General features: G+C 43.0%; 3 protein-coding genes across 6 annotated transcripts; 2 read left to right on the top strand and 1 right to left on the bottom strand.

Annotated features, from left to right (window-relative positions):
- The first annotated feature begins 56,019 nt into the window (after positions 1 to 56,019).
- DDX18 (DEAD-box helicase 18) lies at positions 56,020 to 73,346 on the top strand. The gene is made up of 14 exons (XM_047772092.1): positions 56,020 to 56,204; positions 58,036 to 58,674; positions 60,653 to 60,790; positions 62,213 to 62,348; positions 62,712 to 62,812; positions 62,934 to 63,133; positions 63,226 to 63,340; positions 66,266 to 66,405; positions 67,352 to 67,513; positions 67,815 to 67,967; positions 68,650 to 68,763; positions 70,235 to 70,291; positions 70,593 to 70,770; positions 71,718 to 73,346. The coding sequence occupies exons 1-14, from the start codon at positions 56,120 to 56,122 to the stop codon at positions 71,858 to 71,860; spliced, it is 2,361 nt and encodes a 786-aa protein (XP_047628048.1). The 5' UTR covers positions 56,020 to 56,119; the 3' UTR covers positions 71,861 to 73,346.
- A 25,833-nt stretch (positions 73,347 to 99,179) lies between these two features.
- Positions 99,180 to 116,054, top strand: HTR5A (5-hydroxytryptamine receptor 5A). Its single transcript, XM_047770398.1, has 2 exons — positions 99,180 to 100,320; positions 114,900 to 116,054. Exons 1-2 carry the CDS (start codon positions 99,460 to 99,462, stop codon positions 115,230 to 115,232), a joined length of 1,194 nt encoding a protein of 397 aa, XP_047626354.1. The 5' UTR covers positions 99,180 to 99,459; the 3' UTR covers positions 115,233 to 116,054.
- Positions 116,055 to 122,230: 6,176 nt separating this feature from the next.
- CCDC93 (coiled-coil domain containing 93) lies at positions 122,231 to 229,017 on the bottom strand. Of its 4 annotated transcripts, none has more exons than XM_047772094.1 (25): positions 228,793 to 229,003; positions 223,867 to 223,980; positions 222,082 to 222,176; positions 215,332 to 215,443; positions 212,812 to 212,910; positions 211,989 to 212,045; positions 188,041 to 188,141; positions 187,337 to 187,354; positions 179,307 to 179,343; positions 176,516 to 176,608; positions 176,178 to 176,228; positions 175,288 to 175,374; positions 158,820 to 158,936; positions 152,729 to 152,791; positions 147,766 to 147,839; positions 146,226 to 146,307; positions 145,274 to 145,345; positions 144,018 to 144,071; positions 142,520 to 142,582; positions 139,777 to 139,885; positions 135,865 to 135,947; positions 135,090 to 135,127; positions 133,456 to 133,540; positions 131,292 to 131,405; positions 122,231 to 126,749 (listed from the first exon to the last, which is right to left on the bottom strand). In XM_047772094.1, exons 1-25 carry the CDS (start codon positions 228,832 to 228,834, stop codon positions 126,696 to 126,698), a joined length of 1,914 nt encoding a protein of 637 aa, XP_047628050.1. In that variant the 5' UTR covers positions 228,835 to 229,003; the 3' UTR covers positions 122,231 to 126,695. The 4 variants fall into 4 exon arrangements, with proteins under 4 accessions (XP_047628050.1, XP_047628053.1, XP_047628049.1 ...); XM_047772093.1 differs by lacking the exon at positions 122,231 to 126,749 and adding an exon at positions 130,111 to 130,713 and having other exon boundaries at positions 228,793 to 229,004; XM_047772097.1 differs by lacking the exon at positions 187,337 to 187,354 and having other exon boundaries at positions 228,793 to 229,017.
- Positions 229,018 to 288,358: the final 59,341 nt, after the last annotated feature.

Genomic DNA, 288,358 nt, shown 5'->3' on the forward strand with positions numbered 1-288,358 from the left:
TTTTGAAAGTCTGTTTCTAGTTGGCAATACATCAGTGTGAGCTAGTATGGGAAATAAGGCCAGGGCACCTCAGGGGGGCTGAGAGATTCTGACAGAGGTGAGAGGAAACATCAAGTGCAAATAACCAAGTAAGGAGCAGAAGTTCTGTCCAGCAGGCTCTGCAACCAGACTGATGGGGTCAGATCCCAGCCCTGCCTCTCAGGCCCCCTCCTTGTAAAATGCGGATAATGGCCCTTCACAGAGACGTTGAGGATTAAATTAGATAATCCAAGTAAAGCTCTTAGCTTAAAGCTTGGCCTATAATAAGTGCTCTGTACATTTCAGCTATTTCATTACAGTCTTGTTATTGCCCCCCAAATCATTTCTGAAGTAGCCAAAGTGATATCATTAGAGAGCTAAGCTGAGCTTGTATGACTCCCGGCATCCCCTGTGCCTGGCACAGATTGTGTGCCTGCTCTACCATTTTCTGTCTCTCAAAGAATGTTTTGAGCACTTACTATGTGCCAGGTGCTGTTCTAAGAGCTTGATGTGATTTTAATTATTTAATTCTCACAATACTGAGCCCCCACTGTGGGGCAATGGGATTGGAGGAGTCTCTGCAGCAACAGAATGCAGGTTCGATCCCGAGCCCAACACAGTGGGTGAAAGGATCCTGTGTTGCCGCAGCTGCGGTGTAGGTTACAACTGTGGCTCAGATCTGATATCTGTCCAGGAAACTCGATATGCTGTAGGGAGGCAAAAAAAAAAAAAAAAACTCTCAATAATTATAATGTTGAAATTAGGTACAGTAGTTAAGCAACTTAACCAAGTTACACAGCTAGTCAGGTTTAAAATTCAGTTTATCACCACAAAGCCCACACCAAACAGCTAGGCTATGCTGCCTCTCTATATATATTTAAATATTAACTTAGTAAATACTTTTGATTGGGTGAATGAGCTCTTAAAATGCAAATGTACTTGAGAAAGTTAAAATCAGTCATTAACACCTCAGCAAAAAAAAAAAAAAAAACAACAACAACTAAAAAAAAACCCCTTAGTATGAACATCTCAACACTAGGGGCTTAGAAAATTAAAAGCTCAGGCCAAGAGAGTTGGACTGTGATTTAGGCAGTTTTTCGTGTTTAAAGAGTAAAGTGCAAAGTATAGATTATGTTAGAAGAAACAAAGACTTAGGAATCAGACTGAGCTGAACAAGTTATTTAAAATCTCTGGGAGTTCCCATCATTGCTTAGTGGAAATGAATCTGACTAGTACCCACGAGGATACAGGTCTCGCTCAGTGGGTTAAGGATCCAGCGTTGCTGTGAGCTGTGGTGTAGATCACAAATGGGCCTCAGATCCCACTTTGCCGTGGCTGTGGCAGAAGCCAGCAGCTGCAGCTCTGATTTGACCCCTAGCCTGGGAACCTCCATATGCCACAGGTGTCATCTTGAAAATAAAATGAAATAAAATAAAATAAAATAAAATAAAATAAAATAAAATCTCTGAGCTTCAGTCTCCTATTTTTAAAGTTGAATATAAGGATACCTACCTTTTTGGCTTGTTGTGAATATTAAAGGTAGAAATCCCAGTGTTTGGCATATAGTAGCTACTCTATTAAAGTTGGTTCCCCAAGAAAGGTGTTCTTTCCAAAGAAGGTGACCTTGGATATGGTACCCACAATGGGGATCAGAGATACCCAGGAGACATGGAGTATCCTCCACCTTGAGGGTAAGAACAGCCTAGAAGGAAGTGAAGGATGTCAAAACTCTTCTCCACTTGGGGTCAGCCTTCTGGAGCAATTCCTAGTCTGGATTAATGCATTCCAAAGGCAAAGTTCATAGCAGAAGTTCATGGCACAAGTGGATCTCACTTCCTTAAAACCACATAGGAAAAAAGATACTTTTGTTAAAAGTAAAGAACTAGATGATGTTATTTAGGGATGAATGGCTGGAGGTAGAAAAATTTTTTTCTAGCCTGCCATAGACACGAGACATAACTCTTTAGCAGTGAAGATTGTCTACAGGAGTTTCTCCATAGAAAGCCATGAAAATACATGTCAAGATAGTGGTTTGTTCATTGCTAGTGTAATAGATAGCAAGCACAGGCAGAAATAAGTATTGTTGAGATAGAATCCTATAGGAAGTTTGCTTATCTTTACTCTAGACACCAAAACCATGACTATGAAAAATCAGGTGAAGATCACCTAATCAAGGAACCTGGAAACAGCCACATATGTAATGTCGAGAGATTTTCATTGATAAATAATATTACAAAGGCTACAAAACAATTCGTTGAATAATTGTTCTAATACTCTAGAGTGAAAACAAATATAATTTGTTACACATACAAATATCTAAGGACCACAGAGAGGAATGGGTCCTGATATCTATCTCCATTTCATTCTTACCAAGAAAGTAGTAATTATCCTGGGACACGGTAGTCAGTCAGTAATAAGTAGTTGTCAAATAACTAACAAAATTGGGAGTTTCCATCGTGGCTCAGAGGTTAACAAATCTGACTAGGAACCATGAGGTTGTGGCTTCAATCCCTGGCCTCGCTCAATGAGTTAAGGATCCAGCATTGCTGTGAGCTGTGGTGTAGGTGGCAGACTCGGCTTGGATCCTGTTCTGCTGTGGCTCTAACATAGGCCGGCAGCTACAGCTCTGATCAGACCCCTAGCCTGGGAACCTCCATATGCCATGGGTATGGCCCTAAAAAAAGACAAAAAACAAAAACAAAAAAATGTGGCTACAGGAAAAATTCTGGGCTGGACTATATTCTTCCAGGCCCTAAGGATCCTTTTGTTTCCCAAAGTGATATTTATATGATAAATATTTAAATATTAACTTAGCAAATACTTTTGATTGGGTAAATGAACTCTTAAAATGCAAATACACTTGAGAAAGGTAAAATCAGTCATTAACACCTCAGCAAAAAAAAAAAACGGTTGGGTCTTTGGGTGGTACTTTAGGGTTAAATGAGGTCAGAAGAGTGGAGCCCCCATGAATAGGATTAGCATCCTTATAAAAGTCCCAAGAGAGTTTGCTTTCTCTCTGCTCTCCACCATGTGAGAACACAGCAAGAAGACCATCTACAAGCCATGAAGCGAGTCCTCACCAGACTTCTGCCAGGGCCTTATTTGACTTCCCAGCCTCAGTAGCTGTTTATGCCACCCAGTCTATGGCAATATGTTACAGCATTCTCAGCCAACTTGGACAACACATAATGTCATCTGGATCCAACCCTCAACTCCTTTCTATTTGATGACTTCATACTTAAGATCCTCAGAATTAAGCCCAGCATCCTATATTCCCATTTATATAATATGATGTCCAGAGGAAGGGAGAGAGACCCTGTTTCCCATAACATGGTACCCATAATCCCTGAATATGTCCTCTTTGACTTCAATAGACCTGACTTGGGTCTTGGGCCTATGCCTGAGCCAATCACTACAGCCAGGAAGATAGAATACACTGATTGGCTAGCTTGTATCATGTGATCCTCCCTGAAACCTGAAGTAGACTCATTTCCTAGAAGAATATGGGCTGAAAATGAAGGATCAGGGCACCCTTGCCATAAAAATTGGGGGGGCATTTGTGCTGGACACAAAAGTCACACACTTTCCCTATAATACTCTAATAACCTTTCAAGCAAGCAGAACATTTCTTTAAAACTTTGGAAATTGCCTATAATGTACACTGGATAGTCATTGAGATAAAAAAAATTATCTGAAGGAACATAATTATTAGAGAAAGTAAAGAATATGAAAAGTTAAGATGACATTAGTAACCACACACTAACATTTGAAGTTCATGATGACTTTTTTATGAGGGCCAATGGCAGGTCAATGAAATGACAAAGCTTTTTTATTATTTTAATCATTTTAAGGTCAGGAGGGATTTGGAAGTGAGATTATTGAAGAAAAAAGCATGGCATGGTGAATTTATCTCCTTCACACATTTCGTCTCAAGAATACTTGCTTCAGGATTTGCCATTGTGGTGCAGCGGAAATGAATCCAACTAGTATCTGTGAGGATGTGGGTTTGATCCCTGACCTTGCTCAGTGGGCTAAGGATCCAGCATTGCCATAGCTGTGGTGTAGGTCACAGATGAGGCTCAGATCCTGAGTTGCCGTGGCTGTAGCTCTGTCTCAATCCTTAACCTGAGAACTTTCATATGCTACGGGTGTGGCACTTAAAAAAAAAAAAAAAAAGGAATACTTGCTTCAACTCATTTGCTGCTGAGAGATCTTGAGATATTCAGCAGGCACAGATTCTAAGTAGGCCTGGGAGGAGGCCCCCAAGGAGCAGGTAGTATTTGATCTGCTAGTGAATTTGTAACCCAGGATAGAGCTGCTACCAAGAGTAATTCCCTGTACTAATCATGGGGATAAACACCAGCCCACAGGACAAGGGTACAGGTAAGTAGCTCCCTTTGCTTCCTGATAACCCATGCTCAAGACCCATGGCTTTTAATGCTGCTCACCTAAGCAAAAGCTATCTCATTCAGCACTCTTCTAGGTATACCAGTAATCAAAAGATTTGAAATACCCTTGCAAAACCAGAGTGAAATCTGCAAACAAACAGCATAGGATCAGTCACTCCATTTTCATTTGTTTGTACCTAGGAATCTCCCATAAAATTATGACCTATTCCTAAGCTCTACTTTTCTATGGAAATCACTCTATGCAGAAGAAAGGAAGGGGTAAGCTAGGGATTCACATACTTGGGGTGTTCATTCTGGAGCTTTACCTATGTAGGCTCTTTTAATTCTCACAACAACCTAGAGATGGATGTTATTATACCCATTTTACAGATAAGGATAGTAACTCCCCAGAGACTCAGCCTGCAGTGAGCAATGCTTAGAGCCCAGACCCGTCTGATTTCAAAGTTTATATTTCCCTTTAGCATATTGCCTCCCAATGTTTTGGGTTGTTTTGTTTTTTTTACAAATAGAAAGCCATAGAAATGACTCCACCTTCTTGGCTTTCTTTCCAAGGAGGGTAACTAGCCATTTTTTGAATCCATTTCTTCCACTCCCAATGGGAAAGGCTAAGAAGGAGGTCAAAAGTGACCTTTCAAAAAAAGCTGGTGGAAAAGAAGGTGTATGGCAAAGAGGTAAGAGCCACAAAGACTTCATGTGGGCTCTGTCCCTTCCTGGCTGTGTCTTTGAGTAAGTTACTTAACTCCTCTGTGCTTCACTTTCCTCATTGGAGAATGGAGATAATAATAATACCTACATCACAGGATTATTGTGAAGAATAAATGAGTTATCATATAACAACAGAGAGCAGTGCCCAACACATAAGTTCCCAAGTTCCCAGTCAATGTTAACTTCCATTACTGCTCCTACTTGTCCTCACTTGGTACAACCCACAAGGCCCTCAGCCTCCCTACAATTATCAACACTGTAAGAAGGATGTAGTGTTTTGCATGTACTTTAATTATTTACTGATTTGTTGGCATTGGTGGCCAGTGTTCTCTGCCTGGATGTTTTTTAAGCCCATCTGTTAGCTTAGTGGTTCTCAAATTCAAGTGTAAATCAGAATCACCTCAAAGGCATGTGAACCCACGGCTGAGCCCACCCCTGGAATCTCTGATTCAGTAGGTACAGGTAGGTGTCCGAGACTCTGCATCTCTAACAAGTTCCCAGATGGTACTATTGGTCCATGAATGATATCAATAAACCACCCGTAATAGACACATCCTGGCATATAAGTAGTCTGCTTACCTCCGCTAGAGAAGACTTGTGATGCAGTGAAGAAAGGCTAGTTGTCAAAAGGGGAAAATGACCAAAACCAAATAGACTGCATAGGTTTCTGCCTTCTGGGGGTTGAGGAGGGGATGCGTGTCATAAACTATATCAGTGAGTCCCTGACATCTCTCCCCAACTCCTTTTTGCTTCCAGCAGACACTGGTGGGGAGGGTGGGGGCCAAGGCCATTGTTCATGGTCCACTGAGCTGCAAAACACTTTAGTGAGCCCTTAGATGTCCAAAGAAACCCAGAGCCAAGCTAAGTGCTTTGGGGTTTTTCCCGTTGTTGTTCCTTAGCGGGAAATGGATGAGAGTAAAGGAGGGAACAGAAATAAACAGGATAAAGGAGGGGAGCAGACAAATGAGTGAGGAGTGCCAAACGTGTTGGGGAGCTAGAGCTTGCGTTGGTAAAAATGGATAAGGGCTTATAAAGAATATTGTTTAATTTTAGCTTGCTTAGATTTCTGTAATATCAATTCTCTCTATTTTCCCAAATCTTCCCTAAAGTCAATTACCACATCAAGGCCTGGGGGCTTGGGGCCCAGGGAAGAGGTTGTTAAGCAAGGAGAGGGGCTGAGTTCTACAGCTCAGATGATGCATTCTGGAACATGATAGAGTTGGGGGAAAACAGCAACACACACTGTGAACTTAATTACTCTGGGAAACAGAGGCCTGAAGCCGGAGGCCACCAGCAGAAATATAAGCCACACTCTCCCAGAATCCCTCGAGAGACTGGAAATGACTCAGGCTTCCTACTGCCTTTGGAGTGAGAGCAGAACCAACTTCATTTGAATCTCAGTGGTCAGGAGACCTCAGCTGACATCAGGTGAAGACACAACTACAGTGAGTAGTTTGAGGGAGTGAGCAGAGCTCAGAGCACCAGAGAGTCATCAGCATAACAGTGAACTCTCCTTCTTGTATTGCCTCTCACAGGTGGCCTAAGAAACATGGGGGCCTCCAGCTCTGTACACTTTCAGCATCTTTAAGATGATGCCTCATGCCCAAGAGTTTGAGAGTCAAATGTATGCCACCAATGCTCTGAGGAAGAGAACTATACGTTTCTAGGAAATAGAGACAGAGCAAAAAAAAGTATGGGAAAAGAACAATGATTGGTGGCAGTTAAAAAGTAACAAGTAATTTGTATTGGTTTTTTGCTCTAATTTACGTGGTAACCTTTTTTTCTCCTCCACAATAAAATGCACAAACAACAGAGACATCTGTTTATTGGTCTCTTGTCTCTCATCTGCATTCATTAGGCATCTGGGTGGGAGTGGGAGGAAATTCTAATTCTTCTACCCCTCCCCTGACTGAACATCTGATTTCACTTCCCTTTTTGCACCCAGAGGGGCCCCTTATCAAGCTGTAACTAAAACCAGTTTCCTTGGGTGGTTTTTAAGTACTAATGAAGGACCACACTTGCAGATGTAACCAACCTGATGGTGGATGAAAAGCCAAAGATTTCCTGAAAATATCCTCCAATGTCTGCCCCCTGCCCTTTGCCCTCTGCCAAGGCTGCATACACTAAGGGGTGTGAAGAAGGAAGCTTCAGGTAAGGCTTTCACACCTGGGATCCAAGGATGTCAGGTCCCTAAGGATGCAAGAGTGACAGAAGGCAGAATCTTTACAACATGCCACAAGGTACAGTACAACCAAGACCCAGCAGATACACACTTAAAATGAATATTATCTTCTTTTGGAAGGTTGCTATCACTTCTCTCCACTCCAAGGAGTCTGTTCTAACACAATGCCCTAGCAGCCCATGTGACTGAGCTGAAAATTCAAGACGAAATGCACTCAATTGTGTGCTAAGAGAGAAAATGTCTGGAACTTGGTACTCTTCTCTACTGCTATTATTTTTCCTTTTGAAAGTTTAAGAACAGTTTCTTTTGGCATTCCCTTCTGGCTCAGCGATAACGAACCCAACAAATATCCATGAGGTTGCAGGTTTGATCCTTGGCCTCACTCAGTGAGTTGAGGATCCAGCATTGCCGTGAGCTGTGGTGTAGGTCACAGACAAAGCTTGGATCTGGTGTTGTTGTTGATGTGGCATAGGCCAGCAGCTGCAGCTCGATTCAACCACTAGCCTTGGAACTTCTGTCCACCTTGGGTGTGCCCCTAAAAGACAATAAATAAATAAATAGTCAATATAATGGCTTAACAAAAAAAAAAAAAAAAAAGAGCAGTTTCTTTTTTTTTTTTTTTATGCTCTATCTCAAGATTTAAGGCTTTGGTGGCAGATCCTGAGAGCAAATGCATAGTAACAGTTGGGTTGGGTTGCCCCAGCCTCCTCGTCCCTCCCAGGTTCTAGCGGCCTCCAGCCTCCTCCACCTCTTCCTAAACAGCTCTTGGCCATTTTCTCCAAGATAACTATACCTCAAATTGAAGAATGCTAAACTTCAGAACAGACACTTTGTACACACAAAGCTAGAGCTCCATGCAGGCTGCTAAAGTTTGGCCCAAACAGAAGGTGTGATCTAGAAGATGTTAGTGAAGTACTTTACCCAGAGCAGTTCCCCTAGTTGCTGCCATCATTCTCCTCCTCGGTTTTAGCCAATGAGGAGATGGTGCCATTGAAAGATCTTGGTATTCGGAACTAAACAGGCCTCAGTCTCAATTCTGACTCTTACTTGCTGAATAGCTGAAGAGCTTTGATCACTCCATTCAGCCCCTTGGAGACACAGCTTCTCCTTCATTAAAATGGGAATCATTACATTCACCTTGTAGTATCTGTACTTAATAAGTATTCAGTACACAGTAGATTTTTTTTCTTTCATGGCTATTCCTGTTGCTGCCAGTGATATAGGACAGAAAAAAAGGTAGAATCCCAGTAGAAAAAAACTTCCTTGAAAAATTTGCATTCTTGGAAGTAAGAAAAACACCTTCTTGCACAAAGGAAAGAAGCCCTGCCTAGTCTCTGCCAGGCCCAGTGTGTGGCTGAACTGCACTGACTCCATTGTGTCAGCTCCATCTCAGGCCTATGGTCCAATCTAGTCCCCTTTCTGTGTGACTGGGCTTTAGCCTAACTCACAAGTAATACACTCAAGCCAGATAAATTCACTACAAATTTTCATCCTGCTTTCCTCTGATACGAAAACTGGAAGAACGCCTTTTGCTGATGAAGACGGTTAATTATTCTCTAGGAATAATGGCTACAAACCCCCCCTGGGGGTAGGAAAAAAAAAACAGTTCCTGTAAGAAGGGCACTGTTTCTCCCTTAGTAGTCAGATTCTAAGCTTTGGCCCCTTTAAATCCCCTTTCTATACCCCTTTGGGTGGGGTGGAGCACAGCTGTGAATGCTGGATCATCACCTTCTCTACCCTGCTGTATGTAAGTTACCACAATAAACTTCATGATTACATTTTATGGAGTTGTCTGCTTCATTTCTTGGTCTCAAAATCCCTTCTCAGTTTGGAGGATGTTATTCAATATCCCCATCATCCAATGCCCAGATAACCTCCTCTTCCCCCCAGAGCTGAGAAGTGTCTTGGAATTCCCACTGTGGTACAATGGGGTCTCTGAAGCTCTGGGACACAGGTTCAGTCCCCAGCCTTGCACAGTGGGTTGAGGACCTGGCATTACCTCAGCTGAGGTGTAGGTCGCAGTTACGGCTCAGATCTGATTCCCAGCCTGTGAACTTCAACAAGCCATGGGCCAGCCAAAAAGAGAGAGAGAGAGAAAGAAGGGAGGGAGGGAGAAAGGGTGGGAGGAAGGAAGGAAAGAAGGGAGGAAGGAAGGAAGAAGAAAAGAAAAAGAAAACGAAAAAGAAATACCTTCCAATTCTGCCCAACTTGAAAATTTCCCAAGCTACTATAGCCAAGCAGGACCCTGTGAAGCCTTCCCAGAATAGACCCCCTACTCATGTCTTCCACTTGCCCTTTTGTTTACAGAAAAACTTTAGTCAAATAATCAATTTAATAAGAGAAGTGAGAAAATACAGAGAAAAGGAAAACAAGCAAGACAAAATAATAACAGTTTAGACATTCAACAAAGTCAGAGACTTCTAGTTCTTCCCCAACAACTATAGATAATGCTCTGAGCACGTCCCTTAGAGCTGTTTTGCAGGCAGAACTCAAGTGTGTGCTGCCCACAAGCACATAGACCCCAGACTTATTGGAACCAGAAGGTTGATGACACTGATTCTCAATGACCTCACCACCAACCAGTCAGGAAAGTGTCCAGGAGCTGATCATGCTCTGCTCCTTGAACACTATAAGACTCCTCTCTATAGTGAGGCACTAGCCCACTGTGATCCCTCTTTTCCTGGCAATTAAAGCTACTTCTTCTGTTTTCTCCAATTCTCCAACTATGTATCCACATATTCAGTGTCAATGTATAGAGACAGCCAATATTTTGGCAACACTAACAAATATACTTAAAGGCCAATCAGTAAGCCACCCCAATGAAATGTTCACCATTTCCCTTAGTAGTCAGAGGACACATATGCTTAGACAGGGTCAGGAGTGAGGCAAGAAGAAGAGTGGGGTGTGCCTCCTGCAAGAACAGGGACCTGGGGAAGCAAATGTGAACCAAATGCATGCTGGGTTCTTGGGACAGAGAAGCAAATGAAGCTGAATGGGAGGGTGTTTTCTGAAGAAAGAGAGAAAATGCTAAAGACAGACTTTATCAAAGTCACATTTGCTTTCAGGGACTGGCACTCAGGATCTGCTTTGGAAATATTGTGGTTCTGAGCTAAAAGTGGCATCTGTTTTCAGGTGTAGAGCATATCAATTTTCTCTGTTGGACTTGGGTACAAGAAACATCACATTGCTTTATTTTTCATTTAGATTTAATTTGATAAGATGCCTAATATCACATAAATGCATACAGAAGTCCTAGGGAGAGAGGAATGGGTTACACTGAGCTGAAAATTTGAAGAAGGGAAACAGGTCCTACAATCCCTATTGGTTGCCACTGGAAGGAGGAGGAGGAGGAGAAAGAAACAATAGGCCAAAGGTGGGGCCACTTGCCCCCAGTACTGCAAAATAAGACTTAACTGCAGTTCCTGATCAGCATAGTGAGGTAACCTTGCCAGGAACAATCTTTTCTTTTCTTTAGCTAATAACCTCCTTCTCCATTTTGTACAGCTCCTCAGGGCTGCTTTTCTATTCACTAGATGGAATGCTGCCTGATTGGTGATTTGTTGAACAGAGTCAATTAGGTCTTCAAATTTACTCAGTCAAATTTTGTGGGGTTTTTTTTAACACCACTAAGATGCTCGGCACTCAGGTTGACAAGACCCGGTTAGAAAGTGGAATGTCACTGGCCTGTACCAAGCTGGGCCTGAGATCCTTGGCCAAGACTTGAAGCATATCCGTCCACCACCCTCTCCCCTTGTTGGGAGACTGTGGACAAGCATGGCCTGGGAGTCCACTTCTCACAGAGACCACCCACCACTCCCAATATCTCCCTGGTCATGGGGAAGCCATCCAAATTTCTGAGGAACAGGACAGCCAAACCAGTGCTGCCTCCTCTATCTCCATTAAGAGCCCCTCTACCCAACCTCTCCATGAGCTTCCACCTCCCAAATTGTATCTAGGTGGAGCCACGCAGACACATGGCTCTATTCACATACTGAAGCAAGGAGAAAAAAACTTCTCTGTCTTTCAAGTTTCCTAAAGTTTGCTCACCTGGGACCTTTGTGCAGATAAGGAAAAAGTACCCCTTCCCCAAGACACATCACTGGCATAAGTCAGAATATTTTCTATATTTGTTAAAGCAAGACACTTATTGCTATGTTCCAGATTTTTCTTAAAATAAGTACTCAAAACTACAAAGTATACAACATAATGGAAGCTTCTTAGACAAGGAGCCTTTTTGCAGTGCACAACCTGCACCACTTTAAAGCCTAGTTTTACAGCTATGGGTGGAGCCTCTGAAAGCAGAGAGCAAAGAGCAAAAAGCAGAATGCAAAATAAAAGCATTTATTACAAGAGGACAAGGAAGCTGAACGTTCCACTTGCTTAGAGAAAGCATGCATTCCCTGTGGCTTTGACAGTGCCCATTTCCAAATCTGAATCATGCACCAGGCAGTCTTCTCTGAGATACATTTATGCAAAATGCAGACCATAAGCCTCCAGTGTGAATATAGAAAATACTAGAGTGCCTCTTCTCTTAATCTTTAAAAGTATCTAGGTTCTTACCTGATAGGGAGAAAAGACTGCAGAAAGCAAGTCATCAACCCTCAAATGCCAGTTTTCTAATTAAACCAGGGACAAGATGCCTTCATGGCCCAGTAACTAGGAAAACACTCATACTTTGTGCTCAGACAATGGCGCCTACACAGAGTCAATACAGCCCTAAAAGGACCACATTTGGCTTCATCACTGAGTGATCTTTGGCAGAAGGTTAGGGAGCCATGCTCTATAGACTGGGATGATAAAAAGACCATTCCAATGCCTAGAAGGGTATGTGATGAAGCCAAGGTACATTTAGTTATGCCTGCTCTTGCAGAACTCAAAAAAGGAATCCAGGGAAACAGTCAAGGAGAGTAAGCAATATATATTTGTGCTATCAATGAGCTGAGCTCAATAGAGAAAATCCTTTGGTAGGTGCCCCATGGTGACCCTCCACCTCAATGAAACAGGGTTATCAGAATCAGTGTAAGTACCTGCTCCAACATCTTTCCGTGAGCCAATGCATTGCTCACATTCAACACAGCTCACAAGGGTCATTTTAGACCCAGAGTACCATGCATAATCACCAGATATACACTGCCTCCTGGCACTCTCTGGGCTTTTATTCTCTGTGTTTGACTTGCTGTTCTCCACCGTCACCTTATCCTTCCACCTAGATACTTGGCCAATTTCTCCCAGTACAATCTTGTTTCCTCTAGATATCAACACTGATAAGCCACAACTCCAGGTGTTATTGCTTCTCCATCTCAGCCAGCCTGCTCTGGGACATGTTCCCTGGGCCAAGCTCAGTCCTGACCACCCCACCACCTCTAGTCTGGAAACAGGGAGCAGAAAGCTCTAGGCACATGGTTGAGAGCATTATCTTCCAAGACCCTTGACCGTTTTTTTTTTTTTTTTTTTTTCACAGCTGCACCTGCGGCATATGGAAGTTCCAAGCCAGGGGTTGAATTGGAGCTGAAGCTGAGGCCTAGCCCACAGCCACAGCAACACTGGATCTGAGCCACATCTGAGACTTACGCTGCAGCTTGGGGCAATGCTGGATCCTCAACCCACTGAGCAAGGCCCATGATCGCACCCACATTCCTACAGAGACAACCTTGAGTCCTTAACACACTGAGCCACAATAGGAACTCCAACCTTTTAGCTTTTTAATCCCTAGGACTTGCTGGGAGAGGTATGTGGACCTCAATTTATTCTAAATTCTACTCTATGGGGAGTAAAGTTTTAGCAATATTTTATTTTAAAATTATCTCATATTCTGTACTGGAGAGCCTGTGGAAATAGAAGAAATGGTTCTAATGGAAAACCATTAGAACCCTCTCCTCCCCCCACTCCTCTTACTCCAACCATATTTTTAAATAATATCAACAAGCAATAGCTCATTTACCAGGAAAGTGTCTTTGGGGCAATTCTAACTGCTTTAGCCTTTAGCATAACAGAGTTAGTTGAAGGAAAAAGATGTTGGACATAAAAATTAGACAAACCAGGCTACAGTGTCCACTGCGGTGGCATCCAGATTTGAACCTGGGTCTATTGACTCCAAGGCCTATTCTCTTAGTCACCATTTCTACAGACTCTGCTTTATTTGAAAAACAAAAACAAAAACACAGCCTGTCAGCAGGAGCTAAGATACATAAGAATGAAGTTGAGAAATGAATGGGCTATTAAAACTGGTTAATTGAGAAAACTTCATAAGGAGGCAAGTGGGGTCTAGAATGAAAATGGGATTGAGCCATTTAAGGAAATAGAAAAGGAAGAGGGTGAGGTGGGGAAAGGGAGAAGAAGAAAAAGAGAAAAAGAGAAGAAAGAGGAGGAGAGAGAGGAGAGGGAGAGAAGGAAGAAAGGAAGGGAGAATATGGTTTAGTAGATAATTCTATGTATAAGTATTATAGGATCCACCCCTGGGCAAGACTCTTAACAGTAGAAGTTTCAGGCAATAGGGTAAGAGTGATAGAATTTGTTCCAAAATGATAAAATTGCAGCTTCCTTGGTCCCCACTCTGCTGTAACAAAGCACTGAAACAGTGGGCATTTTACAAATTTATTAAAGCAAAAGTACATTTTCAGAGAGAGAGAAAGAGATAACACTCATGGGTAAAAAAGAGGGCTTGCCTTACCTTACAAATGTTTTTATATCTCAGACCTGAGTGGAGACCCAATTTCTCCTGTCCCAGCCCCCTACACCATGCATACGGGCTGAGTGTTGTTTGATTTCTGTATGGGGCATATTTGATCTTCTGATTGATTCCAGGCAGGATACCTTATTTGCATGGGGAACAGGTCTTATAGTGGCCGCCATTCCTTCCCTAGCAGGGAGTAAGCAGCCCAGGTTGCTAGAGGTTGGCAGAGGGGCACTACATTGAGACAAAGCCAGAGGCTTTTGGGTTTATCTCCATGAAAGTGACTTGAAACCTGTAACAAGAGAGTGAGGGGAAAAAGCTGATTCCTAATCAGAGGCCAGATTTTCTAAACTCTCCCTCATCTGCAGCAGTAAGACCATTGATGAGTGAAGCCAACTCTTCCAGGTTTCAATGTGGACACTTTCTTGGGCTGAGTGTTCGTTTTTCCAAAGACATCCATAGAAAGCCTTCATCTCCATCAACAACAGGAAATTCACATTCTTCATATCATTAACCAGAAACAAAGATAAGAAACCTGGGTCTCAAAGAGACTCTGTAAATCAAGAAGCAAGCAGCAAAATCTGTTGGCAATGCGTTCTGGAGGGAAAACAAAAAGAATTTAAAATCCACATTTCCCTTCATCCTGGAAGGCTTCAAAGGAAATGCATTTTGTTGTAAAACAACAAAATATGTATATAGAAGAGGGAACTAAAAAGTGCTTGTCCTACACTGGCCCCCCTCTCTCAAGGGGCAAGGCAGCAGCCCTGCTCTTACTGGAAGTCACTGTGGCCCACTCTCCTCAGAAGAGCCTGCCTTCCTTGTACCAGATCCCAACACAAATGCAGGCACTGCTGGCTCTCTTTTTGTTTGCTATTTGCTCTCAGGCACAACTGCCATTGATTTACAAATGCCCACTTCCCACACAAAGAACAACTGGCAGAGGAGAATTACCTCCGGAATGTGCCAAGAACTGAAAGCACCCCTCTTTGTGTTAAAGGATGAGAAAATAAATGACAAAGGATGCCAGTGTGTGAAGCTACCTCCCCCTCCCCAGGGAGGTAATGACCCTGCAGGTACAATTCTCTGTGACTGGAGGGAAACTAGGAGAGGAATTCTCTCAACAGAAGCTGCAGGGGACCTTCAACCAGAAGCATGGGCTTCTGAGATTGAAAAAAAACAGAACAATAGGACACTCCAAGTGGGTGTCTAAACCTGAGAAGTCCAAGGTCAGTACTGACACTGGGGCCACAAAGTTCATGTATCCAAAATACATAAGCAGAAAGAAAAAGAGCCTGGTGCTTTTCCTAAATTATCAAACATAATTCTCAAAACAGCCCTGCAAGGCTCTTGTTATTGGACTCAGGGAGATAAGTGACTTGCTAAATTAGCACAGTTAGGAGAAGAACAACCAACATTTGAGGGGGTCTCAGCCTTTCCTCTATTAAAAGATATGACATTAAAATCTTTAAGAGTTTTTTAAGCAAAAATTGATTCAAATTGAGCAGTGCCAAACCAGAAGTGGTTAACAGAGCTCCTCCAAAAGAGAGCCAGGAGAGAGATTTATACAGAGAAAACACAGAAACAAAGAAAGGAAAGTATTTAGTTGGCTGGTGCTTAAAGCCTAGTTGGCTGTGATTGGTTGCTGTTAGCATTTTGATTTTGTAACTTTGAGGAATTTACAAGGTCAGATTTGGGTTTGCCTTTGAAGGGGAGCAAAACATGCCACCCCAAGATGTCTCTGGAATGTGGATTATTCTGAGGTGAAAACAATTAAGGCCCAAAAGACTGAGGGGAAAACATTGACCTTCCTTTTAACTGCCTAAAAGAATTTAGACAGAGGGCCTCTTCCCCATGTAGAACTATTACCAGAGACAAATATAAAGGATATGGGTGAGATGTGATGGGGGACCAAGGCCTGGAGATCAGCCTCCACTCTGTGTCCCACTGTCTCTGCCCAGCCCAGCAAACATGTGTTTACCAAACATTTGCATATCCACCTTCATGTGTATTGCTTTCCTGCTTTTTGAAGTCCCAACCTGTGTCCCTAACACTCTCTTTTTTCTTTCGCTGAAGATGGTATTTAAGGTGAGGTCTTCAGCCATTTTGTCAAGTTATTCATTATAACTTGTGTGCATGTATACGTGTATACATGTTATTAAACTTTTGTTTGATCCTCCCTATTAATCTGTCTCATATCAATTTAATTCTTGGGCCAGGAAGAAAATTTAGAAGCGTAGAAGAAAATGTCTTCCTCTGGGATGGCACCACAGCAGAGAAGCCACATGTGTCTAGTGACCTTGTTTAATTAATTTAACCACCTCCTCCCATGGCAGCCATCTCCCTGTGGCCCAGAGCCATTGCCTAGAACAGTCACTTCTGACTTCTCGGTAGTTTTTAAAGTCACATAGGTAATCCACAAATATTGTTTTTTCCCTATAAACAACAAAAAGACAAGTATCAATCAAAAACTTTTGGGGTTCCCTGGTGGTTCAGTGTGTTAAGGATCTAGCATTGTCACTGCAACAGCTCTGGTCACTGCTGTGGCTCAGGATCAATCCCTGGCCTGGGAACTTCTACATGTTGCAGGTGTGGCCAAAAACAAAACAAAGCAAAATGAAACTCTCAGATACTACAGATAAACTCCAGCTGCTACTGGGCCATCACCCCCAATCCTGTCTTCTGAAGACAAGCACTGCTACCTTTTGGCGCCTCTGTTTCCAGAGCTTCTCTTTGCATTTACATCCATATATGTGGACACATGAAACATAGAGGACGGTTTTGAGTGAGTAACTCTCACACAATCAGTGTCATATATTGTCCTTTGGCGCTCTTTCTTTTCTCAATAGTCCACTTTGAGATCTTTCTCTGATAGAATCCCCAGAACTACCTAACAGCAATGCATTTAATAGTATGACTGTGCCATAACCGACAAAGACATTCCCCTCTTGTTGGGCATTTGTTGTGGCAGGTTTTTTTTTATACCAGTCTTGCCATGACATGTGGCAGTCACCCAGGCATATTTAAGAACCTGAGATAGAATAGACTACCGAGAATTATCTCAGAAAGTATCCCAGGAGAGAGGGATACAAAGCTGATAATGGAAGCTGAGGCTTGGAATTTGTGTCAGAAAATCTCAATCCTGCTTTCCCCCACAAAGCAAATGTGTTGGAAATTGAGAAGTTGCTGTTAAGGAAAGACATAGCCCATCTTCCAGTTTAAGGAGTAGATGACAAAGAGAAACACATTTAAAAGTGGAGTTGAACCCTCTCTGGAATAACCAAAGCAATTAGCCCTTACAGATGGAATAATCCATGCATCCCAAACCCACGTGAAAGGTTAATATTGATCAAGTATGGAAATTTTAAAGTAGTTTTGAAAAATAGCCAATGTTACTCCTTTTTAGTATGTATGTTTTTCACCCTGTGTGTATGTATGTACAGGGTGATATTGGCTAAGAAATCCACTAATGTGGACAAATGGAATCTACTACACCAGAAGGACAGGAAATTAATTTTGTTCACCATCCTTACCATTCCAACTAATCTTGGATTGCATGAAGCTCCAAAAGTTCAAGTTGGGGGTTCCTTCTGTGGCAAAGTGGGTTAAGGATCTGACAGCAGTACCTCAGATCACCGTGGAAGTGCAGGTTCAATACCAGGCCCAGCCCAATGAGTTAAGGATCTGGGTTTGCCACAGATATGGTATATCCTGCAGCTGTAGCTCGGATTCAATCCCTGGCCCAGTAACTTCCACATTATGCGAGTATGGCCAAAGGAAAAAAAAAATCAAGTTGTATTCTGCTTGTTTCACAGCAGCTTTGCCTGGGGAACTCCCACATGTCCTGCTTGACTCTGCCTAGTGCCCCTACTGCAAGACTGCCCCTTCCCCCCAAACCATTTTTGATCCCAGCATAGTAGTACATACATATCTAAATATCATGGCACTTCTTGTTAGACATTCAAATATAACTGTGTGTAATCTTTTTCAGAGGAGATACTACAGTGTGTGCATTGTGTTCCCTCAACACATAACGCAGTTTCTAGCATATAGAAAGTTCTCAATTAACATGTATTGACCTGAAGATCTCTAAGGAAAGAGAGTCCCTTTCTCATTCAATAATTGATAAGGGTTTACAGAAATTAGACACAAGGGGAAAGCAGTAAGTCACTAACTCATTTTATCAATTCACCTGTTAACACCTAAAGGAATTAACTCTAAGAAGTAAAAGTTTTTCTTTCCCTCATTAAACACAAGTATACTTCCTAGACTCTCCAGTATCTGGGATTTTATATTAAGGATTCTTGGTTAATTAAATAGATTTTAGAATCAACTCAATAAAAGGGCTACAGTGAATTGCAGCAGTAAGATCTAATAGAGCATTTTTCACCTTTTCTAAAAAGCATCCTTCTATTTGATAAATAAAAGCTATCACTTCCCACTCTTAGAGATTCTGTTGTTCTTCCTGCAGTGGGTTGTATCAAGAACTGAGCTGAGGCTCAAGAGATGAGAAATTACTTCCAGTATTTCCTTTATGAATGCTCCTGTCCTGGGTGTATATTCTTCAATATACCAGCACCCTCCTGCCTGACGGAAAGCAAAGGACTGTTCTGCTAACCTAATTAGAAGATGTAGTCAGTCACAGCCTTGCTCAGAAGATCAATTATATCCACAAGGATAAGACTAATTTTCTCTTTCTGGTCTGCAGACACCAATACAAAGGCAACAATCCCCTTTTATGGTCACAAGGGGAGTTGTCACAACTCTAAGCCTTGCCTTCTCCCACGAGAGTGCAAAAAAGAAAGCAAGGGAATATTAGCTACAGGGTTCTAACTTCAAGTGCTTCCTTCTTGGTACAGAGGCAAAGCTTTTCCAAAAGGCACTAGCAAAACTTCTCTCACACATCATGGTCCACAGTACACCCACCAGCCGAGGGGAATGTGATTAGCATGAGTCACCACCTGTCTCACAGGGGCTGGACACAGGATGGCAACATCAGGGGAGACATCATAGGAACAAGGAGGGATGGGGCAACCAGCATCTCCTGGACACCACCTACAGGACCTAGATTTAGAAAGAGGAGCCCTGACCTCCATACTTGCTCTGCTATTAACTTTGTGACATTTATAAGTAATGGCCCCTTGTAGACCACAGTCTACAAAGATCACAGATCACAGTCTCACCTGCAGAATGCGGGGGCTGGGCTAGACATTGTCTTCCAGCTTGACTTTTCTCTTACTCTGGGAACTTCCAAGTGTCCTTGTAAAGATCTGTCTTCCTGTGTGCCATTCCTCCTGTATGTACACATCTCCTAAAATGATGGAAACGCTGGGATGTCTTTGATCATCTATTTTACAAAGAGAGGGATATTTTAATGAGAACATTTTGTACTGCTCCTTCCCCGCTGGTCTTTAAGAACAAAGGATCTTTTTCTACCATTACTGACATTTAAAAAACAGCCTTTCTGATTCAGTAATTAGGACTCAAAATCATTCAGCATAAAGTTATGGCTTCCCCACAATTATCCTAGTGAGGAAGTAAGAATGATCTTCTCATCTCTATGTTGCTAACAGTAATTCCTGACCATTATCTTTATTACTCAATTGAAAAACAAGAAAATGGAAGCAATGCTCTCCTTGACACCAGGACCTCTGTCATTACTGGAACATAGAATTGAAGTTTTTATGTGACTGTATGAGTAAGTTTGGCCCCAGCACTCTGAGGGTCAGTTGTGCTTGGAAGCCAGAGAACAAAGAGTGAGCTCCAAAACCTTCAGTGGAAGGCACAGGGAACTCAATCTGTCTGTGGAAGATGAGAATGAAAAAAATAAATAAATAAAACAAATCATGCATTTTTATGTATTGCATAAATAAAGGGACAAGGAAACCAATTGCTTTGCCAGAAAGCTCCATTTAGATGTATCTTAGAATCTGCACAAAACAGCCATCTTACTTCTTCCTTCCTTCTGCTTTTAGCAATGACTCACCTAGACTATGATCATCTGTCAGCCCAACTGCTTTGATTTTCATGTTCCTGCAACAGTAATTGCAAAAATGCTTAGAGATAGTAACACATATTGAGCCCTCTGCCCTGGCACACAGGGGTTCTTTAAACTCACCTCTTACCAGAGTGAAATGGACATTGATTCAAGTAAGCCCACTCAGCCTCTGTTTTCACAAGTTGTGTCAATCTTATCCCCAGCCACTATCTGTTAGGGCCTCTGGATCCATACTTAATGGGTGACACAAAATACACACATACTAAGCATTTGCCCAGAAGTATAACATCAAACATGCATCTGCTTCCTGGCATTTGTCAAAAGTTCAATTTAGAGAAAATGAAATTGTAAATGTTGGAGAGGGTGTGGAGAAAAGGGAATCCTCCTATACTGTAGTGAGAATATAAATTGGTAAAACCACTATGGAAAACAGTATAGAAGTTCCTCAGAAAACTAAATACAAAACTACCACATGATCCAGCATTCCCATTCTTGGGCATATATCTGGACAAAACTTTCATTCAAAAATATACATGTACTACTATGTTCATTGCAGCACTATTCATACTAGCCAAGACAGAAACAATCTAAATGTCCATCAACAGATGAATGGATTAAGAAGATGTGGAACATATATACAAAGGAATACTACTTGGCCATAAAAAAGAATGAAATAATGCCATTCCCAGCAACATGGATGCAACTAGAGGTTATCATGTTAAGTGAAAGAAGTCAGAAAGAAAGACAAATACCACATTATATCACTTCTATGTGGAATCTAAAATATGGCACTAATGAACCTATCTATAAAAGAGAAACAGATCATAGACATGGAGAGCAGACTTATGGTTACCAAAGGGGAAGGGGTGGGAGTGGGATGGATGGGGAGTTTGGGATTAGTAGATGCAAACTATTACATTTAGAATGGATAAGCAATGAAGTCCTGCTGTATAGCACGGGGAACTATATCCAGTCTCTTGGGGTAGAACGTGATGGAAGATAATATAACAAAGGGAATGTGTGTGTGTGTGTGTGTGTGTGTGTGTGTGAGACTGGGTGCAGAAATTGACACAGCATTATAAATCAACCATAAGGAGGGAGGGAAAGAAGGAAGGAAGGAAGGAAGGAAGGAAGGAAGGAAGGAAGGAAGGAAGGAAGGAAAAGAAAGAAAGAAAGAAAGAAAGAAAGAAAGAAAGAAAGAAAGAAAGAAAGAAAGAAAGAAAGAAAGAAAGAAAGAAAGAAAGAAAGAAAGAAAGAGGACTTTCCATTGTGGCACAGTGAAAATGAATCCGACTAGGAACCATGAGGTTGCAGGTTCAATCCCTGGCCTCACTCAGTGGGTTAAGGATCTGGCATTGCCATGAGCCATGGTGTAGGTCACAGACGCAGCTCAGATATGGCATTACTGTGTCTGTGGTGTAGGCCAGCAGCTGTAGCTCTGATTAGACCCCTAGCCTGGGAACCTCCATATGCCGCAGATGTGGCCCTAAAAAGCAAAGGAAAGGAAGGAAGGAAAAAAGGAAGGAAAGAAGGAAGGAAGGAAGAAGAAAGAATGAAAAGAAAGAAAGAAATCAGGAGGCTCCAACGGGAAATTTTTTAAAAAACTTATTTTGGAGAATGTGTAAAATCTCTCCTTTTTATTCTTCCACCTTGGTATACTGAAGTCCATTTTCGAATTAAGCTGGACCAGCAGAAATGTGTGAATTAAGACTGTCTTTTCCCCATTTCCCTTTCATAAGCTCAAGGTTTTCACTGATTTGAGCTCTGGTGTCATCAGTCTACATTGAGAAACACAGCAAGAGACACCCCATGGGAACCCCAGGTCTCTACCCGGAGGAGGTCAAGGACATTGTTGCATTACAAAGTGGTGTGCTCATTGGAGAGAATCCAAGAAGGAAGGTTATTCTTGCCATAACATCAAAATGAATTGTGCATCTCCTTAGGAATGGGTTTGTTTTTATTCTCATGAACTCCAAATAGTATAACCAATCAAACGTTCCTTTTCATTTAGTTTCTAGAATACTTTCAGAGCAATTTGAGGCCCATCTGTTAGAAGAGAAACAGATTGTATGGTCTGCATTTTTATTTTGCTTTTATTCCTGGCTCTTTTTCATATATCCGCCAGTAAATGTTCTTCTTGTTTCTCACCTAATTCTATTTATGGTGTTTGGAAAAATTAAATGTATCCTTATAAGTGCTCTAAATCATTTATGGACAATGGAGGGGGAGAAATTGATTTGTTCAGGCAAACTAACATTATAGTCAATCTTACCAAATTTGAAGAGGCATTTTTTTCACTTTTGCTTAATTTGACCTATGCCCCAGCTGCTGCAATGCCAGATCCTTAACCCGCTGCTCTGGGCCAGGGATGGAACTCTAGCCTCCCAAGTGACCCAAGCCATAGCAATTGGATTCTTAACCTGCTGCACCACAGCGGGAACTCTCTGAGAGACATTTTAAATGGGTTTTCCTTCCCAAAACCTCTGGGAGACATGGTTAACACACACAAGACCTTCTGACAATTTCCTCAGAAGAAGCAACTAACAAGTGCTTCAACCCACAATGGTTCAAAGGTCTATGGAAAAACTGTGCTTAATGACTGTGCAGAGGGATAACTAATGCAGGAGGGAATGTGGTTACTCATAACTGGCCCAGAATTGGAAGGATGAACCCCAAAGGCAAATATTGTGTGTTTAATACTTTTTGCCAAAGCTTAGATTTAGGAAGGTAAGGAGCAAGGTGTGAAAGACTCCAAAAGTTTGACTAAGGGAATGTTGGTGCCACAGGATGTTGAGTCAGGTCAAAACAGCAGACATGGAATGTCCATAACAATTCCACACAACCTGGAACCAACTTGGTGGACTAGATCATGCAATCATCACACACACAAGATTAGAAGCTTCACTTTTACTCAGAACAAAGAAAGTTTAAGGTTGAAAACGAAAAATAAGGAGTTCCCGTCGTGGCTCAGGGCTTAACAAACCAGACTAGGATCCATGAGGATGTGGGTTCGATTTGTGGCCTCACTCAGTGGGTTAAGGATCTGGTGTTGCGGCGAGCTGTGGTGTAGGTTGCAGATGCGGCTGGGATCTGCCGTTGCTGTGGCTGTGGCATAGGCTGGCAACTGCAGCTCCAATTCCACCCCTAGCCTGGGAACCTCTATATGCCACTGGTGAGGCCCTAAAAAGATAAAAGGCAAAGGAAGGAAGGAAGGAAGGAAGGAAGGAAGGAAGGAAGGAAGGAAGGAAGGAAGGAAGGAAGGAAGGAAGGAAGGAAATGAAAAATAAGAAGAATTGATTATATCAGCTTCTGAAAAGACAAATATAGATCGCAAATTTTTTTTGGCCATGTCCAAGGCATGTAGAAGTTCCTGTGCCAGGGATCAAAACCAAGCCACTCCAGTGACAATGCTGGATCCTTAACCCAGTCAGCCAAAAGGGAACTCCACTTGAAAATTTTTTAAAGGCCAAATCTTTAAATTCTCTGGGCTGAATATTGGAGATGGAGGAGTGGAATCTACAACAGATGTAATTCAACTCTTGCGTTATAGCTTGCTAAAATGACATTGCCTGGTATTAAAAGTTCCTAAAAAATAAAAAAATCCTCATGGACAGCCTTGGAACTAAAATCCTGGTCCTGAAAAATTCAGATTGCACCTTCCATCAAATCTGCATTCCACATCAAATTATGTATCTGTTTTATTCATAAAATGATGCATAGACTTAGGAATAAAAGCCCAAAGCAGGGCATTTTGAAATGAGTTATCTAACCTCTGAAAGCAAATAAGATCATTTCCTTTCACATTTCTTCACTCCTAGCAATTACCTGCCTGAATTTTAACCTGACTCTAAACGGGCAGAGAGCATCAATTTGGACTGGCTGAATATTATAGCATCTATATGTATGTTTTCTTCCTTTCTAAAAACCTATCTCTTAATAAGTTTTTTTATTAATTTCCTGGAGCAGATTTCCACTATCAGATGTGTTGGTTGTGCGTCACAAATGACCCACGTTTTAGTGGTTACTGGTCATTATGTAAGTAAAGAGAGGAACATCTCCTTCTGTGTAACTCAATGATTTAATAATTATTAATGAGACATTATGCCTTTGTACATTTCTGACAGATGATTAAGTGCACTATAAATGTTTAACATCACTCTCCGAGGTCTGGAAATGTGATGCCAGACTTCACACAATCAGAAGAGACAAATTAGATTATGGCAATATGGCAGTATTATTGATTTGGGGGGTAATATTTACCAACTGCAGGTAAAATGTGAAATGAGAAAAATCATGTATGATGATGGCAGGTCTATTTGCTTGAAAGGTTTTCCTCTAGACCCATTTGGAAGCAATTTATCTTGTAGGCACTAGTGTTGGAGTAACTCTTGAATCAACTCCTTCTGCTGTGTCTTCCTGCATCAGGCTCAGGATGGCTCAGGAGCCTCATTGTCACCCTGAGATTCAAGGTTCATTTTTACCAATCCTTGTACACAGGAACTTTAACCCATAGACCAGGGTTGCATGCCAGAATCACTTTGAATTTTTTAAAAAATATAGATTCCCAGGCCTCCTCCAGCCCAATTAAACCAGAATCTCCTGAAGTGGTCATAAGTGTTGGTGTTTTATATTTTTAACTTCAAAATGTTTCTACAATACAGGATTTGAGAACCTCTGATATATACCATCTGCTGTGCCAGATTTAAAACATGACCTAAAATTCTTTGACAGGCCTTCCATTAAAAGGAGTGGTGTAAGGCCCCTACTCTGAAATCTCCATGACAACCTGACCAATAGATTAAGGCAAAATGAAAAATGCCATTTTCCAAGACCAGTCCTCAAACACTGGCAACTTCTACTTTCTTCCTGTCTCTTAAGACCTCATTCTTGGATTCCATCTACTATACTGTAAGGAAGCCCAAGCAGCCTTGGGGAGGCCCCTCTGGAGAGAGAGGGAGGCTCTGATCCAGAGTCTAGTTGAGCCTGCAGGCTTGGCAGCCTGCGAATGAACCACTTTGGAAGTGACTCTTCCAGCCCACAGTAGACCTGTCCCAGAACTCATCACAGAGACATGCTGTTCCTGTCAAGTCTTGCCCAGACTTCATATTCATGGTCAAAGTAAATAATTACTGTTATTTTAAGCCATTAAATTATGTGGTGGTTTGTTAGACAATAAATAATGAGAATATATAATCATCCAAATGATGTTATGGAAAGGGATTACTCTTTTTAAAACTAAATTACAAGCATAATAGGCTCAGCACTTTAAAAAAAAAAATGCAGGCTTCCACCTTCTCTTTGAACAAAATAATGAAACTCCTCTTGCTTCTTAACACATGATATAGCTCCTCCATGAAGCCTTCCCAATCTATGCTAATTCTCTGTAATTTTTTCTAACCATCCCAAGCTTGGTTTGTAAAATTAACTAGACCTTTGGTCACATAAAATTATAAATTCAAAATACTAAATACCAATTTTCATTTGAAAGATGGTATTTTGGGTTTTGCTTTTTGTGTTTTTTTTTGGTTTTTTGTTTTTGTTTTTTTGTCTTTTGGGGACCACACCTACGGCATATGGAGGTTCCTAGGCTAGGGGTTAAATCGGAGCTGCAGCCACTGGATTATGCCACAGCTACAGCAATGCCAGATCTGAGCCACATCTGTGACCTTTACTACAGCTCACAGCAACATCGGATCCTTAACCCACAGAGAGGGGCCAGGGATTTAACCTGGGTCCTCAAGATACTAGTCAGGTTTATTGCCCTCTGAGCCAGGAAGGGAACTCCTGAAAGATAGTTCAATGAAACGATAATCATAGTCTTGTAGAGCCACATTGTGGGAAAGGGTATGCAGGCTTGAATGAAACTGATAAACATCAGATTGAATAAGTAAAGAACACAATGATGGATGGAGAAGTTACCATGTGAGGTGGGGGAAAAGGGGTTGTTTACATAGTGGGGAGCTAATTGTCAATAATGGGCCTTAGAATAGTCACTGGCTTCCATAAGAAAACACCACAGACTTGTGCAGTTTAAACAACAGAAGTTTGTTTTCTAGCAGTTCTAGAAGTTGGAAGACCAAGATCAAGGTGCCAATGTTGGTTTCTAGCAAGATTTCTCTTTGTGGCTTGTAGATAGTTGCCTTCTTACTATATCTTCACATGGCCTTCCTTTGGTGCATATTGGAGAAAGCGTGAGAGAGAGAAGGCGGTCTGGTGTCTCCTTCTATCCCATTTTTTTTTTTTTTTTGGCTGCACCCACCGCCTGCCAAAGTTCCCAGGCCAGAGATCAAACCCTTGCCACAGCAGTGACAATGCTGGATCCTTAACCCACTGAGCCACCAGGGAACTCCCTCTCCTTCTCTTCCTGTAAGACATCATTCCTGTCAGATTAGCCCCCAGTCCTTAGGACTTCGCTTAACCTTAATTACTTCTTTAAAGGCCCTATCTCTAAATATAGTCAGTCATGCTGTGGGTTAAGATTTCAACTTATGAATGGGGGGAAGCACAATTTAGTCTGTAACAGAATAAGAAATCCTTGGAAAAAGTGGAGAAATTTTAGACAGAATTACACCTTCTTACACACCCCAGGTTGGATGGTCATTTTGCTGTTATTATTACTAATAGCAATAACCATGACAACAATTATTGATCAAAAACCAAGTATCTTGCATTTCACATTTGCTCCTCAGACCAATTCTATGCAGTAGTTTATATTACTTTCATTCTTTATAACTGAGTAAGCTGAACACAAAAAATTTCAGCTTATCCATGATCTCATAGCTGGTAAATATCAGAACAGGAATTCAACCCAGGTCTGTGGGCTTCGATAAACAAAGCAGCCTATTTATTTCTTTAATTTCTTTGTCCCTTTGTTACAGGCTTCAAGTCCCCTTGAACCCCAAAGCCTCTGGCCATGTCTCATTGTAATGCCCCTTCCCCCACCTTGACCAGCCTGGGCTGCTCACTCCCAACTGGAGAAGGAATGTCACCAGTTCCTCACCCAGCCACTGTAAAACCTGTTCCCCATGCAGATAAAGTATCCTGCCCAAGAACAATCAGAAGATCAAATAGCGTCTCCATTCAGGTGTCATCGTCGGGTATAAAAACTCTTGCAGAGTGAGTCAGGCCCTCTTTTTTTTAACCCGTGCACACAGCAGTTTTCTCACTCCCTTTCTGCAAATGTACCTTCACTTTAATAAATATGTAAAGATCCACCATTCTAATGCTTTGTTACGGTGAGACAGAGACCAAGGAAACTGTGACAGTAACACCCTCAAAAATTATTACTCAAGCACTATTAATTGCTTATTATTATGATCCAGGTCCTGTGTTAGAATCTAGGGATGCAAAGTCAAGCTGCCCCTTTTCGAAGAAAACCTTAGTCTGACACTTGTTAAGACAGTAAGGAAACTTTATTCAAGAGACTACTGCACTGGGAAGGTGGCAGTAGGGGTGAGAGGTCAGTCTCAACCCTGAATATAACACAGACAAATGGGAGTTTACAGTCAAAGAGCAGGGTGAAGTTCAGTAGATGAAAATTTACTAAGAGGAAATAGTAGAAAAAAGGGGAAATCTTGCTACATCAACTCAACAGTATACTTGTTGAAGGCAGACCAAGATGATAAGACGTTGGGGAAGGAGGGGGGATTTGATTAGATATCAAGGGTAGAAAATTTTTCCCTAAAAGGACTTAGCAGAATTTCTGCTTAAACTGGACTAAGTGAACTAAAGACAGGGTCAAGAAGAGGTCTTTTAGTCAAGAAGATGGGAGTTCTCGTTGTGGCACGGTGGTTAACGAATCCGACTAGGAACCATGAGGTTGCAGATTCAGTCCCTGCCCTTGCTCAGTGGGTTAAGGACCCGGCGTTGCTGCGAGCTGTGGTGTAGGTTGCAAACGAGGCTCAGATCCTGCGTTGCTGTGGCTCTAGTGTAGGCCGGTGGCTATAGCTCCGATTAGACACCTGGCCTGGGAATCTCCATATGCCATGGCAGCAGCCCTAGAAAAGGCAAAAAAGACAAAAAAAAAAAAAAGAAGAAGAAGAAGAAGACGGCTCAGGAGTTCCCATTATGGCTCATCAGGTTAAGAACCCATCCTCATAGTGTCTGTGAGGATGCCGGTTCGATCCCTGGCCTCACTCAGTGTGCTAAGGATCCAGTGTTGCTGCAAGCTGTGGTGTAGGTCAAAGATGTGGCTCTGATCTAGCGTTGCCATGTTTGTGGTGTAAGCCTGCTGATGCAGCTCTGATTCAACTCATAAGCCAGGAACTTCCATGTGCCACAAGTGAGGCATTCAAAAGAAAAGGGAAAAACAAAAAAGAGGACCCAGAGGAGCCTGAATACAGTTTGGTCTAGAAGAGTGGAGTTCCTGTTGTGGCTTAGAAGGTTAAGAATCCAACATAGCATCCATGAGGATGTAGATTCAATCCCTGGCCTCACTCAGTGGGTTAAGGATACAGCGTTGCCAGGAGCTGTGGTGTAGATCACAGACGCAGCTCAGATGGATCCCTCATTGCTGTGGCTGTGGTGTAGGCTGACAGCTGCAGCTCTGATTCGACACCTAGGCTGAGAATTCCATATTCCAAAGGTGCAGGCTTATAAAAAAGAAAAAGAAAAAAGGAGTAAAAGAAAGAAGTCTTTGTGCCCATATACTATGGTTTTGAACATGGCAGGGGAAAGTGCAGGAGGTGCTGTGCATGCCCATGTTGAAGCCAAGCCAGAGATCTCAAGGTCGTGAGATACTGCCTCACAGAGGCTGGGGGCTCTGGGGAGTGATCTGACCATGGATCAGGCTCCACTTGTTTTTGACACTCAATGACTTCAAAAAAGCAGGTTATCCCTAGAGGCCTCCTAAACAGGTTTCCTCAAAGCAAATCTGTCCTTTCTTCATGACACGGTCTTTGTTTTTCTTCTTGTCTATTTCCTCGGCGTCACTACCCAAATTCCCAATTTGTGTTCAGCCAACCCTAAAACATAGAATGTTACTGGACCATCCTTGCCTCTTGATTCAGTTTTTATTTTAAAAGCTGGATTCCTTTGAGCTGCAAAAAAACCAATCTGCCCTTAAATTGATTGAGAGGCTTTAAGAACTGCAGCAGAATTAATGGCCCCAGTTTACCCCAGTTCCCATCGCAGGCCTGGATATACCGCCAGACTGACCAGAAATGGCCTGGACTGATTCTGAAATTTTTCCTGGAGATTGGAGGCACAAGGACATTTTCTCGGGTGGTTTAAGCACCAACATGGTTGCAAAGAGGATCCTGAGGGAAGAAGCCCTGAAAGTTTCCTTCTGTCCTCACTTCATCTTCTCTGCTTCCCACTGTCTCTGCCCCCCACAAGAATCTCTTCTCTGTCCCAGAACCTTTACCTCTACCTCCAACCCGCCAAGCAGCAAGGGCACATATTTTTCGTAATTTTTAATATTTGAGACTGCTTTTCACCCTACACTTTCCAAAACACAGCACCATTGGAAACATTTCAATGAACCAGATACAACAAGAAAATTGTAATGATTTGTCCCAAAGATTTTCAGAAAAGAATGTAAAACACTTGCATAACTACATAGTCTTTAGCTTAGGGTGTTATATTTCTATTATAGTTGTAGACCTGCCTTTTCTTTTATTCTCACTGGATAGAGGTTTGTTTTTAAAACTTTTAAGTTCTGTTTTAAATATCCTAAAATTTATATACCGACAAATTCTTTTTTCAAACTGGAAGCTATTTCCGGAAGACAGTTTACATCTGGAGCAGCCCTGTGGTGTGTGTCCTTTTTAATAAAGGATTTAGAGATCTGGGGATGCAGGTGAAATTCCTGTGAGGAAGGAGCATGAGATGACCTAAAAAAAGGAGAGTCAGGATGGGGAGACATTGAGTTGGAGGAAAATGCTCTTTCCTGATGGAGAAGAAAACAACTAGAACTCCCTGGGCTTCACCCTGGCAAAAAGGGTGCAAATGACTGAAATCCTCTTCTTTCCACAGGCGTCAATCAGGAATGGAGCTCTCATCTCCAGACAGAGAAGAAAGATGAGACCAGGTAGCTGTGCAGTCAAATTGCTGAATTATTTCAGCTGAGTGCTGTTGCCAGTGCAAGTTGGTAACGTGTTTAGATTTTCTCCGTGACATAAAGAGACTATGTTTAACCTAGTCCTGCTGTACTCTGTTAAAATAGAAAAGGGGCTGCATGCTCAGTGACCTCCTACCTGATTATGACCTGGAAAAAGTGACCGGAAAGGTGACATACAGAATGAAGCTCATTTGATGTATTGTCCTTGGATGTAACATAGGCGTGGGGGGCAGGGTACCAACAGGCCATGCCTGAGAGCCGAGTTTGACCCTCAGTCAGCTGGGATAAGACTTCTGTGATGCAGAAATTCTAGGATGGTGGACATACAAATTTCTACAGTGTGGTAGTAAATTTTGTGTGTCAACTTGGCTAGGCCACAGGGTGTCCAGATATTTGGTCAAACATTATTCTGGGTATGTCTGCGAGGGTGTTTCTGGATGAGATGAGCATCCAAATCAGTAGACTGAGGAAAGCAGGCTACCCTCCCCAGTGCGGGTGGGCCCCATCTAACCTGTTGAAGGCTTGAACAGAACAGAAAGGTTGAGTGAGGGAGAATCTCTATGCCTATCTCTGAACTGGGACATTCGTCTTCTGCCTTTGGACTTGTACTGAAAGTGAAACTTACACAGCAGCTCTTCTTGGTCTCAGGCTTGTCAACTGCAGCTCTTGGGACCTGTCAGCTCCCATTATCATGTGTGCCAATCCCTTATTTTATATATATATAAAATTTTGTATGATTTCCTATTGGTTCTATTTCTCTAACATACTGGGCGTGTAAATCAGACCCTGCACAACAGAGGAATCAAGAGAAAGATAGAGAGACAGAAACAGAAAGACAGAAACAGATGCAGATAGGTACAGAGCAGAGCAACCCGTAGACACAGACAGAAACAGAACAAACACACAAGAAAGAGCAAATACACATGTACACAGACATACGCACATGCAGAGGCAAAAACACTAAGACAGAAAAAAGGTGAAAAAAATACAGTACCTCATGATGTTCTCTATGATTTGCTCCTGGAACTTTATTTCTCTATTCCATGGAGTACATCTCAGGGGAAAACATGCCCCTTGTATCTTAACTGCACCTCCGTCTAGAGGACTGCCTAGGAGCCAGTTACCTGGGAGCCAGCTACTGAGCAGACGGTACAGCACCCAGGAGAAAAGGAGTGGTTCCAGCACTTCCCACTCACATACTAACCTGCAATCACATCCCAAGCCTGAGACCTGGCCCCACCTCTGCAGGTGACACCATGTAAAGATGGCATACTGTAACCGTGGCATCTCAACACAGATGCCTCCTGGAGTCGCCTCAGACCCGACCTTCCCTGGACCAATTACATCAGAATCTCTAGGGCTGAGGAACTGAAGCCTTTTGTAAGCTCCTCAGGGGGAGCCAGAAAGCAAGTAGGTCTGGGTTCTTCTCTTGAAGTCCATATGCCCGAGTTGCAGAGTTCAAACCTGGGAGTAATGCAAGAAGCCAGAATCAACACTTGTCACCTGGGCATATGACAGTTGCTACTGACATCCTCCAAGGTCTACTTTCTCTGCCACTTTCAAAGCTCCAAAGAGCATGGACTAATGCAAACACATGCTGTCAGTTCTTGGTGCCAGGCTAAGAGCTCTACAGATGTCGCCTCACTGACGCTCACAACACCCTGTGTCATGTAGGTATTATTATCGTTTTTCAAGTAAGGAAACTGAGGTCAGAGAGAGTAAATGGTTTGCCAAGAGCAAGTAGCTAGCACGTGGCAGAGGCAGGACTTGCAACAGGATCTTCCCCTCGGCTGCACAGAAAACATGTGGGGAGGCTTTCAGGGGTTGTTTTATTTTATTGAAGTATAGTTGATTTATAATGTTGTGTTCATTTCAGATATATAGCAAAGTTATTCAGTTATACATATATGTATAAATAACATATATATATTCTTTTTCAGATTCTTTTTGTCCTTATAGGTTATTACAAATTACTGAGCATAGTTTCCTGTGCTGCACAGTAGGACTTTGTTGTTTATGTATTATATATATAGTAGCGTATATCTGTCAATCTCAAACTCCTAATTTATCCCTCCCCCACTCTTTCCTCTGTGGTAACTGTAAGTTTGCTTTCTATGTCTGTGGGTCTATTTCTGTTTTGTAAATATATTCATTCGTATCATTTTTTTAGATTCCACATATAAGCGATATGACATATTTTATTCCTTTTGTGTTTCATGCTGTCTTCCACACAATGGTTCTGAAAGTGAGAACCAGTATTGCCTCCTGTGTGGAGCATGGGGCCATACTCAAGAAGGCCCCCTGGGGTTCCCATCTGGGTGATTTTTATGCTGGTCTCGCCAACCACGCCAACCACACCATGTGGTGTCGCTTTGGCCTGGCCTGGGAAAAGACACAGAGAAGCAGCCCATCACAAATGAGGGGGTGAAGAGCTTAAGCTTCTCCATTGACTTTAATTAAGCTCACCAGAGAAGTAGATCACAGGAGATTCTGCAGAAGTTTCTCTAGTTTTATTTGTCTTATTCTTAATTCCAATTTAACAAAAATGTATTTTCTTCCAGCCTACTCCACCAGTATATAACTTGGTCTATTAAGAAACAGTGCCATCTACTGATACATTTTCATATGGTTCTTGTAAACCATGAAAAAGTAATTACAGTTGTTTATGCCTTAATTGTGAATGCTTTCCAAGATAGGGCCGTCCTTTCCAAATGCCTGTTTTGGCCTTAAAACCATATATATTACTCTCTTTTATAGCGCAAATGACAAATAGGTTTGGAATTACACTAGGACTTTCAATCATATGCCTTGGGAAATGGACCCTCATCAAGATTTGATGAGGTGGGAAAGCCAGGTGGCCAGGACTTAGGTGTGGAGTCAGGAGGCCAAGGTGCCCTGCATAGCAGTGACCACATCTGTTCCCCTGAGCCCGCCTGGGAGCCGCACAGCCAGCCCAGAAGTGCATGAACCTACATTCCCAAATACCTAGGGATCAACCTAAAAATAAGTGTGTTTGTCTCCTACAAAGAAAATTAAAAAACATTATTAAGAGAAATCAAAATATTTCTAAATAAATAGCTATACACCAGATTGTGATACATATTCACAACGGAGGTGAAATCTCCCTTCAAAAGGATAAAAACTGGTTCTGAAAGGATAAAAATCTTACTCTCCTTATGTGCAAGGCACAGATATACGGCATATCTGTGACATTAAAATTTCACGGAGGTGAGAAATAATCAGGGGGGGAAATGTCCAGAAAAGACTCTTTAGGGGAAATCTTAGGGAAAAAAGGCACTGAATTAGGATATTTGATATCATATATATATCAACTCTCCCAAACTGATTTATAGATTTAATTCATGCTTTTATAATTATTATTACTATTTTGTCTTTTTAGTGCCACGCCTGCAGCATATGGAAGTTCCCAGGCTAGGGCTGAATCAGAGCTATGGCTGCTGGCCTACACATAGCCACAGCAATGTGGGATCTGATCTTGTCTTTCAACCTATACCGTAGCTCATGGCAATGCCAGATCCTTAACCCACTGAGCAGCAAGGCCAGGGATCAAAACTCGAATCCTCATGGATACTAGTCAGGTTTGTTATCACTGAGCCACAACAGGAATGGGAACTCCTAATTTGTTTCTAATCAAAACTCTAATAGATGTGTGTGTGTGTATGTTTGTAAATTGACAAGCTGATCATCAGAGTATTTTTTTTTTTGTCTTTTTGTCTTTTTAGGGCCGCATCTGCAGCATATGGAGGTTCCCAGGCTAGGGGTCTAATCGGAGCTGTAGCTGCCGGCCTATGCCAAAGCCACACCAGATCCGAGCCGTGTCTGTGACCTACACCACAGCTCATGGCAACGTCGGATCCTTAACCCACTGATCGAGGCCAGGGATCGAGCCCGCAACCTCATGGTTCCTAGTTGGATTCATTTCCGCTGAGCCATGACAGGAACTCCCATCAATGTATTTTGAAGGAACAGGAAGAATGGGTGATAATACTCTCCCATATGTCAAAACTTAGGATAGTGCTACAGTAATAAGACAGTGTGGTACTGGCCCAGGCATAGAGAGAAGTGAAATAGACTGAGGAGCCCAGAAACAGGTTTTGGACACTTGGTCCACAGAGCAGTGGAGGGAGGACTATCTTTTCAACAAATGGTACTTTAATGTCCATATGAAAGAAATGAAAATTGACCCTTCATAATTTCTAGCGGATCACAGATATAAATGTGAAAGGTAAAACAACAAAGCTTCCAGATCAGTGGTTCCCAAAAGTGTAGACCCCAGACCAGCAGCGTCAGCACCACCCGGGGAACTCAATAGAAATGCAAATTCTCTTGCCTTGCTCCAGAAGTGCTCAGCCAGAAAGTGCGGCGGTGGGGCCCAGCCAGGTGGGCTCTGACAAGCCCTTCAGGTGACTCTGAGAACCACCGTTTTAGATGCTAATTTAGGGGACTATTTGCATAAGCAAGGTAAGAAAAAGCTTACTAAACAAAACATAACCTTAAAAGAAAAGATGGGCAAAGAAAAATGTAGACCTTCTATTCATCAAAGGAGACCATAAAGAAAGTTAAAAGGCAAATTATACAGTAGAAGAAGAAATTTGCAACACAAAACTGATAACATTTTTATCCAGAACATATAAAGAACTATTTTCAGTAAGAAAAAGACAAACAGCCCCAAAAGAAAAATGGACGAGGGCTCTGAAGAGACACCGCTTAGAAGATGACAACCAAATGGCCAGGTACCCAGTTTATTTAGAAATTAAATTAAAAAAAACTAAAATTTCAGTGTAATATAATTACAGACCCATCAGAATAGCTAAAATTTAAAAGACTGGCAACCTCCAAGTGTTAGATGGTGAAACTATAGGACAGGAGATGGCAAACTTTTCCTGTAAAGGGCCAGATACAAAATTTTTTAGGCTGTGCAGTCAAAAGATGAAACCAAGGATATATACACATACATGTATGAACGTGTGGTGTTTACATACATACACGTTGTATTTTATAATTTTAACTACATATATAACTACATATAGTTTAACTATAGTTATACATATATAACTACATAGTTAAAATTGTAAAATACATATGTCAAGTATAAATATATAATATATGCATAATTCATGTATATTTTATATATATATAGTGGCTTATGTATGTTATATATATATACATACACACATAGATTCCATGTTTAGCTCTACCTCATTCTTGATACTGGATACTTAATGCACAAAATAACAAATGAATCAATTACCTTTAAGAAAATAAGTACCTTTCTCTTTAATTAAATATATCAGTCATGTAGACAAAACACAGTGTACTTCCTCTAGAGCTGATGTTAGTCTCAAATGCCACATTTGCAAGAGAATGGATCATCAGCTTTCACCTCAAATGCTTTGACAATGTATTTCATAAAGATGCTTTAAAGATTGCAGAATGATACTTGAAGGCACTTTGGACAAGTGCCTTGCCAAATGCTACCTCTTCTCTATTTGAGCTGTTCTTAAAAGATTGAACCCCGGCATATATAAACACACCAACCTTCAACAAAGGAGCCACACTCAGTCCTGTGTTACTCATTCAGTGAAGTGAGGCAAAGCAACTTTTCTGATACATTGAGTTTCTCTCTTTGCATTAGTAATTCATCCACTCAACAAATATTTACTTAGTGCTAACCATGCCAGACCTTTTATTTTCATCTTTTTAATGCAAATATTTCTGAAATATTTTACATCTTTCTCTGCCTTTTACACAAAGAATGCTGAGCATAATTTAATCTTTTCTTTATGACTCAGTCTCATTATGGAACCAAACTATACTCTGAAACGTGAGCTTTCAAATACTATGCATTTCAGCTGAGACGCCTCATTACACAATTCTAACATAAGCAATAACATAAGATAAAAAGAAGAGTTGAACTGAGAAACGGGGGTATGGCAGAGTCCCACCCACTCAGTATTCCTGGGACAACACAGAACACTAAGACTCCAGGAATCATCATTAGAAACGTCTGATGCTGCACAGTAACATTCTCAAGGGATTCTGAGAGATAGAAAGGTACGCCCATGCTCAATGATACTAAATTATGATTGCTGTCCTTTTTTTAAGTTTGAATAAGTTTATAGAGTCCCTCTTGATGTCAGCAATTGCTTCTTGCTGCCTATCAGCTTGATTCCCTGTATTTGCTCTCCTCCTCCCACTCACCCTGAATGGTTTTGGTCTCTGCAGATTGAGAAATCGAAGTCACCAGTCTTCATAGGAGTATGGGTGGATCAGGAGTCCAGACGCTTGGACTTGAGAAGCTCTTTCTTGAATAAAAGACTTTGACTTTACATCCTGGACCTTGAATATCTATTTTGATAGTCACACATCCGTTTTTCTGATTTACAGATTGCCAAATGTACATTTGAAGATAAGTAATCTTTAATGAAATTAGAAATTCTTCAATAATGCACACAAAAATAAACTCAAAATGGATTAAAGATGGAAACATAGAACTGGAAACCATAAAACTCCTAGTAGAAAACACTCTTTGACATAAATCGTAACAAAATCATTTTTTGGATCTGTCTCTTAAAGAAAAGGAAGTAAGAGCAAAAATAAACAAATGTGACTAATTAAGCTGAAAACTTTTTTTTTTGTCTTTTGCCTTTTGTCTTTTTAGAGCTTCCCTGCAGCATTTGGAGGTTCCTAGGCTAGGGGTCCAATTGGAGTTATGCCAGAGCCACAGCAACACCAGACCGAAGCCACGTCTTCAATCTACACCACAGTTCACGGCAACACCGGATCCTTAACCCACTGAGCAAGACCAGGATTGAACCTGCAACCTCATCGTTCCTAGTCAGATTCATTTCTGCTGTGCCACAATGGGAACGCCAAGCTAAAAACTTTTTCACTTCAAAGGAAACCACAACAAAACAAAAAGACAATTTAGTGAATGGAAGAAAATCCTTGCAAATGATGTAACCAATAAGGGGTTAATAACCAAAATATATAAACACAAAATATATAAACAGTTCATACAACTCAATACCAAATACGTGTGTCTGTGTGTGTGTGTGTGTGTGTGTGTGTGTGTGTATCACCTCACACCTGTCAGAATGGCTGTTATCAAATAAGACCACAAATAACAAATGTTAGTGAGGAGATGGAGAAAAGGGAATACTCATGCACTATTTATGGGAATATAAATTGGTACAGCCACTATGGAAAACAGTATGGAAGTTTCTCAAAACCTAAATATAGAATTATCATATGCCCTAATAATTCCACTGCTGGGTATTTATTTGACAAAAAAGATACATGCACCCAAATGTTCATAGCAGGATTATTCACAATTGCCGAGATATGGATGCAACCTAAGTGTATATCAACAGATGAATGGATAAGAAGATGTGATACGTGTATATACATATATAATGGGATATTACTCAGCCATAAAAAAGAATAAAGTTTTGCCATTTGCAACAACATGGATGGGCTTGGAGGATATTATGCTTGATGAAATAAATCAGACACAGAGTTCCTACAGTGGAATAGTAGTTTAAGAATCTAACTGCAGCAGTTCAGTTCGCTACAGAGGCACAGGTTCAATCCATGGGCTGGCACAGTATGTTAAAGGATCCAGTGTTGCTGCAGCTGTGGTGTAGGTCACAGCTGAGGCTCAGGTTCAATCCATGGCCTGGGAATTTTCATATGCTGCGGGTGTGGTGAAAGAAAGGAAGGAAGGGAAGGAGGGGGGAAGGAACGAAGAAAGGAAAAAAGAAAAAGTCAGACACAGAAAGATAAATACTGTATGATATCACTTACATGTGGAATCGAAAAAGTAAAACAAGCTAGTGAATATGGCAAAAAAGAAACACTCACAGATATAGAGAACAAACCAGTGGTTTGTGGGGAGAGGGGAAACGTAGGGGAAGGGGATTAAGAGATACAAACTACCATGTAAAATAAATAAGCTATATGACTATAGTCTACAACACAGGGAATATAGCCAATATTTTATAAAAACTATAAATGGAATATACTTTAAAAATTGTGAATCATTACATTGTACACTTGAAATATATAATATTGTATATCAACTATACCTCAATAAAAAAGCTAAGTCACCTCTAGATAAGTAAAGAAATTCTCTACCATCAAGAGGAGACTGAATCAGCATTGCAGATTCCATTTCCTTAATTGAATAAATGTTTCTAGAATCTCTCAGTCTAAGGACCATATCTACGAGTTAACTTTCAAATGCAAATATTTGAATTGATGTTTAAATTTACTCATATAAAATACTAATCTATAAGTACTGGTGAAAAAAAAATTATTCTCCACCCCCACTCCACACACAAACATGAAATCTGTGCCCTTCATTTAACCCAAAAGTCTTGGAGTTCACTGAATGAAAGACATTGTCCCCAGAAATAAACTGTTGCATCCAATATAAAATGATCACCCCTGGAATTTTGGAGCCCTACTAACAGCAGTTGTCTTAGCAAACTGACATCATTTTTTGGTATCATTGGGTAAAAGAATGCATTGAATGCATTTGAAAGAGGAAAACCTAAAACGTACAGGTAGACACAGAGCAAGCAAACCACAAAGTCACACAGACTCAGTTGCAACCATTGACCAGTTATAGAAACAAATGCAGTTCAGTAACTTAATCCTGACTATATATTCCTCTACAGGTCTTAGGCATCCTGCAAACTCAACTTCCAGGTTTATTTCACCTCACAAAATTCTTTTGTCTGTAAAGAAACTGTGGAGTTTGGAGAAACCAGTTTTAATGGAACTAAATGTAGTATCTGATTTCACATATGTATTAAATCTGAAATGCCAACAATATCTTAAGGAACTCACCAGATTTGTGATGCTTGAATGATGCTTGAATCTATTCTGCCAATGCTTGCCAAGCATTTATCTCTTTATCATTGAACTCAGGGCCAGAGAACTTTCTGGATTAGTTCTATATTTATTCAAGCTTTACTAGAATATATTCATGTATTATTAAATATTTGCATTTGATACTTTAATTTTAAATTCAATGTATGTTTCAATAAAACTAAAATTCTTTCTAGGAGCTCCTGCTGTGGCACAATGGGATTGGCAGGATCTCTGGAATGATGAGATACAGGTTTGGTCCCTGGCCCTACACAGTGGGTTAAGGATCCAGCATTGCAGCAGCTATAGGTTGCAACTGCAGCTCGGATCTGATCCCTGGCCTGTGCACTCCATATGCCACAGGGCAGTCAAAAAAGAAAAAAAAAAAAAAAACTCTTTCAGATACTTGAGAATACTCATACTTCAGATAAGTAATACTAAATCTACAGAAGTCAACTTAAAATATAAGCAAAATAAGCAGATAATCTTTTATTTCTTCACCATAATAGAGCCTTATTTCCTATATCACACTTAAAATAGTATGAACCCTTCCTCTCCAAAAGAGGTCATTTAAGTAAAAATAACAATATTTTGAAATGATATGTAGTATTTTGATAGATATCTGAATGTGAGAAATATTTCTCCAAAAATTTAAACGAATTGCTCAGATTAACAAAAATATTTTATGGTTATAAATCATGTCTTCTTTGAGCAATTAATGTTGCCTTGCAGGTACCACAATTAATTATTCATTTGAAAATAATTCAAGGTTCTTGAAGTAGATCTAAAGGAAAGTTCAGGATAGATTTGATACAAAGAATGAGGTGTGAAGAAAACTCTTCACACACTCAGAATAGATTTTGCAAATCCCCAGTTATTTCAGCTCAGTAAAAAAGGTTAAGAAAAAAGTTAACTTTTTTCTTTTTGCCTTTAATTTAAGAAGAAATGAACCATTTTTTTTTCTTACTACAATGAATATCAAATTTACACAAAACCTTAGCTCATCAAATAGAAGCCAAGGCATAAAAGATTATTCAACACTGCAGTAAAAAATTGATAAAACCCAGAGTACATCAAAGCCATTACAGTAGCTGTGGCTACACTCTGAGTGAAGGTGCCCATAGAGAAAGCTAAGCTTTAAACAGGGACCAAGGCACCCCTCCAGTTTGCATTGGGGATCTTTTATCTGCTCTGCTCATTGAAAGAGACTATAGTCCTTGAAATCAGATAGAAATGCTTTCAGGGCCCCCTGGTGGTAATTTATAAACCTTGGCCATCAAATAAAAAATGACCATAAATCAAATAAACCAAAGTAGCCAGGGCTTAAGACCAAGTTCTACAGACTAATATCTCCTCTACATGACGCTTAGCATTTTTAGTGTGTATAGTTTGTCTTTCTCAGCCAGCATTGATTCGATCTCTCTGCATGTAGCCTCCCACAATAAAAATTTTTTCATGCCTCTCAATTTGCTATGACTTTAAAAAAGCACATTTAGTACCTTGACACCCATAACCCTCCCTGTCTTACTCTTTAGATAATCTTAACTAAAAGCATATTGCACAACACCATGCTCAGTGTTGTACGATACAGACTTATGAATCTTCATGCAATCTCCTTATTTACTCATTCTCAGCACTGACAAATGAATTACTGTTGGTTTAAATCTTTTAAGTGTCAATGTGTCGTTAGGAGGGGTAGATTTAACGGAATAGAAAGGAATACACAACTGATTTTCACCAGGAACTATAACCTAAAAGAGGAGTTAATCAATGGCCTGTGAAATCGGGAATGTTTACCTAGCTGGGTGAGGTTGATCCAATAAACCATACCTCTAAATCTGCTTGAGAGGTAGATGGCCAATCAGTAGAACTTTAATTCACCATAGAACCTGCACTAGGTGTTCAACCTTTGGCTGGCTATGTAATCAACTGGGAAGTGTTTTTAAAATGAGGAAGCCAGCCTATTTCCAGAGATTCTGATTTAATTGACCTGGAGTGAGTCCTGGACTTCAACACTATGTAAAATCTCCACAGCTCATTCTTCTTCTTCTTCTTTTTTTTTTTTTTTTTCTTTTTTGGCAGCACCCATGGTATGTGGAAGTTCCCAGGCCAGGGATCCAATTTGAGCTGCAGCTGTGAACTACACTACAGCTACAGCAATGCCAGATCCTTAACCCACTGCACCATAACGGGAACTCCACCCAGGTCATTCTTAAAGAGTCAGGGCTGAGAACTCCTCCATTATTCTCAGCAGCTGGAAGCTAGGCAGTCAGTCAGGCTGCACCCACGTCTGCTTGTGACTTAGTCCAAACTACAAAGCATCACTTTCTACACCCATCTTCCCCCACTCTCACCATTTATCCCTCTTTGTGATTACATGCAAGACTGTAACATAGTCAATAATAAACTCTACCCATCGTTTAGTATGTTGGGTTATAGCCAATCATAAATTTTGAAATAAGCTCATAGGCATTATAAAATCTGAGCAGCACAGAGTAACTTTGATGATATTAAAATTGGTGAGTTAAATTTTTTGTTGTTGTCACTCAGTCATCAGATACCAAATTTTCCGGTGGATCTCCCAGCAGGATTTTGCTGTGGACTTACACCTTCTTGATCCATCTTTTATTCTTGGCTTCTGTGATATCATGTCCTCTTCTTCTCCCCCTCCCCCAGTCTCTCTAGCTACTGGTTCCCATTCATACACCAGGGGTGTAAATTGTAAGAACACTTCGAGGAGCATCAGAATTAGCTGGAGATCCTGCTGAAACACAGATTCCTGGGACCCACCCCCAGAGTTTCTGATTCAGCAGGTCTGGGGTCAGGCCCAAGAACTTGCATGTCTAACAGGTTCCCAGGTGATACTGCTCCTACTGGTCTTGGGTCTACACTTTTGGGAACCACAATCCTACACTGCATGTCAAGGTTCCTCAGGGCTCCATCCTGGACTCTCTCCTTATTATCTTCTGCATTCTTTGCCTATTCAGTTACAAGACTATCCCTTACATTGCACAAATGACCCCAAGTTTATATCAAGGGCAGACCTCTTGTAAGCTTCTTCTAAGCTCCAATTGCTTACTCCACTTCATGGTTCTCCACTTCATGGTTCCAATGGCCCCATCTTTACCTTCCAAGACCAGACTTGGGACTTTGACCCTACTCAAACCAGGTCCGCTTCCTCTTCCATGTTCTGTAACACAGTAAATGGCTTCCCCACCCAACTGCACAAGCCAGAGTCCTATGAGTCACCATGACACCATCCTTCCCCTATGTTCATAAGTAAGAAAATATTCATTCTAAAGTCTATCTGTTTAACCTCATATTTCTCATAACTACTACAGACCTGCCAATCCAGATACAGTCATGTCTCACCTAGGCCATCATTCCCCACATTCACCCTACATCCCAACTCCGCTAATTTTTTCCTCACACTGCAGGAAGTTTTAGCAGATAATCTGATTATCCCACATTCTGCCCTTCGATGGCTTTCCATGGACTTTATTTTTTTTTAAGATTTTTGTTTTTTCCATTATAGTTGATTTACAGTGTTCTGTCAATTTCTACTGTACAGCAAAATGTCCCCATCATATATATATATATATATGTATGTATGTATATATATGTATGTATGTATGTATATGTATGTGTGTATATATATATGTATATATATTTATATACACACACACGTTCTTTTTCTCACATTATCCTCCATCATGTTCCATCGCAAGTGACTAGATGTATGGACTTTAGAATTAAAACCAAAATCTAATTTAACATGTAAACTAAATCCTAGGAGGCACTAGCCTCTACCCACCTTATCAGCCTCACCTAATGCTGCTTTCTGTCTTGCTGTCCAAGCACCAGCCATATGAGCTTTCTGTCAGTTCCTGAGCTTTCCTGCCTCCATCCTCCACAGAGCCCTCACAGAGACTGTGTCTGGACTTCGCACACCACTGTGGTCCTAGTGCTTTGCGTAGTACCAGCACACAGGCCCTCAAACAATTTTGATGAATGAATGACTGAACCTGATTCCTCTGGTGCTGTGTACTGAAAAAGCAGACAGCTCCATGCCTGGCTGGGCACTAAAGAAACTCTGGAATAGCCAATAGGACGATTACCTTGTACTTTATCTGTTTTCCTTTTTCCGTAATAATTACCAAGTTAAGCTTGTACTCTCATTTATATCAATGCTAAAGTAAAAGCCAAACTACACAGTGTGTCATAAGCTCTCAGATATGGTTGAAGGGACCAGAATACAAGTTTGTCATAAAAGTCAGTCTGGAAGAGGCAACAAAAGAGGGCCCAGTTCAACTGCCTGCCTGCAGGTTATTCACAAGCAGGGGGTAATTAGCCACCTGGTAATTATTCAGATCTCTATTGTTTCATTTCAATGTGATTGTAGGACCAGAAGGAGTGACTGGGTTACTCCAAGTTACAAAAAACACTGAGAAGTAGCCAAAACTATGCTAGACTCATGATGGGCTAAAAGAGGGCTCATTCTAGCACAAATCACAGGAGAATAAAGATTAATAACTTTTAGAGCTTCCTCATTGTAAGTGATACATGTTAGTCTCTCCTCTCAACATATTTCTTATGATTTAGAAGGAGACATCATCAAGCCATATAAATCTGCCCCAATTTATTGAAAATTTTGGCATTAGGTAACAGGTCCAAAGTGCAAACAGACAAGATAAAGCAATAGGATATAGATTTCAAGATGGGACGGCTCTGCAAAAAAATATACTTCCATCGTTATGAAATATTCATGATACTACAACATTTTTTAAAAATAGTAATAAAGTAAAATATATAAGATAAATATATCGGGAAGTATTAAGAGGAGACCTGATTTAAGATAGGGAAAAGCTCCTATCAATCATTATAGAAACCCAGAAAAGCCTAAAATTTTTAGATGAAAATATAATGATATATAAGTTACTTAGAAATGTGATGATACCCACCAGAAGAGAGAGCTTAGAAAGTTAAAAGAAGTTGCCACTGGGATTAAGACTGAAGTGGGAGACTTATTCTTCACTGTAAATGTCACAATACTTTTTTCTTTTTATTATGTACTACTATTATCTTGATAACTTTTTAGTCCTTAAGCTTCTGAAAATGTCCGTAATCAAAGACTATGAGCCACATGAACTTTTAAAGGAGTTATTTGTTCCATTCCGAGTCTTGTTAAAAATAGTATGATTTAGGGAATTCCCGTTGTGGCTCAGTGGGTTAAGAACCCGACTAGTATCCATGAGGACACAGCAGGTTCGATCCCTGGCCTCAATCAATGGATTGGGGATCTGGTGTTGCTGTGGCTGTGGTGTAGGCTGGCAGCTGAAGCTCCAATTAGACCTCTAGCCTGGGACCTTCCATATGCTGTAGGTGCAGCCCTAAAAAGACAAAAAAAAAAAAAGTGTTTTTTAATACACTGTTTCAGTCACAAAAATCCAAATTCTCAAGACTTCAAATACAAGTGCAGAACTTGGGCAATTGTGGCTGTATTTTCTCAGACACTAGTTGAAGAGCAGAGTGTGAACAAAAAACTTTAAACCCACAACTATAATGACAAGGGTAAACTGCAGACTTCCGGGTGACTCTATGGCCATAAGTTATTTTATGAACTGAAAGCAGTGACTTAAGTCTAGGTGTTTATCCCATATTTCTCTTTGTGATTGTATGTGTGTGAATCAATCTCTTATCATGACTTCTTGAAACATTATTTTTAGCTGAATAGGTATAAAAAACTGCAGTACACTCTATTGAAAAAAAAAAACAATTGTATTTCTTCTATTGAAAACCTTCATGTTAAAAAAAAAGAATAGTTTATTATAGAAAAGCCCTGTACTCTAGGGAAAATTATGGATTTCAGGATTATGAACCTGTCAGTCTATAAGTTATGAGTTAGAAGCAGCATCTGAAGTTGTGATTAATCTGCTCATTATTCAGTTGACCCTGCTTGCTAGCCTTGACAGCAAGTAGAAAGATCTGCAGTGCTAATGCTGCTTCCAGTAGAAATACACAGAAGTAGGTCCTCAACAACAAAATTCTTTGACACTTTCTAAGTAAATGGTAAGATCTGGGGAGAGTTAATCTAGTAAGACAGGCCCTCGGGGCCTTATGGTTTAAATTCTGGGCCTCTAGGAGGCTGCATCCTGCCCCTGTCCAAGGTGTCTGAGCTGTACTATACACCTCATCTGTACGTACTCAAGAGGCATGCCAAGGAGTAAAGCAGGACTGAGAGCATGTTCGTCCATTCAATCATTTCCTTCTCAGCACAGACTATATGCCAGGCACCATGCTGAGAGCTGAAATAAATAGAATATGTACCCTTGGAACCTTGAGCTCAGTGTACAATAAGCATATTTTTGATGAGCTTTCTGGCTGCTTCTAGGCTGCATAAGGCTTTCTTTACAAACAAAAAATAGCAAGCCAGAGGATCACCTTATTGACATCATGCAACATTTATTGATAGGACTATTCTAAGCACTTAACATGTATTTACTGGTTTCATTCTCTCAGCAACCCTAGGAGGCAGTTACTAGCATCAAATTCATTTTGTAGATAAGGAAACAAAGCACACAAAAGTAAGCAACTTGCCTCAAGTTTATATAGCCTGACTCTGAAGATTTTGTAAGTACTGGAGATACCAGTTGATTATCCTTCTCACGCAGACATAAGGCATGCCAGCTGAAAAGGAGGAAGAGAATAAAGAAATATTCTTATTTCATAGTCACAGTAAATTTCCCCTTGATAGGCACTGACCTAACACACCCTGCTCATAGCTCAGGCCTTCCTTTGTCTGCACGTGTCCTGTTGCTTCAGGAAGTCACATGCTTGTGAATTCATAGCCAGCTACTTCCAAAAACAAGCCCAAGATAGTGAAGCACCCAGTGTAAGACTTGTTTATATTAGATGGAGCAGAGAAGACTTAAAGAAAGAGGAAAGGCGTGGGGGAAGGCAAGAGGAAATAACTAACCATGTACACTTTCTAGCACCTTAACTTGTTTGCTATGTTTTTTCTAAGAAAATTGGTGGAAGATAAACCATTGCTGGGACTAAAGGGCCCGAAAAATGTAGATGAGATTGATGCTGAAGATGCTGGAGATGTCTACTGCTTGAGACAAGGCATTCACATGACACGAAGACACACAGAGGCTGCCACCTAGGGGTCCACTAGGATACAGGTGCATCACAGAAGGCCACCAGTCCATGGAAACTTCTGGGGCTCAACTCCCACCCCCCATCCCCACCTAAACCACCACCCCCATTCCATCCTTGAGGTAAGGAACTAGATAAGGGATGGTGACTAGAAAAATAAACTCCTTCATTGCCAATATGTGATTTTTTGCCTAAGAAGAAAGCACTTCCAACCAACACCACCACCAAAAAGGAAAACTAACTCACCATGAAAAATCAAGAAAGTAGATGGCTTTCTACATTTTTTTCCCTTTTCCTTCTCTTCACTGCAATGTCCAAGGAACAAGCACAGAAAGAGGAAGAAGAAAGTAGCAGACAAATGCCTCATTCGCCCCCTTCAAAGCTTTTAAGAGGAATATCTAGAAGGCTTAGAGGGAGGAGGGAGATTTGAGTTGAGTAAGAGGTTGATATATTCAGTAGGTAGATTTTTTTAATAATTAAAGATGAAAAATTATAGAATAAAACTGAAACATTAATGACCCTCACAACACAGTAGATACAGGGACCTAACAGGACAGGGTAAGAGTTAAAAAGCCAAACCCTACAATGTTTGCACCCCAATGAGCCTGAGATCCCCACTAAAACCAGTTACAGGCTGATTTGATGCATGAGGGGGAAAAGTATTCAATTAATATGGAAATAATATCAAGGTGTATCTTAAACTATCCCAGTCCAAAATGTGAGGTATATTTGTAAAATCGTAGGCTGAATAATTCAAGTTTAAGGCTAACTCAGTGACTCAAACTTGAGCCATCAAGTGTCTTAATACCATTAATGAATAATTTATATAAAATGTGAAATTCATTAATATCACTAATAAATACCTGATTAAAAATATGCCCAGTGTGTACTGGATAGAAACGAGCCATTAGCAATAAATTAGCAATAAATACTGCAATTTCAAAGGAAATAAATAATTTCCATTTGGATTTATGCCTGAAACCTGGGCCAGACTGGATACTGAGCCATCATCAGTATTTTAATATTTCCCAGTTAGTGTTTTCCTTTTTTTTTTTTTTTAGAGCCTCACCTGCGGCACATGGAAGTTTCCAGGCTAGGGGTCGAATCAGAGCCACAGCTGCCAGCCTACACCACAGCTCACTGAAATGCCAGATCCTTAACCCACTGAGTAAGGCCAGGGATAAAACCTGAAACCTTATGGCTCCTATTTTGATTCGTTTCTGCTGTGCCATGACGGGAAGTCCCAGTTCATATTTTTCATAGATGGTGATTAGTAAATAACTTGTAAAGGACAAATAGACTGATGTATGAAGTTATCTAAAGAAAATGTGCCTTCTTGTTCCTTTTTGACTTAAAAAATACTTTAATCTGAAGCTGCAGGATTAAGTTCAGATTCAGGCCTGACAGGAGAGGACATGGCGATTCCACCAATGATGGGCCTAATTCTACTTTCCTGATACCAAGGGCACTGCGTTCCTTTGTTTTAATGGAATTGTTTTCCCTGTGTCACTGCCTCCTTCCAAAGTGTGTGGAATACATAGGAATGTATAATCAAAGTCTTCTGCAATCAGCAAGCTTGATGTTTGTGTCAGAGGGGACCTAGATGCACCTTCTTCCAAGAGAAGGTCCCTTACAGAGCCCCCCAGAGCCTCTACTCTGAGAAGCTGATATCCCAATTTCCATGAGTTCTTCTGGACATAGTAACTCTGCCTTTCCCTTCCCAGGTCAGGCTCCTAGACCATCCCCCCTCCACTTGGGAAACTAAGTCAAATGTCCTGGCAAATAGAATGAGTTAGTCTCTGCACATCTTCGCATAAACCCAACAAGGAAACCTTTGGAAGATTGCAGCAGACTGTTCTCTCTGTCATAGGCTAGAGAATCAAACCAGCTTACTCTTTAATTTCATATTTTCGGTATAAGGTTCAACTAAGGTATATGAAGATACACTCCTTTCAGCCTTCAATAACCAGGTTTTTTTCCTCTATAAGAAGCATCAGTTTTGAGTGTGCAGCTTCAAGAAAATCCCATCTCAATAACCATATCCCTCTACTCCAAGTCAATGCATTCTCTTTCCTTTGATGAAGAAAAGTGATCCTATTTGGATGTTTTCTCCCCAATTAGTCATATGACTGTAGTTAGGATTTCAACCCAAATTACCAGTATTAAATACAGAAATTATCCCACCAGATGCTTTAATAAGTACAGTTTAATTAAACTTACTCAAAAATGATGACATGAATTTATGAGAGATCCATTTCCCTTATCCCATATTTTCTCACCCTAGTAGATAGTCTAGTCCTCAGCTCCAGGGTTTCCCCACAGTTATTGGTTTTAACTGGATGTCCCTACTCCTACTTAAGTCCCTATTAATTCTGCTCCATGTGCATGAATAATAATGAAGGTTGTCATTTAATATAAGCTAAGAACAAGCTAAATGTGCTTAACATACATAATCTCATTGACTCTTCACACTACTCCATGGGATAATTATTGCTATGTCCCTTCTACAGATAAAGAAATTGAAGCTAAAAGCAAATAAATATTTGCCCAAAGTAACATAGCCAGTAAACGGCAGAGCTGGAATTCAAGCTTATATCTCTCTTGCTCCAAACATGAGCCCTTAACCACTAAATTTAATTTTTCTCCTGGAATCAAAACTTTTAGCTTGGAAGCTATAAAATACTATATATATTAAAATATACACATAGATTACATTATATATATATACAGTTATATATGATTTATTCATACTTGTGGGTATATCTTATACTATATTAAACATGAATATACTTATACATTAGATATTGTTATATACTTATACATATATGATGCTGTTCCAGAATGAATTTAGTACTCCCACAAATCTCACTATCCCTGCTCTACCCTCAATGAATACATCAACTCTCTAGGTGACAGCTCTTGCTTTAATTAAATTAATTAGGAAGTTTTGGCAGTTTTATCCTCTAAATACAACCTTGATTCACACTTTTCTTTCCATTTTTCCCTATCACTAATTTATCTGACATAATTTAAATCAATTTAAGGAGTGCTTACTATGTGCTAGGCAGAGTTCTGGAACCCAAGAATAGTATCCCCATCTTTAAGTAGTTGACAGTGTAAGAAAAAGAAAGATAGAGAATGCATTATGATGCAATGTGAAAGGAGCATCTTGAAAACAAACTCATGGTTACCAAAGGGGACAGGTGGTGGGGGGAGGGATGGACTGGGAGTTTGGGATTGGCATATGCACACTGAGGTATATGGAATGACTGGCCAACAGGGACGTGCTATATAGCACACAGAACTCTACCCAATATTCTGTGGTGATCTATATGGGAAAAGAATCTGAAAAGAATGGATATGCACGTATACCTGGAGCACTTTGTAATACAGCAGAAATTATCCCAGCATTGTAAATCGTAAATAATATTGTGAATAAGCTATACTTAAATAAAACCTAAAAATTTTTTTTTAATTTAAAAAAAGAAAAACACAACTCACAGGCAGTTCTGAAGAGGGAATGAGCAGCCCTGCCCAGAGAGTTTTGGGGCGCTCCCCAGAGTGGGCTGAATTGAAGCTGAGTCTTGAGGGTGACAGAAAGGAGGCTGAGGAGTGGGCAAGACTGAATGGAGGCAGGAAAGAAGGGGAGGGTGTGCCAAGCAATGAGACCACCTGGGGGCATGAAACAAGCACCAGGGAATCCCATCGCTTTATTACTAGACCAACAAAACAGCCACCAGCTGGTCTCAGTTCTCTCCCAGATGCAGTTCCACCTCAACATTGCTGACAAAAAAGTCCTCCAAAAGCATAACTTTGGTCACCCCACTGCTTTCTCAAGAGCCTATATTGTCATAAATTATACCCAAACTTCAGCCTCTTACTTAAGGACCTGACAATCTGTTCCCACGTCCTTATTTCACTATTATTTACAGAACTGCCCTCAAATTGTCTCCTGCACCTACTCCCTTGCTGACAGGAGGCTCAACCCTACCTACATCTCTGTTATACCATTCCACAACCAAATTCTATCCACAATTAGGACCTAGTTCCTGTGCCACCTATTCTTGTCCCTCCTTTACCTGCTCCAACAATTGGTATCACAGATTAAAATTTTCATATGGAAAAAACATTTGCCCCATTGCCCCACTGAATCCACTGATACTCAAGCAGCCATCCATTCCTACCTTCACTCATTCAAGACATATTTGTAGGCTATCTATTATATGGAACTTTCCTCAAACTAAATATTCCCTTCTAAACTCATTTTCCCTTTCCCCTTCCTGCTCTCCACCACCATCCTCCAAGCTTTCATTCTCTTCCTGTATTCTATGCCACACATCTCTAGCTGGAAATTTCAGATGCATCCTCTACTCCCCGCCTCTTTCTTAACTCCCACTTATGTTCATTCTTTCTCAGAAACAACATTGAAACTCACACTGTTCTAGGCCCATGACCTTCACAATGTCCCTACTGAACCATTGCAACACCCACTTGATCAATCATCTTGCTTCTGTTGGTTCCACTGCTCAAAACTCTCAAAACAGGGTGTCAAATATTCATTGAGGATCTCCATAATCCAGGTACCGTGCAGGCCTGAGGAGTCTACATGGGAAGGAAGACATCTTTGACTTCCACCAAAAACATGACATTCTGATGGAGGGAGGTTTGGCTAACTTAATTTTATACTGCCAGCACCTAGCCAATAACCTGACATATCATCACTGATTAATAGATACTAGTGAATGAATGGAAGTATCAGTGAATGAATGGAAAGTTATAAATGTAGATGGTCTCAAAAGATGAATTAAACCACTTTCCTGTCTTCAAGAAAGTAAAATTAGAAAGCTCCCACTGTGGCACAATGGGTTAAGGATCCAGCTTCGCTGGAGCTGTGGCGTAGGTTGCAGCTGCTGCTTGGATTTGATCCCTGGCTCAGGAACACCCATATGCCACTGGTGTGGCCATTTAAAAAAAAATGAAAATTAGCTGTGAGGTAAAGACCTAGACAATAAGTTTAATACAGATAGGTAGTTTGATAAATTGCATAAAATCAGTTGGTGAAGAGTCAGACTTATCCTTTTCACTGCAGTAAAATAGTTAGGTAGAGGGTGGGGAGATAGCATTTGCTTCCCTAAAATCATTCTCCAAAAGTGTTCCATTTTCAAAATTTTTTAGGGAAATAAAACCTGGGGGTTGTTAAAATTACCATGAAATAACTACTACTTGAATCTCCACACTACCCTGAGAAGTATTGGGTGAGTAAGAACTGGGGGGAGGGGAGACATTGGCTTGCAAAGAACCAGTAAAAATGGTATGTTAGGAAATAGGATATAGAATTTACTAGCTTCCAGCTGGTCACCACTACCCTCATTTAGTCATACAGGTTGTCTAGGAAATGGCAAGAATCCTGTTTAAGAAAATTCTGTACATGTGATGGTATATTAGATTAAATCCCGGGACAGAAATTAGACATTAATGGAAAAACTGGTGAAATCTGAATAAATCTGTAATTTAGTTAATAGCAATTTAACAATGTCAGTGTCTTAATGTTGACAGATGTCTTATAACTACACGAGCATAAGGGAGACCTGCATGGAAGGGAGCATCTTGGCAATACTTCTGTAAATCTAAAGGCATGCCAAATAAAAAGTGTATTAAAGTAAATCCCAATTTTGAACTCTTATTTCCACAAGGTGCTGGATAAGCAAGGTCGGTCTGTGACTCATCAGTGGCCAGATTGGAGGGCTCAGGACACATAGTCAAAGTAAGGTCTTTTTTGAAGTTCTCACATACCCTGACCCCTATGCCTATTGAAGCCTTGCTCCCCAAGCCCAGCCCAAGCCCTGGACTCTCCCTACACAGTTGCTCTGTGGCCCTGTATTGTTATTTAATAAAATATGAAGAGTTGTCTCTGCTTGCCTTTTTTTTCTGGCCTCAGAGCTTTGCATGGCTGACTTTGTCTTCACAAAAAAAATACCTTCTATCCTAAGTAGCCTACTCCCCTGGCCGCCTATCCATCTCTCTCTATCATACTGCATCTTCTTGTTTTAATGTCTTTCCACCATTTAGCTCTATGTAAAGTTACCTGGTCTGTTCACTTATTTGCCTGATCCATATGTCTCCCCTCTCTAGGCAGTAAGCTACCTGGGAACAAGGACCTTGTCTATCACCGCTGATCCCCAAGGCCCAAAACAGTACTGGCAAAGTAGATTTTTTTTAAGTAATAAATGAAAATGCTTATGGAGAGAAAGTTTCCTGTTATGTACTTCATACCCACCCCAGTTCTTAGAAGCACTGCAGTAATACTCGGAGAATTGTGCCAATGCTCCCTAAAATGGTCCCTGATTATCGTACCCATCATCTCATTGAAGACAACATTTCTTAAGCATCTGCCATCTGTTCAGCACAATGCAGAAATATAGAAAGCCAGAGTCAAGCCGCATCAAGGGTACAACACCCTGCAGTAATGTAGCACTTTCCCGCACACTATAGGGTGGCTAAGCTTATAGAAAATAACATCTGAAACTTCCTAGGAAATAATTTCAAGTATCCAAATGCAGCAATTGGAGAGTGAGTCAGTTCTTTCTGACTCAAATTCTAAGGGGTTTGTGAAATAGACGGATTTCTTTTCCCTGTGAAGTGAGGCTTTTTTGTTTTATTTGAATGGGAAGAAAGCATGTACACACAGATTTGTTTTGTATTTTACAAACCCTTGTCTAAGATTTAAAGATGTCAAGTGAAATTAGAAGAATGGTATGAGAGTTGCACGTCTATATTAAATGTAGATTTTTCTAGCAGGTAGATAAAGGGCAGCATCTCTACTCCCTGCTTTGCCTGCTTCTACCCAGACCACAGGCACAGCAGGGACTGAATGAGGAATTCTGTTCCCAACCCCATTCCCAGACTGGGGGCTGCCCCTGCCACATGCTTCCTTTATCACTGCACAGTTTGGCACAGTTGTTTAACTCTCTTTTCCATGTAAGCTCTGTCAGATCCACACAGGTAAGCCATATTGATCTTACGCATAATTCTGTTCCCAGAACCTAGCACGCACCCATCACATACTCTTAGCACTACTCTGCTCAGAAAATAATTGCAAAATGAGTGAATAAATGTATTGCTAAGTGAGAAATGAATGTACTCTGGGGAGGGAGATGCCTGAGATGGAAAGCCCAAGCAAAATGTTTTAAAGACTGCTAAAAACACATACTAAGTAGATAATTAAGATAGGCTCTAGCAGTGAGGGACGGAAGGATTTCAGAGGCACGCGTTTTTCATTGCCACCTCCCCAAACCTCAGAGATACTTTCTGAATCCAGTCCAATGATGCTCATTTATTTACTGGACCTAGTCTTGAAAATTCACTCTGTTAAAACTTCCACCCACAATTTTGAAAGTTTACAATCTCTCATCCTGTTCCTAAAAATCTAGGAGGAAAAGTGACATCAACAGCCTTGTCAATCTCTAAAATTAAGCAGTTTATACACCTGAAGAGCATATGGAAGATATATTATTTGTTGCACCTAAAAGCGATGGATGTGAATTTTAAAGTCATGGACCCAAGTGTGTAAACATGAGAATATATATGTATGTATATAGAGATAGAAATATATATGTCTATTCTGTGGTCTTTTATGTGATAGGTGTGGCTACACACAGGAAACGGCAGGAAACACAGGAGAGGCTCAAGAAAAGAAAGTTAATTATACTCATGGGTATCAGAAACAAGAGGCATAGGACACCATGCAGGACCAGTTGGGAAAGCACCAGCATTCAATACAGGCAGAAGGAGCAGGACCAAAGAGGAGCCTAGGTCACAGCCTTTATTGAGTTTCCTCAGCAAAAGCAAGGCAAGGAAGAAGAGAAAGTTTTGGGTTGATGGGTTTGAAAACTTTAGGTGGGTTCAAAGCTATAGGAGTGTCCCTAGTTGCTTGGTACCTGGCTCTGGGATGATTAAAGCCAAGGGCTATTGTTTCTTGGGGTACGCAGGCCAGGTGGAGAAGATATAGCTCTGGATTCCTTACTTTGCACATTAAAGGCATGCTCACGGTCGAATCTTTTGCTATCTCTAAAAATTGACTAGTCTCTGGATGGGCAATCTCACATCAGCCAGAAAGGGTTTTTTTAAGATGTCAAAATGTCATAATGCATTTTTAAAAATTAAATAAAAACAATACAGTGTAGGAGTTCCCATTGTGGCTCAGTAGGTTAAGGACAAGACGTTGTCTCTGTGAGGATGCAGGTTTGATTTCTGGCCTCACTCAGTGGGTTAAGGATCTGGTGTTGTGGAACTGTGGCATAGGCTGTAGCTGCAGCTCCAATTTGACCCCTAGCCTGGGAATTTCCATAAGCCACAAATGCAACCATAAAAAGAAAAAAAAAATGTTTATATACATATATATTTAAACTGATAACATCAATTTTAACTGGCATATATAAATTGAGCTATATATGTCCATGTATATATGTATATCTGTGTCTGTCTGTCTGTCTGTCTGGCACGCATGCCCATGCCCGTTCTCCCAGGTGATGTTTAAATTTCTGTGCCAGTTTAAATTTCTGATTCATCCTGCCTAATCAGTAACAATTTAACCATACCACAGTTTGCCTGGTTCTCCTGTCCAATTCAATGTTATTTATCAGTCAATTTATTTACATTGTTTCAACTTCCTCCCAAGTTTTCTCCCTCTCCATCATTCCCTCTCCATTCTCCCTCTCCATTGTCTAATCCCCAGGGCTCATGCCCTGTCACTCCAAGTGAACAAATTATACTAGCTTTCATTGACCCTCTGCTTACTGTTGGGCTCAAACTGATTACTGACAAAGGGAATTTGAGCCCATTGGGACCAATTCTTAAAGAAAAGATATATGACCTATCCTAAATATTTAAATGTTTGTAACAGTTGGTAACAGTTGTTTTTTGTTTGGTTGGTTTGGAGTTGTTTGTTTGTTTGTTTGTTTGTTTAATGTACCCACTTCCACACACAGCCAGATTGTAATTTCTGGCCTGGACTCCTAAAAGGTCTGTGGGTGTGAGATTTGGGGATTATAAACCCCTGTTTTTCAAACTGCATTCAATATCTATAAATACTGAAGTAAAATCCATGTAAACGCATACTAATCAGAATATTTAATGGACTCAGAATTTAAGATGGAATAACAGTAGCAAAAGAAAAACAGAGTGAAACAAGAGTAACAAGAGTAGGCGTATTGCTTTGAGAAGTGTTGTCATATTTATGTGTGGATTACTGTGTCCCAAGTGACATGGAAAGTGTTTTCCTCACTCAAGAAAAGGGTCGGAGTTTCCGTTGTGGCACACAGGAAACGAATCCGACTAGTAACCGTGAGGTTGCGGGTTCGATTCTGGTCTCACTCAGTGGGTTAGCGATCCCCGCATTGCCATGAGCTGTGGTGTAGAGTGCAGGCATGGCTGGAATCCCTCGTTGCTGTGGCTCTGGTGTAGGCCAGCAGCTACAGCTCCGATTACACCCCTGGCCTGGGAACCTCCATATGCGGCAGGTGCGGCCCTAAAAAAAAAAAAAAAAAGAAAGAAAGAAAGAAAAAGAAAGAGAAGAAAACGGTCAAACAAGTCTGCAAACACTTAAGTATCAATTTTAGGTATTACTCAACCTAAATCGTCCGGGATCCAAAGAGGGTAGGAACATCAAAATGGAGACTCCCTAAGGCTCTCTGCCTTGATTCTTTTCTCTACCCGCCAGGGAAGCTCCAACTACCAAATCGCCCCAGTGTGCTTCTGGCTCCGACACAAGGGGAACCCAGTGCAGGGCCGGCCCTCCGCTGCCATAGAGGGCGCTGCAGAGTATACGTTCTCCAAAGGTACAACGGCGCACGCGCCGGGAAGCATTTCTGTCCGGACCCATTTCCACTGCGTCCGCCGCGCGCGCTCCTGTGACGCATTTCCGGCTGGCGGACTATCGCACGTGTGGCCGGAAAGGAAGTAACATCACCCGGGAGAGCAGAGAAGCCGGGTTGTGGCGCGGCTGGGAAGGAGCTTCAGCGCCAACATGTCTCATTTACCGATGAAACTTTTACGCAAGAAGATCGAGAAGCGTAACCTCAAGTTGAGACAGCGCAACCTAAAGCTCCAAGGTGAGTTGCGCTGAGCTTCGCGGTGGCCTGGGTTGCGGAGGGAGCCTGCGCGTGGGCCGTGGCTCGCTGCGCGACTGCTGGGCTGGGGGACGCTGGTGGGGCGGCACTGCGGCTCCGACGTAGCCCTGGCAGCTCTCCGCAGGCCACGCGTGCTGTGGAGGGTGAAAAGGCAGCCTCAAGTCAGGTTCCATGCAGGTGTCGACGTTCCGCGTGGCCCCAGATCTGCCCCGTAAGGTTTGTGAACAGCAGTTTCTCCTTATAGAGTTCGGGCTGGAGGCTTCTTGAGTTCCAGGCCTCCGGCAGTGCTTCCAGATAAACCAGGTTGTCCCACTTCTACCATTTCCCTTTTGACTCCCTCACCACCTTCTGGGTCCACTTCATCCGCAGCCCCCGCTCCTCTCAGACACGTGGAGTGTCTCTTCTCCACGCATCTTCCTTTCACATTTCATGTCTGTATCGCTTCAAATCAAACTGGGTGTCAGTGTTTTCACAGAGCGATTCTGATACCTTTGCCCGCCCCTACTCACCTGCACGTTATCTTCACTCCTGTAAAAATTCCTCACTTTCAGCTCCAAAAGTGTTTTCTGCACATGTATATGCATGTGCATACTCTCATGCCCTCTCTTCCTGTCACTGCTAACTTTCGGTTATAAATTTCTCAAAAGCTTCTATATATTTGCATCCTTAACAGAGACTTAACATAAACAGGATTCTGTTTGATTGTCGCTTTTCTTGACCTACCTCATTTGCAGTGCTAACTTCCTGACAGTAAGCCAGACATCCTGAAGTTATGTTAACCTTTTTAGGTCCTGTGTAAGAGTAAACCTCCTAGTTTATTATGTTGGTAATGTAATATTTACTGGTTAGTAATGTCGGGGGCACAATTCCTTACCCTAGTTGATTGTCTACAGAGACTATTTGATTGAAAGAAAATATCCTGGAGGAGAGAACAGGGTTTGGGGATAATGTTTTAAAATCCCCTTATATTTTCATTTTCTACAGAATAACAAAGCATTACTAACGAATTCTGGGTAGTTAAAGCTAACAATTAAAAGATGGTGCTTTGTGGGAGTTCCTATTTTGGCTCAGCAGGTTACCGACCTGACTGACTAGTATCTGTGAATGTTCAGGTTCAATCCCTGACCTCGCTTAGTGGATTAAGGATCCAGCATTGCCGTGAGTCGTGGTGTAGGTGGTAGACATGACTTGGACCCCGAGTTGCTGTGGCGTAGGCTGGAAGCTGCAGCTCCAGTTCAGCCCTAGCCTGGTAACTTCCATACGCTGCAGGTGTGGCCCTAAAAAACAAAAAAAAAAAAGGAAAGAAAAGGAGGTGGTGTCTTTTCAATATATAAACAGAAAATTTTGTAAAGACAAGCCATTTATATAGGAAAGTATTGAGACAAATGAGTGGTTTCATCAACAGAATTTTTGATTCATTGACATCTAGGAAAGTATATTTGTCAAATATCTAATATTAGAGTGTAAATTTCTGACTACCATTGTTTGGCCCCATCTGTTTAAATATTTAACTACTTCGAAGTATTCCTGGCCAAGACTTAACTCCTTGTAGACAAAGAGGTGGGGTTTTTTTTGTTTTTTTTTTTTTAAGTTAAATGAGTGCAGCTTTCCCTTTCCATTGATTCTTTTTCTTTTTTAAATTTATTTATCCTGTAGTAGAACACTGTAAAATTGGGAGTAGTTTTAATGTACATGATAGGGAAGTAAAAACGAAATCCTTTCAGTCTTAGAAGCCATGATTCTTCCCATTTGGGATTCCTCTGTTTCTAAGTAAACCTCTCCTTTGTCATAATGTGTATTCTGTTTTCAACAGGGACCTTGGGTGTGGGCCTGTCAGAAACTCAAAATGGAGATGTGTCTGAAGAAACAATGGGAGATGGAAAAGTAAAAAAGTCCCTAAAACAGTCGGTGAATGCAGACCTGTCAGAAACCCCAAATGGAGACATATCTAAAGAAACAGTAGGAAGTGGGAAAGTTAAAAAATCTCTAAAACAGTCTATGAATGTGGACCTATCAGAAACCCAAAGTGGAGACATATCTAAAACAGTGGGAGGTGGAAAAGTTAAAAAATCCCTAAAACACTTTGTGAATGTGGACCTGTCAGAAACCCAAAATGGAGACGTATCTAAAGAAACAGTGGTAAGTGGAAAAGTTAAAAAATCCCTAAAACAGTCTGTGAATGCAGGCTTGTCAGAAGCCCAAAATGGAGATACATCTAAAGAAACAGTGGGAAGTGGAAAAGTTAAAAAGTCCAGGAAAGAGTCGGTGAATGCAGGCTTGTCAGAAGCCCAAAATGGAGATGTATCTAAAGAAACAGGGGAAAATGTTAAAAAACCCTCCAAGAAATCTAACATATTGACCAGTGATGAAGCAGCAACACAGTCTCTCAATTCAGAATCAAAAAAGAAGAAGAAAAAGAAGAAGAGAAAAATAGTGGATGATGCTGGTCCTGGTATGTACTATATTTTATTTGAACTTAAGCCATTTTTCAAGTTATTTCCTCTCCTTATTATGCCCATGTGACATGCAGGTCTCCCCTGTACCTACTGGCATACCAAAAACTATTCTGGTAGCTAAAGGGAACATTGAGGAGGGGATGGGGGATGCGTTTTAACTTTTACAATTCCTGACAATCTTGAAGAAAACCTCATTCTTAAATAAGAATATCCTTAGAATTATAGAACGGTGCTTTCTTTTTGGCACTTAACTGGGCTTTTTCTGATAAACGGAGCATACTATGACATAGTATTTTAGGTTTATCTGTTTGCAAAGAGAATTGTAGAATTACTGAGACTAAAGAAATCTGGGCTGGTAGTTGAGTCTGTCTTCTTGGGTCTTTCTGTATCTCAGGACTTCGGGTTAATGATTCTTTTTTTATTTACTTCTTTTTTTACCCACTTCTTTTTTTACCCATTCCTTTTTCCTGCCATAAATTCCTACCTTTGTATATCTCATTTGGATATACAAAGTGTATAAAATAGCAGTTAGGAAGCATCTGAATAAATGGAACGTTTCCAAGCAAGTCGAATGGCCAGGATAGTATTTGGGAAGTGGAGAAGGCTCTTTTCTTTTGGAAGATTATTGGATTGAATAAGCTTAGGTGAAAGAATGGCATTTTAATGGTTATATGAGCAAGCAGAGATTGCAAGAAAGGACAGAACAGGTGTCAGCAAACTATTGAGCCTTTTGCCTGTTTTTACAGAGAAAGCTTAATTGGAACACTGGGATGCCCATTTATTGACTTGGCCTTCATGGTGGCAGACCATAAGGCCTACAAAGCCTAAACTGTTTACTATTCGGCCCTTTTTAGACAAAGTTGGCCAGCACCTGGGTTAGCATGTCCTGTTCATCTCTTGTCTGAAATAAAGATTTCGTTTAGAAAGAAGCTTTAAATTTTCCAAACATATATGACTTGTCTTTTTACTGCATATAGACTACAGTCCATTTGTAAGTTAGGAAAAATTGTTTATGCAAAAAGTGAAACAAGAAGAAGCATAAGGACTGGACATTACAGTTTTGATATAAAGTGATGGTAATTCTGTTCTAAAATTACTAATGCCTTTAGGATTCTTGTTCTGAGTATGCCTAAGGAAGTGACATTATTTCTAACATAGAATCACAGGGCTGGGAGTTTTAAGTCCTGTAGGTAACCTTTAAAAACCAGGTTTTTTTTTTGGAAAACAGAAGTGATAAGCCATGAAGACCTGCTGATTATAGCCATGGCAGTATTTCTAACACTGACTATTTTGACAGACATACAAAGGATGAAAAACCAGACAAGGATGATTATAGCCATGGCTTTTTGCGTTCTACAGGGCTGACCATTTTCCAGAAGAGTAGTAGAAGGTCCAAGGAAGAGGCCAGTCCTGGACTGCAGACAGTGTTAAGTTCTGGTTTAGGTCAGCTCTGTTATACCAGCATCCTAACAGCCATAAAATTTTAAAAGCCTGGTATGGTAGGTAACCCACTTGACCCAGAGTGGAACATTTAAGAGTGTGATGAAGAGTTCTTACTGTGGTACAGTGGGATTGGTGGCATCTCTGCAGCACCAGGATGGAGGTTTGATTGCCAGCACAGTGATTTAAAGGATCTGGCATTGCCGAGGGTTCAGCATAGGTCACGACTGCGGCTTAGATTTGATCCCTGGCCCATAAACTGCATATATACATATATATGTATCTATGTATGTATGTGTATAAAGAAGCCTAAAAATGTTTTCTTGGCAAGTCTGTGTCTCCCCCTGTTTTTTTAATATAACCAAATTTTTCAACCGATGAAAAAGAGATTCTTAGCAAATTGAAACTGGAAATGTGGTCAGCATTTGAAAATATGCCTTTCTGCATCACACTTTTACTTTGTGATCTCATTGGTATTTTTAAGAAAAAAAAAATTGAAGGTTTTTTTTGTTTGTTTGGTCCTTTAAACCCAAGATTCAAAAAAAGCAAAAACTGAAGATAAAGGAAACCCTGGAGACAGTGCCCAGGCTCCTGAAGAAAGAGAAAACAGTGTGGAAAAGCCAGACAAGGATGATGACACTGAGGTGCCCAGCCTGCCCCTGGGACTAACAGGTAACTTCCACAGCGTTTTCCAGGTAGATCTTTAAAATGTCATGCATCCCTGGACTATAGTTTGAAGGTTCAGTTGTGACATTTAATTTACCTTGAAAATCTAAGTATTGAAGAAATGATTTTATATCTAATTGCTGCTTTTTTATCTTCCACATTGTATGCTTACTCCTTGTTTCTTTGTCTTCCCCTCTCTTTATTTCTAACACTGACTATTTTGACAGACATACAAACAGCTCTTGGGGTCCTCTATTCCTTTGGTTTGTCACTTTCCAGAGCTCAGTCCATGCTGTAGTGGGGAAATCGCTGGCCGGGATGTCTGAAGCCCAGAGGTTTGATGCTGGCTCAGTGGCTAAAAGAAAAGGAGGACGTTAACATTATTGAGGGGCTTATGCCAGGGTCTCCTTCTTTGGCTCTGCTCTTTATCTCCAAAGTCAAGAATTTAGGCTAGAATTGGTTGCTCTCAACCAGAATTGTCTAGGAGATACTTGAGTTGTTTGGTTTGGGGGTTCTGTTTGTTAAAATATTGAGGCCCATCCCCCAACCTACTTAATCAGATTTGCAAAGGTTATAGTAGTTATTCTCAACCAAGGTAATCTTACCTCCCATGTAAAGGGACCGGTCAATTTTAGTTTTCACATTCAAAGTCCTGCATCCCACAGATTACCTCTGTCCCAGGCAAACCATGAAGATTGGCCACCAACATGCTTCGTTGGTTGGCAGGCTACTGGCATCCAGTGGGTAGAGGTCAGAGATACTGCAGAATATCCTGTAATGCATGTATACAGCCTTTCACAAGAAAGAACTATTTAGCCGAAAATGTTAGCAGTGCCAAAGTTGCTAATACCTGGGTTATCGCTGCAGTGGCATGTGGGGCAGTAGGTCCCCGGTGATCCTGATGCCATCCCCTGCTGGGGAACCACTGCACTCCTGATAACGTGAGTATAGTCTGACATCTGTGGCTATACCTGACTCCTCTCAGTGAGAATAACTAATCTTATTTGACTTCGTAGTCAGATTTGATTGTACTGAATGCTTTCATTTTATTTCAGATTTCTTAACCATTTGATTTCTCTCTGAACTCTCTTCCCACAAACAGTCTCCCCCACCCCACCCCCAGCTTTGGCGTTTTCATTTCATACAAGTCCCTTAATTGTACCTCCATCATTATTAGTTTGTTACAGTATTAGCTCTGAACTTTAAGTTACACAACCATAAGCAGTGGAGAAACTTTAAAAGTACAGGGTCTTTTTCTTGATATTACATAGGAATAGTTGGTATTTAGTTTTTTCATACTGGAAGAAACTTTTCTAAGCTCAACACCAATGTCATAATGTTTTTAATCAGCAGCACTAGTTTAGGAAACTATAGCAGTGTTAACTGTATTAAGGTAAATTTGCTGATGGTAAACTCTTTTCTGTTCAGGAGCTTTTGAGGATACTTCATTTGCTTCGCTGACTGATCTTGTCAATGAGAATACTCTGAGGGCAATCAAAGAAATGGGTTTTACGAACATGACTGAAATTCAACATAAGAGTATCAGACCACTTCTGGAAGGCAGGTATGAGTAACATTGAGGTTTGGGCATTAGTGTCCCTCTTCTTAGTGCTAATAGTTTGGAAAGGAAATACCAGTATTTCTGTTGATTTTGTACTGTATTGGGTAAAATATCCAACCTTCATTAAAGGCTTTAGGTTATTGACTAATGTTTAGAGAAAAGTGTTCACTTCTGTTTTTAGCACAGTTGTTATTTCTGAGTTAAGTCTTTAACTCACATAAATGACTTCATGGGTAGAGAAGGAAGAGACTTGTTTCTGATCAGCCTTGATGCCTAAAAATCTGTGATAGTACTGGTAGGTATTCAGTAAATACTCGTTGCATGAGTAGACTCAACCTCTGTCTCCTTTTCCTTTTTATTTTTTAGGGATCTTCTGGCAGCTGCAAAAACAGGCAGTGGCAAAACCCTGGCATTTCTCATCCCTGCAGTTGAGCTCATTGTTAAGTTAAGATTCATGCCCAGGAATGGTAAGCCTGTGACCTGGTTGTTTCTGCCATTATCTCACTGGAAGTCTGTTGTAGCTATTTGTGGGCTCGTAGTTGTAACTGCAGTTTGACTTTGACTGTATGTCCATTTTCTGCTTTTTAGGAACAGGAGTCCTTATTCTCTCCCCCACTCGGGAACTGGCCATGCAGACCTTTGGTGTTCTAAAGGAGCTGATGACGCACCATGTGCACACATACGGGTTAATAATGGGTGGCAGCAACAGATCTGCTGAAGCACAGAAGCTTGCCAATGGGATCAACATCGTTGTGGCCACCCCAGGCCGTCTCCTGGACCACATGCAGGTAGGGGAACATTGTTGTGTAGTACCCATCTTTTGTCTTGTGTGAAACAAACTTGACAGCTAACAGTTTTTCTTTGTCCTTTGTCTTGTTAGAATACCCCAGGGTTTATGTATAAAAACCTACAGTGTCTGGTTATTGATGAGGCTGATCGTATCTTGGATGTTGGGTTTGAAGAAGAATTAAAGCAAATTATTAAACTTCTGCCAAGTAAGTAGTTAGCATTTGCATGTGGCTTGCAAAATAGCTATGGAAGTAGGTGAGAGTTTTTCCTATGTGAAAACTATTAATGTCAGAATTTTAATATACGCAAGTGACATGGTTGTGCCAATCAACCATAGAGGTAGTTTGCACTATAAGCATCAGTCTCACTGGTAACTTACTACAGGGGTTTCACCATTTGAGAGGTTACAGTGCTAGTTAAACAGTCCAGACATGGGTCTCATTCCCATCCTTTCCACCATTGGTTATACCTTGGTTATAGTATTTAAAACGTTATAGACTGCATATGTCTGTAACAGCACCATGGCTCAGGTATGTGATTTAGTTCTTAATGTTTCATTGAGGTATAACTGATGTAATAATCTGTACACATTTTAAATGTGTAAGTTTTGACCTGTTTACACCTTGAAACTGTCACCACAATCAGTACAGCAAACATTTCCATAGTGCTGAAAAGTTTTTTGTTTTTGTTTGTCTTTTTTCTGGCTAAACTTGCAGCACATGGAGGTTCCCAGGCTGGGGGTCAAATCAGAGCTGCAGCTGCTGGCCTACACCACAGCCACAGCCACTCCAGATCCAAGCCGTATCTGCAACCTGTCCTACAGCTCACAGCAATGCCAGATTTTTAACCCACTGAGTGAGGCTAGGGATTGAACCTGCATCCTCATGGATACTAGTCAGATTAATTTCTGATGATCCATGACAGAAATTCCTAAAAAGTTTGTTGGAGCACCTCTGTAGTCCCTCCCTCCCACCCTCAGTAGCAACAACCCTCTCCTACTTCCAGCAGCTACATAACACTCAAATCTCTCTCACAGATGACTGTTGACCTGCTTTCTGTTACTGCAGATCAGTCTGCATTTTATCTGTTTTCTTGTGCTCAGCAAATTCTTCTGTGATTCACCTGTACCTTTACACCTGTCAGTAGTTCTTTGCTTTATTTCTTAGTGGTGTTGTAGTGTATAGATTTGCCACAACTTGTTTATCCATTTAACTGTTGATGAATGTGTCATTTAGTTTTTGGCTGTTACAAATAAAGTTGCTGTGAACATCCATCTAAAACTCCCTTGGTGGGCACATATTTCCTTTTCTGTCAGGTAATTACCTAGGAATGGAATGGCTGGTGTATGTTTAACTTGTACTGTTTTACATTCCCATCAGCAGTGTATGGAAGTTCCAGTTCCTCCTATTAAGTCTTAAAATTAGATTGTGTTAACCCTTGAAATTTGTTCTGTTTCAGAATTGTTTAGCTGTTCTTGTCCTTGACATTTCTATATGAATTTTAGAATCAGTTGATCATTCTCTGAGATCTTGGGGTTGAATTGAATATAGATCATTGGTGGAAGATGGTGTTGAGTCATTCAGCACATGAAGGAGATAAATCTCCATTTATTAGCTCCCTGGTTTCTCTAGCAGTGTTTTAGAGCTTTCAGTATACAGGGTTTTTTTATTATCTTTTGTGAAATATCCCTAAGTCTTTCGTTAAAATTTCTGTTTCAAGTTGTTAATTGTTTATATGCGTAAATACTGTCTAGCAATGTAATTATTACTATACCCAACTGGATTTTTCAGTCCAACCCTTCAGATGAAGTTAGTTGTTTTATTTTCTATGTAGGCAGTCATGTCATCTACAAATTAAAAATAAATAAAATTGTTCACGTAACTGTTTTCTTGCCTGACTGCACTGGCCAGAACCTCCAGTACAATACTGAACAGAACTTAAAGAGAAGATAAGATGTCTTTGTCTTACTCCCCTGAAGTCATTCAGTCTTTCATCACGAAGTATGAGATGAGATGTAGATTTTTATTGTAGATGCCCTGTGTCAGACTGAGGATGATCCCTCCTGTTCCTCATGTGCTAAGATTTGTCTGAAATCAGAAATAAATGGTGGGGGAGTTCCCGTCGTGGCTCAGTGGTTAACAAATCCGACTAGGAACCATGAGGTTGCGGGTTCAATCCCTGGCCTTGTTCAGTGGGTTAAGGATCTGGTGTTGCTGTGAGCTGTGGTGTAGGCCACCGGCTGCAGCTCCTATTAGATCCCTAGCCTGGGAACCTCCATATGCCACAGGAGCGGCCCTAGAAAAGGCAAAGAGACCTAAATAAATAAATAAATGAGAGAGAAATAAATGGTGGAATTCCTCCTGTGGTGCAGTGGGTTAAGAATCCAACTGCGGAGGCTCAGGTTTGATCCCTGGCCGGGTACAGTTAAAGGATCTGGTGTTGGTACCCCTGCAGAATAGGTTTCAACTGCAGCTTGAATTCAGTCCCTGGCCCAAGAACTTACATATGCCACAGGTGCGGCTCTAAAAATAAAGTGTTAAATTCTGATGGATGCTTTTTACTGTGTCTATGGAAATGATCAAATTTTTTTTCTTTAGCCTATCAGTATGTTAAATTATATTGGTTAGTTTTCAGATGTTAAACCAAACATACATTGCTGGAATAAACTCCACTTGATCATGATGCATTATCCTTTATATGTATTTTTGGATTCACTTAGCTAAACTGTTGTAAAAGGTATGATCTTAGAAGTAAGCTCTCTTCAATGTCCTGGAGAACTTATGAACTATTGGTAATATTTCTTCCTTAAATGTTCGATAGAATTCATCAGCTATTGGGGCTGGAGTCTTCTTTACATTAAGATTTTAACTACAGTTTCTTTAACAGATACCAGCTATTCAGGTTTTCTGGTTTTTTCTTGAACAAGCTTTAGTAGTTTCTTTTCAAGGAAATTGTCCATTTTATCTAGTCGTCACAGTTATAATGTTGTTGTCCGTGGTGTTCCTTTTTTACTGTCTGTAGTTAATATTGTCTCTCATTCCTGATAGTTCTACTGAGAGCATTTTTAGCTGTGAAGCAATTCTAAAGACTCCCTGAAAGATTGGGGTTATTTTTATTTGGGTGTGTTTCAGCACGCAGACAGACCATGCTCTTTTCTGCCACACAAACTCGTAAAGTTGAAGACCTGGCGAGGATTTCTTTGAAAAAGGAGCCTTTGTATGTTGGTGTTGATGATGATAAAGCCAATGCGACAGTGGATGGTCTTGAGCAGGTGCGTCCTGTCAGTACTGTCGGTGTTAAGGATCTCCTTTGGTGTTTCCTTGCAAGGGCTTGGAGGATCATCTATGAGATAGATGGGTTCATTAACTTAATATATCAATGCTAATTTTACATGAGTAAAAAAAAAGTTTGTCGTTTAAATAATTTCTTGCCCTAAGGTGCTCGGTGAGTTAGGTGGAGAGGCTGGTTTCAAGCACATAGCTATGGAAATGAGTTAGCAAAAGATCCAAACCAGGCTGATTAAAAATAGAACTTTGAGAGTTCCCACTGTGGTACAGTGGCTTAAGAATCCAATCACAGTGGCTTGAGTCATGGTGGAGGGGCGGATTCGATCCCTGGCCAAGTGCAGTGGGTTAAAGGATCGGCATTGCCACACCTGCAGCTTAGATTCAGTCCCTGGCCCAAGAACTTCCATTCTTTCTTGCAGCAAGAAAAGAAAATGGAACTTTATGATTGAGTCCTTTGATGGATAAAATATTTCTTGTAACAGTTTATCTTAAAAGCCTTTCATTGGTTGTTTAGTTTTTAAAAATACATTCACCCAACTTTATCTTATTTAGGACAGTGTGCTTATTAAGCTGTGGTTACTTGAGATCTTGCATTTAAGTACCTTCTAAAAGGGAGTCATTGATATGCTTTGAGGGTTCCAACTAATAGAGCCATTGGTACCTTATAGTTGCAAGAACTTGCTAACCGGTAGTCTCAGAAAAATGAAAGGTATTTAGTATCCAGTGATTGTAGCCAGTAAAAGGATTCAGAAGAGTTACAACTAGTGTTATTTTAGGGATGCTTTGTTATGACGAAGGCAGTAATTTTGCTGTAGGTGAGGCATAACAGTGTATATGCGGTATTAATCTGTGCTGTCCATCAAATTTTATTGGTTCAAGAAGCTGAAAATGTCTGATTATTTTGTATCTGTTCACTTAAACCTCTTCTAGGGATATGTTGTCTGTCCTTCTGAAAAGAGATTCCTCCTGCTCTTTACATTCCTTAAGAAGAACCGAAAGAAGAAACTAATGGTCTTCTTTTCATCCTGTAAGTCCGTGAAATACCACTACGAGTTGCTGAACTACATTGATTTGCCTGTCTTGGCCATTCATGTAAGTGATTATGGCGAGTTTGTTAAAAACAGATTACATTCATCAGGTTCTGTAGATGGTGGGGTTTGAGGTATTGCCCCTTTCTCTAAACATCATTTTGAGTAGTTGGGGCAGTAGTTCGTGATTGCCCTGTGTGGAAGGAGCTTTGCCAGGGGTGAAGGGGAGAAGACGAAGAAGGAGGAATGGATGCCATCACTTGGGGAAATAGAACATAGGTCAGCAGTTCGGGATTTCTACATCAAGACCTCCCACAAACAGCCTCAAGTTTCCTGTTCTAATGGATGCTTTGTTTTGGTTCTAGGGAAGGCAGAAACAAAATAAGCGGACAACCACATTCTTCCAGTTCTGCAATGCAGACTCCGGGATTTTGTTGTGTACAGACGTGGCAGCTAGAGGGCTGGATATTCCTGAGGTCGACTGGATTGTTCAGTATGACCCTCCAGATGACCCCAAGGTAACTAGCATCCTCAGGGTTTCTCCCCAGGTTCCCTGAGAAATACCACAATCCACAGCCAATCGTTTATCCCTTAGTTATACCAGTTCTGCTTTATTGTACAGTGACTGCATTATTTTTCTGACACTGATAGTGTTTGAGGGCTTTTGCAGGACTCAGAGAGGGTCTGTGCAAGGAGATTTGAGAGGCATTGGGAGGACCTGAGTTGGGAATGTTACGCACTTGGAAGGATCTGTTAAGAGCAGTAGGTGTCAGGAGAAGATAAACTTTGCTTGCAGAGATAAATACAATTCTTTCTGTAGTGAAATAAGTTTTAGTAGGGATTTTTAACAATAGGTTATAAACCATGAGCCAGTATTTAAACATGTTTCAAAGAGCTCTTTTGAAGTTAAAGGATACTTAATAGTCATTTGATTAGATCATAGAGTTGTGTGAATATCTGTTGAGCTTTCCTTGGCCTCAGTCATGGCCTTGTTACCTCTTTGGGATGGTACCTACAGAAGTGGTGGGCTGGCTCTGGGGAGTGTGGCAGTGGGCTGTGTGGCACCACCAGGTGGGGATGGGGGACCGTCTCACACTGATGTGCTGACACACTTCTGTCCACTCCCTGCAAGTTCTGGAAAGGCAGACAGGTTGCCGTGGAAACAAGGGTATTACCTAAGGTTTTCTCTCTCTCCCAAAGGAATATATTCATCGTGTTGGTAGAACAGCCAGAGGCCTAAATGGAAGAGGGCATGCCTTGCTCATTTTGCGCCCCGAAGAACTGGGTTTCCTTCGCTATTTGAAGCAATCCAAGGTAAAGATCTTTGCTTGGAAAAGCCTAACTTAGGGACAGATTCATCTCAGAAGGAATTGTTTGTCGTTGCACATGGCCTTAAGCATGACCTCTGGGTGTGTCCTGGAGTCTGAGTTGTTGCCCTGCTGTTAGGACAGTTGATGCTTCAGTTTAGCTGATGAGATTTCCGTGGGTTAGCCCAGGAGAGGTGAGCAGAAAACTCCCCTCCAGAGCCCCGCCCTTGAGCTCTGTGTCACGCAGGGTGCGTCTCGCATCCCCCACCTTTCTTCTCCCCCATTATATCTTCACACTCACCCTATTTGAAGCTTTCTCTGCCCCTTGAGGTCCCTCACACCCACCCAGTCATCACTGCCTCCTGCAACCTTCTCTGTGCGGCTTAGGCCCCAGGGGGCCCATCCACAACCACCTCTTTCTCTTTCGGCCCCTTATTCGTTGACTCTGTTTTGTTTTCCATGTCTCCCCTTGCAGTTAGCTCCTTACCATCTCAAGTTTCTCACCAAAGAAAATAAAACAACAATTCCAGCCTAAACCCCTCTCCTATCACTAGTTTTAGCATGTCGCCTTTCTTCAGCTGCCTTTTTGATAAGTGGTTTATATTTCAACTCCTCATTCTTGTCTCCCACACACCCCCGTCTGGCTTTGGTCTCTGTTGCTAGGTCTTGTGAGCACTTGTCCTACCTGACATTTGCTCCTCTTTGACCTTCCTGGTGCAGTGTTGCCTGGCAAGTCCTCTACCCCCAGCTAGGAGCTGTTCTAGGAAGTGTCCTCCATCCTTTGCACTTCTTCGGTAGATGCTCATTTCCTGGTTCTCTAGATCACCTCTGCTTCCGTTGGTGGCTGTCTCCCCTGGGAGGCTGTTGCTGACCTGCCCTCCTTCATGTCCCCCCCCAGCCCAGCACAAGTGCTCATCCAGGTGTCTTGTCACTTCCACTGTGTCTCCCCAGGGCTGCAGGCTCTGAGGGCAGAGCCCATGACTCAGGCAGCTGTTCTCTTCCTCAACACCCACCATAGGCCTGGCACTTTGCCAGTTATCTAGTAGGTCATGGCTGGTAAGGATCCTTCCTGTAGGAGTTTGTGGTCCTTGTGACCTGGTGTTGCAAACTCCCACCTCAGGGCAGTGTGGGGGCAGCTTCCACACCTCAGGGCAGTTCCTGAGGACTTTTGGTTCTCTTAACTGGGACCTTCCAGCTGCTTCATTTCCTTGCGTCCACAGAGATCTTTAGAGGAAAAGGCTTCCATGCCTCCTGGTCTCTGTCTAGTTCCTCACCTGTTCTTTCAGAAGAGTTCCATAGCATGCTTCATGTGCACTTAGCAGAGGAAAGGTAAGACTTTCCCACTGGCTCCCAAGAGGGAGCAGATGTCTGTCCTGAGGGAATTCCACAACCTGTTGTCACCCTTCCATCTCTTCAGTGCCTGATGAGCTGCATTGGAGCCATCCTGGGTTACTCATCTGCATGCTTTTGTTTTCTAGGTTCCATTAAGTGAATTTGAGTTTTCCTGGTCCAAGATCTCAGACATTCAGTCTCAGGTATGCCGGGGTGGGGGTCATCCCAGCATGGCCTCTGTAGTGTCTTGTTGATAGTCTTTGTCCTCTGAGTCTCCCTTTCCATGCAGCCAGAGGTTTGGACTGTGATTGTTTGGGTCTCACAACACAGTGCTGGCGCCCACGTCCCCGTGCTTTCTGCCTCCTTCAGTCCACACCCCACAAGAACTTGGTCATTATTCTTACTGCAGCCTGGTTTTGCAGATATTACAAAGCTTGGAGCAAAATGTTTTATATGAAACATGCTTTTTCACTTTATTAAAGCCAATATTTCTTTCTATTTCAGCTTGAAAAACTGATTGAAAAGAACTACTTCCTTCATAAGTCAGCCCAGGAAGCATATAAGTCATACATCCGAGCATACGATTCCCATTCTCTGAAACAGATCTTTAATGTTAATAACTTAAACTTGCCTCAGGTTGCTCTCTCATTTGGTTTCAAGGTGCCTCCCTTTGTTGATTTGAGTATCCTTTTCTTTGTTGTTAGGAATTGTCTGGGAACTAAGGGACAGGAGCTTGACAGGGGTTGTGGGGGCTTAGCACTTGGGTGTGTATGTGCTCTGGCTGCAGCTTGGAAGCCCAGGCATCAGTCACTGTCCACAGGTCAGGGCTCACAAGGGGGAGGCACAGATTCGTTGTAATAGTGAAGACTACGGGAACCAGACAGTTAGTTCATGGCTCAGGCTTTCTAAAAAAAAAAAAGGAATTCGACAGGCACATAGTTGTACATTCTGGGGAGAAGCATGAGAGGGGTCACGTTACAGGGCTCGGGTGAATGTGCAGCTTCGCTGTACATTGAAGAAGCTGAAGACAGAAGATGAAGCCTCTCAGAGAGTTTCATCCTCTCATAGCCATTGAAGCATATTTCATACCGGGAAGTTGCAAAAATTCATTGAAAATATTAAGGCAAAGAATATGTCTAGTTGCTTCTGTTATGATATGTGATGTGTGCTTCAATAGACGAAACAGCCAGCTAGAGTGAGGCCTGCTCACTAACACTGTGGTAGTAACTCCCACGGAGACTGGAGGACCGCATTTTGGGTGGCCGTCACCATCATAGGCATCAAGTCTGCTGTGAACACAGGCTGAGCCACGTGGAAGGAAAAACTACTCTCACTTTGCTAAGCACTCCTGAATCAGGTCCAGGTGGAGAGGAAAGTCATTTGTTTTGACACCGGGGATATTTTTTAATGTGTTCCTACACACTTGGTGATAAACCTCTTAACTTCTTATAAGTAACTGTCTAACTCTTAGACGGCTTAAAAATCACTCTTGATTGTCTGGAATGTTTACATGTGTTTTGTAGCTCAAGGAGGAGGATAGGCACTTTGGGTACAGCAGCTAGTTCTCCTGTAGACGATAGATTGGAGATCATTGTCAATGTTGCTTGATTTCCTTAACTTCCCCTTCAGACGTGAACAGCAATGACGGCAAAGTTAAAAAGAGAGGAGGTGGCGGGGGATTTGGCTACCAGAAAGCCAAGAAGGTGGAGAAATCCAGGATCTTCAAACACATCAGCAAGAAACCATCTGACGGCAGGCAGTTCTCTCACTGAAGACACATCCTGAAGTGGATTTTCCCCATGCTCTAACAGAGGCATTTCTGTTGCTTTAGGATTTATGAATTGACTTGGGTTGCAGGCACTGAGCCCTGTTATTTCCAGAGAGTCTCCTATTTGGGGATATAAAAGAGATCAGTATTTCCTGATTGCCTGGGGGCAAAAGCAAGAGATCTTTTTAGTCTTTGTGATGATAGTATATTTTTAAGTTTAAATCTTATTTTCCCAAGTTTGTTACTGTTCTAATATAATTCTTTTTGGTACCGTTCCTTCCTAGTGTCTGAAGATTTTTGTGTATCAGCCTGCCATAAAAGGCAGGTGACCTAGTACACTGGACAGGTGGTGATGGTGATGCAGAAAATTGTTGCCCTTTAACTTTTTTTGATTTAGACTGTTTCCTGGACCTTAACAGTAGTTTGTTGACCCCTTCTGAAAATGAAATTCTTTGGTGAATACCTAAGAAGCTCCTTTGGTTAAAGGTGGCATTGGTTTTTATATATGCTGGATTTTAAAACAATGAGCCTTTCTCCATTTTATTTTTTTAAGAAATGTGTGTTGTCATTGTTACTTGAATAAAGCATCCATAGCAGTCCTATCATTGAGGGTGGGGTGCAGGCGAGATCTGAGATTTTTTTAGCCTCATTTGCAGGTATAATATTCTATTCTCCATTTGGTAACTTAACAGACTTTTTTCTAATTTTTTTCTTTTTTTTTTTTTTTGGTAAGGCAGAGAGCAGTAACACCTCAGTCGCATTTGCTTGTTTTAAGTGATTTGGATTTTGGTGAGCCCCTGCAAATCTGCAGAGTACTTAGAAGGCAAAGCATCTTTTTGAGAAAAATTGCCTCTTCCAGATCCATGAAACAAAAACATTTGTGGTGAAAACTGAAAATGAACAGAAGTCAGAATGAGCAGCAAAGTCAGTAGTTTAGTCGAATAGGGATTCTTGTAGGGACTTTAGATTTCCAATGTGTTTTCTTTTGTTTCCAGTATGTTTTGTAACTACAGAATGGTTGTTACGTTTTGTAGTCATTTAAAACCAAAGTTCCTGACGTAATTTTGCTGTCGTACCAGTTATTTAAGTATGCAGAGACTGTCAAATGTAGAAGAAACAGTCCGGGAAACTGCCTTCCAGTAGGAAAAGGAAAGACTGGTATCATTCCACATCTGGGCTCAACCACTGTCACATCCTGGGTTTCAGACCTTGATTGCTGGACTCCTGGCATTTAATAATGTTTCTCTTTCCAGTAACTTGTTTTTCTTTGTTTCAGAGATAATAATGTTTTCAAAAAATACACAAAAGCAAAGAGAAGAATATTTAATCACTGAATAGCAGTAAATACTGTCCATATTTTGATAACATAACCTTCCAGTGTTTTGGGTACATTTTTTATCAGAATGAAGTGAGTCATCCTCTACCCTCTACTTGTAGCTTGTTTCATAACGTGTTTTCCTGTGTCATTAAATGATTGCATCAGTGTCGTATCATTTGTCACTGTGCCTTGCTTGGTCTGCCTGGATGCCTGTGCGTGCCAGGTTGGCTCCCTCATCTGAGTGTGTCCACTGTCTGTCTGGCCTCTAGTTGAGTGAGTCAGTCTACAGAGATTTTGTGAGAACAGTGTATCTCAGGTGGAAAGATTGTTCTTACTATGGTAACAGCTTACTTCAGGCCTTCCTGGGAGTCCTCTGCAGGATTCTGCTGGCGGACTGGTCCAGGCTGGGGACATGCAGACAGCAGACTGTGCCAGCCTGGCCAGCCTCACCTGTGAGGGAGCCTGTCACTGGAACTGGACACAAGGTCAGGGCAGCACCATCTGCAAGGTTCATTCGAACAAGGCTGAAAGCCTCCTTGGGTTCCTGTGCTAAGAGCTCAGCTGCTAGTGGCATTTGTGGGGCTATTAACTTGACAAATGGGTTTAAGTGACTTCTCTGGCAAGGCCAGGCAGCATGGGCCAGGACCCCAGCAGATCCCTAACATGCAGAAGCAACCTGGGCTGCAGGTGCTTAATAAGTCACTGCTATTTCTAAATGTATTGTCTTAGCTGGCCAGGTTAAAGCTGAATTCAACATATCCAAACAAGGATCTTGTTTATTCAAAAACATGCCATGGTTAAAAATGAGTGCCTGGAGTCAATGCCTGGAGTCAATGCCTGGATTCACATCCCCGTTTTCAAGCCTGTGAAATGAGTAGGACAAAGAGTAACAAAACCTACTTGGTAAGGTGCTAAGAACTGAATACAGTGGCACATGAAGTGCTGGGACAGGGCCCAGCACAAAGCACTTTAGGGATCTTAGCTGTCTACCTGAGCCCTATACGGAGGGCTTGGCGAGCAGCACCAGGCACAGGAACTCAACAGAAATCCTGAGCAAGCTTGGGCCTCCAGGAGACCATGGATTTCTGACAGTCTGGGTTCCCTGGAATTCTGAAGATCGGACCTGAGTTTGGAGAAGTGCTCCAATCTTGCAGTACCTCCCTAAGTCCACTGTCAGATTCATGCCGTTTTTGAGTCTACTCTGGCTTGTTCTGGGTGTTTGGTGGCAGGAACATGAAGGTTTTCTTGCCCCTTGCCCGGGAGATTGTCGTACAGTCCCTTAGCGGGGCAGGGGAGTCTGAAGGATTCTCGTGCACAACTAGGTGAAGGAATATCCGGGCTCCAATATGTACACATACAGGCTCTTGCTAAACCTCTCATCTTGCAAAGTGAAAGTGCCCAACACAGGAAATGGTATGTTTATAGCCGGCCACAAAGCAGGGTGGCCAGAAGAGACATGTTTGACTCAGACTTGCCATTGAGAAACAGCTATGCCTTTGAAGATGCAATGTAGGACAACATGACCACCTTGGCCCCCATGCCTCCCTCCCTAGCCAAGCCAAAGCCTCAGATCCCAACTTTGCTCCAATCCATTGGGATCCAGTTGGTTGGTGTCAGCACAGAAGTCATTGAGAAGAAAGCTATTCTCCCCTCTAGGACTCAACATCTTCATCTGTAGTTAAGGGGGGTGGGAGGGTGTGAGGAACTGTTTTCATGAACACTGAAATTTTTTGTTTGAAGGGCTACCCAGCATCTAATCTTACTGTCTGTGGATGATCCTGGTGGGTCATCAGGATTACTTCCCATTGGAAAGCAGAAAAGCTTTCCCTCTAGCCAGGGCAGTGCTGTGGCCTGGGTTTAACCAGAAAGTATCTGTCCCCAGGTGCTGAACCAAGTACTAAAAATGGAGCTGAAGCAAGGGGCAGCTTCCTCATCCATGATCCAGAGACCTTGGGAGCAGAGGTCTCCAGGCAGCAGCAGGACTGAAGGCCTGATTGACTGTGGGATTGACTTGGGCTGTGTCCCACCCCCTATCCACCTGCCCCATTCCCCCCTGCTCTCCAAGATGGGGTCTTCAGCCACCCGCTATCATCAATTAGCTCCTTTGCAGTTTAAATCATTCAGAGTGCCTCTTTGTGCTTATAAGTAAGAACTTGAATAACCTCTAAGGCACCTCAAACACAGTGACTTGGTCCCTCTCTCCCACCCTCCTTTCCTCCCCACCCACTCTGTTATGGGGTAGAAAGTCCAAGATGCTTCCCACCATCCACACTTGCCTCACTGGAGCCTCCTACCTCTTGTGCAGGCAAAATGGCTGATCTGGAGCAAAGCCAGGACAAAACTTAGGGCAAGGACGCTTGCAAAGGAGGAACAAGTTCAGGGGCAACTGCTCTGGATCTGGAGTTGGGGGAGGGCAGGAAAACCTGGGGGGTTGCATTTTTCAGGGCCTCATGTGGAGTGTTTCCACTTGGAACCCACCAGACAGCCCTCATCAAACCTTCCAGGGCAGTACTTCTGGAGTCACAACCTCAGCTTCTGGAATCCGTGGCTCCACCACTGACTGAGGCTTTGAACAGTGACTTCTCTCTCTTTGCCTCAGTTTCCTCATCTACGTAATGTGAGCAAGTTATGGCCGCCACAGGGTTAAATGCAAGGGTGCAAGGGAAACCTTAAGCTAAGAATCCAGCAGGCAGTCAACTCTTAGAAATGACAGCTATTGATGCTGCTACTGAGAGCATCAGAAAATGGGTCGGGTGGGTCAGAAACAAAGAAAATAGTATTTTCTCAGACTTATCTTCTTTCTCACACTTTCTTCCCACTATCAAAACGTCATGGTTTCAGGAAGTTCCCGTTGTGACTCAGTGGGTTAAGAACCCGACTGGTATCCACGAGGACACAGGGGTTCGATCCCTGGCCCAGTTCAGTGGTTTAAGAATGCGGCAGTACAGTGAGATGTGGTGTAGGACACAGACGCAGCTCGAATCTCGCCTTGCCGTCACTGTGGTGTGGGCTGGCAGCTGCAGCTCCAATTCGACCGCAAGCCTGGGAACTTCCATATGCCCCAGCTGCAGCCCTAAAAAATAATAAGCCATGGCTTCAGACGCTTTAGATCAATAAATCTCGGGCGATGTCGCATTGTTTCTGTGATTCCACATCTTGCCAGCAGAGGGCAGCTCAGCTGGGCTGGAGCTGTCAGCCGCTGCGGCGGGGGCTGCGCTCCCAGGGCCCCTCTAACCTGGGATTGGGGGTTGATCCGTCTTTGCTTCGCCAGCAGAGGAGAGCGACAGGGGGGCTCCTTCCCCGGTCGTGAGGAAAGGGGAGGCTGAATAGAGGGAGAGCAGAGGTGCCCACTGGCCAGGCTCCTTCCGACTCAGGGCAGGCGCGGGCGTCCTCAGATGCAGATGCAGACAGGAAACAGCAGGCAGCCTGAGCACCTGAGCCCAGTCGCAGGCCGCTTGACTCGAAGCCCTGAGGCTCCCGCTGCAGGGCTACCAGGGCGGCCTTGATAGAGGAAAGTTTTAAAAGGCCTGGAACCGTAGGAGCGGTGGCCTCACTTTTGTTTAGATAATTTGCATTTGAGCATTTATTGAAGGGGGGACCCCCTGGGGAGGGGGTGATTCCAACTCCATTCTACAAGCTTACTGTGAGAGGGGTATGAGATAAACACAAGAACAAGGTGCTGTAAAGAGGAAAGAACCATCTCCAAGAGTTAAATGATGGAGAGCAGGATTATTGTGAGAATGAAATAATCAACTAATGCAAAGCAGCTGCTGCATAGCAAGGACTGGATAAGTTTTAACCCCCTCGTTTCCCATTATGAAAATACTCTTTTGTTGCCTTTTAATTATTTCATGTGGTAAAACTTTAGGTTCTTGATCAGTTCATCAGCATAGATAACAAGTATTTTCCAGGTTCCAACTTAATTTTCTTACAGGTCATTTTTACACTTTGTGCTTGTATCTACCTCATAATGAAATTGCTTTTCTGTCTCTTTATATTTGCATCTAGATCCATAGTTCTCAATGGAGGTCAACTTTGCCTCCAATCTCTAGGGGACATTTGCCCGTGTCTGGAAACATTTTTAGTCATCACGATTGAGAGAAGGATGCAACCAGCACTTAGTGGGTAGTGGCCAGAGATGCTTCTAAACATCCTACATCATACAGGATAGGCCCCCAGAACAGAGAATTATCCACCCCAAATGTCAGTAACATGGAGATTGGGAGACCCTGCTCTAGACCATCGTTAAAGGTATAGCTGTATCTCTCTCATCTTTTTTGTTTGGTTGGTTGTTTTTGTTTGTTTGTTGTTTGGTCTTTTTAGGGTTGTACCAGTGGCATATGGAAATTCCCAGGCTAGGGGTCGAATCGGAGCCACAACTGCCAGCCTATGCCAGAGCCACAGCAACGTAGGATGCAAGCTGCATCTGCGACCTACACCACAGCTCATGGCAACACTGGATCCCTAACCCACTGAGCGAGGCCAGGGATCAAACCCACATCCTCATGGATCCTAGTCAGGTTCACTAAACACTGAGCCACGACGGGAACTCCCTGATTCTCACTCATCTTTGAATCCCTGGTATCTAACACACAGAGTAGGAGATTAATAAATAGGGATTGAACAGAAAGGAAATCAAGAAGAGGTGCTGATTTATGCAAAACAAGAGGAACTTTGTTTGGGGTAAGTCATTGTTGAGAATTCAGCTGGGTCTCCGGGGAGGGGGCATGGAGGCCTAGAAGTTTGAAGAGAATTTGGAGCAAGATGTTTGGAACCATTCATTCATCCATGAGAACCGTATTGAGTAATTCCTTTGTGTAAGGAGCTGTGTTTCATGCTAGGGCAGCAGAGATGAGCAGCTCTGTCCCTGACCTCAAGGAGCTCAGGGTCTGTGGGGGGAGGGAGGAGGACACACAGAAGGCAATCCACTATGAGAAGAGCCTTTTGGGAACCCCAAGGATGGGACACTAATGCTGCCTGGGTGTTCATAGATGACATGAGACAGGAGCAGTCGGGAGAGATCTCTTGGGTTAAGAAGAAGAGTGAGGACTGGGAGGATATTCCAGACGATGGGAACTGCTTGTGCCAAGAGAAAATGATAGAAACACCCAGCTCGGCTGCATGAGAGGATGATGAGGAGTGAGGTATGTAGTAAGAAAGACAGGTGAGCCAGAGCAGGGAAAATACCCAGGGCTCTGTATGTGGAGAAGGGTGGGATGCATTTGTAGGCTGACACAAAAATGAAGGGCAGTGATGAGTCCTGTACAGCAGACACACGTGTCCTGTGTAATGAGCACTGATTTCCTGTTAAATAAAAGGTTCTTTTTTTCCCTTTCTTTTCAGGACCACATCTGCCACATATGGAAGTTCCCAGGCTAGAGGTCAAATCAGAGCTGCAGCTGCAATCTACACTAGAATTTGCAGCAAAGCCGGATTCTTAACCCACTGAGTGAGGCCAAGGATTGAATCTGCATCCTATATTGAGTTCTTAACCAGCTGAGCCACAATGGGAACTCCAAATAAAAGGGTGAATGAACTACCACTTTGTCTGGGTCAAGGGCTGCTGTAGTGTCCTGGGAAGGTAGTGCTGTTTGCTTTTTTAGGGGAGAAGAGGCTTGGGTGTATCCTTGGTCAAAGCAGAGAGAGATTGAAGGTGGAAGAGAAAGTGAGAACAGTCCCTGGAGCAAAGCCTCAGAGAAGGCTGGCAGGTGAGGAATGGATTTATATATGACAATTTCCTGCTGGACCTCTTCCCCATACTAAGTAACACTTAACAAGAGTTTGCTTCCTCAGGGCATCCCTGGGCATCCTTGGCTTTGAGATGTAAGGTGGCATTCTAGCTCCCCTGGCACCAGTACCTGGAAGATTTTCAGCTTCATAGGAAAGCAGATGAAGAGACCTGGTTCTGGTTAGGACATGAGTGCTGAGGATATGTTGAGATCTGTGCCAGCCAGAATAATACCCGCCCCCCATGATGTCCACATCTAATCCACAGAAACCGCAAATGTATTGCCTTATGTGACAAAAGGGACTTTTTGGATGTGCTTGAAAGATGACCTTGAGAGGGGAAGTCATTATCTGGATAGCACTATGATCACAAGGGTTCTTATAGAAGGCAAGAGGATCAGAGTCAGAGAAGATGCAGTGACTATAGAAGCAGAGATCAGAGAGTGAGGGAAAGATTTTTTTTTTTCCTGCAGCCATGTCATGTGGAAGTTCCTGGGCCAGGGATCAAACCCACGCCACAGCAGTGACACTGCCAGATCTTTAACCCACTCTTCCACTGGAGAACTCCAAGGAGAGATCTGATGATATTACCCATCCAGCTTTGAAGATGGAGGAAGGGCTATAAGGCAAGTAATGCAGGCAGATTCTAGAAACTGGAAAAGGCAAGGAAACATTCTCCCTGGAGCCTCCAAAAGGCTCTGCTGACACTGACTTGAGTTCAGAGGGGCCCACTTTGGACTTTTGATTATTGTAAGATGATAAATTTGTGTTGTTTTACACCACTCAATGTGTGGCAATTTGCCATAGCAGTCATGGGAACCTCATGCATCTCTCCCCCGTTTCCAGTCAAAAGACTTATTTGTATGTGTGGATACTGGGATTCCTGATAACCATTTGGAAGAGAGAAAATGTTCCAAAAAACTGGACTTCTGCATTCAGCCTTGGAACAGGGTTCAGAGCTGTAGAAACTGGAGCTTAAATCTTAATATAATTCCACAGAAGAGCCTTTAAAATGACCTCTATTTTGACCCAAAGTCAGATATCTGGCAGTTCTCATTACAGACGCTTCTGCCAACCCCAGTGTTGCAAGGAATTAAATCCACCAGCACTCCTGGCTGGCTTTAGAGTCATGTCCCCTGCGAATTCCAGCTGGGCTAAATACACTTCCTCATCTGTGATGGACGGAGCACAGCCACATCCCTGCACATTTGGTTTCCTTGATTCTTTTACGTGCTTTTAGAAAATAAACAGGGACAGAGTGGTTGGAATTCTCAGTTTTTTAGCTCACCTTCATTTCCCTCAACTCCAAGTAACTGCTTTACATGCCAGAATAGGTTACCATAGCGATGTTCTCTGAGTGATAGGTGAGCTGAATTTCACTATCGAAGAAGCTCAAGAGAAAATATGAGTAACAACCTGGGAAAGTCCAGCCCTGCTGCAGAGCCTCGAGGTTGTTCAAACTAGGGGCTCAATGGATTCCCTGGTGATCAATCAGGAAGTTCAAGTGCAATCCCTCAGCTCATACAAAATGCAGTGTGGGCAGTCACAGATCACCCCCAAAGTCCTCACCTGCTCATCTCCAAGTTGCCATCCACGAAGCTCAGATGATAAAAGACCTGTGGGGTGGGGGTGAGGGGTCGGATACCTTTGAAATTCATGTCAAAAAGGGGTACTTGACAAAGATCTCCTGCAGGAATTCTGGGAAAGATGGTGGTAGCTATACCAGAATAATTTTTTGGATTTTTTTGAACCCCCACAAAAAAATAGAGCAACCAGAGAGCAAAATGAAAAAGCCACAGACAAATAATTACAACAAAAAGTAGGTTACAAAGTGTCCCGTTGAATCCCAAAACACAGGTGGGAGGGACAAAGCAGCAAACAGCACAGACCTGCTTATTAGTAGTAAAGGGCAGGAGGCAACAGCGGGAAATAATGCAGCAGCCAATGGACCTATACTCAGGGAAGCCCTAAAGTAACCAGTGGGGCCAACTTGGGGTCAACAGCTAAAACTAGAGCATTGAAACTGTGAGGCTAGGGGGCGGCCACAGGGTCTGAAGGGCTGGAAGGGTCTAGTCCCTTTGAACTCTTTTTTGGTAGTGTTATTGAGATATTATATATTATAATTCATATACCATACAGTCCACCCACTGAAAATATTCTTCACATATTCATGGACTTATGGAGTTCCCTGGTGGCTCAGTAGGTTTAGGACCCAGCATTGTCACTGCTGTGGCTCAGGTCACTGCTGTGGTGAGGGTTTGATCCCAGGCCGAGGAACTTCTGCATGCCTTGGGCACACAAAAAATATTTTTTAATTAAAAAAAGAAAGAAAAGAAAGAAAAAGTTGGGCAACCATCAATTTTAGAACATTTTCACCATCTCAAAAAGAGACCTTGTACCATTAGCAGTCTCTTCATCTTCCCCTGCTTCCAGCCACAGGCAACCACTAATCTACTTTCTGTTTTTATAAATATGCCTATTCTGTATCTTTCTTAAAAGTGGAGTCACACAGTATGAGGCCTTTTGTGTCTAACTTCTTTCATTTAGCATGTTTTCCAGATTTATCCACGTTGTAACATGAACTAGCACTTTATCCCTTTTTATGGCCGAATAAATGCACTTTATACATTTGTCCATTGATGGGCATTTGGATAGTTTCTGTATCTATGTGTTATAAACAATGCTGCTATGAATATTTGTGTACAAGGTTTTGTGCAAACACATGCTTTCATTTCTCTTGGGAATATACCTAGGAGTAGCATTGCTGGGCCAAAGAGTAACTTGTGTTTAAATTTTTGGAGGAACTGCCAGGCTGTTTTCCAAAGTATCTGCACCATTTGCATTTTCAACAGCCATATATGAAGGTCCTAATTTCTTCACATTATCAACAACCCTGCTTATTGTCTGACTTTTTCTTTTTTTGGCTGCACCTGAGGCATGCAGAAGTTCCCAGGCCAGGGATTGAACCCGAGCCACAGCTGTAACCAGAGCCACAGTAACAATGCAGGATCCTTAACCTGCTGCATCACCAGGGAAATCCTATTGTCTGACTTTTAATTATAGCCATCCTTTAAAGTGTGAAGTGATATTGAAATAAGAGTTTTAACTAAGGAAAAACCCCTCCTTGGCTAAAAAGGCAGCTGCAAAAAAGCTAGCCTCATACCATCCTTCTTGTAATAATGTAGTAACTATGCACCATATGTCCAAGCCAGCAGCCCTGCTAATTGTTTTTCCAGCATTGTTCATCAGTTCCACTTCTGTAACCTTGCTTGCTCAGTTTTTTAGGGAGGAAAACTGTCTGCTCTGGGAAGGTGGGGTGGGGGGAAAGGGGGATGCTTACATGGGAAAAACAAGACCCTGTAATGTATAAAAGTTGCTGAAAACAAAGACCTGGTGCTCAGACTCTGGAGGTGACTCCTCTGAGCCTGCACTGGTGCTGAATAAACCTAGCTTTTCCACATCTCTGAGTTTGGTTTTTCTCCTTCCACTGCCATGTTTTTTTTGGTTTCTGCAACAATATCTCATTGTGGTTTGGATTTTCATGTCTCTGATGACAAATGATGTCATGATGATGGGTTTATTAGCTCTAACTCTGTGTGTGTGTGTGTGTGTGTGTGTGTGTAATAATCTTTAGAGTTTCCTTCATGTAACATTATATGTTACATGAAGGTGGCATGTCTTACTTCTTCCTTTCCAATTTGGATGCCTTTTATTCTTTTTCTTGTCTAATTGCTGTGGCTATAACTATGGTTAACAGAAGTGGTGAAAGTGGGCATCCTCATCTTGTTCCTAATCTTAGGGGTAAAGCTCTCAGACTTTCACCATCTAACATGATATTAACAATGGGTTTTCATATTCAACCTTTATTATGTTGAAATCGTCCCTTCTGATCTTAATTTATCTAGTGTTTTCTCTTGAAAGGTTAATAGATTCATCAAACTCTTTTTTTGCTTATTTTTTTTAAGATTTGGAAACAACATTCAACACTTAAACCTTTCTTCTATCTCATGTTCAAAGCATATAAGGAAAAGAAAGAAAAGAGTTTTATTTTCCACTGTGATTGAATCCCATTACCCCTTCCTAAAGTCATGAGCAAAAATAATGGTTAGTATTGGCTAGGGAAGTGTAAAGAGAGGCAGCCTGACAATTTCCAGATTTATCATGGAGCCAATCATGGCAGGGTAAGGGGTGGGTCTGGTTGTAGCAACTTCCATAGTCCTGTATCATTTCACCCTCAATAAAGAACACTATGATACTGCAAATTTCATGTCTTGCCAGCAGAATATACATGTTACTCAAAAGAGACAACAAGGACTAGCAGCTCTTTGACTAGATGAGTTCAACTGTCAAAATGCTTGGGAAACAGAGAAGTCTCCACTGGACCGTACAGGCATAACACAGGAGACTTGAAAAAGAAAAACCAGAAAAAGAGACAAAATCCTCCATGACAAGATCGTCTGAGAAGTGAAAAGCAATTTGAATGGAGAGCTTTGTAACACAAAATGTGAGCTCTTTTAAGGTGGCTTAAGTCCAGTGTATCTGTTTCTAAAAAGACTTACAATAAAAATCCAAGAAATAGAGCTAGTGTATTAAAATTGTTGCAAAAGAAGGGGAAAGAACTATGCAAAAAATAATTTCTACAATTAAGAATGAAATATGAACCACAATGAGATACCACATCATGCCTATTAGTATATCTATAGCTTTATTTATTTATTTATTTATTTATTTATTATTATTATTTTTATTTTTATTTTTTTAGGGCCACACCCAAGGCATATGGAGGTTCCCAGGCTAGGGATCTAATCAGAGCTACAGCTACCAGCCTACACCACAGCCACAGCAACTCGGGATCCGAGCCATGTCTGCAACCTACACCACAGCTCACGGCAATGCCAGATACTTAACTCACTGAGCCAGGCCAAGGATTGAACCAGCACCTCACGGTTCCTAGTCGGATTTGTTTCCACTGCACCACGACAGGAACTCCAGGATATCTATAGCTTTAAAAATGGAAAATAGCAAGTATTGGTGAGGATGTGGAGAAATTTTTAAGTCTCACACATTGCTAGTGGAATGTAAAATGGAGAAGCTGCTGTCAAAACAGTTTGGTGGCTCCTTAGTAAGTTATACATAGAGTTGCCATGTGACCCAGCAATTCTACTCCTAGGTATATACTCAAAGGAATCAAAAACAGGGACTTTGTTACAGCAAGTCTATGTTTATCACAGCATTATTTATAATAGCCCAAAGGTAGAAACAGCCCAAGTGTCCATCAACAGATAAATGGGTAAACGAAATGTAGTTTATACACTTCAATCCAATATTGTTCAGCCATAAAAAGAAATGAGATGTGGCATACTCTACAACACTGATCCTGCTTAGACTCCAAGCTCCCTTCAGGCCCCATTTGCATCAGTGGAATTTTCACCCACCTGCTTTCCTTCCTCCATTTAGTCCCAACACTAAATCGTCATAAAAACTGCTGGAAAAATAATACTCCTAAAAATATATACCCAGGAGGGAAAGGCATAGCCACACATTCCCTGGTACCTCTCTCAAACTCCCCACATTATGTGCCAACATCCCAGGAGGGAGAAAGTGTAACTGCAATGGGACAGTCAAAAGTTGATTAAAACATGGATTTCCCACTGTGGTGCAATGGTCAAAAATGCTACCTCCTCGGCTTGGGTCCCTGTGGAGGCATGGGTTTGATCTCTTGCCCTGCACAGTGGTTTAAAGGATCCAGCATTGCCATGGCTGCAGCATAGGTCACAGCAGCTGCAGCTCAGATTCAATCCCTGGCCCAGGAACTTCCATATGTCATAAAAAAAAAATTTTGATAAAACAGCTATAGACATAGTGAAATTTTGGTTCAGTTTCCCCTTAATAGCACAGTGGAAAATAGTGGATTTTTGTTAAAATAAGTAAAATTAGGCATGATTTTCAACAACTGGCATCAAGCATTACTGTGAAATCTCTGTCCACCAAGCCCCAACATTGAATCAGGGTCATCAATACCTAGTTAAGCTTCCTTGTGTCCTCACCTGCTCCAATAGGCCTATTTATTTCTCATCACTTGTGGGTATTGGATGTCACAGTCTGGCTGTCAAAGTCCTTCCAAAGCTAATATTTAACTACAATCTAGCATATCCCAACCACCTATCTAGCTGCCCCCTAACCCCTGGCAAATGGTGTCTGCTTTGCCTTCCTGTAACTCCTGTTTCACAAACTAAGGATATTCAGTCTCAAATCTGAGTGATTCCCTCTATCTAAAGCAACCAGTGTTGTTCCTTCTTCTTTTCAAACCCTACCTAGCAATAAGTCCCAGCATTTACACCACCTCCTCCATGAAGCCCCTTTCACTACTCTTACCCCACTGATGTTTTCCTGTGAATGTGCTGTTTGAATGGTAACTTACAATTCTTTGTTAGCCGTAATCTTGCATTGCTCTCAGTCTATTTAATATGCCCCTTTTTTTCCATCAAATTGTGTCTTTGGCATGCTACCTCGTCACCACTACTCAGCTGGACACAGATGCTGGGATAGAGGTCAGTGTGCAGTGAGTTTACTGGGGTGTGACTCAGGGGAAACATCACCTAAAGGAACTTGAAGGATGGTTTGGGCTGAGGAATAAGCTGAGCTGTGGTGCAGTCTTCACAAAAGCTGCCGCTAAGCCCGTTGGGGGTTCTGAAGCTAAGGTGACACTTCTGAGTCTCAAGTTGGGAAAAGTGGCCAAGTTGTTATACTCTGTGTTGAGTATGGTTGAGGGCTCCTGAAAGGGATTGCAATCTTGGCCCAGAGACTCCCTTCAGCAGAGGCACTTCCAGAAGAAGCCGGGGGTGGAGGACTATCTGTGGTAGCTTCCCCAGCACCCAGGGGACCAAGTCCTTTGGTCCAAAAAAGGGGAGCTGGGTGTCAACTCTGAGGACTTAAAAAGGACATGAGAAAAGAAAGTGGGAGAATGAGGTAGATGAGGAAAGAAGGGAAGGGGCCCTTCATGTTACCTTGGGCCTTGTTTGGAGCAGGGTGTGACAAGGTCACCACTACTTTGTTAGGGTGACGAGCTGCAAGGAGGCAAGAGGACCACTGTGCAGGACATCAGCATGTCCTTCCTGACCTTGATAGGTGGATTTGCACCTTCATTCGTCCCCTTCGTTTCCTCTCAGTTGGCAAACATGAGCTTCAGGTCACATCATCACTTGGGAAGTATTTGGAGATGCTGAAGGAAAAGGCACAAAAAAAAAAAAAAAAAGAAAAAGAAAAAGAAAAAAGAAAAGAGAGGGAGAATCTTGAAAGTTCCCTGCTTTCTCTGTAACCCTTAGGGACCGAAAGAAAAATTTCTTAGAAGGAAAATAATTCCATGCACAATAAAACTGTATTTTTAAGGATAAAAGTTAAGCTTGACTAAAGGAAGAGCATGCATAGAGCAGACTTTCCGTAAAGCCCCAAAGAGAATTCAAACTTGCAGAGATAAAAGAGTGTGCCTGGAATGTGTTGGAATACGAAATTATAAACATCAAAGAACATCCATGACAGGAGTGATAATAATTCCCTCTTACCTCCTGCAGAAAATCAAACTCCAGTGAAGAGAAAGATCAAAACAGTAGAGGCAGGGAGGAGAAAGCACGAGGCAGAGGGGAGCCCAGCTGACATGATTTGGGCAACTTGAAAGTATTATTCCCCCACTTCCCACTTCTAAGTTCAGTTAGTGGCCAGTTATCATGCCTGGGATAGAGGAACCAAGAGGAACCACCTGGGCCTTTCCTGCGGCTCAAGAATCTCAGTTCATCTCAGTACAATCTCCCCATCCCCTGCCCCAGGGAGGAATGAAAGTCTAGGGCTTCTGGAAATCATAAGACTTTCTGCCCCTAAGGATCTTGGGTGGAATTGGTGTTTTCATCCAAGAAAGCAAAGCAGGACAGTGAGGGATTTTTTTCCTCTAGCATTTATATTTAAATCCATGCCTTTTGCAAAATAGTCCTTGCTTTTCTGGAACACCTTACAGCTCAGTTTCACTAACAAGCAACTAATTGGTAGGATATTTCTTTATGACCCTCTATCTTCATCCTATAAATCTATACATTAAATTTACCAAGTGTCATCTGGTCTTGATCTATTTTTCTAACATATACTCTCAGGGAGGTGTTTCCTAATTTCTAAGTCTCTTAACCTTTCCAAATTAAGTGACTTAAATTTCTTGGATTCATTTTGTTTTCTAAGTACTTTTTTCTCTTGCTCCTCTGAGGTTAGAAATTGCAACTATTGGTCATTCCAGGGCTGATGGTTCAGCTACAGGATCTGGGGCTAAATCCCCTGGTCCCCGCAGATCAGATAGGGTGTAGGATGCAAATTAGCCTGCGGGGATGAGTGGATAATCCCAGATGTCATTACAGCCCTCCTTCCCTATTTTGCCTTCCTGTAAACTGCTTCAAATGCAGAAAAAGTCCGCTGAGACACAAGATCTTTCATGTGCTCCCTTTATTCTGCTTCTAACTCTGAACTCCTTCTGAAGGGGGTTGGGTGCAGGGGTGAGGGGGGCAGCAAGTGAGAAGATGAGGGAGGGAATTAGACTCTGGTGGGAATAGATCAATGAGCTGGAAGACACTGAACTGGGCAGAGTCCTCAGTTCAGTGGAGCCACCCTGAGATGGTACCTGTTGGTGCAGGATCCTGGCAGCTCTTGGATGGTCTTTATTATTGTCATCAGCATCACAGAACTTTCAGCTCTAGACCAAGAGTCTTTGCTAGAAGTCTTTAGTAACTGCAACTATTACTCATTTTAGGGCTGATGGTTCAGATATTTCAGCTATAGGATCTGGTGCTAAATCCTCTGGTCCTTATAGCTCAGTTAGTGTGCAGGATGCAAATTAGAAGGTTTTTCATTTCTTTGTTTTTCTTTTTAGGGCCACACCTGTGGCATATGGAAGTTCCTAGGCTAGGGGTAAAATTGGAGCTGAAACTCCTGACCTAGGCCACAGCCACAGCAATGCCAGATCCAAGCCATATCTGTGACCTACACTGCAGCTCACAGCAATACCCAGACCCTTAACTCACTGAGTGAAGCCTGGGTTTGAAACCACATCCTCATGGATACTAGTCAGGTTCTTAACCCACTGAGCCACAACAGGAACTTCTAGGAGGAATTTTTTTTTTTTTAAGAGTTGAGGTTTGAATACATGGAAAAATAATTACCTACGGTTTTGTAAAAGAAAGCAGCAGGGAGGGGGGTTGGGGGGGGTGAATGGAGCCCATCTGCTAATTAAAACTCTAAAATTGTAGGAGGAACAATTACTCTAAGGCGCTATCCCTCCCCACATTCCTGCAAACAATTTAGCTTGGACGCCCACACAGTGGAAAAACAAATTCCAGTTATGCCTAGATGTTTCCCCGAACATGTTTTCTCTTCCCCATCACCATCTGATCTGTAATGTTACTTTGATAGTGGGTTGCAGATAAGCCTATGGCTCATCACTTGAGCCCAATTTTATTCTAAAGCAAAGCCACAGCAGAAGGAAGACTGGGCCAACACTAAACCCAGGTCAATTCCTTTCGGTGGGTGAGTTGAGAAAAAGACCACCATCTTCAATTCCAGATAGAGCAGCAAATCTCGGGATGATACTTATTTATAGCTTTTAATTGTTAAATTTCTATGTAAAACATAACTGATGAAATGTGGTTAAAAGAGTTTTATAAAGGTGGATGACACTGTGGCCCATGTTAATGTATAGAGCATGTGTTTCTAGATTTATTTCCAACTGTAGATGTAATGGGGAACCTGGCTTAGACTGGCCCACCTGCTTTTTAAAACCTTGATAAAGACAAGCAGTGGGTGCGAGGGGGAGAGACGGCTATTTTAAAGTCACAGGCAGCTTTTGGTTTCTCTGGAGGTGGAGGCCTGAATTTCATCTTTTTTGTTATTTTGAGCATTTTGGTTATTCCAAGGCAGGGGTGTAATCCTTTCTGGAACAGAGAAGTTCAATGACCCTGGTCTGCGTGGCTCCATAAAGGAGTATGTTCACTGGGTGTGAAATACTGGTCATGCTTCCTTAGGGGAAAAAATTCCTCCAAATGTGGATTTAGACTACATTGTTCTTAAAAGTTTGGGTTTTTTTTTTTTTTTTTCTTCTTGAGGGAAGCATGTGTGTCCATGTAGAAGCATTCTTTTTTTTTTTATTGGAGATTTAAACTGGAGATTACATGGTTGATTTACAATATTGTATTAGTTTCAGGTGTACAGCAAAATGAATCAGTCGGAGTTCCCATCGTAGTGCAGTGGTTAATGAATCCGACCAGGAACCATGAGGTTGCGGGTTCGATACCTGCCCTTGCTCAGTGGGTTAACGATCCGGCGTTGCTGTGAGCTGTGGTGTAGGTTGCAGACGCGGCTCGGATCCTGCGTTGCTGTGGCTCTGGCGTAGGCTGGTGGCTACAGCTCCGATTGGCCCCCTAGCCTGGGAACCTCCATATGCCGCGGGAGAGGCCCAAGAAATGCCAAAAAGACAAAAAAAAAAAAAAAAAAGAAAGAAAAAGAAAAGAAAGTTTAAAACAAAATGAATCAGTGATACATGTAAATATATCCATTATTTTTTCTCATGTAAGTTATTACAAACTACTGAGTAGATTTCCTGTGCTATACAGTAGGTTCTTGTTTAGTCTTTTTTTTTTTTTGTCTTTTTGCTATTTCTTGGGCCACTCCTGCGGCATGTGGAGGTTCCCAGGCTAGGGGTCCAATCGGAGCTGTAGCCACCAGCCTACGCCAGAGCCACAGCAACGCAGGATCCGAGCCGCGTCTGCAACCTACACCACAGCTCACGGCAACGCCAGATCGTTAACCCACTGAGCAAGGGCAGGGATCGAACCCGAAACCTCATGGTCCCTAGTCGGATTCGTTAACCACTGCGCCACGACGAGAACTCCTTATTTTATGTGTTTATTTTTTTTTAATTTTTTTTTAGTAGGTTCTTGTTAATCATCTATTTTAAACAGGAGTGTGAATATGTTATTTCCACTCTCCCAATTCCTCCCTCTTCACAAAGGTTTCAGAAGCATTGTTTTTGTTTTTCTGTGAGTTTTCTTTTTGGTCTTTTTAGGGCCACAACTGTGGCATATGGAAGTTCTCAGGTTAGGGGTAGAATCAGAGCTGTAGTTGCCAGCCTACACCATAGCCACAGCAATGCCGGATCCTTAACCCAATGAGTGAGGACAGGAATTGAACCCGTGTCCTCATGGATACTAGTCGGGTTTGTTACCACTGAGCCACCGCAGGAACTCCCCAGGAGCATTCTGTTTGAGAATTTAATCATCTGTGTTAGGAGCAAAAAGGAGCTGGCATGAGAGAAGCAAGGATGCACTGACTGTCTTCATTTCATATTTACTTTGTAAAGCTTCATGCCAAGTGTCATTGCAGATCGAATAACTCTGTTTTCAGGGAAGGTACCTCTCTGGGTTCTGGTGTTGTCTAGGTGAGGGGAGCGACTAAGGAAAGGCCTTAGAAGGAACATTCATTTCTGATGGGTGGGGCTGTGAGGGCCAGGCACCCCAGATATGGGCAGGACTGTGAGGATGGAGAGGTTGAGGTTGGAACTCTAGACAGGTGAGCACTCCTCCTGGGCACCCTCTTGATCACCTGATCATCTTACAGCATGATTCAGAACAGCCATACCAGCCCCCAGTGGTGTTCTCTCTGCGATTCCTGGGGAACGAAGGCAGGGGACCATGCCAATAGGGAGCAACTCTCTCTGGAAGTTGTAGGAAGGGAAACTAGTAGGGCTAAGACTTCTATGCTCAGGCAGGACATTGCAGAGGGGAGATGTCAACCAGAGAGACATCGCTGCATTACCTACGTCAGTGGTTTTCAACTATAGTGGTCCTCAACTGCAGTGGTTTTAATCCCCAGAGAACAAGTGGCAAGGACTAGAGACATTTTTGGTTGTCACAGCCGGGGAGGTACTACTGGCATCTAGTGGGGTGGAGGTCAAACATTTTGCTAGACATCCTATAACAATAGACTCCCTCCTCCCATAGCAAAAACAATCAAGCCCCAAATGTCAACACTGCTTCAGTTAAGGAATTCTGACCTAGACGGAGGTAGTAAAGTGCATTTAGATGTTCATATACAAATATAATAAAAACTGAGTCTCAAAAATATAAATAATGTTGATTTTAAAAGAAAAGATCTTGGTGTTCCCATTGTAACTTAGCAGAAACAAATCCGACTAGTATCCATGAGGACACATGGATACTAGTGGTGTAGGTCGCAGATGTGACTCGGATCTGGAGTTGCTGTGGCTGTGGTGTAGGCTGGCAGCTGCAGTTCCAATTTGACCCCTGGCCTGGGAACTTCCATATGCTGCACCTGCGGCCAGAAAGGAAGGAAGGAAGAATGAAAGAATGAAAGAAGAGAAAGAAAGAAGGAAAGAAGAAAAGAACGAAAGAAAGAAAGGGAAAGGAAAGAAAGAAAAGATCTGGCAAAAGACGACACAAGATATAGCTATTGAGGGTCTAGTGTTTGTCAGGTTTTATTCAAGGTTTGGGGATCCCAGAAACCGATAGCATAAATTTCTTGTCTTCATAGAATTTATGTTCTAGTTGGGAAGGAAGGCCCTTAAGAAACATGCACATTTCAGGTCATAATTATAACATCATCTCTTTTGAATTAACACATTTAATTCTCCCAACTGCCCTATAAGATATGTTCTACTATAACCCAATTTAATAAGACATGGAGGGCAATGGAGGTAAGTAACTGTCCACAGCTGACAGTTGAATTAATCCCAATCTGACTCCTTTACAGCCTTTAGAATCGCTCTTATTGTCAGACTTTAGAACTTGACTAGCTATGTGATTTTGGTGCCATAATTTAATTTCCTTGCTTCTTCCTTTACATGTAGAAAGGAGATAATAAAAGTACCTCAAGGAGTTCCCTGGTGGCTCAGTGGGTTAAGGATCTGGCATTGTCACTATTGCGGCTCTGGTTACAGCTGTGGCACAGGTTCGATTCCTGGTCTAGAAATTTCCACATGGCGTGGGCACAATGAAAATAAAAGTATCTCAGAAGGTTGTTGTGAAAACTAAATGTGTTGATTGATAGAAAGTGCCTGCATACAGTGAGGTTTAATAAGTTGTAAAGTGGAAGTGGAGAGAAAAATAGCTAAAAACCTGCTATAGATCAGTGGTCCTTAAAGTGTGCTTCAAGGATTAGCACACCATCAGGGAGTTTATCAGAAAAGCGAACTCTTGGCCCCCAGCTCAGACCTAACTCTGGGCCTGGGCCCCAGAACTCTGTGCTTTAACAAGCTCTCCAGGTGACTCTGATGGGGGTTGAGGTTTGAGAACTAAGACATGAGACCACTCTGAGGTGGTGGTGTTCGGGCTGTGACCCAGGAGTGCCTCTCCACCTGGTTCTAACTTCCTCCCTGACAATAAACATGCTAATTTGTATGTATGTATGTATTTTTAGGGCCCAATATTGAAGTTCTCAGGCTAGGGGTCAAATCAGAGCTGCAGCTGCTGACTTATACCACAGCCACAGCAACTCAGGATATGAGTCACGTCTGTGACCTACACCACAGCTCACAGCAATGCCAGATTCCCAACCCACTGAGTGAGGCCAGGAATCAAACTTGCATCCTCATGGATACTAGTCGGATTTGTTAACCGCTAAGCCACAAAGGGAACTCCATTTTTAGGGGTTTTTTTAACTATATTTCTTCCTCTTTTGCTATTTCTTAAATTTCTTTATTTTGCATTTCTTTATTATCAAAAGAAAGTTATTTAAAAAGTAATCTGTGATAATTTTAAGGAGTGAAATAATAGTAAAATGGTTAGAATGCCTTTATTCGTTTTTTAAATTGAAATATAGTCGATTCTTTTGCTGTTTCTTCTGCTTGGCTTCATGTTTAACAGATCCCTTCCCTCACCTTCTACAACCAGATATCATCCCTGATATCTTTCCACACCCTCAACTACTCTCCACCTTCACCTTCGGTGATCTGGTTCTTGCCCCTCTTCATAGCTTTCTCCATTCATTCATTCACTTGCTTATTCACTTATTCATTCATTCATGAATACATGCATGCATGTATTCTCTGAACCAGGCCAGGCACTGTGCAGATGCCAGGAAGTGTCGGGAGGGGCTCAGCCATATGTTCAAGAACCCTACTGCCATCTACTGGAAATGCAGAAACATGTCCTGTCCAGGGGACTGGGCTCAGGGAGGTTGGGGGCAGAGGTGGGGGGGTTGTGGGGGACAGAGGCCAAGGGTTGGGAGGGTTGGGGCAGGACCAGCTTCCCAAAGGAAGTGACACTCACACTTGGTCTGAGACCTGAATAGGAAAAGAGCCTCATAAAATGATATTAAAAGTCCACTGGAAGAATACACGGGCAATAACATCAAAGGACAAAAGCTTTTTGATAACAACAGAAACAGGTAATCTCGGGAGATAACATGGAAACACTGAACAGAAATAGCAGGACAGCTGGCTAAAGCTGATAGAAACGTTCTACTTCTGTTTTCTTTAAAAGCAAAACCTGACAAAACAGAAGGGAATGAACTGTAGTTCAGTCAGGCACTGGTGCTTCCTGATCCTTCTCTGCTATTGCCTTCCCTTCATTTTGTTGTTGTTCTTCTTTTGTCTCCAAGCCTTTCCTCACCCCTTTCCTCCCTCTGGCTATGCTGCACCCCTCCTCTTCCCCCATCTCCTTCATTTAATGTCCAGGTCAAAGGCTGCCTCCCTCTCTGCTCCTTCTCATCGGAGGTGATTCCTCTCCCCAGCAAGACCAGATACCTTTGTTTTCTTCTGGAGGAAAGGTCATCGGGGTCAGGACATCTCTCCTGCCTCGGTATCACCTCCACATCTCTCCCGCAATAGTTAGGGCTGCACTTCGATGCTCAGGATTTCACAGCACCTGGGGATTGGGAAGTCCCATCATCAGATTCCAGAGGAATCGAAGAGTTAAATTCCCAAATGTCTCCATAAACTTTAGTAAGAGAAATAAAGGACAGAGAGTTTTTGTTGTGGTTCAGTGGGTTAAGAACCTGTCATAGTGTTTGTGAACATATGAGTTCAATCCCTGGTCTCAATCAGTGGGTTAAGGATCCGATGTTGCTGCAAGTTGCCCCATAGTTTGCAGATAAGACTCAGATCCAGTGTTGCTGTGGCTGTGGTGCAGGCCTGCAGATCTGAAGCTCAGATTCAGCCCCTAGCCTGGGAACTTCCATATGCTGCAGATAAAGGAAAGAAAGAAAGAAAAGAAAGAAAGAAAGAAAGAAAGAAAGAAAGAAAGAAAGAAAGAAAGAAGAAAGAAAGAAAAGAAAGAAAAAGAAGAAAACCAACATAAAAACAAGAAAGAAAATGAACTACAATCATGATAAAGAAATAGACATAAAGAAAGGAATATAGAGAAGTATATAGAGAAAGAAAAGCCCTCACTCTCTCTCTCTCTCGCCACTAACGCCCTTACGCGTACCGCTCTCCTCTCGACTCCCTCCCTACCTCCATCCCTCCCTCCCCTCCCTCCAGCCACGACAGACCGTCCATCCCTACATCCCCCGCACTCCGAAGAAATAAAAAAGACTAAATAATATAAAGAGAGAAAGAAAGAAAGAGAGAGAGTTCCCTTTGTGGCGCAGCAGAAATGAATCCGGCTAGGAACCATGAGGTTGCAGTTTTGATCCCTGGCCTCGCTCAATAGTTAAGGATTTTTGGCATTGCCGTAGGCCGTGGTATGGGTCACAAAGCTTGGATCTGGCATTGCTGTGGCTGTGGTGTAGGCTGGCAGCTGTAGCTCCTATTAGTCCCCTAGTCTGGGAACCTTCATATGATACAGGTGGGTGCAGCCCCATAAAGCAAACAAACAAACAAAAAACCAAGTAAGGAGATTGAATTAGTAATCACCCCCCCCCCCCAAAAAAAAAGGAAGGAAAGAAGAAGGAAGGAAAAGGAAGAAAGAAAGGGCAGGAATGCAACTTACGATTACAAAGCAAATGAAGAACATTGATGGAGACAAGATCACTGAGTCCTACTATGTAAAAGAAAAAATTATTCAATAAAAGGGAATAGAATTATACATGCATAGGGAGGAATGACAGAGAAAAAAAAGTATGTGACAACAACCTGGATGAAAATCTGCTCTCGAGTTACACTGAAATTAATGAGTAGTCTAAGGTTAATACCTCAATTCCTGTGTAAGATAGTTAAAAGAGGATGAACGATTTCTACACAAGGATATATAGATAAATCACTGTGGAAAAGAAGGTTTTTTTGGCGGTTGAAGAAATGCAAATTAAAACAAATTAAAATGTATCATTATGCACTAATTAAACATTTTTTCTAATGATAAAAAAATTGATTTTGGTAAGGCCGTAAGTCTCTCATTTCCCCAAAGCCAGGGTAAACAGAATCCACTAAATCTCTCTAAGGTACAATTTGAAAATACATAAAAAGAACAATCACTGTTGCTATGTTTCAACTCAGTTATTAGACTTGGGAGTAAATGTATCAAGGAAATAATCTCAGAGGGGGAAAATAATTATGCTAATTGTAATTTAAAAATTGATAAACCAAAAGCCTGGCAGGTACTATGCAGGATCTGGGAGCTTAGCCTACTTGCAAGCTCAGAAGCACCACTGTAACTGTTTCATAGATGCTGCCAGAAGATAGGAAACTCCCGGGATCAGGGCCAGAGGAATCTAGGGACAGAGGATTTTACTCCTCTGGGCCAAAGCTGTAGCCAGAACTCCATGTTCAAATATGCTGCTTCCCACATTGCCCAAGTCCCATGGGGGTTACAGAAAGGGCCTACGACAGCTGCAGCAGTGCCAGATTCTTAACCCACCGTGCTGGGCTGGGATTGAATCTTCGGCCCAGTGCTCCCAAGATGACGCCAATCCTGTTGCACCACAGTGGGAACTCCTAAAATGACAGAATTCTATATAAAACAATGTTTATAAAAGAGTCAAAGAAAATAATGGTCTGAACCCTCAGTTCAGTGTAGGGAGAGCCACTTGGTGCCATGGACAAATAGGGGATGGAGGTCAGAAGACCTGAGCCCCTGCCATCAATCACCAGGAGACAAACCTGTTGATGTTCCTTCATCTGCAAATAGGAGAGATGCCTAACAAGCTGGTGGATAAGATCAAATGAAATAAAATATGTGAATGTGTTTTCTGGTTACATATATTGGAGAGATTAAAACTGTAAAAACACAACTTGCATCAAAAGATCACAAGCGAATGGAATCTAAGCTTTGAACCAAAAGTTAAAAACAATTGACTGGGCATCTATCCAGAGAAACCATGACTCGAAAAGACACATGTACTCCAATGTTCACTGCAGCACTATTTGCAATAGCCAAGACATAGAAACAACATAAATGTCCATCGACAGAGGAGTGGATAAAGAAGATGTGGTACATATACACAATGGAATATTAGCCATTAAAAGGAATGAAATACCAGCATTTTTAGCAACATGGAAGGACCTAGAAGTTATCATGCTAAGTGAAGTCAGCCATACAATGAGACACCAACATTAAATGCCATCACTTACATGTGGAATCTGAAAAAAGGATACAATGAACTTCAATGCCAGACAGATACTGACTCACAGACTTTGAAAAACTTATGGTTTCCAAAGGAGACAGGTGGGGGGGTGGGGGGATGCACTGGGGGTTTGGGATGGAAATGCTATAAAACTGGGTTGTAATGATCATTGAACAACTATAAATGTAATAAATTCATTGAATAATATAAAAAATTAAAAATAAATAATAAAAATAAAACAAACAAAAACAAATATTGAACCCTTAGTCAACTACAAATCTATAGTTTTATAATTCATCTTCTGACAGCTCTAATTATCCTTATTTTTTAAAATGAGGAAACTGGGAGTTCCTGTCATGGCTGAGTGGTTGGAAGAAAACAACCATTTCCTTTTAAAATATATTAGTCAGAGTTCCCATCATGGCTCAGTGGTTAATGAACCCGACTACAATCCATGAGGATGCAGGTTGGATCCCTGGCCTTCCTCAGTGGGTGGGTTAAGGATCCAGCATTTCTGTGAGCTGTGGCGTAGGTTGAAGACAAAGCTCGGATTCTGACTTGCTGTGGCTGTGGTGTAGGCCGGCAACTACAGCTCTGATTTGACCCCTAGCCTGGGAACCTTCATATTCCACAGGTGTGGCCCTAAAAAGACAATAAATAAATAAATAAATAAGACATATAACAACAACAACAAAAAAAAACATAAAATGAGGAAGCTGAGTCTCAGAAAGCTTAAGCTGCTCAAAGTCTCACCTAATACATGAAACCATATAAAAAGCTTAACAGGAGAGTATACAGCAACATAGAAAGGTAGGAGAAATCTGCAAAATAAAAAATTGATTTTAGGCATGAAAAATATATGCGGATAGAAGCAGAGACGGGAAAAATAAAAGCATGTCCTGCATTTGACTGGGGCAAGATGAATGCTTTTACATTTTTTATTTTCTTTGCTCATGTTCAAGGAGAAAATTCTTGAGCAAATATTCCAAAGGCTTAGTCACCTTTCTAAAGGATGGTCTTTGTCAATTTTCTCAAAATTGTCCCAAATCCAGATTTTCCAAGCTGACGTGCAGAATCTGCTCCTTTCATTTACACCCTGCTTGTCTGTCTCCTAACAGCTTGGTCCCCACACTTACGTTCCTGCCAGGTTCCGCCCTCCATTCACCTCGTCCATTAGTCCAGTATCGAAATGCTTTCCCCACAGTTCGGTAAAGCCTAAGGGATTCTCTGACCAGAGCTTCCTCCATCCCTGTGAACCCTGAACAGCCCACTGTACCATTTCTAATATTTTTATCAACCATTTGACATGTATGCCTGAAAGTCCAAGGTTTCGTTGTTGTCCTTTGTTTTTTGTGGGTTTTTTTTTTTTTTTTTTTGGTTTTTAGGGCCGCACCCTCGGAATATGGACGTTCCCAGGCTCGGGACTGAATTGGAGCTGCAGCGGCTGCCCTATGCCACAGCCACAGCAATGCGGGATCTGAGCTTCGTCTGTGACCTACACCACAGCTGATAGCAGTGAGATCCTCAACCCACTGAGCGAGGCCAGGTATCAAACCCGCATCCTCATGGATACTAGTCAGATTCATCTCTGCTGCTCCACAATGGGAACTTCTCCCCAAGTATTTTTATTTTGACTCTACATGTTGCTCCTTATGCCCCATGAGTGTGCTATAGAGTCTCTGTGTGTAAGCAAAATAGTCTCCTACAGGATGCAGAACATTGAAAAGTGCCTGCTGTGTGAATGGATGAGGAAGAGAGAGTAAGGAGGATATTCTTGTTGTCCTTCAAGTGGGGTGCAGATCCCCCAGGATTGCCCCAGATGCCAGGGCTGGGATGCTCAGAGGACCAGGGAAGAAACCCCTCCACCTGCTTCTGTCTAGGGTGCCATTAGCGAAAGAGCCTCTTCTGGGCACCATGCTCACCCTCAGGCTGTTCCCAGAGTGTTAAAAGGCAGTGGATGACAGCCAGGCAAGCTGCCCTGACAAGAAAAGGGGCAGTTTGGCCTCTGTGTTATGTTTCTATTCCACTCCCAGGATCAGAAATAATGCAGCTTTATGTTGATTCAACTGATTGTGAACTATTTCTTAAAGTGTAAGAGATTGAAAACAGGGGCCCTGCCATGGGTTAGGGAGATTTCACTTCTCTTTGGTTTCTACTTTTGGCCAGGGGCCAACAAAAAATAACCCCATCCTTATGGTGGATATGAAAAACTGGAAGACATATACTATAGTCAGGAACTTTAACAACTGCAAAGGGAGGGCGGGGTGGGAATGCTAGTGGGGAAGTGATGGAAAGGGTTAGAGATGGCGAGGAGATTGTGAACACTCCCTCCTAACTGCTTAGAAGCCGCGTTCTTTCTGCATAGAGCCAGAGAGGGAACTTCTCAAGGCAGCAATGAAGCCCTCTCCCAGCAGAAGTGTTGCTAGTGAAGCGGCAGGCAGGCAGAAGCCAGGTTGAGAAGCTTCCTGTTTTAATGGACCCCAATACCTGAGTTTCCTAGTTCACCTATTCTTAGGACGGAGATCGAGGAAACCATAACCTCTCTGTCTGGGAAGGATCCGCGAAAGTGGCAGCTCCGAGTTCCTAGACAATGGTGAACCTTTTCTGAGGGACTCCGGGGTTAGGGTTGTCTCTGCAGGGCAGGGGCAAGGAGACTCAGGGGACAGCCTGAAGGCCTGGCTCCAGTAGGGGGCCGCCGGGGTCGGGGTGGGGAGGAACTCCTCAGCAGCTCCTTCGCGCGGACACTCGCCGCGCTCTCGGATTCTCAGTCCTATAACAGCCGGTTGCGCCAGGAACAGTGAGGAAAGGCAAGAGGGGGACTGGCTCGTCCAGCAGAGCTGGACTCCAGAGGGGTCCCACTCTTCTTCTCCTCCACCGGAAAAAAAAAAAAAAAAAAAAGGTCCACGAAGGCTCCAAGCAGAAGCGCCAAAGGAGGGCTGCAGCCCCAGAAGGTGCCAGAATAGGACGAACTGGTACCGTCTCTGTCCTCCCCCAGGCACACCTTACCCCCTCCCATGCCCCCACCCTCCGGGTCCACGCAGAGCCCCTGGCGCGCGTGCGTCCTCGCGGGGGTGCCGGGATCCCCAGCGCCGCGCGCCATGGAGGCAGCTAACCTCTCCGTGGCCGCCACCGGCATCGCCTTTCTCCTGGGACCCGAGGCCTGCAGCAGCAGCCCAAGCACCGGCGGGGTTCTCAGATCTATCCCAGGCGGCGCCGCCCTGCTGGGCCGAGAGTCACCCTTCTCCGTCTTCACCACGCTGGTAGTGACGCTGCTGGTGCTGCTGATCGCAGCCACTTTCCTGTGGAACCTACTGGTTCTAGTCACCATCCTGCGCGTCCGCGCCTTCCACCGTGTGCCTCATAATTTGGTGGCCTCGACGGCTGTGTCTGACATACTAGTGGCAGCACTAGTGATGCCCCTCAGCCTAGTAAACGAGCTGTCAGCCGGGCGGCGTTGGCGGCTGGGCCGGAACCTGTGCCAAGTGTGGATCTGCTTCGACGTACTGTGCTGCACCGCAAGCATCTGGAACGTGGCGGCCATAGCCCTGGACCGCTATTTGACCATCAAACGCCACCTGCAGTACACGCTGCGCACCCGCCGCCGAGCCTCGGTGCTCATGATCACGCTCACCTGGGCGCTCTCCGCGCTCATCGCCCTCGCTCCGCTCCTCTTTGGCTGGGGCGAGGCGTACGACGCTCGGCTCCAGCGCTGCCAGGTGAGCCAGGAACCCTCCTACGCCGTCTTCTCCACCTGCGGCGCTTTCTACCTCCCGCTCGGTGTGGTGCTATTTGTCTACTGGAAGATATACAAGGCAGCCAAGTTTCGCTTCGGTCGTCGCCGCAGGGCTGTGCTGCCATTGCCCGCCACCGGCCAGGTAAGGGGCGGGCTGCGGAAGGGGCCTTGAAGAGGGTCTTGGAGCGGGAGGAGGAATCTTGGCCAAAGCTGGCGGTGAGAGCTTGCACACTTGGCGCACGCGCTACAAGGTTGGCCACTGACGTACCCGGAGCGCACGGGGAGCTCGCCATCTGCTCTCCTGAACCGCACACGGAGGGGCCCATCACTGGTGCCTGGAGCGCACCCCAAGTGCTTGCCACCTGGGACCCTGATGTGCGCGCGGGAAGGGGTTTCAGCACCCTCACACTCGGGCTGGAACTGGTGCCGGGCACTGCCGCACCGCGGAATGGAAGGAGGTGACAGAAGCAACGTGGCTCTGGAGCGGGGAGGATAACGTCTGCGCTGCTCCGACCTCTGCTGCTTTTTCCCTGGAGCGGTTGTGTCTGGGGAGTCCTCAAGCGGCCCATTTCGTAGTCCCGACTAGACCAAGCTCAACTTCAGGGTCCTGTGCCCTTTTGCCCCCCCCTTTTTTTTTCTCCACTGCACCCTAGCCCCTTCTCTGCTGTCCAGAGACTATATTCCCTAACACTATTCCCTGAAAATAGCAGGACTTATTGCCCCTTTCCTAATACAATATGTGGACCAGGGAAAGGGGACATAAGGGGGGAAATAAAGAGGTTAAGTTTTTTGTTATTAGTTTTGTCGAATTTTAAAAGTTAACTCAAGATACTTATTTATTCAAATATGTGTTTTAAAAAGCAGGGCTCCCCTTCCCTTCATTTAAAGGCAGAGGAATTTTGTGGGATAAAATAGGAATGTCAAGTCTATAATTGGAAAGGATCCCTAGGCCAGAGCTTTATTGGGAATTAATGATGTACTTTGAAAAGAACCTTGGAAGTGCCTGGGGTGATTATAGCTTTTCTATTTCATTGCCGAGATAGGACTGACTTTTAATAGCTCTCTCAGGAGTTCCCATTGTGGCTTAGTGGTAACAGACTAGTATCCATGAGGATGCAGTTTCGATCCCTGGCTTTGTTCAATGGGTTAAGGATCCAGTGTTGCCGTGATCTGTAGTATAGGTCCCAGATGCTGCTTGGATCTGGCATTGCTGCTGTGGCGTAGGCTGGAAGCTACAGCTTTGATTCAACCCTAGCCTGGTAACATCCACATGCCCAGTTGTGGCCCTAAAAAGACAAAAAACAAAACAAAACAAAAAAAACCAAAACCCTCTATCAATCCAAGAGAAATCTTAGTGAGATAGATGCCAACAAGGCTTGCCAAGCCCGAGTTCAGTGTTCATTTTTGACAAACCCCATTCAGGCAGGTGACACAAAGTGGATGTGCCTGGATGGGCACCTGGTCAATCAAGGTGCCCACTGGTGGGAGAAATGCCTCTTGAGAGGCAGAGGGCAGTGTGGTGATTTAGCCCCAGGTGGCAGTGTGTCCTGGGGCAAGCGCCTTCTGCGCTTTGGGCTGCAAGTTCTTTTCTCTAATACACAGTATTGGTCTAAGGCATGACTGAAAGTCTTGAATCATATGATGCTGAGATGTAGATGAGATGGGGTTTGAGAACAACCTGCTTCTTTAGGCTCCAGCAAGCTCCTGGATAGTGTTGCTGAGTCAGCAGTGCTGCTTCCTGACCACAGAACACCCAAATAGAAATTTTAAATAGGAGTTCCTGTTGTAGCTCAGCAGGTTAAGAATCCAACATAGTCTCCAATGAGAATGTAGGTTCCATCCCTGGCCTCACTCAGTGGGTTAAGGATCCAATGTTGCTGCAAGCTGAGGCACAGTTCGAAGACGTGGCTCAGTTCCAGTGTCACTGTGGCTGTGGTTTATGCCTCAGCTACCGCCCAGATTTGGCCCCTAGCCTGGGAACTTCCATTATGTTACAGGCACAGCCATAAAAAGAAAAAAGAAAAGAACTTTTAAATAATGTGGCTTCTCTCTGTGCTTTCCCCCACCTGCTTTTATCTGCACTCCAGGGGAAATGGGTTGAGTTGAATTTAGGTCCTATAAGGTGTCTGTACTGCTTTCTGTGGGTGCTGGAAGCACTTGGGAAGGCAGAGAAGTCCTCTGTGTGGCTGTGCACATCCTTCATCTTTTCCCAGATTCTGTGGCTAGGTCCCAACACTAAAATTGTATAAGTTATCTGCAACAGTGCCTCCATTTTTGAAAGTAGAGAAGGAAAGAAATGCTGATTGAGTTTCCTCTTGCAGGCACTATTATTGTCATCCTCTGTTTAATCCTCATGATGTAGACAAATTGGCAATACTGTTTCTGTGGGTCAGGATAAGCTAAGACATGCTGTAATATAGCCTTCCAGTCTAATGGTTTATCTCCCTCTCACTCAGAGTTCACTGTGGGCCTGGTGGTCCCCGTGCCCAGCTCTCTTCCAGGCAATAGCTCATAGATCTGGGCCGTTGTCTTTTAGCTATGTGCTGTCTTGAACGTGTGGCTTCTGAGGTTGCTGTGAAAGTGGAAGCAAGACCTGGAGATACAGCAGCTTTTACCTGCCTTATCATGAAGTGTCCCTTCTGTTCATAGTTCTTTGGCCAGACACTGGCTGTGAAAACATAGGGAGCCTGTGGCTATTTGTTTTTGCCACACAGCTCTCATTTTATAGTTGATAAAACTCAGGTATCATAAAGTGAGATAATCCACCACCACACAGGTAGAGAAGCTGAAGTTTGTCCTGGATCCAAACGTTACCTTTCTTTTCATCCCTTTTTCATTGTGCTGTGCTCTCTCCAAGGACTTATCTTCTGAGCACTATCACAAGCATCTCACAAGCATCTGGACCTTCATAGGGGTGTGGCAATCATTTCACAGTCGAAGTGGGTCATGGGAATGTCAACTAAAAAAAGAAAATCACAACCTAAAAGTTGAGAATCATGCTTTATTCGACGGACTTCTTGAGGACTTAAGCCCAGGAGAGAGAGTCTCAGTTAGCTCTGAGACTGCACCAAAGAAGTGAGGGAGGAGCCAGTCTGTGTAAGCGTTTTGCAACAAAAGCCAGGTGGTCAGAACATCAAAAGTTTACTGCTAATTAAAGAAAACCAGGAGGTCTCTTGTGGCAAAGCTGATTAAGGATTCGGCCTTGTCACTGCAGCAATTCAGCTCGCTGCTTTGGTGTGGGTTCAATCCCTGGCCTGGGAACTTCCACATGTTTTTCCTCCTCAAAAAAGTTTATTTTATACATATATATATATATATTAAAAGAAAGAAAACTTTATCTCTCAAGTTAGTGAATTTAGGGCTTTTCTATATATGGGAAGATGTAAGAGCCTGGGCTCAATGAAATAATTCCTTTGATGTGCATCTCAGCTATCTAGGGCCAGTATCCTGCTTTTCTTCATCCTGAATCCCCTCAGGGAGCACAGTGCACTGGATGATGGCTTGATGGCCTCAACATCCTCTGTTTATTGATATGGTTTTTTTCATCCACAGGGAGCAGGATCTCAAGACTATGCCCATGAACTCCTTTCCAGGAGGGCTGAACAGAGTTGAACATAGAGGCACTAGCTTTTCTCAGGAGACAGGGCTAATTCCCACCTCTATCCTTTTTTTCAATCTCATAGATGGAGCACCACTCCTACACTATGTTCTGGTGCCCCAAAACACCCCCCTGGGATATGATTTTTTCCTATGGCTCTGTGTCCTTTATTCCTTAGAAGAAGAAAAAAGCAAAGTCAACAGAGATCATTTGTTTGCCTTTTTAAATGCAACATCAAACATTTTGATCTTTTTAGTGGTCTGATTGCTGGACTAAAGTTGATCCCTGGGCCTGTTTATTCACTAGGCACAGTGGCTACACCACCCAGAGCCACTGTATTTTTAGGGGCCCATGAAAATGGTTTAATTTTCATGTCTTCTAGAGGAAGAAAATGAATATAAGAGTAATGGATATGTAATAATGAGCCCAGCCTTGATTATATCAGTCTTTATAATAATATGGTCATAAAATACAACTTGTAATTTTTTTCAATGGAGGAAGAGCCCACAGAGGCAAGGATGCCTGGGGCTCTTGAATGTCCTAATGCAGGCTTCGAGACTCTTCACTCACTCACTCAAGCCAGAAACACATGTTGGGAGGTAGGGTGCACAGGGGCTAAGAGCATGGGGTTTGGGAACAAGGAGGCCTGGATTTTAATTCTTTTTGTGCCACTTATTAGCATGTTAGCCAAATGCGTTCATCTCCATCTGCTGTTCCCTGTAGGTAAAATGGAAATTTTGCCATCTGCTTCCTAATATTCTTGTGCAGAGTAGATGAAATAGTGTATATGGAAGAACTAAAATAATAAACCCTAGATTATAGCTGTTGTCTTGTTGTCATTATTACTTTTTGAAATTCTTATAATATTCTAAACATAAATAATTGGATGTTCCCATTGTGGCTGAGTGGGTTAAAGACAAGACATTGTCTCTGTGAGGATGCAGGTTCAATCCCTGACCTTGCTCAGTAGGTTAAGGATCTGGCATTGCCTCAAGCTGCACTGTAGGATGCAGATGAGGCTTAGATCTGATGTTCCCATGCTGCAGCTCCAATTTGACCCCTGGCCTGGGGACCTCTGTATGCTGCAGGTGCTGTCGTAAAAAGAAAAATGAATTATTATTTTATTCCTCTTACTTTTGTTACCATTATCGGTGGATTAGTTATTTCTTAACAATTACCCCTAACCTTAGTCCCTTAAAACAACAAACAATACGAATTCAAAGTTTCCATGGGTTAAGCATTGGGAATGGCTTAGCAGGGTGGCTCTGGTCCCAGGTCTCTTATAGCTATAGCTGTGCCTGGCTCACAGGGCTGGTAGCAGGAGATCTGCACAGGGCTGCTTGAGTGTCATCACAACATGGCAGCTGGCTTCCCTAAACTGAGAGAGTGAAGCAAGGAGGAAACTACAATGCCTTCTATGATCTGGTCTCAGAAGTTCTGTTCCATCACTTCCCTTACATTCTATTCATTAGAAGTGAGTCACAAACTCCAACTCACACTCAAGGGAAGGGCAATTAGCTTCCCTCTTTAGGAGACATGTCAGCAAACCTGTGGATGTATTTTTAAAACCATCAATGAAAGGACACGCAGATGATGTTCAGGATTCCTTGACTGACTTGTGTTCACCTGTTCCTCAGGCAATGTGGTAGCCTCTGCAGTTTCATAGAAGTGGTCTTAGCTTTCGAGGGATTACTTTTAGTATACCACAATTACAGAATTGTAAATGCAGTGAAGTCTTATAGATGCACTGCTAGAAGTCTGTCCAGTGTGCAGTGGTCCTGGAAGACTGCCAGTGTGTAGGGAAAGCTCTTTGTAACCTGTAAAGAGCAAGATAAGTGTATAGTATTGAGCTGTAGGGTTTACAACGACTTGGATATGAATTTTAGTTAATATTATGTCATAAGAGATTTGGCTCTCCAAGCCAGTCCTCTACATCAACATTAGCTTTTGTGCTGTAAGCATACAGTATATAAGCCCTAAACAACTGGAATCTGTACAGATCCCTTGATGGTTTTGTCACTTATCCATTTTTTAGTTGTCATCTCTTCCAACCCTAAGACTAGGGAGCTGGTAGGCTTGTGACCGGAATGCCATGTGGGACACTTGCCATGTTCAGTCAGAGCTCAGATATGTGAAGACGGTAGTACAAAATCACCACCCTTGTTCTGATTCTGTCTAGTGAAAGAAGTATGACTCAAACACATTCTTGCGCCCGACTGCAAGGTTTTTTTAAGAAAAGTAAATTTTATCAATCAAATTGTATCACTGATAACAATACATCTGGCTAATGGCTTGATCCTTTTAAGACTGGCACCTAATTGAGGGTTTCCAGAACTACTTGAGTGGATGAAGGAGCATTTTCTCTATGCTTTTGGAAATATCTTTGATTTTCCCGTCTCTATAATTTTTTTCCCTTGTTTTCTTACATCATTATGTTAAGTCTACCTTTTTACATCTACTCCCATTTATCTTTTCTCTGATTGGATTGTTGGGGAGGAGGGGGAAAGGGCAGGAGAAAAGGAAGGGGATGTAGACAGACATGGTGCAGAGATTATGCATTTTCATCAATGGTCTTGCAACAAGCCACTTTGGGGGGGGGGTGCTGTACCTGCAGCATTGGGAACTTCTGGGGCCAGGGATTGAACCTGCACCACAGCAATGACAATACTGGGTTCTTAACTCACAGAACTCCTCCAACAAGCCACTTCTTAAATCCATGTAGATCTTGGAGAAGATTGAGCTTCTCAGTGAAAGATGAGATTCATACTACATGGTTATTCTGGAGGTCACAGAATTCCTTAAAAATTAAAGAATGTTTTGGACTTGCATCCCAGAAGGGCATGTAGGTGCTGAAGAGTGATGCCCAGCCTTTCCTCCCACTGGCTCTCCTGAGGGCTGGAACCCACAGTGCAGTAGGAACAAGGTCTCTTTGAGACAGGACAGCAGTCATGAGTTAAGCCAGGGCCCCTTAGGAGAGCATGTCAGGACACTGAGGCTGGACAAAATGTGTGCAAGAAGCACCCAACCTCCGCCCCCCCGCCATTACACCCTCCCGCTGTGCCAAGACTCTGGCCTGGGAGTCTAGGGACCTCAGAGTAAGAAGTCAAGCCTCAACAGAGGACCTTCCACTGGCATTGACTCATAAAGGGGGATGACTAGATCAGATGATATTAGAGCAGAAACAAATGTGGTAGAACTTGAATTAATACACTTGATTGTAATTTTCCCTTCTCAGCATTAACTCCACAGGTCCTTAGGCATTCCAGGGTGACTAACCCCTCCCCCCAACAAAAATCCATAGTTTTGAAATATAGGAATGATAATAACTGTACCTTAGGTTATGATCATACCCAAGAGCTTAGTAAAGCTATATACTCTGCTGTGTATGTTATGACACTCAAGGGAAAGTTATATTTTTTTTTCAAGTCCAGCAGTGCCCTGCATTTTTTTTTTTAACAAGAAAACATCCTTAATTTATTTTCTGGTTTCTTTTGCACAAGAGAAGAAGCCGAGAAGATTTCCTGTGCTAGTTTGACAGACAAGCTAGACAGCTCCTGTTTATGTGGAGGGACTATTCTGGTTAGTTGTCTTTTTTGTGTCTTTGAGAAAGGCAACCTGGAGCTTGGTTATCTCAGTTCACCTTGGGCAGAGAGAATGGAGACAAGGTATTTTAAGTTCTGACCTGCTAAGCTCTGGTTAGAAATGGGGGATTCAGGAGTTATTGTGGCTCAGTGGTAATGAACCCGAATAATATCCATGAGGATGTGGGTTCGATTCCTGGCCTTGCTCAGTGGGTCGGGGATCTGGTGTTGCAGTGAGCTGTGGCGTAGGTGGCAAATGTGACTCAGATCCTGCGTTACTGTGGCTGTGGTGTAGACTGGCAGCTGCAGCTCTGATTTGACTCCTAGCCTGGGAATTTCCATATGCCGAGGATGCAGCCCTAAAATGCAAAACAATAAAAATAAAAACAAGAAATGGGGGATTTCAGTTATAATCCAAATTACCTCCAATCAGAATGGGAAGCCTCTCCGTGACCTCTGCCCTCTCTCAGATGCTGCCAGACTTGATTAGTCATTAGAATTAGCGTGGTCTCCCCCTACCAGCATTGTGAGGAGCCTCACCACGGTGGAGGCCTGAACAGTGTGGTCTCAATGAAAGCTGGTTGGTTCTGCAAGTGATTAGAAACCTTCCTTCTTTCTGCTTTCTGATTCTATTTCTTGTTAGGGTGTTTATCTGATGACATTAGAGGTTTACAAATATTCGCGGGTGCCTTCTGTGACAGCTGGAGAGGGAAGGACAAGGGGACATGAAGCTGACATTTTTGAGGTCCTACAGTGTCACTGTAATCCTCCAGTAAGCCGACCAAGTAGGTGAGGTTCTTCATGGTTGGAGATGTAGAAATGGGGGTTCAGCTTGGAATCCTACGTAATCACTAACTTTCTCTGAGTCTTGGTTTCCTCATTCCTTCCTTACTGGCTGCTCCTATAACTAAGATGGTGTGTGTGGAACCACATGGCCAAACACTAAGCAACTGTCAGGAACTACAAAGCTCTGAGATTTTATCTGCTTGCAAGCCAACAAGTCAGCCCCCCAGTTTTCTGGATGCTAGCAGAAGACATGAGACTCCTGGATCAGAGCCACTGTTCTTTATTAGGGTACGAGGCAGCATGAGCTTCACGTGTGAGTCTGTCCCCCTTTCCCTCCCAGGAGTGACAAGGAGTGGCCCCCTGGACTGGCATCACATACAGTAGAGGAGGAGTTCCTGTTGTGGCTCAGTGAGTTAAGAACCAGTGTAGTCTCTGTGAGGATGTGGGTTCGAACCCTGGCCTCACTCAGTAGATTCAGGGTCTGGCATTGCCAGCTGGTCACAGATTTGGCTCAGATTTGGCTCAGCTCTGATTCAACACCTAGCCTGGGAACTTCCATATGCCACAGGTCCTTCTCTAAAGAGAAATAATGCAAAACAAAACAAAATAAAATCCTGAAGCAACAACAGCAAAACAAATCGTAGTGTTGCGGAAACCTCAAAAACCGTGGCAGGGGAAGGAGCACTTGGAGATATGGAAAAGCAAGATTTATTCAGCACTGGTGCCGGCTCAGAGGAGTCACTTCCAGAGTCTGAGCACCAGGTCTTTGTTCTCAGTAACTTTTATACACTACAAGATCTTGATTTTCCCATGTAAGCTTCCCAGACCTCCCCCCCATCCCCAAACAGACAGTGTTCCTCCCTAAGAAACTGAGCAAGTGAGGTTACAGAAGCAGAACTGATAAGCAATGTTGAGTACATGATTAGCAGGGCCGCTGTCTTGGGCATAGGGCACACAGTTGTTACATTATTACAAGAAGGGTGGTATAGTGAGGAGCATAGCTGGAAAGGCTTGCAGCTGCCTTCTTAGCCAAGGAGGTGGGGGTTGTTCTTTAGTTAAAACTCTATTTCAGTAAGGGAACTCCCAGACTAGAGAACTCAAGTCTGTATTAGACAATAAATAAACTTGCCCTCTGCTCTTAGGAAACTCGAAGCTTTTATAATGGGTTGCAAGCAAACCTGTCTTCTTTTGCAGTGGGAAACACTATCTCTATCTTCCAAAGCTGTTTGCTAAACAACCAAGCTAGTCCAAAACAAGGGCTGTCAGTGCCTTTGCTAGCCAAGTGTGCAGATATTTGGAGAGTGTTGTCTTTCTCAAATGTCTACTTATTCAGCATGTTTATTGAATTTTTATTCTATGCCGTACGTTGCACTAGGTGCTGGAGTTTTGACACCTGTAGTCCCTGCCCTACTGTGTTGATCATGACACAGTATTCAGAGTGATGATTCAGAATCCATGCCCAATATTAGAATGCTTCTGGGAATACAGGTACAGAATATTTGAAATTGGGACTTGATGGGAAGTTCCTATTGTGGCTCAGTGGGTTACGAACCCTACTGGTGTCCATGAGGATGCTGGTTCTATCCCTGGCCTCGCTCAGTGGGTTAAGGATCCAGTGTTGCTGTGTTGTAGGTCACAGATGTGACTCTGATCTCACGTTGCTGTGGCTGTGTTGTAGACTGGCAGCTGCAGCTCCAAATTGACCCATATCCTGGGAACTTCCATATGCCACAATTGTTGCCCTAAAAATAAAAGCCAAAAAGAAAAAGAAATTGGGATCTGATGGGAAATTCCATTATGTAATCCCTACAAACATAGTAGGTGATTAATAAATGTCTGAGCATATATTGTCTGGCAGATTCATTGCCAGAAAACATATAGAAAATTCTCAGACTCTATGGTGATGTCTACGTGAACTCACTTCTTAGATCACGTCTCAGAGTGGCAGGGAGAAACCATACTGTCCTGGGACCAGACTGGGCAGACACCTTGGCTCTGCTTTGTCCTGCTTGTGTGGCCTTGGCTGCAGAACCTGATGTCTCCAAACTTCTGCATGTCAAGAGCGCCCATCCTTTTACTGCAGGACCATAAAGGGCCAGGTTCTTCTGATTGTGTGCATTCAACAGTCTGTATTCTTGCCTTCACTTGATCTTAGCCAAAAGGCCGAGAAGCGATGTATTCTTGCCTTCAGATTAGTGGATTCTAATTTTGGGTAGAGGCCTTTTAAGCCTTGATGGTCAGTTTTCAGACAAGTGTACAGAGGAAGGTCAGGGCAAAGAGGCTGAGGAGACATCTGACCAAGGAGGAAAGATGGAACAGCTCAGGGGTGGCCTCAGAACCAGTTGCCAGAGCCCCTACAAATGTCCCAGGAAGCCAAAGATGTCTATACCAAAAGTGTCCCAAGCATAAACATAATCCTATAATAGATTCTGGGTTTTCTAACCTGTAAAATGGAGATAATCCCTTGAAGGTTTGGCATGAGGATGAATTAAATTCTTCATTACAAATGTTTAGCATGCTATCTGCTATACAGTTGCTTTTCTGGAGTTGTTCTTCGTGTCCTTTGATTTTCTATTGGATAATACATTTCAAAGCCAAAAGCCAAGCTTGCCCGTCTCCTGGAAAACCAGGGTTATCGCTGATTGACTCATTTGCTTTGAGGATGCTTCTGGAAAGATTCCATTGTCTTCCCTGTCCCTCTGCAGAGGTTTTTATTTTTTTTTATTTTTATTTTTTTTTGTCTTTTGTCTTTTTTGTTGTTGTTGTTGTTGCTATTTCTTGGGCCACTCCCGCGGCATGTGGAGGTTCCCAGGCTAGGGGTTGAATCGGAGCTGTAGCCACCGGCCTACGCCAGAGTCACAGCAACGCGGGATCCGAGCCGAGTCTGCATCCTACACCACAGCTCACGGCAATGCCGGATCATTAACCCACTGAGCAAGGGCAGGGACCGAACCCGCAACCTCATGGTTCCTAGTCGGATTCGTTAACCACTGCGCCACGACGGGAACTCCTGCAGAGGTTTTTTATTTTTTTATTTTTTTTTTGTCTTTTGAGGGTTGCACCCGAAGCATATGGAGGTTCCCAAGCTAGGGGTCAAATCATAGCTGTAGCCTCTGGCCTACACTAGAGCCACAGCCACACCAGATCCTAGCCTTGTCTGTGACCTACACCACAGCTCATGGCAACAGAGTGAGGCCAGGGATCAAACCCACAACCTCATGGCTCCTAGTCGGATTCATTTCTGCTGCACCACAATGGGAACTCCAGAGGCTGGGATGTTTTAAACCTATTTAGGTGTTCCCTTGTGGCCTAAATGTTGGATCCGGCATTATTACTGTTTGCGGTGTGGGTTCAATCCTTGGCCCAGGAACTTCCACATGCTGTTGCTAGGCCAAAACAAAACAAAACAGAAAAACCAAAACAAACAAACAAAAAAAACCCCACCTATTTGATCAGTGGACTTGCCTTTTCTCTTTCTCTTTCCCCAGGATCCCTTTGAACTGAACTGACCCCATGTCTTGACTTCTGTAATATAACAAGGATTTGGAACTGCATTCCCCTTGGGGAAACTCAGGTGCCTGGGAGGTCATAGAGGTCAGCAGAGAAATGACTGGGAAAGTGCCCGTTAATGAACTGGGTGGGAGGAAAATAAATAAATCACCTGTCACTTCCTCTTGTGCTCTGATAATATTTTTCCCTCCTGAGAATAAACCATGAAATATTCAAGGGGCGATTTCAGGGTGCCATGTTTTGTTCTCAGATTTCTTTTGCTAACTTGATGGTGGTCTGCTGTGAGGTAATTGGTCAGTCTCCACCCCCCACACTTTTTGTCCTCACAAGGATATATGGAGTTTCTGGGCCAGGGATCAGATCTGAGCTGCAGCTGTGACCTATGCTGTAGCTGTGGCAATACCAGATCCCTTAAACTACTGTGCTGTGTTGGGGATTGAACCCACGTCCCAACTAGGCAGAGACAATGCTGATCTAGTTGAGCCACATTGGGACCTCTGGGAATTAGTCTTTTCTCTTCTGAAGGGGTGAGATGACCTGCAGCTCCCACCTGCCTCAGGCAGGACTGGAGACCTTGGGACAGTTCATTAAAGAGGGGGTGCAGGCTGGTTCACAGCGGGAGTGTGTTTGCCAAGCCAGGCCTTCGCAAGGGGCAGAGGGATGAGGAGGAGGGAAATGCTGGTTGTTCTCCCATGGAGTCACCTGTGTCTTCCTTCTCTCTTTGAGTGGCAGGAGGAGGGTGCCAGGGGTACACTCACAAAGGAAAGGACTCTTTGTTCACATCGCAATGATCTCTTTCAGGCTGACTTGTGTTCTTCCAAATAAATAGAGATGGGGGTGGGGGGGAAATAACAGAGACTGAGAACTGAAGGTAGAACTGAGAGTGAGGTGTCCTGGGTTTGCACAAGTTGGGCCACTCAGGGCCTCCTCCACCTTCTTAGCTCCAGTCCTCCTGCCCCAGGTGAGAGGAGACACTTACACTCTTCCCTCTGTAACATTGAAGTACCCTGAGGTCTGGTGGCTCTCCTGATGGCTGCTTCCAGTTGTGTCTGGGAGAGAAATTAGACACAATCTTTGCCTGGAAGCTCCTTGCCTCTGTGTTTTCTCCAGCATCTGTGGCCTTGACTGGCAGCATTCCAGGAAGAAAGAAACATTCAGATGAGAACCATGCTGTGGAAATGATCCGTCAACTCAGCAGCTGTTTCCTGGGCACCTACCAGGCTCCAGATGGTGCTGCCAGGCAGGTGGTGTGCAAGAAAGGCCCTGTCTTGTCCTGCTTAGCTTGGACCAGGCAGGGGCGCCAGATATAACACTCAGGATCACACATGTTGCTGCAAAGGAGGGGAACACTGTACCAGCTCACAGGGGGATGTGGTTTGGTTTAGAGGGACAAGAGGGACTCTCTGAGAGGGCTGGTAGCCTTTAAGCTGAGACACAAGAGATAAAATTACCAAGGGGGGGGGTAGGGTGGAAGAGATGATAGGGAACATGCCAGAGGCTCCTTAAACGGTAGCTAATTATCACCCCAAAGGCATTTACAGTTTGTTTCTTGTGGGTTTGGCACTACAAAATTACCCCCTAATTTAGGATTTCCCGTCCTCGTCGTGCAGGGGAAATGAATCCGACTAGGAACCATGAGGTTGCAGGTTTGATCCCTGGCTTTGTGCAGTGGGTTAAGGATCTGGTGTTGCCGCGAGCTGTGGGGTAGGTTGCAGATGCAGCTTGGATCCCTATTTGCTATGGCTGTGGTATAGGCTGGCAGCTGTAGCTCTGATTCAACCCCTACCCTGGGAACCTCCCTTTGCTGCCAACAGAGCCCTAAAAAGCAAAAAAAAAAAAAAAAAGAAAGAAAAAAAAAAAAGAAAAAATCCCCTAAAGTGAATCCACTTAGCATGGTAATTATATAACTTCTTGCAATTATTGATGTGGTGATGTTTACAGGCTGCCTCTCCGGCTGAGAACTTGTGAGGGGCAGACCTAGGTCTGTTCTACTTGCTGGGGGTAGGGGTGTCATAGTCACAGCCCCAAACCCCCTCCACGAGTACTGAGTGGTGAGCGCTTGTGCCAGGGGTTGTGCTGGGCACCCTGACACATTCCCATTCGATGTCCATGATGGCCTTATGGTAGGGGGAGGGAATCGGTCATCCAGCTTCACAAATGGGGAAGCAGCTCAGCCAGTGGGGCAGGGCTCAATCCAGGGTCTGACACCAAGACACCTGCACTTAACTGCTTCTCTCCCTTTTTAGGTCAATTATTTGCCATTGTGCAGACCATAACTCTCACTCCCTGAAGAATTTTCAGAACTTATTTTAACCTATGGTTTCAAGAACTTTTTCACCTAATATTTTTTGATGGATTATGGTATCAATGCATCTTGAATGAGGCTGAAGTGGAGGTGTTGGCCAAGGTTGTGCTAATGACCAGGGTTCTTGGCCTTATTAGAAATTAATAAGAGGCCAGACAAGGAATTCAGGCAAGGCTGTACTGGGGCCCTTGCTGTAGCAGGAAGAAGAGAAAACATGCAACAGTTTCCCTTGCTCGCTGCTCCTTGAGGAGGGGTGAGCTGGTTCCTTACATGGGGTGAGGGTAGGGGTGGGTCCAGGGTCTGGGCCTGAGAGGTGGTTTAGGTGGTCTGCCCAGCCCTTTGGTAGTGTTGTGTACAGGAGGCGCATAGTACCCAGTTTTTGCTCCGGGTACCTTGTCTTTTGTTTGTTTTTAATCCAGTCTCTTCAGATGGCAGTTGAATTTTTGGTCTTTTTGTATCTTTTTGTCCATAACTTGCCCCAACTGCCCACCCACACAGTTATTTTTAGTCCCACATAGTTTCTTTGTATTTTATTGCTGCAGGAGACATTTATCCAGGTGAAAGCACTGCAGCAAAGAGTCCCAGGTCCCCAGGTCCAGCCTGTCTCAGGTAGAGTAGCCTCACGTCTCTATATCATTCGGTGTTATGTCTTGTTTTGTTTTTTGTTTTTTTTTTAGGGCTGCACTCGGGGCATATGGAAGTTCCCAGGCTAGGGGTCGAATTGGAGCTACAGATGCTGGCCTGCCCAGAGCCACAGTAACACAGGATCTGAGCTGCATCTGTGACCTACACCTCAGCTCACAGCAAGGCTGGATCCTTAACCCACTGAGTGAAGCCAGAGATCCAACCACCATCCTCATGGATACTAGTCAGATTCATTTCCACGGCACCATGATGGGTACTTGTTTTATTTTTTAATTCCACGTTTCCTTTGTTCCCAGGTGAAGGAGGCACCTCACCAGGCTGAGATGGTGTTCACAGTGCGACGCCCAATGGTGGCCTTTCAGATGAGCGGAGAATCGTGGCGGGAGCAGAAGGAGAAGCGGGCGGCCGTGATGGTGGGCATTCTCATTGGCGTGTTTGTGCTGTGCTGGATCCCATTCTTCCTGTCGGAGCTCATCAGCCCCCTCTGTGCCTGCAGCCTGCCCCCTATCTGGAAAAGCGTATTTCTATGGCTTGGCTACTCCAACTCTTTCTTCAATCCCCTGATTTACACGGCCTTTAACAAGAACTACAACAACGCCTTCAAGAACCTTTTCACCAAGCAGAGATAAACCCAAGGCGTGGAGAGACTTGCCTGTAGGGGCAAGGGGAGGGAACTGGGATTTCTCTCCTTTACTAGTGATCTGGGCGGAAGCCTTCTCCCCACAGCTGAGTATTAACGACATTTGGGAACCCTAGCGCTTAGGCTTGAACTGTAGGAGCAGCAATGACAAAAGCTTTCCAGAGAGATGGCACATGTGTGGCAGGTGTGCCGCTATGCACTCTTGCTTTATGCGCAGCAGACCTTGCTAATCGATCATGGCACATCTCTCCACTGAGCAAGAACTTGGTCTCAGAGTCCTTTTCAGACAGCAATTCTAATCAATACTGCTAACTGATTGGAATTCACACAAGGGTTGAAGCTTATTTTCCCTTCCTTTATCTAATTACCATATTCCTCAGAATGGGTCTTTCAGCACAGGGCCCCTGTGGCCTTGTCTTTTCCAAACTTCAAGGCAGTGTATCCAATTAGGGTGATGAAGATCTTTTTTTTTTTTTTTTTAAATCATCCACTTCAACCTTTATTTACTGAATCAGACTTTCAAAGAAGAGGTTTGGTAATTTATATTCCATTAAATTCTCTAGATGATTTTTTTTTTAAATCAGTGAGAGACACTGCTGTGTGTTTATACTGTTCTTTAGACAATTAAATTGGCATTTCTGGGGGAGGGGGCTAAGATCCAGGCAGTAGTGCTTTTTAAACTTCCCTGGGTTATTCCACTGTGGTGAGGTCTTTTCTCTGCTTCTGTACAAGGAAGAGCCTCTGTGGGAAATGTCTCCATTACCTCACCATTGTGGCTTGTCTGTATAATAAAATATTTCTGAAGCATTCATTTCTAGGCTTAGAATCATTCACATACCTGATTGGTCACACAGACATATATGTAGATGCTTTCACATATACAAAGACACATGTGTGTATGTCTCTGAGATGGGAAAAATACCTGCTGTGAAACTAAAGCACAAACACCACCACCAACTCCACCCCCCACCCAACAAAACCCTGCCATAATGAATCTTGGCCTTCCTGGAGATATTAAATGTGGCCCAGGCAAGAAGGAATCCAAGGGCAAGGGATGAGGAAGATGTCTGGACTAAGTCACCTTGGCCATAGTCGACCTGGTTTTGGAGGTTCCTGGCTGCCTACTGATTAGGTGTTTGAATTTATACAAAAATCAGTTCACCCCACCCTTGACTCCCTTGATGTCTAAGGTATGTAGACCAGCTTGCACTGTAGAGTACCTGAATTTGGGGTTTATCAGAATATAGGTCCACAGTGCCTTTCTCCAAATCTTTGGAACCAGATGGGTCTGGGGATTTAGAATCTTTTTTAAGTTTTAGAAACGCAATATGCTATGTATTCCATAAATTAAATAACAGCCCCAGATGGTCTGGGGCAGCAATCTCTGTTCAAATACATGTGTATTTCTGTAGTAAAATGTGTAACTACTTACATTGTGATAAAAGGACCAAAAAATAGCCTCATACTGGGACAGATCGGATTTTGTCATCAGTTATAAAAAATCTTTCGTTTCTTGAGCTTTATGTGCTTTGCTGTTGAAGACTCTTCCCTGGGAAGGGTATGTGGTCCAGCCATTCCTTTTTTGCTGGAGGATGGGACATCACACAGTGCTTAGGACAGCCTTATTGGAGTCATATTTTGGAATTCTGTTCTCTTTCATTAAAGATGGCTCAAGAAATAATCTTATGAAACATGTCAATGCATTTCACATAAAGATAGGGTTGAAGACATCTGATTACACTCTTTATGAAGTCATGTTTTCTTATGATAATGGGAATTTTTCTTTCTTTTTTTTTTTTTGGTCATGCCCACAGCATGTGGAACTTGCTTGGGCCAGGGATGGAACCTGCGCCACAGCAGCAACTTAAGCCATAGCAGTGACAACCCTGGATCCTTAACTCACTAGGCCAGCTCTGGTAATGGAAACTTTTAACTGACTATGTTTCCATTTTCATTCTGATCAAGAAGTACAGAACTAAATTTCTGGCTTCAATTTGGAATCTATGTAGGAACTGGTAACTTATTTATGTTTGAGGTTCCTAGCCAGTCTATAATCCCAAAACTTTTTGGGGTTTTTTTTGTCTTTTTGCTATTTCTTTGGGCCGCTCCCGCGGCACATGGAGGTTCCCATGCTAGGGGTTGAATCAGAGCTGTAGCCACTGGCCTACGCCAGAACCACAGCAACGCAGGATCTGAGCCACGTCTGCAACCTACACCACAGCTCACGGCAATGCCGGATCATTAACCCACTGAGCAAGGGCAGGGACCGAACCCGCAACCTCATGGTTCCTAGTCGGATTCGTTAACCACTGCGCCATGACGGGAACTCCTGGTTTTTATTTTTGTCTTTTTTTTTTGGTCTTTTTAGGGCTTCACCCATGGCATATGGAGCTTCCCAGGCTAGGGGTCGAATCAGAGCTGTAGCCACCCGCCACAGCCACAGCCACAGTAACAGGATCCGAGCTGCGACTGTGACATACACCACAGCTCACAGCAATGCTGGATCCTTAACCCACAGAGCGAGGCCAGGGATAGAACCCAAGTCCTCATGGATTGGATACTAGTCAAGTTTGTTAACCGCTGGGCCACTACAGGAACTCCTAGGATCCCAATTCTTATTTAGGTTCTCCCTACCCTAGTGTTTCATGTTCTATTTGTATTTTACCATCATAGTCTGTGTGTTTCCTACAAGCTACTGCCAAGCCTCTGTGAACTTTTTAGGGAAAAAAGCACCTAAAGATGTCTGACAGCCCTGATGCAGTGGAGCAGGTGGTCACCAAATTATACATCAGATAGCAACCTCAGACACTGTCATTGGTGTGTTTTAAGGGCTAGAACTCAAGCTCGGGGCTAGTGGGGATTTTCCCTCTTGGCTGAATGACACTAGGTAGTGTTACTGGTCTTCTCTTCCATCCATCCCCCATAAAACACACAATCAGGAGTGCATTTAACGGTATGCTTTACTGAGCATCCACCATCTGTAGCTATTATACTAGGTTTCATATACAGATGCTCATTTATTCCTACATCTGTCCTACAAGGTTGGTATTGTCCTCATTCAACCACGTTCCCAGAGGGTAAGTAGCTCTCCTGTGGTCACATAGCACATGGCAGAACAGGTGTCTGGACTCAAGTCTGCCCAAACCCAGACATGGGAAAGTGAAAGGAACACAACAGAAAGCTGACTGGACTCCACATTTCAACGATTGGATTCCATGTTTCAGAGATCATTTGCATTTTTGCAGCAAGGGCCCGCCCCCTGCCCCCGATGTGGGTTCGCTTATGTTGTTCTAGTTGAATTCTGGGTGGGAGCCTTCTAAGGAAGAGTCTAGGCTGGTCAGGGGAGGGAGGTGGTGAAATTTTTTGGTTTACTCTATCCTTGTTTTCATTTGGCCTGTGCTTTGACTCAATGTAGGATCATTATGGAAGCATTTCAGGCAGAAGGGACCATTTATGTTGAGCCTTCCTTTTTTTTTTCTTTTTTTTAATTTAAATGGCTACATCCACAGCCTATGGAGTTCCCAGGCTAGGGATTTTATCTGCACCACAGTTGCGACCTACACAGCAGCTGCAGCAGAGCCCAGATCCTTTAACCCACTGTGCTGGGGTGGGGACTTAACCTGAACCTCCGCAGTGACCCGAGCCGCTGCGGTAGGATTCTTAACCCAACTGCCAAAGTGGAAACTCCAATCTTTCTTAAAAGGAAGTATTTCTGAGACAGATCAGTTGATGATTCACTTTATCTAAGGATGTGCTTGTAATTCCTTTTAATACAGAATATCAGGAATAGAAACCTATTGACAAAGTATCAGATTTACAGGGAATGCTGCAGGGAATTCCTTAATAAGCCTAATGTCTCTGTTCTGCCTCAAAACTCTTTGCCTGTAGAACGCTACTGAGACAGGGTTAGGAGGCTGTAACAGGAATTACTGTCTTCCTTGTCAGGATTTATTTGCTGATTAAATTGTCACTTAAAGAGTCTTCATGTCAGAATCCAATTCTACAAAGTTCCAGGGGTGCAGGATGGATGTGGCTAGCCTAACAGTTTTATTTTATAAATGTAGTCATGCATAAAGTATGCTACTTTTCTCTCTTTTATCCTGACCTCCATTTTTTTCCCCAGGCAGGTCCTAAGGGAATCTGCTCATTTCTGCTGTCCTCTGAAGATCTCTTCCACCTGTGGGTACCATCCCCAGAAACCTTCTCTTCTGGCCCCTGACTTGGTCTCTCCACACTAAAGATGGGTGGTACAGAGAAGTGTCTTTTAAGTTCCAGGTCACAACTTGTCATGAAATCAGCTGGTGATTGTCTCAGTCAGCTGTGTTCTCTGTATCTGTACACAATCAGTATAGAATCTCCGTGGCGAACAGCAATAAGCCTTCACTCTCTACTGAGGTGTGAGTTCTGAGATTTCACTGATGTAATCTGGGTTCTTCTGGGCTCAGCTTCAAGTTGTGGGCTGGTCTCTGTCTGTCCCTTTGTGTCGCTGAACCTCATCAGGCCAGCAGGGTAAGTTCTTCTCAAGAGGGCAAGTCCAACCACCCAGCACGTTTTCAGACCATTGCCCATATCAGGGCTGCTAACAACCCATAGACTGAGCCAAAACCAAAGTCAAAGGGTGCAGAGGTATATTCTACCCACTGGGGCACCATGACCAGGGTGTCATTCTGGGGAGTGAAGAATGGAATCCCATAATTGAATACTTGGTATTTTTCAAAAGTTAAATAGAATAGGAAAAAAAAAATCAGAAAAGGTAAGCATTGTCTCATAGAGCTTTTGTTTCAGGTGTATTTCATCTGGATTACCAGTCATTGCGTAGCTGGGCTTCCTGCTTCTGCCCTTGCCTCCCCTGCAGACTTTAGTCAGCACAGCCACCAGGGGTTCTAGTGAAATCTTCTCAAAATCCATCAGTAGTTTCCCACCCAGGTTCTCTCACTGTTCCTCAGACTCACCTGCTGGGCACCCTCTCACCTCTATCTATCTTTATTCTCCCTACTCCTCTGCCCGAAGTTCCCCTCCCACAACTATCTATGTGACTCACTCCCTCATTAGTTGTGAGGTTTTATTTATAAATAATTTATTTAATGCTAGTAACACAGATACCCTAAAGAAAGACAGACAAAAAACAGCATTTATTTTCCTAAATAGAATTTTCATAATAAAAACTAGTGTTTCAAACTTCAAACAGAGCATACAAACCTAGAAAAGTGCAAAGCATATTTTCTCTCTTACCCGAGTTAACCTGACAACACCTAGATATTATCTTTTTTTTTTTTTTCTTTTTAAGGCCAAACCTGCGGCACATAGAAATACCCAGGCTAGGGGTCGAATTGGAGCTGCGTCTGTGACCTGTACCACAGCTTAGAGCAACGCTGGACCCACTGAGCGAGGCCAGAGATCAAAACCGTGTCCTCCTGGATACTAGTCGGGTTTGTTACCACCTAGCAACAATGGAAACTCCTAAATACTATCTTTGAGGTACAGCAATATTAAAATTGTGCAAAGAAACAGTACCCCTAGCATTTAAACCATAAAACCAATACCTGGTTTATATATGACAAAAATCAAACAAAAGCATGTAAAACAATGTGAGGTTTATAGAATTCAAAGAAAATCAGGGTGACTCAAAGGTGAAAGAAAGGCAATTAGGGACAGAAGACCTTCTGTAAAGCAGAACCCTCCAAAGCATGTCTACTGCAAGCTTACATGAAACCAGGAGGCTTTGAACTCGGAAAGATGCTGACAGGATGAATAAAGTGTGCTATCTCTAAAAGGCAGCAAATTAACTGGCCCTCTGGTAAAATTTCCATACTATAAACTGAGATAGTTTTCAATAAAGAATGTAAAGTAGTCATCCCTGACTACTCATTATAAAATTGCAACCATCACCACCAAAGAAGACATTTCTGGTCCGTTTTTGCTTAGCACAATTGAAGCAACATGCGATATAGGGTAGCTGCAGGAAAACAGCTTCCTTTGCCTGATTGGGTCACAGTCTTATTCCCAGGGCCTGACCCAGAGCAGAAGCTCAAATGAATGAGTGAACAGGGATTTATTTTTCTCCTGGAACAAGAAATATGGAGGCAAGTGGTCCCCAGGTGGGTTCAACAGCTCATGGTGTATTTGGGGGCCAGGCTCTTTCCAGCCTTTCACTCTGCCGAGACCAGCCATGCTGGGATGTCCCTTCCCACGGTCTCAAAATGGCCAAGGTTGCTCCCACCACCTTGTCCTTCCCCAGCAACCTGCCAGAACAGAAGCTCTCCTCTGCATCTCAGGCTGATTTTCAGCAGGAAGGGCTCCTCCATACTGGTCACAACTGGGTTAGACACTCATCTGTAAAACAGTTCTTGGAAAACAATTCTCAGGACTGCTTTAGGACAGCTGTCAGGATTCCTCTCCTGGGAACAGTACCACCCAGAGCTGGATAAAAGAGTTCTGCTGGCCAGGACTGACCCGAAGCAGGTTTCCACAAGAGACAGGCACAACTCCCCATGGAGCACCATCTCCAGCTCTTAAAACCCCAAAGCCAGGGGAACAGGGGATATGCTGTGATCCTCACCAGACAACAAAGGCAACCGTATAACAGCCCTGTTCTGTCCCTGGGATGCAGCCACACCACCATATCCCCACCCTGATCCTCCTCGCTGCCATCCGAACCTCTCACACAATCAGAGCAGTACGCCCCTCACTGCTTCATCTCCCCAGAGCTGTTTCTACAGAAGAGAGCCCCCTTTTCACTTCCCTATTTCTCCCTAGACCCTAGAAAAGGAGTTTTGGGTTCAAGGACTTATTTTTGCTTAAATTTTTTTGGCTGTGCCTGCGACATGTGCAAGTTTCTGGGTCAGGGATCGAACCAGAACTACAGCAGTGACCCAATGCCGGATCCTTAATCCACTGAGCCACCAGGAAACTCTGGGCTCAAGGATTTAAAATTCCTAAGGAAAGCAGATCTGGTGTCTTGTTTTTATTTTTTAGAAGAAAACAGAATTAAAAATTAAAAACTTTATTTTTTGAATGGGTAATACATGTACATGGTACAAAATTCAAAAGGTACAAAAGGTATACAGTGAAAGGTAATCCCCACCCCTCTTTCCAGAGGCAACCAAGGCTTTCAGGTTCCTATGAGGGGGTCCTCCTGGAGGTCCTCCATCTGTACGCACACATGTGTATACATAGAACCAGAGACATTTTCTCCCATCCCCTTCCTTTTTTAGAAACAAACACTAGTAAAGTCAAGAGCCTCTTTTTCTCTACTTAACCATGCATCTTAAGGGATCATTCCACAACAGAACATACAGTGTGGCTTACTCTTCCCTTGTACGGATTCACCATAATTTAACCATTTATTGCCCTATGTTGGTGATAGTTTCCAAACTTTTGCTATTACAAATAATGCTGCAATGAAAGTCCTTGTCTGTAGGAAACATTCTTAGAAGCAGCATTGCTGGTATGAAAGTTTTGTGCATTGGCACTTTTGATAGATAATCTCATATTGTCTGACTGCAACTCCCCCACCCCACCCCGCCCCGGGTCCCATGGAGCTGTACAGTTCATACTTCTGCCAACACTGTATCCAGGGGCTGCTTCCCACTTCTTGGTTCCATGTGGCTCAGTCATTTCCACCAGCCATGGTTACCTTTGTGCATGGCTTACTTTAAGCCACAACATAGTCATGAGCAACTCTCTGACATTCATGTGCTCCCTCTCTCCCCCAACTCCCTCCTACATGGGGAGGAAAAACATCTATAAAATGTAATTCCTTTGAAAGGTTTGAAACCTCTGACACCTTTCTCATCCCAACCATCAAGGCTGTGAGTGTGGCCAGCACTCTAAGAGACATCCTCAAAAGCTGCTGAATAAAACTGCCTCCTGTTCTCAAGCTGAGAATATATTAGATGAAATGTTCCATCTACACTTTGCTAATTTGGGAGGCACAGTTACAATCTGGAGGAGCTATTTTATCCAGCCAGGACGCCCTCATGATCCATCCTAGCCAGATGCTGAGGAGACTGTGGTGAGCAATTCAGGCAAGGTCCCTACTTTTGCTGCCCTTATGCCCTGGAGTGGAGGGCAGGCAACAGATGCTGCAAAGGACTAAGAGAATCAAACGCGTGCCATTGACAGAGCTGGGGGGGTGGGGCGGGGAAGGGCAGCCTGTAGTCAGCGTTACAAGATGACACTGATGGGTCTGTATGAGGATCAGAGGGTCTGGCAAAGCCCTTGCCAGGATCTTGGAGGGAGAGCAGCTCAGGCAGAGACAAGGACAGGTGTGAACTCAACACTTCTGAGGAACTGAAGTCCCCATGTCATCAAATAGGCCACAGACCAGCTATTCAATACTCTCTCATGTTTTTACACATTTACTGTGAGAAGAGAGATCATGATAACAGGATTTTCAGCCTCTCACTGTGTGCTGTAAGACGGAATGGCCTGGGCTGGGAACCTGGGGATCTCTGGGCCACCACCTGGCTACTTGGACAGACAGTGGGCCCTCACCTCACAGGGCTTGTTACTGTCCGGCTCTAAGTGAATCATGCTTTTCCCTTGAGTAGCCCCAACACTGGCCACGAGTGAGTCATGAAGCACTTCCTAGGACCTGCTCTGTCCTTCCTCAGAGTGGGTTCTAGGCCAACTAACTGCATCCCAGGCTCAAAGTAACTGCTAACACTTGTTCATACTGCCATCAGTCACCTTCAGAGAGGGCACAATGAGGCCAGCCATGCCAAGGTGACTGAGATTGGGCTGGCACAGGCCTGCGGGCCATGGCTGACGGCCGAGTGCCCTCTCAGGCAGGGCTGCTTTAGTCCTTACAGAGGTGATCAGGGCCACTAACGTGAAAGCCCAAGCTCTCAGGAGGGCACCTCATGAGGTGGAAAGAGGCTTGCCTGAGCACCCATGCTGCCAATTCCTGGTCTCAGGAGGTCTGGGAGCTGTGTATTTATGAGGGAGCAGCTCCTTAGCCTGGGAAAGGCCTCCTGTCCACCAGGCCTTCTGCCTTCTGGTTCCACTGCAGGTCCAGTGGACACTGGCAGGACCCACTCTCCACAGAACGTGGGCAGCGAGCCAGCACCCAGTTAAAACCACCCACTGCAGATGCTAATGAGAGCTTAGAGGGCGGTGCCCTCTGTGTTAAAAAGGGAGACAGCCCCCCACGTAGCCTCGCAGTTGTTTTCTGCACCTCACCTGAGGGTGACCAGCTGAGCCCAGCGACCCATGAGCCTGACTCAGGCCCAGGAAAGCAAGAAATATGTACCAAGTGTCTGCCCCGACAGCTCATGGTCGTTTAGACTGCATGTTCCGCCCCAGAGGAGCTTGTGGAATTAGCAGAAAAACACCCCAGCCACACAATGTGGGTACACAGGATGCAGCCCTGAAATGACCGGGGCCTTTGGGGCATCTCCTCATTTCATGTCCTCATCATTCACAAAGGCACCATCTACCCTGTAGGTTTATCTGTGGCAAACGGAACTCAAGACTGGCATCCGCGGTTTAATTCAAAATGTGTTCAAAGAATGGAAACTAATATATTAGCTTAGGCCTTGTGGATTCAAGAAAGGGAAAAGGTATCTACTGATACCTCCCTCTACCAAAACCAAACCAAATAAAACTCCTTAGAAACAGCCCAAAGTAAATGCCCCCACTCTAACCCTGATGTCACCCTTTCCTCCTCCCCACCACCTGGGAACAACACATGGATAATCTAACTGCTCAAGTTGGTAGTTTGGGAGTGGGTCTATGAACTTGTTGACAAGAAAACCTAGATGTTTCCCTGAACCTAAAACACTTCAAGGTCAAACATCATCTCCTTCCTCTGACTCGCAGAGCAACATCTGCTCTTTGGCAATGGCTTGCTTAACCTCACTGTGCCCTGTCCAAATCCATAAACACCCATGGCCCAGGGCCCCACACAAGTGCAGGTGTGCAAGGCCCAGCACCAGTGCCCACAGCCACCCCCTCACTAGAAGGGCCTCGCCAGGTGGGCACAGAAGCCGAGGGCTGTTATTAATCCAGGCAGAGATTCTCTAAACTACACACTGGCCCTGCTTAATACACACAAGAGAGAATTAAAATGAACATGATGCCCCTGTGACTGCACTGAATGCCCTATTTACATGTTTAAGCATTTAGGTTTTATGGTCCAAATTGGCCGATGTGTGCAAGCCTGGTGCTGGGCTCACTGACTTGCACTGGCCAATGCTTGAGGGTCCAGACAGGAGGAGCTCCGTCTAAATGGACTGCTCATTTCAGAAGAGAAAGTCAAGCCCTCTCCTCTGCTTCAGGGCCCTGCAAAGGTGGCTCCGGGCTCATTTTCCCAGACTGATCCCTAAAGCCTCCTGCAGAGACCCGTCGCCCAGTCTTCCCCCAACAAGCATGACTGTCCCCTTCCCGCCCCCTCCTGAGTTTTAACTGCGGTCATACTTTATCTAAAATGGCCTTCCCACCAATCTCTGCTACTAAACTATGATTCCCCCTTCAGATCTAGCCCAGACCCTGCCTGCTTGAGGTTCTGGGATCTTTGCCCACCTTGCTGCTCTTCCTGCTGGGATACCCTCTGGCACCTGCTCATGGGCCAGTCCCTCTGGGATTTATATAGGAGCCTGGACGGCAGTGACAGGTGGGCATGCCCACCTCTGGGCCCAGCCCTGGGCTCTGTGGAGCAGCAGGAGGCGCGTGATGTGTTCTTAGTGAGGGGCACGCACAGGGCAGGTGGGCTCAGACTCACACGAGAATAGGGTGTGCTAAGGTCTTACCTACTGTCCTCAAGCTGAGGTCCCTGTCTCCAAGTTTTGGAGAGATGACTTGAAGGGACTGTGGGGGAGAAGCCGAGGGCAGATGTTCTGGCTCCCACACCCTTAGGCCTGCTGGCTGGAGCCGAGGAGCAGGAACAAAAGGCACCATGGGCCAGTGAGAGGACCAAGTGACCAGTACCCACATGGGCTGACCATTCAGCTAAAAGATTTGTTTACTAAGAAAAAAAAAAAAATCCCCATGGTCCAGCTCTGGAGTCACATGCTGGGAGCCTGAGGTGCAGGGTCTGTGTCACTCACCCTTCTGTCTCCCGCAGTGCTCACTCTCAGCTGTTGCTCAATTAACACTTACTGAACAAATGAATTCCTCTTTATTCAGAGTCCATACAAATATAGGTACCTTCATATGTGCAATGTTATTGGAGAAATAAAAGCTGAATCGACACAGAGAACAAATATTGCCCACGTCTCTTCACTGATCGTGGGTGTCACCCAAGCCACAATGTTGGCCCGTCTGGTGCCACTGATGACAACCAATGGAAAGATGAGATGGAGGCCAACAGGGGAAGGAAAATATCCAGGCTGTTGAGGTCATCACATCTGCCTCTCTCTATTGCAGCGTTGAGAACCATTTCACGGTCTTGTAGTGGATACATGGCATTTAGAAAAAAACATCATTGATGTCTGATGCTGCCTGGGAATGTTCAGGAGGCCTTGGCTTTCATCTTGGACAGCAGCACCTCATTCTTGCGGCCCTCCTGGAGGGGAAATGGAGAGGTGGGGACTGTGTTAGCATCTGCGGAGGCTGAGCTGGCCTCACCATCCTTCCCAGTCCTGAGGAAGGGCCCGGCCAACCAGTGAACCAGTCTCTCAGTCCACTGCCACCAGCATGGTGGCGCTTCCCTGCCCCACGTTGACCTTTAGTGCCCCAGAGCTACAAAGACTGTCAGACTGAGAATAGGAGAGGACAGGGCACTGCCATTCTGAAAAACTTGAAGAAGCCTCTAAAATACCCAAGGGGCAGAGCAGAAAGCACCCACTTATGTGCCAATCTTGGACAACCCCTTCCCCCCATAAGGAAGTGGTGCAAGCCCTTGGAGACGGTGGCCTAAGGAGTCACTGAGGCAGCCTGGGCTCACATGGCTGCAGAGCATGTGCAAAAGCTCTTACTCGGCAGGAGTGAAGGTTAAGAATGCTGCAGAATCTGACGCCCAGGGAGTTAGGCCACTGTTGCATCGTTTTGGACTCCCTTCTTCCAAAGGGACTTTGGACTTCCCTTCTCACCCTGCATCCTCCCTTTCCCTTGGCCACAGTGGCCTCAACAGTTCAGGACACCCTCCACTGCCAGCAAACCCTCTCCACTCACTCTCTGGGCCTCGTCACAAGGAGCCGTGTTTTAAGTGAGAGGTGAGTGGACGGTGGGAGGAGGGGCGGAGCCCGAGGGTGCAGGCCTAGCAGTGCAGCCAGGGCCCCAGCTGCTAAGCTTCCCTGGAGATCCACTGAGTATGGAAGAAAATTTTTCTGTCACCCTTAACCCTTCTGCATCCAAGACCCCCAGCGTCAATGTTTCTCTCTTCCTGGGCCCTGCCAGGTGCTCCCACCTCTCTGGAGGCCTTTTGCTCTTTCTGGCCACAAATGACCCTGGTTCTCTTGATGGGTTTATGTGAATCTTCTGCCCAGAGCTGGGGAGTGGCTAGGCTCTGGGTTGGGGGTAAAGCTGAATTATTCTGCCAGAAATAAGACAGTCTGACAAGTTTCTAGCACATGTTGGAGGGGGAGATGGTTAATTAGATGGTTAATTTTTCCTGGGATGAGAAGAGAAAGTGAAGATGAGTAACGTTTGTTGTGTTAGAAAAGTTGATAATAAAGTTTTCCTATTTAAAATGAGTTGAGATTTGCTTGGGGGAAAAAACTCCAGCTCCCCCCCTACCCCCCAAAAAAAGTGGGGAGGGACAAAGAAGGAATAAGAACAGGCAGAGAGTCATACTATTATATTGTTATACTACTTTCTCCTGTGCATTTTTGAAAATTTCCATAATCTTTCATTATGGAAATGAATAAAGAAATAAATAAGTTTCATATGACAACGAATAAAGAAATAAGTTTCAATTGTCACCCACCTCCCCTTTTAAATAAAGCAAAAAAAAAAAAAAGTCATGCACAAAACCTCAGAAGCATCAAAACACTGCTGTGGTAGAGTGATTCTGTTTATCACACCACACACTGAGACCATGCTTTTTCAGTAAAGACATCCGAGGCTGTCATATGACCGGTGTGAGCACTGATTAAATTGCATGCAATCTCCTGGAAACCTTTTGGGATCCTAAGGAATGAGTCTGTCTGTTCAGAGCAATACAGTAAAGGCCCTTTAGGTATTTCTTCCTAGGGAAAAAAAAAAAAAAAGGGAAAATATTTCCTCACTTCTGCTTCTTTCCTGCTGAAGACTGAATGGGGCCTGTTACATGTGCCAGACACCATGAGCTCCTCTCATTCCAGAGGATGTGCCCAAAGCCAGTATCATAAAAATGCAGGGCTGGCATTCATCAGTGCTGGGCTGGAATGGAAATCTTGGTTTGGTGACTTAGAGAGAGACTGTACTTTAGAAACATAACTAGTAATACTGCAATTAAGGTAATTTGAGAGTACGTGCTGTTTCCTGGCAGATTTGCTATTAATAAACCCTCCCATGGTGAGCAGCCAATGGAGCTTTAGACATTCCCAATGTCTCTACTCACAAAGGCCTTGATCCCAAAGGAGGCTGGAGTCAGGACAGGGGTGGGGTGTGAGCTGGTGTCTGCCTGGACCCCATGGGCGTCACTGGGGCTCAGTCAATGTGGTGTCAACTGAACCCCACTAAGGGAGACTATGGCGGTCAGAGACCAAGTTCTGGATGAACTGTGGTCCGTGAATAATTACTGCTCAGCACAGTGCTGGGGACCAGGATGCAACGAGAATTCAGAACGTGGGAGAAGACCACGCAGGTTGGGGAAAGGAAAATAAAAGAGGCAGAACAGAGGGGGCTATGGGAGCAGATGCCATCCTAGGATGAAGGTCAGACTTTTCACTGTTTTTCTTCCACAAAAGAGATCTTACCTGGAGCTGCGATATGTAAAACAGCACAATTACTCTAGCTGAAAGAATGGGATGAAAACTGGGGAGCAGCAAGCAAGCCTCAGCACCTGTGGTGACCCCAAGTTACCTCAGAGGAGCTTGAAAAAAATTAAGATTTGGGAAAGCGAACCTGTGGTTGTCTCTTTAAAATTTTTGCAAAGTAAAATGATTTTTTAAAAAAGGAGTACTATCACCATCATCTTATAAGAGAGAGATAATTTTGACAACAACAAAAAAACAAGAGGGCGTGCCATTTTTAAAAAGGTGAATCCTTTAAAGGAAATACATTTAGCTGTCTAAGAACATATTACATTCGCCCTTTTCTTCTGACTTGCTTTGGACTGAAAACAACTGAGACCAGCACCGATCTGAGATTGTCTCAGTGTCTGAGAGTAACTGTGCCAAGGTTGTAACATACGTGAGGGAACCGTTTTCTTCTGGGATCACCCCCAGCCTGCAGCCCCCAGAGCCTGCAGTGCAAGAATGAGCTTTCCCATTTCACTTCTATTTGCTTTGATTTTGATAGCTTATACTCATCCTCCCCAACTCATCTGCTTTTTGTTTTTGTTGTATGTGCAACATCCAAAATGTAGTTCTTCTCCTCAGGGCCTTTTCTCTTTATGCATTATTTGGGGGAAAAAAAAAAAGCTTGGGTGGGGAGCAGGGGATTCCCATCTGTTCCCTGCCAGCTCACTCACTGGCCCTTCAGCCCCAACCTCTGCTGGCCTGGAGCACCTTGCCTGGTCACTCTGCCCAAGGCCAAGCAAGTCCTTCTCACCAGAGACAGGCTTTTCCTGACCACACCCTCTATATAAGTCATCCCCCTGTCCTGCAGCAAAGACTGGAATTTTTTTTTTTTTTTTTTTAAGGGCTGTATCTGCATATGGAAGTTCCCAGGTTAGGGGTCAAGTCAGAGCTGCAGCTGAGGCCTACGCCACAGCTATAGCAACATTGGATCCTTAACCCATTGAGTGAGACCAGGGATTGAACCTGCAGCCGCACGGACACTAGGTTCTTAACCCCCTGAGCCACAACAGGAACTCCTGGAATTACTCATTATTCATTACTACTTGTTTATGAGAGGCTCTGTTTCTTAGCTTGCTATCTGCCTTCCCCACCACAAAATAAGCTCCTGGACACAGGAATCTGGTCTGTTTTACCACCTGATGTGTTCCTGGGGCCATGGCAGGAACTACAAGAACATTTACAGAAAGGATGGGAGATTCTGAGACGTCTATACTGTGGCTCTCAAAAGTTAAGTTACAAAAAGGGGAAGGAGAAGTAGAGAAGGAAAAGGTGGGAAGGGAGGAAGGAAGAGAGAAGAGCCGTAAGAAACATGTAAGGAAAAAAATCACTGGTGTGGAGAGACTATATTTTTTGTTTCACAGACCACGCACCAGGATGACAACTACCTTTAGCTCCCCTGTATTTTCATCAATCTCTAAATTCACTAAAACCACATGGATTTACATTAGAAAGAGGTAGAAAATTCCTGAAAATAAAGCTGATGAGATCTTGGCAAGTGACGGAATGAAGTCTTCTTTACGGAGAATCTCTCAAGAGAAGGACGCTTTTCTTTCTCAAACGATGGAGGGCAACCCTGTCCAAATGCTGGGGAAAGGACAGGGTCAAAGAAAATTCGGCTGAGAATGGGTGTGCTAAGTGCCAGGCACATGCTGGATGCTTCCCTCTCCCACCTGACCCCACAGGGATGAAGGTCCTCCCCCCTTTCCCTGCCCCAAGTGCAAAGCCAGTGGGTGGCAGGATCTAAACCCAAGCCTGCTGCACTCAAAGCTCTCCCTCCCTCCACTGGTTTCTCAAGGTCCTTCTCCAGCCTAAGACTGGAAGGAGGGAAAATTCTCAATCTGAATCCATAACACTGGTTCCAGGTGGCCCTGAGATGGGCTGATGATGTCACTTTACTTGTGAGTATGTTCTGCTTTACTGAGTGTTAGGAAAACAAAAGTGATTCTTTGAATGTTCAATCAGAGCCACAAGATGGGCCACAAAGCAACGCCATCATGAACCACTTAGACCCATGCTTCACTGTCATATCACACTGCCAACCTGCTATTTCCCAGTACAGATCAGCAGAAAACCAAGGGACTGCTCTGGCTTGCAAAGGCTCACCCAGGGATGAACACAAACCTCGCCCTCGCCTTCCACGCCCTGCCCAGCCTTGTTCTCACCTCCTTGAACTCTTTCACAGTCTTAAAGTACAGCCTCTGCTTTTCTAATAGTTCCAAGTACTGGTCGTTCAACTGGTCTCTTCTCATTTTGTTCTCTTGCTTCTTCTTTTCCATCTGTTGAAACATTTTGGAAAATGGTGACGAAAAGGCATGTTCTGAGTAAGGGCAGCTGGCAATGACCAAAAGGCAACTATTTGGGACATTTTCACGGCTTTCCTTCTGATAGTTCCTTTCTATGCCTCGGTTTTGCATGGGTTTATTTATTTGTATGATATTGCAACACCTATAATTTATTCAGCAATCCTTTCACTGGGCATTAATTGTTGCATATAATTATTACTTTTTTGCACACGAGGACAATTTCACAAAAAACAGGGAGGCATTCCCTCTTTACTCAGGAACCCTTCCATGGACCAAACACCTATTTTGTGACTCACACTCACTGCTGGTCTGTGCTGTGGACACCCTACACCTGCCAGTTCTGGGAAACCTGTGCTCTGGAGGGACACATATGTTCCTGCCATGGACTATCTGAGCGGGACCCCTCATGGCACCCAAACACGGAGGGCTGTTTTTTTTTTTTTTTAAACGAACACAACCAAAGACATCCATCCAAATGAGTGCTGTTCTGCAGAGCAGACAGATTTACTCCACTCAAGTGCCAGTCGGTATTCAAACCCTACTGGGAACCCTCGTTGACAACTGCCTTTGGAGTCAACTGAGAGGATTCACTGGCTCAACAAATAGCTCTTGGGTGCCCACCATGGGTCAGGTGCTGTGCTGGCCCTCAATACAGACAGAAGAGGGAGCCCTTCCTGCCAGGCACATGGACACCCTTCTGGTGCCTTCACCATCAAGCCTGGTGGAGGATGGAGAGAATGGAGGGGTCAGGCCCATCTCCTTCTCCAGGAACACACTAGAGAGTCAGCAGAAAGAGGAAGCCAAAGGGACCCCCTAATACTTCCTATTGTTCTTTACTGTGAGCAAGAACCTCTTCCCGAGGACAACAGGAAAGGTAGACAGGCTCTGCCCTGAGGTCTGGGCTGTCATGGGCCTGCAGTTGGCCAGGCTCTCCCCACAACCTCCCTCGCACCAAGAGAGCCTGCCCTGCCCTGGGGAGGTGTCCACGCACACGGACAGATGCTGCCTCACCCTGCCCTCATCTTTGTGGCCGAACAGTCTTGTCACCAGTGACACATTTTTCTGCTCCTCTGACATCATTTTATTGACATCCTTACTGGGAGATGACCATTTGCTACAGGGAGAGGGATATGGCAAGCTTCTGCCTGTGGTTCATCTCTTGGGAGACAGGATTGCAGGCAGCATGAATGCCTGTCTTTCAGGTGCTCACATTCTGGCCTTCCCCCCACCCCCCCAGACGAATGTGCCCCAGGATGGTGAAAGGAGGTGCCCTAAGTCCCCAGAAGGTGTCACTGCCTGAAGACCAGGTGTGTGATACATTTTTTAAACCAGGACTGAAAGTGAGAGACACTGGAGGTATTAGTTGGGATTTGTCTGGTTATGGTGGTAGGAGGATGCAGCTGTGTGTCCAGCTCCCAGACTGTCAGACAGTCTTCATTCCTACTGACGCAGGGCACACATGGAGCACAGAGAAGACATCCTGTGCTCCCCCCAGTCTGGATGAGTTTCTGAAAAGCTACCTCTGGAGCGCCCATACCCCTTTTCAGTTCCTTTCTCTTCTCCTCTGACTTCTTAGGCTCAACAGCCACTCACTTTAGCAGAATTTCACCATTACTTGCCTTTTTCATAGGGGGGTTCCTGATAACTGAAATGCTCTCGAGATGATAAGGAATGAATCCCTAATAGCAAAATGTCAGGAACCAAAGAGCCAGTGAGGATGGGATTCTACCCAGACAGAAGGCCTGCTGGTGAGAGTCTCCTCATCTGTGAAACAGGGGGACACCGCTCACTTAGAGGGCTTTTAGGAGGACCAGCACATGCCTGGTGCAAGGGAGCTAAGAACAGCCTCTGAACGGTCAGTGTAGGCAGCCCGAGGAGCTGTCCTGCCGGGACCGCTCTGCATCCACACTGAAGGTGTGTCCTTAGAACCGAGGCACAACCAGATCCCAGGACAACCAGAAGAGGCCCTCCTCCATCACTAGTGGGAAACCTGGACAGCATTTTAGAAAATAAGCCATCTGACCTTCATTCGACTTTGCTTAATTCCTTCTACGATCTGTTCCATCTGGCGTAAAAACTGGTCCCGGGCAGCAGGGGAGGCCATGGCTCTGAAAGAAAGACCAGCAGAGGTATGACTAGCAAATGGGGCTCTGAGAAAAGGGGAGGCACCGAGGAGTAGGTCCTGTACCCAGACAACACCCCAGAAGGCAGCAGGCCTTTGCCAGGCAGGACAGACCCAGGAAGTCAAAGATTCCAAATTCCAAGGAAGGCTTGAAAATTTACCTGATCTTGTAACTGAATGTTAATCTCCACATGCCACCCCCACCTCCAACTCTTGATACAATTTTCTTAACTAGTAAGTATTTTCTTAAATAAAATGTAACTAAAAGTAACAAAAATACTTTTTACTTTAAATAATGGCAGGAAATGCTTACGAAATAAATTCCACTTAGTTTTTAAAAATCTGTGGATTTAGAGGCACTGCTCAGGATTGGTAAACATTTTTTGAGATTTTCCTAAAAGCAGGCTGGGAAACCTGGTTCTGTTCCAGGTGCAGCAGCCTGGTGAGAGGACCCCCTGACACTCGCTTCACCCGTAGTCCTGCAGAAGGAATGACACCAGAAGCATGGGGCGCATATGAACACAAGGACTGAGGATTCTTCCAAAGGACCTGCTGACAGCAGAACTCACCACAAAAGTACACAAACATGTTTTTTTTTTTTTTTTTGGCCACACCCATGACATGTAGAGGCTCCCAGGCTAGGGACTGAATCTGAGCTGCAGCTGTGACCTATGCCACAGCTGTAGCAACACTGGATCCCTGAACCCACTGCACCACAGTGGGGAACTCCTAAATATCAGCTTTTCTCGATGACCGGAGATAAAGATGAAGGCACCAGTTTTAGACCTGTCACAAGGTTGAAAGTCACTAATTGAACCTGGGTATAAAAGGGAGCTGTTGCAACTTCTGTTTGTTTTTAATTAGAAATGAAACTTAAAAATCTACAGTTTGTAATCCATTAAGACTGTGGACCCTAGTCACCCACCAGGGGACAGCTGAGATCTGTGCTGGAAGGAGAAGAAGCCTGCTGGACAGAGCCGGCTCTAGGGCTGCCCGGATGGTGGATGGGCTCCTGGCTGTGCTCCAGGGCTGGTATAGACTTGGGTACAGATGGGCCTTGCCATCCAATTTTTGGAGAAAATATTTATATCTGAACAAAGATGTTTAGAGGATACACATTAACTTAAAAGATAAAATCTACCACAAAATTTGAAGTGTTTACAAAATTACATAATTTCATTATCTAACAGTTAATGCACTTCTATATTCTCAAAAACAAATGTTATTAATCTAATTTTAGCAGGACAAAAGTAATCTACAGAGCAATGATAGTAGTTAGGCATAATCAAATTATTTGAATGTTAACTTTCTCCCTAAGTTACTGCTTGGTGTTTTTTAAATTCACTGTACTATCACTGTGTCTTTTGCAAGAACTCAAGGTCTGTGCAAACCAAAACACATCTGCATGAGGCAGCGGGGTGGGCATGTAAGACCCACACCCTGAGCACTTTGCTCAATCACACCATTGGAAGACAGAGGTAAACCCTGTGCAGGGCACATGAGGCACTGGCAGGAGGAGGATAAACAGCACTTACTGTGAGAAGTTCTCATGAATTGAGTTCAGCAGGCTAATCTGGGGAGGCAAAAAAAACCCCAATAAGCAAGGGCTGAAAAGTCCTTGAGCTACCCCAGCCACTGAAGCCTGCCATGCATCTCTGGATACTGCTTCTGAAAGGAACAGAGCTTGTTCATGCAGATGAAAGTAACGTGACAAAAAAGAGCAACATGTTTTTAACCCCATGGTTTTCCCAGAGCCTCTTCCTCTGGCTACAGGAACATGGGAGAAAGTCCTGTTGACATGACTGACGCCCCAGCTGAGAGACCTACGTCAACATTAGGACTCTTTGGGAAGCTCCCCTCTCTACCTCACCAAGTACTGTGCCTTACGTTCAGGGTCATCAGCGTAATGGAGGGTCAGTGGGGGTGGAGAGTGAGAACACTGTGCCCCTCCTACTTCTTCCCACAGGGTCTCTTTGCCTGTGTGGCCAGCCCCTCCTGGATGCACCCTCAGGGCCCCCTCCCCTGGGCATGCCTCAGCCCACACACAGCACCCTCTATCAGACCCCATGACAGTCCAGGGCAGTGGCCACAGGGCAGCCAATGAGAGATGCCATCCTAAGAGGAAACACAGTGGGAGCCCCGGAGGAAGGGTGCCCTTTCTGACTTTGTGCCCAGCCCTGGGCACACACCAGGTGGCCCTCCCACATCAGCTGCAGGCCTCTGCATACCAGCTTCCCCTGAACTTCCCTGGGGCGACAGCAGTGCAGCTGCTCATCTGATCACAGTATTCTCTTTCAGAAAGGCTCTTACCTCTTTTTCCAGATAAACTTTTTTGTCATCCAGGGTGTTATATAAAGTGAAGAACTGCTTGGTTTCTTTGTGCACTGCTGAAACTGTAAATGCAAAGAAAGCAGTACAGAAGTGAGAAAACGTATCACAATGACCCCAAAGACCCTCTGCCTGGGGCTGACACTCAATGGCAGTCTGCCCTGAAACCCCCCAGGGCACAAAGTCTGGTGCGGGGCTGTTGCAGCCTGGCTGCACGTGGCAGGGTGACAGGCCCAGCACAGACCAGGGATTAGAGGGAGCCCCCTGTCAGTGTGCGGGGCAGGGGGCTTTCTCAGAAGAACTCCAGGTGAGGGGTCTGAGAGGAAGTGGCAGGCCTACTCACATTTGTCACCCCAAGCTCAGCACAGCCCAGGTGGCAGGCCCTCCAAAATATCCATGGGGCCAAGAGCATGCCTATCCCAGGGCAGGATGCACATCTAACCGGTCCTATGCATGTCTAAGTGGGCACTGACTTACCAGGCTCCCAACATCCTTACCTACAAAATCACCCTGCATCTCTGCCCATCCCCCCTTTCCCTCTAGGGTGCCATGTTCACTGCAGAACCTGGATGCTGGGGTGAAGGGTTCCTCCCCAAACAGCCCTTCTGCTGTGTGTGGTGGGGTGGGCAGGCCCCATGCACATGGCCCTGGCCTTCAGGACTTCTTCACTGCTCTGAAGTCCTGGAACAGCTGTCCAGAGGGAGATAAAATCCCATGACCTGGGCTCACAACCACGATTGGAGCCTGAGTTGGGAGCTTCAATTTAATTGTAGCTGGAGATCCCAATGTCTAACGGTGATCAGACATGGCTGAGACTGCAGTGGGGTCTGGCTCCTTTGGGAGTAACACAGGTTGGGGAACAGGGAGAGGGAGGGTAGGCCGTGGGCACTTGCAATTTCCTTGGGCAACTGCCACTAATACCCACAGCCTGATTCTTTAAATCAATCATTCAACTTCCAACTTTCACTACCCAGTAATAGCTGTGACTCCCTCCAGCTATGCAATCTGTAAATGGGTGGGGGCTGGGAACATTTGATGTACATATCTGGTATTAGAAATTAATAATTTAAGTACTTAGATGCAACAGTTAAAACTGTTCCCAACATCAAAATGCCTGATTTGTATGAAAATCACTTCGTGAACTGCTCAATATAAAGTGCTATAATTATAATAAAATATAAGGTATTAATGCTAAGAGCTTTGGAACAGTGATAATCAATCCCGGCCAAAAACCAGAATCATCTGGGGGGAGGTTTTTTTTTTTTTTTTTTTTTTTTGCTTTTTTAGGGCTGCACTCGCAGCATATGGAAGTTCCCAGGCTAGGGGTCAAATTGGAGCTACAGCTGCCAGCCTACACCACAGCTCATGGCAATGCTGGATCCTTAACCCACTTCGAGAGGTCAGGGATCAAATCTGCATCCTCATGGATACTAGTTGGATTTGTTTCCACTGCACCACAATGGGAACTTCCATGTGGGGAGTTTTAAAAGTCTCATGACCAAATGAATGAGATTTTCTGGAGATGGGACCCATGTGATTACAATGTGCAGCCAAAGTTGAAAATCACTGTCATAAATAAACCAGTCAAGGAGTTCCCATAGTGGCGCAGCAGAATCGAATCCCACTAGGAACCATGAGGTTGCGGGTTCGATCCCTGGCCTTGCTCAGTGGGTTAAGGATCCATGGTTGCCGTGAGCTATGGTGTAGGCCACAGATGCAGTTTGGATCTGGCGTTGCTGTGGCTGTGGCGTAGGCTGGCAGCTGTAGCTCCGATTAGACCCCTGGCCTGGAAACTTCCATATGCTACGGGTGTGGCCCTAAAAAGCAAAAAATACATACATACATAAATAAATAAATTAATTAAAAACCAGTCAACTTGCAGCTTTATGATCAAGAATGTGTCTGTCCGTGGCTTGGATCCTGGCGTTGCTGTGGCTGTGGTAGCAATAGCTCCGATTTGACCCCTAGCCTGGGAACCTCCATATGCCGAGGGAGTGGCCCAAGAAATGGCAAAATAGACAGGAAAAAAAAAAATGCGTCTGTCACCCTTACCCTGTCCAGCTCAAGGTTCTGGGTGGGGCTTATAGATATTTGATGATTATAATATTTAAAAAAAGATACAGATATTTTGGTACAACTGCTTGAAAATACCTTTGGTGTAAAAAATGTCCTCTCAAAAATAACTTTAACATGTCAAATTTACTCTGGAAAATACATGGATGCAAGGTATTGTTATTTGTTTTTATTGTTAAAGCCTTTCAAGTAGACAGGGGCAGAAAATCAGGGGAAAGATTTAATTTATGGCTGAAACTATTTTCTGCGGAGAAACTGCTGCTGTTGACAAGTGCCCCCTGACCATCTGAATCAAACGGGAAGACTATGTAAAATATCAGGGTGGTGGGGTCAGTCATGATAGGGCTCATGCTCTGAGTAGGACAGTGCTCTGGCTTGAACCAAGAAGGATGCTTGAGAGGCTAACATCTCAAGGGACAACCCAGGGTAGACCATGGAAGGAGATTCGAAGTTTGCCAAGAGGGCACTGCAGGGCACTGGCATCTGGGCCCCGGGGACCAGGTCACAGGGGTGAGGTACCCACGGCCTGCAGTGGGGCGGCCCAGATAAGGCATGACTCTGATCAGTGTATTCAGGACTCTGAAGACTGTCCATCCAGTTATGAGGAGCTATTAAATATTAAAGCTTTTAAAAGAGGACTGTAAAATGATCAAATTTATGTGTGTGAAAGATCTCTCAGTGAGTGCAGAGGAGGGGTCAGGCTCTGGGCAGTGATGAGAAGGCAGCTATGACAGAAGTCCAGAAGAAATGGACATGACCACTATTCAGACACAGAACTGGCAGAGCAGCATGAACCAGAGATGACAGGGGTTGGGGGATGGGGGTGCTTATCCTGGCTCGATGGCAATCACAGTGACTGGGGGCGGGGGGCACAAATTCAGTTTTGTACTTGTTGAGCTGAGGTATCAGGGTGCATGCAAGAGTGGGAGCTGAAGGAAGGTGTGGTGGTGCAGGACCCATGCACAGCGGCTCTCTGAGCTGGGTCTTGAAGGATTCTGTCTGACAGAGGTGAGAAGGGGTCCTGGCTGCAGGTAACAGGAGGCGGCAGAGCCCACAGCATCAAGACATCAAAGTGTGTGGTGTGTCCAGAGGCAGCATGTGGCCTGGGGTAGCCAGAGTGGGGACTGAGAGCAGGAAAGGGGCCCTCCAGGCAGGCCCCTTGGACTGGAGAGGACCTCAGGAAGAGTAAGGAGAGAAGTTTTTGTCAGTGAGTCCTAGGGGGCTCCTGAGGCTGTGTCACTGGAGGGAAGTGATATGATTGGGTGGGGGATGAGGAACTCAGAGAAGGGGCTGAGCTGGATGCAAGGCAGAACAGACATGGCAGCGACACTGCGACCAAAAAGGCAACTCTGAGGACCACTCTGAGCCTGACGAGGTGTGGTCACTGACTCAGGCTGAGGGACCCAGTCCTGGACCCTTGGGTGAATATGATGCTATCAGGGCAAGGACCACACAAGCAAGGTGAAGGATGAGTGAGGACTAATCTAGAGATGCTGGGGCCACAAGAATCCATGTGATTGGAAAGTGGAGCCTGAGGGCTGATGTGGATGAGGAAGGGCTGAAAGCATTGCTCTCAGAGCTCAGTCAGTAGAAGCCACCTTGTTCAGGGACAGGGCAGCACACACGGTGCTACCCTGGGATTCTGGGCTACATGGAATGAGTGCCGAGCAGGCCTGATGATGAGCTGGAGCCCTTCCCCGGGGATGGCTTTCAGGGACGGCGCTATGATGCACCCTCCTCCAAGCTAAAGAGGGGCAGAGACCCTGGCCACCGGCCCCTCCCAGGCCCAGCCTCAGGAGCTTGCGTGGTCGAAGCACCTACTCTGGCGGTAGAGCTCAATAAATCTCTTCTGATATTGTATTAGTTCGGCTCGGCTGGGTACTTCATCAATCTTGCGGTGCAAAATTGCTATTTCTCGATTTCTTCGAGCCTAAATGCAAAAGGGAAGGGGAGACAACACTCTTTGGTGAAAGGCCTTAGTGTCCTCTGGGGAGCCCACACACTGCCCCACCCACCCTGGGCCCAGACACACAGCCAGAACCCAGGCAGTCCCTCTTGAAAACACATAGAAAAGGTGTGTCTCTGAGCTGAAGCTGCAGGAGGCATCACATTCATGGACCAGGAAGGAAGATTCTGAATGGGGAGGGCATCTGTGGACAGCACCCCAGGGAGTCCACCTGTCCCCAGAGCAGCTGATGCCAGCAGTGCAGGTGAGAACCAAGTTCTTCCCAGACGATGAGTGCTCTGCTGCCTCCACATAAGCCCCAGATCCTTCAGCTTGCTGGACGAGTTCCTATAACTCACTCCTAAAATACCTGTCTGGTGTCCCCTCCCACCACTCCATAAAATGAACTCAAGTCTATCAGCCAAACATCCCCTGTCTGCATTGGGGAGGCAGAGCCAAACATCATTCAGGGGAGCTGGGGCTCCAGGCGGGTGGGTTCCCTGAAGGGTACCTCTGGAGGAGGCCGCCCAGCTCCCGCCATGTTCATGGTATAAGGACTAAGGATGAAGGGGCTCTCAGTGCTGCCCTTCCCCTGTGCCTCTCTGTCCTCTAATTTACCAGGGAAATTTATCAGGAAAGCCCCTGGGGCAAACCCACCATCGACTCCAGTGACCAAGCCTAAACAGGGTCTGCTGCTCTGGCTACAGGGAAAGACGTCTTCTTTTCTATGGCCAAGGCTATACCCACAGGCTCTGTGTCCTTAGTGTGTCCCCCCACCCCCACGATTCTAAAGAGAATTACTCATTCTTTTTATCAACATCTTTAACCTCTCCTTTTCTATTGGCTTCTTTTGTTGGCATTTAAATACATTCCAGTCCCTCACCCTTGAGAAAGGCCCTTCCTTAAACCTTGATCACCTTCCAGCTATCATCTTCTTCCTCCCTTTAACAGCACAACTTCCTGAAGGCCAGGAACCCTCAGTGCCTCTGACCAGCCCCCTTCAGTCATCCCCCAACCCAGTGCTACCGGCTGCTCCTAAATCCACTAGAACTGCTCTCACGGAGGTCACCACGGACCTTACCTGTGCACCCTAGCAAGTCTCAGCTTCTATTTCCTGACTTCCAGTAGCATTTCCCTTTCTCTGCACCGAACGCTCTGCTCAGCTGCCAGGAGACCCCAGGCTCTATTTTCCTCAGGCCTCTGGCTGCCACTTGGCCTCAAGCCTCCTTGGTGGATTCCTCCTTTCCCTCTTCTGAGCATATATTTCGCAGCTTCAGTTATCACCTAGACAGTGCTGACACCTGGGTCTCCAGCCCAAACTATTCTTGGACATTCCCACCTGGCTGAGTACCCCAACCTTTAAAACTCCCAAAGGGCACTTCTATTCACACTCCCATTCCCTTCAGCCCTAACCTTTCTCCTTCATGCTTTTTCTGAATGAATAATGTAAGGATCCACCCTAATGCCCAAGTCAAAACTTTTCCACCATCCTTGATTGTGCTTTTTCTCTGACCCAACTGATGCTAAGGTCCATGGGATACAGCTTCTCAGCCTCTTGCCTGCCAGTTCATTTCCATTCATCCCCACTGACCCAGCTCAGACTCAGACCTTCAGCAGGCTTTTGCGTCTACTGAAGCTTCCCTTGGGCCAGTGTGAAGCAGCCCAGAGTAGGTAATTCGCACATAAGCTCCCTTGCACTTTGATGTATATGGACATATCTTGGTTCTCAAACAGCCAGCAGCTCCCAAAAGATGGGCTATATCTTTTACTAGTCCTTTTATTAGTTGCTTTAGACCTAAAGCAACACTGAATATACATAGGAATCACACAGTCAAAAAGTTTCCAAGTCTGCAGCTGTGCTGTCCTGATTTAATTCTGTGTCTCTTTAAGATTGGTACAGCGTCCTTGTATCAAGGACAAATCTGATTCACCTGAATTTAACCAAACAGCCCGGGAAAATAGCAAGAGCCAGAGAAAGGAAAAAGAGAGTTCTGATGGTCCCTGAAGCCCTTTGGCCACTCCCGTCAGAACTCGGCCTTTCCTTCCCAGAGAACAGAGAGAAGTCTGGGGTCAAAATGCAATGAGTTAACTCTTGGCTTTTGAGCATCCATAAGCCAATATCCTGGCAATGTAAGGGATTTTACAATTCTGTTTATTTTGGATTCTATGTGAATCTAGAGCCAACTTTAAAACCTACCTCCCCATATTTTATGGCCTTCTCACAAACCACCAAAGTTATCAAATAAGAAGACTAAAATGGGCACTTAATTTTAGAGGAAAAGTACTAGACAAGAACCTTAGACCTTGAATCTTAGCTCTGGCATTTACCAGCTGCTTGTACTTAACAGATCTGAGTCAATTTCTTCATACAGAAAATGAGGCTAATAGCTGCTTTCTACCCAGGGTGACGATGAAATCAAATGAGATGATGGTGAAATAATATGCCAATGTGAGGTGTTACAACCCCATCTTAATCCACTGAGTTACACTCCAGACAGAAGAGCAAACAGCAGCCTTAGTACTGAGATGCTCCAGCTCTAAGATTCTGAGACTTTCCAGTTCTGCTACAGGACTTTCATACCTAGTTAGATATATTTATTAGCTCTTGTTTTTACTCACCTGCAGTAAGCGAATCTTATAAAGTTTCTCTTTTTCCATGTTATACCTCCTGTCTAGGTCTTCCTGAAATTGGAAAAAAACACAATTATCTGGGAATAGGAAATATTCATTTTTCGATGAAGTCTTTTGAACTTGAAGGTTTTTTTTTTTTAATCTCCCTTATCCTGAGCCCCCAAATTAATTTTTTCAAATGGCCGAGTTCAGGATCAGGTCCTATATCCTGTGAGACCCTTGACACTCTTTCATATCACTTTCTAACAAATCTTCCTTGTGTACACACACACACACACACACACACACACACACACACACACACACGCGCACATTGGAATATTATTCAGCCATAAAAAAGAACAAAATAGTGCCATTTGCAACAATATGGATGGATCCAGAGATCATACTAAGTGAAGCAAGTCAAAGACAAATATCATATAATATCACTTATATGTGGTATCTAAAATATGATGCAAATGAACATATTTATGAAACAGAAACAAACTCACGGATACAGAAAATAAACTTATGGTTACCAAAGGGGAAAGAGGGTAGGGAGAGATAAATTAGGGATAAATTGGGATTAGCATATACAAACTATTATATATATAACAGATAACCAACAAGGTCCTACTGTATAGCACAGGAAACTATATCCAATATCCTGCACTAAACCATAATAGAAAAGAATATATTCCCATCAGCAGTACAAGAGGTTTCCCTTTACTACACACACACACACACCCCAGCTCCTCCACAGGGCTCAGCTGCAGGCAAACCCCAATAGCCTTCACTGCAGAAGTCCCAAGACTCATGTTCCAGGAGCCTCTGAGGACGTGAAGGGAAGAGGAATCCTAAAGCAAGCAAATATTAGAGCCTCTCCTGCTTCTCTCTTCCTCCTCTTCTCCCTTTTCTATTCCATTCTCCTGGAAGTACCTGCTTCACTCAGAATAGGGGTCAGCAAACTACAGCCCAGCAGCCAAATCCCACAGCCCTTGGGTCAAATTTGCCTCTCTGCCCATCTTTATAAATAAAGTTCTATTGGAACACAGCCATTCCCATCCTTTCATTTGCATATGGACTATGACTGCCACAGCGGAGCTGACCCACAAAGCTGACGGTATTTCCCACCTGGCCCTTCACAAGCCACTGACGCTGCCATGCAGCCCCACATGGTGAGCTCTCTCCCGCTGTGCTGCCTGGCCCTCGGACGCCCCATGTAGGCCTCTCCCCTTCCCCGCTCAGATATCAGAGTGGAGACAACACCTGCATGAGGTGCTGAGAAGGAACCCACAGGGATGTTGGCCCCGACGTCCATTCCCAGGGAGGTCCTGCCTCCATCTGAGGGCAGGTATGCCAGACGGAGCCAGGCCCTGAGAGGCTGCAGAAGAGGAGGTGGTGTACGTATGATTGAAGGAGGCCCAGGAAGCTGTCAAAAAGGACACAAATCTGCCTACCACACTTGCAGAGGCCAGTGGCCACCCTGAGAAGGGCAGGTACTCACGTGGTGAGTCATCACAGGGGTCGGGGCACCTTGCGGCTCTCCCCCAGAGAGGGCCTGCAATGAGGAAAAGGAACAGACGCCATTACTGAGTAAGGGACTGAGGCAGAAGTTGAGGGGCTTGATGGAGGAAGGGGTAGGGGTGCGCAGTCCCTGACCAGGTCTGAAGAGTAAGCAGCCTGTACGTGAGCCCCGGGTTTAAATTGTTCTTAAGTGTCTGTCAGCTGCACACTAACAAGTCAGTCTGTCTCTGAACATGGGTCAATCCCTCTAACAGAACGTGACTGTTGAGGACAGAAATGCGATCCTGGAAGTCTGAGCTCTGCAAACCCAGAGGCTGGCTGAGCTGACATCATGAGGCTCAGAGCTCAGAGTCTTGGAAACAATTGGAAAGGCTGGCTGTGTGAGGATGGTCCCAGGACACCACCCACTGCACAGCCACACTCTTTGACCCCCCACCCCCCCACGCCTCCGCTGCCTGGCTGTGGTAACAAAACTCTGTGGCCTATCTCCCCTCTGAGTGTGGCAGCAACCTGCACAGCCCCAGGTGCAGCCCTGGAGGAAGGCCTATGGACTCATGCTAGCTGCTTAGATAAGCCCGCTCCCCTCCCTGAACCTCAAGTTCCCAGTTTCTACAAAAGAGGGGATGCAGTGGATGGTTCCAAGGCCATGCCCAGCTCTCATAGTCTAAGCACAGGGATCCTCAGCAAACAGGTTTTGAATGGAGTGTGAGAAGGGAAAAAAAACCCCACAGTGATCCCTACAATCTCATTTGGTGAGAGAAACAGACTTATTTTTCTGTCCTTGTCCACACGAGCTCCTTGGGAGAGCAAGGCCTCTGGGCAGAGCCAGCTGGGGCAAGTTCCTAAGCCCAGGATGCTTCCACGCTCCTGGTGCTCTGACATCACACCCCGTGTTCCTGGGCAGAGCAAAGGGTGAAATGAACAAACAGGTGCAGAATTTAGAAGCAAATGGGACAAGTGAGAACAGAGCTCAGGGGGTCCCTGGAAACACCCCGTCCCTATGGAGGGGGAGGCTGGGCTTGCAGCCCGTCCAATCCTGCCTGCCGTCCACACCCTTGGCTGCTGTAACCCAAGAAGAAAGACAAAGGACTGGGATGGAAATCTAAGAAAACCATTTGAGAAGTGTGTGTTCAGAGGACCAGGCTGAGAAGTCTGGTCCTTTTTAGCAGCAGACTTTGCTGGTGAGTCCTCTGGAGGAGCTGTCATGGTAGAAGTCACAATGGCCTCAGCCCTTACCTTTTCACCTCCATCTGGTGCCCTCTTGGCCTTCAGGCTTTCAATTTCCTGCTGCAGCCGTGCCATCTCCTCCTTTAAAAGTGATGTGAACATTTACAACAAAACTTGGACAGGCTAGTAACTGGATGTAATCATTTATCTAGAGCCTTCTTTTCACGTTTTTATGAGTTTATGCCAGGACAAAAAGTCCATTAGGAACTAACTGCCCAGGTTCCCGATTTTCGACCTGAAGATTTTTTTCAGGATTCAAACATCTGTACCTCAGTTACAAGGGGCAGGTAAGGCTTGCAGTAATCATGGGACTTGGAATGAGTGAGTGGCTTACAGCCTAGCCCAGAGCCTCTTTCGCTCTCATCTCTTGTCCATAGGCCTGTCCACCTTGTGGCCTGGAGCCCTGCTATGTTACCAAGGCCTTCCTCCACACGCCACCCCCACCTGCTTAAGTCACATCCAGCTTCCAGATGGCTCTGGAGCCACAGTGGCCTCTCCTGCTGTGGACTCACACAGAACTCAGGCTTCTCTCCTGCTTCCCACGTGGTCACCTGTGCACGAGCCACCCCCACTACTGGACCACACGAGCTCTCAGGTGGCAGAATATGTGATGCACAGACACATCAGGTTTTCAGGGAGGCCCTGGTTTCATAAGATGCTATTCCTTTCACACTTCGTAAGACTTGTCTTTTAAATCCACTTGTACATTAGAAAACACTGTTAGACTGTGCTCTCAGTCTTGGGGCTTGGCATGCACACGTCCTCATCTAACTCACTTCCGGTGTCCTTGGAGGCACCTACCTCACTACCCTCTTCCTCTCACACACTGGCATATACCTGTCCAAGTGAATCTATTTTCCTGACTGCATCTGGACAGGGTGCTGCAGCAGCACAGAGGAGGTAAGGCAGGAGATTTTATAAGAAACTTGGTTCATGTCTGCTGACACCAAGCAACACTTACTCGACAATGTGCTTTAAACTCCTGTTCCTGACTTTTCAGATTTTCATTCATGGCTACAAGGGCTCTCAAGTTCTCCAGGATGCTGCAGAGAAAAGACCGAAAATGACCAAATTCCAACAAGCCATTGTGATTTTATGAAGCACAGTGAAAACGAAAACCCCAGATCAAAAGGAACTTCTTTCTTAATTTCCTTTGTCTCTCCCAAGAGTGTCTAATGGGTCTCCCACATATGACAATGACTACCATTTAACTGACATTATTATGCATTTACATAACATGAGTTCATCAGGCCACACTGAAACAAACATTAATAAACATTACAGAATACGGAATTAAAATGTCAACTGAAGAAACATCAGTGAGTTTCAAGATTACTGTCTACTTTTAATGATACCAATTACTCAACAGACTCAGAGCACAGACAGTATTGTAACTTTAATTCCCACTCTTAATTTCCATTCTGAAAGGAAACGAGTTGCTTAAGGTCATTAAAAGCACTAATTTGAAATTTCAAATGTCAAGTATCTGATAGTACTTTGCTCCATATTAGGAAAAGAGCGTTTCTAATCATAAAGCCCAGTAATCTGAAGGTACGTTTTGTTTTTTTGCTAAAAATATCCATCTAGTCCAGAACTCCTCAATGTGTGCCTAAAGCATTTGAAGCACTTTATTATTTCACAATTTCACTCAAGTGAGGGACACTTACAAGAATTTACAACCCAGTTTGGTGCTAAAGTGGTCAAATGCAAGCACTCCTTATATTTAATTTAAATTGTCTAAACAGGAGTTCCCGCTGTGGCTCCATGGGTTAAAAATCCGATGTTGTCTCAATGAGGATGGGGGTTCAATCTCTGGCCACGTTCAGCAGGTTAAGGATCCGGCATTGCCTTAAACTTCGGTGTAGGTGACACATGTGGCTCAGATCTGGTGTTGCTGTGGCTGTGACATAGGCTGGCGGCTGCAGCTCTGATTCAACCACTGTCCTGGGAACCTCCATATGCCACAGGTGTGGCTGTAAAAAGAAAAATAAATAAATAAATTGTCTAAAGACAACTAAAAAAAACCCCCCAAACCCCCCAAACCCAGCATCTGTGTCTTGGCAAAAAGAGACTGTAGCTTCATTCCCAAGGAGAAAGGGCTAAAATGTTGTTCTGTCAAAAACTGGTGACAATCACTGACTCCAAGAGAGAACAGGTGGCTGGGGGGAAGGGGTGGGAGGAAGGCTTTTCACCGTGTGCCTTTTTTGAGCTGTGAATGTATTACTTAGTTTTTAAAAACAGAAAAATGAAATGAAACAAAATACAAAAACATGCAGCTTCTGACCCCACAGGGAACATGGAGGGAGAGGCGGCTGACAGGGCAGCAAGCACATACCAGCACAGCCCGGCAGGGGCACATTCTAGGTGGGCAGGGAAGTAACCACGCTGCTCGGGGCTGGCAGCAATGACCTCGGGCTCCTCAGGCTTGAGCTCAAACAAGGTACTAACCGGCAAAGATACTTTCTCGGCAGAGAAAATACACCCTTGCTGAAACCTCTTACCTTGGATCGGCCTTGGCTTCTATCTTCTCGAGGGCTGCCTGCTCTTGGTCCAGTTTCTCACTGTAGCTCTTCAGCTGTGAGAGAGAAGGAAGCACTTTGCTGGGGACAGGGCAGGACAGGAGGTGAGGCTTCCAGTTCCCTCCCCTGGCTCACCCCTGCTCCCCAGACTTGGCTGTACACTGAAATAGTAGCGGACAAGAAGAGGATGGGGGTGGAGGGACAGCATGGAAAGGTCAAAACGAGACCCTTCTTGACACATCCTGTTGGTAAAAGGAACCCTGGCAGTACCTTTCAATCACAGCAGCAAATGCGTAGAAAGCCAAAAGTAATGCTGACAGCAGGTGCCTTTCAGTAGGAAGAGGGAAATAAAAACTGGCTGTGAGAGACAGACCTAGGTTTCGATTTGAGGATATTACTATCATGGCTACTAACAGGGGCAGGGATAAATCTCCTAGCTTCTTGAAAAAAATCCACTTTCATTTTCTGAATCAGATAGTGAGGATTTCAAAAAAAATTTTAAGGAAACTGAGATTTTAATTTATAAGGTGTACAGATCTATCATAGAATAAAATATGAAGTTGCTATTAAAAAGTAAACAGCTCTTTTATGATACTCTCTAATGTCTACTGTTAGTTGAACAAAATGACATATAAAATCATGATTCCAGAAGTTCCATGGTGGCCTAATGGTTAACGATTCAGCATTGTCACTGCTGTGGTGCAGGTTTGATCTCTGTCCTGGAAACTTCCACATGCCATGGGCTTTACCAAAACCAAAACAAAAACATAAACCCACCACGATTCCAATGTGCTTTCATATGAAGGAATGAATACACTGGGATATACACATATAAAATAATATACATGCTATTTGTATATACATTAAAAGTTTCTAAAAAGATTCATAAGAAACTGGTTACCCTCGGCAGAGAATACTGTATGGCTGGGTTACAGAGGTATACCCTTCGTACTTTTATAATTTTGAACCATGTGTATGTGTATTCTATTAAGAAAAAATAAAAAATAAGTTGAAAAAGTTCCAAGAGATCTAGCTGAAAATGGAAGACTGAGTACAAGTTGCCACGAGCCCTTCTTGACTCAAGCCATAGAAAATCCAGGTGATTCTGTTGGATCACAGGAGTGGGTACCTCGGGGCCAGGAAAGATGGCTGATAGAGAGGACTGGTCATGAGAGGACGGCCGTGTGGAAACAGCAGACTTGGGAAGGACTGGTCTGCAGGGCTGGGTGGGGTCTGTGTTAGGAGCAGGGTTGGGCCACGCAGTGAAGCCTGGCTCCCTTAGCCCAGCAGCAGCTCCCGGAGAGCTGGAGTGGGAGTGTGGGAGTGCCCCAGCCCAAGTATCAGTTACCACTGGCTGATGCCACGAAAAGTAGGACCCATCCTTCCAGAAAAATCACACTAAGCAGGCTGCGTAAAATGGATACAGAATGCACACAGATGCTAACAGAAAATTTCAGAATCAAAAATAAGCACCATCAAGAATTATCAAACATTTGAAGAACAAGAAAATCATAAAAAAATATATCATCTCAACAAGTGAATTCTCATCTGAAGGAATAATTTATAGGTCATAAAAAACTTTAGAAACAGTTAATGCATAGGTAAGGCAAGAGATGATGCTGTATGTCTAAAAAAGAATCAACTTCACACAAAGGAAATCATGGTTGTGACTGCAGAATTTAAAAGTGCACAGGGAGGAGTTCCTGTGGTGGCACAGCAGAAACGAATCCAACAAGGAACCATGAGGTTGCGGGTTTAATCCCTGGCCTCGCTCAGTGGGTTAAGGATCTGGTGTTGCTGTGAGCTGTGGTGTAGGCTGGCAGCTGTAGCTCGGACTGGACCCCCCCCGCCCAGCCTGGGAATCTCCGTATGCAAGCAGCTGTGGCCCTAAAAAAAAAGGCAAAAAAATACAAGTGCACAGGGAGTTCCTGTCGTGGCTCAGCAGTTAACAAACCTGACTAGTATCATGAGGATGCAGGTTTGATCCCTGGCCTCGTTTAGTGGGTTGTGGACTGGGCATTTCTGTGAGCTGTGGTATAGGTCGAAGATGCAGCTCGGATCCCACATTACTGTGGCTGTGGTGTAGGCTGGCAGCTACAGCTCTGATTTGATTCCTAGCCTGGGAACTTTCATATGCTGTGGGTGCAGCCCTAAAAAAAAATAATAAATAAAATAAATAAAAGTGCACAGGAGTTCCTGTCGTGGCGCAGTGGTTAACGAATCTGACTAGGAACCATGAGGTTGCAGGTTCGATCCCTGACCTTGCTCAGTAGGTTAAGGATCTGGCGTTGCCGTGAGCTGTCATGTATGTTGCAGATGTGGCTTGGATCCCATGTTGCTGTGGCTTTGGCGTAGGTCAGCAGCTGCAGCTTGGATTAGACCCCTAGCCTGGGAACCTCCATATGCTGCGGGAGCGGCCCTAGAAAAGGCAAAAAGACCAAAAAAAAAAAAAAAAAAGTGCACAGACTAGGAGTTGCCACCACAGCACAGTGGGTTAAGAATTTGACTGGGGCCGCTTGGGTCACTGAGGAACTTCCCTAGCCCAGGAACTTCCATATGCTGAGGGTGAAGTCATTTAAAAAAAAAAAAAGTACACAGACTAGAAGTGAGGGCCTGCCAATGCAGGGCCTGCAGCCTTCCCACGCTGTCAGGTGCTGTCACCTGTCTTCTACCTTCCATGCCCTGCTTTACTTTTCCTAACTTTAGGAAAGACAGATCTTCCCCATTTTTTAGTGCAGCCAGGTAATCCTGGAAGGGCAGGTCTTGCTGGTGAGGTAAACCTGGGCATACTGGCGTGAAAGGGTGCAGAGGGCTCATTTTGCCCAGTTCTCGTCCTAAATAAATCAGGAGGCTGAGGCCCCAAAGCAAAGCCGATTACTGATCCAGGGTCCTGGTCTTCAGCATTCTGACCAAATCAGGCTTCTTCCTAAGTTGTTCAGCACTAGGTTTTGGAAAGTCTCCCAATTTTCTAGACAGGAACTGGTCTGCCCCACAAGAGAGTGAGCTCTCTGAGAGGCCTGTGTGCCAGGTTACCAGCACTGGAATTGTCATGGCCTCTCTGCTTTAGTTTCTCCAGCTGCAGCACAGATATACTGACAGTGTGGTCATACGTAGCCAGGAAGATTCACTGGACTAATACAGACAATATGCCCAGAGCACACCTAGCATGTTAAGCTATTTTAGGAAACTGACACCAAGATGCTTTGCCTTTAATCTCTTTCAGATTATTATACAAAGCCAGACCCATGACTTGGCAAACTTCAAGCCTGGGACTCTGTAGCATGAAAAGTTAGACAGCAGCAGGGATCCCAGCCCAGGAGTTTGCCATTTAATCCAGAAGGAATGTAGTCACAGAATAGTGTAAATAAAGCTGACGTGTTCAAATGCAACACAGGCGTCTTTAGAGAGAATGTTTAAAAAATTCCTCTAGTTGTCATTCTTGTGCCTGCCTCTTTCAGACATTTTGACAATAACTGAAGAGACTAGTGCAGGTCAGAATTAAAAACATTGTTAGGTTTACAGCAAGGCAGCAAACTAAGTGGTGCATACTGGTGGGGAAATGACAATTTTAAGTGGGCAAATTACACGTGAAATAAAAAAAAAAAAAAGTAAGGACTGCCTTGGCTTCAGAGATGTCTTTGAAGATTGGTCCTGCTTCCACATAGTCCAGAAAGCACTTGGTGGGGTTCTGGCAGTGAGGCCCTTGTAAAGTACAGCTGCAGTCTGAGCACCCAAATCACAACGAGAGCTTTTCAGACCTGATAAGGATGAGTCTTCTGTGGAAACAGGGCCAGAGAGAGAAATATCTAAACTCCCCTCACGACAGAGCTGGAATCAAGAGGGGTTGTTCTTCTTGCCTGGTTTCCTAAACAATTGGAAGTGCGAGCCAAGCAGCACTACAATGCTGAAGAGGGACAGGACACTCACAAACTGGGTTAGAAAATGATCACAGGGTCAAAAGAGACCCACAACCCTCCTCTTCCTCCTGACACCCCCTCCCCCATTCTGCCTAGGAGTTAACCAGCAATTCTTCTTCTTTTTTAAATGAGTATACTATTTTATTAACACTTAAATTTCACTATCAAACAATGTTGACCATGTCTTATGTTCAGCTTCTTGAGATAAAGACAGGGACAGGGAGCCGTATGGTGCAACGTTAAACACAGCACAATGTACTAACAAAATTTAAGGGGTGGTATGACCATACCTTAGTATACAAGTATAGGGACAAGCCCTGAGATTGGAGGAAAAGCTCGGGACTGAACAGAGAGGTCCCTGGTTGCTGACAGAATCCCCCCTCAACTTCAGATGAGACTAACCAAGGAGTCTGTCAGTTCACAAAAACCACTGACTCCAGGAGAAATAGTGACAGAGTAGACTGGAAGGACCCAATTCAGATTGTGGGGGCTAGTCTGACTCGAGCAAGGTTAGCAGGAAGCTGCTGCAGCTCATGTCCAGGATGTGTAGACTAGAGCACTGGTCTAGAGACAGAATGGTTAGCGCTTCAGAAATCACTTGTTTCCAAACAAGTTCCTAAGGTGCTTTTCCCACACAGGGTCACCAGCAATTCTGAACAACAAACTAGATCCCTCTGTAGTTGTGTCATCTTACACAAAGAAATCTCGCTCTCAAGGTATCCAGTATTCTGGTGCTTTCTACAGTCTGTGGCTTGGGGAGCAGGGGCCATGTGCTGTGAGTTACCCTCCATGGACTTCCATGTGCCTGGCCCTGCTGGTCAGGCCTGCTGTCCACAGGAAGCTTTCCTGACCCCTGCAATGGGTGGGTGAACAGATGGCTCAGGGCATGAGCTTCCATATGACCATCCTCCATCCCAGATGGACCTGAGCTCTGAGAAAGGAATCCTGACTTCATGCAGACTGATGATGCAGGCATCCTGTTAGTTGTGCAGGTCAAAAAGACCCCCAGAGGAAGGAAATCTGCTCACCTCTGTCAGCGTTTTCTTTTTTTCCTCATATTTGGCTTGCAGGTTGGTACGACTTGCCTGTAGCTGTAAATGAAAGATAAAAGACATCAGACATGTGTCCTCATTCTGTCTTCCCAACAGCACAGATATGGGAGGTATCGACATTTCACAGACGAGAAACGTAAGTTATGATTTAAACTGAGCATGTGGAAATTTTAGATTCAATGAGCACCAACTGCATGTCAGGTGAGGTACTAGAAATTCTGTATAAATTTTAGCAGTGACTCCTTACATTCAGTGGAAGAAGGCATTATTCTCATTTTTAACAAGTGAAGAAATAAAGACTCAGAGGAGTTAAGTTACTTTGTTAAAGTTTCATAGCTGATAAGTGATAAAGCCTGGATTCAAGTTCAGGTCTGACTTTTCTGTATGGCTACAATCAATTCAGTTGATGAAGCTGCCCGTTCACAGGATACAAACTGCACTGCTGTACTCAAGAATCTAGCATAGAGTTTGACTGCATGGCAAACAATGCCAGACAGAAGAAAGGATTCAGGACTTCGACACAAAGAGAAAGGAAATGAACTACCTTTACTCTTCAGTTCATAACCGTAAACTTACATCTCAAAAATGTCATTTCCCTTTTCCTTACTAAAAAGGTGTATTTTGTGCTGTCTGTGAACTTTATTTTTAGGGCTTCACCTGAAGCATGTGGAAGTTCCCAGGGTAGGTGTCAAATCAGAGCTACAGCTGCCGGCCTACACCACAGCTCACAGCAACGTCCAATCCTTAACCCAGTAAGCAAGGCCAGGGATCGAACCTGAATCCTCATGGATCCTAGTTGGTTTTGTTAATCACTGAGCCATGAAGGGAATTTCTGTCTATGAATTTTTAGATATCTGAAAATCTCCCATTCAAAGCTCAAAGCTCATTTCTACTTTTGAAAAGGGGATGTCTGAAAACCGCTATTGGACCCATCAGACCCTTTGTTCCCTGCATACAAATTCACAATGATATTGTATCTTATATCTCAACAACTACTGTAATGTTACTCATCCCACTGTTGACCTGTAAGCAACCTATTAGAAATTATGTCCCTTTCAGAAATCACTGCTCCTACATTGTGCTTCTAGTTACCAATCTTCATGACTGATGAATTTCCAATCAGGACCTCTCAGGAACCCACCTCAAGCAGAGGGCAGGAAAGATAAAGGAGGGAAGCTGGGGGCTCTGGCTTCTTGCTTTTCAGAGGGAGCCATCTGTGCAATGATGGCTTGCATGAACCTGTGTCATTGGTAGATGAGAGCATTTCTGGAGCAAGTCTCTTTTACTCTTAAAATCCTAGTGATTTAACTCTTGAAGCTCCAGAAAGAGGTCTTGCCATCTGCACACCTGCTTCACCCACCTTCTTGCCCCCCCTCTTCCCTGCCATCTGACACTGATGCAAGGCTCTGCTCAAACAAGGTGGGCAGTGGAGGACCACGGCACTGCCCTTGCCCTTGAGAAGTTGGTCTGGTAAACTGGGAATTAATGTAGGAGAAGAGCTGGGCCATAGCCCGGCTCAGGGAAGCCAAGGAAAGAGTCAGCCTGCTCATCAGGGAATACTATACTAACAAAGGCTCACAGGGGCTGGATCTTGGAGGGAAATGGGAACTTGCTAAGGAAGGGAAGACTCAGCTCTTCTCGTTAACTACTAAAAGCTCTTCTCGTTAACTTAACTACTAAAAGCCTTCTTCACAGGCTCTCTGACAATGTCTTCTCTAATGGGGAGAATCCCAGTAGCTCAGCTGAGTTTTCATCTTGCTGGAATCCTCTGTGATTCTCCTACCCCCACTTCCTTCTTTACCATTAACCCCAAAACTTAACTCCTCCAAACTCAGCTGGTGGTTAACACTACCTTTCTGGAACCCTCTTTTCTCAATCTCAGGTTTCTTCTTTGCTATTTGCTAGCTGCACTCTAGCTCTATGCTTCTGCAACACAGCCTCTTGTTGGATCACGTAATGTTCTTTATTCCTTCTCCTCCTTTTCCTCCTCCAATTTCTCTGTTGGCTAAGACTCTCTCCATAGCTCTCCTCCCCAAGGCCATGGGTGTATCCTGGCTGCTTTCTGCCTGCATGACCTTGGATGAAAGGTTCTTGGATTTAAAGAGTTAAGATTTTCTTACATACAATTGGTAGACAAGTAAAGTAGTAAAATCATTGGTGAATAATTTGACAGTTTTTAGAAAAACTGAAAATGCGTATATTTTTTGATCCAGCTATTCCACTTCCTAAAAGCCATCTTACAGAAATATTTACATATTTGCACAAAGATGTTCACGGTAGCATACATTTACAACTGGGGAAAAAAAAAAATCCAGGAAAAACCTACCTACTCATGAATTGAGGACAGGTTAAATAAACTATGGTACATATATACTATGTCATGGGCACCACATTGTGAATCAACTATACTTTAAAAATTGTAAAAAATTATAACATACTCACACACACACACTGTGTCACACCACAAAGTAAAAGAAATAATGAGGTAGATCTTGGTTCCACAAGCTGTGTGACAAGAGGTAATATGGCTTCACTTCTCTGTGTCTCAGGCTCCTTATTTGTAAAATGAGGATCATAATAGTACCTCCTTTGCAAGGATGTTATGTTGTGTGAACTGAATGAGTTATTTTGAAAAGCTTTGTCATTACTCTAAAAAAAGTCCTTATTAGCCATTACTATGATGGACAGAGAGATACCTGTGATAAAATAAGTGAAAAACAAGCTCGGTTTTCATAACCAGACAAGCCACTCTCCTCAGTAATGCAGCAGATATAAGAACTTGCAAAGGCCTAGAAGATGAAGGGTTTCTGTAGACTGGCTAACCCGGAGTAAGCAAACTTTTGCAGAAGGCATATTTACAGACAGCAACACAGTTTAGCAGCTGCAGATTTTCTTGATAGGACATTGCAAATTAAAATGGGTTTAGCAAGTGGCCAGGGACGGGGGGTGGGGGACACGACACAAATATTCTTAGAGGTCGAACCATTTTTTGAGAAAAATTGTTTATGAAAATGTTGATGTTGGTTTTTAATCTTTATAAACATTCAGATTTAGGTTTATTTGAGAAACATACGAATCTTTTTTTTTTTTTAAACACGGCTGTACTTGCAGCATATGAAAGTTCTCGGGTGAGAGGTTAAATTGGAACTGCAGCTGAGGCCTGCAACACAGCCACAGGAACACTGGATCTGAGCCACATTTGCGACCTACAATGCAGCTTGTGGCAACACCAGATCCTTAACCCACTGAGCGAGGCCAGCAATCAAACCTCCATCCTTGCAGAGACTATGTCAGGTTCTTAACCCACTGAGCCACAAAGGGAACTCCCATTCTAATCTTTCGTTCCCTATATCTGCATAAAATTTTAGTTCAGAAAAAGTGCATCCTTGCCTGTATCCTCATTTCATCCTGAAGCAATCTCCTTAGACATATGGTTATCGTATGTGAGCTCCCATATGACATGGGACCTGGGTGAACCCCTGCCTTGTCACCTCAGTTTCCTCATTCAGGTGGCCCAGCCACATGGCCAAGGGATTGATGCACAGCTGGTCATCTTTCATAACATGAGCCACAGCAATAATGATCACTGTCCTTTACTGAGAGCTTGCTAGATATCAGGCTGAGTGAGAGAAAAATAGTCAGCTCCTGGTAAACAGAGGTTATGAACCAGCTGCAAAATGGACCTGAGGGTCTGAGAGGACTGCCCTTCCAGCTGGACTGAGAACGTGCCAGGACTGCCATTTGAAACAAGAATGAGCATTCTTTTTCCCCAAGTTTAGAATGGAGATAAAGGCAACATCAACTCATGCTGAACCTCTCTGGCTCACAGGGTCTGCAGTTTCCTCAAAATGATCCTTTTGCAGAGGATAAAGAAGTTATGAGAAAGTCTCCTCATCAGTGATTCATACTCATCTTGATTCTGTGATGAATTCTCTCCTTCTTTTTTTCTTTTTGCTTTTTTTAGGGCCACACCTGCAGCAGATAGAGCTTCCCAGGCTAGGGGTCGAATTGGAGCTACAGCTGCCAGTCTGCACCACAGCCATAGCAAGCCGGATCTGAGCCTCATCTGCAACCTATACCATAGCTCATGGTAATGCTGGATCCTTAACCTGCTGAGTGAGGACAGGGATCAAACCCACAACCTCATGGTTCCTAGTCGGATTTGTTTCCATTGTGCCACAATAGGAACTCCTGAATTCTTCCTTAGTCAATCACTTTCAGATTCTCATCACTGGCAAAGGTCAGCAGTAGAGATGCCACTCTCTGAGCTAAGCATTAAAATGTCTAAATAGGAGTTCCCATTGTGGCTCAGCAGGTTAAGAACCCGACTAGCATCCATGAGGATACAGGTTCAATCCCTAACCTTGCTCAATGGGTTAAGGACCTGGCATTGCCACAAGCTGTGGAGTGTTGCAGATGTGGTTCGGATCTGGCTTACTGCTGTGGCTGTGGTGCTTAGGCCTGAAGCTGAAGCTCTGACCCCTAGCACAGGAACTTCCATATGATGTAGGTGTGGCAGTAAAAAGAAAAAAAAAAAAATGTCTGAACAAATTACCAAACAGAAACCAAATCACAGTCAATCTTTACATCCTTGCTTGCTTATGATCCAGAACATTTTATTAAAAACCAGCCTATTGTTTGTTCAGCCATAGTTGAACAAATTCTGATTGAACAAATTCAAACAAAGAAAATGACTAAGCAGAACCATTTGATATAATGACATCTTTTGAATATATGGGATTTGAAAGGATGAAAAATGTACATGTTCAAAATGTCAATGGCACCCATTATTGAAAAATCAACTGTTATGGGAACTACTGGTGAGCTATTCTTTAGAAAGCCACATTCATTCCCATAATATTCTGCTACATGTATTTTTTCTAATTAATTAAATCTTATTGCCAAATCAACTGAAGCATATAGCACCTCATCTTCTAATGACTGCTCTGAGTCACTCCACAGCCTCCTCTTATGTCTTCTTTCCAAAGCAAATTTAGCAAAGTCTTTCCAAAATAGTCCCATCCATGACTAAGTATGACAGAATGCCATCTCCTAAAGCTCTTTCAAAAGTGATCTGGTTTCCTCCACTATCTTACTTCCACTAGTCAAAACCATCCACAGATCAGTTCTGGATTGCTGGATCAGCCTCCTAGTGCTTCTTCTCACCTAGGTCCAAACAGTTCATGCTCCCGCAGTAAACAGGTATTTCAGACACATAAATATGCATCCCTTCTCACTTAGGTCCAAACAGTTCATGCTCCCACAGTAAACAGAAAGGTCTTCCAGACACACAAATCTGATCAGGTCACTCCAAAAGCTTCCACTGTCCCTAACATGACCTGGTAGGTCCTGTCTGATTGCACTCTGTGACCACCTGCCTTACTTATGACTCTCCAAGCACAAAAGAGAAACTGGCCAAGACCCTTCCTCTGTTTCCTAAGTCCCCACCCTATCCTTGCAGACATCCTGCCAGCTGACACCTTCTCAGCTTCCCAGCCGCTGTCCTCTGTGACCAAGGCCAGGCTGGGCCTCCCGTCTTGTCACTCTCTCAGCTCCCTATCATAGCTGTAATGAAGTGATGTTGAGTGATGTACTTGTTTAGTGTACATGTCCCCATGACGACCTTCAGAGGCCTGCGAGCAGAGACCATGACTTCATTCACCACCACATCCTGGCTCAGTGCCCAGCACACAGTGGTGATCAGCTAATCTTTGTGAATTAATGAACGCTCTTCTTGCCTTGTGATCTTCTTCTAGAATAGAAGCTGGCAAATGTTCTCTGTAAAGGGCCAGGAAGTAAATATTTTAGGCTTTGTAGGTCTCAATTACGCCACTGGAGCTTGAAAGCAGCCACAGAAAATGTGTAAGGAATAAGTGTTCATGTGTTTGTGCCTATTTACAAAAACCGGTGGTGGCTGGATTGCCCAATGGTCCAAGTCTGCTGACCCCTCTTCTAGAACCTCCTTTGACCATGCTAACCCAGAAATCTTAACTTCTTCTCTAGTGTATCCCTTCTTGAAGAATGGTTTCACTTTACTTGAATGAAATTATAAAAAAAAAACACCAACCTCTTCCAGTTGTTTGGTCTTCTGCAGAATCTGCTTGTTCAAAGAAATGACTTTTCGACGATGCAGTTGGGAGGTTCCTAATTTTTCTGGACTTTCTTCAGCTGAGAGCTCAGACTGCTGTGGAAGACAAAATGAAGACTCAAAGGATTTAGTTAGTCCATCCCAGTTCATGAAGACAGTCCCAACCCTGCTTAGTCTGTGCAGGACACTACTGGGCAGCTGGTCATGATCAAGCTGGCAAAGCACAGGGTCCTGTCTAAAACCCAATTCAGAGAAGAAGATCTGATCAAAAGCCCTATCAAGAGAATCTACATTCCTGACAGAGTGAACAGCACATGCAAGAGCACAGGGATATAGAACTGTGGTTAGGCTGATATCGCATAAGCAATGGGTCGTTTTCCTTTTTAGGGCTGCACTTGTGGCATATAGAAGTTCCTGGGCTAGGGGTTGAATTAGAGCTGCATCAGCAACTTATGCCTCAGCTCACAGCAAAGCTGGATCCTTAACCCACTGAATGAGGACAGGGATCAAACCCACATCTTCTTGGACACTATGTTGGGTCCTTAACCTGCCGAGCCACAACACAAACTCCAGAAATGGGTCTTATGTAGAGGAATAACACAGCCATCTTACCATCTTTATAAGACCATTCTGGAGTTATCAAGAATGATGGATTGATTCATGTTCATCAAAATATTACAAGCATAGGGTTAAAAAGTTTGACCATTCACAAGCACTCACCATGAAAAGAAACGACCTCTCAACTTAATTTCTCCCCTTCCACAGGCCCATTTCTGATGTCTATTCTTCTGGTGTTGAGAGAGGGGTGAGTGTTGCTGAGGGAGGCAGGAGGGAGTTCCTGAAATTGTGTGAGTGACACGGGGATGGAGAAGAAGAGTTGGACAGGACGTAAAGACTGTTGGGACTAGAGGTGAGAGAGGGAGAATTTTCTGGGTGGGGTGATGAGATGAATATAGCAACGTTATCAAGAAACCATGCAAAGGAGGCAGCGTGGTATAGATACTGAAAACACACACTTGCCTCAAAAACCCAGAGGGAAGTCCCAGAAAGAAGAAACAAGAAAGTTGACTCTGTTCCAACAGGTGTCCTTAAAACACTTCTTGAATGATCACAGAGGAGAACTTTATTACACAATGAATACCCACTATCGCCACATTTCCTTTTACAGGAAATATCCCAATTCCATGATAATGGTAGATTTCAAGCCCAAGAGCAATAAAACTATTTGAATATTTGATTTTCCATGCATGTTTTAATAATGATCATGAGCTTGTAAGTTTTGGAAGACATACCTCTGGGGAAAAGAGATGGAAAGTAAGAAGGTGGAGAAATTGGATGATGTGGTCACCATTTACATTGGTTAAGGGTTTCCCTGAATAATTCAGACCTTATTGACAGATGATGAGTATTTTTGCTGCTTAAGGACTCTGGAGGTGGTAGACAACAAGCAGGACATGGTTGTATAAAATGGCAAGAAACACTTTCTTTTTTTTTTTGCTTTTTAGGGACACACCTGTGGCTTATGGAGGTTGCTATACATAGGGGTCAAGTCGGAGCTACAGCTGCCAGCGTACACCACAGCCACAGCAATACCATATCCGAGCCATGTCTGCAACCTACACTGTAGCTCATGGCAATGCATGATTCTTAACCCACTGAGAGAGGCCAGGGATTGAACCTGCAACCTCATGGTTCCTAGTTGGATTTCCATGGTGCCATGATGGAATTACAGAAATGCCATTTTCTATCTCATGGGCTGGTAGTCCGTAAAGGAAACAGGAACACTAAGCATTTGGTGTTACAACATAGCTAGCCTCAAAACCTGGGATTTTAGACAATGTCAACTAACATACTCCAGCATATCCGAATTTCTGGGAACTGGAAGTAACTTTTAAAAATGCAATTGACTTTGGACACATCAAGATACTTACGACCTATAATCCAGCCAAGGAGAACTGCTTCTGAAAATTATTTGAGAGTATAAAAAAAAGGGGAAAAGTGAATAGACATTTCTCCAAGGAAGATATACAGATGGCCAGCAAACACATGAAAAAATGCTCAACATCATTGATTATAAGAGAAATGCAAATCAAAACTACCATGAGATATCACCTCACACCAGTCAGAATGGCCATCATTAATAAATCCACAAATAACAAGTGCTGGAGGGGCTGTGGAGAAAAGGGAACCCTCCTGCACTGTTGGTGGGAATGTCAACTGGTACAGAAATCTATACATAGAACTTCCATATGACCCCGCAATCCCACTCTTGGGCATCTATCCGGACAAAACTCTACTTAAAAGAGACACGTGCACCCGCATGTTCATTGCAGCACTATTCACAATAGCCAGGACATGGAAACAACCCAAATGTCCATCGACAGATGATTGGATTCGGAAGAGGTGGTATATATACACAATGGAATACTACTCAGCCATAAAAAAGAATGACATAATGCCATTTGCAGCAACATGGATGGAACTAGAGAATCTCATACTGAGTGAAATGAGCCAGAAAGACAAAGACAAATACCATATGATATCACTTATAACTGGAGTCTAATACCCAGCACAAATGAACATCTCCTCAGAAAAGAAAATCATGGACTTGGAGAAGAGACTTGTGGCTGCCTGATGGGAGGGGGAGGGAGTGGGAGGGATCGGGAGCTTGGGCTTATCAGACACAACTTAGAATAGATTTACAAGGAGATCCTGCTGAGTAGCATTGAGAACTTTGTTTAGATACTCATGTTGCAACAGAACAAAGGGTGGGGAAAAAAATGTAATTGTAATGTATACATGTAAGGATAACTTGATCCCCTTGCTGAACAGTGGGGAAAAAAAAAAAGGGGGGGGGGGAGGAAAGAGCACTCCCTCCTGATTTTTAAATAAGTTGTCAGAAATATTAATTATAATTGACTAATTACATTTCTTCCACTTTTTTGGGGGGGCATCATCTTGAACTATTTTATCAATTTGGCCACTTTTGTCTGTTATATATTTAGCTGCTTTTTTTCTTATAGTTAATGTTGGATTTGAGTTTTAATATCCAGCTTAGATTCCTTGATACTGATTTCCATACTGTCACTGGCACATCCTCAGAGCATTTTACTTTACTAGCAGAATTACATAAACCTTCTAGCTCACGATTTATTGATATCTGAAATGGAATCACTTCCCCAGTCACAGAATTATCTCCATGTCAGATATCAGGATTAGCCTGTGTGCCCTGACCTCCTTCAGCTGTCTTTCTGGCTTTGGGTCAGGCCAAGCTGTGGGTGAACATACACCATGGGAATCTGCATCTCATTCACCTCCTGTTTTTGGGGGTGGTGGGGGGCGGTCAGCATATCTTCATGCAGTTCTGTTCCACACCTTGGGCAGGAGTTGGATGAGGTCTCCAACTCTTAGTATGCTTTCCTGCTGATAAACTGCTTTTAGGGTCAAGGTCCCTAAAGAATGAAACATGGGAGTTCCCGTTGTGGTGCAGCAGAAATGAATCCAAATAGAACCATAAGGTTGTGGGTTCGATCCCTGGCCTTGCTCGGTGGGTTAAGAATCCAGCACTGCTGTGAGCTGTGGTATAGGTCACAGATGTGGCTCAGATCTGGCATTGCTGTGGCTGTGGTGTAGGCTGGCAGCTACAGCTTCAATTAGACCCCTAGCCTGGAAACCTCCATGTGCCGCGGGTGCGACCCTAAAAAGACAAGACAAAAAATAAAAATAAAAAACAAAGAACGAAAACTGCATTTCCCACCAGCTTCCATTTTTCCACCTCTTACCAGCATACTTTGCAACATGCTCAGCTTTGTTCAAAATTATGACTTTCGATTTTACTTCTGAGAACCCATATTGCAGGAAAACCAGTAGCTATCTTGATATATGGAAAGAGGATTTCAGAGCTATAGCTGGCTATCCTGTACCCCCGCTATCTCGATTTAAATTTTTAGCCACACGGACCCCCTTAAGATACTTTCAGGGGGGTTTTTGTGATGAAAATCCTTTTCATAATGACACTAAGGTATGATTTTTTTCTCTAATTCTGTCATGATTGTACAGTGAAATTTTCTGTTGTATGACATGTGACGATATTATTGCTCTAATGTTAATATGTAATGCATTTATTATTGCTATTTGTAAGTGAATTAATATGTAAGCTTTGAGGACTTCAGTAATTTTTAAGAGTTCTTATAGGGTCCTGAAATTACAAAAATTTTTTCTTTTTAAGGCCACATAGCGAAGTTCCCAGGTTAGGGGTCAAACTGGAGCTGCAGCTGCTGGCCTACACCACAGCCATAGCAACGCTGTGTCTGCAGCCTACACTGCAGCTTGTAGCAACGCCAGATCCTTAACCCACTGAGCAAGGCCAGGGATTGAATCCACATTCTCACAGACACTATGTTGGGTTTTTAATCTGCTGAGCCACAATGAGAACTCCTGAAATTAAAAATTTTTAGGACCATTACTCGATGGGGCTTGGCTCACTTGGGAATCTACTCACAGACTGGAATAGCCTCATTAACACTGAGCTCCAACCAATGCAGTGAGCCAACCCATACCACTGAGAGTGGAAAGTTCTTTTTGATTCCATTCTTACTAGACAGCTACTTCAACCTAACAGAGAGAAAATACTTGTAGTGCACAAAAGGGATGCTGAAGTCTCCATACAAACTTACTCTTACATCTGTTATGAGAGTGTATGTTTCAAGCAAACATGGGCTTTCAAAAATCCTTTCTTATGGCTAGGTAGCAATTCTCACTGCTCTGTGTAGTCCCTTAAATTTGCATCTGCAAAACATTAATATACATTAACATCGGGATATGAAGTACCATTTTCATATTTGACATTTCTGCAGTAATTAAATTAATATGAATAATATGCACATGAATAGGCCCAACATATACATTTGTGAGTTCCCCCATTTTCCTGGGTCTAGAGATAGTGCTATGCAAACTGCTTTTTTTTAAATGGGAAGTTATATTTTTATAGGAAAAAAATCATTTATTCCAGAGTTGAATTGAAGAGAGTTCTTAACCTGGTTAATGGAAAGCTGACTGCTCTATATTTCAGACACACTTTTTACTGAGTAATCTAAATTCTTCATTTCTTTCAAATACCCTCCTCAAAGCCAAGAGAAAGGTCTAGTTTTTGCCAGACTGCTGAGCACAGAAATTGGTCTTTGAAACAGTATGGCCCATATGGCATTCTGTTTACTGAGTCACAGTGGGAGGAAAACCAGAGATGACCAAGTTGGTTCTTAAAGGAAGAGACAAAGTTGGATGGATGGAGAACAGGAGAAGGGCTTTATATTAAATCCTTGACAGAGTAAATCCTTGGGGTATCTTAACTGATTTCTACTTGTAAAGTGCAACACCTCTCAAAGAATGCCAGCCATCTATAAATATTCCATTTATGTTTGCATTAGAGTGAGGGCTGAAGTGCCAATCTAATTTTGTTCAACAATTTGAGATTAAGAACGTGCTTTCAAAACTACAGGGTGGATTAAGATGACTTCTGGTGCAGATTCAATGTTTTCTAATAACTGACAGATGTTTGCAACTTCTATTCTTAGGGGAACCAAATATAAATGTTACTTGGTAATATTAGTCCAGTTCAAAACAGTAAATTCCTAAGAGAAACAAAAAATGATTACTTTAGCTAGAACTATGTACTTTTAAAATGAAAGAGACCCAAAAGGTTATCTACATACCAATGAAATCTCTGTCATCCCCTCCCCACCCCCCCACCAAATTATGGCCACTAAACAGTCAATAATAAAGGGTTCCTATCTCATGGGGGTGCCACAAGCTCTCTGAACTGAACAGATGGACTCCAGTTTCCGGACCTTGACCAACTCTCCTGTTGAAAACAAAAGACAACATAAAATATTTATTTTTTCAATCTTAAAAAAAAAAAATCTATTTGCTAGCAAGAATGTAAGAAATCCTAGAAAGCCAAAAAGTCAATAAAAAAATCCAGGCGGGTGTACCCATGGAAGTTGGGTCTTTTCTTGAGAGTATTTGCCAAAACCAGTTGATCTCTAGCTTTGATTTTCATAACTCAACAACTGCTTTGCATAATCCCAGACACAGATGTAAAAGGAAAGAGAATCTGCAATGAGATTCTATAACTGCAGATTTGCCCTCATGTAGTTCTTTTCTCTTTTACCTTTTTGTCATTTTAGGGCCGCAGACAAGGCATGTGGAGGTTCCCAGGCTAGGGGTCAAATCGGAGCTGTAGCCTCCAGCCAACACCACAGTCAAAGCAATGCCAGATCTGAGTCATGGCGGCGACCTATACCACAGCTCATGGCAAGGCCGGATCCTTAACCCACTGAGCAAGGCCAGGGATTGAACTAGATTACTCCTGGATACTAGTTGGGCTTGTTACCACTGAGACACAACGGGAACTCCCCCTCATGTAGTTCTATAACCTAAACTCACACACTACCTGGATGGTCCAAAAGAATCTACCAATCAAGACCATGTGTACAATGGGCTTGTGCTGGGTAGGCCTAGGTGCGTATCGGAGCAAGAGGAAATCCTTTCTGGAAGAACAGAGCTTCAACTCGAGACCTCAAAGACCTTCTAGAGATAAATTTCTACACAACATGAACTCATAGCCAAAAATCAAGACCACAAATGAAGTCAAAGAATCATGAGTAAAAGCCAGCAGTAACAAACAGCAGAAATGGATGTGCAAACTCAAAACACATGCCCGTTACTCCCAGAAGCCACAGATACAAAGTGTAATCACTTTCACAGAACAGGTCAACTTTTCTAAGACAGGAGCATCCACAGCTCTGTCCTCTCTCTTTCTATACCAAGACGTCAGTTCCTTCCAGCATCCTGGCTGCTATCCTCAGGCATCACCCCTTTCAGGCGTTCCCTGATGGACTCTGAGCATGGTGGGACGGCAGCATCCATGGTTCCTGATCTATACTCTGCTCCTATTAATGAAACCGGATACATAAACGTTCTTTTCAATACTCTTGACTCCCACTAATGAAACCCCCTGAATTTCAAAGACCCATATTCATGTAGCCTTGCTGAGTCTAAAGCACAGCTCTGGGTCTTAAGGTGAGCAATACAGTCTCCCTGTCCGGAATGTGACCAACATGTAGGTGTGAACAGCATCCTAAAGCTTTGGTTTTTTTACCCCCATGAACTAATGTCAGGTCAGGCATGGCATCCTTATCAAATCCTGAACTGGTATGATTGATTGTTCTGAAATCAAATTGTTCACTCTTACCTCCTTTAAGAAATGAATTTATTTGTTTGGGCTTAAAATTTCAAATTGGGATATTTTTGAATGTTGTCTCTATTCTCCAATGTATTAGCCTCCTTTTCTTTTTTTAGCTTTATATAACATTTAGGTCTGATGAAGCTAATTTCTACATCTTTATTCAAATTGATTAAGACTCTGAAAGGAGCAGGTTATGCTATATGGCTTGAGACAATCCTACCAAGCCAACAACTCATTAACTAATATCCTTCTCTGTGCTGTTAGTTTTTGCGCATTACATAATTTAGTCACTCAGAATTTAGGAAGTCTTGGAGAAGTTTTGTGACACAAACATATTAGCATTATTCTCTCCAGATTTATAAGGTTCTTTCATCTCTAAATTCTGACTCAGTTTTAAAAAATTTTTAAATTAAGGCATAGTTGATTTACAATATTGTGGCAATTTCTGCTGTGTAGTAGCAAAGAGATCCAGTCATACATACATACATACATATTCTTTTCATTTTATCTTCCATCATAATCCATCCCAAGAGATTGAATATAGCTCCCTGTGCTGTACAGTAGGGCCTCATTGCTTATCCATTCTAAATGTATAGTTTGCATCTACTAACCCCAAACTCCCAGTCCATCCCCCATGCCCCCCACCCCACACTCTGCAACTATAAGTCTGTTTTCTGTTTCTGTGAGTCTGTTTCTGTTTTGTAGATAGGTTCATTTGTGGCATATTTTAGATTCCAATTATAAATGATATTATATGGTATTTCTCTAACTTTATTTAGTATGAGAATCTCTAGTTACACGATTCAGTTTTAAATTTCTTTCCCTACCTTCCTTTGTTTCATCCAACTACACTTTACTCAGACCCTATTACGTGTGGAGCACAGTGTTAGGTGAGACACAGACCTCACCCCTGGATCTTCAGAGTCTAGTCAGGTGACACATACTCGATGTCATACCCGCCACATTCTCAAGCCTTCATTGTGCCACAAAGGAAGAGAGGGTTTGAAAGCTCTCCTGATTCCTTCTTTTTCCTTCTTTCCTTTTTTCCTTTGACAAATGTTTATGAAACCCCATTATGTTAGGCACGGGCATATACAATGCTCCCAGCCCTTGTTGACAGCAAATATTCTAGTCCTGGGAGACGGACAAAGACAAATGATGTAGCACCTTGCTGACAGTGCTATGGAGAAAACAAGGAGCTGGCTCACACGTCAGAGCAAAGCCCTAGGAAGGAGAGCCGCCCGCCAGTGGGTAAGTCTCCAGAGTCTCCCGTCAGCATCTGCTGAGTGATCCTTACGCCAGGCAATGGGGATACAGAGGGGAAAGATGACATCTTGGCCTTCCTTAAGTATACAGATTTAAAATATGACCTGTCTAAGACGTGGGACCTTATGTGGAGAAATGGGGCACAGAAGGAAGGGATTTAAAAATCCACCCTGTCCTTGTCTTCTTGATGCCAACTGGCTTTTCTACCTGTGGCCACAGCAGGAGGGCCCCAAGGGCCTCCTCCCCTGTACCACTCTTTCTTACACACACCACATGCCAATGCTGCTAGAAAAAAATGGGCTGGGGTGGGGCCGGATGATGAGCTTAGGAACATTCATAACTAAGCTTAGTAGAAATCACACTGGTTCCAGCAAAAGAGTCAGGGTCTCCTGGCTGCTAAGCATCCCATGACTGTCTGACCCAGGCAAGGTCCCTGGGGTTAGTATCCTCACTCAGTTGCCAGCCTCTTAAACTGTTCTTTTCCATTTCACCTCAACTGACTGACTCCTGGCTGGAAGCTCCTCAGGGCACCATCCATGGCTCACTCACATACGGCTGCCCCTCTACCTCACATTGTCTAGTACATAGTACATGCTCAGTAGATGTTTGCTGAAAAAAGAAATGATCCCATCCAGGGGTCAATTCTTTCAATGTCTGGCAGAAAAGAAATCAAGCCAAAGACTTAAAATACCTCCAAAATTACAGCAATTTTCTTATTTTTGAGAAGGCCTCCTAACACTAATTAGAACTATAAAACCAGGGTAGAGAAATAACAATGTGAAGGGGGTAGATGATACATTAACAATGGCTTCTTGTGGGTCAGTTCCATCCAGTGTAGTTACTCCGATTTCCTGAGGGTCTTCCATGAACAAAGGTTATGATGGTACAGCCGTCATGTGTGCGCAGCACCCCTAGGTTTGGTAACGGTAACACCTTGTTTTGGGAAATCACTGTCTCCTGCTCTTTCTTGTTTCAGAGGGGCTGCCAATCAACAAGCCCATATCCAGGCCAGAACAAATGGCCAAGGAAGGACTATGTGACCTGAGCTGTGCCAAACTTTAGAGGATCCTTCCTTAGAGTTTGATTCAGATGTAGGGAAGGTGCTATAGATTTAAGCAGCCTGTGGTGAGGTTCCCAAGGTGATAAAAAGAGAGAGAGTGAAGCAAAGGCACAGGTGGTCCAAAGCCCTAGGGTCCCTGCATTCATGGACAACTCTTACCCCTAGTTATAAGTGCTGAAAAAGCCTCCCCACCCCCTTTTTTTTTGCTTATATCATCATTCTGGGCAGAGTTTCTATTACATGCAACCAAAAAGTTCCTATAAAGCTACAGTTCAGGTTAGACAGATCATAAGAGACAATGTTCTCTGCCGGTTGCATCAAGAAGTGGGATAAAAATGATCATGGTGGAGGCGGATAAAACCTACTCTAATGTAAAGTAAATCTACAAGTGTGGTTGTCTGCATTCTCTAGAGGAGACCCTTTTCTCTGTGTTTTCACACGTGCATCCCTGACCAGACTCTGGCCATTATTTCTCTGTGGTGACACCCAGGCCCTACTTAGCTAGTGAGATTCCTCAGATGCTCCTGAAAGATGTAATTTTGAGACAGAGTATAGGCTTCCAATGAACCACCAGAGAATCGCTCTCAGAAACAATGGTGCCAGAATTCTTAATTGCTGGACTGGAAAATTTCAAAGCTCATCAAGAAAAAGAATTCCTTCCACAAATAAGTCCCTTGAGGACCCAAAACACATCTTATCTTAAAATAAGATCAAGACGTCAACAGTCTTCTGGCTAGGATGTGATACTCTGGAGAGTATGGACGAGAACATCCTAATGCGGTATTGTCCAGTGATATGATAGGCCACTCACATACCCCGGATGGAAAACCCCACAATTTTCAGCTTAGGTGTGACAGTGTGCTTGGGCAGCATCATTTTCATTGGTACTCATTTCTGTGGTTAGTTCACAATATGACCTGGTCTCTTCACTCCACTTGGCCCAAAGTAGGAGTCAGACAACGGGAGAGTCTAAAGAGGCGTTGGTCACTGCAAAGCCTGGAAAGCAGATGCTAAGGATGGCCAAAGGAGGCTGTCACTGCTGCCGCCTGAGGATATTCCACCTTGACAAAGAGATAAGTCTCAAAGTCAGACAATCCTGTAGGCAAACCTGGAACTAATTAGCTACATGGTAGTGGACAAGTTACTTAACCCCTCTGAACTTTACTTCATTTGCAAAACAGATATGGTATCACTTGCTTATGTAATGAGCACCAACACTGTCACAGGTTTGGTGAGGCTCCAAGCTTGCAGAGAGGAGTAAAATGTGGTCCATATACACACAAACAGGTCATTTCAATTGCATATGAGTAAGTACAATGAAGGAAGACAGAAGATTCCAATCAAGGAGGTAGAACTCTCTTTTGAAAATTAAATAAGGTAATGGTACAAAAAATACCCGGCATGGAGATGATCAAAATGCCAGAGTAGGAGGGCATGGAACTCACCTTCCCTCATGAACACATCAAAAATACATGGAGTTCCTGCTGTGGCACAGCAAGGTAAGGATCCAGCACTGTCTCTGCAGCAGCTTGGGTCACTGCTGAGGTATGGTTTCAATCCCCTGCCCAGCACAGTAGGTTAAGGATCCAGCCTTGCTTCAGCTGCAGCCTGAATTTGATTCCTAGCTTGGGAACTCCCATTTGCCTTGAGTGCAGTCATAAAAAGAAAAAATACAACTACACGTGGAACAATTCTCACTGAAATCTAACTGGACACTGACAGGAATACTCCTGTACAACCAAGGCTGTAAGAAAGATCCACACATAATCACGTAGGAAGGGAAGAAAAGTGATCAGGTAGGGTCCTGGGAGGGGACTCAGGAAAAGGGAGCTCACACAGGAAGAGATCCACCCTGGGAAGGGAGCAGGTCAAGCCACGTACGGACACTGCATTCCTGGGTCCAGCACAGGGAGGATGAGTGCCTCTTGCTGACTACAGTGCTAGTGGAGCTACCAGGAGGGCTGTGGGAAGCTGGGAGACTGGTGAGAAGCGTACCCGGGGTGGCTTGCTCTTCTGGCAGGGTGGAGGCAGAATGAGGACTGCTCCAGTGGCTGCTGGTTTCCCACAACAGTTCCAGCTTGTGCTCCAGCCCGAACTCGTGAATGCTCCTGCCCAGTTTACTTCACGCCACAGCTCCACAATGGACTGAGGGCTGCCACGACTGGAGAGAGCTCAGCTGTGGGACTCAGAGGTGAAGAAGGCCTCAGGTGGTGTCTGAAGGGGGGTGGGGCATCCACTGCTGGCACGTACTCAGGCAGCGCATCAGACGCAGCCCTAATCTTTGACAGTACCTGGACCCCACAGGTTGCACCCTGATACAGACCGAGAGCCCTCAAAGGCCTAGTCTCTTCTGTGGTGCAGCTCTATAACAGGGCAGGGGAGGCAGAGGCTTGGGGGAGTGATCAACTGTGAGGGACACAGGAGACTCGGACATGAAGCTGTGTCTGAGCAGGGCAGGGCAGCTACTGCTGGCGCTTGAACAGGCAGTGCACTGGAGGCAGCCTTGACCTGTCTGAGGCTGGCCTGCCATAGCTCGCTCCCTGTCATGAGGCAAGAGCCCACACAGACCCCTCTTGCTCCAGCACTGCTCCCCCCGGTTCAATATTCACAAATTAATCAATATGATACACCACATTAACAAAAGGAAGGTTATGTGAAGTAAATCAAAAAGAGAAAGACAAATACCATATGATACCACATATCTGGAATCTAATATACAGCACAAATGAACCTTTCCACAGAAAAGAAACTGACATCTGAGAGCTAATCAGGTACTCTTAGCAAGGCCATGATGTTGTTGGGAGCTGGCCTGTACTCATACTAGGCTTTGGTGTTAGATATAAATAATTCCAAAGAACATGAACATCAGACACGGTCACAGGGATCAAAGCAAAAATGTGACCATTACTCTGTAATCATGTTTGTATGTGGACAAGAACCTGAACACTGTTCAAATACCCCAAAATGACCAAATATCACCCTACACTGGCTATTATAAAAAAACAGCTTTAATCTTGATTCATTCCCCTAGTCTTAGAGAGATTTATTTAGATACCCATTCACTGAATTGCCCCTCCTTAAAGCATCCAACCCAGAGCAAAGACCTACTTTCTTGTAGCTTCTCCAAAATCACCTAAACTAAGTCCAAATTCCATAAGTCTTTTCTGATGCCCGCTTACTGAGATGCTGGATGGTTCCCTGTTGGCTGTGGTTTTCCTCTCTATAACCAGCAATGAACCCAACTTGTTCAACTACAGTTCTGTTCCTAGTGGTCTTTGGCTAGAAGGGACTGACAAAACAATAGCACATAAATAAAGCAAATGGCAAACAACAACAATAAAAACCATTAACTTCATCATGGAACCTGCATAGAAATAGAAGTGTAAACCAATAAAGAAAGAATACATGGTTAAAATTAGATATAAAAAACAAATATATAATGAAGTATCTCCAAATGAGTATAAAGAAGTTATTTGATAAATGGTATTAGAATAAGAAGCAGAAAAACTAGGATGGAGCCACATTTTAGACTAAATAAAAATGAACTCTACATCAGTTTAAGGATTAAACATAATTTAAAATGAGCTGAAATAGAATAGGTTTTTATCAAATCCATGCAAAAATGATGACACTGTCATTTGGAAACAAAACCAAATAGACCTAAGTTAATTGGACCTAATCAACTTAGGTACAAACACCTTGCATACAATGAAAAGCAACACACAAACAGAAGAAAAGCCTGAGAAGTACCATGACAAAATATTTAAATCTAGAATAGAAATTTTATTCAAATTGACAAGAAAAATACCACATATCTAAAAGATAAATGAGTAAAGGCTATTAACAGACAATCACATAGTAGAAAACAGAGCAAACAAAAACAAGGAACCATGTCCAAAACTGCACTGGTCCAAAGAGGCACCGTTTTATAGCCACTAAATTAGCAAGTTAGACAAATGAGCAATCAAAGCTGGAAATGCTGGGACCACGCTGGAAAGCCCCCTCATGGTTACCGTATTTTATATCGTTACAACTTATTTGTAAAGCAACACAAAGGAGTCATAAACAATTATATGACTCCTAGGAAATCTTTTTGCAGAAACTATCTGCTCAGATTTTACAACAGTATTATCTACTAAGGCAAACAAAAAATAACCTAATATGGAAAAGTTTAATGAATTGTGCTATGTTAACACATGCACTGTCTAGGATTCAAATAACTGTGAAGGCTAGAAACATGGAAAATGTTTAGGATTTGAGGTGACCAAAAAAAAAAAAAGAAAAAAAAAAGCATACTATGAATGTGCAAATAAAGGCTACCATTAGCTGCATGGCTATGGCATACCAGGCAAGGTTTTAGGCAATCTATCACATTTCATTTAATCTTCAGAACACCCTGCCAGGAAAGTAATAGTCCCATTTTACAGATGAAGAGCAAAGAGGTTAAATAAATTGCTCAAGATCACAGAGCTGGGAAATCCAGGAGACAGACATGGACCAAGATAGGACTCCAATGCTGTGTTTTTACACTGTTCTACCTCATTTAGATACACATGATGATTACAGCTAGATACCTCCATGGATGCCTAGGGACAAACAATGGATTATAATATGCAAACGTGAAATAACTGTGATATCGGAACAAGATTAAAGGCAATTTAATTTAAAAAGCCATCAACAGAGTTCCCATGTGGCGCAGTGGAAATGAATCTGACTAGGAACCATGAGGTTGTGGGTTCAATACCTGGCCTCGCTTAGTGGGTTAAGGATCCAGCGTTGCTATGAGCTGTGGTGTAGGCTGCAGACATGGCTGAGATCTGGCGTTGCTGTGGCTCTGGCGAAGGCTGGCAGCTGTAGCTGCAAACAGACCCCCAGCCTGGGAACCTCCATATGCTGTGGGTGTGGCCCTAAAAAGACAAAAGACAAAAAAAAAGCCATCACTTTTTTATCTTTTATTTTATTTTTTGGCTGTGCCCATGGCATGTAGAAGTTCCTGGGCCAGGGATTGAACCCTTGCCACAGGAGCAACCTGAACCACAGCAGTGACAATATTAGACATTGTGCCACCAACTCCTAAGCCATCATCTTTAATGCCATGTGACCTACTCAATGTAAACAACATAGTCAAAAATGAACTCAAACCCCAATTCTCTTTGAGAAGTTTTAATTATACATGTCCTTGGAAAAAGACCTGTTCAGAACTACTTCTAATTTTGTGCTTTTATGGAAGAACAAGATGGAGGTGGAGAATAAAGAATAGAGAATTCAGTTTCTTTAGAATTAGACCAGATCACTATCAGCAACCATCAGATCATTGTACAAGGGTGAGAAAGGGAAAGCTCAGGGAGGCAGAGAGACCTGAAAGAAGGAAACATGGACCTGCTGAGCTGCTGGGCATTCCCAGGTAAGGGTAGGTATATATGGAGGGTCTGTCTGTCTGCTTCTCTTAGAATAATTCGAGCTCCTATCTGCTTGCTGTGTGTGAGGATGAAGACAAAAGTCAGAGACCCTGCAGGAACAGCAGTGAGTGCCCCATCTATTTGTCTTTTTGTAAAAACGATTCAACAATGCTATGTGGCAGGTACAGACACTCCTGTCAGGTAGCAAACCAAGATACCTCCTTCTCCAGGCAGTGAATTAATCACTCTTCCCACAACTATGCCTTCAAGCCTTTTGATTTTATTGCTACTTTTAGGATGACCTAAATCCTTTCCTGGTCAAATCTCAGATGATACTTTCACCATGCCTCCTTTCTTAGGATTCTATGAAAGTCAGATGAGAAACCCATGTTAAGAATCAGTGACTTGGGGAATGGGGAAAACAAGAGAACCCCATCCCTAGACATTCTATACCATTTTTTAAAAGTTGGCTTATAATATTATGTATGTTTCACTCGTACACCATTTTTTGACTTCTGTATACTCTATAATGGGTTCAGCACCAAGTTTGGTTTCCATCACTTACCATACTGGTTGACCGCCTTTCCCCATTTTGCCCTCCCCTGCTCCCTCCCCTGTGTTAACCTGTGCCATTTTACTCAGTCTTGCTCAGAAGGCCCCTCACTCGGTGGGAGATGACCACCTGCTATGTTTTAAGCAGACTGTAACTCTCAGATTACAGGTGACACCCGCTCCCCAGCTACAACATCTGTGCAAGCACTTCAGAAGAATGTAGCACAGAGGGCTGCGACAAAGCTAATTTTTTGTCAAGGCTTCAGAGAGCAAAGCTGGGTGCTCCAACAGACATCAGCATTTTAGGGGGGCAGAACGAGTCAGGGCTGGAGAAGGGAGGATGTGAAACAAGGTCCTGTAAATCTGATTTTACTGATACTACAGCTCGGCCCGACCAGAATCAGTTACGTGCAAAATGATTAATCTCCGTCTCCCTGAAATATTCAAGGTCCTGCTGCCTATTCTTAGAATGGAAAAAACCTAATGCTGAAATATGACTTTCAGGCTTTTGTTCATTCTATACCCTTTGAATAAAGCGGAACACAAAATTCTGCTTGGGCCTGGCTGAGTTATGGGGTTTATCTCTTAGGTGGCAAAACTGCATCCCTCAGCCCCATCACCAAACTGAGCCCAAGTTATAAGAAGCCTGGTAGAGAAGGAAAAATGTGGGTGCCATAGCCATTTATCAGAGGCAATAACTGCTATGAGATACAAGTTTTATATTTATAGAAGAATAGGCACTGCAGAAGAATAGTAATTTGGCTAATGGGCAAATGTGGATGGCTCCGCGTGGTATGTGTTTTGGACAAACGTGGCTGATGGACGACAATCTGCCTCCATCACTGCTGGGAGGCAGTGGGGAGGCGGGAGAACAAATACTTGGGGCATGACTTGAGCAAAGGCTCTGGCTGGGCCCCCACCTACCTTCTCTGCATACTCAGACACAATCTGCTTGATTTCAGCTGAGCAGAGGCCCACGATCTGGCCCACGGAGCTCGCGGTCAGACGACTCTGCAATCACAGGGAGGGTGTGTTCTCAAGGCTGTGCACTGCAAAACCTGAACACTCTCAGTACTACAGCAAAATAGATATTATTCCCAGGGGAAAAAAATAATTTGGCTTTCACTCATGCTCAACAAGGAAGGGTGAAAATAAACCTCAGGACGAACATTAAGCCACCTTCCTCTCTCCTGAGTCACTTAGCAGATACGGTTAGATTTTTTTGCCCCGTGGGTATTTTTGGAAAATCATTCCTCACCATTCATACTCCATCCCAAGGTCTTTATTCCTGAGGGTCAATAAAAAGAGGCTGAAGGGAACGTGGCAGGCATAGGACTCAGGGGGGAAAAAAGTACCAATGGGAGAGGAAGAGGGGGTCTCAGAATTCCTAACTTGGCTGACACTGGGCTTTCCTACCCTAGAAAGGAATTCTTTCAAAGTAGCTGTGAGCTCTGGGAAGAGCAACTATAAATTCAGTATCCTCTATCTAGAAGGTGTAGGAAGTAAAAAAGACAAGGGTGCCTTTGGCGCAGGATGCCGCAGGTGCTTAAGAGAGGCAGGACTGCACCACGGCGGGCACCCTGTCTTCATGAGGGTCCTTCAAGTCTCCCTCCCAGAGGTTCCCATGGATGGCAACTCTTCGTGAGTATAAAAAGGATCCCCAAAGAAAGATGCTGAGGAAAGAGGAAGCACTGAGTCCTGAAAAGAGAGGACCCTGAAGGTGGTCACTTGGAGGCAGATCTCCCCAGGGAAGGTGTTTCCTGCCTCCATCTCCACACCGCGCCCTCCCCCACAACCACACCCTCATGGCTCACCTCCTCATTTGCCATGGCCATCATCTTGGTCATCAGTGACTGAATACGCCGCTAGAAGGGGAATGGGGAGAAGCAGCAGTGAGCCGGTCTGATCATGTAAGACTTAGGCAGTGTGTCTAAACAGGCCTCTGTGGTGGAATCCAAGGGCTTTTTCAGCCCATCCCGTTTTACGGTGAGCCTCATGAGAGGTGAGGAAAGGAGACTGAAAAGGCATGGAGGGCCAGCCAATGGCAGCTGGCTGCAGGGGTAGCTGGCCATTTTGGAAAGCTGGGGATGAAAATGAAATTTCTCCCCAAACAATCTAAGCAGAAACTCAGGGGGTTTCATGGACCACTTACCTCTTCAGCAGCCTGAAGCTCCTCTTCCTCATGGGCATCAGCTTTTTCTGCAGCCGAGAGCCCCATGGGAAGTGCCGCTTTCTTGTCCTCAGCCTGGAAGGGAAGATGCGAAAGCAGCTGAGCACTGGAGGTGGAGACTTAGTACAGAAAGGACAACATTGCAAAGAGGCATGAGCCTGTGAAAGGAAACACATAGATCCAGACAAGCGGCCCAGTCCCTGCGGTAGGAGGCGAAATCCAGAGACCTGAGCCTCCACTCACACCAGAGGCCAAGCCGGAGGAGTTGCGAGCCTCACCCATTTCTTGCCTCCCCTTCTGAATGCTCGCTGATTAAATTCATATCATATACCTTTGCCAGGTTTATCCTTACACTTTGATTGGGTCCTCCCTACTTTAATACCTTCAAGAGCACATCACTGCTTAAGAGTGTTTTTTTTTTTTCATTCAAGACCCATTAGTGGGACATGAAGGTAATTTAGTAGGCATGGTTGGCACTTAAATTAAAATAGAACAGGGAGTTCCCTGGTGGCCTGGCAGTTAACTCAGTTAATGGTGTTGTCACTGCTGTGACTCAGGTTTAGTTCCTGGCCCAGGAACTTCTGCATGCTGCAGGCACAGCCAACTGCCCCCACCCTCGACCACCACCTTCTCCTACCTGCCCCCCCCCAAAAAAAACCCAGAACAGAGCAGAGTGTATTACAGGTAGTAAAGGGTTAAGTACTGCTTTGTGAAACTTATTTTGGGGAGTGTGTATGTATGTGTGTGTGTACTGAATCATGATGAAAAATAGAATTTTTACTGCCAAGAGTGGTCAACAACGTTTGAAAACCACTAGTCTGAAGGATAAGAGTCTACACTCCTTGCCCTGGTAATCATGCTCCATGCCATGGACCCAGGCTCAGGCTCTAAATGTACCACACAGAGCTCAGGACACCTGGACTAAGGGCTGCTCCCCAAACCTGGGTTGTGAGTCTAGAGTTCTTGGTTTTAGCTCCATCTTTGCTGTTCACCGGCTGGCGTTCACCAGCTGGCAATCTCCGGCTTACCCTCTCCGGATAGCATGGTATTTATGGTTAATTGAGAGGACTGGTCTCAAAGGCCCTTCTCAGACCATTCTGATTCTGAGATACAGTTCTCTAACAAGCCTATGAATGACCCCAGGGAACAGCCTGAGCTCCTGCCTGTATCCACAGGGGGCAAGACTTTCGGTTCAAATGTGCCATTGGACACAAGAGTAAGTCAAGTTAATGCTATTTTATGGGCATCTCATGACTTTTCCAGTCATAATCAAAATGCCTTATTTCAGAATAGGGTCATATACACAGACAATCTTTTCAGACTTAAAATTATATATTAAACATACACATCAAATTCTTATATACTAGACGCCATATAACATGCTTAAACCCAGAAAAAAACCTTGCTTTGGAGGAAACAGCTGTTTGGTTGAGTGAAAACACAAACGTGGGAGAAACGATGAGGAAACCAAAAAAAAAAAAAGGTGTCATAATCAGTGCATAACTGATTGCTAACGAACTAAAAATAATGATAGCAGTCAATGCTTAGTAGATGTGCACAATGGGTTGGATTAATCTACATCCTTTACAGTTTATTCTTCACAGTGATGTTGTGAGTAGTACAATTTCTGTCCTCATCTTACAGATGCTGTGAACTAAGGCACAACAGTTAAACACACTGACTAAAGTCACACAGTGAAAAGGAGGAGCTGGGATTTGAAACCAGCCAGTCCGGCTTGAGAACACATGCTTGGTCACTGTTGGCGCCCTCCGATGACTGAGACGATGGCCACAGGAAGTAGAGGGAGGCTGGGGTCAAGGGAGGCTTCCTAGAAGCACTGAGGGATGGGGGATCTGGATGGAGGAGGCATGGCAGAGTGATGGGAGAGGGAGGGACTCTGGGGAATGATGCAGGTCAGGTGGCAAATGAGAAAAGAGGTTTTACTCGATCTCAAACTGTGGACTCTACTTTTTAAGAGACCACTGGCCACTATTAGTTAGCATTTTATCATTGAAAAGGCAGTGGATAAGAGCAGGCTTTGATGTCAGAGCTGGGTTCAGATTCTTATTATGGCACTTAAGGAGCTGTATGACCTTGGACAAATCACTGAGCCTCTCTGAGCCTCAGCTTTCTGACCTGAAAAACAGGAGTAAGTATCTCCCCCACAAAGTTGTTCAGAGGAGTCAGTGAAAATATACATGTAGAGACCTGAACAAAGGACCTAAACATAGGAAAGGCTTGTCACTGTAAGATTTATATGCCTGCCCTGCTGCTGACGATTAAGAATCATGAATGAAGAGAAATCTTTGTGAAATTAGAGGAGCCCACCTTGACTTCCTGTATTTTCCACATAAGGCACAGGACCAGCCTGCGAGTATGCTATGCTCTCTCACTGCCAGCAGCCTGTTCACACCTGTCTGGGGCCTCTCTCACCTGATGAGGAATGTTCGGGGCCCTGGGAGTGGACTTAATCTTTACAGTTTTGGAGTTATCAGAGGCCACATGTTTGACCCTGGGGGCATGACCTTTAATCATCCTTCACTTCCAGTCCCATGATGAGGTGTTGTTTCAGTTCCCGGGCCTGCAGAGGCAGCACCTGCAGATGCCAGGAGAGGGATGCAGTGGCTAAAGGCAGCTGGCACCTCTTTGTTGCCCCAGGTTCCCCAAGGACCACAGATTAGCTGGCAGCAGCCTGTTGGTGTAAGACAGATGTACAGGGGAGAGGCGCTTCCATCTCTCAAGCTTTCTCTCCCATTACCCATGCTTTACTTACCGTCTCTGTTTTGTTCTGGCGGCTAAATCCATATCTCCTGTAAGCCACAAAAGAGGAGAGTTCAATTACTATTCGAAATAAATTGGGTCAAATGCATTTTGGTTGGATTTTTACATGAAAAGCACCAAAGAGAATTTAGGTTATCTAGTGACTGGAGAACATGCTTCAAGTGCCTGAATAAAGGGCCAGCCATTCTATTTGCTGTATAAATATTATAAATGGGAACTCTCCATGCAGAGGACAACATTCTCTTTAAATGCAATCATTACTCTTTGCATTGGGAACTGCATTTCAGATCCATAGTTTAAGCTAAAAGCCTTAAAAATATCTATATAAATAAATGTGAATGTATTTGCTCAAGCTAAACATGCGCTCTTATGACAACTTCATAATCTCACGTCCAGCCCAGTTTTTATTCTCAAACACAATCCAAGCATGATGCTGATAATGTGGTGTGCTCACTTCACCAACTTTATTTGCTTTTTAGGGCTGCACTCATGGCATTTGGAAGTTCTCAGGCTAAGGGTTGAACTGGAGCTGCAGCTGCCGGCCTGTGCCACAGCAACTCAGGATCAGAGCTGCATCTGCAACCTACACCACAGCTCACGGCAATGCCTTATGCCTGACCCACTGAGCGTGGCCAGGGATTGAACCTGCAACCTCACGGATACTAGTCATATTTGCTTCTGCTGCACCAAAATGGGAACTCCATCACTTTGCCAACTTTAAACTCAAAGAAACTCACAAATGGACTTTAAATTAGCCACTCTTCAGGTTCTAATTAAAATCTATTTTTGTAAAGCAGCAAAAACCATTCAACCTAAAACAAAAAGCACAATGTAAAACACTCAAACTCACTTACCTTTAAATAGTTTATAAGGAAATAAAACCACATGCAACCATTTAAGACAAACAAACTGAGGCCTGCTGCTCTGCCCTCATTCACACCATGCCTCACCTGCTGGGTCCTGTGCTGGCCTCTGACCTGGTCTCGGGCCTCCACTGCCCCTCCTCAACCCACTCTTTAGTCCGCTCCCTGCTGGCCTGATCTACTTTTGTTAGCACTGTTTTTAGGGCCTCCCTCCCATGGCCCTGTCTAGTGACTGTGGCTTTCCTCCAGCAGCTCACCTGGGCAGGGCTCTGCGCACACTGTGCCATTCTGCCTCCTACTTTTCTGTTTCCTCCTCATCCCTTGGTTCTAAAGCCACCTCCTCTCTGAAGCACTCCCAGACTTCGCTTTGGATGTTTTTGGTCATTTCCAAAGTCAGTTTTGCTCTCAATCTGAAAACCTCAATCAGAGACCAGTGCTTTGCCTGCCTCGGGACAAAACACACACTTGGGCACAGGATTTCTTGGGACTTTGAAGACACGTCACAGGCTTGGTTTATAGTAGAATCTGGTACACAAGGTGGGCTGGGTGGGAGAAAGTCAGGACACTGGGTTCAGAGCCTTCACTCTGGTACCAGCCAGCTGTGTGACATGGGGAAAATTGCTTCACCTCTCTGAGCTTTGCACCTCTGATAGGGGAATGCAAACATGATCCCAAGCCCTGTTTAAATAGTTTACATAGGGTTTTTATAAATCACCACTAACAGTATAAGAGGGCTGGAAGGAGATACAAACTACAAGCTGGGTCATTTGCATTGAACATTTTTCCCAGGCCCAAATATTCTGCCCTGGCTGATCCAGCCCTGAGCCCACAGGTATTCCTCCTACTTCCTGGACAGCAATCCATGTCCAACTGCCTATTTGCATGTCTGCATCTTTCTCTCAGAAAATGCAGAAATTAAGAAGCCAAAAGTTATCACCTGACTTTGCAACTGGCTGTCATGTAACTGGAGAGACCAAAAGCCACTGCTGAGTACAGTGTGCCCATCCATTAGGCATAAACCTATAGGCCCAAAGTGCTACAGACCAAAGTGAAATTCTGAGTATCCACACAAATCTTGTAAATGACCTGAAGGCAGACTCTGTAAACTCCCTTAGTTAACATCTAGCATCCTTCTATACCGTGGAGGCAGGAAAACGAACCACTCTACTTTCCATACTCTCTTGTACCTGGGGATCTGAATATGACTTAGGTTTCATCACTGAGCCGCACTTGCTGGAGTTTTCACTGTGCAACAGTGAGAGGGGAAGGAGGGAAAGGATAAAGGGTTCTGTCCTGGTGCGGATCACAGCAGAGGTAACCTGGTTCTGGGGCTGGGAGCTGTCTTAGTGCTTTTCTGATTTTGGCAGGAGGGGCGTGTTTCTTTGTCGGCAACTACAGTGCCAGCTTCCCAACTCCACAGGCTGTTCTCTAGCTTCTTGACCTTAGAGGCAGAAGCAGCATCCCTGGTGGCCCAGTTCTGACGCAATGCTTGGGAAGTGACCCTGCTCAGCCTAGAACCCATCTCTTAACCCTTCCCATCCATCCTGTAATCAACCCCTTCTGCTGAAACCAGTGGGAGGGTTTTGTGTCCTGAACCAGGGAACCATCACCAACAGAAGAGCTCACTATAAGTTTCCTGCTCCTAAAAGTATCCTTGCATCCTTTTATTTTCTAGGCTTTCTGTCTGTGGAGACCTTTAGGGCAGAAGACATACCCTTAGGCAAAAAGGTCTTACCTAATACTCAGGAATTCTATGGGTTTTCTAAATAAAACAGTAAACAATTAAATCTGAGTAATTTAGGAGTTCCCCAGTGGCCTAGTGGTTAAGGATTTGGTGCTGTCACTGCTGTGGCTCAGGTTTGAGCCCTGGCCCAGGAACTTCCACATGCCTAGGGCACGGCCAAAAAAAGAAAGAAAGAAAAAAAAACCCCAACCAAACAAAAAAGCTAAATAATTCAATTCCCAGGTCTCATCTACTCCTTAAAGATAGAGGCTCTGCTAGTTCCCGTTGTGCCTCAGCGGTTAACGGATCCAACTAGGAACCATGGGGTTGCGGGGTCGATCCCTGGCCTTGCTCAGTGGGTTAGGGATCCGGCGTTGCCGTGAGCTGTGGTGTAGATGGCAGACGTAGCTCGGATCCCACGTTGCTGTGGCTGTGGCATAGACTGGCGGCTATGGCTCCGATTCGACCCCTGGCCTGGGAACCTCCATATGCCGTGGGTGCGGCCCTAGAAATGGCAAAAGGACAAAAAAAAAAAAAAAGATAAAGGCTTTGGAAGATTTTTTTAACCACCCCAAAAAACTAGGCTAGGCCCCCAGACATGTCTTTTTGTGTTGATAGCACCAAAACACTCATCCCATGGCATACAATAACTACATGTTCTGTGCAAATCTGTCTGGTGAGCCCTGGAAGGGAGGACATTTGCTTCATTAACTTTTCTTCCTTTACATTCAAAAAATTGAGGAAGTCACCACATGGCATAGCAGCTTAAGGATCTGGCATTGCTGCAGCTGTGGTGCAGGCTGCAACTGTGGTGTGGCTTCTATCCTGGGTCTGGGAACTTCTACATGACACAGGTAAAGCCAAAGAAAAAAATGAGGTATAATTCATATAGGATAAAATTAACTACTTTAAAATGTATACTTCAGTGGTTTTTTGTGTATTCACTATTTTGTGCAACCACTACTACTAATTTTTACAATAGTTCCATCACTGTAAGCGCACTCCATACAGAATATATATAAACAGCAGTTAGTCCCATTTCCCCTCTTTTCCTTCCCTGGCAAACAAAAATCTACTTTCCATCTCTGGATCTGCTACTCTGGATATTTCATACAAATGGAATCACACGCTATTTTGCCTTTTGCGCCTGGCTTCTTTCACTTAACATGCTTTCAAGGTTCAACTGTATTATTGCACAAATAATACTAAATGCCTTTTTCTGACTAAACAGCATCCTACTGTGTGGATAAACCACATTTTATCTATCGGTCCATTAGCTGATGGACATTTGAGTTGTTTCCACTTTCTGGTGATTGTGAATAGTGCTGCTATGAACATTCACTTCTGTGTCTCCAGTGTCTAGCACAGCGCCTGGCACATAATAGGCACTTAACTATCATTTGCTGAATGAAAGAAGAGTTCCGCTGATTGTTCCAAAGGCCTCCTTTTCCATATGACCTGTGGTGATGCTTCTGTGACACAGCTGCCCCCACTGTTTAGCAATGCCTGTCTCCTTTGCTCACTGGTCCTGGTGTCTCTGGGAGATTCTTCTGTGTTGTCTGAATTTCACCAGGAGGACAGGACACCCCTTTACCATTCCTCACACAGAGCAAAGAGGTGCTTCAGCTTATCTCTACTACAGACACATTTACTCCTCTTTTATCCTTCCAAGCTACACTGCTGTATCCTATACCCTTCTCCCCTTGCCCTGTCTGACAGGCCCTTTCCTCTCAAGTGTCAGCTGGTATGCAGGGCCACATGCTCCAGTGTGTTCCTGCCTTGCCCTTTATTACTCTGACTCACCAACCTGGCTGATGTCTACACTGTCAGCACCCATGAGCTCCGGCCCTCTTACCACCCAGTCACTTCCTCAGACCCTAAATGCAAGACTTGGTCTTTAACATCAAGGATGCACATCTAGAACAGCACAGTCCAAAAGAAATATAATGAGAGCCACACATATAACTTTAAATTAGTAGATTCACATATCCAAGATATTCTATAACATACTTAAACATACTCCAATAACTATATAAAGCATGTGTTTTTGATTGTTTGTTTGTTTGTTGCTTTTTAGGGCTGCACCTGTGACATATGGAAGCTCCTAGGCTAGGGGTGTAATCAGAGCTGTAGCTGCTGGCCTACACTGCAGTTCATGGCAACACCAGATCCTTAACCCGCATTCTTATGGATTCTAGTCAGGTTCATTACTGCTAAGCCATGATGAGAAATCCTAAAGCATGCATTTTTAAAATTTGAATCTAACTTAATTAATTAAAATTCTGTTTCTGAGTCACATGAGTCACATTGTAAGTACTCAACGGTCACATGTGGCTAGTGGCTACCACACTGGACATCATAGATCTAGGAAACAAACTAATCTCTACAAGTAACTTCCCCAAGGCAAATTAAGACAGATATCAAACTATCCACAATTGAGAACAAAATAGGAGCATAAGAAAAGCCCTAAATGACAGGACTATGGACTGACTCCATGTTCATTCAACAAGTATTTACTACATACCTTCTATAAGCATGTCATGGGCCTTCAGAGGAGACAGAGACAGGTTGGGAGAGACATTGTATATACACATAAAATGCATTTCCCCACACTGGCATCTTAAGATTCATAGTGTGGTTAGGTGTTTAGGTTAGCTCCTACGAGTTGACTGGACCCGTAATATAATTGAAATATTATAAAGTTACAATGGTGTTTAAGTCTAAAATCAAAACTACGAGTCTTATTTTTCCAACAACGGAACATTTAAACAAACAAACCTAAACAAGTTTTTTAACAAGACACAGTCCTTAAGGCCCTCATGAGAGTTGGCCAGACTCTAAGTCTAGCCTTATTTGAGGAACTAAACGTCAAAAAAAGGCGGAAGAAACTGGAATGCTGGCCTCAAAGCCAGATGCCACTGTGGGCCAAGGCTGATGAGTGACCCCAGAGAGGAAACACTGTTTTAAGACCTGAAGCTCTAAGAGTCAAAATACTTTCCCTCTTGTCAAGAGGGGAGATGAAGAGGAAAACAGAAGCACTGACAACTGATGGGGTTTTGGATTCCTAGGTGGGGTAAGCAATTAAGGGATATCATTAACATCGAGGGAGGAACAGGGGAGAGCAGTGAGAGCCAGAGCCAGCAGGGGGCCAACCCTGCCTGAATGGGGAAGGGGAGGAAGTGGGTAAGGGTTCTCACAAAGGGGCTATAGGAGGGCTAAGGGTAATGAGAACACATGGACAAGGAGAACTGAATGGGAGGCTCAGGGTAGGCTCCTCATGTGAATCTAAAGATCATACTCAAGGACATTTGAGAACTGAAAACTGCTGCTAAAGAGGATGGTGGTGGTGGTAATGATGGTGATGGCGATGCTGATGGTGTTGATGCTGCTGCTTATGGCGTTGATGGTGATGGTGGTGGTGATGATGGTGGTGGTGGTAGCATCTAATGGTTGACATTTAACCGTTTTCTACATGGGACAAGCTGTGCAAAGTCCTTCACATAGATATTGTTATGTAATCTTCATTTAATGGGAAAGATCTCCATGCAGTGGAGAGTTCTGAATAGAACTCTAATTCAAGAGTCTGACATCCAGAAAGGAGGGGAGGGGCCTTCTCAAGGAAGGAAAATAGAGAACCACTTCTTAGGGCTGTAAATTTTATCCAATTTGCTGTCTCTTCTTGTTCAGTCTCAAACCAAACAGCATATTGTGTCTGTCTTCCTAAAATCAAGACCCAAACTCCCACCAGAGGCTCAAACAACATTTGTAGATAATGATGATGACATGCTTTTGGAGTCTAACAAACCTGGGTTCAAATCTCAGTTAGAGGTTTCTACCAGTGCTTAATGGTTAAGAGCTGACCTTGCAGGAGTTACTTTTTAACGTATCTGAATGCTGTCTTTATTAAAAAGGGGAATAAGCTGAGAAACCATCAGAATTCCCCACCTCTCACAAACTCACTCTCTCCTTACCAGAAAAGCTAAAATAACCCCATCTCCTAAAAAAACCCAAAAAACCTTTAACAAACACCTACCCTAGGCTTGAGAGTCAGGAGGGGTTAGTTTAGCATGACCCCACCAACAGGAGCTAAGGTTGGTACTGAGACTTTCTCGAACTCCAAGTTTGGGAGGAGTCACAAAGTCTCTTACCTAAAGAAAGAAAACCAGGCCAAGTTGGGCCTCAAACTGTACCAACTATTCCTTAGGATGAGCAGGGAGGTCCCCCTGAATTTACCTAGCATCATGTAGTGATAACAACTACCAACTACAGCACATGGGAAAGCTCCGACTTCACACAATTTCAAAACAAAAAATACTGAAATATTGCCAGCATGGTCTCAATGAAGTGGGCAATTTACTAAATCAGACTTCTTTTCATCCCCAGGAACATGTGGGTATCCATGACACTGGAAAAAAAAACATAGGTCTGAACAATACAGACTAAGGAACCCCCACCCCCACCCCGCCCCCAGCATTTCCTCAAGTGCTCTCTGGCTCTGGAACATGTGACACTCACAGGGCTGTCTCTCCAGCTCTGACTCACCCAGAGCAGCATAGCCTTGCTTGCCTGCCTGCAGACCCCAGGGCTGCAAAGACCTCATCAATGTCCAGGGCTTGCAACCCATCCAGTTACACAGGCCCCCACACCCCAAAAAGACCCACACTTGGTTGTTGCTACTGTCATGAAATTCTTTTTTTTTTTTTTGTCTTTTAAGGCCACACCCACAGGATATGGAGGTTCCCAGACCAGGGGTCCAATCAGAGCTGTAGCTGCCAGCTTACGCCAGAGCCACAGCAACTTGGAATGTGAGCCACGTCTGGGACCTACACCATAACTCATGGCAATGCCAGATCCTTAACCCACTGAGAGAGGCCAGGGATCAAACCCGTGTCCTCACGGATGCTAGTCGGGTTCATTAACCGCTGAGCCATGACGGGAGCTCTTGTCATGAAATTCTTAATGATTACTCATTATTCATAATTTTTAACAAGGGGCCCTGCATTTTCATTTTATACCAGGCCCTGACTTAGTGGAGCTGGTCTGGAGTTATCTGACTCAGGAGAGAAGTTCAATTCACAGCAACAACTGGTGTGCTATAGGGTCAGGGCAAGAAATAAAAACTTCCTTTGAATGAAAGCAACTAGTTTTCATTCTTAGGCAGAGAGGAAATGACCACACACGACCCGCCCCCCCCAAAACAAAGCCAAAACAATGGCAATTACAATTCTGTTTGAAAGACGGAATTAGTAAGCCAATGAAACCTTAACTTCCTCTCGTTCTCCCCAGCATCATAGAGTGGGAAGCCGTCAGATGCTCACCCAGAGACACTAGTGGCAGTGCCGTTAGTTCCAGCCCCAGTGAGGGCTGGGTTATGAGCAGAGCAGCACACAGCAACCACTCAACCACTTGGAACAGGGGGAGAGGAAACATACTCACATCAAAGAATCAGCGACCCTAAGTAGAAAACGCAGGACACAAAGGAAGGTCAATACCCAGAGTCAAGCAAAAAAATTCACCAAGGAGAAGCACTTCCCTGTGTGTATGTGTGTGCCTGGGTGTGTGGGGGGTGTGTGTGTGTGGGGGGGGCAGATGGGTGGTGTTTAAGTAAAAACTGAGGCCATAAAAATTGTTTTTTTTTTTTTTTTAAATTAGAGCTGTTTTTAAGAAGTGACAGAACCACTTCTAAATTCTTCATTTTCCTGGTCAGAACAATTCTGCGTAGGAAACCAAAACTATTACTTTAACATGGGATAAAAACTCCTGTAACTGCTTTCGATTCTCTAGTTTACCTGAAGATCTTAACACATGGCAAGGGCATTAAGGGTAGAGCCCTCCCCTCCGCCCCCAACCCCGGGCTCTGCACTTGCCTCACACACCCTGATTCCCCAAAGAGGGCAGAGCCAGCACTAGGGAGAAATTTCAAAGATCAGGCCTCTACCACCATCAAGGAGGCTACTACCCACAGAAACTGAGCTAATTCAATGCTAGAAGGAAAAGTCCCCAGTGTTGGAAATCACAGGCCAAAACCTGTCAATTAGGTGAAGACCAGCCAAGTTAATCTCAGTGAAATGATTTAAATCATCTCTTCTTTTCAACAGTTTTTACCAAATAGAAACTTCAGACTGGGTCCCATCCATTACCTGCCATATTCCAAAAGCGTGGCGTGGACCCGCGATTCTTCATCCAGAAGCTCCTCTGCTCCCTGCTGGCGTTTATATTTCCGACGTGGCTTGTAAGCATCCTAAGAAGTGGATGAGGCAGAGGGTGTGAGGAAGGCTCTGGTCCTGCCACTGAGGTGGGAGGCCTTTCCCATCCCCATGTGGTGAGTCTAGCCCCCTGTAGGAGAGGAGCTTACCCATCTGAATGCTATGTTGTAGTAAATGCTTCCACCCAATCTTGTCAACTTTGTTTTATCTTGGTTTTTTTTTTTGGTCCTATGACATTTTAATATTTCATGCAGATTTATCAATCACCTTACTTCCAACTTGGGGATTATTTTAAAAAAAAGCTCTGAGAGAGGACAAGATGGCGGAGGAGTAGGGGGACACGCTCGCCCTCTCCCACAAACACAACAAAAAAAGCACATCTACAGAATAAATGACTCGCACAGAACAGCAACCAATCGCTGGCAGAGGAACCTAAACTCCAATAACGGCAAGAAGTTCGTGACATTACTGGGCAGAACGGAAGAAAAGAGGAGAGTGAGAGAAGGTGAATCCGAGCGGGACGGGCACTCCCGAAAGGGAACTGCGGAGGAGAAAGGGATCCCTCACCCTGGAAAGTCACCTACACGGGGGAAAGATCAAACGAACCGGAGGAATCTCCAGATGCAGAGAAGAGTGTAGCAGTAAGTTGGAGTACGGAAAAGCTGATCAAGAACCGAACGGACCATCTGAACTACGGGCACAGTCACCAAAAATTGAGACGCCTGGGTGGGGGCTGGGCACCGAATCCTCGGCTCCAGAGGTTAGTCCCCGGGAAAGGGCCAGGGGACGCCTGGGTGGGGGCTGGGCACTGAGACCTCGGCTCCAGAGGTTAGCCCCCGGGAAAGGGACGGGGGACACCTGGATGGGGGCTGGGCACTGAGACCTCGGCTCCAGAGGTTAGTCCACGAGAACGGGCTGGGGGGGCGGGGCGGAGCGGAAACTGCTTGGGAGGGCTAGAAACCATTTGACGGGGCAGAGACTGCCTGGGAGACTAGAAAACAAAGCTGTCGCAGAGGAAGGGAGCAATACTCTAAGGGCGGGGAAGTGGAAAGCCGCATCAGAGGGAACCTGGGAGAAGAGCCTGGTCTGCGCCCGTGCTGGGGAGGGGAGAGAAGAAGGGGTGGGTCCCCATAGAATACCCCCCACGCCATAGCAAGCTTACAGGCCCGCTAGCTAGCTGAAAGCTGTGCTTCCCAGTGCATCCCCTCCCCCCACCCCCACCACCCGCTACGCTCTCGCTGAACTTGGGGCTGCCTGTCATCCAGAAGGGCTGGCCTCAACAACTGCCTGAAGCCTACCACCACAAGGGCTGTCCCTGCACAGGTCTGCTTGCCCTTTGGAGGGGCTACACTTTGGCAGAGGAGCAGCAAACACCACCAGTCCCCGAGAAAAGGCCTGTAGCCCAGAAAAGCTAGAACAAGCCTAGCCAGGCCGTGAATAGATCTGCCTAATTCTCAGACGGTTTTTCTGAGTCAGGCTGCCCCGGGGAGGAGCCTCTTGGGTTTCCAACGGCCCTGCTACCTGCCCAAGCCCCCAGGGGGTGCCCCACTCCCGCGGAATAGCTGCTCAGCACCACCAGCCCCCTGGAGGACCCCCTGCAGCCCAGAAAAGCTGCAACAAGCTTGGCCAGACTGTGAAAAGATCTGCCTACATTCTCAGGCCATCCTTCTGAGTTGGGCTGCCCTAGGGAAGAGCCTCTTAGGTTCTCAGTGACCCAGATGGCTGCTCCAGCCCCCAGGGCGTGCAGCACTCCTGAGGAACAGATGCCCAACACCGCCAACCCCCTGCAAGAACCCCACTGCCTAAAAACACCAGAGCAAGCTCTGCATGACCAAGTGACATCTGCTACCATCGTGGTGTGGACCTCCCAGTCCTGTCTGCCCTTAGGAAGTCCTCCATTGCTTCAAAGAAACACTGTTAGCCAGATCAACACTCCAGAAAAGCCACACTGCCTCAAAAAAGATTGACCAACAATGCCAGCCCTCAGGAAATAATCCACGGCAGTGACAAGGCAAACACTGCCTGATAACGGAGAGTACAACTCCCTAAGGAAAAAGAAAACAATAAGCAAGATGAAGAAGCTGAGAAACCACCCCCAGTCAAACCAACAGGAGAACTCACCTAAAACAGTCAACAATGAAACAGAGCTCTGCAGTCAGACAGACCTGGAGTTCAAAAGAGACATAGTGAAAATACTGAGGGAATTAAGAGAAGATATGAACAGTAATGCAGATACCCTCAGAAAGGAACTAGAAAATATAAGGAGGAGCCAAGAAAAACTAGAACATTCATTTGCAGAGATGCAACTGAACTAAGGGCAGTAAAAACCAGAATGAATAATGCAGAAGAACGAATCAGTGATATGGAAGATAGAATAATGGAAATCACTCAATCTGGTCAACAGACAGAAAACCGAATCAAAAAACTGGAAAGCAATATAAGAGACCTATGGGATAATATAAAGCGGGCCAATCTACGCATAATAGGAATTCCAAAAGGAGTAGAAAAAGATAAGGGGATGGAAAATATATTTGAAGAAATTATCACTGGAAACCTCCCAAATCTAAAGGACACTGGGTTCAAGATACAAGAAGCACAGAGGGCCCCAAACAAACTGAACCCAAATAGACCCACAGCAAGACACATCATAATAAAAATGGCAAAAGTTAGTGATAAAGAGAGGATCCTAAAGGCAGCAAGACAAAAACAGAATGTTACCTACAAGGCAACCCCCATAAGAATATCAGCTGACTTCTCTACAGAAACACTACAGGCCAGGAGGGAATGGCAAGAGAGATTTAAAGTGCTAAAAGGAAAAAAATATGCAACCTAGAATACTCTATCCAGCAAGAATATCATTTAAAATAGAAGGGGAAATAAAAATTTTTTCCAACAAACAAAAACTTAAAGAATACAGCAACACAAAACCCAGGTTAAAGGAAATATTGAAAGGGCTTCTCTAAACCAAAAAGAAAGGAAGGAAAGGGAAGAAAAAAGAAAAGAAAAAAAAAAAGATGAAGAGGAAGAACTAGGACTGAGGAAACCACAATCAGAGAGCAGTCACTCAAATAAGCCAGCATACAGATTTAATCATGAACATGCTTCAAACAAAATAAAATTAAAAAGAAAAAATAAAAAAGAGTCATCAAAACCATAAAATGTGGGCAAGGGATGTTAGGAAGTAAATAACCCTTTTTGTTTGTTTGTATGTTTCTCTTCTTAATTTTAATATAGTAATGAAGTGTTTGAACTTACAGGACCATCAGGCTAAAACACACAATTATGGGAAGGGGTTAGCATACTTAAAAAACAGGGCAATCACAAGCCAAAACCAAATATTGCATTTGCAAAAAATGAAAAAAAAATACACTCAAGCAGATAATAACAGGAGACCATCCAACAAAAAAAAAAAAAAAAGAAAGGAAGAATGGAGAACCATAGAATCAACTGGAACACGAGGTTCAAATGGCAATAAATAATCATCTATCAATTATCACCTTAAATGTCAATGGACTGAACGCCCCAATCAAAAGACACAGAGTGGCTGAGTGGATAAAAAGGCAAAAACCTTCAATATGCTGCCTATAAGAAACTCACCTTAGGACAAAGGATACATATAGATTGAAAGTGACAGGGTGGGGAAAAATATTTCACGCCAATAGACATGACAGAAAAGCAGGAGTTGCAACGCTCATATCAGACAAAATAGACTTTAAAACAAAAGACATAAAGAAAGACAAAGAAGGACACTACTTAATGATTCAGGGATCCATCCAAGGAGAGGATGTTACTATCGTCAACATATATGCCCCAAATACAGGAGCACCCAGATACATACAACAAATATTAACAGACATAAAGGGAGATATTGATGAGAATACAATCATAGTAGGAGACCTTAATACCCCCCTCACATCAATGGACAGATCCTCTAGACAGAAAACCAATAAAGCAACAGAGATCCTAAAGGAAACAATAGAAAAGTTAGACTTCATTGATATCTTCAGGACACTACATCCAAAAAAATCAGAATACACCTTCTTCTCAAATGCTCATGGAACATTCTCAAGAATCGACCACATATTGGGACACAAAGCTAATCTCAATAAATTTAGGAGCATAGAAATTATCTCAAGTATCTTCTCTGACCACAATGCCATGAAATTAGAAATCAACCATGGGAAAAGGAAAGAGAAAAAACCTACTGCATGGAGACTAAACAACATGCTACTAAAAAACCAATGGGTCAATGAGGAAATCAAGAAGGAAATTAAAAACTAGCTTGAAACAAATGATAATGAAGACACAACCGCTCAAAATCTATGGGATGCTGTGAAAGCAATGCTCAGAGGGAAATGCATAGCAATACAGGCCTTTCTCCAAAAAGAAGAAAGAGCCCAAATTGACAACTTAACCCTCCACCTAAATGAATTAGAAAAAGAGGAACAAAAAAGTCCTGAAGTCAGCAGAAGGAAGGAAATTATAAAGATCAAAGAAGAAATCAATAAAATAGAGACTCAAAAAACAATAGAGAAAATTAATAAAACCAAGAGCTGGTTCTTTGAAAAGGTAAACAAAATGGACAAACCCCTGGCCAGACTCACTCAAAAGAGGAGAGAAAGAACCCAAATAACCAAAAGTATAAATGAAAAAGGAGAAATCTCAACAGATACAGCAGAAATACAAAAAACCGTAAGAGAATACTATGAACAACTATACGGCAACAAGTCTGACAATCTGGAAGAAATGGACAATTTTCTAGAATCTTACAGCCTGCCAAAACTGAATCAAGTAGAAACAGACCAACTGAACAGACCGATCACTAGAAATGAAATTGAAGAGGTCATAAAATCACTCCCTACAAATAAATGTCCAGGACCAGATGGCTTCACAGGTGAATTTTATCAAACATATAAAGAGGAATTGGTGCCCATCCTCCTTAAACTCTTTCAAAAGGTGGAAGAAGAAGGAATACTCCCAAAGACATTCTATGATGCCACCATCACCCTCATTCCAAAACCAGACAGACATACCACCAAAAAAGAAAACTATCGCCCAATATCATTGATGAATATAGATGTAAAAATTCTCAACAAAATCTTAGCCAACTGAATCCAACAACATACCAAAAAAATTATACAGCATGATCAGGTTGGGTTCATCCCAGGTTCACAAGGATGGTTCAACATATGCAAATCAATCAGCATCATACACCACATTAACAAAAAAAAAAGTCAAAAATCATATGATCATCTCAATAGATGCAGAAAAAGCATTTGACAAAGTCCAACATCCATTCATGATCAAGACCCTCGCCAAAGTGGGTATAGAGGGAAGGAACATTCCTGAAGATAATCAAAGCCATTTATGAGAAACCCACAGCAAATATAATACTCAATGGGGAAAAACTGAAAGCCTTCTCACTCAAATCTGGAACAAGACAGGGATGCCCACTCTCACCACTGCTCTTCAACAGAGTTTTGGAAGTCCTAGCCACAGCAATTAGACAAACCAAAGAAATCAAAGGCATCCATATAGGAAGAGAAGAGATCAAACTGTCACTGTATGCAGATTACATGATACTATACATAGAAAACCCAAAGGACTCAACGCCAAAACTCCTTGAACTGATTCATAAATTCAGCAAAGTAGCAGGATATAAGATTAACATTCAGAAGTCAGGTGCATTTCTGTATACCAGCAATGAAATATTAGAAAAGGAATACAAAAACACGGTACCTTTTAAAATTGCACCTCACAAAATCAAATACCTCGGAATACACCTGACCAAGGAGGTAAAGGACCTATATGCCGAGAACTATAAAACTTTCATCAAAGAAATCAAAGAAGATGTAAAGAAATGGAAAGATATTCCATGTTCCTGGAATGGGAAAATCAATATTGTAAAAATGGCCATACTACCCAAAGCAATCTACAGATTCAATGCAATCCCTATCAAATTACCCAGGACATTTTTCACAGAACTAGAACAAACAATCCAAACATTTATATGGAACCACAAAAGACCCAGAATCGCCAAAGCAATCCTGAGAAACAAAAACCAAGCAGGAGGCATCACTCTCCCAGACTTCAAGAAATACTACAAAGCCACAGTCATCAAAACAGTGTGGGAGTGGTATCAAAACAGACAGACAGACCAATGGAACAGAATAGAGAACCCGGAAATAAACCCTGACACCTATGGTCAATTCATCTTTGACAAGGGAGGCAAGAACATAAAGTGGGAAAAAGAAAGTCTATTTAGCAAGCATTGCTGGGAAACCTGGACAGCTGCATGCAAAGAAATGAAACTAGAACACACCCTCACACCATGCACAAAAATAAACTCCAAATGGCTGAAAGACTTAAATATATGACAGGACACCATCAAACTCCTAGAAGAAAACATAGCCAAAACACTCTCTGACATCAACATCATGAATATTTTCTCAGGTCAGTCTCCCAAAGCAATAGAAATTAGAGCAAAAATAAACCCATGGGACCTCATCAAACTGAAAAGCTTTTGCACAGCAAAGGAAACCAAAAAGAAAACAAAAAGACAACTTATAGAATGGGAGAAAACAGTTTCAAATGATGCAACTGACAAGGGCTTAATCTCTAGAATATATAAACAACTTATACAACCCAACAGCAAAAAAACCAATCAATCAATGGAAAAATGGGCAAAAGACCTGAATAGACTGTTCTCCAAAGAAGATATACAGATGGCCAGCAAACACATGAAAAAATGCTCAACATCGCTGGTTATAAGAGAAATGCAAATCAAAACTACCATGAGATATCACCTCACACCAGTCAGAATGGCCATCATTAATAAATCCACAAATAACAAGTGCTGGAGGGGCTGTGGAGAAAAGGGAACCCTCCTGCACTGTTGGTGGGAATGTCAACTGGTACAGCCACTATGGAGAACAGTTTGGAGATACCTTAGAAATCTATACATAGAACTTCCATATGACCCCGCAATCCCACTCTTGGGCATCTATCCAGACAAAACTCTACTTAAAAGAGACACTTGCACCCGCATGTTCATTGCAGCACTATTCACAATAGCCAGGACATGGAAACAACCCAAATGTCCATCGACAGAGGATTGGATTCGGAAGAGGTGGTATATATACACAATGGAGTACTACTCAGCCATAAAAAAGAATGACATAATGCCATTTGCAGCAACATGGATGGAACTAGAGAATCTCATACTGAGTGAAATGAGCCAGAAAGACAAAGACAAATACCATATGATATCACTTATAACTGGAGTCTAATACCCAGCACAAATGAACATCTCCTCAGAAAAGAAAATCATGGACTTGGAGAAGAGACTTGTGACTGCCTGATGGGAGGGGGAGGAAGTGGGAGGGATCGGGAGCTTGGGCTTATCAGACACAACCTAGAATAGATTTACAAGGAGATCCTGCTGAATAGCATTGAGAACTTTGTCTAGATATTCACGTTGCAACAGAAGAAAGGCTCGGGGTAAAATGTAATTGTAATGTATACATGTAAGGGTAACCTGACCCCCTGGCTGTACAGTGGGAAAATTTAAAAAAAAAAAAAAAAAAGAAATTTCAGGGGTGCTTCTTAAACAGAAAAAAAAATAAAAAATAAAAAAAGCTTATATGTTACTTTTAGAGATTATATTTAGCCTTTTAATTTATTCAGATTTTTTTTTTTTTTTGGTATAGTGAAAGGTAGTTATCTATAGACATATGTTTTTCTCTGAATGGAAAGTTAAGAATCCCAACATCAAGTTAATAGTCTATCCTTCCCTTGATTTAAAATGGCAAATAGATATATATGTATAATAACATGTACCAATATTATCTTCAATCCCTTTCACTTTTTTTTTTGTCTTTTTGCCTTTTCTAGGGCATACGGAGGTTCCCAGGCTAGGGGTCTAATCGGAGCTGGATCCAAGCCGTGTCTCATGGCAACGCCAGATCCTTAACCCACTGAACGAGGCCAGGGATCGAACCCTCAACCTCATGGTTCCTAGTTGGATTCGTTAACCACTGAGCCGTGATGGGAACTCCTATCCCTTTCACTTTTTGAGGCTTTATCCTGTCTCTACTGTTCTTTTTCAAATTTCCTGGCTATTCTTACACATTTTCTCTTCTGAACAAATTCTGCTATCTGCTTGCCAAGGTCATCATGAGAAACTGTTGAGCTTTGTTTGATTAGAATCATACCAAATTTACACATTGCTTTGGAAAGAACCAACATCTTTATAATATCGAATCTTAACTTGAAAAGCAAGGTTCTACTCTCTATTCAAAACTTTATTATTTCTTAAAAATTTTTTTCCAAAAACATATAAATTTTCCACAGTCATTACATATCTAGACCTTTCTATGTCTCAGAGCCACAAACTGTGTAACAACCACAGACATCTCAATTCTTAAATGCTAATAACAGATGCAAATCCTTCAGAGATACATCTCTTCTATAAAAGTGTTTTGAGGTTTATCCTGAAAAAATTTTATAAGAACACAAAATGCGCTACAGACTTTCAATGACTTTTAAAATTATCAGAATAGGATTTAGTTATAAACATAGAAAAAAATATCTATTTTGTGAGGACACATTCTGAAATTGTATATATATATGTGTGTGTGTGTGTGTGTCTGTCTGTCTGTCTATCTACCTACCTACCTGTCTGGTATATGGCATATGCTCAGTTATGACCTGATTTGTCATTCTACCCCAAATGAATGTCCTTCTTGACTGTCAAACTGGCATCAAATCATACCTTAGTAACATTTGCTCAGGGCTCTGGGTGCAAGCAGGCAGCTGTCTATGCAAGGTATTCTATTTGTCCCTGAATCTTTTTTTCCTTCACCAGCAGAGTTCACCACACCTAACCTCTACCTGGACTTCACCAGGACAAGCATTATTATTGGTTTCTTTGGACAGTGGCATTTTTTATGTTAATTAGACTTTTTCTCCCCTTGAAAATTCTGGTTAACTTTATTATCATCTCACTTTTTATTATGGGGAATTTCAAACATACAGGAAAACATCCCTTTGTACCATACATATATCTCAACAATTTTGTAGAAAAGGAATGAAACAGGTTCTGGATTGATAATAGAGGGCTGTTCCTATAACTTTCTGCCACAAACATTCCTGGTTTGCTGCTGGTGGCTACATGAATAGGAAGCTATAAATAACATAAAACAAATTTATGGGGAAGTGAAAACCATAGTAAACCCATATGACGTCAGTTACTGTGTACGATTTAATTTCCACTGAGCTCTACCATTATAGCAGCACTGTATAATGGAGCTTAATTCAGAGAGTCAATGACCCCGGACAGGAAATTGGATTCTTCTAAAAAAGGGACTGACTCCAAAACAATAGCATAGTGAAAAAATGAGGTCACAAGGACCTTTTATTCTGCCAAACAATGACAACGTTGGCCTTTGTGTAATTATTTCTTCTACTTTAAAGCATCTCATACAGGTCTCACCTTTTGCATTTTATAACTACACCATGAGGTAGAGGCAATGCAGATGCCATTACCTCCACTTTGCTACTAAAGAAGCAGAGATTACATAATTATCCAGGCTTGCTAGGATAGGTACCCTGACTGCTAGTCGCAAGGTTTCCTACTACACTAACTTGCCTCTGTGGGCATTCTAGTCATCCACCAGCCACTTCAGCAGAGCCCGACACATACAATCTGAGTCTGCTCCATGAATTATTACAACATAGATTTGCTTAAGTAAGGGACCTAAATGTCAGAGGTTTTCCAGAACTACTGCTAAATCACCCTTTTTAGCAACAGGAGTCAAGAACATTGACATCTAGTCCTGTCTCTGCCATTAACAAGCTGTGTAACCCTAAGAAAGGCAGTTTCTTAGGGTCACATAGTCCCCACAATGGGCCTGTTTCTTTATCTATAAAATGAGCCTTGGACTAAAAGACCTTGAAGGATGCATCCAGTCTCTCATTTTTTTTTTTTTTGGTGTTCTTTTTACCCTGTAAAGACAATGAGTTGGTAGAATAATTTCATAAATAAAGTCTAAGATTAATTTTTTAAAAACCCATGCTTTTCTACATGATTGCACTATTAAGAAGGTATGCAAAATCAATTTATCTTTTGCCACTAATAGTGGGAGCAATAGGCAATAGCAATGGCAGTCATTTCCGGAATGCTAGGTATGTGTCAAGCATACACTCCTCTACACATGCTGCCCACCAGATCCTCACACCTACCAGGGTAGTTATCTTTGTTTTATGTACACAGATGATGGAACAGGCACAGAGATGAAATAACTTGCCAGAGTTACAAAGGCAATAAATGACAGAGTTGGGATGATTCCAGAACTGGGACTCTTAAGCACCCTGCAAGATGTGTTATACCTCAACTCTCATCACCCTTCATGGTGGGCTCTGATCATTTGCTCAGCTGATGCCAAAGGATACATGAATGGAGTTAAAAAGTTAAGGCAATCCCTTGGCAAAGGAGACCCTCATGCACTGTGAGAGATGAAGGCCTCAAGACAGGTTCACCTGGTGGGGCCATTCCTCTGGGCCACATTCCAAGTATCAGGGAAGGGATGGGAAGAGCTAAGCACCATGGCCAGTCACTGCCTGCCCCATTCTGGTGGGAAAGCCCTTCATGAAATGACGAGCAGGCAACCAAAGAGCCAACAGCCTACCCTCGGAGCTCTAGGTGGTCAGACCACATCCAACTCAGCAGGAAGCACATTTCCAAAGTGCTTCCAGTGACCCCAGCAGCTCAATCTCACAGGGCTCACCTGACAGCCCAAATCTGACTCCAAGAGACACACCTCAGCCAACAAGCCCCTGAACAAATGCTACCTTCCATCTAAAAGGGCTACACGGACATTCCCACCACCAAACGCAGTGTCCTGAAAGGTCCCATAAAAAAAAGTTATTATAACTGGGACAAATAAGCTTGTTTTCTTCACTCTTGCAATAATAAAACCACCACCACTACCAGCACAGAGCCCCCGGGTACTGAGGGAGGGAGGGATGAGAATGTGGATGGCATGCATGTCCATGGGGAGTAATTAGCTGGGGAGGTAGGGTTTTCTCCAGACACCCCCAACCCTGTTCCCTTTCTATCCTCTCTCACATGAGCTCTGCCATGAAGGCCTGTCTTCTGCTCTTGGAGGTTCAGCCCAACCCCTACCTCAGGGCCCCTTGAGTCTGAACTGAAGGGCATAACTTTTTTTTTCTTTTTAGGACCGCACCCGAGGCACATGGAAGTTCCCAGGCTAGGGGTTGAATTGGAGTGACATCACAGTCACAGCAACACCAAATCCGAGCTGCATCAGCAACCTACGCTGCAGTTCATGGCAATGCCGGATCCTTAACCCACTGAGCAAGGCCAGGGATCGAACCCACATCCTCAAGGATACCAGTCGGGTTCTTAACCAACTGAGCCACAATAGGAACTCCTGAACAGTGTAACTTGGTGGGTAAGAATGAGCTAGCTCTTTTGTATAAACGAGCCAAGATGGCTTCAGTATATTGACTCCAAGGTTTATTACTTCACAGGAGACTGAGACCTGCTGCTCAAAACCCTCCAGAACCAAACTCAAAACTTTTCACATGCCCAGTTATTTAAAAGATGGCCCTGATAAGCAGATTTTTAGTTGTTTAAAGCCTGTCTGTGTTTCATGCTCTGCAAAACTACACCTGACATTTGGTGACCCCAGGCAGGATAAGGCCAGTGGGTATAAAGACCCTAGGCTGTGGCTGCCTTTCAAGTATCTTGAATCAACCCAGGAGTTTCCCACCCCTCATTCACCCCAGGGGTCCCTTGCTTTCTTTCCTCCCCTTTAGGATGGTCCTCTTGCTCAGGCTTCGGGAAGGCCACGCCCACTCTGTGGGGCAAACCTGTCAAACATCCCCCAAATAGGGCCCATGTGTGCTACTGCCACCCTGTGGTCACACCCTTTACCTTGATGAACTTGACATCCCTTGAATCCTTTGCAGTGGGAATGTCCCTGCTTTAGCCACACGTCCTAGCGTGCAATCTGGCACACAGTGCTTAGTTACTGTTATTGACTGAATAGATGGCGTCAAACAGACACAGTTTTAATACTTGCCCCATTACTATCTGTCTGATTTGGAGCAAGTTACTTTAACCTCTGTCATTTTCTACCTGTAAAACAGGTATAGGGAGAGAGCTATAAGGATTAATCAATCTACTTAGTAACTGACACACATTAAGGGCTAAGATATACATACATATGTATACAAGCTATTATTAATAAAATTACTCATTTTTTTATTACTCAATGAATTTATTACATTTATAGTTGTACAATGATCATCACAGTCCATTTTTATAGGATTTCCATCCCACACTCCCAGATATCTCCCCTCCCCCCAAACTGTCTCCTTTGGAAACCATAAGTTTATCAAAGTCTGTGAGTCAGTATCTGTTCTGCAAAGAAGTTCACTATGTCCTTTTTTCAGATTTCACATATAAGTGGTAGCATTTGATGTTGGTGTCTCATTGTCTGACTTCACTTAGCATGATAATTTCTAGGTCCACCCATGTTGCAAAAAATGCTGGTATTTCGTTCCTTTTAATGGTTGAGTAATATTCCATGTGTATATATGTACCACATCTTCTGGATCCAATACTCTGTTGATGGACATTTAGGTTGTTTCCATGTCTTGGCTATTGCAAATAGGGCTGCAGTGAACATCGGAGTACATGTGTCCTTTTGAGTCATGGTTTTATTTGGATAGATGCCCAGGAGTGGGATTGCTGGATCAAATGGTAGTTCTATTTTTAGTTTTCTGAGGAATCTCCATCCTGTTTTCCATAGAGGTTGCACCAATTTACAATCCCACCAACAGTGTAATAAGGTTCCTTACTCTCCACACCCTCTCCAGCACTTATTGTTTGCAGACTTTTGCTGGTGTAAGGTGGTACCTCATTTCTCTAATAATCAGTGGTACCTCATTTCTCTAATAATCAGGTGGTACCTGATTTGCATTTCTCTAATAATAAGTGATGTTGAACATCTTTTCATGTGTTTTTTGGTCATATGTATGTCTTCTTTGGAGAACTGTATGTCTAGATCTTCTGCTCATTTTTTGATGGGGTTGTTTGTCTTTTTGGTTTTGAGCGGTAGGAGGTGTTTACAAATTTTGGAGATTAATCCCTTGTCGGTAGATTCATTTGCAAATATTTTCTCCCATTCTGTGGGTTGTCTTTTCGTTTTGTTTAGGGTATCCTTTCCGGTGCAGAAACATAAGTTTAATTAAGGCCCTTTTGTTTATTTTTGTTTTACCGTCATTACTCTAAGAGGTGGATCTGAGAAGATGTTGCTGTCATTTATGTTGGAGAGGGTTTGGCCTATGTTTTCCTCTGAGAGTTTTATAGTATCTGGTCTTACATCTAGGTCTTTAATCCATTTTGAGTTTATTTTTGTGTATGGTGTTAGGAACTGTTCTAATTTCATTCTTTTACATATGGCTGCCCAGTTTTCCCAGCACCACACCACATATTGAACAGACTGTCTTTTCTCCATTGTATATTCTTGCCTCCTTTGTCATAGATTAGTTGACTGCAGGTGCATGGGTTTAATTCTGGACTTTCTATACTATTCCACTGATCTATCTTTCTGTCTTTGTGCCAGTATCATACGGTTTTGATGATTGTTGCTTTGTAGTATAGTCTGAAGTCAGGGAGCCTGATTCCTCCAGCTCCGTTTTTCATTTTCAGGATGTCTTTGGCTATTCCGGGCCTTTTGTGCTTCCAAACAAAGTTTAAAAATATTTTGTTCCAAGTTCTGTGAAAAATGTCCTTGGTAATTTGATAGAGATTGCATTGAATCTGTAGATTGCCTTGGGTAGTATAGTCATTTTGATAATATTGACTCTTCCAATCCAAAAGCATGGATTTTGTCTCTTTAGGTATGTTTACTCCTAGGTATTTTATTCTTTTGGATACAATGGTAAACGGGATTGCTTCCCTAATTTCTCTTTCTGATCTTTCATTGTTAGTATATAGAAATGCAGACGATTTCTGTGTATTAATTTTGTATCCTGCAACTTTACCAAATTCATGGATGAGCTCTAACAGTTTTCTGGTAGAGTCTTTAGGATTCTCTAGGTATAGTATCATGTCATCTGCGAATAGTGATAGTTTTGTTTCTTCCTGTCCAATTTGGATTCCTTTTATTTTTTTTTACTTCTCTGATTGCTGGGGCTAGGATTTCCAAAACTATGTTGAAGAGTAGTGGCGAGAGTGGGCATCCTTGTCTTGTTCCTGATCTCAGTGGGAATTCTTTCGCCTTTTCACTATTGACAATGATGTCAGCTCTGGGTTTGTCATATATGGCCTTTACTATGTTAATGTAGGTTCCCTCTATGCCCACTTTCTGAAGAGTTGTTTTTTCTTTTTTTATCAGAAATGGGTGTTGGATTTTGTCAAAGGCTTTTTATGCATCTATTGGGAGGATCATGTGGTTTTTACTCTTCAGTTTGTTAATGTGGTGTATCACACTGATTGATTTGTGGATATTGAAGAACCCTTGCATTCCTGGGATAAATCCCACTTGATCATGATGTTCAATCCTTTTAATGTATTGTTGGATGTGGTGTGCTAGTATTTTGTTGAGGATTTTTGCATCTATGTTTTTCAGTGAAATTGGCCTGTAATTTTCTATTTTTGTAGTATCTTTGTCTGGTTTTGGTAGGAGAGTGATGGTGGCCTCATAGAATGAGCTTGGAAGTGTCCCTTCCTCTGTATTTTTTTGGAATAGTTTCAGAAGGCGAGGTGTTAGCTCTTCTCTAAATGTTTGATAGAATTCGCCTGTGAAGCCATCTGGTCCTGGACTTTTGTTTGTTGGAAGTTTTTAAATCACAATTTCAATTTCAGTACTTGCGACTGGTCCATTCATCTTTTCTATTTCATCTTGGTTTAGTCTTGGAAGATTGTATTTTTCTAAAAATTTGTCCATTTACTCTAGGTTTTCCATTTTACTGGCATATAGTTGCATATGGTAGTCTCTTATGATCCTTTGTATTTCTGTGATGTACATTGTTATTTATCCTTTGTCATTTCTAATTTTATTGATTTGAGTCCTATTTTTTGCTTGATAAGTCTGGCTAAGGGGTTTATCAATTTTGTTGATCTTTTCAAAGAATCAGCTTTTCGTTTCATTGATCTTTTCTGTGATTTTTCTTCATCTCTATTTCATTGATTTCTACTCCGATCTTTATGATTTCTTTCCTTCTACTAACTTTAGCTCTTGTCTGTTCTTCTCTCTCGAGCTGCTTCAGATATAAAGTTAGCTTGTTTATTTGAGCTTTTTCTTTTTCCTGAGGTGGGCTTGTATTGCTATAAACTTTCCTCTTAGAATGGCTTTTGCTGCATCCCATAGGTTTTGGAGTGTTGTATCTTTGTGGTCATTTGCTGTTAGGTATTTTTTAATTTCTTCTTTGATTTCTTCAGTGATCCATTGGTTGTTTAGTAGCAGGTTGTTTAATCTCCACATGTTGTGTTTTTTGCATTTTTTTTCACGTTGATTTCCAGTCATATAGCCTTGTGGTCGGAAAAGATGCTTGATATGATTTCAATTTTCTTAAAGTCACTGAGGCTTGATTTGTAGCCCAGGATGTAGTCAGTCTTAGAGGATGTTCCATGTGCACTTGAGAAGAATGTGTATTCTGTTGCTTTTGGATGAAATGTCCTATAAATATCTATTAAGTCCATCGGGTCTAATGCTTCATTCAGGGCCTGTGTTTCCTTATTGATTTTCTGTCTGGATGATCTGTCCATTGCTGTAAGTGGGGATGTTAAATTCCCCTGCTATTATTGTGTTATTGTTGATTTGTCCTTTTAAGGTTGTTAGCAGTTGCCTTATATATTGTGATGAACCTATGTTGGGTGCGTAGATGTTTAAAATTGTTATATCTTCTTCTTGGATTGATCCTTTGACCATTATGTAGTGACCTTCCTTTCCCTTAAAATATTCTTCATTTAAAAGTCTGTTTTGTCTGATATGAGTATTGCTACTCCAGCTTTCTTTTGATCCCCGTTTGCATGAAATATTTTCTTCCATCCTCTCACTTTCGATTTGTATGTGTCCCTAGAAGTGAAGTGGGTCTCTTGGACACAGCATGTATATGGGTCTTGTTTTTGTATCCATTCAGCCAGTCTATTTCTTTTGGTTGGGGCGTTTAGTCCATTAACATTTAAGGTAATTATTGATATGTATGTTCTAATTGCCATTTTATTAATTGCTTTGGATTTATTTTTGTTGCTCATTTTTCTTCCCTTCTTCTCTTGTTCTCTCCTCTTCTGGCTTGATGATTATCTTTAGTTGTATTTGAGTTGATTTTTCTTATTTGTTTGTGTATCAATTGTAGATTTTTGGTTTGCAATTATTCTGAAGTTTTGATATAAGAGTCTATAATATATATGAGGTTGTTTTAAGTTGTTGGTTTCTTAATTGCAGGCACATCTCCAGTGTCCTGCATTTGTACCCTCCTCTTCTCATGATTTCTGATTTTGGTGGCATAATTGCGTGTGGATGATTTCGTATCTTTACTGTATATATACCTTCACTGGTGGGCCTTGTCATTTGTGGTACTTTTGTTTCTGGTTGTGGCCTTTTCTCTTCTGCCTAGAGACGTTCCTTTAGTATTTGCTGTAAAGCTGGTTTAGTTGCTGAATTCTCTTAGCTTTTGCTTATCTGTGAAGGTTTTGATTTCTCCTACAAATTTGAAAGAGAGCCTTGATGGGTAAAGTAATCTTGGCTGGAGGTTTTTTCCTTTCATCACGTCAAGTATATCATGCCACTCCCTTCTGGCCTGCAGAGTTTCTGCTGAAAAATCTGCCAATAACCTGATTGGGGTTCCCTTGTATGTTACTTGTTTCTTTTCCCTAGCTGCTTTCAAGATTTTCTCTGTATTTAATTTTGGTCAGTTTGATTAATATGTGTCTCGGGTTATTCCTCCTTGGGTTTATTTTATAAGGTACTCATTGTGCTTCCTGGATTTGAGTGAGTGGTTCCTTTCCCCTGTTAGGGAAGTTTTTGGCTATTATCTCTTTGAATATTTTTTCTGTCCCTTTCTCTCTCTCGTCTCCTTCTGGCACCCCTAAAACATGAATATTGATGCGTTTAACGTCGTCCCAGAATTCTCGGAGACTATCTTGATTTGTTTTCAATCTTTTTTCTCTTTTCTGTTCTGCATCTGTGATTTCCACTAAATTGTCCTCTACCTCGCTTATTCGTTCTTCTGCCTCCTGTATTCTGCTGTTAGCTGCTTCTAGTGAATTTTTTATTTCAGTTACTGTATTTTGCATCTCTTTTTGTTTAAGTTTTATATCTTGTATCTCTTTGCTCAGTGTTTCCTGTAAATTATGCATCTTTGCCTCCAGTTTATTTCCAAGGTCTTGCATCATTTTCAGCATCAGCAGTCTAAAGTCTTCTTCCTGGAGGCTGAGAATCTCCTGATCACTTACCTGTTTTTCTGGGGTTTTTCCTTTCTCCCTCATCTGAGTTACGGTTCTCTTGTCTTTTCATTTTTATAGGTTTTTGGTGTGGTGACCTTTTTTTACAAAGAGTAGAGTTGTAGCCTCTCTTACTTCTGGTGTCTGCCCCCCTTGTGGCTGAAGTTGGTATGGGGGCTTGCTGTAGGCTTCCTGATGGGAGGGACTGATGCCTCCCCACTGGTAGGTGGAGCTGATTCCTATCTCTCTGGTGGGTGGGGCTTTGTCTCTGGGTATGATTAGAGGTGGCTGTGTGCTTGGGGGTTCTTTAGGCAGCCTGTTTACTGATGGGTGGGGCTGTGATCCCACCTGGATTATTGTTTGGCCTGGGGCTTCTCAGGGCTGATGGGTGGGGCCAGATTTTCCCAAAATGGCCACCTCCAGAGAAAGGCACACTGATGAATATTCCCAAGAGTTTTGCTTCCAATGTCCTTCCCCCACAACAAGCCACATTTATCCCTGTTTTCCCAAGAGGTCTTCCAAGAACTGCAGTCAGGTCTGACACAGACGCCTATAGAGACCTTACTTTGCCCTGAGACCCAGTGCACATGAAAGTCTGTGTGCACCTTTTAAGAATGGGGTCTCCGTTTCCCCCAGTCCCATGGAGCTTCTGCGCACAAGCCCCACTGGCCTTCAATGCCAGATGCTCCAGGGGCTCTTTCTCCCAGTGCCAGATCCCCGCATGTGGGAGTTTGATGTGCGGCTCAGAACTCTCACTCCTGAAGGTGAGTCTCTGTGATACAGTTACTTTCCAGTCTGTGGGGCTTCCCACCTGGGAGGCATGGGGTTGCTTATATCACATAATCGCCCCTCCTATCTCTTGATGTGGCCTCCTCTTTGTCTTCTGGAGTAGGATATCTTTTTGAAAGTTTCTGGTCCATTTGGTTGAAGACTGCTCAGCATCTGGTTGTAAATTTTGTTTTTATGAGAGAAGCTGAGCTCCAGTCTTCACTACTAATCTTTTTTTTTAACAGATGCTGCCACATTTACATGTTATGTCCTGGGTGGAAAAGCCTTCCTCACAGTGTTCCCTGTAGAAGGGCACTGTAGAGCTATACTTTTATATAAGTAATTAATTTTTCTTTTTAGAGCCACACACAAGACATAGAGAAGTTCCCTGGCTAGGGGTTGAATTGGAGTTGCAGCTAATGAGCCAACCCACAACCACAGCCATGACAGATCCAAGCTGCATCTGTGACCCATGCTGCAGCAAGGCCAGATCCTTAACTGACTGAGTGGGGCCAGAGATCAAACCTGCATTCTCATGGATACTAGTTGTGTTTATTACTGCTAAGCCATAATGGGAACTCCCCAGAGTTGTAATTTTAAACGACATGGTTTCTGGGGGGACCAATAAGAAGTCTTTCTTTTTTTCCCTTGGCCCCTCTATTCTTATACAAAATTTTAAACATTACCAAAAAAATGCTCAACAAATAGTACATGAATATATCTTTGGGGGCTTTGGGTAAAATCTCACAGGTACTCTCTACTCAAGGTTAAGAGGGAATAAAAGACTTCACTACACAGGTCAGATAATTCCTGAATACGGAAGACAGACAGCTTAGAAAAGGAGAAAGCAGGCTGTACAAGAGCACACTAGATGAGACAAATGAGCAATTATGATCACCGTGCAGAAGTGGAGGGTGGTAAGGGGAGGCCTCTCCTGGGCTGTCAACAGTTTCCTCTGCTTATGTCTTTTGAAAATACCACCATCCATTAAGCAGGCAGTCTACAAAGCAGCCAGCTATTCTGTAAAAACAAGGTATGGAGAAGTCAAGAACACATGTCAAAGAAGCAGTAGAAGGACTGTCGATAATCCCTAGGAGGAAAAAAATGAGGCCAAGACAAAGAGTGAACTCCCTGAGGTGATGAGCTCAGAAGTTCCAGTTTGCAACAACCTTTCTGCCAGGCAATCTGGTAAGAGGTACCAACAGACTCAAGCATAACCTCTGAACCAGTTCCACTTCATAGACTATATCCCAAGTAAATAATTAAAGATAAAAGAAAAAATTTAGCTATGGGGATGGTCCTACATAACAGCAAGAAAAAAAAAAATACAAACTAGTTGAATTAGTCCCACACAGAGAATAATGTACAGCAACTTAAAATCCTATGGAAGTATATTTACTGGCATGGAAACATATCCCCAATTATACTGTTGAGTAAAATATGCACACAACAAAACAGAACATATAGTAAGTATCATGCCCTTTTTTTGTGATATCTAATTCTTTATACTAATATCCACAACTCTGTATTTCCCACTTGGAATATCAGTGGTTATCCCTGGCTGGTGGTATTAGGTGATTTAGTCTTTGTACTTTTTCTCCATTTCCTAATTTGTTATTATTATTACTATTACTTTTATAGTACTAGTATAAAAGAAAAAATAACTTTTTTTTAAAAAAAATTATGCATCAAAGAAATAGATGAGCTCCATAACCTAGGATGAATGGAAAACACAGGAACAGCCCTACAAAGATTGTAAAGATAAGAATAAACTAAAAATTTTTGAAAAATATTAATACTTTTAATATTTTTAAAAAAGAGGTTACATCTAAGCAAAAGCAAGTGGAGTCTGTTTGTTGAGGCACAATGATAACATGTTAATAGATGGAAAAAGAGAGGACATAGCAATCTCCCCTGGCATCCTTCTCCAGCTGGACAAACATCTTTGAATGGGCAAAGTCAGAGCAGATGCCCGCATAAAGGCCGAGCGCCCAACTGTTCCACATGCATCTGAGTCTCTGTGACCCTGATGAATAATATCTCAGGGTCCTGAAGTCAGTCAGGAACGTTACCACAAAGTTAGTGTCAGACACATGCAGGAAATCAGAGACCAGATGAAGACTGAGAAAACTGGAGAAGCATTTGCTGTGTATAAGAAATCAGACATAAAAATCAAAATCTGGCTGCTGCCACCCAGCTCTACAACTGTGCAGGAAATTTAGTAACCTTCCTGAATTTCATTTTCCTGATTTATAAAATGGAAAAATAACAGAGTTCTGGTGGCCTAGCAGTTAAGGATCTGGCGCTGTCACTGCTGTGGTGTGGGTTTGATCCTTAGCCTGGGAACTTCTACATGCCACAGGCACAGCCAAAAAACTATATATATATAAATTCTTGAGTGTTGAATGTGGATGAGGAGTAAATGAAACAATGCTTGTAAAATGCCAATGAGGTGCCAAGATATAGAAGGCACTCAATTGGTACATGGCAGTGACATGCATGTTTTATAAAAGGCTGGGTCTAGAAACCTGGCACCATATATGAGATGGAATTTAATCTTTAATCTATACTTCAGAATTTAAATTTGGGATTCTAGATTTGTCAATGAGGGGCAGGTAAGAGACATGGATGAGGCATCTGAAGGGCAGAACTGGGGAGAGGCTGGAAGGAGAAGAAAAACCCCTTCAGAATCTGAGACTTGCTAAGAACCTGTTCTGGTCCTCAAGGAAAGGCTTCATCCCCTTTACCAGGGGAAGGATTCTCCTTGGACAGAGTGACAACAAACAAAACCCAGCAAGCTTTTCATGTTCTACACTGCCTCACAAGAAGACAGGACCCGCACTCAGCCCTGGGGCCACTCCCAAGCCTCTGGGACTCTCACTTCAAGGTGGCAAGGAAGCAGGAGCAGAGTGGTGAGGGATGGATGTTAATGGCAATGGGAGCTCAGCTAAGAAGCCTAAGAAGACGGCATCTAGAAGTAAGGAGAGCATTTTCAGTAGACGGGAAAGAAGGCCAGCCAACTGCAAAGGCCAGCTCTGGGTTTTCTCTGGGGATTCTTTATCACTCCTGCTACAAATGTATTGACAGTCAACCGAGGAATAAGTTCACACATAAAAAATGAAATAAACTAAGCAATCTGAGCTATTATTGTGGAGACTTTATAATTTTTTCCCATTTTCCTTTATCTTGCTTTATTTTCTAACTAGTGGCATTTGCATTTTATTTTGAGGCTCAGAGCACAGTAGTTACAAGTTACAAGTGTTTGCATCCTGGCTCCATCATCACCAGTGTGACCTTGGGCAACCTACATAACCTATCTGTGCCTTAGCTTCTTCATCTGTCAAAAAAAAAACCTATCTACTATTACTTCATAGGTTGTGGTGAGGATCACATAAGTTATACGTAAATGCTTAGAATAATGTTTGGGCGCTAGGTATTTGTCATGATCATTACCTCTTTAAATCCCATTAAGAGTATAAGTCCCATTGCCAAGCAGGAGACGATTAAAAAAAAAAAAAAAAAAAAACCTCCACTACAAGCGAGAAGAAATAATGTGTCTCTGAGGCCTAAAATGTCTCTTAGGTACAGAAACATCAGGCCCAGATTCATTGATAAGGTGATTACCAGCGACGCTGGCCTTTTATTCTTGGCCATATAGCCAAAAAGTGTAATGTTTCTCACTCTCTACCCAGGGCTCCCTCTGAGTGAGATTACACATGAAGATATTCTTTTTCTTTTTCTTTTTTTGTCTTCTTAGGGCCGCACTCACAGCATATGGAGGTTCCCAGCCTAGGGATCAATTCAGAGCTGTAGCCGCTGGCCTATGCCACAGCCACAGCAATGCCAGATCCAAGCTGCATCTGCAACCTATACCACACACAGCTCATAGCAATGCCAGATCTTTAACCCACTGAGCAAGGCCAGGGATTGAACCTGTACCCTCAGGGATGCCAGTCAGATTTGTCTCCACTAAGCCACAATGGGAACTCCCACATGAAGATATTCAATTAAGCATTAAATATTTTTTACTTTATTCTTTTTGAATAGGTCATACACAGATTTTGTATCAAATTCAAACAGCACAGGGTTTATAGGGAAAAGAGAATTTCCCTTTCGCTCCTGCCCCTGGCCCCCCAGCTCCTTCATCAGAGGTTATGCTGTCATCTAATTCTCAGATCTTTCCAGAAAGGAAGCATCACTTAAAACAAGGGACTGCAACAGCACATCCAACCAACTGTAATGGTTATTATTTGCCATGAAAATGCAATTAGGGGGAATCTTTAACAGCATACCAGGTCTATATTGGTAAGTGCAAAAAAGCTACAAAATTATACTCACAGTGTAATTCAAATTCAGTATAAAAATGCATATTAGAGACACATAAGAAATATGTCCAAGCACCAAAAGTGGCTGCCTCTGTCCTGTTAAATTAAGGTTGATTTTCTTCCTCTGATCTACCAACCTTTTTAGAAAAAACTTTTAAGGATGTTCTAAACTGAACATCTATTTCACAATCAGGAAAAAAAAATTACTCTGCTATTCTATCATGTCTTATTGTTCTTATTATTTAATGATGCCACCAAATCTGAAAACCAATCTGTCTGGCTTCAGAGTGTAACTATCTTACAGGTTTTCCATTCCTCTCATTTCCAAAGTGGAATTGTGGAAAACATACAAATTACAACCATAAAGTGACAAAGACTTCTTTTTTGTTTTAAATGCTCACTTCATATCTTTCATCATCAAATTATTGTTATTCATTTCAGAGTAGTCACCTGGGTAGACCACGACTATACATTTATTCCTTTTTTTTTTTTTTTTTTTTTTTTACTGCAGCATGAAGCAGCTTGAAGTGGGATCTCAGTTCCCAGACCAGGGGATGAAGCCAGGTCTCAGTGGTGAAAGCACCAAGTCCTAACCACTGGACCACGAGGGAATTCTCACATTTATTCTTAAAGTAAAACAAACAAACAAACAAACAAACAAACAAAAACCTAAAAAACTCTATACATTATTTTCTAAAGAAAGAAAACTTCCACCCATCAGCTCAAGTAGGAAGGCTGAGGGATGGGGAGAGGGTGGTGCTGACAGGGTTCTGCTGGGCTCCAGCCCAGAATAATTTGAAAAGGCCCAAAGGTCTCCTCTGGCCCTGGCACTGGAAAGGTGGGGACATGAGTGCACGACCCTGTGTGGTTAAGACAGGTTGTGCGTGGTGACAAAGGCCGTCCCAGAGTTTTCCACACAAAGCTCAGAGGCTGCTCTGCCTCTTCAAAGCCATCACGAATGGGGTGATGACCTCCATGCATTTTCTCCAGGCCACCACCTGCTCTCTGGAGCTGTGTGACACCCACCCCTTCCACTGGCACATATGAGCAAGGGCTTTGGTTCTGGAAAATTGGAACCAAGGAAAACACAGGGCAGTAGTTGTGGCACATTCTACCCCAAATGGTGGCATCAGGAACTGGGCACATGTGGCAGGCAGGGCCTTTACACTCCTGTCTGAAGTCAGCTCCTGGGCAGTCCCTGCAGATTGAAACACTGGGGGCGGGGTTTTCTGTGATTTAAGGCAAAGGGCTCTTTGACGGCTGTGACCCTATGTTCTTCCCTTACAGAAGAACTCGGGCAGGGAACTCACTGAGAGGTCAATGACTGTCTTGATGGCCTTTTCTTTTCTTTTGCTGAAGTCATCATCCTGCAAGACAAAATGGAGCGATTAAACAAATCCTTCGTGAAGACTGAAACTCTTCTGGATGCTAAGTGATCTGTTTTATAAACTGACTTCTCGTTGCAAAGCTGCCTGAAAAAGTGTTGATTTTCTAACAAGCTGAAATATACTCTGCATGGGAAAAAGCCAGGGCCTCTGTAGATGCCTTCAAAATAGATCCCTACAGGCAGTAAGAAAATAGGGGCCACAGCATGTTATGATGAAGACAAGCATTCTCACTTCAAATCCTTATGAGTACTGAAACCTCCAGCAAATCACCAAGCTTCAGTTTCTTCATCTGTAAAATGGGAACAATACTGCGTACCTCAGGGAGCAGTCATGAGGACCAAAAAAGAGGAGGCATGTGATGTGCTTGGACTGGAATGTGGTAAGTATTTGATAATTATCAGCTATTGTTGTTGCCGTGATTACTATTAAATGTTATTACAGGCATGTCCTAAGCAGGTGTTCTCTCGAAAAGCTTTACATGACCACACACAAATATACTTATGTTCTTGTAATTCAATAAAAATTCGGATCAAGTACCAAAACTGAGGGAAAAAAAAAAATCGTAGGGTTTGCCACTCAGTGCCCACTTAAGGAGGCAGTTTAACAAGCCAGGAGGTGCCTTTCGGTGCTGAGCAGAGGCACCATGTGGAAGGGGGTACAGGGGAGCTGAGCTCACTCTGGTCCCCGGGAGCCTCAAACTGTGCCTCACGTTCTCGGCAGGACAAAAACAGGGCAGAACACTGACCTCGGGGAGGCTGTACGTCTTCTGGAACTGGGACACAGAATAGGCGCGGATGTAGTCGCCCATCTCTTCTTTAGTTTCTATGGCTCGCTTCACCAGCCACTAGGAAGAAAGGTAGGAAATGTGAGCTGACAGGGATAAAACACCACAGGGTGAAGCCCAACTCAGAGGTGCCCAAGTCGAGGACCTAGACAACAGAAGATGAAGTGACCAGGCGATGAGCAACTAGCCATACCCACTGCCCTACAGGAAAAGCAGCTGCTGGGCATCTGGATGCTGAGGCCCAGAGGCCTTAGAGCCTCGCTTGAGAAGCCCGGGCCTCAGGTTCCTGCTCTCTGTGAAGTGGAGGTGACAGTATCAGCTCCTTTCACCTCATGTAGCGACTATGGGAGCAAATGAAACACAAGTACTAGCGAGCTCCCTAAACACCTGGGGTCCAACACAAACCCAGCTACTCCCCAAGCCTCCCAGGGTCCACTGGTAGATCCTTCTGGAACTCTCTCCTTCTGGTGCCACTGGTACCACAGATCAGAGACAGAGAAGAGAACCAGTGAGAACATCTAGTATGACCCTCATCTGACAGGTGAAAAAAATCCCCAATATTCAGACTTTTTTTAGGGGAGGCACACCTGTGGCATGTGGAAGTTCCCAGGGCAGGGAGTGAACCTGCACCACAGCAGCAACCTGAGCCACTGCAGTGACAACACTGGATCCCCAACCCATGTAACATGAGCTGAGGCGCTCACATCCAGACAGGAAGTCTGCTGGCATTCCACTCTCAAACCAACTGTAGAAAAGCACTTCCTTTTCACCCCCTTCTCATTTCTGGACTGGACTTTTGGTCCTCAAAGTTCTAGCAGAGGACAGAGTAAGGTCTAGTCACCAGAAATCCAGGCTTTGGGGAAAAGGCAACAACTTCGAAGTAGGATGCTGTTGGAGCTTTTGGGAAGAATCTACCAGGGGTTCCCTACTTCCTGTGTCACAGAAAGGACAGGGTACCATCCCCTTAACAAACATACAGACCAAATCCTGGTTAAAGGCTTAGCCTTAAATTTACATATTTCAGTTACAAACTTCAACATATATGATTTACAATCTAGTGCAGGGGAGCATTCTTAGGAATAGCAACGGCAACAGAAACAACTACGTAACACTCAGAACGCATTTACCGAAACATGCCAGTATTTCAGCCAAGCGCTTACGCATAATAACTTACTCAACATGCATTCTAGCAGGCAGGTGCTATGATTATTTCTACTTCACAGGTAAGAAGTTAAGTCACTTTCCCACCATCGCACAGTAAGAAAGTGGCAGAGCCAAGGCTGGAACACAGAAAGTCTCTGGAGTTCAGGCTCTTAACTCCTACACTATATAATCTTAACAGAATCAGGAAACTTCTCTAGCAAGGCCTGTGTGGCTTTCCTCTGCATGGCTGTACTGTGGGGGAGGCGAAAGCACAGGGCTTAAAGACAAGGAGTTGAGACCCATATCTGCCTCTCTACCCTCCACTCTCTGTCCTTAAGCAAATCGACTATCCTCTCTTTCCTCAGATGTGAGACTGGAATTACAACAGATGCTTCAAGGAACTCTATTGGGATCCAAGGCAAAGTAGTACTGTTCATAAAATAGGCAACAAAAGTGAGTCCCCCTGCTCCTTCTCCTTTTAGGGTGCCTGGAGGAGAGGCCAAGACCCAAGAAGCTCACGGAATCCAGGAAGCTGTACAGCATGAGCAGCTTAATCATGAGGCCTTGGGGAAAAGCCAGGTGGAGATAAATCTATTAGAAGTTTAGCCTGCAAATACAGACTGAATGCCTACAAAGTGCCAGACACTTCATGAGGTGCCAGAGACACAGCAGTGAACAGGAGAGAGTCCTCAAAAAGCTTATAGTCTGACGAGAGACACACATAAGCAAGCAGATGCCTGAATATAACTGTCACAAAGGTCAGAAAGGAAGATTCCAGTGAAGGTAGGGAATTGGGTGTAAGAGAGGATGGAGCAAAGGGACCTACGGTAGATCTGGGGCTCCAGGGAAGCTTTCCCGAGGAGGCTTTTTGGGACTGAGGTCTGAAGGATGAACATGAATTAAGCAGCTGAGAAGTGGGGAGCTTTCCAGCCTGAAGGAAAATCCTGTGACAGGCGCGCAGCATGTATGAGGAAACCTGACACAAAGTCAGAGGGGCTAGAATAGGAAGAGCAAAGTAAAGCAAGGAATAAAAGGAAGACAGATACACAGGTTGAAGGGGACCAGAGTATGGAGGGTGATGGGGGTCTATCTTTACAGGAAGAGCAATGAAGAGTGACTAATGGGAGCATTTAGAGATCAGAACAGGTGACAGGGTGAAGGGTGGATTGAGGCCACCTTTTGAGGACGCCAGGGAGTGTCAAAATGTTCTGCTGCTACCAAATCCATGCCACACCCATCAGACAAGGGATCCAGGCTACACGGCCTGAGAGCCAGACCTGTTGCAGTAATTCTGATGTGCAGAGCTCAGAGCACAGGAAACCATGAAGATGCGCTCACCTGGACAACAGGAAAGATGTGAATGAAATCCATCCCCTGGATCTGGTGGGGCTCTAGCTGGTGTGGACATTTCATTCTTGGCAGGACAGAGACAATTTTTTCTGACAGAGCTCTGTTTGGGGGAAAAAAACAAGCCAAGGGTGAGAACATTCTAAGTGTCCCTTGAGACATCTCTCAAGTGTGAGCAGTGTCCCCAAGGAAACTGGGGCTTTTCAGTACCATACTATGACCAGTTTCTCCTGGCTGACTATAAAGTGAGGGCAATCTGCACAATTTACATTTATTTATGTATTTGTTTATGTCTTTTTAGGGCCACACTTGCGGCATGTGTAAGTTCCCAGGCTGGGGGTCGAATTAGAACTGTAGCTGCCGGCTTACACCACAGCCACAGCAACTTGGGTTCCAAGCCATGTCTGTGACTACACAGCTCACAGCAACAGTGGATCCTTAACCCAGTGAGCAAGGCCAGAGATCGAACCTGCATCCTCATGGATACTAGTTGGGTTTGTTACTGATGAGCCACAAGAGGAACTCCCATTAGCACAATTTAGATGTGAGTGTGAGAGAGAGAGAGAGAGAGAGAGTGTGTGTGTGTGAGGCCAGAAGACTGCCTTTATTTTAAGAGTGCATTCTTCTTAGTTTTTATATTAAAATATTTAGTTTATGAAGTTGTGATGTTTGTGGTGTAAGTTATTATTTTTAAACATCCTTATATGGTAAAATAAAAAGTTATTAACGCTGCATATTCTTTTATGTTTTACTTCGCTGCCCTACTTTTTCCAAAGTCTGGAAACCACTAGCTTAAACATTAAGAAACCGTTTTAAACGTCATTCAGACAACAAATATTTATCAGACCTTGGGACAGGTGCCCAGAATATTAAGACAAAACATAAGGCTTCACACTTAAAAAGAACACTGAAGTTCTCTACACTGGTACAATTTATTTTTGAAATGAAAAACAGCCATGGAATTCCCACTGTGGCTCAGTGGGTTAGGAACCCTGGCATAGGGTCCGTGAGGGTGTGGTTCAATCTCTGGCCTTGCTCAGTGGGTTAAGGATCTGGTGTTGCCACAAGCTACAGAGTAGGTAACAGATGTGGCTTGGATCCTGTGTTGCTGTGGCTGCGATGCAGGCCAGCAGCTGCAGCTCCGATTCGACCCTTGGCCTGGGAACTTCCATATGCTCCAGGTGTGCCTAAAAAGATGAAAGACAGAAAGAAAAAGAAAAGAAGGAAGGAAAAAAGAAAATTAGCCTTTAATTTTGTAAAATGCTAAAATTAATCTTAGATTTTGGGGAACCACGCACCTTCACTCTCTTTTCAGACAGGAGGAGTTTCCTCCCCTGAAGTGGCTAGAAGAAGAGAGGAGAAGCCAGGCTCTGAGGCCCAGAGCATTCCCCTGCCTCAGTCAGGAGGTGAGCACCACCCCCGCAGGATGCCCAGCTGAGCCCTGGCCAGGGCAGGGCTGTTTTATGGCAGGAGAGACAGAGGCACTTGTGTACAAGGCCATTTGACCACAGAATTAAATCTTCTCTTACTAGCTGCTATTTCATCTCCAACTGTCTGGTTCCTATTTCTTACATCTGAATTGGATTAGATTCAAGAGGAGAGAAGAAAGGTTATTTGGTGGGTCTCCTAACCCCCAAAGTCATGGTACATAGCCTGGGAACCTTGAGAAACAGTTACAAACCATGGCCTTGTGGAGCGATATGGAGAAATGGGGGCTTCTGGCTTAGCCCACATGGAGAGTTTAGATTATATCCCCATCTAGGACACTTAAAAAAAGAATCTTAGCCAGTTACAGCAGCTACTGTGACCTCATACAAATGTCAGATGAAGGCCTTGGTGAACAAGGTCACTAGATTCTGACTAGTTGCTTCAAATGCAGGAGTCTGGGGTCTACAAAAAGTATTTCTTGTTCAAAGAAATCTTGTGCACTTCTGTCCTCCATGATCCTTCCCAGGAGACACACACCCCTAAACTCAGGCCCCGGTGAGAGCAATCACTTTACCTACACTGCCCTTTGCAGGTCTCATGCCTTCAGTCTTGGTCAGAACTAAGTAATCTAAGTACAGAAGCCAACAGCTCCCACGAATCGATCCCCTGGAGAACACACACCACAAAACCACATTTCTACCTAAACAGAGGCTTTACGGGGTGGGACCAGGATAAAACTGCTGAGGGGAAACAGTCAGACTCCCAGCTCCATGCATCGGAATAGCAATGTTAAGTCCAACACATCAGGGGAAAAGTGTGGAGGGGGAGACTAGGCCCTAACGCAGACATTCACTGGAGGAAGGACTGCTTGCCTCCCAGGGGAGACACAGGGGGAGGACATTTTCATGAAAACAGAAGAGGGGGCTGATCCCTTCAACCTTGTCACCTGTCTCCCAGCAGCGTGTGTGGGCCCTCTTTTCTGATGGCCTGTACTCAGGACACATGTGTCTTCTCTGCCATGAAATACGTACCCTGCCCCAGGGGAAGCCTGTGGCTGTCCAGCTCCTCCTGGGGCCTGGATGGGCCACTTCGGTAGGAAGGCTGAACAGACATTTGGCAACATATCTAAGGTTCTCTCTCTGATAAGCATTACTTTTTAATTTGATTTCCATAAGACTCACATGTCTGGTTCCCTAATTTCTTTGAAACTTGTTAGGTGAAGAGATGGGTGCTTAGTTGGCCCTGTCCCCCAGACTCTGAGCTTAGCAAATGAAGATGGTCACCAAGGTTGGCTCTGAGCCCTTGCTCAGGGCAGGTCTTAACTACATTCATGCAGGGCCACCTGGCCTCCCTCACATTTCGGTTGGACAGAAGGAAGGAGAGCTCCCTCTAGTGGCCACAGATCTATGGGTCTCTGTGTCTCTGAAGGGTTACTGGTTGCCTACAACCATTCAGCAGCTTAAAAATCAGAGGCTGGGAACACTAGTACACTGTTGGTGGGATTGTAAATTGGTGCAACCACTGTGGAAAGCAGTACAGAGATTCCTCAGAAAACTAAACATAGAACTACCATTTGATCCAGCAATTCCACTCCTGGGCATCTACCCAGAGAAAACCACGACTCGCAAACACACATGTACTCCGATGTTCATTGTAGCACTATTTACAATAGCCAAGACATGGAAACAACCTAAATGTCCATCGACAGAGGATTGGATCCAGAAGATGTGGTACATATACACAATGGAATATTACTCAGCCATTAAAAAGAACGAAATACCAGCATTTTTTGCAACATGGATGGACCTAGAAACTATCATGCTAAGTGAAGTCAGTTGTACAATGAGACACCAACATCCAATGCTTTCACTGACATGTGAATCTGAAAAAAGGACAGACTGAACTTCTTTGCAGAACAGATGCTGACTCACAGACATTGAAAAACTTATGGTCTCCGGAGGAGACAGTTTGGGGGGTGGGGGGATGTGCCTGGGCTGTGGAATGGAAATCCTGTGAAATCAGATTGTTATGATCATTATACTACAGAGGTGATAAATTCATTTGAGTAATAAAAAAATTAAAAAAAAAAATCAGAGGCTGGGATGGCCAACACCATCCAGCCAACCCTCTATAACTTCAGACCAGGCTCTCCCTGGCCACACCTCAGAGACGGCCCACCCTCCCAGTTCACAGAGGCTCAGAGGGAAGGCTACCAAGGGTCATTTCAGGGTTTACAACCCTCTTAAACCCACCTCCCAGATATTGCTGCCAAGTCTGCAGGTGTCAGCAGCATGTGGAAGGCACTAATTCTGTAGAGGGGTTGGGGCGGGGAGAGACAGGGGTTGGGGGGGAGATAGGGGTCGGCGGGGTTGGGGGTTTGGAGGAAGGAAGAAATCAATCAGAGGAGGATTCTTCTTAAAACAGAGAGCACATTATGCTCTGCTCAACACCCTCATGAGGATTTCCCACCTCATGCAGAGTGAGGCCCAAGGCCCTGCTCTGACCTATAGGACACTACCTGATCTGCCCCAAGAGCTCTCTGCATTGACATCCTACTGCTCCCCCACCCCACCTCACTCCACTCCAGGCCAGTTTCTGCTTGGGGCCTTCACACTGGCAGTTCCCTTTGCCTGTAACCCTCTTCCCTCAAGTCTTAGCTCCAACATCACTTTCTCAGTGAGGCCTACACTGACCTAAATCACAACCTTCTCCTACCCTACGTCCCCTGGTACCCTTTCTTAGCTTTAATTTTTTTCATAGTACCTATTATTCCTATATATAATTTAATTATTTATTAATTTAGGTTTTGGTCTGTCTCCCCTAACAGACTATAAGCTCCATGAGGGCAGGACATTTCATTAATGTATCCTGAACAATAGTAGAGATTCGATAAATATTTGCTGAGTCAAAGAACAAATGAAAAGAGATAGCTTTTTTTTTTTTTTTTAACCACACCCAGGTGAGGGATTGAATCTGAACCACAGCTGCAACCTGAGCCATGGCAGTGACAATGCCTGGTCCTTAATCCACTGAGCCATGAGCCACTGAGAAACTATAAAAAGAATTGCTTTTGTGATACTTTGGATATTCCCCTTTAAATAGCACCATTATGTTTCAGAAGTTTATGGTTCCTTTTTTTTTTGATCCCCATCACAACTCTTAGTTCTTACTGTAAATACTGCTTATAAGTTTACTTTTAGAATTTACCTGTAAATAACACATGGATAATTTACCTGCTATTGTAGAAAAGACTATAAACATCATGCCCTAAACATTATAAAAGTGGTACTATGAAGGTACATGGAGGTTGAAAGGTAGAAAGAAAAATAGAGAAATTAAAACAGTAATCCTACTTAGGACCCAGGAGAAACTACCTTATGTTGACCCCATTAGGGTCAAGAAATAGAAGCTTAAGTAGATTTAAATTATGCAAGTGTTCATAGAAAACCAGAAAGACTAGAGGATGAAGATGAAGGGGATGTAGTAGTACAGGTGAGCCAATTTCCCCCTTTCATTAGATGTGAGTGAAACAGGTGTATCTATAGTTGGAGATGTATCGGTGATCACTCTGAACAATCTAAAACCTACACAATCGAAAATAACTCTTCCCAGGAACAGAACTGGGGTGCAGAATGGGAAGAGGGAGAGCATCAGCTATATGTCTTGCTCCCTTTGGTAGCATTTGACTTTTTTTTTGAACCTTCATGTATGTGAGACACCTAAATAAAAAACAAACAAAAGGGAGTTCCCATTATGGCACAGTGAGTTAAGGATGGCATTGTCTCTGTGGTGGTGCAGGTTCTATTTCTGGCTTGGGGCAGTGGGTTAAGGATCTGGCATTGCTGTGGCTGTGGCATAGGTAGCAACTATACCTTGGATTCAAACCCTGGCCTGGAAACTTCCATATGCCTCAGGTGCAGCCGAGAAACAAACAAACAAACAAAAACCAAAAACCGAAAACCAAAACCCCAAGAATACAAATCTACCTCTGGACTGAGCCAGACCATCAGGGAGCAAAACCACACCTGGACTCCAGCACAGCCTGCCAGTGGAGGGCTTTCCACTGTGGGTGGCTGGATGTGATGCCACAGAGCCACACACAGATGTCAGGACACAGAGCCCACTACTCATGGCCAGGCGCTGATGACAGTGTCACTGGGTCAAACAGCACATCCTCCTTAATTAGGAGCTAAGAGATGCCTTTCGGTCTCAGTGTTTAGAATTTTGGTGGTTGTCAGGGACTGATTTTTCTTCTGTTGTATGGAAATGGTAAATTGGATAATTTAGCATATTTTTCTCTTTTTGCTGGCTGCCAGAAAGCTTAGAGGGAAATCTGTGCCCCACTCTTAGGAAAATGGGGCCCTTGTGGCTCTCACTGGTGTGTCCCTTATCCCCAACTCTGCCTTTCACCTCCTTTATCTTTTCTGTGCCTCTGCTTCACTTTTCCACTATTACTGCTTGCCATAATATTTGGAAATCATTTTAAATCCATTTAGGGAAGGATAAGGCTTCAGCAAAACAAATAAGTCACAGAATCATAAGATGAGATTGCAAACCCGCCTTCTCCCAGATAAGGAAACTGAGGCTTGCCCAAGGTCAGACAGTTGCTCACTGGCATGGCTGGGCAGAACTAGGGATCCCAGGTGGCCTCAAAAAAATCACCAAGCCCCTGATGAGCTACAGAAGACCAGCCAGGGTACCCTCCGGTGACATCTCTAGCAAGGAGCATAGGCTGCCTTCTCTCAACAGTGAGACACTGCACCCTCCCTCACTATTCCACTTCCGTCTAAATTTGCTGCCCTGGAAAGAGATACATGAGCAGCTGCTAGAAACTTTGATCAAGAAAAAGCATCAGAGATAGCCTGAACATTAGGTGATTTTTTCTTTTTAGGGCTGCACCTGTGGCATGTGGAAGCTCCCAGGCTAGAGGAATCAGAGCTACAGCCTACACCACAGCCACGGCAACACCAGATCTGAGCCACATCTGCAACCTACACTGCAGCTTTCAGCAATGCCAGATCCTTAACCCACTGAGTGAGGCCAAGGATCAAACCGGCATCCTCATGGACATGACATCAAATTCTTAACTCACTGAGCCACAAAAGGAACTACAAGTGACTCTTATATGTTCGCTGTGTGACCTTGGCTTCTTTTAGCCTCAGCTTCATAATCTGTAAAACCATGAAAATACCCATTGTAATGAAAACTAAAATATGTAAGGTGTCTAACACACTTTCTGGCACATAGCACACATTCAAGAGTTAGTCTTTTCTCCCCCTTTAGGCTCTTCTATGGCAATGCCTGAAAACTTACATTTTCTGACCTATCGTAGAGTTTTCCTGAAAGAGCAAATCAACGTCCACGTCAAAGTTGCAAGTGGTGATACACCACGTCATTCCTCCAACCACCTGCAAGATACACAAAAAATACCTGTTTTCTCTTTGCCGTTTGGGAAGAGGGGAAGAAGTGCAAGGTAGATAAAATACAAATAGTTTTTAAGACTCAATGAACATACGAAATAGTGTATCCTCAGAGAGAGAGGATATGTGTCCTGACTCCATCATTACAGTTCACCTAAACAGTGCTGCTGAATAAAGCTTTCTGCAAAGTCTGGAACATTCCATACGTACTCTGTTTAGGACAGTACTGCTTCACCACATGTGGTTACTGAGCACTTGAAATGCGGCCTTTTTTTTTTTTTTTTTTTTTTACTGAATGGACACTCGATGCATAGCCCACCTTTATGCTATACCATACCATATAATGTCTGGGGACAGACATTAACTCTCAGCTGAGAGAAGTCTTATCCAGTTACAGGCAAGTGCCGGATTCCAGAGGAATTACATGTTTTACAGACCAGACATGGGTAGCATGGGTGACAGTCTGCGGTTTGTTATTTCATTTCCACACATTTCATTTTTTTACATCTCCCTAAAGGAACTCAGAATCCCTGTTCTAGTCTTGTCACAGGATTTCTCTGAGATCCAAATGAGACTAAGGCTAAAACTCCATTTTGAAACAAAACTTTGTTAGACAAGTCTTGATATTAGGAAAGGACAACAGTGACTCTTATCTTTGGCTACACTGTAGATGCATGTGAGATTCCTAATAAAATACAGATTCCAGTCCCCAGCACAGACCTAATGAACCAGAATCTTAATGGCTGAGGCCTCTGTATTAGGAAATAATCTGTTACAGGCAGCTGGAGCTGTGGCTCATTGGAGCACTCAACGCTTTCTTCTACCAGGAAGCTTTCCTGGCTGCCCTGTCTGAACCAGATGCTTCACTGCTGTGCACAGTTCACTGCAGCACTTAGCAAATTGTGCAACTGTTCTATGCATGCTGGTTTACTGATCCCTCTTCCTTACTCTTTAGAAGTCAGGCTCTTTGAGTATAAGGCCTCTGTTCTTATCCCTGTGCCCTCAACACCCACTACCATGCCTTATGCATAAGAGCTGTTCAAGGCTCTGCTGAACTAAATGACTTCATCCCACAGTGACCTCTCTCTCCTCCATCCTCAGCATTTACTACCCAGAGAATACCTGGAAGTTATCTATGAGCACCTAGCTTGGGACAGCTCCCTATTAACTCAAATTATTTTATCTTACATACCTACTCTCACCCACATTTAAGTGCCTGGGCTGGGGATCAAATTGGAACTGCAGCTGCTGGCCCATGTCACAGCCACAGCCATGCCAGATCCAAGCCACATCTGCAACCTACACTGCAGCTTGTGGCAACATCAGATCCTTAACTCACTGAGCAAGGCCAAGGATCAAACCCACGTGCTCATGGATACTACTTGGGTTCTTAACCTGCTGACTCACAACAGGAACTTCTACATTTAAGTTTCTTGAAGGGAGGGACTGTTTATTTTGCTTATTTGTATTTCTCAAAACTTCGTGCACAGAAAGGATTTCAAGGCAAATCCGCTGATATGTGATTATTTTCTTTTAGGAGAAATGAATGAATCTAAATCAGGGAGAAATGACAACATGGACAAAAAGAAAGGAAAAACACAACCTCTTCCTCCTTTCCATGGTAAACCAAGCCATCCTACCAAGAAAGAGCCTAATGGCTAGAGAAATTTCCTCTTACCTTATCAAAAGGTGACAAGCCTTTAATTCTTGCTCTAAAATACCCAGCTGCAACCAAGAGCTCCAAAATTTCAGTCAGTTTGACGTTTTGTTCTTCGTCTTCTCTTGTTTCTACCTAAAAAACAAAAGTAAAAGGCTGGTAAAAGCTATCTTGAGTAAAGGAACGCCAGGGACATTTGCTGGTGCCACAATCTCATTGCCAAGGAGCAGTTGTCATTTCTGTATCACTGCATTCATGCAGGAGTACAGGGACTCGGTGCTGCCAGAGTCACATAGAAGAGGGTCCCTGCAGCACAGCTGGGGGGGCGGGGGGAGAAGACACGCAGGTAGCAGGGACTAGTCACTAAGTTATAGCACATCACCTCCCTGTTCTCTAGCAAGTGGCTTATGTGACAGGCTTCTTTGAGTGCATTTTAAACTGCTTTCAGACAGAAGAAGTGGTTAGGGCTTTTTTTGTTTTGTTTTTTAAACTTTATACCCATCTTGGTCCTAGAAGTTACTGACAAGAAGGGCAAGAGCAAAGAATTCAAACGAGTCCCTCTCAGCACTTCTCTTTTTGATCTCTACAGCAAATGTAAGGAAAGCTTTCAACTCATATACATTACAGGGAGATTACTGCCACATAACAGGATTGCTTTAAAATTAAGTCACATGGTATATTTAAATAGGGATTTGAGAGTTCCCTCTATAGTGCCGCAGGCTAAGGATCCGGCATTGCTGCAGCTGTGGTGTAGGTCACAGTTGCAGCCATAAATAAACAAATAAACAAGGATTTGACTTAAACTGTTTAGTTTATACCTTTCCTTCACTCCCAGGTTAGTTCAATACATCTACAAGTTCAATATATCTACATATTCCAGTACTTTTGCCTCTACTTACTTTTTTGAACTGTGCCTTTTCTCTCTTCCATTACTGCAGAAATTCAAAAGTGACTCTCTACAGAAAACAGTACCAAGGTATCCTGGTTCAAATCTTCACACGCACCTCTGACCACTCTCTTACCCAACAATACCTGCTAAGTCTTCCTTAACTATGCATCTCACATCTATCCCCCTTTCCCTTTTATTTGCATGTCATACTAGGCCTGTGGCCACTGCCTCTCAATCTTTCTTGCCTTTTAACTTGTCTTACTCCTTCCTTCCTAAACCACAGCCTTCTCATCATCCCTCTTTTGCTCAGCCCCCAGCCCTCATCATTAAGGCATCATTCATTGTCTATCAGATAAATTCTGAATGTGTTGGTTTTGTACTCAGATCTTTGGTCGAAACTAGTCCTTTTGGCTTCATCCTTCACCTGTTCCCAAACACTCCAGACATGGCTGTGACCAATCTAGGCAAGCCCTGCTCACTCCCATTCCTTCCCTACTCTCCTAATAGTCTCTAACCACCCAGAAACCATCTTTAAATTCTAGCTCCAATCTAACTGTCAACCCTGCAGCTTAAAATAGTCACTACTTTACATTTCAAGTTTACTGATAGTCCATATACGTCATGCAATTATCAACCTCTTCTGAGTGGCATGTCTGGTGTTAATGTACCTGTCTTTCCAAACAGGTTAAGAACTGCTCCAGGAGAGGACTCATATATTCCATATGTTATCCACCCACGTTTACTCCTCTGTTCTGAAACAGGATTAGACTCCAAGGACACACTTACTAAATATGGAATGACATGCTGAAGCATTACATAAAGTGCATAACCTAAGCCAGTCATGTATGAACAAAATGTTTTCATAGTCATGACACTGATAATGGAAATTCAGGTTTTTAAAGTACAAAATGCCAAGAGAAGGAGCATACACGTGAACACATAGTTGAGCATGGAATTAATAAAGTGACCATTAACCCCTTTCGATGGAGGGCGTGGGAGAGGGGACAGCCTTGTGAAACTGCTCATTTTACTTCCCTTTCAATGACCCAGGTATGTCCTATCAAGGATTCTTAAGGTTAGCATTCACTAGTTCCTAGGAAACATACAAAAATAAATATTAGTTATTCACACCTTCTCTTCCTTAGCAAAAGCTCTGTGATGGTTGAGAAATATCGACAGGTGGAGAGATTTAAAGAAGAGAGAAGATAAAGAACAGTTATGGTTCACAAAAATAGAATAGTAAAGGAAAATAGGATGATATAAGTATTTTCTTAAAAACTCCTGGGATGTAAAACAGGAAGCCTACATTTGTTCAATCATTTACCAGGAAAACACTTCCAAGAAGAGGACAATACATCACGGGAGGGTCATCCATGCCTCAGCCTGCACCTGATGAGCACCCATTGACTTCACCAGGTGCACGACCCATGCTCCCCCTCCACTCACCCGCCAGAATGGAGAAGTGTATGTTTGCAATGCACCCTATCAAATAACTTTTTGGCACAAGACAATGAATGGAGAATGTTAATAAGACTCCAAATTCACTTCACATATTAACACTAAAACAAAGTGTAAAAGGGTCACAGGGACTGAAAGAATACCTTCTCTTGAAGCCATAAAAAGTCACTGGGTATGGCTGGGTCATACATCCCATTGTTAAAACTAAAGTTCTGATAAAGTGACTATCTGTGAGCTCTTAAACCAGGCACACTAAACTGTCAGTTGTTTCATACTGTATGCAGTTCATGTCAGATGGAAGGCAGGGTCATGTCTAGCTATCTTTCTATCTTTCACTTACATCAAGGGTTTAAAAAAATTGATTTTAATCAATTAATGACAAAGACTATCCATATTCATATGTACTGGTCTTTGAACTAAATGATGGTAATTATATTATATTCACCCTGTCTGCCTCCTAATTTCCAGGAACTTAGAAAAGTGACAAAATAGACCCAGTCTCCTGACAGTGAAGGTAAACAAGGGACTCAAAGGAGCAAGCTGCTTTTCATTTTAGAAAGACCCTGCTGGTAGTACAGTGGGACAGTGAATTGAAGGGATTTAAGGTAGAACCTGGGAGACCAGACAGGAGTTCACAGCAAAAGGCCAGGCAAAAACCTGATGAGAGCCTAGAATAAAGAAGGCAAAAAAGAAATATCAAATCATATATATATACCATACATATATATACACATAAATATATATATACATACACACACACATATACACATACACACATAATGGAATATTATTCAGCCTTAGAAAATAAGAAGATCCTGTCATTTGTGACAACATGGATGAAACTGGAGGGCATTATGCTAAGTGAAATAAGCCAGAAAGAAAGACAACTACTGCATGGTACCACTAATATGTGGAATATTAAAAAAAAGGAAAGAAAAGAAAAAGTCAAACTCATATAAATAGAGAATCTAACAGTGATTTCCTGAGGCTGAGAGTGGACGACATAGGGAGAGGTCCCTTTTTACAAAAGGGTACAAACTTTCAGTTATAAGATAAATAAGGTCTGAGGATCTACTGGTAACACTATATTGTATAACTGAAATCCACTGTGTAAAGCTTAATTCCCCCACCCCAAAAGGTCAGTATGTGAGGTGATGGATGTGTCAGTTCAGCGAGGGGAGTCTTTTTATAGTGTATATGTGAAATTATCATATTGTACATTTAAAATATCTACAATTTTATTTGTTAATTATACCTCAGAAAAGCTGAAAAATAAGTTGTAAAACAAGAAAGAAAAATTTAAATCAAATCACCTCAAAGTACAGATTCTATCCTTTACAATCTCTGGTCCCATCAAAGCAACGTGCATGTCAGGTTTTACCTAATACAAGGGTTCTAACAAAATTACACTTACTAGGTTTTCCTCAGATAACAACAAAACAGATGTGCATTCTGAGAGCACCCCAGCCTATCCTTCCAATCACTACCTCCCTAGCTTTTATGCACAGAACAGTGCTTCCTTAATTAGTGGGTACTAGTAACATTTAAGAACTGAGGATATGGGGAGGGGAGCAAAGAAACAAGATTGGCCACTGACTCTGAGGGACCCAGGCCATGCACCAAGTAAAGGAATCCACTCCCCTGGCCAAATGCCTGCCTCAGAACCTTAGCAGGAGGACAGAGGTGCCGTGTGCATTCCATTTCTTGCAAGAATCTAGTAAACTAGACTAGCTCTTGAGTAAATCCACTGGAATAGAAGACAGATGCAAACCACCGAGCTAAGTGACATTTGCGGCCAAAAGGAAATGCACTTTTCCTGTCTTTCCAGCCAATGTACCTGTGAATCCAGAAACCAAGGATCATACTGTCCCTCAGGATCGAGTACTTAATAATAAACACATCTGGAAGGAAATGCACCCGTTATCTTTTGGAGAAGCAGTGGCGTTTCCGCCTGGCCACTGAGCACCACCAGCGAGCTCGTGGCCACTCGGGACACCGCGGCACGTTGACCCGCCCGGCCAAAACCCAGCGCGCGCAAGGCTCCCAAACTTCCTCCTGCTGGCCGGGCCGGAGGTGGGGGCAAATACAGAGTGGCATTCTCCCCCGACACCAAGGCGGCGACTGCTGGCCTCCGGGACCCCGTGGGCCCCAGGAGGCGGCGGCAGGCGCCACAAGGTCACCGCCCTTTGCACAACCCGAGCCCGGACCATCCCAGAGCGTGTCTCGTGACTCCTGGGCGCAGCAGACAGGGTTCTCAGCGGAAGCCATGCGGCGCGGGGTAAGGGGGGAGACTGCCCCGGAAAGGGGGAGAGGTGGGACCCCGGGCCCCGTGGCGCCTGGGGCTGAGTCGGGGCAGGTATTGGGATGGGAAGGCTCCCTCCGTCCCAGGAGACCCGGCACCCGCAGAAGTTTGTCCCCGCCCACACCCACGCTGGGGAGACCTGCTCGGGCTCTAGCTGTGTGTGCCCCGGGCGGTGAACACACCAGAGGAGGGGGGCGGGGCGCCCTAAACGCAGCCGGAACCCCAAGAGCCTGCGGTCCCGCCAGTTCGGCCCACTTTCAAATACCCCGACGAGTCAGGAAAAGGAGAGGTTCCTTACCTCCGGAAGATCCTGGCCCTCCGGCCCCTTGGGCAACCCCATGATCCCGTCGGACCGCCGTGAGGCTGCAGCTAAGCCCACCGAGCGTCCAGAGGAAGCTGTCCTCGGCCCCAAAGCTGCTACCGGGGTGGAGTGCAAAGCGAGAACTTCCTCCGCCTCCGCCGCCGCCGCCACCGCCGCTGCCACCGCCGCCGGCCGGGAGCGCAGCAGCTCGGCGGAGCATGCGCACTGAGGGGGCTGGAGCAAGACGCGACTACGCCTGCGCCAGAGCTGCGGGCGAGGCCCGGGCCCAGGCGGGATGGGGGAGTGTTTTGCAGTGTGGCTCCCTGACACGTTGTTCTGCGGAACCTTCGGGCCGAGTCTCTGTATTTTCCTCTGAGGTGCTTTGTGAAAGGACTACTTCTCTGTCTTGGGGAAATTTGGCATCCTGGCTCTCGTCTTTGCTTCTCACGGGCATCGGATGCTCCGAATGGGTTCGGTCCTCTATGCTAGCCGGGCTTCAGCCCCCTTGCTGCCGGGTCAGTGTCCGAGCACTGATGAGCTTGCAGACGCAGACTGGTCCTGGTTTCACTCAGAGTAGGGTTGTCCCCTGATTAATGCGCGTTTGGGCAAACTTCTTCATATATGGACCAAGGAACCACGTCGCGGAAAATGGGTTCTTCACACTCGCTGCCTCCCCATTGTCCGAGCCAGAGCATCTTGTTCCCTGGTAAAACGTTGGGATAAATGACCTCCACCCTCACCCCCACCATCCCCAACTTCTGAGGGGAAGATCATCTCTGAGAATTTGGCAATGGTACTGACGTAATTTTAGCTACACCACTTGGGTGAAGCACCCCTTGTCTGCCCCAGGGAATGGCAGAAATGCAAGAATAGTGTTCCTGGTCACAAGCGCCTCGCACCTGCTCCTTAATGGCTTCACCAGGCTTTTTTTTTTTTTTTTTTTTTTTCCTCGTTGAAGAAAGAGGTGAAAACTTGCTGTAGAAAAGATCCTTCCCTCTGTGTGTGTGTGTGTGTGTAAGGTGGGAAGGGCAGAGTGGGAAGAGTCTATGAGCCCGTTGGGATCAAAGAAGTTTTTGTGTGTGTGTGTGTGTATGTACCTTTCTGCATTCTTAGCATCTTAAAAAGTTGGTACTCAGTTAATGCTTGTTCTTGAAAAAATGATTTGTGCCTTTTGTACCCTTCCTGGAGTTTATCCTGACAGAACAGAAATTTCCCTTGAACCAGAGTATAACAAGTGGTTGGAAGAGAAGGACCATTTCCTTTTAAAATACAGTTAGTAAATATTGCTAATGAAACTGTGTGCCAACCCCCAGTCCCCAACAATTTGATGAATTTGAATATGCTAATTAAGGTATTATGAGAACTCATTTGCCTGTGTTGTGTGACATTTTGTTCTCAGACACTGTGAAGCCAGTGAAACTCAGGTGCTCTCTAATGAGCCCATTCTCATAACTTCCCAAATGTGTTATTTTTGTAATCTTAAAATTGTCCTTTCAGAGTTCCCTGGTGGCTCAGTGGGTTAAGGACCCTGTCTCTAGGGTCACTGCTATGGTGCAAGTTCAATCCCTGGCCTTGGAACTTCTGCCTGCTGCCAGGGGAAAAAAAAATCCTGTCTTTCCCTGAGATGGTATAGGATGAAGGGGACTAAAGGAGGATCATTTGTAGCCACTGTTGAATGACCAGACAGGTATCAATGCCTAGGGACAAGTAGCACGCTCCCAGGTAGCAGCAAATAGAGCTGTATTTAAAACAGCCTGGGGAATAGGGCCTGGAGAATATATAGGACTCAAGTAGGCTACCCAAGAATTCCCCGTTGTAAATGCCTTTACAATGCTTGAAACATACATGAGCAGCTATCTTTCCCGGTAAGAAATCTTGCTGTTTCACTGACTGTGTAGGGTGACAGTAGCAGAGTCGGGCTGACAACCTGCCTTTTTTATTTTATTTTATTCTATTTTAAGATCCAGCAAAACAGCTATGGCAGCAGTCAAGAAATCTTGAGTAGCCCACATTTGAGAGAGGAACACCTGCACAGCCTTGGAGAAGACTTCAAACAGACGGTATCAGAAAAGGAGGTTTGTGAAGACTCAGATAAATACATTTCTCCCCTTCTCTGGTCAGGCTATGCATGCATTCATGTTCTCTCCCTCGTGGGATTTTTGAGGATTAGGTGTCAGTCTTTCCCTCCTCTGCCCATCTGACACAGAGATGTGTGATGTTCTCTGGAACTTCACAAATACTTTCTTTCCCAGGTAAAAGGCTACAATAGTAAGAGCTTCCTATTGGGGTCATTTTTTTTTCCTGGGTGATATTTTTATTTTATTTTGTTTTATTTTTCATTTTTTAAAGTTTTATTGAAGTACAGTTGATTTACAATGTTGTGATAATTTCTGTTGTTACAACAAAGTGAATCAAATATTCATAGAGACACATGCATTCTTTTTCAGATTCTTTTCCTATGCTGTGCCATAACGTAGGTCCCTGTTGACCCTCCATTCCACATACAATAGTGTGCACATGCCAATCTCAAACACCCAATCCATCCTTCCACCCTCCTTTTCCCCTTTGGTAACCATAAGTTTGTTTTCCAAAGTCTATGAGTCTGTTTCAGTCCTGCAAATTGGTTCATTTGTATCAATTTTCTTAAATTCCACATATGAATGATATCATATGATGTTTGTCTTTCCCTGTCCGACTTACTTCACTTAAGATGATAATTTCTAGGTCCATCCGTGTTGCTGCAAATGGCATTATTTCCTTCTTTTTATGGCTGAATAGTATTCCATTGTATACATCTTTGTCCATTCATCTGATGGGTGATGTTTTTACAATGCCTCAATCATTCTGTCTTCCTATTTCTCTCAGCCCTTCAACTCCAGGACTCTTGACATAACCAAAAGGGGAATCCTGAAGTCTTAAAACAGGAATTTAGAGGGCAACTATGGGTGTTTAGAAAAGTAGAGTGACACAATTTAAGTCACATAGCATGTTGGTGGTTGTGCTGGGACTAGAGCCCCAAATTTCAGATTCACGGTGTCCTTTTGTTTATCCATCATCTATCCATCCATCCATCCAAAAATATTTCTGCATACCTTTTATGTCAGTTGCTCTCAAACTTGGCTGCATGTTGGTATCACTAAAGGAGTTTTACAAGGTACGAATGCCTTGGGTTCAACTTCTGGAGATTTTGGTTTAATTGATCTGGTTTAATTGATTCTGGCTTAATTGATAAAGTCAATATGAATATTGACTTTTTTCCCTTGGGGCATATTTTTATATATAAAACAATACAGGTGTATGTATCTAAGCAACACAGTACTGACTATAATGACTACATTATTATGCTGTTACGGTGGCACCTAAAATTTAATATCCAAAAACAAAGGGTCTTTAAGTTATGTGAGTTATTCCTGAAAATTCTTTATTTCTTTCTTTTGGCTGCACCTGTGGCATACGGAAGTTCCCAGGCCAGGGATTGAATCTATGACCTATACCACAGCTGCAACAATGCCGGATTCTTAACCCACTGTGCCACAACAGGAACTCCCTGAAAATTCTTAATTGTATGCTGGTCTAGTCTCATGCAGTAAAATTTTACAACATAACATCCTACACTTAGCATGTCATATTTTTATAGTAAGAAATAGAGTCAAGGATAATACTGAAGAAAACCTAAACAAACCCCTCTGCTTCTGGACACAACCCAGCACATGTTCACCCACGTGTGCACACACACAGATACACACATTTGGATGAGTTCTTCTAGTGCCTTTTCCCAAACAGATGATAGTTTTATTAAAGAATTCCAACAATTTCCATAATTTTCACAACCCATACTCTATTAGCTACGTTAGAAAGGGACTTGACAAGGATGGAGCTACATAGCAATGAATAAATATTTGAGAACATCTGTTACATTCTGTAGAAAAGGATATCTAACACTTTCTTGGTAAAACAGTTTAACAATTGAACATTTCATTGGGGGATTTTTAAACCTTCTGAAGTGATTGCAATGAGCAGACAATCTGAGAAGCACCCTCTCTGTATCAGAGACTGGTTCCTGGTCCTGGAGATACTGCAGTTAGCAAACCAGACAAGATGATTATTGAAGTAGTCAAACATGTAAGTTAATAAGATAGTATTGGATAGAAATAAGTGCTCTTCACAGAAAAAAACAAACAAAAACAGTGAAATGTGACAGGGAATAATGTGTTGTAGAGAGAGGCTCTTTTTTTTTTCTTTTTTCGCCACCCTGCAGCATATGGAGTTCCCAGGCCAGGTATCAGATCTGGGTTGCAGCTGTTGCAGCCTATGCTACAGCCACAGCAACTCCAGATCTTTCAGTCCACTGTTCTGGGCTGGGGATTGAACCTGTGTCCTGATGCTACAGAGATGCTACCAATCCTGTTGTACCACACCGGGAACTCTGAGAGGGGCTCTTTTGATCTGAAAACATGTATTTTAGGTGAAGTCGTCAGAATACAGCTCCCAGGAGCAATTTGAGGGGAGACCCAAATCTTAAGAAGGTACCATGGGAAGATCTCAGGGAAGAACATTCCAGGCAAAAGGAGCATCTGGCATGTTCTGAGCAACCTTCCTTTGCCCCTCTAGACCACTCTCGCCCCTCTCACCTTGCTTGCTGCTATACAAGGCTGATCACTAAGGGTTCATTAGCAGGGCCTGGAGGGTGGGGACCTAGGATGTGAAGTTCTGGAGTGTCCATCTTGGGGGGGGAGCGGAATCTGGGGTGTGGGGCCTGGAAAGCAAGTATCAATAGTAATTTTCAGGAGTTCCCTTGCAGAGCAGTGGGTTAAGGACCTGGCGCTGTCACTGTAGCAGCTGGAGTGCTGTTATGGCAAGGGTTCGATCCCTGGTGTGGGAACTTCCACATGTCATGGGTGTGGCCAAAAAATAGTAATTTGGCAACCTGTATCAAGAACTTAAAAAATATCCTTGGAGGAGTTCCTTCTGTGGCCTGGCAGGATGGCGGTGTCTCTGCAGTGCCAGGATGCAGGTTTGATCCCCAGCCCAGCACTGTGGGTTAAAGGATCTGGTGTTGCTGCAGCTGGGGTGTAAGTTGCAACTGCGGGTCAGATCTGATGCCTGGCCCGGGAACTCTATATGCTGTAGGGCAGCCAAAAAAGAAAAAAAAAATCCTTGGATATGATACTTCCACTTTTAGGACTTATGTACAAAGATCTTCATCATAATGTTACTTATGAGAGAAAAACCTAGAAACCATGTAAATAGCCCATGAAAAAGGAATTGATAAATATGTCCCAGTAAATCCTTTTGTATAACATCATGTTTCCAGTAAAAATATTTGGTGCAGCAGGACAGGAAAGAAAAGGGTAAGAGAGGAGGCTATATAAATATTAGCAATGTCTGCCTGACAAAAAAATCATTACAACATGTAAAACGCAAACTGGAAAAATATTCATTGCCTGTGACAAGATTTCCTGCCAATGTGGAAGACAGATTTAATAGAAAAATTAGCAAAAGGCTTGAATAGAGAATTACTCAAAGAAATTGTCACTAAGTAGATAAAAACAATTTCCAGTCTCACATTACAAAGTTAAAACCTTTGCATGGAAGAAATAATGAATGTTTTGAGGACATAAAGCTAATGCCATAACATTCCCTCCTCACTGAATAAGGATTTACAAGAGTTTTGGAGGGCAATTTGACAAAGTTAATTTTTCACCCAGTATTCATTGCATGCCTACTGTGTGCCAGGCTCTGAGAAAAGTTCTCAGTGAGGGTGGAGGGTGTGATTCAGCACAAGGCGCATTGGCAATTTTCAAAATGAAAAAAGTTTTACCAACAATTTAGCACTCAGCCATTATGGACGTCAAGTGTCTTGTATTGACTTTGAGTTGTAAGAATTGCTTTTGCTGGAGGAACATGGGAAGATATGAGATTGTGCCAGTACTGGGCAGATTGTGCCATCCTTCGTAAGAACCTATCCGGGCAGCCTCGGTTACCCCTACCTGAGCCCTTACATGAGAAACAGAGAAGGGAGCAGACGCGAGACCCAGCTCAGCCAAACCCAGCCCAGCCAGCCCCATGAGTGGGATGTCAGTGTTTACTGTGAGCACTGAGAATTGGAGGTTGTTTGCTAACATTGTCATCACAGCATAGTCTGACTAATATACCACACAAGAAGGAATTGTCCATCCAGATGTCATGAACACCTCCAACTCGCTGTCTGAAAAACACTAGATACAGAAAATGAACTGAAAACGTGCACAATCAACAAATAATCACATCAAAATCACATGATTGGGAGTTCCCTTTATGGCTCAGTGGATTAAGGACCGGATAATGTCTCTGTGAGGATTCGGGTTCAATCCCTGGCCCTGCTCAGTGACTTAAGGATCTGGCGTTGCCACAAGCTTCGACGTAGGTCGCAGATACCATTTGGATCTGGTGTTGCTGTGCCTGCAGTGTAGGTCACAGCAGCAGCTCCAATTAGACCCTGGGCCCGAGAACTTCCATGTGCTGCAGGTGTGGCTGTAAAAAGAAGAAGAAAAAAAACCCCCATATGATTGCATGTGAAATAAGTGCCATTAATGGCAAGTGAAAGGTGGAAGGAGAAGGAGGAGGAGGAGAAATGGTTTTGAGTAGGAAGCCAGTGAGAGTTTCTCCAAGGACATCCATTTAAGACCTGGGGCTCTGGAGGGGACAACATTTTAGGCTGAAAGACCTGTACAGGCAGAACAGGAACCCTTAAGTGCAGGGGAGCAGGAGATGGAAAGGCCCTGTCCTGCAGGACCTTGTGGACAATCCGAATGTGTTTGGATTTCACCTAAGCAGAGGGACAGCGATCAGAGGGCTTGAAGAAAAAGTATCTGTAAACATGGTCATCTCATCTCTGAAGTCAGTTCAGCCCTTGGTCTCTAGGAATGGACCTTTGAGTTTCAAATGTCCGCCCTCAGTAGCAAAACTGCTCATGTAAAACTCCTACAACCACACATGGAACTCAGTAAACAGCAACAATTGAAACCCAACTCACACTATCTGGAATAAGAGGAAGCAGTTGACCCAGGAAATGTAGTTCTAAATAAACTGCATTTATGTAACATTATCCAAGGAGTAGTTCCCACTGGGGTGTGGTGGGTTGAGAATCTGACTGCAGTGGCTTGGGTCTCTGTGGAGGTTGGGGGTTTGATCCCTGGTCCTGGCCCAGCACAGTGGGTTAAAGGATCTGGGGTTGCCTCAGCTGCAGCTTGAATTCAGTCCCTGGCCCTGGAACTTTTATATGCTGTGAGTGTGGCCATAAAAAGACCAAAAAAAAAAACAAAACCCAAAAGCATTATCCAAGGAATTACAATTCCATCAAGCCTCCATATGAAACCAAATAAAAGAAAATCCAAAATTATTTTAGAAGAGAGACCAAAAAAATGATATTTTTGGTGCTGTAGCAAAGACAAAAATTGCTATAGTGTTTCTGGATTATTTGGATTTGTTAAAACAACAAAAATGCTCTAGTTTCTCTACCTACAAATAGAATGACATGGGAGTCGTTAATTTATAAGATTGATAATTAAATAATCTAAAATTATAAAATATAATCCTAAAATTATAATTCCAACAAGCTTCTATTTGAGCCATTATATTATCACTTAATAGCAATAAAAGTAAGAGAAAAAATCAGGGAGTTCCCTGGTGGCCTAGCAGTTAAAGGACTGGGTGTTGTCACTGCTGTGGCTCAGGTTGCTGCTATGGTGGGGGTTCCATCCCTGGCCTGGGAACTTCCTCATGCTGCCAGTGTGGCAAGAAGAAGAAGAAGAAGAAGAGGAAGAAGAAAGAAAAAAGAAGAAAAAAAGAAAAAATCAGAAGAAAAAATCACCTTGTTGCAGTTCTGGATGGTCAGAAGTGGACTTATTACAAGGTGGGATCAACTTGGAAGGTAAGTCACTTCTGTTCTCAAGTTGTGTGGACAGAAGACAAAATCCAATACTTGGGGTAGTGACATTTCTTGTCACCAGCAGAGGAAGGATGGGACAACAAAGACCCTCAGAGGAGAGAACTCCTGGGGAGTTTCCCTCTCACTTTCCAGAATAGGAGGCAGGACAGTGGGTTCTCTTTTCCAGAACTACCCATGTGGACAAGTAGTTGTGCATGAGATTGTTTATGGCAGGCATTTTTCGAGGTAGAAAAATACTGACTGACCTAAATAGTCATCAAATGAAGAATGGATACATATAATTTAGGATATTTTCATGCAGTGGTTTAACATCTAGTGGTGAAAATGAACTAGAATTGTATGTTTGAAGAGGGATAAATATGAAAAATATAAAGCTGAAATTTTTTTTTTTTTTTGTCATTTCTTGGGCCGCTCCCGCGGCATACGGAGGTTCCCAGGCTAGGGGTCTAATCGGAGCTGTAGCCGCCGGCCTACGCCAGAGTCACAGCAACGCGGGATCCGAGCCGCGACTGTAACCTACACCACAACTCACGGCAACGCCAGATCCTTAACCCACTGAGCAAAGGCAGGGACCGAACCCGCCACGATGGGAACTCCTAAAGCTGAATTTTTAAGGAGAGCAACTTTCATAATGATGTGCTAAGTTTACAAACATTTAAAATAATATTATTCAGTGCTTATGGTTACATAAATGTGTAGGAAAAGTGTGAAAGCTGGTATGGGAATTATGCTCACGGTTGTAATTCTCTCTGGGGAGGGGGAGGGGTAGAGCAGGGAGGGAGCAGGAAGGACCAGAGAGCATCAATTCTATGTATAATGTTTTATTTCTTGGGGAAAGAAGATCTAATGCAAATATGATATAATGTCAGTATTTGAAAAAGGCAAGTGGTAAATACATTGGTAATTATGCTTGTTTTCTGCATTTTAAATTATTTTATAATAAAATACATTTTAAAAATAAAGAAAATCTTTAAAGTGAATTAGTGGCAAAAAGGGACAGAGGGTGAATTCTCTTTTAGAAAATCTTGGCTATAAATTAAAGGAAAGAAGTAAGTATTTGGGAGCATGTTATGAAGAGTTTGTTTCTTTGGCTTTTTAAAAAAGACAGCAGAGACTTTAATATCTTTTATTAAATTGTTGGGAAGAAGCCAGTTGAGGGGGAAAAAAAGGTTGAAAATACAGATTTGAACCCTAGAGACTTAGCTCTTACAAATCTCCCTCAAAAAAAAAAATACACGTTTTTCTCCCCATTAGATTGTCATCTCCTCAAGGAAGGACAAGGGCTATTTGTGTTCTGTTTATCTGCATGCCCAGAGCCTGCCTCGAACAAGTGCACTATGGCTGGATGGATGAGGAATGGATGAAAAGATGTAGGGCAAGTGTGGTATTATCATCATAGTGTGTGCATCAGGATGGCCACCAGGTGGCAGATGTGATAGTCAATGATTATCCTTTCAGAAAAGAGTTCTGATGCTAGCTCCAAGAAAATGGACCAGTTATACCTCCTCTTTTAAGTAAGCTTATATAAGTGAAAAACACTCAGTTTTTACATGGAAATTTGGTACTATCCTATCATCTATTGATTTCTCATTTCAAATATCATTAGGTCAACTTACTCATTCTTGGAAAAAGATTGCTTCTTCTTCTTTTTTTTTTTTTTTTTTTGTCTTTTTAGGGCCATACCCATTGCATATGGAAGTTCCCAAGCTAGGGGTCAAATTGAAGCTGTAGCTACCGGCCTGTACCACAGCTCACAGCAACACCAGATCCTTAACCCACTAAGCAAGGCCGGGGGTGGAACCCGAGTCCTCATGGATACTAGTCAGGTTCGTTAACCACTGAACCACGATGGGAACTCCAGATTTCTTGATGCTAAAAAAAAGCAGTTGCATTGACTTGTGGTTAAGAAAGCAATTGGATACATGTATCCATCTTCTCTCTGCCCTGAAATCCAAATAAAATGATAGTGGAAGTTAATTCCATGAGCCAAATAAAATGATAGTGAAAGTTGACTTCACAAGGACAAAGACAATGGAAGAAAATGGAAGAGGAAACAAAAAATACTATTATAACCAGTTTTAAATGGGTTGAACTTGATAAGGTGCAAGTAGAATGCAACCTGGTTTTCTCCCATCCACCTTTTTGTGTGTGTGTCTTTTTGCTTTTTCTAGGGCTGCTCCCACAGCATGTGGAGGTTCCCAGGCTAGGGGTCCAATTGGAGCTGTAGCCTCTGGCCTACACCACAGCTCAGGGCAATGCTGGATCCTTAATACACTGAGCAAGTCCAGGGAATCGAACCCGCAATCTCATGGTTCCTAGTCGGGTTCGTTAACCACTGAGCCATGATGGGAACTCCCTCCCATCCATCTTTAAAGTTGCCCTGTTATTTTTCTCCCACACCTGGATGAGATCTTGTGCAGGTTCTAAGGCTCTTATGGGCGCTTTGGGAAATTGGAATAGTCTACTTTTCAGGTATCAAAAAGTCCAGTCTAATCTAAACTTCTGCCTTTCATCCAATTCATACCTTCTCCCCCCTCCTAGCTTGGGTCTGTCCTGGAGTTCTGCAAAGTGGAAATAAGGGTTCATGGATCATTCTTTTATGTCTTACCCCACTTCTTCTCCCATTCAGTAACTGATCCTTCTGTCCCTCCCAGTGTCATGCTCAAGGGGAACCAGAATTAGAAGAGAAAATTGTATTTGATGGGGCTGTTGTACCTGTCATTGAAGCCTCTGTGTGATCCAAGTTGATCCTTTCTATGGGGGTGCTTTTGTTGTATTTTTTGCCTATTGTCTTGTGAGACTTTTAAACTTGTTCTGTTCTCCCCACACCTCACTGGGGGAAACACCATTCTTCTGAAGTCTCATGTTGTTGCCTTTATTCTCATTCCATCTGCTCCCGAGGCAAGCTCGTTTTGCTGGTGCAGAACTATTGGGTGTGTGTGTGTGGGGGGTTCTTTTAAGGTTACTCTTACTTTATTGGTTTTTCACTTATTCTTGGAACTCATGAATTCAACTCTGAAACTTTAGACCATTCCCACTCTAGTCTCTCCTTTGTTCTATGCAGGTTTTTTGGTTTTTTTGTTTGTTTACCAGGCATCCTCGGGTGATTCTAGAAAGCACTGATCTCTCTGCCCCCTTAATTCCAGAGGACATGGGTCTAGTTCTCCCCAAAGCACTCTCTCCCCACACTTTGCCAGGTTGCAGCATAGAGCAGGCCTTCAGATGTTTGCAGCTTCACAGAGGTGTTGGTCTCCATCCATGAGTCCAGGGTCTTGAGTGTGTATTGCAAAGCCTCCCCTTGCTTGGCCTGAGGGGTGGAGAGAAGCCTCCACTTTAAATGTTCCCACTCCCACATATAATTTTTTTTATGGCCGCGGGTGTGGCATATGGAAGTTCCCGGGCTGATGATTGAATCTGGGCCACAGCTGTGACCTACGCCACAGCTTGTGGCAATGCCAGATCTTTAACCCACTGAGCAAGGCCAGGGATGGAACCTGCATCCTCACAGAAATTTTAACCCACTGCACCACAATGGGAACTCCTTTTTTTCCCCTTTTCTTTACAAGGTTTTGTTGACCTGTATTCATTATTCTCAATCCTACTGACTTCCTACTTTCCTGTTCTGTTAACTGACTTTGAAACCTTCCTCTGCCTGAAGACAAGTTCCCTGTTTGATCAAAGCTTCTGACTTAATGTGGTTTTTTTGGTGTCTGTATTTCCAATGCCCAATGGAGTAGGTTTTCAATGACAGTTTTTTTCCTAATGAATAAATGATCCAAAGAGTGAAGAAATATCATTCTCTTCTATCACCTTCCAAGTCGTTCTCACCTTCCTTTAAGACTTTAGCATTTAATCCATACTTTATTTTCCTCACTGTCTTTGGCTCACAGCCTCACTGACTTCAATACCCACAAGATCTTCCAACTGCTGACTTCACAGTGCCTCAGTTTCTAAGGGATGAACTAAAGGATTCCCAAAATCTGTTCCTTCTTGCGTCTTTATTCTCCTCTCCCACAATTTTTATTGCCTCTCAGCAAAGCAATTACAATACCTTCCAATACTCTTTCATCCCACGACACTCCACCAGATTTATCACCTGAACAATGCAGCCCCTGATTTAAAAATCCATTTATTAGAAATAGTCAGTGGACTTTGTTTCTCCTTCACAATCTCATTCCAACATGTCCTCTCCTAACCTCATGAAGCCACCTGAGATTTCTCTTCTCTTTTCAAAACCTACCTGGAATCTTCCTAGTTTTTTTTTTTTTTTTTTCCTTTTTCTTTTTAGGGCCACTACCTGTGGCATGTAGAAGTTCCCAGACGAGGGGTAGAATTGGAACTGCAGCTGCAGCCTATACCACAGCCACAGCAATGGCAGATACTTAACTGGATGAGTTAGGCTAGGGATTGAACCCCCATCCTCACAGAGACAGTGTCAGGTCCTTAACCCCCTGAGCGACAATGGGAACTACGAATCTTCCTAGTTCTTTGCAGTTGTTTATACTATTTCCTCTGCCTGGAATTGAGCTTGCCTTCCTTCCAGCCCTTCATCTCAGGCAATTAAAAATGTACCCATTGCCCTGAGACCTGCTCCAATGCTACTTTCTCCTGTGAAGCATTTCCCTGATGATTTAAGCAGAATTAATCTCTGGAGCCTCTATGACCGCAAAACACTTTGCTGTTATGTCTATTGCAGCATTTATGAGGACACTTAATGCTATACATGGCTACCTGCCCATATACACTCATTGAGGATGCTCCGTTTCTGTGATACTCCAGGACTTAGCATGCAGTGCCTGCCACATAGTTCATACCCCAACATTGTTAGATGAACTGAATTGAGATTCTAGGAGTCATCTCTGTGATTTAAGTCTGGTGACTTGTGGAAATAGGCAAGGGCAATGCGTATCTACTCCCTTAGGAACACTGCCTCATAATTATTTTTAAAGTTTTCTATTTTATCAAAGAGCCTTAGAAATGGCTCCTTTTCAAAGCTTCACCAAAGTATTATTTTCCTAATTAATTATTTCAGAAGGATAACTATTGCATAAATCAATTCTCAACTTAGTTTGATCATGACCACTAATGAAATAGATTGGAGATCTGGAGCCCCAAAGAGAATGTTTTCAGATGAATAATATATTTTATTTGTCAGCAGGCCTCAGGCTCAATTTATGGTGAAATTAACTGCAAGTGGATGGCAAATAATTGTCAGCTCATTGTCAGTCTGCATTTCCAAGGCCCTGAGTAGATAGAATGACGAAAGGTAATTTCGTTTTTCTTCGTAATTGCTTCTGGATAATACGAGAGCCTTTGAAAGAGAATGTGAGCCTGTGCATTTTGAAAATTGCAGAGAAAATACAAGGATTGGAATGAATACCAAAATTTCTCAATATGTCAGATGTAGCAGGGTTTTTTTTTACCTAGACTTTTTTGTAGGTTTTTTTTTCCAGTCTATCCCACTAAAATTGTCTACAACAGATAACATGATTTTAGACTTGAGATATGAAAAACACTATTTTGTGTGTCATCAGTGATAGAATGGGGATCTGAGTCCAGTTAGCTTTATGATAATTTCTAAAAAGGGTTAAAGAGCAATAAAGTTTCTTTCAAACCTTACAAGGAGTTGGTGAAAGTTCATTAGGTACTTAAAATTACCAGGGAAGAGAATAGTCTACACCCAATGGAGATGAATGAACTTCCAGGGAACAGATGCAGAAGATGTACAGATAATGGGGAAGGAAGGATTAGAACTTGGTGAAAGGAAAAAATAAAATAACGACCTTAATTTTTTTACATTTTTACATTTTTACATTACATTCCTGTAATTTTTTTACATTTATCCTAAAAATGAATTTAGATAAAGGAGGCTATTGCTTGTCCTCAAGTCACAAATCACTAACTAGTAAAAAGTACTCAGGCACCGTGCTGACCACCCCTTCCTACAGTGCATTTCATTGACTAATACCTTGACTAACTAACCCTGTTCACCCTACAGAAGGGCTCTGTTTTTCAAATAAGTTCAGAAATGTGTCATATGGTTCCCTCCCCCTTTAGAAAATCAGAGTGCCTGTTCATCTAGGAAACACTCGGAGAAGTCTTGCAATAGAAAAACTGTGTGCTTTGTGTATTTCACAGGTGTGTTTGATTTCTGATACTGATGGGTGCCTGGTGGAGCACTGGTGCTCCCATGGAAGACTGGCTGGGCAGTGGTGGCTAGAGGACCAGGCTGGCTGGTGGTGCAAGAGGGTCTGGGTCTTGCACTCAGGTGTAGTTCATTCCCAGAAGTTATATGTGGGAGACGTGTGCATGCACAATCCTGTATGTGTGTCAGCCTGACTCAGCAACACTGCTATCTTGTGCAGGGAGAGCAGGAAAAGTGGGAGAGAAGTTACTGTCTCTAGTAAATGAGTGGATCCCCTAAATGCAAATGGGACAATAAAGTATTGCTGCAGGGAGACCCTCAGTTGTCAACTCAGCCAGTAGAAAAAGTACATGGATTGAGCATCCACTGTTTTCTAAGTTAATCTAAGATGTGTCTCTTTGAAAGCCCCTAAGTCCCAGAGCTGAGTACAACATATTTTTAAAAAAAATTATTGGAATATAGTTTATTGATAATACTAGTTTCAAGTGTACAGCAAAGTGGATCAAGTATACACACACACATGTATCTCTATTCTTTTCTGGATTCTTTTCCCACCTAGGTTATTACAGAATATTGAGTAGAGTTCCCTGTACTTATACAGTATGTCCTTGTTAGCTATCTATATCTATATATATATCTCTACATCTATCTATCTATCTATCTATCTATCTATCTATCTATCTATCTATCTATCTGGCTACACCCATGACATGTGGAAGTTCCCAGGCTGAGGATCAAACCAACACCACAGTAGTGTCCCAAGCTGCTATGGTGACAACACCAGATCCTTAACCTCTGTATCACAAGAGAACTCCTATCTTATATATAGTTGTGTGTATATGTTATTTCCAAACTCCTAATTTATCCCTTCCTCCCTTTCCCCTTTGGTAACCATAAGTTTGATTTTGAAATCTGTGAGGAAATTCTCTAAAAAACTAAATGTAGAACTGCTTTATGATCCAGTAATCCCCACTTCTGGGTATCTATCTAGAGAAAACCATAATTCAAAAAGGTATGTGCACCCCAATGTTCATTTCAGCACTATTTACCATAGCCAAGGCATGGAAACAACCCAAATGTCCATTGAAAGAGAAATGGATAAAGACAATATGGTACATATATACAATGGAATATTACTCAGCCATAAAAAAGAATGGAATAATGCCATTTGCAGCCATGTAGATGGACCTAGAGGTTATCATACTAAGATAAGTGAGACAGAGAAAGACAAATATCATATGAGATCACTTATATGTGGACTCTAATTTTAAAGTGATAACAAATGAACTTATTTGAGTGCAACAGCTTAACATGGGCTACAAGGGGCTACTGGTTCTGGTCTAAGACTGTCTCCTCCTGCTTGCCTCACACCACTCACTCTTGTGGCTCCTATGCCCCAGCCTTTCTGGTGTTCTTTCCCATCTTCCAGAGGTCAAGTTGATCTCAGCACTTCCTGTGGGCTCATCTCTGTGGAGCCCTCTTTTCTATTTCTGATTTCTTTATGGAAGCCATCCTGGACAATCCCAGATCAGCGCTGTTCCTCTTATAGAACACTGTAGTTTTTCTTGTTAGTACTTGTTGCCAATGGTTAACTGTATGTGGGGACATTTGTTAACATTGTATTGGGGTATAACATATACCCAGTAAAGTGCTCAATCTTGAAGAATCTTTACATGTGTATAACTCCAAGGAACCACAACTTGAATTGAGCATAAAACATTTCTGATATCCCAGAATTCTCATCTCTCCTTCTCCCATAAATGATTCTCTTTTCTAGCTTTTAGCACCATAAGCTAGTTTTTCAGTTCCTGAATATCTTACAGATGCTCCCCATTGTGACTCTGAGATGCATCCAGATTGGTATGTGTCATCGAACATTCTATTGCTGTAACACTTTACCATGTGATTGCACCACAGTTTATTTATCCCAAATATTGTTGACTCTCATCCCATATACACTGTAAACTTCATGAAGCTACAGAACATGTGCCTGAGACATTGCCTGGAATGCCCTTGGGCTTTAGACTATACTTGGCAAAGAGAAGGAGCTCAAGACTTTTGTTAAAAAATGGAGAGGTTTTTTTTTTTTTGGTTATTGGTATTTGTGTTAATCCTTTTAATAAGCCAACACAGTTTTCTCATTCTATGGATGAAACATTAAAACTTGTAACATAAACAAGTGAAGCTGATGTTAAATTCTTGGAGTTCCCATTGTGGCTCAGTGGGTTAAGGACCCAGTGTTTTCTCTGTGAGGATGCAGCTTTGATCCCTGGCCTTGCTCAGTGGGCTAAGGTTCTGGCATTACTGCAGGCTGCAGCCTAGGTCACAGATGTGGCTCAGCTCCAGTGTTGCTGTAGTGTAGGCGTCTGCTGCAGCCCCCATATACCGCTAGCCTGGGAACTTCCATATACCATAGGTACGGCCATAAAAAGAAAAAAAAAGGCAAACCCCAAATTCTCCTTTTTTTCTTGGCAACACCTACCGAAGTTCCTGGGCCAGGGATCTAACCCATATTACAGCAGTGACAGCACTGGATCCTTAACCCACTGAGCCACCAGGGAGCTCCCCAAACAAACTCCCAAATTCAGCAATATAATGTTATACTGCTGTACTCCAGGAAATGGTGCAGGTGGCCAGCAAGCTGCCAGAAGCCAGGAAGAGGCAGGAAAGGATTCCCTGAAAAGTTTCAAGGGGAGCATGACTTGATGACACTTTGATCTGGATTTCCAGCCTCTATAGCTATGAGACAAGGCATTTTTGTTGTTTTAAGCCACTTAGCCTGTTGTGCTTTGTTGTACTTTGTGGTGGCAGCCCTAGGAATCCAGTACAGAGTGTGGGAAGAAGAAAAACCACAGGTCTCCGTACTGCCTTGTTGGTTGATGACACCTTTGTGGCACTCTTGGGAACACACCTCTTGGGGCTACTGTGGCAGTGAGCACAGTTTGCCTATGGCTGTGGTCCATCATCCTGCTGACCTCAGGGCCATGTGACCAAGTGCAGGAGGGATACATGGGATGCTTCTGGGTAGCTTTGACTAGAGGACTTCTTCCTTCATCTCCCTAACTTCCTCTGTAAGCTGAGAAAGTGGGGCAGAATGGCTGCAGGGGAGGCTCTGGCCACCTCAACCTCAGTGATGCCGGCGACCAACCACAGAAGTGGAGCGTTTCACTGCAGAGCTGTGTATGTGTGCATGGCCCAGAATTGAGAGGTTGAGGGAGATCTTTGGGGTTGGAAGGTGAGCCAGCAGATCAGTGACAAGGTGTGGGGGCTGCTGGGGTGCCTTGTCCAGAGCGTGACGGAGGGTGATTCCCTCTTCTTGACAAACTTTACACTGGCTCCTCTTGTCTCCCTAACCCAGAGCCATACAGGGAAGGAGCTTCTGCTCAGTGAGTTCCCATTTGGCTAAAGCGCCAAAGAATGAACCAACATTGTTTCTGGAGAGCTCTTTTGGAGTCTTTGTTGAGGCAAGTACACCTGGATGCTTGTGTCCTGGTAAAAGACAGGAGGCAACCGGGGGCTTGAGATGGAAGCCACCCTAACTCCTCAGCATGAGACAAAGAACCTCACCCATGACCCCCCTGTGCTGGGGCTTCCCCGGTTTAAGTGTCTCCAGAGAATAATTCTCTGGTTTCTTGTGGGAATCAGGGCATTAGTACCCCATCAGCAAAAGGTGGGGGAGATTAGTGACATGTCCAGTGGCTCTAAAAGAGGCCTCAAACAATCTTCCTGTTGTCAGCCTGGAGCCTTACCCCTGCTCTCCAAGCTATCGGGTGTCTCAGCCTTGCGGCTTTTAGGGTTATCAGTGCTAAATCACTCCCTGCCACTAACCCAGGTGGACTGGGGAGTGTACCTCTCTTCTGCAAAGCCAGATACTAGTCCTCCATCTGTTTTCCCACTTCCCCAAATCTCATCACATTTCTCATCTGCAGTCATCACCTTTCTTCTACCGTGGTCTCTCTTATGCTTATTGTCCTTGCAGGTGAAATCTGGTTTTCCGTCCCATTTTAATTGTGTCTCAGGAAGAAGTAAGAAGTGATCAATATGTAGATCGAACCTGCCACTTTCAACACAAGGTTTTCCCCTGCTCTCTCCAACCCCTAGTCCCTGCCTTGTTTCCCCTGTCCTAATTCCTAGGTCCCTGGACTCTTCAATCCTCATCTCAATTAAAATATCTTATCTGACCTTGCCCACACCTATTTCTTACTTTGACCTGGTAGACATTTTCTCCTGTATGGAGTCTCTGGAAAATTCCCCAGTCGCTCCCCCGTTCTCCTTTGCTGCTTTCTTTTCCTTTGGTCTCTCCTTATATGAGGTTCCTTAGAGCTTTATCTTTGGACCTTTCCCCCTGCACTCTCACCATGGTTTCAATGACCATGTGTATACGATTCTCAAATCTGTATCTTCACTTGTCTTAGGTCAGGACTCCTTGTTGCAAGAGACAGAAACCTGATTTGAAGTTGCTTAAGAGGAGTTCCCTTATGGTGCACAGTGTTAAGGACCTGGCATTGTCACTGTAGTGGCCCGGGTCACTGCTGTGGCATGGGTTTGATTCCTGGCCCGGGAATTTCCTCATGCTGAAGATGTGGCCAAAATAAAAGTAGCTTAAGTATAAAAGGGGACTTTATTAGCTCATTGATGTAACTGAGGACTCAACCAAGAAGCTCAAAAGTTGTGCTGAGGAAGGGGTTGATTTCTCTCTGCGTCGTGCAGCTCTGCTTTCCTCCACTTTGCCCTCTGTCTGTCACAGTCCCCTCAGCTTGCTTACAGTTTGGTCACTGTCTACTCCATATTTCACGGTCCTTGTTTTGAAGATCCCAAAGGGAGAGGGTGTCTTTTTCCCACAGCTGGAACGTAGTCCTTGTGAAGCATGCGGCTTTGCCAGGCTTGCCTACGTGCTCTTCTCTGGCCCTGGGGCAGGGGATGAAGGATGATGGAGCCTGGGAAGGAAGTTCGTCCCCCAGGGAAGGGAGGGCTGGGGAGGGATAGAGCAGGGAAGGAGATACTGCATTTGTTTTAACAATTTGATTGAGGACGTCTGGATTCAGGACGCCAGGGCTGTCATCTTGATTCTTTAGGCTTTTTGTCCCTGGTCTTTAAAACAAGGAGGTTGGACTTCTGAGGCCCTCTAGCTACTATCATCTTTATTTTCCTTTTGTGAATGAGGGGCAATAAGTAGAAACTTCTGGCGGTGCCTCCGAGTACCGTCTGAAGGGCAGCAGGGTGTAGTGGTAGGAGTAAGAGCCCTGACTTCGAGTTGCCTGGGTTTTTCATGTGTCCATCAGTTTGGCCACTGCTTTGTAGGTCTGACCAGTGCAGTCTCGTGGAACAACATAAACAGAGAGCCTCCCCATTGGTTCAATGCTCTTCGGTCATTGTCTTGGAATTCTTGATCGTTTTTGCCCTGATGTTTTCTAAGTGAAGGTGGACCAGACATGGGAGAGTGTGTGAGTGGAAGGGAGGAGGCCATGTGGGTGTTCGCCCTTCCCCATCAGTTCCTTCCCTTGTAGAGTTCACCATGCCTGGTAAGCAGAGAGTTCCAGTGGCCCCGCGGTACCTGGAAGTTCAGTGAGGCTTCAGGTGTGACAAGGTCGTTGTGGTATGTCTGTGACTGCCTTTCCCTCTGAACCAGAACTTACTTTGAATGTGGAAAGAAGGCAGTCTAAGAAACCCAAATGACAGAGAATGTTGCCACATCCTTTCTTTCTTTTTAATTAAACATTTAAAAAATTTTTTAGTTTTAGGGCTGCACCTGTGGCACATGGAAGTTTGCAAGCTCGGAGTTGAATTGGAGCTGCAGCTGCTGGCCTGCATCACAGCTACAGCAACACTGGATGGAGCACAGCAACACTGGATCCTTAACTCATCGGGCAAGTCCAGAGATCAAACTCACATCCTTATGGATACTAGTCGGGTTTGTAACCCTGAATCACAACCGGAACTCCCTGCCACATCCTTTCTTATACTATTTCTCTGTATTAGCCAACCATGTATGCTGCAAATGATGTCATAGAAGGAAAAATAATTATATTTCATTTTCCCTTCAGTCCTTCCTTACTCATCAGCAAGCCAAAGGTAGAGAGTGCTGGTAGAATGTGCACAAGTGAGTGAAACAAAAGCAGTTGAGTTAGTTTTGTGCAGCTTTTCCACTGTTCTGGTAAGATCCCAATATATACTACCAGTGTGAGCTACAAAATAATGAATTGGGTAATTTTAGTTCTTTTGCATGTGAGTTAAATGCTTTTATATTTACATTTAAAACTGATATTGCACAATATAAAAATGAATGGCAAAATTCATACTAGTAACTTAAAATTAAATTAGTCTTTGCTTAGAAAAGCATATATATAAAATAGGTAAACAATAAGACCTGCTATTTTGCACAGGAAACTATACTCAATATTTTGTAATAAGCTATATAGGAAATGCATCCGAAAAAGGACGTATGTATGTATGTATACATGTATACATACAACATGTATATACTAATATAAAACTGAATCACTGTTTTACAGCTGTATATACTAATATAAAACTGAATCACTGTTTTACAGCTGAAACTAACTGTAAATCAACTATACTTCAATAAAAATAAATTTTCAAATTATAAATAAATAGCGAATACAAAAATCATGTTGAAAAGGAGAGACTGGGAAGAAAAGAAAAAGCATTATATTTTAGTACCTTTAATGGTACTTTTCCTCTGCTTTTGGAACAAGAAACCCCATATTTTCACTTTGTACTAGACCCTTCATGTTATGTGGCTGACTCTGCATCAGCAAATTACTTTCCCTCACCGTGTGTCAGTTTCCTTATTCGTAAAATGGGCACAATAACAGTGTTTCTATTATTGGATTGTTGCAAGAATGAGCAGTGTTGGGCCCTCAGCAATCAATGAATGTGAGCTTTTATTATAAAGATGACTTAGTATGGAATAAATCTGTAGGTGATTTGGTGATCAACCTTAAATTTTCCCCAGTAAGGACTTTATGTAAACCAATTCGTTAGCTAGCTAATTCCCTCTCTTTTATTTAACCAGTGTTGGCTTCATTTGAATATTTCACTTTGTAAATTGTTAATACTTTCACTTAATTTACCACCTAGATGATGCTATTTAAATTAGAAGAGTACTTCAGTCAGTGGCAGGACAAGTAAAATCTAGAAAAATATTTCAAGAGGAGAGTATTGTGCCTCAAACTTTTTCCAATTCTAAATAAAAGCTTGAGAGGTGAGGATTAGGCTATTGTTTATGTGAAAAAATGGAAAAGGACGTTTCCTATTTCCCAACAACAGGTGGCGATGTCGCTAAGCAAATGGAGGATGTTCCTTGTTAGAGAAATTCTGTGATCAAGTGAGAGGAAGCCAACCTATAAACAACATGTGGAAAACAATGCATATTTTAATTAGGTGTTAATAACTGAATATTGAATCCCTGTCTTCCTCCTAATTCACAACAGTGTTATGACAGTTAATTAATAAGTGATTGTAAAGGAAATGATTAATTATTTACAGTAATAATTAGAATCGCTTACATGCTTGTAATCATAAAATGGTTTTCAAAAGTAGGCGGAGGCAGCCCCAGTTATTGTTCTGCTGTTGGAGGGATATGGCGGCGCCTCTTTTGGAAGGATTTCTATTATCATTCCACACCATCTGTGTTTATTAAACAGGTACCATTATGCATTTGTTCCATCAAGTTTCATTCCAGCCAAGGAATATAAAATCATGTCTGTGTATTTTTTCAAGGATCCCCTGTCATCCTTATGTGAAATTATGTACATAAGGGTAAACGTGAAAGAGCTTCCTTGTGTGTGGGGAACTCTTTGGAAAGACATCAACCATGGAACAAACCAAAATAAAATCCTGGACCAGAAGAATAAAGCTTCCCCCTAGAGCCTCTGTTTTTCATGTCTGATTCTCATATATAAAAACAAAAGTAAAAAGCAAGTGTATAAGCCCAAACTTCTCCTCCTCCTCTTCTCATTCCGTATTTCAAATCTCTTTGAACTGCCTCATGTCTTCAGGATATAATGAAATCCCTTGCTCTGGAAGGAAGCCACAAAAGATAGATTTCAAGACCTTTCTCTTTCCTCTCTGCTAGTAGCAGAGCTAATGCAGTTTACTTATTAGATGAGTCACCATGGATACTGGTACACTCAAGCCAAGTCTACCCGAGTGAGGGGAATTGGAGAATTGAGGCAATTATCCTCATAATTTAAATAAACAAAGTCCCCCTCGTTTTTGTTTCAGTTACCTGAATTTTTCAGGGGGATATCTAATTTTAGCTTTGGATTATTAGACGTGGTTCTTGCCTCAACTCTCTTATTAAATTTCTAGCAGAGCTCTGGACTCCTTGGCTGTGAAACACCTTAAGAAAATGAACCCAAGGCAGATGTAATCCTTTGCTCTCTATTTTATCATCCCTAGCATTCCTCCCTGGCATTTGGGTAAACAATGGGGAAAACTCAGGTTTAGGAGGAAACATTTTTGAAGGGTTGACAACATTTGGATCCAGGTATTTCCAATCAGACAAAGACATCCATAATCCTATGTCCTTCCTGACAATATGGCCCCTGACATGTCCTACATGGACCACATGTTTTTCCACTGGCCTCAGTCCAAGCCACAACCTGTACTGACACTTCCAGTTGGGATTTTATGGCCGGTCTTGGCCGCTTCTCCTAATCCCCTTTTACTTCTCAGCCATATCCCCACTGTGCCCACATGAATTTTCCCATCTTATTCCCACTAACTTAATGCTGAGGAGCATTTTATGGACATAGGGGAACTTTGTAAAGGAAAGGCATGACTATCATTTCCAAGTAACAAGGCATTGTATTATTGCTATTGCTGAATTATTAATCACCTTTTGTCTTTAAGTCACCATTGTTAGGGTTCAAAGAGGACCCTGGTGGTGATCATTGCTGTGGTGTGATCTGCATTTCTTTTCATACTGTGCAGTTTTGAAGGTTGACTCTTAGCTTTTGGCTTTGCCACTGCCTGCCACATAATGTGCTCCATGACTCAGCACTGAGGGCTCCTCTGCTATCTCATCGTTCCTTCCCACCACAGAGCAGCTGTGTGGCATGTGTAGAAGTTGAGTATCTTGTCTGACAGGAAGGGGCCATAGCATAGGAATGGACAGTGGCAGCTGACTGACGTGGGCTTGAATCCCATTCTTTCACTTCTCTGGCATATCCCTTGTGAATAGATCTTACCTTCTCTCAACTTCAACTTTTGTTTCTGTGAAACAGGGATAATAATACAGATCTTGCAGAGCAGTGATTGGAAATAACTTAGGTCAAGCGTCTGGCATGAGTTTAATAATGGCAGCCACCATTAGAACTGCTTTTCGAGCAACAGGGGCACAGGTATTTTTTTCTACTGCTTTTATTCTTTACTCTCCTTTTCTCCACCTTAACAGGAATTTATCTGTCAATACTTCTTTTCTTTTTTTTTTTTCTGTGACCTATACCACAGCTCATGGCAATGCTTGATCCTTAACCCACTGAGCAAGGCCAGGGATTGAACCTGCATCCTCATGGATACTAGTCAGGTTTTTTACCAGTGAGTCATGTCGGGAACTTCCCATCAATACTTATTTTCTAAAAACCTAATATGAGCCCAGTATTGTAGGGAACACAAATGACATGAACTTGCACTGACTCTGCCTTTGACAAATTGCTTTCTTGTTAAGAAAATGTATGCAATAGAGTATTAATAGTGATGTCGGTGATAATAATATCTACTACTGATTGAGAATTTCACACTGTCATGTGAAAAATGGTTGGGCTAAATGGTTTACAAATTGGATCTCATTTCACTAGTATTGTAGTTCCTTTTTTACCAAAGAAGAAAGTGGGGCTCAGAGAGGTTAGGAGACTTGTGTAAGGTCTAGGTCACAGAGGTAAGAGTGGCAGAACTGGATTTAAACTCAGGCCACCTGACCCTAGAACCTGAGCCTTTAACCATTCTGCACACTTGTTCCTTTGGGCAGTCATAGGTGGTACAAAGAGTGAATCACTTTCAGAGAATGGAGAGGCCAGTGGAGGATGGATACACCTGGAAGGTTTTTGAAAGAAAGCACTGTTACCTGAGTTCCACAAGGCTATCTTTACAAGGGAATAGTTAACAGCAAAATGTAACAGTCACAAGAAGGTGGATTAGAAGTTTCCCATGAAACCAGTTGTCCATTGTTCTTCTGTTTGGGTTTACACCAGGACCTGAGTCTTCCCAAGTAATTCACTGCTGGTTGAGGTGTCCCCTGCTTCCTGTGATCTCAGTTCTCTTGCATCAATCAAGGGACCTCACTGTTTGAGAATCAAGGGACTTTGTGCCAGAAGGAATGCCAGGAGTCCCATTGTGAGCTCCAGACAGAGGTACAAGAGTTACCCAAGATGGGACCCAAACCCAGCTCATCATCAGACCTCCTGACTTGCCACACTGGTCCTTTTTCCACTTTACCGCACAGGGCCCCTGCTTTTTATGGCATCAGAGATGGGAGTACAGGTTTTAAAAAACATCTTCCAACTCTGTTTCTAGAGCTTGGTGGATGGCCCTATTTGATACCAATTTTCTCCTCAATTCTTTTCTTCTCTTAATCAGGGCAGTAAGTATTTACCAAAAGACATCGGTTAGCCTGCATCACCCTCATCAAAATGCCACTCTATTGTCTTGCTTAGAAGTAAATCCAATATGTGAGGGCAGGAAGGGTTTCCTCCTGCTGAGAATCATCTCTCCCCTCCAACTGGAAGCAAAGAGTGTTCACACTCAAAATCCTGAGGGTTTAATGAGATTTTAAAATTGGCCATACACCCTCTTCCTGCCACCTAATAATATTATGTGTTTGGCTGGAGACTCTTTTGTTTAGAAATAATGTCTTTATTTCAAACAAAAATTCTGAGCCTGGTTGGACAAATATATAAACAGGTATCCTATTCAGAGTGACTTCTTCCAAGAGGCAGCCTCTCATCCACTGTCAGTTGGTCCCTGCTGAGTTGTTTGATGCATTCACCGCATTTTATATTACTTAATGTGGCTTATGTATCTGCCAATAAATCTGAAATACAGGTCACAGAATATGCAGCTCAAGGAAATCCATAAAAGTAGTAGAGAGAGGCTTCGCTAACTGCATCAGATGGCCAAAAGCTGAGGTCATTTCCTCTTGCTAAAAATGTAGAGCTTCATAAATTATTTTTATCACCTCCAGAGCCAAGCAAACAGTTTTGCACAGATGCCAAAAGGCTTTCATTGCTTTTGTTTCTCTTTAAGCTGAAAACATTTTTCTCAAGTCTTCTCAGAAATGATTGTGCTCTTTTTCTTTTTCTTCTTCTTCTTCTTTTTTTTTTTTTTTGTGGGGAGGTGGGGGTTGTTATTTACATCCTAGCAGATTGCATTTAATCTAGGGACAGAAACACAGTTGCATCTGGTCAGGGTCTTCAGTGACAATGACGCAAGGACCTGAGCTCAGAAAATGGTGGTGACCTAGGTTTAATTACTTCCCATGATTGGGAGTTGACACTGTTTCCTTTAAAACATTTTTAAGGAGATGTTAGGTATGCAGAGACAGTAAAAATGAGCAGCGAACATTCAGTGAAGAACTTTATAGAAAACACTACTGAATTAACTTACAGTACATTTGTTAAACATGAGCACCTCTAATAATGACATTTCATTTAACAATGCCCTTTGTCTTTTCAGTTCATCAGTTACCTATTTCAGTAATGAACTGCAGTCATACCATTCTGATTTTCTCCTAATGTAAAGGCTCAGCTCACTTCACTGCCAGTGAAGCATGATGCTATTATTCAGTTCCTGGCTTAGGAAAAAAGCTATAGAATATATCACAATTCTAATTGGCTAACAAATATTAAATCCTACAATTGTTAAAGGCACCCAGTGATTCTGTTTAGCTTTTGATGGGGATAAGTAAAATAAAGAAAGGAAACGGTTTGAAGGGGGAAAAAAAAGGTTACTGTGTATACTTTATGAGCAGTAACCCAAGTATCCATTGAAAAAATATGAGCACACATTATATTTAATAGCTCAAGTGTTATCTTAATTCTTTATCAACAATTCATGCAGATAGCTTAATACCAAATATTTTAGTTAGGATTAACAATCTGTGAAACAGAAGGTTTAGCAAATGAGAGATGGAATTTGTTCTACCTGCTGCTGTAAGAGGAGGCAAGCGTGAACTCCTAGAAGGCTGGGTCGTGCATGAGACATTCTTTTTCTGGCAAGTACAGGCGGGCAGATTTGGAAAATATTATGTCTATTGTAGCCCTGATTTATACTTCCCACAGAAGGTAATGAAGCCTGTGTCCCAACTTATTTTTTCGTCCCTTTTGCAAAGCTTTCCGGGGAATGAAAGATAGGTGTCTTCCTTGTTTTCCGTTTTCCACGTGGCAGCATCCCCTGAAGCATCTCGCCCACCCCCCTCTCTTTTGAACTCACCAAAACATCTCATTAGTAAAGGCAAGATTCAGCTCGCCATAATCTTTCCCCAGCTGAGGCAAAGCTGCACAATTTACAATAGATCTTTGGAAAACTGCTTTTAACCGAGTGCTGCTGCATCTATAGATCTCCCTCAATTACCCACAGTAAATTTAGGCATTGTACAAGAGCAAATTTTACAGTCCATGAAGAGATGAAGTGAAATCTAGATGAAATTCATTGTGACAGATTCCCAGTTAGTGCTCTGATGTGTCTGTATTACAGAAGATAGACATTCTATTAGCATGGAAGCGCCCATAATGGACTGTGAATCATCTCAGGTAATAGAGATGCCAAGCGGAATGACTGAAAAGCACTATTGAATTCCATTAGAGCTCTTTGTTTTTAAATCAGTCATTGCTTGTGAATAACCAACTATACACTTCTTGACCCTATCTCCAAGTGATAATTGTGGGCTAATATTACAATACATTAATCTGAGTTACTGTATAATTAGTGTTTCAGTTGCAGGCTGATTTGGGGGGTTCTTAAATGCAAAAGCCCACTCCTTTGAATGCTCTAACTTATATTAAATGGGTTCTTCTGCAGTCCCGTTTTTAGTTCTTTTTCAACATCACTGGTATCGCTCCTCAGTCAGACTGAGTACAAGGATGAGTTGGTGCCCCACTACCCCTTTCCTGTAAGGATTTCCCCTGCACCAGATCAGAATCCCAGGGCGAAATAATTATCACAGAGGTAAGTCTATAAGGAAAGCATTTAAAATCAGTCAGGTTAGCAAGCCTATTTTTTTTTTAATCATTAGGAAAATAAAGACCATGACATAAAGAGTCCCACCTAATCTGTCCATCAAGTATGATTGAGCAGAGTTAGTAATTACTTGGGTGATTAGTACAGGGTTAAGGTTTGTGCAGCACTCTGAAGCCTTCAGGATGCCTGCATAATTACCACCTGTGCAGTAGATCAAGTTCTGTGAATTGTCCTATTCAATTATAACTTAAACACGAAGCACTTATAATAGACAACTTGAACACCACACACTTCTTCATTCACTTGGATTTGATACAAATGCAATCATAGCATGTCACAAGGCAAAGCTTTCTTTGGCCAAAAGCTCTGAAGTGACCGTATATTCATTAACAACATAACACATCTCTTCTTGGGTCTGCTGTCTTCCACCTGATCTATGGGGCAGGAGAGAGGTAATTTTGAAAGGGGACTGTGCTACCCAGAGTGTCGCAATGTCTGTGAGTCACTTCAATATTCTCCCAGAGATCCCCGGGGACAACTTGAAAAAGAGTCGACTTTACATCTTCTGTCTACGATCATCTATTTGCACATCAGGATGAACAACATTATCCTCATTGCTGGAGAACTCTCGGCTGGTGCCTCAACGCCAGGCTCTCTCCTTAATGTTGTAATGACAGGTGTAAGATTAACTTTGTTAGGCGTCTAGCCACTCATGCAAACTAAATTAAATTAATGGAACAAATTTCTCTCATAATTAAGATAAAAATTCATGTCAGCTGTAACCTTGCTGTACACTAATTATATACAAATGATTTATCATCTGCTTCGCCCAGAATATTAATCCTTACCTCATTGATAACTGCAGCCAGTGTTAAGAGATGAGAGTTGATTAACTATGACAGATTGGGCAACCACAGCCCTCAGTGCCTCACAACCAGTGAAACCAATAACACTCAAGCATCACTCCGTGTTTAAAATGCATTCCCATGGAAACAGATGCATGCTTAATGAAGGATACTGAGATTATTTTCAATAATGACTAATATTGGAACAGTGGGCAGAGCTGATCAATAACAATTAACCACTTAGTCTGCTAAAGACATGGTTAGAGAAAGCAGGTTATTTACACATTAGTAGGACCTTATTCGCAGACGAGGACTCCGCCACATCTCTATGCTGTACTGTTTCTCATTTCTCTTTTCTTCTGCCGGGGAGGGGTTGTGTGTTGCGGAGATGGTAACGTGCCAAGCGCCCTCCTGTCGCCTCTTAGCGCCTGCTTATGAAATGAGTGATTGATGTTGCCAGCGGTTCTTTGGATGCTCTTAAGATAGCTGCCAAATGTATCAAGGCAAGTCCAAAAGCAACTGTGACCATGAAACTCATATTGCTTTGTAGGGATTTGGTTTGGTGGAAAACTTTACTGCCAAGGCGTAATTCAATTGTACAGAAAATTCTTTTGATCTTTCATTGTATGCTCTTTTATTTAATTTTAAAGAGTCCAAGACGAGTGGTGCAGATATTTAAGGAAACGCTCTGCTTTGGACCCCTGTCATACTGGCTGGAAAGGGCTTTAATAACATAAATTTAATAATAGATTTGGCTTTCAAAGCTATTTGGAAATTTGCACTTTTATTTTGTATTAATTTGAATCACCCCAGGAGTCGAGATCTTGTAATGCTAATTACTAATATAGACTCCCAGAATCCCTGCCCTGACAGTCAGCTTGGAGAAATCCCAACTCCCCAGGCCAAAAAGTGTTAATAAAAAGTGATTAGCTACTTAGGCCAAGTCATATTATAATAATGCATTATATTTCCCTTGAATGGGTTACGTGCATTCTCATTTCTCTGAATGAGGAAAATGGTTAAGGGAGATGAAAATCAAGCATTTTTGGTGGCATTGTTACTAAAAGAATCAAGCTTTAAAAAAGATAGAATTCCTCTTTCTCCACACTTCTTAGATTTTAAACTCTAGATCTGAAAATGCAAATAAACAGAAATATACTCTGCATGTTTGCCAGTCAAGTTCATCTATTTTTTTTCCTTGGTCATACAGACCTGTGTGTGAACTGATGCTAGCACCTAATGTAAATTCTAACATGCTACATGACTGTGAGAAGTTTTAAGATTAGTAAAGAACAGGACATAGCATGTTTTGCCTTTTAGCCCTCTGGGACAGATGGTTGCCCCTTAAATCATCAGCCACAGAGTATCTGTGCCTGGGACTCCACACAGATGCTAATGAATTTGGAACAACATTTATGTGGCTGAACACCCTAAGTCAAGTGTAGCAAACAAGAAATAGGCTGACACATTTCTATCAGGAAGGTACCCAGAATGTCAAACTCTTGAATGATATTAGGTGATCTTAGCTCTGTTTTACCATCTCAGTAAATAAATCTAGCATTGATAAGCAACCATAAATACCTGTAAATAATGCTCCATAAAAATCAAATCTTAAATGTATCCTATATATCCCTTGCATATCACTGCCCCCCTACCTTTTGCTAAATCTCTAGATAGAAATAGAATTACATTTAACACAAAGGCAGTGTTAATAATATGTATAATATATATTTAATATATAATATATAAAATTGTATGATATTTATATATAAATGATATTTGATAATATATAAATATATAATATATACAAATAAACAGCATAGTAAAGAAATGATATATTTTTGTATATACAATCTATATTTGTATATTTAAATAATTATATAACTATATATAAAATGTATATCCATATATATTTACATTTATATGTGGATTTTTTTTTAACCTATAGCAACTAGCATGTTGGAAGAAAATAAAACAAAATTCTCAGCGCACAGGCTCATTGGAGTATCTGTTTATTATTTTTCCAAAAACACCATTCTCTTACCCCAAAGCTGGGGACTCCAATCCTTACTGCAACTAAAACAGTTGCACCCCTATGCCTTGGCTGGAAATGCAATAGAAGCAATTACCCTTTCCCTATCATCTGAACAACACAATTATTGGGAAGATAATAAGATTATTCAGGCTTTTGCTTCTTAAAATTATACTAAGGAACACCATGGGAAGGCTGTTTCTTATGCATTCATCTTTAAAACAAATAAGGGAAGTGAGAATGAGCCACCAAGCTAATGAGGACCGTGAGACAGAGCCATAGACACATTTTCTCACTTGCCTAATGAGCAAAGTGACAGACAGTGAAACAGTTCACACTTGAGTAATTCTCTAGTCATCAGCAACTGCGGAGGCCCCTCCTGCCAGGGCTTTGCAGGGGGGTGGTTGGGAGATGTGATAAAGAGACCCCAGCTCTGCTGACCAGAATAAGTTATCACAAAGAGAGAGGTCTTGGGGTACACTCCCCGAGGACATTTAACCAGAAAAAAGGAGTCCATTTAGAGCATCAGCAGCCATACATTCAATTAGAATTAAATTAAAACAATGGAAAAAAAATCACCTTCTTTCTCATCAGGCCAGCTGCCTGAAGAGGGTGGGCTGGGTGGCTTAGAATCTAGAGGCAATGACCCCTCCTCCCAGCTCTTTTAAATGGTCTCCTCTTCTGTGAGCCTCACTTTTATGTAGGTTTCATTTCCAGCAAAAGTGGGGAAGGGAGCAGAAAGCCTAGTCAGTGGAGGTCGGGGGTGGGGGGATAGGGTATGTGTGCTTGTGTAAAAGACTATTTACTTAGTTATTGTTTATTTTTTGGGCTACCCATGGCATATGAAGTTCCCAGGCTAGGGGTCAGATCCGAGCCAAGCTGCAGTTATGACTCATACAGTGGCTGCGGCAACACCAAATTCTTAACCCACTATGCTGTGCCTGGGATTGAACCTGCGACCCTGTGCTGCAGAGATGACACTGATCCCATTGTGCCACAATGGAACTCCTAAAAGACAATTTTTTTAATTGTTTTTTAATTTTTTTTTGTCTTTTTGCTATTTCTTTGGGCCGCTCCCGCGGCATATGGAGGTTCCCAGGCTAGGGGTCGAATCAGAGCTGTAGCCGCCGACCTACGCCAGAGCCACAGCAACACGGGATCCGAGCCGCGTCTGCAACCTACACCACAGCTCACGGCAACGCCGGATCGTTAACCCACTGAGCAAGGGCAGGGACCGAACCCACAACCTCATGGTTCCTAGTCGGATTCGTTAACCACTGCGCCACGATGGGAACTCCTAAAAGACAATTTAAAAAAAAATCTTTTTATTGCGAGTTCCCGTCGTGGCGCAGTGGTTAACGAATCCGACTAGGAACCATGAGGTTGCGGGTTTGATCCCTGTCCTTGCTCAGTGGGTTAAGGATCCGGTGTTGCCATGTGCTGTGATGTAGGTCGCAGACGCGGCTGAGATCCTGCGTTGCTGTGGCTCTGGCGTAGGCCGGCGGCTACAGCTTTGATTCGACCCCTAGTCTGAGAATCTCCATATGCCTCGGAAGTGGCCCTAGAAAAGACGAAAAAAAAAAAATCTTTTTATTGACTATATTTTCAGGGCCTCATGTGAGAGTTCATGGGAGAGGGGAGTCTTGAAAATCCACCACTTTTCCTGTTAGATTGTATGAAGGAAAGGCACTAAAATTTGCTCCATACCAACTGTATGCTGGGCCCTTTTTAATCCTCATTTTTATCCTCCTTTTGACATTGCGAGTGGGCTCTGTGCCATTGTAGCCAGTTTTACAGGGGAAAAAACTGAGGCCCCAGACTTATGAGCAATTTACTGATGTTCACGTGGCCAGTAAGCAGAAGCACTGAGATTCAAATTTCAGGCTACAGGCTCTAAAGCCTACTATCTTTCCACTCAAAAATCTCACCTTTCCCCTCACCAGGAGGCTGATAAAGGAGAAAAGTCAAGTGAGAAGCCAACTAGAGAAATATGGAGAGAGAGTGGTAAACATTGTGTCTAGAAGAATGATTTGGATTGAGACTTTTAATTCTTTCATTTATGGTATTTTATTTACTTGATGAAGATGTTTCCTGGAGAGTGAACCAGAGGTCCAGAGAGTCTGAAAACTAGCCACAGGTTGCACAGGCAGGACCAGACCAAGTCTACTGGGATCTCGTCACTCGCCTGTCTGTGCATAGAAGATGAAGTTTTGCTGATATGCTAGGAATGTCTAAAGTGAATGCAGTGATAGAAACAAATGATGTCCTGCAAACTGTGGTAAAGACTTTCTGGTACTTACATTTTTGTTTTTGAAAATCACTGGTAAAGAAGCAGTACTTGGAATTCCTTCAGTTGGATTAGCATTAGGAAAGTATATACATAAGGAGTTTTGCCTTGTTTGTAAGTAATGACTGCTGTAAACCGAAGAGGTCTGGACTGGTTGAGAGGAGGAAGATAAGTAATGCCTAAAATGATGGATACAGCCCAACAAAAAGAGGAGGGATGGTTTTGATCTTATAACAATACTGATTATTAACTTTTTGTTGCCCACTCTTCATTGGGTAAAATACATATGTTATCTCTAATCATAACGGCAACACTAAGGGGGGGGGTGCTATTGCTATTCTCAGTTTACAAATGAAGAAACAGAAGCTCAAAACAGGGTGTTTCTTGCCCATCATTACCACTTTACCCCTGGGTCCTGGCAAGTTGGTGGTACCTAAGGTCCAAAGCTCAACATGGGGGCTCCCAGGACAACAAATATCCAATATGTTGAGTCTTCAGTCATTTGTTTCAATGTCACTTATACATACATATGGCTTCAAATCTGTGTTAAATATTTAGCACGGTCTGTATCATTTTATCCTAATCATTAATTACCACAACATTTTTAAAACTAGAGGGGGCTGGTTCTAACACTCGAAGAGAGCCTGATTAACGTGTGGCAGTGCTCCATCTTTTAGAGCTTCTTTACTTTATTCAAATGACTAATCACTTAAAGCATCACTAAAAGCCTTTTTCCCTCACTCCCCATGCATGCTTAACCTAATTAACTATAAATGAGGAAAATGCTATCCACATTAAAAGAAAATGTTAACCTATAAATTATCCCACTCTTTCTGTTGAGGCTAAGAACTCCTTTGTAAAACTCAGCCATAGGAGCACACTCTGTTTATATGCTCCCCATGCTGTCCCTCACTAGAAAAGACCATAGAGTCTTTCATTCATGGTGGGTCTCTTCTTCTTTATTGATTATGGTGCTAAGTATAATTTCTCAAATTGCGCTGACCCCTGTGTTTGCTTAAATATTCTTAGGAAACTAGAATAATAAAGTAGAATGCCTCTAAAATGCCCTCAGGAGTCCCCAGGATAGAAACATAGCAAATGATGTCCTAGACTTGTCCCTTAGTATAGGAAATTCTGATCACCACCCTCTTCCATAAACAGATCCAGCCAGAGAAAACCAGAAATCTTGAAAGCCTTGGTTTACAGACCCCAAAATAGTCTCCCTCTGGCTGACTCCACCCAACTCTGCCACATGCTGTCCTCCTTCCATTAGATGGGTCATCGCATCTAGGGAAAGACCTTATGAAAACTCTTGCTAGAAGGAGTATCTGCTAACACATTAATCTGAAAGCCCCGATTAATTTATCAAATTTTCCTACCTTTGACCTTTGAGAGCTGAGGGCAGGCCGCCTCTGGCAGAACAGAGTGTGCAGCAGGAAATTGGTTATGGGGCAGGGAGGGGAAGCTGGGAATGTAGATCATCCTTAGGGGAGCTGTCAGGGAAAGACCTTGAGCAGCTTGTGGACTCAAGTGGAGGCCAAGGGCCAGGGAAAAAGCAGGGGTACCAGGGACAGCAGTGCCCAAAGCAGAACTCCCCACTTTTCAATGTCATTCATCATTTTGTCCCCACCTTTAATACACATGATGTTTTAGGAGGTTGTAGTAACAGGAAAATCCAACGAGTTTGGACAATTTTTGGGGTGGGGTGGGGTGCTGTATCCACAACACATGAGGAAGCTCTTGGGCTAGGGATCCAACCCCAGCCACAGCAGAGACAATGTTGGACTCCCAACCCACTGTGCCACTGGGGAACTCCAAGGCATGGAAGATTTCCACTTCTCTCCTCTATGATGCCCTCACTCCTGCTGACCTTTGCTGTAGTCGCAGGGCTCATAACAAACCCCAGTGTATTCCTGAAGCTCCAGGGGAAAGTCTAATCTTTGAGGGTATTAGTAGGCGGTCTTGGCTCCTGGCCTTGCTGTGGATTTACACCTCCATTTCTACCCTGGGCTCTGTGTGGTGGGGAGTGGAGGAGGCTGTGATCAGGCCACTGGGGGATGCCTGAGTCCAGGCAGGCTTAACATCCACATGTGCAGTCAATTCTTGATTATCCACACCAGTGGTCTGTGACCCAGGCCCAGGTAATCCCAAATAATTGACAATCCAAAAGGAATTGCTCTTTGGTTTTGGAATATGCTCTGCTTTTCTCAGCTGCGGATTTCCCTCTCCCATGTATGCTTTCCTTGGTAGGATATTAAAAATCATTTATGTTCCTTCAGCTGGGCACTTGATCTGAGCAATGGCTTGAAGTCAGCTTCAGACTGAAAATTTGCATACTCCATAGACAAACGGTTCCCTTGCAGGCAGTTGGATTTGACAGTATCATACATTGCATAAAGAATAGCCTGTCCAGGACCGTGTTGTTCATTCATTCATTCATTCATTCACCTGTTTGACACACATGCATTGAGCTCTTACTGTGTTCTAGCCACCGTGCTATGAGTTAGGGACTTAGGGGTGAAAGATTGAGCCCTGGCTCTTGAGGGCTGTACCTTATACTGGGGATCAATGGAATAGATTCTAGATTCTTCCTCTGCATCTGCCTGTGCCTACTGCATACTCACTTATCATTCCCACTTTCAGCCTAGCGTCTCTCTAGGCTTCCATTTGAGAAGTTTCCACATTTGAAGGGAAGAGCTGTAAGTGATTGTTGGGTTGGGCAGGGCCTCCAGAGTTAGAAAGAACCCCAACCACTCCCATTTTTGAGATACCAAAACACAGGTATACATATGTGATGGATGCAAATGTTTACATTAAAAAATTAATATTTTAACATTCCCAAAGTAGTGTTTATATGATTTTATTTGGCGAAAATGCCAAAAGTAGACATTTCAGGCCCTTTCTGAACATGTGATCGGGCTCCTCTCTATTCCACTCCCTACTCACACTTGACCCCTGCCAAGAAGAGCTCTGGTTGGTGGGAGGGAGGTCTAGATGAGGCCCAGTGGAGGTATTTTAATTCTCAGAGGAGCCACTGCAAATATGAAGTGGTTGGTTTGTGACTCTGTGCCCTGGGGTCACAAGGAATTGTTCTCAGCCAGGCAGACATATCTTAAATTCTTTGACTCAAAAGACATCAAATCCATTTATTTCTACAAAGTTGGCATGTTCCCACCCACGACACCAGAAGGATCCTGACAGAGTTCCTGGCTACCAGCAGCCAGCCTGTTAAGTCTTTCCTTTCCTAGCATCATCCCCACCCCCAACTGCCCTCCACACACATTAACACTAATCCTCAGTTTTCTTCTCAAAAAGCCCATGGAAGATAAGGAACTTTTGACAGTACGAAAATTGGGGTTAAGGGCTAGAGGTTGTCATTCACCTCATATTTTTATGTTGGTGAAGGTAAAACAGTAAAGAGCACACTAATATTTCTGGTGACATTTTACCCATTAAAATTAGTTACTGTGGGTGCCGTTTAATTAATTTTGTCTTAACCCCCCTTGCTTATTAGCTTCTTTGCCAGAATTCTCTCCTGGAGCAGTTCGATGACATGTTCATAAATTTTTTTTTCAGGTACTAGGCATGCTGGGGGGCATTTTCTCTGTCGGTCATGTCCTCTACCTGTTCAAGGTTTGTTAATGTTATGACTAAGAATCATTAACTCCCACCTCCAAGATCTTGGGGACCCTGGTGTGTTCAGAATGGTAGAGTAGTTTGGGTGCCTGATATGGAAAGAGCCTTGGGCAACATTCATGGCTAATTTGGTGTATTCAAAATATATGTCCAGCAGCCAAGATTTCAGCCTCTGCTGTGCTCTAGGCTTTGTTCATACACAGCTTAGCCCTTTGCTTTCTGGCAGAACTAGGTGTCTTCTTTCTTTTTTTTCATTTTCCTTCAGAATTGCTAATGTTTCACTACAAAACTTCTACTTCTCCTTTGCCTTTATTTTTTTCTTTGCTATTGCCAACAACTAGTTCTCTTTCTTTCTAGTTATTTCTAACAGGAGTGATTCACACATCACACAAATTGGAACTGAAACTTTCGTGGTCACTAAAAAGACATTCAGAAGTCAATCCTTTAATACTCACATTTCCCACAGGATAACTTGTGGTTTGGAGGCATTCTCATTTGGAGTGTGTGTGTGTGTGTGTGTGTGTGTGTGTGTGTGTGTGTGTGTGTGTGTGTGTGAAGGTTTATGGATCAAATAGAGAGAAACAGAGGAAGCCACAAGAAGACCAATGGGAACAGACTTGTGATTGTGGCAGAAGGTGAGGGAAGAAAGTCCCATTAGTCCTGCTAGCTGGGAGGAATGAAGTGAGTGTGAATTTTCATGAGGTTAAAGTCAGGCTCATTGTATAAAGAATGCAATGACCTGCTATCCTTTGCTGGAAAAATTCCTTGTTTAAATAAGTGATGATACTTAGCAAGTATTTATTGTGTCAGGCACTACGCAAGTTCAAGTAAATGTAACTTTATGAATGCATCTCACTGAATCTTAACAATGTTTCTATGCACAGGGCCTTAAATAACCCCAATTTTACCCATCTAGGAAGCAGAGAAGCTAAGAGTTAAACTTGGGAATGTGGAATTCTGTAGTCTGAGTGCATGGCCATCATATGCTAGTGGCACGAAACCCATCCTTTAAAGTTACTCTCCGAGCAGTGAGGACAGGGTGGCAGTGAGTTTAACATCCTTTTTCCTTACATCTCATAATTGGGAGAGGGCAGTTGGGATTAGCCCTACACTAATGGTCCAAGTACATATTACCGGGTAACAAACCATCCTAAAACTTCCCATTTTAGTGTATCTCCTGATTTTGTGGCTCAGGAATCTAGGCAGGACTCAGCTGGACAGTTCTGCACCAAGGTGGGTAGGCTGGTCTAGAGGACCCAAGATAACTTCAGTTACAGATCTGCCACTTGGCAGGGATTGGTGGAAGGCTGGGTTCAGCTGAGACTGTGATCACAGTATGGTGCACAGGTTTCTTATATGGGGCTCAGGACTCAGAGAGAGTATTCCAATGTACAGAAATAGAATCTTCTAATGTCATAAATCCCATGCCCATTTTTTTCACGGCATCACTTGCTCGGTACTTTCAAGATCACTGCCATCTATCCCATATATTCCATTAGTGTCACCTCCAGGGTTCTGGCCCCTCTTCTCCTAGTCCCTTGAAACTTAGTTCCCTGAAACTGATCTCCCTGAGACCACCATCACCACATTCAAAGATTTTTTTTTCTATCCATATTTCATGTCAGTTCTCTGGAACGGCTGACTTTGTAAACCATTTCTTTCTCGAAGCTCTCCTCTTTTGGTTTCACACAATAGCTTTTTTTCCTCTCCCTCCCTTTTAAATGTGGGTGGACCTCAGGGGTCAGTCCTTTGGCCACTTGTCTTTATTCTCTATGAGTATCTCTCCACCAGAGTCACTTGTGCTCCCTGGGACCACTTGGCAATGTCTGGAGAGTTTTGATCATCACAAGTGGAATGCTACTGGCATCTGGTAGGTGGAGGCCACGGATGTTGCTAAACATCCTCAATGCACAGGACAACCCCATGCAACAAAGAGTTACCCAGCCTTACCTTTCAATGGTGCTGAGATTCAGAAACCCTGCTGTGGTTTTAAAAAGAGGGCAGCTTCCTCCTTTTTGGGTGCTATTTCTGATGAGGGGTCTCCTTGGAGTGAATAATACAGTATGATGGAAGGGCAAGGGCTTGGTGGTAAATGGATCTAGGTTCGAATCCTAATTCTCCTGAGGTAGAGATCATAATTTCTACTTTGTAGAGTTGTATTGATGACCAAATCAGATAATCTACATAAAATACCATGTACACAGTGGGTTCATAAATGTTAACCCTTCCCTGAAAACCACATGACATAGCAGATGTCCCCGTCAAGGCTGGGCCTAGTTTATCATTTAAAACTTAGGAGGTATATACTACATAATAAGAGTTGAATAAATATTCACAGGAGGACCCTGGAAAAAACTATCCACCTCACTCTTTAAGAAGCTGGTTGCCATGAGATGTGTCTAGCTAGAGGTGGTTTTGGTGGACTTAGGGCTTAGAGGTGAGTTTCATAACTCTAACTGCAATGTAGCCTAGCCCCATCAGTATAATAAACAGGGAGGTTTTATGAACCTAGGTCATTGCCGTGACATGCAACCCTCCAGTTAGAGGGCATGTGATGCCCATAATATAAGGCAGTAAACATAAACAGCTTTATTCTCTTGTAATCACAGCAAAAGTAGCAGGAGAATAAACTCAAAGGTCTATGTGGTCTCTCTTTTTCCTTAGTAACAACTAACTGTGAAAGGAAAGTTTTACATATTTTTCTGTGTGTGTGGGAGTGGGGGGTGGGGATGTCTCTCTTCCTCTACCTTTTTGGTGCATTGGAGGAAGGCATAAACAACTTTTTTTTGAGATTCGAAGAAAAAAATTGTGATGAAGACTACCCTTTGGGATTTTACACGATGTAAATCATTGTCCTTGAACAATTATTTATGTCCTAGTCTCTGTCTGATTCACTTTCCATATGGTCATCAAGGGAAGTAAGCTCTTGGAAACACAAAGCTCATCATGCTCTATCCCCTACTTCCCATTAAATTTAAGATAAGAAAAAAGTCCTAACATTGCATATAGACCCTCATGTGGCTAGGCTTTTTTATCCTCTGCTATTTCTCTTTCAGATGTCCCTCACTTCTCTGACTATGTTAAAGCCCCCTCAAAAGTATATATATCTTTCCTTCATGGTCCTTGGCAAAGGAAATACAATTTTTTACTTATTAGTGTCCTTGATTAATATCAGACTTCTTTTCACTCAATACTTTCCCTCCAAGACAGCAGGGATTTTTTGGGTCTTTTAGGTCTTCATTGTACCCCCAGAGACTGACACATAACATCTGCTCAGTAAATACTTTTTTTGGCCATGCCCTTGTTATATGAAAGTTCCCAGGTTAAGGATGAAGCCTGTGCCACAGCAGGGACCTGAGCCACAGCAGTGACAATGCTAGATCCTTAAATGCTAGGCCACCAGGGGAATGCCATACTTCTTAAATACATGAATAATTAAGCAAAATGAATGAAATCACTAGTAAATATCACTTCCCCACTTTAGCCTATAAGCTAACCAAAATCTACTCTTGTTAAAATATGTAACTATCACTTCTATATCAAAGGAGATGTGAGACAGACATAGAATAAGGTCACTGATGATGACATTGATGGTGATAGATGATATAGATGTAATATTAATACATAATTAAGTAAGAGAATAATCATAAACAATAGCTAAATCTTAGTATTTATTGAGTACATATTATATGCCAGGTACTATACTATGAAATGAAGATAAAATATGGAGCAAAATCAGATATGGTGACTTTCAGGCATTATCTCATTCATTAGGTCTATTAATTAGATACAATAATTTTCCCAATTTATAGTTGAGAAATTGTGAAAGCTTACATAATTTGCTCATGATCATACAGCCAGTAAGCTGCTGACGGAGCAGATATTTGAATCCAGAAGTGACTTCAAAGTTGTTAACCATTAAGCTGTACAATTTTAGATGAAAAGAGGTTAGGTTAGGTTAGTACATCAACCTAAGAGAAAATATCTATTAGAAAATGCTGCAGATATTAATAGATTCAATAGCATTCACAATGAATTGAACATCTCTGCCTGCCAGACACTGTTTTAGATGCTATATGCACATGTTCTTTAATCTTTAAAGTAATTCTACTGGCGGATATTATTATTTTCACTTTATGTAAGTCAACAAAGGCCCAGGTAGGAGGAAGAGGCAGGGAGCAGGGCAAAGGTGGGTGAGGCACTTGAAAACTTTCCAGTTTCTAAAGTATTTAATACAATTTCTAGATTGTACTTTAAAGGTAGGGAGACCTTATGAATTCAGACACAATAAACCTAGAATTTATAATATTGAGACATTAAATCAGAGATTTTTTTACAAGTGACAAAGATCTGCGAGATCATCTAGCCTAAGCCCTTCTTGGGGCTTCTGCTTGAGTATGAAATTAGGTAAATCTTAGGTAGCTCAAAACTTTGATTTTATTCAGATAATGTTATGACTTTGTAGGCCAATCACAACATGCCAATTCAAATGAATTGGCAATTTAAATGAATTAGTAACCACTTCCACCAATTTATAACGACATCTGTATGTAAGAAAAGTGTGCGTCTTTATAAATATTTTATATTTGAAATAGTTACTAATTCAGAAGGATGTCACCAACAATGTTCCTCTTATTGGAGGAATGAGATGTGAATGAAATTTTATTATCCAAAGAAGTCTCAGGGCCTGAGGCATACACACATTCCAGAACAGAAAAGCACATCCCAAAGAGATAAAAGTCTCTCTTCCTCCCTCCTCACTACCCCTTTCCTTCTCTCTTTTAATCCCATGACACTGCTGTATTCTCTTGCCTTGATCAAGTGAGGATATTTTAAAGCTTTTGTCCTCTGGTCATTCATAGGCTCTAGAATGCTTCTGGGTCCCCAGGCGATTCAAAAGAATAACTTTGAGTGGAAAAGATGACATTATTGGTGAAATTGAAGATTCACCTGAGTTTACTCTAACGGGAGACCCCCAGCTCCCAGGGGGAAACGTCTGCAAAGATATCACTGGTGCTCAGAAGAAAATATTATGTCCTAACCTTTTAAAAATTAATCCAACTATTAGTAGGGATCCCAACTGTATTTCCTTCAAGCCATTGTATGAAAGGTACAATGATTAAACCAAGACAAATGTAGTGTCATAAGCAAATGTCATGCCATAGATTTACCTACCAACAAGACATTGGCATGGTTCAGGTCAGAGGTTAATTAAAGACACCGAAAGGTCATTCTGTGATTAGGTGAAAGCAGACTTTTAATAGGGCATCAGTCCAACCCACACTGACAGAAGATTTATGCCAGCCTGATGACACTGCCACGAATCCTGCTGATAACAAGAGCCTCAATATTGGACTGAACAGAATGATGAATGGAGCACATATCTCCTCACACTTCTCATTACAAGCTCTTTCACTTCTGGTGGCACTTAGCAGCATTTATTTACTGGGGTTTGAACATGTGGGACAGCAGAACAGTATATCTAATACTTTTAAATGTAGACTTGTGATATAAAATGAAACAAGAGATAAGATTAGGTCTTTGAATAATTGCACAGCTTTTCTTCCAAGATTATATTCACTAGTACTAACATTATTTTTCCCCCCTCATGGTCTCCTAGTGTGTGAGCATTCTGAGAAAATTAATTGTCTGAGGCACGAGGTCAGAGGGAAAAAATTACTGATAAGCATTAAACATGCTATAAAATAGCACCTCACCACATTTTGCCTTCCAAAGCCCTCAGGATGTAAACAAAACAAGGATATATACATTTCCCCCAGGCCATATTTAGCAGTGCTTATATGTTGTTCTTATTTGGATTTGAATGGGTAAAGGATCTAGAAAGAAAGTCAAATAAATGAAAAATAAAGAAAAAAATCAAACAGACTTATAATATTTCCCCAGCTGAAGGCAAATGTAAGAGAAACTAAAGCCCTGATAAATAACGTTTACTTTCCTGTTGAAACTCCTTTTCGACCTGCTATATATTTATCAAACCGCTAGAGTGTAAATTCTATGAATAAGTCCTATCACCTCTCAACCAGTAGACATCATGAAAATTATAACTATGGAAGACTGTTAGTATTATCAAAGGGCTACTTTCTAAAGATTCAAACATATCTGCTGCTGCTGCGATTTCACAATAGAAAAATCAGACTCTCTGCTTGAGCCACCAACCAGGTACAGACTGGACTAAGATCACATCCCATCTAACCCCAAGCCAGTTCTCACAAAGACAAGCCAGACTAAATGGAAATGGGGAGCTGGAGATGTGATGCAGGGAAACTCCGCGAATGTCTCCTTTTCCTTTTTCGGGCAATTGTATTCACGGATAGAGAACCAACTGTAGGTGGGTTCATACAAATCAATAACTCTGCCCAGCATATTCAGCCACTTGGGGCCACAGGAATGCAGTTACGTGTATCAACCATGCACACACCACTGGGACCCACTTCTTGGCATGGAACAAACTAAATGAGCGCATTTGAGTGGCTGATTTAACTCCATCTGAGTGTATAAAAGCTGCTAATAATAGGGGATTTCCTTGTTGGTTTTTGAAAAAGGCTTCTTTCACCACTTTTAGCTTAGGATTTTCATTTGCCCTGACAAATGTTACTGGAGAACTCTTTAGAAGACATAACATCACCATGCAAAAATCTCCTGTCTCCTCTCTTCTGATCCACCAGAGGCTCATTATGCAGGCAATGTCCAGTATTAAAATGACAGGTCCTGGCAGGGCCATCCTGCCTGTGACCATAGGTCTCAGCCAGGTCACTCATTCCACTAACTCGCCATTAGGAAGCCCAGAGTGATGGCCATTAGAGAACTGTATTGCTTAATTTTTTTTTTTTAACTGAGTAAATTTTGAAGATCTTATTGGCTTTGTTTTAGTGATTCATGAATTGGGTAGCATCCTATCTAGCAGATAGAAAAGAGCTCTGAAGAGCTGTTCAAAATGAAAGACTTTTCATAGACAGAAGGGACTCATACAAGGGGGTTATACTAACAAAAGAGCAGATTGGTTGTGGCAAGGTCACCTTCCTTTAAGGGGATGGCAGGGTCTATCTGGTGATTACCTCACTAGTGCTGGCCTGATTGACTGGTTTAAGATTCCATTCCTGGGAGAGTATGAAACTGTAATCATGCTAGCTGTTAAGTCTTGGTTTGGTGATGATGGACTTAGCATAGGTAACACATTTGCTGTTTTATCTTTTTTAACCATTTCCCCCTGTTGATCAGACTCTCAGCCCAAGAGATGTGAAAATGAAGGCAATAACAGCACTTCCAGATACTGAACTGAATTTCTTGCAGTCCTTGCTGATCCTCTGTGTGGTTTTTACAGGTCACGATGTCTTTTTGCTGATGTGGTATTTATAAGTCACAACTTTTTTAAGTTGATCATTCTTTTCTTTCCTTTTCTGACATTCTAGTTTTAGAGAGATCATTTGCTTGCTTTGCAGAGGCTGTGAACATGCTTTTAAAGTTTTTAAGAGAATACAGCACACCAGGGAGATTACTATGATGATGATGATGATGATGATGATGATGATGATGATGATTATTATTATTATTATTGTTTGGTCTTTTTGCCTTTCTAGGGCTGCTCTCAAGGCATATGGAGGTTCCCAGGCTAGGGGTCTAATTGGAGCTGTAGCCGCCGGCCTACACCACAGCCACAGCTACTCGGGATCCGAGCCACGTCTGCGACCTACACCACAGCTCACGGCAATGCCAGATCCTTAACCCACTGAGCAAGGCCAGGGATCGAATCTGCATGGTTCCTAGTCAGATTCGTTAACCACTGTGCCATGACGGGAACTCTATGGTTATTTTTAAACGGGATAATTCCTACTGTCTGGAATGCACTTAAAAAAATGATCTCTAAGACCCAAACTAATCAAAATCAAAGATTGAGAAAGATCCCTTTGAAAGAATCACTTTTTAAGTTCAATGATCTTATGCCGCAGAGTTTCAGCCTCTTCAGAGGTGTTAATCCAAGTGCAGCAAGTGGTGTTGGCCACAGCACAGACACCTCCTTGCTCATCTGAAAGATGACTATCCTTTGTACTTGACTAAGTAATAACTTAGGAGTTCTCATTGTGGCTCAGTGGTAATGAACCTAACTAGTATTCATGAGGATGCAGGTTCGAACCCTGGCCTCACTCAGTGGGTTAAGGATCTGGCATTACTGTGAGCTGTGGTATAGCCAGGGAACTTCCATATGCCATATGTGCAGCCCTAAAAAAAAAAAGTTGGTGGAGTTTTTGTTTGTTTGTTGGGATTGTCTACAGAATGTATAAGTTCCAGGGATCAAATCCACATCACAGCAGCAACCTGACTGACAATGCCAGATCCCTAAACTGATGAGCCACAAGAGAACTCCTGGAGTTGTTTTTTTTTTTTTTTTTAAATTTCTGGGGGCATAGTTAATTTATACTGTTCTTGTTTGTTTTTAAGTCAATCCAGTAGAGCTCTTTACAAATTAATTTTGCAATACCATTTGGAGATAGTAAAAAATGTACTAATGGTTTATGAAGAACATGCTTAATATTTATCATTTAAGTTACAAATAATTTTTTTCCTTTTATTTTCCTTGTGATAAGACTGATTTTCCTGAAGTTTGTGTTCCAAAGAGATAGCCTAAGTAAGAGTTTCTGAAGACACTTACATCTCAAAGGCACAAAGAAAGACTGCAAGTTTCTCCAGGAAGACTTTTGCTTTCCAGAATTTTTACAACATTTAGGAGTCTTTGAGAAAAATAGGAGGTGTTTGGGGCTTTGGTGAAAAGGAGAGGTGAATTTTGAATTGTTTCTGCAGGTAAATTTCTGGTCATGCAAAGATTTGTAAGATAAGGACAGTTACTTTTAATTCCTTAAAGAACTCGTTTGCAGCCTAAATGATATAAAAGGGCCGCTCCTTCCATCCAACCACATTATCTTTAATTTGCTTTTTTTATATCAGGGAAAAGATTTGCAACTTTGATGGAAATCCAAAGATTTTTGTGTTCTGAATTTAGTGTTGTTTGTCTTTGGAATGTTTTAGCAAATTCTTTCACAAAAGCTTCAGAGGGTTTCTCTGAAGTACATAGTTTTGGTTTAGTTTAGGACAGGAGGTCAAAAATATTTGTGGTAATATTGAACAATCCTGTAGACTGAAGAAAAAAAAAGCACAACCTAAAAGTTGAGAATTATGTTTTATTCAGTGGACTTTCTGAGGACTTTAAGCCTGGAAGCTTTGAGTGACTGCTCTGAAGAAGTAAGGAAGAACCAGGATGTATAGGGTTTTGCAACAAAAACTAGGTAGTTGGCAACCATGAGTCTCTTCTCCAAGTCCATGATTTTCTTTTCTGTGGAAAGTTTCATTTGTGCCTTTGGAATGGGCAAGCAATGAGATCCTGCTGTGTAGTAGGGGGAACTATATCTAGTCACTTATGGAGCATGATAATGTGAGAAAAAAGAATCTATACATGTATGTGTAACTGGGTCACCATGATGTACAGTAGAAAATTGACAGAACACTGTAAACCAGCTATAATGAAAAAAAAAATAAAAATCATTATAAAAAAAGAAAATAAATTGAGACCAAATATATTTTAAAAAACCCTGATAGTTGGAACATCAAAAAATTACTGATAATTAAAGAAAACAAGACACCTCAAGTTAATAAATTTAGTGCTTTTTTATGTATGGGAAGATGCTAGAGTCTGGGCTTGTTAAAATCGTTCCTTTGATATGCACCTCAGCTGTCTAGGTCCTTTCTGTTCTTTCCCATCCTGAATCCCCTCAGAGTTCCCATTGGTCTCCATCCTGAATTCCATTTAAGGCAGCTGTAGTGGCTTGATGCCTGCAACATCCTTTGTTTACTCATGTGGCAGGCAATGTTTTTCATTTACAACCTCATGGACCCAAGAAATGTTTCCAAGGAGGGTACAAAAATATTACCCTCCCAAGATCCAGAGCCCCTCCAAAGAGAGCCAAATAGAAAATTTTTCTGAATGCTGGTAATAGATCTAGCTGCAAATGGAGTACAACCCGCATTTCTAATGGCTATCATGCTGAGTTCTCAGGACACAAAACAGGACCAAACAGGAAGGTAGCAGCAGCCACTGGGAGAGAAAGGATCAATAATCAATGGGTCTGAATTTGGAAAGAAAGGGACAACATGAACTTTTATTTTTCTCTTTCAAGAGGGCACTACAGAAATTCAGGAATGCTGACCTGGCAAGAATTCTCACTCTTCTCTGGTATTTATGTTTTCCCAGGATCCCATCTTCAGGCTGCAGCATCTCCCAGAATTTTGTAAGGTTTCCATTAATTTTAATTTCAATTTCCCCTTGGCTGCTTAAGGGAATAATGTAGCTGTTTGCCAGAAACTCTCTCAGAGTTTCTTGCCCCCCTGGAAGGAGTCCATATGGGGACGCTTTTTTGAAGGTGTCTGTAAGGCCACTAATTTGGCGGACTTTTGTTTGTAGTCTGTACAGAAGTAATAGTCTATACAAAAAGAGTAGGAATTGTGTCAGTCATATTGTCTTTTGTTTTATTTATTTTTTAACTTTATTTTTGGTGGCCCGATGGCACATGGAGTTCCTGTGCTGGGATCAGATCTGAGCCGCAGTTGTGACCTATGCCACAGTTGTGGCGATGCCAGATCCATAACCTACTGCCTGGGGATTGAATCTGTGTCTCAGCACTGCAGAGAAGACTCTGGCTCCATTGTACCACAGTGGGAACTCAAACAGTCTTTTGTTTTAGATCCCTCTGTGTCTTTAATTTTTCACTAGCCTCTTGTAATGACTCTTTCAAGATAGTTATTTTGGAATTTGAAGACTTTTAAAGCCTCCTGCATGCCAGTTAAAAATAGGTGGCTCATTCTGTTTGTTTGATTGGGAGTCTTTGCTTTCAAATTAACTTCTTACATAATCTTTCCTAATTGGAATGCTCCCCTTAATGGCCATTGCAATTCTGAGTTGTCTAGGTAATATTTTGACATTTTTGTAGACATCTACAGCTTTCTCGAGTTTGATTGACCTAGTGCCAATCTAAACTTTCTGTAACTAATCCTAACACAGGAGGCCTTTTTTTTTTTTCTTCTGCACCTGTTCCAGGGCCAGGGATTGAATCTGTGCTACAGCATCCACCCAGACTGCTGCAGTGACAATGCCAGATCCTTAGCCCCCTGCACCACAAGGGAGTCTTAGAGTTAGGTGGTGAGTGCTCTAACAGTTTTCCAGTGCTTGGCACATACCCCTTTTTCAGCTTTTGGTTTTCACCATTCTCATTAGCAATAGCCTTTACCTCATGTGCACCTTAACACACCAGATGTAATCAAAGAGATACTACTGTAAACTGGTCAACAGAGGGCCTAGTGTGGACCTCTAGCAATTACCAATGTGGCAATGGGGAAAGGACTGAATCAGGAGACCCCAGCAAAAGGGGACTGCAGACTGGAATTCCAATCAAATGTGGAACTGCCGACCTCCAGCAGTTCCCAAAGTGGAACTTGGGGAATGAACCAAAGGCTGGGATTCTAATCAAATAGGGAAACTGGATACTGAACCAAGGGCTAGGGGCTTGGATTCTGAGTGGAACTGTCTGCTGGCTTAAGCTAACCTTCCTTGGACTGGAAAGCCAATTAGATCAGGAACTCCATGCAAAGACAGTGGAGCTCAAAACTGGGAGGAACTTACCCACAGCCCTTGGAGATGGAGAGCAAGATAGAAAACCCAAAGGGTTCATGAGTACCAGGACCTGTGTTTCTTATAATCCCTGAAGTCATCAGAAGTTTCCTTTTGATCCCACTGCTGCCACCAATACTGATAAAACAAAATACAACCAAGTAAATTGCAAAGGTCATGTTGGCTTTAGTCAGTGATTTCTGAATTAGGCAGCATCCCTTCTAGGAGATAAAAAGGAGCTCTAAGGAACTGTACAAAATTAAACACTTTTATAGGCAGAAAGGAGCAGGACGAGAAAGTTACATTAGCAAAAAGTGAACTGGTTGTGGCAAGGTCACCTTCTTTAGAGGACAGTGGTGATTACCTCACCACTAGTGTTGACCATTTAATTCCTGAACAACTGTTTAAGATTCCATTCCTGGAAGAGTTGAAACTGTAATGAAGTTAGGTATTAGGTCTTGGTTTAATGATATGGGACATAGCAAAAGTGACTCCCATTTGGGATGTTTCGTCTATTTTTTTAACAGTATTGATTAATTTCTGCCAGTCCATTCTGTCTGATAGCACTCATAGAACCCTTAGTGGTACGTGGACATATGCATGTATGCATGTGTGTATGTGTGTATGTGTGCATTTTGCAGCTGTTTGGGATTGCTGGAATCAGCATATACTAGATGGGAAAAATATTAAAATTATGTAATTTGTGTATAGAAAGGATAATATTTTCCAGGCTTCAGGGTAGAAACACACAGGTAGCCCTTTGAGGTTTATTTTACTTTCAGAGAAAATTTCAAGCTAACCAATGTAAATAGCCTGTGTTCACTCACTTCCCATCACAAGCCACTAGACTAAAATGGTATAAAAGTAACAGATATCATTTACTCTTTCCTTTTTGGTACCAAGAACATCTTACAGAGAATTTGGGTAAAGTGTGCTCTTTCAGAGAAAACCAAGATGATATTGATTGGTTAGTTAATGTTTGTAATAATCTATTCTAAGCTATGAAGTATTCAAAATAAGTACAAATCATAGAGCCTGCCCTCAGTGGGCTTAAAACTTATTGAGAAGATGTACAGAAACATCAAAGTATGAGTCCCACTATGAAGCATTTGGTAAGTACTAAAGAATTGGTATAGTCGAGAGTTCAGGAAATTTTTCTGTAAAGAACAGTAATTATATTAGGCTTCCATTTTATTTATTTATTTATTTTTTGCCATGCCTATGGTATGTGGAATTTGGCCAGGGGATCAAACCCATACCACAGCAGTGAGTCAAGCCACTTCAGTGACAATGCCTGATCCTTAACCCATTGGGCCACAGGAGAACTCCTTGGATTGCATTTTATATGGTTTCTGGCTCAAGAGTACAAGTCTGCCCTTGTAGAGAGAAAGCAACTGTAGATTATACATAAATGAATGGGTGTGGTTGTGTTCCAATTAAACTGTGTACAAAAATTGATGGCAGTCTGAATTTGAAAGGAGGACAATGTTCTGTTGACCTCTGAACCCTAAGTAATGAGGGTATTCAGAGAATTGAGGGGGTTTAACAGTGAGTGGAAAGAGAAGTCTTCATGCAGTAGCAGGAGATTGAAGACAAAGCAGGAATTAGGTAGAGAGGTGGTATTCTTGATGAGAACACAGAGAAAACAGAAGCTATGTATAATAAAAAGGCTTTGTGTAGAGGTGGATGGGAGTAAAAATACATAAAATGGGCTTCTCCGCATAAGCACCCCAAGAAGGAAGGGCATTTCCACTTGTGCAAGCAACTATTGAGAGATTAAATGCACAATTTAGGTCCTGAGATGCATATTCCTAAAACCATGGTGCCCAGTTTTGTTCCTTTTGCTTTTCCACCAGGCCAGACTTCTAGCCTATCTCTTTGTGCAGGATTGGACTTTCAGGCCCCAGGGTATAGGCTACAGGAAGAATGAGATTTGTTGTATGAATATTTGGGAGAGTTTCTTTGTGATGTTTTCTCTGTGTGGTCAAGAGCTGCATAACAATTCAAGTAACCAGGGTAGTTCTGAATGTCTGTGTCTCTGATCACAAGTGTTCCCAGTTTAAAACAAACCCTTATATCAAAGGGTGGCATTTCTTCAAGTGTTTTTTGTTTGTTTATTTGCTTTTATTAAAATACATTTGATTTACAATGTTGTGCCAAGAGTTTTAATAAGAACATTTGTCTGGCTAGATGATTCTAGAAAAAGAGGGTTCTGTGTGGTACAGACTGGTAAATTAAAGGGCATGAGAAGACTTGCTGCAAAGAAATCTGTTAAACTTGCATAGTCATAAATTTCCCAAACATTTGACCATAGAATATTTTCCCATGGAGCATCTACAAACATCTCATGGAACCCATTTTGGAGAACAATGCATGAGAGAAACAAATGTGGCATAAATATTGCTAGCAGTTACTAGGTGTGGCCTCAAGTTAACATGAAAAACAAGGTGGTGGATGAGAGAGAGAGAGAGAATTTTAAAAACGCAGACGACTCTTAAGAGATGTTAACTGTAGAGTAGAATTGAGCCTTCTTATTTATTGTAGCCATTTGAATGCTACTTGTCCCAGCCTATCCCCAGGGTTCTCATTTCAGGTGAACAACAGTACTAAAATGCTGAGATGACAGCAAAAAATGGGGAGCAGAATATTTAAATTTATTTTCTTCTCTTTGCTGTTGTTGTTGATATTAAACTTCCAGCTTTGTTCCCTTCTCCCTGGTCCTTCTGGAGCTTTTGTTTGACTGAAAGCATGAAAATGATTGTCATCTGGAGCTATTCATGGCCGGCAGAACTGAGCTTAGAGGGAAAACAAACGTATGATTAGCAAGTACAGAAACATCCCCATCCAGGCCTCACTCCCCTCCTCTGCAGAACAGAGGAAGAGCTGTGCAGAGGAGCGAGGCGACCAAGAATTTCATTGAAGTATCTGGAGGATTCACTGGGAAATTCTGTGCAGTTTGCTGCAAACAAGTCAGACATTACAATCTAATTAAACATAACCCCATGTGAAAGAAGCTCTAGCATTTCATGGCATTTTCCTTTTTTTCTTCTTCTATATGCTTCCTAAACATCCTAATTTTATGCACTGTATTGCTATCAAGTTTTTCAGCTCATTCACTTGGTACATATTTATTAAGAATCTCCTGTATACCAAGTACTAGCAAATCAGTGAAGAATTTGACATGATCTTCACCATTGAGAGGCTGATATTCAATATGGTGTGAGAGATATAGAGGCTAATAATGCAATCAAGTGCTTAGATGGTATGCTAAGTATCTGTTTAGGGATGGGGGAATCCTAGGCAAGCAGTTGTCAGTTCTACCTGGAAACATCAGGAGACCTTTCATGCAGAGACCTTTCAATGAGCAAGTACGTATATATAGCACAGGCACTCTACCCAATATTCTGTGATAACCTATATGGGAAAAAAATCTGAAAAAGAATGGATGTGTGTATATGTACAACTGAATCACTTTGTTGTATAGCAGAAATTATCACAGCATTGTAAATCAACTATACTTCAATAAAACTAAAAAATGAAAAAAAGGAAAAAAGGAAAATGAGCAAGTAGGGTATATTAGACAGACAGGTATTCACATGCTCCAGATATATGTTGCTGGTTAGTTCCACGTACAATCTACTTAATGGTCAGCAAATACTGAAGCCCATTTCATCCCTTTTCTAACTTGTAGTTGAGACTATTGAGTCATCAGAGATCTTTAAAGTGGAGCGTGTGAACCCAGGATAAGGGATATTCCAGATGATTCACTAGAGTGTAGAAAGGAAGTGCCAAAACTTTAAAAATTTTATCTCATCCCTTCGAAATTTCTATTTTTATGATGTTCATGTGAATATCACTGTATATGTTTTTAGTATATAAATAGACATACATTCAAGTGGGAGTGCCTAGATAAATTTTTCACTGATGGAGTGAGGGCTCCAAAAGCTTGTAGACCAATCTGCATTTGAGATTCATCTATGAAGTGATTGCAGATATCTTAGGCTTTGTCTGTTTCATTCAACAGACTATTCCTGAACATTTTCATAGACATTGCATTTTTTTTCCTTTTACTAATGGTAACACTATTTTATGCCTTTAATGTGTTCTAAGTTCTGAACTAGGCAGTCCTAATGAGACTGAGAAAACTATCCCAGTGTGTGATTGAAAAACAGAGGAGCATAGAAGTTTAGTAATTTCCTCCAGATCAAAAGGTGGCTGAACCAGGGTTGAAATTATATGTACTCTGAGATAAGTATCAATGTATTGCACAATTATCAGTTGCCTTTTCAAGGTCAATAAAAATAAATTATTTGTATTTATTTTTTGTTTTTGTGCTTTCTTTGTTGTGTTGGAGATGGTAGAAATTAAGTATTTATACAGTCTTTTGCACTTATAATTTTTCTATGAAAATGTGTATTCCTGTATGCAAAAGTGAACTCTGGTACTTATCTGATTAGTCAGCCTTTTATACCTGATTTTTTTTTTTTGAAAACACATCTCTTCTTTGATTTTTGAAAATGTTATCTCTTCTTTGAATTATTCGTCTCTGGTCATTTATAATAAATAGAAAACATTTATTTAGTACTTGCTATATGTCTCAAACACTGTAAAAAATATTTTCACATAAGAGCAAGTCTCCAGTTAAGTAACCACTCAGAGATGGAGGAGATGAAGCCAAAATCCTAACCTAGGCTGTCTCTGGCTTTGGAACCCATGCTGTTAACCATTAGGCTATGTTCTCTTCCCGTAAAAGGTCATAACGTTGCCTCAACAAGACTGTTTGTTGCAGTGTTTTTTGCAATAGTGAAAAACTGAAAGCAACCTAAAGAGCCATCAACAATGTCCATTGTGTTCTATTCCCTGTGATGCGCCATGTGAAATGGAATGCAGTAAATACCATGCAGCCAATAAAAATGCTAATTGTATTGGTTTCCTCAGGCTGCCATAACAAATTACCACATACTTGGTGCCTTAAAATAGCATGGATTTCTTCTCTCTTTTCTGGATGTCAGAAGCCCAAAATCAGGGCATCATCAGGGTCAGACTCCTCCTGAAGGCTCTAGGACAGCGAATTCTTCCTTGCCTCTTCCAGCTTCTGGTGCCCCCAGATGTTGCTTGGCTTGTAGCTACATCTATCCAGTCTTTATCTGGTCTTCTTATGGCCCTCTCCCTGTGTCTCTCTGTGTGCAAATCTCCCTCTTCTTTTCCTTAGGACACCAGTCATTGACTTTAGGGCCCATCTAAGTCTAGGATGATGTTACCTCTAGACACTTAACTGATTAAATTTGCAAGGACACTATTTCCTAGTAAAGTCACTTTCTGAGGTCCCGAGTGGACATTAATTTTGGGTGGGGTCAATACTCAGTTCACTATATTAATTTAAACCTGTATTTATTCAGATGCAAAAATATATTATTAAGTAAAAAAATCAAATTGCAGTATGATTTCATTTTTATAATATAGTATACATTAACTCCTATGTATACATTCATAGAAACATGGGTGTATGATTATAGACCAAAATGTTAATATTGATTACTTCTGTGTAGTAGGATAATGGGTGACTTTCGCTTTTCTCTCCATCATCTTCTATACAGTCTGAATGTTTTGCTATGAAGAAAAAATAATCAGGGAGTTCCTGTCATGGTGCAGCAGAAATGAATCTGACAAGGAACCATGAGGTTGTGGGTTCGATCCCTGGCCTCACTCAGTGGGTTAAGGATTTGGCGTCACCATGAACTATGGTGTAGGTCGAAGACATGGCTTGGATCTGGTGTTGCTGAGGTTCTGGTGTAGGCTGGCAGCTATAGCTCAATTGGACCTCTAGCCTAGGAACCTCCATGTGCTGCAGGTGCAGCCCTAAAAAGGCAAAAGACAAAAAAAAAGAAAAAAAGAAAAGAAAAAATAATCAGAAAAACAATGTCTATTTTTAAAAATAAATCTATATTCAACTCAAAAATTCCCAAGCACTTTAATGACAGAGTATGAAACCCTATTGGTCTAATATTTTTGATGCTTACAGAAAGTCACTTCGGGGAAAATCATTAGAAAGGATTTTGCTTTTTATTTGCACAGAAGAACACTTTATCAGCTCTTCCTAATCTTGAGTTTGTTCTCCTCCCTGCCCCTACACCCCACCACAATGAAAACCTCTAAACCCAAGTTTCAACCTCTTGGTTATGGTCATATATCATTTTCATTCATATAATTTTCAGACATTAGGCAGAAGGTTTTAAACATTTTTTTTACAGTGTGAATCAATATCCCTTTCATTTTCCATGTATAAAACCTCATCTTCCCACCAAAATTGTGAATCAAAGAAAATATTATGTCATATTTCTTTATCTACTCATATTATGATTGCCTATTCTGAACACTTAGAAGTCAGCTAAGAAAACATGTTATCTGATTTCACTATATAAAGCTACTTTTTTTTTCTACTCCTTTTTTGGCTGTACCTGTGGCACATGGAAGTTCCTGGGCCAAGGACTGAATCAGAGCCACAGCTGTGACCTACACCACTGCAAAGCTGGATCCTTAACCTACTGCTGGGGGCCAGGGATCGAACCCATGCTGCCACAGAGACAAAGTCAGATCCTTAACCGCTGACCATGGGTGAGAACTCCCTAAAAATACCTTTTTAAAATGTATAGTTCCCATAACTGCCTAATGTTTTAAGAGAAACTGAAACAGGTTTTCCCCAGTATATCTGTTTTGTGTTTGCTACAAATCTGCTGCCTTTGTCAACATACTAGTTTGTGGGCGTGTTACCATCAGCTATTTGGCTTGGATTGTTTTCTCTTTATTTGCTATCTCTGTGATCAGAGTTCCAATCTCTTGGGATGTTCAAACTATTTTTGTAATCGCCTTTACAATTTAGTTTCATGTTTTGCAACAAGAAAAATGCTTTGAGAGGCTCTTAAAATTGAGAACAGGAGTTCCCATCGTGGTGCAGCGGAAGCGAATCTGACTAGGAGCTGTGAGGTTGTGGGTTCAATCCCTGGCCTTGCTCAGTGGGTCAAGGATCTGGAGTTGCTGTGAGATGTGGTGTAGGTTGTAGACGCGGCTTGGATCCAGCTTTACTGTGGCTCTGGCTTAGGCTGGTGGCTACAGTTCCAATTAGACCCCTAGCCTGGGAACCTCCATATGCTGCTGGTGTGGCGCTAAAAGGACAAAAGACAAAAGAAAAAAAAATTGAGAAAAGTGTTGAGAATATTAAGAGTTTCATATAGTCAAACTTATTATGAGGTCCTTACCATGCTGAGAACACTCTGAGGACATAAACTGTGTTTTCTTCCTTCTTACACCCCCATGCTTGTTCATACCCTGTCTGATCCATAGCACACATTGAATGAGCCTGCTTATATGGCTTCCAAGACTGTAGACTTCCCATCAGCTGCATTACGTTGAAACTCAGAATATTCTTTTTCCATCGGGATAGGCAGAGCCCAAGGAGAAAAAAGACCATCAGATTCTCCTTACACTGCTTCTCAATGTGCAAATTTGTCCCTGGGATATAGGCCAAGTCTTGGCCCTCAACTCTGGGCACACTTGCTTCTAGGCTATGACTTAGAGATGCAAGAAGATGAGCAATGGGAGAAGGAGTTTCTTCAGTGAACATGAAAAGGATTGAAGAGCAAGGATCTTTAAAAGTGCCAGTTCCCTATCCCACCCCAGTCATCAGCTGGACAAAGCACAACAAACATCTCTGCCTCCATGCCCCCACCCCCTGCACATTCTTAGAAAGGTACTGTGTGTGACCCCTGGGACCAGCAGACCTGTCATAGACACACCCAGACCATGACCATGAACCCTACCAACTTCTGGGAACCCTGTTGTGACTGATGGTATTTAACTGTTCTTTGGTGATTGTGTGTTGAGAAGGGACGCTGAGGATAGCCAGGGCTCAATGGGCTCAGGTTTTCTGGGAAGTGGGCACAAACTCTGCATCTCATTTTTCCTGCAGATACTGTAAGAAGCCCAGACCTCACTTGGTTTACACAGTGGGCTCAGCTGCTGCCCCAACACAAGAGGGTAATTCCTTCAGCAGAGGTAGTAAGGCAGAGTCTTAAGTGTAGAGTAAACTCGCTTTCCCTTTTACCGACCTTATAAAAGATTGAGTAGGGAGTCCCCACCGTGGACCAGTGGATTAATAATCTGGCTTGTCTCTGTGGAGGCACTGGTTCAATCCCCAGCTGGGTGCATAGGGTTAAGGATCCAGCTTTGCAGGTCTGTCTTAGATTTCATCCCTGGCCCATGAATATGCTGCAGGTGCAGCTGAAAAAGATTGAGGGCCAAACTGGCTGAGTGGTCATTTTGTGACTCCTGGAATGACTGAACTTGGTATTTAGCAATTGTCTCTTCGAGAAAGGAAGTAACATTTTTTCAGAAGGAATACCTGTCACTGGGTAGCTCCATCCAGAACAGCCCTCAGGGTAATGTTAGGAATAGAACACACCTCCCTGAGGGAAGAATAAAAAAGAAAAGAAACAGGACTGAGTGTCTTTGCAGTGGCTAGGATTGCTGACGAGGTATGGGTTTGATCCCTGGTTCAAGAAATTCCATATGGAGTGGGTGTGGCAGAAAGAAAGAAAGGAAGAAAGCAGTTGACTCAGTTGGGATGCTGAATTACTGAACAACATTCTGCATAATTATTGGAGCAGGAAAGAAACGCCTGTGTTGTTTGCATCATTTCTTGCTTCAAAAGAAGAAAATCGGGAAAAAAAACAACAACAATGATAAAGACAGATGTAAAATTTCTGTTTCAAGACTCCTAATTGGCACTGATAGATTCCTATTAAATAAAAGATGTTTTCCAAAAAACAAAATAAAATCTTACTGCAAAAAATTGCAAAATTGCAAAGGAGGGGAGAAAAGTAACCTCAGATTTGTGGGAAATATCAATCTTCAAAGTCCATTATCCAAAGACCTTGTACATCAATACTTGATTTGAATTATGGACCTGGGTTGTACCTTCATTTACATGGTATTTCCCCAAGTAGCCAGATAATATCAATACCTTGCATTTATACGACGATCATCTTCCCAGATGGCTTCATTAAATTGTATGTTTTATGAGACCCACTTTCTGAAATGTGGTCATCTCTGAATGAGAATGATGCTCCCGGGGAACTTGGGGCAAGGGAAAAATCATGTTTTGCATTTATGCTGTCTTTCTATCAGTGATCATAAAAATCTTCAGTTAGCATTTCCTGAGCATCTGTGTGGGCAGAGCCTGAGACATGGCTCTGCATGGTAACATACGGAAGATGAAAAGGCGTGGTCCCAAACCTCCAATACCTCAGTCTCTATGAAGACCTATTTTTCTGTTTCACGAATGGGAAAACTTGAGGCCAGCGAAGTTGAGAGAATTGGCAGAGATCATATAGTATATTTTTCCAGAAATGGGTATCCTTATGTCCAAGTTCGGGTGTGAGTGGTTTTGATAATAACATCTAAAAATGTTTAAAATATTTCAAACATGCATATAAGTGGAAAGGTTAAAGCTTTGGTTTTACTTAAAAAAGAAAACACCAACCCCCAAAATGAAAAGGAGGAAAAGTCTCTTATGTTGTCAATATAGATTATAAATATTACTAAATATCTAGGACTGTGGTAATTGCTATAAGGGGACAAAGGAAAGGCAGGATTCCAACTTTGAAGAGTTTGGCTGACTTTAGAAGTAAACTACTGCCTATATGTGGTGATTTCAAGGAAATAGGAAACCTCACCTCTCATTTGTTGGCTTATTTCTCTACCTTATAAAATTGCATGTACCCTCAGGAGAAGTAACACATCAAGCCATGCCTAGCTCAATGTTTGGCACATGACAGTCCCTCCATAAAGACTATGAGAAATTACATTGTAGATAAATTTATCATAGCCTTTCTTGAGAACTTAGGTTTTAATGAGTTTGGAGGGGGTGTAGAGTGGTGAGTGGAGATGGTGGGAGTAATGAGGCAAAAATGGGAAGAAGAAATAGTCAAGAGTGAAAAGAAAGCAGAAAAGAGAGCCTGTGAGACTGGGAAGACCTTGTCTTCCTTATAATCTCTCTTGCAGACTGAGATTTGCAGTGTACTTCATATCTCGAGATATGGGGATATAAGATTATTATATTTAAAATACCTACAATTCATTCCTGTAGTGGCTCAGCAGGTTAAGGACCTGATGTTGTCTCTGTGAGGATGTGGGTACCATCCCTAGCCTTGCTCGGTGGGCATCACCATAAGCTGCAGTAAAGGTTGTAGATGTGGCTTGGATCCAGCATTGCTGTGGCTGTGGCACAGGCCTCAGCTCCAGCTCTGATTTGACCCCTGGCCCTGGAACTTCCAAATGCCACAAGTGTGGCCATAAAAAATAAAATAAGATAAAATAAAATAGAATAGAATAAAATAAAATACCTACAAGACTGGAGTTCTCTTATGGCACAGTGGGTTAAGGATCTGTCATTGTTACTGCAGCAGCTTGGGTGCTGCTATGGAGCACCTGAGATATGGGATCCATTGCCTGGGAACTTCTATAGGCAGAGGGTGCGGCCAGCCTCCCCCCCTCCGCCCCACAACCCAGCAAAAAACCCTCAAGATCATACATCATGGTAGAAACTGCAACTCTAATACTGATCTGCTTAGGAATTGGGGCAAGTCACTACCATTACCTGGGTCTTAGATATCCCATCTGTTAAATAAGAAGACAGACTAAATGATCTCTAAGATAATTTTCTATCTTTAGAATTCTGTTTTTCTATTTAAATAAGAATATGGGACCACTTAGAACAAGAAGTAAGGGAGTGATTGTTCTGATGCTTCCTGGGCTTGGTGAAGTAAAGGGATGATGTTAAAATCAAACATCTACTGACCCTTTCTTAATGTAGTAGTACCTACCAATACCTCAGTGTACTGATCAAAATATACTGGATTCTATATAGTCAACCTTAAAAGTGCTTAGCCAATTTCAGATGCATTGGGAATAATGCATGATTTATCTCTACTCCAGATTTCTGAGTATGTTTTCTTTCCTAAGCTGAGATCTTCTTCAGAGATGTCTAACTGGTGGTTCTCTCAGTTGGTAATAAAAATTTTAAATTGCTTAGTTAAAAACAAAACCGTTATCTATAAAATATTCTAAATTTCCAAAACTTTACCCATAAAAGAGAAGTGCTGGATTATAAATTAGAATTATAAGTGCTGAAAGAATTCAAAGAGTAGAATGATCATAATAGTCATAGGTAATCAAGAAAGCCTTCAGAGTAGAAATCGGGCTAACAGTTTGGCCTTGAGGACATTTAAGGCTGGAATTGTTGGAGTAGGAGGCTTTCTAGTTTTAAGAGTGTCTTAAAAAGAGCAGGACTTCCAAATGCTAAGGGTCTAAGGGCCATTCAGGTCCAAGATGAAGTTTTCATTGATCCATGACTACAAACAAAGTCAAAATTTGGAGTTAATAGATGCAAACTATTAAATTTAGAATGGATAAGCAATGAGGTCCTACTGTACAGCACAGGGAACTAAGTCCAATCTCTTGTGATAGGACATGGTAGAAGATATTGAGAAAAAGAATATATATATATACACATACATGACTGGGTCACTTTTCTGCACAGCAGAAATTGATACAAGATTGTAAATCAACTATACTTTAATAAAAAATAACACACATGAAGTAAAGGGCAATGTACTATGTCTGATAACTAAATCTAAGCAATTTAGAGGACTCTTCTTTGAGAGTGTCCTTTTAACACACCCTTTTATAAAATGATAGTGGTTGTGGATAACAGACACTTTTATTTTGTGAAGTAATGGTATCAAATTTAACATCCTA

The sequence above is a fragment of the Phacochoerus africanus genome, chromosome 3 (genome assembly GCF_016906955.1).
Source record: "Phacochoerus africanus isolate WHEZ1 chromosome 3, ROS_Pafr_v1, whole genome shotgun sequence".
NCBI lineage: Eukaryota > Metazoa > Chordata > Mammalia > Artiodactyla > Suidae > Phacochoerus > Phacochoerus africanus.

Excerpts from the sequence above, each read along its gene's own strand:
- DDX18 (XM_047772092.1), top strand. The coding sequence starts at position 56,120 with ATGTCTCATTTACCGATGAAACTTTTACGCAAGAAGATCGAGAAGCGT. Across the intron at positions 63,341-66,265 it reads AATTATTAAACTTCTGCCAA|CACGCAGACAGACCATGCTC; the intron begins GTAAGTAGTTAG and ends GGTGTGTTTCAG. Across the intron at positions 66,406-67,351 it reads CAGTGGATGGTCTTGAGCAG|GGATATGTTGTCTGTCCTTC; the intron begins GTGCGTCCTGTC and ends AACCTCTTCTAG.
- HTR5A (XM_047770398.1), top strand. The coding sequence starts at position 99,460 with ATGCCCCCACCCTCCGGGTCCACGCAGAGCCCCTGGCGCGCGTGCGTC. Across the intron at positions 100,321-114,899 it reads CATTGCCCGCCACCGGCCAG|GTGAAGGAGGCACCTCACCA; the intron begins GTAAGGGGCGGG and ends CTTTGTTCCCAG.
- CCDC93 (XM_047772093.1), bottom strand. The coding sequence starts at position 228,834 with ATGGGGTTGCCCAAGGGGCCGGAGGGCCAGGATCTTCCGGAG. Across the intron at positions 158,937-175,287 it reads TGTCTGAGTATGCAGAGAAG|CAGTCTGAGCTCTCAGCTGA; the intron begins GTAGGTGGGGGC and ends TGTCTTCCACAG. Across the intron at positions 152,792-158,819 it reads AGACCAAACAACTGGAAGAG|CTACAGGCAAGTCGTACCAA; the intron begins GTTGGTGTTTTT and ends TTTCATTTACAG.